This window comes from Eretmochelys imbricata, chromosome 11, assembly GCF_965152235.1.
Source record: "Eretmochelys imbricata isolate rEreImb1 chromosome 11, rEreImb1.hap1, whole genome shotgun sequence".
Classification (NCBI taxonomy): domain Eukaryota; kingdom Metazoa; phylum Chordata; order Testudines; family Cheloniidae; genus Eretmochelys; species Eretmochelys imbricata.
The window spans coordinates 12,913,526-13,201,883 of record NC_135582.1 but is presented as its reverse complement, the minus strand read 5'-3'; the positions used below and the strand labels follow the sequence as shown (position 1 = coordinate 13,201,883).

The window sequence follows — 288,358 nt, the reverse complement described above, 5'->3', positions numbered from 1 at the left end:
TTTCACATGACTGAGGCTATGTTGTGACTTACCTGGAGCACAAAAAGAAATATAGGCACCCAGGAGAGGACCCTGCTGGACTGTGTGTATTGCTTAATTCACAAAGAGGGCTTACCAGCCAGGACTTCTAGGAGATGAAGGAAGAGCTTGTTCCTCAAGTGGGGGCTTGTCTGGGATCTACTTGTCAGCCAGAACCAGGAAGGGTTGGTAGGTGGCCTGTGAGAGGCCAAGCTGAACCTGGAAGAGATGGAGAAGCTGATGTGGTGGCTGGTAGACCAACAGAAGGAGATGCCGAGGATGTTGCAGGCATTCCAGCAGACTGAGCGACAAGCTCTGCTGGGATGGCAGGTGGAGCAACAGTGGGTGTTTCAGGAATTCATGAAGGAGCAGACCAAGGTACAACAGCAATTACAAAACACGATGAGGTCCAGTTTTGGGCCCCACACTACAAGAAGGATGTGGATAAATTGGAGAGAGTCCAGCGAAGGGCAACAAAAATGATTAGGGGTCTAGAACACATGAGTTATGAGGAGAGGCTGAGGGAGCTGGGATTGTTTAGCCTGCAGAAGAGAAGAATGAGGGGGGATTTGATAGCTGCTTTCAACTACCTGAAAGGGGGTTCCAAAGAGGATGGCTCTAGACTGTTCTCAATGGTAGCAGATGACAGAACGAGGAGTAATGGCCTCAAGTTGCAGTGGGGGAGGTTTAGATTGGATATTAGGAAAAACTTTTTCACTAAGAGGGTGGTGAAACACTGGAATGCGTTGCCGAGGGAGGTCGTGGAATCTCCTTCCTTGGAAGTTTTTAAGGTCAGGCTTGACAAAGCCCTGGCTGGGATGATTTAACTGGGAATTGGTCCTGCTTCGAGCAGGGGGTTGGACTAGATGACCTTCAGGGGTCCCTTCCAACCCTGATATTCTATGATTCTATGATTCTATGCTGGGGGAATGGAAGTTGAGGGGGGCTAGGACTCTCTAAAAGAGGCCCCAGGGGTGATCCCAATGTGTTCCAACTGATTTTTGAAAGAATTGCTACTAGTGAGTGCTGGGATAAAGGGTTATGGGCCCTACAATTAGCCCCTTATTTGGTGGGAGACACCCATGCCACTTACATGACTTTGAGCGAGGAGCAGGCCAAGAACTACGACGTGTTAAAGGCTGCTATATTGGACCCTGTTGGCTTGTCAGCTGAAATGTACCTACAGAAGTTTAGGGCAGCTAGGTGGACTTGAAGGGTATGGTCCAGGAGTTTAATGATTGGGCCAACCAATGGTTGAGGTCCAGGGGGCAAGATATCAAAGTGGTCATGAATGCTGTGATATTAGAGTGGTTTATGCAAATCCTCCCAGATACCACTAAGGTCTAGTGAGGCGACACAAACCAGAGATGATGGAGACAGTAGTAAAATTTGCCGAGGACTGTATGGAAGCAGAATTTCCAAGGAAAGTGGCTTGTCCTACACAAGCAGGGGAAGGGGTGAGATCCCTCAAACAGTAAGGCCTATGACTCAGAGAGACAAGAAGGGGGAAAAAGGCCATTTTGTCCATTTGGGCTATAACCTGCTACCAGTGCTGGGGAAAAGGCCACATTAAGCGGGACTATGTGTATATGGAACAAGGACTGGGGCATATTGTGGCTGGACTGGGAGAGAGTAAAAACAATGACTGTTAAGGTGGGCAGAAGGCCAGAGATGGGAGTTATTGATTCAGTGGCCAGTTGCTCATTTTTGCAGAGCAGGCTGGTTAAACTGCAGTGGTTTTGGGAGGGGAACACTCTAGGCATAGAGCGAATACATGGGGAAAAAAACACTTATCCGGTGGCAGTAGTCCCATTAGGGGAACATGGGAGGTTCTTGATGGAACAGGGTTGGGTAGTGGGAACGTGGTCCCATCTTGTTGTCATGGGACTGATTGGAACCCATGAAGGGAAGCCCAGTGAAAGAAACATCAATGGAGGGCAGAAAACAGAGTGAGTATGGCGGAGCATGGTATCCAAAGCCCACAAGAAGGGAGAGAACACTAGTCAGAAACTAACAAGTCAAGAAAGTGGAGGCCAGGTAGGAAACACTGGGGCAGAAGAGAAGCTGGAGAAGGGGGTGAAGATGCAGTGGTCACCCATACAAGAACAACCCAAAAAGAGTGGGAGGTGAACCCAACTGCTAGTGGGCCCAGAGGAAGGGAAAGTCCCCAGGGGCTTAAGACTGAAGGGGAGCAGAGGCCATCAGATGGTGTGTTGCTGGCAAGGAAGGATGTCATGGCTTGCTCTACAAAGAATAGGATAGATCCATGGCAAAAGGCTGTGGGTTGTCCCTGATGTGATGGCCTGTGGGAGGAAATGGAATTGTGGGGTAGACCCCCCCCCCCCTCAACTAAAGAGTGCTTATTCTGTGGATGGAGAATAGGAAACCATCAGCGTCCATGGAAAGGAAGACTAAAGGAACTCAGAGGTGATGAGAGATCGCTGCCCCCATAAGGAAAGTAGAGCATGATCAAGGAGAAAACTGATCCCCCAGTGGAAAAGAGGGGGCTGTAGCCAAGCTGGGACACCTAAAGTGGGGAGGTATGTAACAGGGTGCTATTAGTAGCTATAAACTGAGCCCTTTGGAAACCAGCTCCCTGGTCACTTACAGCACCCAGGGCACTATATGATCTGAGTAGAAGGGACTTAGGTAGTTTGAGTTTGGAAGGGTAGAAGGGATCATTTGCACTTGTACAGAGCCTCATGAGCTAACGAGGTAAATAGCCCACCAGCTGGGTAGCTGTGAGAAAAAGCAAACTCAAAAAGGCTGAGCCAGGGAGTAGGAAAGGGGGCATCACATAACTGCTGCTATGTTCTGATGTATCTGAAGCATAAAGAGCAATCAAAGCCATGTGGCGGAGGAGCCCTGCTGGACTGTGTGTGCTGCTTAATTCTTAGAGAGAGCTTACCAGCCAGGGTTTCCCAACTCAGGCCGGCCCATTCCCTGCCTTTGCTGTTCCAGCTCCACCTTCCACCCCACACAAGAGCCACAAACATGGTCATATCACGATGGTGCAGTCTGGCTGTGTGACACCACCTGCCTTTGGTAAGCAGTTTGCTGACACAGAGACTGTACCACTTCAGCAACAATAGTATTCCATGTTCTTCCTGGGCTATGGCAATGCATGTTCCAAAAACTGCACAGGGAAAAGCAATTCTAAGTAGCACAAAATAACATCCCTTTTTACATGCTTGTAAAAATAATGGGGCATCCATCCTTCCCATACTATAACTGACCCTCAACTACTGCTGAGGATTATAAGCAGGCCACCCTTTCCTATTAGCTTTGTTACGAAAGCCTGTAGTAGGAGCTATGGTGGACAGCACCCATTTTCCCATTTAGCTAGTGAGCTGAGGAGGGCCATGATGGAGTTCAAACCAAAGTTCTATGTCTCAGTTGCTTCTTCTGCCAGGACTCTTACCACTGGTGCCAAAGATTCTTCATAAGATCTATAGCAGGGGTCGGCAACCTATGGAACATGTGCCAAAGACGGCCCGCGAGCCGATTTTTAATGGCACGCTGCTGCCTGCCGGGTCCCGGCCACCGGCCCCACTCAGCACGCTGCCGAACCCAGGCCAGGACCCCGGCAGGCAGCAGCGTGCCATTAAAAACCCTGCCCACTCTGGCCCGCTCTTCTCCGCCCCTCCCGGGCAGGATGAAGAAGCTTGGTCCTGGCGGCTGCTGCTGCAGGGCAGGCAAGCTCCCCGACTCCCCTGCCTCTTCTTCCAACGTGCTGGGTTCCTGCCCCTCCTCCTCTCCCTCCCTGCCACTGATCAACTGATGGCCCTTGTGAGGGAGAGGGAGAAGTGGAGCAGCATGTTCCTGCTCCGGGGAGGAGGTGGAGAAGAGGTGGGGATGGGGCCTTGGGAAAGGGGGGTGGAATAAGGGCATATCCCTTCCAGCTCCCTACTGTGAGCTGCTCTGAGCAGGGGGATGGGAGAACCCCCACCACCTCAGCCCACACCCCCAGCCCTCTGCCCTGACCCTTATATTCCCCTCACACACACCCAGCCCTCTGCCCTGATCCCTGCACCCTCCTCACAGACACCCAACCTCCGGCCCTGACCCCTGCACCCCCCACGACCCCAGCCCTGACTCCTGCACCCCCCACCCATACCCAGCCCCCTCACACCCCATGTCCTGACTCTTGCACCCCCCACATTCCCACCCCCACCCTGAGCACCAAACAGGAGCTCTTGCACCCTCCCACATTTCCACCTGCACCCCTCACACCAAATGGAAGCTGCCCAGGTAAGCACTCCACGCCCAAACCTCTTGCCCCAACCCTGAGCCCCCTCCCTCATTCTAGCTCCTGGCCAGACCCTGCACCCCAACCCCCAGCCTGCTTCTTCACCCTCAGCCCTGTGCTCAGTTCACTCCCACCCTCAGCTCAGTGCAGAGAGAGAGGAAGAGAATGGGCTAGAACCAGGGAGAAGGTAGGTACCCACTCTATGTGGGCAGGGCCGGGATCCCAGACCGGCAGCGGGCTGAGCTGGGCTGGTAGCTGGAACCCTGGCTGGCAGGAGCTGGCGGACTGAACCTCAGACCGGCAGCGGGCTGAGCCGCTTAGCCCACTGCCAGTCTGGGGTCCCGGCCACCAGTCCCGCTCAGCCTGTTGCCGGTCTGGGGTTCTGGCTGCCAGTCGCTTGCCAGCCAGGGTCCTGGCCGCAGGCCCCCACTCAGCCCACTGCCGGCCTAGGTGAACGGAACCCCAGACTGCTGGCCTAGGTGAATGAACCCCAGGCTGAACGGGCCGGTGGTATAAGATCAGCATTTTAATTTAATTTTAAATGAAGCTTCTTAAACATTTTGAAAACCTTGTTTACTTTACATATGACAATAGTTTAGTTATATAATATATAGACTTATAGAGAGAGAGAGACCTTCTAAAAATGTTACAATGTATCACTGGCATGCGAAACCTTAAATTAAAGTGAATAAATGAAGACTCGGCACACCACTTCTGAAAGGTTGCCGACCCCTGGTCTATAGAGAAATGGCAGCATGCTGCTCTTTTGCATCCTCAAATAGACCATTCCAGTTTAAACACACATTCTCCCACATGAAAGAGAAATGCAAATTAATACTTTAATAGTTGGGCACCTGGATTCCTCCTTTGAAAACACTGGACATTGGCCATGTCCAAAGTAGGATATTAGACAAGATGGATGATGGTCTCATTTGATATTTCCCGTGCCTTACATAATGCTATCTGATATTTGGTTGCAGTCCTGCAAAATACGGTGGAAAAGATCAGGCCGGAGATTCCTATCCAGCCTGCCAGAAGACACTAAGTAGTGAATCATACATATTACACAAAGCAACTGCCAATGGGCAAATTCATTTTTTTTCTTAAAGGAAAAAATAATCCTGCCACTATCTGTGTAAATTGGCACCTACTTTTAGGTCAATTATGATGCTGTTGTTTGAACACCACTCTCTATAAACATTGACATACTTAATTCACTGAGCACTGGTTGGGTCTGTTAGCTCTGAACCAATAAATGCACTGTGTATTAATAAGATCTCTTGTAAATGATCTCAGGATTTCAAGAAATTTCTATTTAAATAGTTAATGTCTTTAAAATAGGTCAGATGATGTACAGTGGCAGTACAGATCAAGTATAGTAATAGAATCTCTTTCCATGCATGATTTTGTCAAAAGGCTGCTGCTAATAGATCTATCTAATCTGTTAGTCAAAAAACAAAACAAACCCCTTATTTGCAAATATTTTAGCTAATATAAGTGCTGGGTGCAGTTCTCTATGATTCATGGAGTATTATTTGTTGGTCTTGAGTATTCAAACAGCTAGGCATTTGTGAAAATGTTTGTGGATTTCCCAAAAATTTCACAGTGTTAGCATGAATGATTATTCATGCCATGAACTGCATTGTTCCTTATGTGCTGTTCTCTTGTCTAAAACATTGGTCAAAGAGTCAGGAAGCAGAAACGGTACATTAGGAGTTTGAGGTCACCGAGCACACAACATAGAGAACAGTTGAAGCAAACAATCTTCAGACAGCTGACTCATGCTCTGAACATCATTCATCCACATAGATTTGTCATTCAAAAATTTTCTCTGAAGAAAATCGGGATTAGCTCATGAATGATTCACTCACGAGAGAGAGAGAGAAACAAAAGGAATGGGCGTAGGGCTAAGATTTTTTTTTAAAACTGACCAGTGATTTTGGGTGTCTCAATTTTTGTGGGCCCCAGTTGAGACACTTTTAAAGGGGCCTGACTTTTGAAAGTGCTCAACACCCAACTTCAGAAAGTCAGGTGCCTTTTTAGTGGTCTCAGTTGGGCCCCAAAATCACTCGCAATGATTATTATTCATAATCACCAGTTCCACCAGCTCTTACCATACATAAACAATCATGAACATTGTCTGGCTTTGCCATAGTTACTACAGAGTCACCCCTTATATTTCCTGTCCTTGGTATAGGAAGCATTTGCAGTATCTAATCTCTGATTCTGTGATAACTATTGGCAAAAGCTGACTCTTTAATTCAATTTGCTATCATTCAATTATATGCAATGGGGGAGGGTGGGAAGCATGTTAATGTGCTTAAACTTTCTTTTCTCTTTTGGCATTTGACAAATTTCATAGTAAAATGACAACTCTTAGGGATGTACTAAACATTTTCTGAATGGAATATGAGCTAGTAGAAAAGAACTTTCAAAAAGTGGATTTGTTACTATACCATTGTTATCCATACCTGGTGTGACAATATATTTATCCATAACCATCAACATGTAAAAATCACCTGCCTTGCTTGCTGCTTGGGCCACGTACTGTCCTTCTGCAAATCCATTTACCTTAGTTTCCCCTCGGCCGCCTCCTTGCTCCCGCTCATGCCCATTGGGGCAATCTGCATCCCCAGCATGGAACAGTATGAACTGCTTTGAACTGAAGGCAGTTTTGTAGTGCACTGTGCCTTTAAGAGATCTAGAAGCAGTGGCTTCCAGTAAATGCAGTTTGGTTCAGTAGAATTTAAAATAACGCTAATTATTTTTCTGAGTAAGGTTAACTAATGGAGTAGATAGGAGGGGTCCAGACCCAGTGTTTAATTTGCAATGAAAAAAAGGTCCTGGGGCTCAAGCAATTTTTTTTACATTCATAACTGATGCAGCAATCCCAGAGGTGCTGGGGCTATGAACTGCCGAGCTTGGAGGTGCTGGGGCTCAGCGTCTACAAGCCCTGGCACACATTAAGCCCTGTCCAGGCCACAAAGTTTAGAAACCTATCCAGACTTCCCCAAAGTTCCGAGTGGACAGATCTGGAATCTTCATTCAGCCTAGCATGGAGCTAGATGTGAAATTGGCTGCAGCTGGTTTGGGGGGATTTGGATCTGTTGTCTTCTTGGGCCCTATCTCAGATAGAAATACGACAAATGTGGTTTGAGCATACATCTTATGAGAAACTGGGTCAGCATATTTACAGCTGAGATACTTTTTTCTTTATGCAGCACACTTTTCAGTACCTAATTTCCTAGGCTGTTATGACAAGCTACCATTCCCCAGGTTGTTCTTCTCATTTAATACCAGATAAAACCTAGTCCTGATTTCCTCTCTCAAAGGCCCCTTCCATGGTATTTGCTGAGCTTTATCTCTCTTTGATCGCTGTGAAACTCTCCTTACCTTATTCCGATTATTTCTGACAGTCTTGTAGCACAATTAAATAAGCGATGCTGCACCTGAGCATTCCTCATGTCCTGTTGCTTACAGCAATGACACTGATGTTCTAAATGAGCTATATTAAAACCTGAAATTCAGATGCAACTAGTATAACAATGACAGGCAACACGCTTTTGGAGCTGGCGGACGCAAATAATAATTTAAATGCTGAATCAAGCGAGTGTCCCTGGGATGCAGGTTAAGGACAGATGAATTAGACGCCACTGTAGAAAGAGGCTGGAATGCCGTTTACCCACATCTGTTGTTCACTCTGGGCATTTATAGTGTAAAAGGGAAAGGCTAGAGAGATGGTTTCAATTGGTAGCCAATTAGCAATCTGCAAAAGTAAAGTGCTGCAGAGACAAGAGCATTGAATAGTGTTGTGTCCCTGGTTACTGGGAGTCTTGAGATTCAGTAATGAGGTACATAACAATGAGTTGTACAGATCATGTCTATACTGTACAGGGACCCATGCAGCACTGGTTAAACTCCCCAGGTCCTGTCCTAAGATACTCTGTGCTGGGTGTAAAACCTCGGATGGATTGTCCTGGGGCAGTCTCTTCTCTGGCTATTTCAAATCCCAGTCAGGAATCCGGAGGGAATGTCCACAGAGGGTTTCCACTGGCTTGTTAAGAAGGGCCTGTGTCCTTCATACAAAATGTAACTTGTGGTCTCTGCACCATAAGAAGGAGCAAATATCTGATTGATTTCTGCCACTTTATCAGAACATTGCTTTAAAAAGAGACTCAGGTGGGTTCTCCTTTTTACACTCCCTTATGGCATGTGAAGTGATGTGAGTTTCTCGTTCCCCCACTAGCTTCAGGGCATCAAGAGCTTCTGGTGCAAAAACTGCAGAGAGAGATAGAAGGAGTTTAAAGAAAACAGGAGGATATTTAAGGTTCCCAGAAGGTGGGGGAATGGGAAGGTGTCACAGAGTGGCTAGCCCCTTTAAAAGGGAGAGGGGTCCAGTGTACCTGGACTGATTTCCTGCTGCCCCATGGGCCTGCAGAGAAGGCACTTGGCATTTATAAAGGGGGAGACAGCGACAGGTTGTTAGCAAATACCTGCATAGCTGCATGGAGTAATAAGACTCCTACAGGGCCATGAGTCATCAGGGGGAAGATTGCTCCCTGTGCGCACCTGTCAGCCCAGAGAGGTGAGGGAAAGAACTACGTAGGGAGCTGCAGGCAGGGCTCCTGAGGAGGTGACCATATGTCCGGTTTTGGCCGGGACAGTCCCTTTTTTAGGCTCTGTCCTGGCCGTCCTGACTTTTTTGACAAACTGGGCATTTGTCAAAAAAGTGGGGTTGGGTGGGACCCCTAGCATGGAGGAACGTGGGGTGGGGCAACACCAGACCAAGTGGCAACGCCATCTCTGCACTGGAGGGCTAGAGAGAGGCTTGGGGTGGCCGGCCAGCCCCACATGAAGTGGGGAGAGGGGCCTTGGGCAGCCCGGTGTGCAAGCTTGTGGCGGGGGGACTTGGACCACCAGCCCCATGGGTGAATGGGACAGGCTCAGAGGACCAGTCCTGCACATGGGGTGTGTGTGGGGGGGGCTAGAGTGGCCCTGTGTATGGGGGCAGCGGTGGGGGGGCACTGGCGCCAGCCCCAGAGGGGACCTCAACCTGGCTCCATGCCGGTGGGAGGCAGGGAAGGCTTGTGGCTCAGGCTGGCCCAGGGGTGTCCTGTTTTCCTTTGGGGAAAATATGATCACCCTACTCCTGAGAGCCCAGAAACTCAGACCTTAGAGGCTGGCTGTGCAACCCCTGAACCCTTGGTGAGACTGCAGGTCAAGGAGACTGGGTTTAAGGAATACAGGCCACCCAACGGCTGACAATAAGCTCACTGGTCTGACAAGACACTGAACTGTTTAAATTCTTTAGGTGAGGGACCATCTACAAAGCCCGGACATGGAGAAGCCAAGGTGCACTGGGAAACCAGGGGAATGAAGTAGCTTTTGTTTGAATGCCTCTTTCTGGGATACCAATCTTAAAACACTGAGAATGCACTTAAATCCTGATTGCTGCTTCACAGTGTTTGTGTTTCAGTTTGTTCCTGTATTGAAATGGTGACTTTTGATGTGCATTGCATGTTTTGAGTATTTTGTGGGCTATTAAGCAGCAATGTGCTTCATAGTGGGGTGACACCTACTGACAATTAAACAGCTTAGTGTTTAATGACCAATATCAATTTTTCTAGATTATGTTTCACAAACAGGATGGAATTATTAATCTTTTAGTCACAATATTTATTGAAGGAAAAGGATAAAGAAACACAGGGGAAAGGATAAATGATTCATCCCAGAAAAAGCTGAAGAGCCGCTCATTCACTCAAATGCACAAACTTTCAGTTGTTGCCATCAGTTGTTTATTTGTTTCAGCGCTACCATTAACTTTGACCATGGTAAAAAAACTTTTTTCTGAGACGTTAGTTTCACCATAACCTTGTAATATAAACAATACTATGAAAACTGCTAAATGAGCGTCTAATCCTACCAGTAGGTCCCACTGAGAATTCAGGATGATCAACTTCTACAGAATTAGCCCGTAACACCCTATTTTGCTCTCTTCTGCCAGCATTTTCTGGGTACAGCAGGCAATTTAAGGTCAACATTCCTTTTTATTATATTTTTTAAAACTTTATAAACTTAGTTGCAGCTACAATACTAAATCTCATAACTTGTGAAAGTATGTTCTACGTTGGGTTCTCAACGTTTTTCTTTCTGAGGCCCCCCCAACATGCTATAAAAACGCCACAGCCCACCTGTGTCACAATAATGGGTTTTCTGCATATAAAAGTCAGGGCTGGTGTTAGGGGGTAGCAAGCAGGGCAATTTCCTGGGGCCTAATGCCATAGGAGCCCCCACAAAGGTACATTGCTCAGGCTTCGGCCTCAGGTGGCAGGGCTCAGGGCCCCAGGCTTCAACCCCATGCGGCAGGGCTTTGGCTTTCTGTCCTGGGCCCCAGTGAGTCTAATGCTGGCCATGCTCGTGGCCCCCTGAGGGTCTTGGACCCCTTGCTCGAGAACCACTGTACATGACTCCATTTCAGTAAGAAACTGGATACACTCACAAATAGGAAGGAAAAAATGTTGTATCCCCCTTCCTTAATTTTTGTCTCTTTAGATTGTAAACCATTTAGGGCAAGGATTGTGCCTCTTTGTTCTTTGTCCCGCACCCAGCACAAGAGGTCCCCCAATCATAAATGGGCCCTTTGGGTGCTACTATAATATAAATATTTACTAGGAATAATAAGAGAAGTGACTATTTAGACTGTAACCACTTTCAATGGTAAATAACATTTTTAAATACTCTAGTACACAGAACTATTTGTCTTTAAAAATTACCTTGCTTTTAATGGGTAAGTATTGTTTCAACATTGTATAATTGGGAATAGTTGCTATAATGCAGTGCTTTTAGAATACATTTCTTTGCAATGACAAGAAAAATATTATACCTTTGCATGTCTCATTATTTTTTCTTATCCCATTTTACCCCAACATATATACTCATATTTCTTGAGCTATAAGGATATGAAAAATATATTCTTCAAAGAACAAACTTTGATCCTGTAATATTGATTTTTTTTTTCTTTTTGGCACTGACCATAATGTACAAAACTGAGTGTCATGATATCTTTTTAGACAAATGTCTGGCATAATATTACTTTCAAAGATATATTAATATAATTTATATAAGATAAAAAATTGTTTGTCTAAGATTAGCACATGCCTTAAATGTGAAAATGGTTTTTTACATATGGAAGAGGAGCTGTTTTACCATCTGTCAGGGTTCCTTCCCCACGCTGAACTCTAGGGTACAGACGTGGGGACCCGCATGAAAGACCCCCTAAGCTTATTCTTACCAGCTTAGGTTAAAAACTTCCCCAAGGTACAAACTTCGCGTTGTCCTTGAACCCTATGCTGCCACCACCAAGCGTTTTAAACAAAGAACAGGGAAAGAGACCAGTTGGAGATGTCTTCCCCCCCAAATATCTCCCCAAGCCCTGCACACCCCCTTTCCTAGGGAGGCTTGAGAATAATATCCTAACCAATCTGTTACAACGCCCTCAAAGACCCAAACTCCTAGATCTTGGAACAATGGAAAAATCAATCAGGATCTTAAAAGAAGGATTTTATTTAAAAAAAAAAAGAAAGGTAAAAATCATCTCTGTAAAATCAGTATGAAAAATACTTTACAGGGTAGTCAGATTCAAAACACAGAGGATCCACCTCTGGGCAAAACCTTAAAGTTACAGAAAACAGGACTAAACCTACCTCTTAACACAGGAAAAATTCACATAAAACAAAAGATAAACTAATCCGCCTTGCTTGGCTTACCTATACTGGCTGCAATATTGGAGACTTGGATTAGGATGGGCTGGAGAAGATGGCTTTCTGTCTGGCCTCTCTCAGTCCCAAGAGAGAACAACCACGTAAACAAACAGCACAAAAAAAACGCCTTCCCTCCCCAAGATTTGAAAGTATCTTGTCCCCTTATTGGTCCTTTGGGTCAGGTGCCAGCCAGGTTAGCTGAGCTTCTTAACCCTTTACAGGTAACAGGATGTTGCCTCTGGCCAGGAGGGATTTTATAGCACTGTATACAGAAAAGTGGTTACCCTTCCCTTTGTATTTATGACACCATCTTTTCACTTTTGATCCAGTCTATCAACTATTTTTGTATTGTTGTTTTCAGTATTTTTTGCAGGCTGGGAGAGAACTTTCCCTGAACCTTTTGCTACTTTTTCTAATTGGGGTTCAGGGTACCTTTTAGGATTATAAAAGAATTAGTTCAATAAAATACTTTGCCTGCAAAATGGAATGATGGTTCATATTGCTGGCTTTATTAATGTATTCCGCAAAGAAGCAATGCTACATGTTTTAAGGACATCATGGCAGTCAGTCCTTTTTCTGTCTATTTTTTGTCTAGCAATTACTTCCTATAGGAAAATTAGGGTTATTGACAAGTGTGCATAGCTACAGTGCAGAAACCCTTTTTGACAGCTCCCCAATATTGTCAAATATTTTTTGTTTAATGAGGGGTGGGGAGTACATAAGTGGATTGTATTTCAAAACAACATGTTTTTTAAATGGGACTGATCTACATAATATTGCTCAATTTGTGTCCAAGTACAATTATGGTCTCCTATTATCCATTTTAACTAAATACACCAAATGAGCTGATCTGCAGTAGTTATGATGGCAAAATTAAAGCTGCCTTAATCTTGATCTAAATATACAATTTTAAAGAGAAGCCAAAGATTTTTTTTTTATTGTCTTCCAAACTGCATTATGGTTAGCGAACAGTATTGATTTCAGTCTGTCATGAAGCATTTGATAAGGAATCCAGAATAGTATGGTGTCTTTTTTTGTTTTGTTTTTAAATAAAGCTATTTTTTCCCCATAAAGGCTGCAGGAAGTTTGGCCCATCTCCAGAGGCCTGCCTTTCTCTGTTGAATCAGTGGTTCCATATTTTTTGCATGTAATGTGGAATTTAAACTTCTAGATATTTTATCAGTTTTTGAAATCTGAAAAGGAAACTCTGAGGCTACTTTATATTCCATTCCTCTACAGCTGTCAAGGCCTCAGGCTTGTGAAAATTAAGATAAACTTTTTGAAGCAGTTGGAGGCAACGGGTTTTAGACAGCACCACATCCCAGGAGCTGTAACACCAACGGATGGAACCTCTGGAGAAGGTGACAGTGGACAAATCCCTTCCTCAGCATCGTATTAAAGAAATCATGTCTCAGTCTTGGGCAAGTTCAGGATCAAGTCAGGTCCTTTACTTCAGGGCCTCATGGCAACTTCTATCTCCAGATTACATGGAGGGAAAAAAATCCACTTTTTCATCCCAACCCCGCTTTTCTATCTGCTCCTTCTTTGGTTTCAGATGGAGTCCTCCCCCTACATCCACTGCAGCTCAGGCAGCTTCTCTTAGGCTTGGGCAAGTTCCTCCCCCCATTTACCCTGGTTAAGGATTTTTAGTCCCTTTCTTGTCTTGTTGGGTATGCGCCATATGCTATCAGCACTCAAACGGGAAATGCCCTTTTAATCAATAACAAGACACTTTTTAATCACAGCTCACTTTAAATGATCTTAAGCAAAGAACCTTCCTCTGCTTTCCAGCTGGAAGGCATAACGTAGTAAACGATATTTATTGAAAGCTTTTGTTGTTATTGGGCTGGGATCTCCCCAACTCCTCACAGAACTTTTAAAATACTGTTCTAGCCATGTTAATGTGCATGCCCATAGGGTTCAATCAGGTTTTCTAGGCATGCTTAGCATTTGGTAACAGGTTCCCTGGAAGTACCCTGAGCAATCTTTGTGAACTTGAGCCATCTGACCTAGCTTTAGAAAGGACTTTCAAGGCTGTGTGAACTGGAGATACAAATCATCATAGGCTGAGCTACAAACGAGAAGGCAGGATGTGCCGTCATACCGGATCTCACGTTGGAGCGTAAAGTGATTCATTTTTCTCATGAAGGAGCATAATAGTGTTAGGCCATGGTGATTAGGACTTTACAAGTGTCTCTCTGGATACTCCAGAGCATTTAATCTGAAGTTTGTAGGTGCATTAATCTCAATAGCTCTCACTGGTTAAGAATAGAAGGGAGCCACTAATCAGAGTCAGGGTAGATGAAAGGCAGCCTTTTGATTCATGTGTCATTTTGAAAACCATGGAGAAATAATGAATGCCTCCATGCTGTTGCCTGAAAATCATCAATTTTAGCTGGCTCTTCCTTGGAGAAATTAATGGGGTCATCCACAGGAAGAACACACAGTATATTGTGCCCCTATTTACCAAACTTAAGTCAAGGAAAAAGTTTCTAGCATGGACATCATTCCAGTTATAAAATAAAGATTTTGACACATTAGCATAAAAAAGGTCACATTTTTAATGCTCAGTTGTGTTGCTTCATATGGGGCCAGATTCCTTCCCTGAAATCTTCAATTTGTTGGCAGCTGTTTTGTATTATTGCTCTCTTACAGTTGAAAGCTTCTTAACCCAATTTCTGACAAGCTCTGGCATCTTTCCAATGTATATCTACATAATTGTTTGCTCTTGTTTTAGGATTCCCTTTAAGCACAGGTCTTAAATTTCACAGTCGATATACTGATATGAAATTTATACATAAATACAAGACCTGTGGCAGTGGTTATTCAGTAATAGCTTCTGTAATGGTTTGTTTAACTTGGGATAAGACTTTGTAATGAAGACCTTTGTCCCTATGTTTACAGAGACTCTTTGTGAATGTTTTAGTACAGGCTGGGGATTGTTAGACATTGTTTATTCCTAGATAAACTGCATATTTCCCAAAACAACTGGATATATACACTTGAAAGAATATTAGCACATGTAATTTACTTATGTGATTAGGAAAATATTAACTAGAAGCCTTTTAGAGGGCTGCACAGTAACTTTTCGGGTAAGCATCAATCTTGTTGGATCAGATCACAAAACTTGAGTTAAAAATAGTGACTGGGCCAATTCTGACCTCCATTCCATTGGGGTTGTACAGGTGTAACTGAGGATGAAATTTGGCTTCATGGGTTTACATTTTAAAGTATTTATTTCTCTAAGAAACATTCCTCCTCCCTGTTTCAAAATCTTTTCAATTCTACTTTCCTATTCTTATTTAGGAACACAACTAATTAAAAATTTGCCTTTGAATTGTCTAGTCCTAACATGTTGTATGGCTTATCAACATATTTGGCAGGTTGTTTTTGAAATATTTGGAATGTGAGTAGCCTGGCAGGCAAGAAGTAGCAAAGGAGGGGCAAGAGTTTGAATGTCAGATGTTGACTCTTGCTTGTTGCACTGGCATTAGCATGGAGGCTTGGGCTTTCAATATAACAGGATGCAGTGCATCTCATTCTAGCAACCTGGATAGCTAAAGAATAGCACTGATGGGATGGAATGTCAGCTCAACAGAGGGACCGTGAGGGAGAGGAGTAAAATAGAGGGAAATCATGCAAAACCACGTGGAAAGGTCATAGATTAATGTTAAGGCCTAAAGGGACCATTATGAGCATCTAGTCTGACCTCCTGTAGAGCACAGTCCAAAGCACCTCACCTGGTAATCTCTGCATCAAGCTCATAATTTTTATTTGGGCTATCATGTATATTTTTAGAAAGACATTCAATCTTGATTTAAAGACTTGGAGTAATGGAGAATCAACCATGTCCCTAGATAAATTTTTCCAGCAGTTTATTTCCCTTACTGTTAAAAATGTGTGCCTTATTTCTAATCTGAATTTATCTAGTTTCATCTTTCAAACATTAAATTTTATTTTTCTGCTAGATTAGAGAGCCATCTGCTCTCAGAAATCTCTTCCCCACACAGGTACTTTTAGGCCATATTGAAGTCACCTCTTAAACCTTCTTTTGGATAAATTTATAGATTGAGTTCCTTAAAAAGCTCACTATAAGGTGTGTTTTCCAGAGCTCAAACCAATCTTTTAATTCTTTTCTGAATCTTTTCTGATTTTTCAACACCTTTTGTGAAGTGGACAAACTAATGGTGTTACTGAAGCCATATATAGAGGTAATACCTTCTTACTCCTAGTTGCCACTCCCCTACTAAAACATCTGAGAATCATGTTCACACTTAGCTACAACATCGTACTAGGAGCTCATGTTCAGGTGCTTATCTATTATTACTCCAAAGATTTTATAAGTATGACCCATAAATGGAACCCCTGTCACTAGAGGTTTTGAAGGACAGGTTAGACAAACACCTGTCAGGGATGGTCTAGGTTTGCTTGGTCCTGTCTCTTGAACTCCCTTCCAGCCTTACATTACTATGATTCTTTGTCTCCAAATGTATGGCCTTGTATCTGGCTGTACTAAAATGCATGTATGACCCTAAGAGTGCCCCAATGCCAGATGGCACACTGTTGTCATGATATATTACACGTCACCTTTCAGTTAACTATCATTGGAAAACTAATAACCCACTGATCGTTAATATTCTTGTGTGATGTATGTACAGTTAACCTACAAAGAACTTGCCAGACTCACTGGAAATATGTGACTAAAATGCGTTTAAACAAAGATTAGCAGGGGGACTTGATCAACAGGTTTTCTCCAGACAAAGGAAAGAAGCCAACACTTCAGACCAGCTCTGGCCACATTAAGTGGGCTATTCAGTTGTATTGGAGATTGAAAGAAGAGATCATTTGCATTGTAAAAATCACCAGCTTGGAAGGAACCAGCTTGGAGTCTACCCTTCAGGGCATGGCATCTGCACCCAGAAGGGGAAAGGAACTTTATCTGGGGATCCATTTCAAAGGTTTACTGGACTATAAAGAGAGGAGGAGTGAACCCCTGAGTTAGCCTTCACCTAAGGAGTCAGAGAAACCAAGTGGTTTGAGCTCCGTGTGTTAGGTCCTGGTTAAAACTCTAGCCAGCCAGGCTGGGAGAAAGACTGTGGGGAGAAAAACTTCTTTGAACAAAATACTTTAGTTTGAATTTTAATCTTAGAAATATGTGTGGTTTGTTCTTTTTTTACTTTTGTTCATTTGTAACCATGTCTATCCTTATCCCTTAAACCTATGTTCTTTTTGTTAGTAAACTTCTTGTAGTTTTACCATTAGTCAGTTCAGTGCTTTGATTGAAATAGTGTTTGTTAACCGCAGTTAAGATAATAAGCTGCTGTGTACTTGTCTCATTAAAGGAACAGTGAACTTGGTAAGATTATGTGGGTGATACAGTCAGAGGAGCTGAGCACTGCAGAGAAAGATGTCACTGAGGGACTCAGGAATTAGGGTTCATTAATTGTTACCCGCTTGGCATGGTTTGGACTGGCAGAGTCCAGGAGAGTTTGCTGAGAAGGCAGACAAGATGTCATGTCGGGGAGCTGTCATACAGCTTAGCAGCAGCATAACTCTCACTTGCTGAGGCTGAGGAGTAACGCAGTGGCTCACAATAGGGGGAACCACAGCAAATTGTCACAGCATGTCATTCAAATGAGCCCACCTGACCAAGCAATTCATGTTAGCCTGTATGATTGTCTTGTTTCCGTCATTATTTTCTACTTCCCAGATGTTTGTGTCATCTACAGATTTTAATGGTAATGATTACATCTTCTTCCAGATTACTGATAAAGTTATTGAATAGCAATGGGGCAAGAACAAATCCATAAACTAGAAGCACTCCCATTTATGATTTATTGTGATCTATCAACTAACCAGTTTTTAATGTATTTAATATGGGCTACACTGCTTTTACACTAGAATATAGGAACGTAGGAATTGCCATACTGGATTAGAGCTGAGGTCCATCTAGTTCAGAATCCTGACAGTGACGTAACCAGATGTTTCAGAGGAAAGAAGCCTAGAGTGGCCAGATGTGGGATAATTTGTTCCCTGAACACTAATTGTAAGGGACTGGCTTGAATCCTGAAGCACAAAGTTTAGTATCCTTTCCACAATTCGTGGTGTTAATAACTCTGAATATTCTTGATAGCGATATAATTATCCAATCCCTCTTTTACGCTTAAATTACTGGTCTCAATTAGGGCTGTCAAGCGATTAAAAAAATTAATTGTGATTAATTGTGCAATTAAAAAAAAGAATTGCAGTTAATTGCACGATTAACTGCACTGTTAAAGAATAATAAATACCATTTATTTAAATATTTTTGGATGTTTTCTACATTTTCAAATATATTGATTTCAATTACCACACAGAATGCAAGTGTACAGTGCTCACTTTATATTATTATTTTTGGTTACAAATATTTGCATAGTAAAAAACAAAAGAAATAGTATTTTTCAATTCACCTAATACAAATAATATAGTGCAATCGCTTTATCATGAAAGTTGAACTTACAAATGTAGAATTAGGTACAAAAAATAACTGCACTCAAAAATAAAACAATATAAAACTTTAGAGCCTACAAGTCCACTCAGTCCTACTTCTTGTTCAGCCAATTGCTCAAACAAGTTTGTTTACATTTGCAGGAGATAATACTGCCCACTTCTTGTTTACAATGTCACCTGAAAGTGAGAACAGGTGTTTGCATGGCACTACTGTAGCTGATGTTGCAAGATATTTGTGTGCCAGATGTGCTAAAGATTCATATGTCCCTTCATGCTTTAACCACCCTTCCAGAGTACGTGTCCATGCTGATGACAGGTTCTGGTCGATAATGATCCAAAACAGTGCGGACTGAGACATATTCATTTTCATCATCTGAGTCAGATGCCATCAGCAGAAGGTTGATTTTCTTTTTTGGTAGTTAGGGTTTTGTAGTTTCTGTATCGGAGTGTTGCTCTTTTAAGACTTCTGAAAGCATGCTCTACACCTCGTCCCGCTCAGATTTTGGAAGGCACTTCAGATTCTTAAACCTTGGGTCGAGTGCTGTAGATATCTTTAGAAATCTTCTTAAAACAAACAACAAGTGCTGGGTCATCATTTGAGATTGAATATATGGCAGAATGTGGGTAAAACAGAGCAGAAGGCACACAATTCTCCCCCAAGGAGATCAGTCACAAATTTAATGAACACTTCTTATTTTTTTTAAAAGAGCATCCTCAGCATGGAATAATGTCCTCTGCAATGGTGGCCAAAGCATGAAGGGGCATGTGAATATTTAGCATATCTGGCACGTAAATACCTTGCAATGCTGGCTACAAAAGTGCCATGCAAACACCTGTTGTCACTTTTAGGTGACATGAATAAGAAGCAGGCAGCATTATCTCCTGCAAATGTAAACAAACTTGTTTGTCTTAGCAATTGACTGAACAAGAAGTAGGATTGAGTGGACTTGTAGGCTCTAAACAACTGCATTGTTTTGAGTGCAGTTATTTTTTGGTACATAATTCTACATTTGTAAGTTCAACTTTCATGATAAAGAGATTGCACTACAGTACTTGTATTAGGTGAACTGAAAACAATTTCTTTAACATTTTTACAGTGCAAATATTTGTAATAAAAAAAGTGAAGTGAGTACTGTACACTTTGTATTCTGTGTTGTAATTGAAATCAATATATTTGAAAATGTAGAAACATCCAAAAATACTTAATAAATTTCAGTTGGTAATCTATTGTTTAACAGTGCGATTGTGATTGATTTTTTTTAATAGTGATTAATTATTTTGAGTTAATCTTGTGTTAACTGTGATTAATCAACAGCCCTAGTCTCAATGATTCCTGTGGCAATGAGTTCCACTTTTTCACACATTTGAGAATGTGATTAAAATGTTGATTTTTTTTTTAAATCAGTTTTGAATTTCCCACCTTTAATTTCATTGAATGTCCCCTTATTCTTATTTTATGAGACAGGAAGAACAAATGTACCTGAACTACCTTCTCTGTGCCACTCATCCTATATACTGTTATCCTAACCCCTTTTATTCATCTCCTTTCTTAGATAAACTGTTGTCATCTTTTCAATTTCTCTTCATCAGAGTTTTCCATGCCCTTGATCATTCTCATTCCACTTCCTTGAACTCACTCTTCTCCCACCCCGCCCCGCTGAATAATCTTTTTGACATGGGGTAACCAGTACTGTCCACAATATTCATTGATTTATATTAAGACATGTAACATTTTTTGTATTATTCCCCAACCTATTCCTTACACACCTTAAACTAATTGTTTGCTTTTTTGACAGCAGCTGCACATTGAGCAGAGGTCTTCATTGAATGGTCTACAGTGATGCCCAGGTCCCTTTCTTCAGATGACTTAACTTACAACCCCGTATGGTCTAGGAGTAATTTATATTTTTCCTCCAGTGTGCATTATTACTTTACATTTATGGACACTGAATTTCATTTGCCATCATGTTGCCTCTTCACCTGGTTTGTTTAGGATGTCTCTGATGTTGCTCATAGTCAGAACCAGAGAAGACTAATCTAGGTAACCTACTCATCTGCAAATCTTCCTACCTTATTGTTTAACCCCCTTTTCAAGATAATTAATAAATATATTAAACTTGGAACCATGTGACTTCCCCTTAACCTTTTGCCATGATGAAAATTGACCATTTAATCTACTTTGCTTTCTGACTCAGTCTTTTAGCTTGTTGACAATGACACACCTTGCCTCTCACCCCACGACTATTTTAGCTTCTTTACTAGCCTCTTCTGTAGGACCCTGTCAAAGGCCCTTTGGAAGTCCAAATAAATTGAGTCAGTCCTCCTTTATTCACTATGTTGACACAGTCAAAGAATTCTATGAATGAGACACTATTTTTCCTTGCAGAAACTGCTGAGGAGATCCATCCTGATCTTCCATGTGGTGTTCTGCTTTGAATTATTATTTCAACCAATTTGCCAGAACAGATGTAAAGTTTGCCGGTTTATAATTCCCTGGATCACTCTAGAGCCTTTTTAAATATAGGTACAGCATTTGATACCCCTCCAATCCTCCTGAACAGTGTTTACTAGATTGCCTATTCTTGTTAGCAGCTCAGCGACTTCATATCTAAATTCCTTCAGAACCCTTGGATGTACCATTTAGGGCTGGTGACTTACTGCTTTTTAAATTATCACCCTGCTCCAGTGCCTCCTAACACTTCAATCTCTGAGAGCACCCATCTTTATTACCAGAAAACAGCAGATCTGGGGAAGAAATCTTCCAACATTCTAGATGGTGGAGACTTGATGCAAATCATATAACTCCTCAGCTGCGTCCCCCTCTCTCAGTTGTTTCCTTTAAACCTTAGTGATCCAGCAGACTCACACATTCTTTTTCAAGTGTCTGTTTCTGAAGAAACTTGAATTTCTTGGCTTGCTTGCTTATTTATTTAACACCTTTATTTGCTCTTTGAAATCTATTTGGGACCTTCTAATTTTCCTCTTACTGCACGTTGCAACATGCTCCCATTTTAATTGGCTTCGCCACAGTCAAATTTCCAAATACCAAAGGTTTGAATAGATTCTCAAAACTTTCCATTTAGCCATATGGGTTCACGCCTTGCCTTCCTGGTTGAGTGGTAGGGAGCTGTGTTCTTACTGAGATGTTTGTTTGGTTGTTTCTTTTTTTTCCCCCTGCCTTGCCGCCTCTAAGGATTTTACTTCAGTAACTTTTAATTTTAGAGCCTTTTTGACTAATTAAAAACCCAATATAAAAATTAAACCACAAATTCAATTAGGGATGGTGAAATGACAATAAACACTTCAATGGTTTCTCATTTGCTTTTCCTCATTGGGTATTTGTACTGATATTCATTAAACTCCCTCTTATCCTACGTGAAGTATTTGAACTGAAGAGTGGATGGAAGGAGACTTTCCTACTTTTGGTAGCTATCATTTTCTAACTACTGATAATTATCTCTGCAAGGTTTGGCATTCATCCTTCATTCCCATAGGCACTGCTGTAGAGTCATTTCTTTTATTCCTGAAATGCACCCAACTGTGTCATAAACCCTAGGTACAGTTATGATCATCAATGGGGCTCAAAACTGGACCTGTGACACCAAGACCCCAATTCAGCAAGGTACTTGAGCACGTCTAACTTTGAGCATGTAAACTGCAGCTGAGCTACCTTGTTGTTTAAAATTAGTCATGTACTTCAGTACGCTGCTGAACTGGGGCCCAAATGCACAAACCTATACCACGTGAGCCAACAACTAACTCCATTATTAGTTGTGTCAAGGATTATCTTTGCCAGGGCCAGTCATATGTCCTAAGCCAATGTATTACATACTTCCCGGAATAAACCCAGAACTAGCTTGTCTAATGAGAGCCATGCTGTCTGTGGTTCATTCAATTTCAAAGCATTTCCATGTAGAGGTGTAGGTTTCTTAGATACAAACACTTGATGCCAAAACCAACATTTGCAAAAACAATCCATAAGGCAAAAAATCCAATATAATTAAAAATCAGATCAATCTAGTACCACAAATACTATAATCCTTTAATCATAATTTTTTCGCCTTCCTCAGCAGCGTGGGGCACGAGTCATTTGCTGGGGGCTTCTCTGCACCTTGAAGTCTTTAAACCACGATTTGAGGACTTCAATAGCTCAGACATAAGTTAGGGGTTTGCTACAGGAGTTAGTGGGTGAGATTCTGTGGCCTGCGTTATGCAGGAGGTCAGACTAGATGATCATAATGGTCCCTTCTGACCTTTAAGTCTAGGATTCTATAATTGTTTGGTTTCTGCATAGACTCACTACAAGATAATAATAGTGTTGTTTGCGTGGTTACCTGTGCATTTCCATACTTTAACATCCAGGTAAAGTGTTTTACCTTTAAATTACTGAGATATACTCAACTTTAATGACACCTTAAATCAGGGGTAATCAATTATCTTTTGTCAAAGTCCAAATTTCTTGTTCAAGGGATAATCAAGGTCCAGATACCAGAGAAAATAATAAGTAAATAAAAAGACTTCACAGTCTGTTCAAAAGCATCTGACTGTCTGGATTTGCCCCTTGGTCCACCAATTGACTTCCCCCTCCTTAAGTTGGTTTTTGTGTGAGGTTTAGTATGGGTTTAAAATGCTCAGTAAAAATACAATTGTTTATGTAGCATTTCACAGTGTCAAAGATCTATACAAACATTGGCTCTGATCCTGCACATACTTGGTCACACTGAGTTCCGTGGGATTTCTCGTGTGTGTGAAATTAAGTCTGTGTTTGGAAGACTGAGGCTACTAAGCAGGACTTCAGAGGCCACAACAAGCTCATGGAAAAGAGAGGGAGAGAGAAGTTGTATCCCCATTTTATTGATGGGGAAGTACAGAAACAAAAAGGCGAAATAACCTGGTCTTGACACAGAGTGAGTCAGTGGAATGACTCAGAATAGTAGAAATGATGCTGCAGCTAAGAGAGCTAAAGCAATCCTTGATATAAGCAGGGCCCGCATGGGAGTACCAAGTAGAAGCAAGGAGGTGGCATTCTTTCTGTATCCAGCTTTAGTGAGACCATTCCTAGAATCCTGGGTCCAGTGCTAGCGTCAACACTTCAAAAAAGATGTTGAAAAATTGGTAAGAGTTGTGAAAAAAACAAGATTTGCAGTCTGACAAACAGGCCTTACAGTAAGAGATTTAAGAAGTTCAATTGATTTCAGTTTATCCAGGAGAAGGCTAAGAAGTGACTTGATCATGGCCTATAATTACTTACATGGGGAAGAGATTTTGAGTAGTAGATAACTTTTTTTTTTTCCTTCTAGCAGAAAGGGGAATAACAGGCTCCAATGATTGGATGCTGAAGCCAGACAATTTTAAACAAGAAATAAGGTACACATTTTTAACAGTGAAGGTAATGAGCCACTCTGACAACTGAACTAGAGAGATGGTGGATTCTTTCTCTAAGTCAAGACTGACTATCTTTCTACAAAATATGCAATAGTTCAAAAAGTTATGGGCTTGATACAGAAATTACCGAGTGAAGTCTTTTCTTGTTATGCAGCTCAGTCTAGACCAGTAGTCTCCAACCTTTTTATGCCCAAGATCACTTTTTGAATTTTAAGGACAATCCAGGATCTATCCCACCCCTTCCCCGAGGCCCTGCCCCACTCACTCCAATCCCCGGCCCCCGGTCATTTGCTCTCTCCCACCCTTACTTACTTTCACCGGGCTGGGGAAGGAGGTTGGGGTTTGGGAGGGGGTAGGGGCTCTGGGCTGAGCCTGGGGCAGGGGTGGAAGAGAGGGTGAGGGGTACAAGCTCTGGGCGGGTGTTTGGGTGCAGGAGGGGGCGTGAGGTGCTGGCTCTGGGAAGGGGCTCAGGGCTGGGGCAGGAATTTGGGGTGCAGGAGGGGGCTCCGGGCTGGGGCAGAGTGTTGGGGTGCAGGGTATTTGGCTTTGGGAGGGGGCTCAGGGCTGGGGTTTGAGGTGCAGGAGGGGATATGGGGTGCTGGCTCCAGGAGGGGTCTCAGGGTTGGAGTGTGGCCTCCCACCAGGTGGCGTTTAGCCTCGCTGCACCACCTATTGAGGTAAGGCAGGCTCCTTGCCTGCCATGGCCCCACACCGCTCCCGGAAGGGGCCAACGTGCCCCTGCGCATTGCTCCTCTCTGCAGGCACCGCACCTAAAGCTTCCATTAGCCACAGTTCCCCACCCAATGGGAGCTGCTGGGGCGTGCTGGCCGCTTCTGAGAGCGGCATGGGGCCACAGCAGGCAGGGAGTCTGCCTTAGTGATAGGCAGCCCCGCTGCAACCGGAGATCGCGATCGACTGGGAGAGTCCCCAGGATTGACCAGTCAATCGTGATCAATGGGTTGGTGTCCACTGGTCTAGACGATCAGAATCGTTCATGGATTTAAAAAAATTTATGAAGACATGGTTTTTAGCTGGTCTTAAACAATCAATATCCCCCAAAGATCCCAGTTACAATGTTTACGATCGTTCCTGCTTCCTATCCTTGTCATTCACTCTGAGCTTAAAAGGAAAAAGAATAGGCAATGTTAATCACTTTAAAAATAAGTTACTTACTGTGGTTCATTATAAGCCCCTTGGAAACTTGAAACTGAAATCTGTTTCCTCCCAGAGCGTATGCACGTTAGTTTGCTACTGTTTTAGGGTTGCCCATAGCTGGAGAGATTCTGATGGTATTCATTTTATTTTTTGGTGTTTTAGATTAAATAGTATTGAATTTTTTACCTAATGAAAACATATAAATATTTCTATGGCCGTAGCAAAATATTAGACACAAGCAAAACCAACAATCCAATGCAGTATTTTGGAAAAGTTTTAAAAGGACACATTTGTCCTACTCTGTTTCTTATGCTGGTTTGCAATGTTTAACTCCTTCCATCCAAGTATTTCAAAGTATATAAACATTAACAATTAAGCCTCATAACAGCCCTATGAGTTGTGTAATTAACAACCTCTGTGTGAGTTTCCTCATCTTAAAGATGAGGATAAGGCCTAAATTTTCAAGTGTCCACTAGTTACAAGTGCCTCAATTTTTGGGTGCTTAACTTTGTATGCCTCTAGCCCAGGATTCTCAAACTTCATTGCACAGTAACCCCCTTCTGACAAAAAAATTACTACAGGACCCCAGGAGGGTGGACTGAAGCCTGAGCCCATCCAAGCCCTGCAATCCTGGGGGCTTCAGCCCCAGGCAGGGGGGCTGTAACGTGAGCCCTGCCACCCAGGGCTGAAGCCTTCGGGCTTGGGCTTTGGCCCCAGCAAGTCTAAGCCAGCCCTGGTGGACCCCATTAAAACAGGGCCGTGACCCACTTTGGAGTCCCGACCCACAGTTTGAGAACCGCTGCTCTAGCCTCACTTTCAGAAGAACTGCACCACCTGCAGATCTCACTTCTATATTTTCAGGTGCTGAGCACCTCTGAAAAAGTGCCCCCAAAATGGAGGTACCTGTAGTCAGACGACATTTGAAAATCTGGCCCTAAGTATCTTGTCAAGGTCATAGAGGAAATGTTAGGCAAGAGCCAAGATCAGAACCTGCTGACTCTCAATCCAGTGCTTTAACTACAAGATAATCCTTCCTCAAATTACACTATTAATTGCCAAACACACTTTTGAAAAGCAGGTTCCCACTGATGCATCCTAGGAAAAAGTGTTATGCAGACTCTGCTAGAGGCCTGTAATCCTGAAATGTATTTTAAAGTCAAGTTAAGTGAGGTTCTTTACTCCCTCCTTTAATGAGATTCAAAATTTTTGATAAGTAAAAATGAATAGTTATGAAATTAATTGCCTTTGAAGGAAAAAATTCAATTTCATAGGTGTACAATTTTTCTTGGTTTCTATAACCCTATTTTTAGAATATCTGGTCTTTCATTTTGTTCAGCAAGCAAGTCAACCACAACGGTTTCTTGTTGTATTTGAACAAAATGCAAAATGACTGCTTGCAAAGTAGTCATACTTTATTAACTCCTTCCTTTGTTCTTACAGATCTATTACACAATACAATTTCCAAAAGGTTTGAATAAACCTGTGTGCAAAGAGCCAGCATAATACAAATCCTCAAACTATAGCTTAACTTCAGTGATATTTTGTCCTTAGCAATGCATCACAATATAACCAGATAGCAAGATCTATGCCCTTCCAAAGAGAAGAGGTCATCTATTGAGGCACCCTATTAACAGGAGTTAAAAATTGCACAAAGCTGATAACACCTGCTGACTTCATTGTGCAGATGCAGCTTGTTAAACTACCAGAATACGGAAGAAAGGCATAAGCCTTGCGGCAGACAGTGAGATCCTGTAGGACACCCTAGCTTTGGAAGAAAACACCTTCTGCAGTTGTTTGAATTATCCACTTCACAGGATTTGGCTTTATGGGTAAGTATGACCTTGCACAGCATGTGCAGATGTTAGCCCCATCCACAAAAACACTTTAGTGCATTCTTCCCTTTACGCGTGTGCTTAAGTGTTTTGCTAGACAGGGACATTTATTTGGAGCAGAACAGGAACATCACCTGCTCGTGGTCTCTAGATGTTTGACTGCCAGAGGGGGGCAGACAGACAAATCCACACACTGCTCAGGTGTACAAATATTCATATTTGGGGTATGTACATGCTAAAATTCCTCCAACTTGCACATTTTTGAAGATATGGCCCACAGTGCAACCCAAAGTACTGTACAGCGGTAGTCACAAAATTATTAAAAATATACTGAAGAAATTATTCCATAGATTTTTAAAGCCTGAAGAGACCATTATGATTGCCTAGTCTGACTTTCTGCATAACCTAGGCATGGGGTTCTCAACCTTTTTCTTTTCAAGGCCCTCCTCTGGAGGCAGGTACTCAGGGCTCCGGGCCAGGGGGAGGGACCCTTGGGCATAGGCATAGTTTTATTTCTATGGGGGGCGGTGGGGGGGAGAGCTGGCATGGTTCAAGCCAGGGGTCCAGGAAGGGAGCACCACCTTCATGCCCTAACTCACTCAGGCCATCCCACCTGTCTGGGCTGTGGTGGATGCACCAAAAAATATAACTTGGGGGGGACTCAGTTCAAAAAGTTTGAAAACCACTCAAGGTAAAGGGACGGGATAGCTAAGGGCTGTCTGCAGGCAGGGGAGTAGCTCAGGGTGCAGGGAGTGGGTAGTTAGGGGCTATGTACAGGCGGCGGGGGGCTCCTAGCCTCAGCTAGGGGTAGGGGGCTGGGGCTCCCGGCTTCAGTCCCCTGCTGCATTTATTTTAATGTTAGTAACTATTCGTTACAATAGCACATAAAGTGCCCGTGCCACAGCTGAGCTCCCATGGTGTTCATAAAGACTTGGGCACTAAGGAGTTTACAATCTAAATACACTTTAAATAACTTTAGATAAGCGATTACCAGCAGGAGAGTGGGGTGGGAGGAGGTATTTTTTCATGCTTTGTGTGTATATAATAAGGTCTTCTACACTTTCCACAGTATGCATCCGACGAAGTGAGCTGTAGCTCACGAAAGCTTATGCTCAAATAAATTGGTTAGTCTCTAAGGTGCCACAAGTACCCCTTTTCTTTTTATGATTACCCATGTCCTCCATACTCCGATTTTCTTAATCATTGCCCCCCCCCAAACCCATTCCCTTGGATGGCACAGAGATAGAAGCCCCAGTCATTAAATAAAAAAAGTAAATCCTCAAACTAGTGAAAAGTTACAGAAAAAATAGCCATCAAAATATTCTCCTGTGTTGGGTGAGATAGCCCAACTTTCGCAGCCACTGGGGAAATGCCATATGACGTTTCTACTAAAGTCTAGACAGCTTTTGTAATTGGTATTAACTTTCCTTGCTGTGCTCCTTTGTTATTCAGGATTTGCCTTAAGGAGCGAAGGTGGAAAACACCTTTCTCCCAACAGCGACCTTTAAAGAAAAGTAAAAGCTTAAAATAAGTGTACTTTTAATGACTGTGTGTAGTAGAAAGTATGGATGTGGTGGGTTCATATGACTTCAGGTTTGTCCTACTGTGTGATCTCTTCTCTATTTCTCTCTTTTCTCTATTGTATTTTAAATTAATTTTAATAGCTAGACTTGATACCATCTAACAGTGCAGGTAGCTGGCGTACTTGCTGCTGCTGCTACTTCTACAAATCTGCATTTTGGTGCTGCTCTTCCTGCAGCTTTACCTGCACCTGGCTTTATTTTGTTCCCCATGCCTTGAACTTCTCCAGGATTCTAGACAGCTGCTCTTGCAATTTTGTAGCACAGAGGCTGCTTGGTGCTTCTGCCGTTACACATTTTTGACACCTGGCCCCTGGGTTGTTGCTAATGCAGGCTTCTAGAGGGTCTGTATTTTTTGTACCTGCAGGATTCCTAAACCAAGAGCTCAGCTGCCCCCAGCATGTCCAACACCAAGGATCTCATTGCTAATACTCCTACAGATTTCCTGAATTCAAACATTCATTCCTACCAGACTTGTAATGTGCCTCATCTACTTGGTACAGGTTTTTCTGTCCTTGAAGGCATCATACACCTAGACTGCGGGAACGTCTGCCTCCTCAGATTTCCTGTATGCAGGATACTCTTTGCTACCTTCCTACCACTGCAGCCTTCCTGGAGACGTGGTGCTCAGAGCTGTGCCTATTCCAACAGGTTTTGTGCACCCCTAATGCTGGGTGGGGTGCTGCTGCTTTTGCTGGTCTACACCATTCAGTTCTTCTGTTCCTGCAGCTTCCTCCACATCCAACACCCTCTTATCTGCTCCAGCAGATATCTGACAAGGGATACTCAGTGCTGCCACTCCTGCAGATTTTCAGTACCTCTTGCCGTTGGTGTTGCTGTTCCTGCAGTCAGTACTTCGCATGTATATTTCCTCTACTTGGAGCCCTGAATACTGCTACCCACACAGCTCCCTTGCACCCAGGACGCATACTGATGCTCTTCCTGCAGTTCCTTATCTCATTGTTACTCCTATTGCTTTTCTTCACTTAGTGCTTGTGCACCCGTTTACTGCTACTTCTCCAGGTTTCCCAACACACTCACTACACTGTAGGTTTCCCAACACATTTAACACTGCCACTGCTGTAAATTTCCCTGTACACATGGCAATAGGCACTACTGACCTGGGAGTAGCTCCTGCAGGTTTCCAAAGGGCTAGGCCACACCATTCCTGAAAGCTCCTTGCACATCCTAGCTCTCAGTGCTTTGGGTTATGCCACACCATAGAGCACATGATGCTGTGGCCCCTCACCACATATTTCCACACCTTGGGGCATCTAGTACTGCAAAATCCCCTTCATCTCCCTGGAGCCTGGGGTGCCCTGCCCCAATCCCTGACCCTATGCAGTCCTGTAGGGCCCCTCTTGCCCCTCCATACAAGGCCCAATTCCCAAAACCCCACACCCACCCTATGCCCCAGTGTGACCAGTTCTCCAGACACCCCCCCCAGCCCCTGTATGACCAGCTCCCCACACACCCCTCTGCTCCCTATCCCGCAATGTGACCAGTTCTCCAGCCACCCCCCCAGCCCCTAGTATGACCAGCTCCCCACGCCCCCCACCCCACAATGTGACCAGTTCTCCAGACACCCCCCAGCCCCTAGTATGACCAGCTCCCCACACCTCCCGCTCCGCTCCCTACCCCGCAATGTGACCAGTTCTCCAGACACCCCCCAGCCCCTAGTATGACCAGCTCCCCACACCCCCCGCTCTGCTCCCTATCCCGCAATCTGACCAGTTCTCCAGCCCCCCCAGCCCCTAGTATGACCAGCTCCCCACCCGCCCCCGGCTCTGCTCCCTATCCCACAATGTGACCAGTTCTCCAGACACCCCCCCAGCCCCTAGTATGACCAGCTCCCCACACCCCCCACTCTGTTCCCTATCCCGCAGTGTGACCAGTTCTCCAGACACCCCCCCAACCCCTAGTATGACCAGCTCCCCACACCCCCCGCTCTACTCCCTATCCCGCAATGTGACCAGTTCTCCAGACACCCCCCCAGCCCCTAGTATGACCAGCTCCCCACACACCCCGCTCTGCTCCCTATCCTGCAATCTGACCAGTTCTCCAGCCCCCCCAGCCCCTAGTATGACCAGCTCCTCACCCCCCCACTCTGCTCCCTATCCCGCAATGTGACCAGTTCTCCAGACACCCTCCAGCCCCTAGTATGACCAGCTCCCCACACCCCCCGCTCCGCTCCCTATCCGCAATGTGACCAGTTCTCCAGACAGCCCCCCAACCCCTAGTATGACCAGCTCCCCACACCCCCACTCCGCTCCCTATCCTGCAATGTGACCAGTTCTCCAGACACCCCCCCAGCCCCTAGTATGACCAGCTCCCCACACACCCCGCTCTGCTCCCTATCCTGCAATCTGACCAGTTCTCCAGCCCCCCAGCCCCTAGTATGACCAGCTCCCCACCCCCCCCCGCTCCGCTCCCTACCCCGCAATGTGACCAGTTCTCCAGACAGCCCCCCAACCCCTAGTATGACCAGCTCCCCACACCCCCACTCCGCTCCCTATCCTGCAATGTGACCAGTTCTCCAGACACCCCCCAGCCCCTAGTATGACCAGCTCCCCACACCCCCCCGCTCCGCTCCCTACCCCGCAATGTGACCAGTTCTCCAGCCCCCCAGCCCCTAGTATGACCAGCTCCCCACGCCCCCCACCCGGCAATGTGACCAGTTCTCCAGACACCCCCTAGCATGACCAGCTCCCCACCCCCCCGCTCCGCTCCCTACCCCGCAATGTGACCAGTTCTCCAGCCCCCCAGCCCCTAGAGTGACCGGTTCTCCAGGTACCTTCCGCCCTCAGCCCCCAGCGTGACCGGCTCCTCAGCCCCCACGCCCCTACCCGCGGGACTGCCCCAGGCGGCCGGTTCCTCAGGCCCCAGCTCCCTCCATTCCGCCGGCTGCCCGGACTCCGGCCCCGCGGAGTGCCGAGGTTCCCGCGCGCTGCCGCCACTCGCCCCAGCAGGCCGCCGAGGCTCCGTCGGCGGGTACCCCGGGCGGCTCCCAGGGCTCCGGCGCCTGGGCGGCCGCGGGTCCTCCCGGCGGTTTCCCAGCCTGCACCGCGGCGCGGCGGCGCTCTGGCCGGCCTGTCGCTGTCACCGCCAGGAGGAGGCCGACGCTGCTGCGCTCCTCGAGCCGCCGAGCAGGAAGGACCCTTCGCCGCCGCCGAACTTTCCCTCAGGACCCATCATGCCCGGGGCCGCGGCCCGGGGACTCTGAGCGCCGCGCCCGCCTTCCCCTCGCAGCGCCGCGGCCGGTAAGCCCCGGAGCGCGGGGGAGCTGGGTCGGCCCGGCCGCTCACGCACAGGGAGGAGGGAGGGAGAGAAGCTGGGCCTCGCCGCTCCCTGTGCGCGGCGCTGCGGGCCAAGCGGCCCGGAGGCTCTGCGGAACCGCGAGCGGGGCGGAGGAGGCCGGAGCCCCCGCGGGGCTGGCGAGGCCGGAGCCTGAGGAGGCGGGGGGAGGAGGAGGAAGCGGCGGGGGGGCGAGGAAGCTTCCACCCCCCTTTGTTGCTGTGGAGGGTGAATGTGAGGGGAGCTTCCTTCCGCTCCCCCCCTTGATGCGGGCTGCGCTCGGGGCTTTCCCTGCCGGAGTCTGAGTTCGGGGCAGGAGGCGGAGTGAGAGCTGCTGCTCCGCCGCGAGCCGGGCTCGCACTTGGGGGACTGACAGACAAAGACGGAGGCGTGAGATTCGGGGATAGGGAGACAGACAGACCTGGAGACACCCCCACCCCCCACTTTCTGTTGTTCTCGGGAAGGGGAGCTGCTGATTTGGGGATTTAATCCTCAGAAATGCCCCCCCCCTTCCCTATAGGCAGCTTTGCGAGTGGTCTCTCTAGTGTCAGGAGCTGCTAACAAGTGCCTGCTTCGAAGTCCTCAGACAAGAGAGAGAAAAAAGGGGTGGGGGAGTTGTGACGGGTATTTAATTGAGATTTAAACTCGCCCCCCCATACCCTTGTCAAACCTTAGTCTGCATTAGCACAATAGTGAGTCTTTTTCTTTAATGGTGCATAGACATGGGCTAGACATCAATGTTGCAAATATAATGCATCTTTAGCTAATATAATGCATGTTTAGCTAACCTTTCCCATTTTCATAAACCTTTTTGAATTCTGTGGTTGACAGGTGCTGTATAATGATGTAAAGTATTATTGTACATAGAATCCAGTGAGCAAACTTTTAACTTTGTTTCTCAACCCCACCTGGAATATGGCCATGGATCATAAAATAGATGTATGTGATTCTGAAAAGCTAGAAGTTTAAGATGAGACAGAGAGATGGTGGTTTCACCTGAACACGTTGAAAAAAATATTATTGGAAAGGCAAACTGCATAAAATGAAAACTTTATTAAAATGAAGGGAATCTTTATTGTTTTGTTTTTAATATGATAGATTAAGGACCAGCCAAAGTACAAACTTTAACATTACTTTTCAGTCACCAGGAGTATGTACCTGGAACTTAAGCTCTCTGAACACAGTGGATCATCCATGTTCAGATCTACTCCTTTGCTTGTGGGGAACACTGTCCCTACACTTTTCCTCCCTAGGTTTGGAGATCCTTGCCTGAGGAGGTAAAAGAGGTTGAAGAATGGTATCATCCTATCCCACTTCCTGAAGGGAGTCATGTTATACAAGAGGTCAGACTAGAAGATATAATGGTCCCTTCTAGCCTTAAAATGCTTGAATTTACAAAAAAAAAAGTTTGTGCCCCTACAGGCTGCATTAACTTTTCTATATTCTCTATCCTGTGGTACTCATGCATGCTTCCAGGGACAGCTGTCATTGAGGGAAGCCTGGACAGTGCCGGGGGGGCCCACAGCCTATCAGACATAGTCTTTCTGTGTATCTAGTGGAATTTGACTGCTCTGGTTTGGAATCCTGTTGGTTTCACAGCAGGGACAAATGCTGATCTCCCAGGAATGGTTAGAGGAAAACTCTGCAAAATCAGCTTTACTAAGTCAGTTCTCCCTATCATAAAAATCCCTATCATGGGTTTTTATCACGAAGGATTGCAGAATATTTATGTATTAAAACAAACAAGAAACAGGGACTGTTTAATTGTAATAATTGTATTTTTAACTGATTTTCTAAAAGTGTTTTCTTCATAGTTGTGTGTTAGCATAGGTAGAAATTCTAAAAAAAAAATGTTATTTTGCCAATATAATTTAAAAACAAAATCAAGAGACTAGCCTCCTGTATTTGGCTATACAGTGTAACATTTACATTTTCTGCCCTCACCCCCTCAGGCAAAAGCCTGGGATAACTAGTGTATAGGTAATATATATTTCTGGCATAGTTCTTGATTGCTTTATTGTCTTGTATTTAATTTTTACCCTATTCCATATTTAAGTCCAGATCCTGCAAACATTTATAAATAAATTAATTTTAATGGAAAGTCTCTAATATAACAGATAATGATGTTGTCAAATTTATAAGTATCTAAATATTAGCATTTTATTCTGGGGGAAAATGGCATTCTAAATCTATTGAAGTTGAAAACTGTTGCTTCTAATTTGTGAACTTCTGTGACAACAACATTAGTGGTGTTTTAAGACACCATTATGGACATGCTTTATCCCAGTGAAATATTATGAACTCAAATATAAAAGAACTGAGCTTATATTCCTGAGCTCATGGACAGGACTGTGCACCGCAAATTTGGTGATGTAAATTTGGAAATGGTGGAACTAAAGTTTTCAGTTGTGAGTTCAGTCAGTTTAGACTAAGTTTCAGAACCCTAAAAGGAGAGTTTGGGGGATGAAAATGTGATCAGTCACCGTATTTTAGTGTTTTGGGAAAATCCTGGACAGGACTGACATTTTGTCTTCTACTGGAGATTAAGTATGTCTGTGTGGTGGCAAGGATCTTTGTTGTTTTAGTCCCCTGTGAAGAAGAATATTAAGTGTGCTATTGTTCCATTGTAAATATCTCCAGTGGAAACATTTATATACTTAGGGCACTCAGAAAAGTTAGGGTGAATCGGGTTAAAATGCTTTAACTTAGAGGTATGTCTACACTTCAAGTGCTACAGTAGCACAACTGCAGTGCTGCAGCTATGCTGCTGTAATGTAGACACTTATGATAGTGAGGGAAGTGTTTTTTCCATCTCTATAGTAAATGCCCCCATTCTGAGGCTTTAGCTACATTCATGGAAGAATTCTTCCATTGACCTAGCTGTATTTACAGTCGGGAGTCTGTATGACCTAACTAGGTCATACAGGGTGTGATATTTTTCACAGCCCTTAGTGATGTAGCTAGGTCAACCTAAGTTTTAGGTGTAGACCAGGACTTATGTACATGAACATCACACCTGTAGTTGATTCACCTTAACTTTCCTGGGGGTTTGTCTATATGGTGTGGCAGTGCTCACCAAAAGGGTGTAAATTGTAGAGTGCTCTAATGTGTTGCAAGCCAACTGTCCTGTGTAGACCCTGCTGACACATTGTAAAAGGTTCCTAGTGTGTGTTAATGTAGTGCTGTTTCAAATGAGACTGTCAGTGCATGCTAGGTACCTTTTAGAGCGTGTCAGCAAGGTGTACGAGGCAGTTAGAATGTAATACATTAAAGCATTCTACAGTTTGCACCCTTGTAATGCGCACTACTGCAGTGTGTCGAGCAGTTTGAGTGTCCCTTTGTAGAAAAGCACTTAGGCTGTGCATGCTTGGAGTAGCTTGCAGGAATGGGCTCCTAATTCCAGTTTGTTAGAAATACTGTCAGATAGATTAGGCTTAATTTAGTTTTGGTTTTAAAAAATGAAACCTTCCCCCTTAATATTAAGAGAAATGTTTTTTGTGAAATTAAAAAGACATAAATAAATTACAAGTTTTCTCTTTGGGTTTAAACATTATCCTGCAATGTTTGCTGGTTAGCATTGTTCAGGAGAACCTGAAAGTGAAACTGATTTGTCTATTTGTATTGTTCAAACTGAGTGAAGGGCTAAAATTAAATCAGCAAATTAAATTATTTCAGTTGAAATCATCTAAATTGTTACGTTTTTCATTTGACTAGGCTTTTTAATGAAAGCTGCCTTCTCAAATCGCCACATAGTGATTGGAGAATAGACTAAGGCCCTTAGCATGCAGCCTGACCTGTGTAGGTGGATGCTTATGCTCAAATGAAGTCCCACCGAAGCTACTGAATCTCCGCATGGGTACACTGAAATACAGATAAAGACCCTTGAACAAATAGCGACTCCTCACATACAAATTGCTTGATGTCCCTAAAGAGCAAAAATTTAACTGTTGACAGGACATGGACTGTCAGCAAGGCACAAACCGTTGGTTCCAGCTATTACTTCTGGAGTGGGCACTCTTATTAGAGAGTTTTTCACAAAATTTATCTTCAGTTACACAGATTCTGTCAGTCACTTTATTTTAGTACTTTTCAGTGAAGTTAAAAACACAATCCCATCTGTTTAGCTCATTAGTACTATACATTCTAAACATTAAATTATTTTTAAGGTTTTTTAATCTTCATATCTATATAGCAGTGTTCTTTTATATATTATCAACAATGCTTTAAGCTACAAATGCAATAATTAACATACAGATTGAACATATCTTATTTATAGTACACATTAATATCAAATAACACATACAAATAGGATTTGTGATTAAAAATGTTTTCTTGAACAGATTGCATAATGAGATTTTTTTTCATCTGTAGTTAGCAGTTCAAATAATATATCAGAAAAACTTAAAATTATTTTCTCATATTGCTTGGTGTGTGTGTTGATTTTTTTTTTTTTAATATTTTTTTAAATGTGCAGAAAGAAGATTTACCTTCCTTTGGAAATGCAGTGAGAAGTATATCATGCAGAGTGATAGATCTACATACACATATATTCCTAATGAAATTTTTAATGTGTTGAAACGATTCTACTAACCCAGTCTACACAATGTCTGGAATTATCCATTAAAAAAAAATCAGATAGTACTTTTGCTCCAAAATTCCTATTTTTTCCAGCATTTATGTTTAGGACAGTGTGAGATTTTTCTTATGTTCAGGAATACAGTATAATTAAGTAACATTTTTTTACTACTGATGAAATATATTTAGGTTTAAATATGCCTTCAGGTTTGGAAAAATAATGTGGGAAATAGTTAACTGTATATCCTGTATGTATTGATCTGATTTTGGAGCTAGTGTTCTGTACTGCTCTTATTGACAGTTTAGTATTACAGTATCTGCATCTTGTCACAATTTGTACAGAAAACTTTTAAGACAGTGCTGTCTGATTCTTCTTTTATGGCTAGGATGACATTTTTATAAATGCAGAATTAAATAGTCTGAAGATAAAATGAAATCTGTGTGGGCAGAAGATCCAACCTGCAAATAGCAGAAGGATATAATTTGTGAGCAGCCTATCAAGTATAAACTGTCTATATCTCTAGCACTGAAAAATCAAGAAGCATGTAAAATGACTGTAAAACAAAATAATTCCTTGCAATAGCAAGTTATTTTAATAATGCATAAAGTTGTTGTGGTGACTGTATGGATAAACTCTTTAAAGTGGGAGGCTATATCTAATTTTACAAGAAAGGACTCCAAATGAAAGCTGCATATACATAGGTTAAAAATATACCCATTCTTAAAAATTGCAAAGACTATCTTTGCTCTTGTAATATTCCACAATGGCTGAATTAACTTTTTACTACCGATGTTTCCCAAAATAGAATATAAAAAAGTCTGTCAAATGGAACAGTTTACAGCAAAAGTAACATCGTGACTGGATAATGTTACATTACTGAAGGAGGTGGAGTGAAGAAGATTGTTAGCTGGCAGATGTGATATAGTTGTACATTCACTAAATATTTAAGAAAGGGAAGACAAACATTTTTACACTATCTGAATTGCTTCTAAATGGCTGTTTTTCAGAAATGTCAAATACATTTATATTTTTGCAAGCATTGAAGTTGCGGGCGAGAGAGTTCTGGTGTGCTCCAAACAAGTATAACTTGTACCTAGCAATCCTCAATTCCCTTGCTGTCTCTGATCTGTTTCTGCCACCAGACATCATAAGTGGGTTACACGTTGGGTGTTCATTTGCCAGTGTACTGTATGATTGTCTGGTCTGACTCTGACCCATCAGTGTTCTGCTTTTGCCAATGTCCCTAGACTGCCTCCTCCTCCTTTTCTTTATCCCAAACTCATGGAGATAACTGGCCTAGGGTTTTGTTCATTGAGTACTGCAAATATTCAAAAGTCATAGGGAAAGAGGTGCTGTTACTAAGCTGCTTGGAGAAAGATTGAGATCTGTAGGTTATGTGGGAGAGGCTAGAGCAGCCTTTGTGTGCCATAGTGCAGTCTTATGCAAGTTTCACAATGACAGGATGTTAAAATGTATGGATTTTGCTTACAACATACTCATCCTAGGAAAAACTAATATGGAGTGTCATTGAGGCCAAGAATTTAACAAGTTTCAAAGAGGGATTGAATGTTTATATGAGTAACAAGCTATCCAGATTTCTTATACTCTTTTCGTAAGAGAGAGAGAGAACCTCATAGAATCATATGTTTCAGGATTTAAGGCAATGTCTAACCATTAGGGATTAGAATGAAACCTTTACAGGGCACATTATGCACAACTATCTACTGCATCTTTCTGAGAAGTGCCTGGTGCTGGCCACTGTTGGGTCTAGGATATTGGACTAAATGGAGTATTGGTCTGATCCTGCATGGCAGTTCCTTTGGAACAATATGTGCTTGTGGCTGCTGTTAAGAAGGATTGGTTTCATAGATCCTACCAGGGACACTAGTGGACTCAAATAGATTTCAGAGTTCTCCAAGAGAAAGTATCCTACAGCCAGTGGCCCTGTCTGTTGGTGGCCTACTATGATATTCTGATTGTCATCTGCTCTTGATCGTTGTTATGATGGTTCTTAACACAGGTCACCTTGCTATCTTGAGAGCCTGTGACAAGTGAGATGGATGGCAAAAGTCAAGCTCTTAGGTTGCATCATTTTTAGCATTGAGCATTTCTAAAGTCATGTGGTAGGTATAGTGAATGTGAAAAAAAGCAATTTTCTTGTCTACCATTATGTCCATAATATTCCCTGTAAAAGAATTGTTCAAGGTGGTTGGCAGTTTGGTATAGCCTAGCTGACTCATTTTGCAAAGAGAATCTAATGTTTTTTCTTGTTGTGAAGCGATTATTTATTTCATGGACATGATTTATTAGATTCAGAAGTGATGATTAGTCCCCATTGTAATCAAATGCAGCAAAATCTCTGAATGAATTTGGGCCATTACCACTTGCTTGTATTCTAGAAGTGTGTGAGGAGTTTTGGCCTTCAACATGCATGTGATCTCATTCCACTTTGGTAGAATCCACTGTGTGTGTATTGAATCAACTTTTGTTTGAGACTGTTAATATCTTAACAATAGAAGGGTAGGTTGTCACCTTTCATCTAGGAGAAGATGGTGGTTAGGCCTTGCATAAGAAGCCAAGCCTGCCAGTTTTAGTCCTGTGTGAATCTTCACTGGGGCAGCAGATAGGTTGCAGGGGTGCGTGTGTGGTAGGGATGCTGTTGGTGTGTAGAGGCCATGAAGAAGCTAGGTAATTGTTTTGTGGACCTTATGAAAACCTCATGGTTTCTCCTTCTTCCATGCAAACTTCATAATCTCCTGTAATGCCTTTAAAATGGGCTGTCTAAATGACCTTTAATTTTTTTTTTAAATTATGTTAATGCTACAGACCACCTATACCAAATTTGAAGTTGAAAGAACTTTTATGGTTGTTTTGGGGGTAAAGTAAGGCTTATGATGGAAAACAAGTCTGAACCTTACTTACGGTGCAGATGCCACCAACCCATAATCAGTATTGTGGTCCAAAGGTCTTATTTTTAGAATTAAAACTTGGTGTAACAGAGTCCCCTGTGGTTCCCACAGATGGTAGGGGGACTGACCGCACACAGTTATTTTCACTGGGTGGTTCCAGCAGAGGCCCTGGTTCCTTACTACTTGCAAGGAGGAGTGGAAGGGCTGTCCTTTGTGAGCCTTCTTAAATCTCTCCAGATGGGGGATCGAAAGAAAAGTCACAAACCTCAACACATATGAGAGTACCCCCATTCCCAGGACCCCTCAAAAAGTGAGGTGGGGAAAAGTCCACAGTGCTGCCAACAATGCAGCACCTGCATAATGAGTTTTGAGAAATCTCCCTGGCTGGACTTCTGAGTCAGGCTTAGTCTGTCTGGCTTACCATGGGAGTTCGCTGCACTCTCAGTAAGGTCAGGGTGAAGGTCTCCTGGTTGGGAGTTCTCTCTGTGACTTTAGGAGTCACTCCTGCAGTCTGCTGCTTAGGGCAATTCCCTCCTCATCCCCATAATAGCTGGCTGCCGTTTCCTCCCTTTTAAATGCCTCCTCCCTGTCATACAAGATTGACAGGTCCTTGGGGGGGTGGGAGGGGGCTAGCCCGGGCTGCCCCCAGGGCCTATCTGGGACCTTCCTCATCTGTGTGGTGTCTATGTACACCCCATCAGACTTGGTATTTATATGCAAGTTGATGATTTCTCCAAAGAACTAAATAAATTAAAATGTATTTCTAGCTCAAATCAGTTGACTGACATGAATCTTCAGTGCATTTTATGCAATGTGGTATCATTCAAGGTCTACACTAATTAAACAATTAAACAGTGTTTGCATTCATCATGGGAGAAGCATGCAGGGGGCAGCACTAGGAGCTCAAGTCATCTTATGCAGTGGGAATGATGCAGTATGGTGCCTGGAAGATCTTTTATATTCAGTCTGGCTGACAGCCAGCATTGAAAATTGGAACCTCTGGCCTTCTGATCAGTTGAGTTTCGAAACAGCATCACCAAACAGCTCAGGGAAGATTGTATTTAGCAGTTTTACAATTTGAAGAGTTTGAGTTTAACCTAAAAGCAAATTATTTAATCTTAAGAGTGTGGTGAGAGTATTTTTTGTCTGCATTGTTGGTCTTGGGGAGGATGGCATTGTTTTGGCCAAGTAGCAAATTTTTTGAATTTAGTTCTTGAATTTAGAATTTGAATATGGTTGTTTAACTGTATGTCCTGTATGTATTCGTCCGATTTTGGAGCTAGTGTTCTGTGACTATAGGTGGAAAGATGTCCCAAAATGCCTTTTTTGCAAGACTGTTACTATTGCAAGACATAACTATTTCTTTCAGACTCTTTGGATAAATGCCTTTTTTGTGACTCCTAGGTAGCCTTATTATTTTGTTACTTCTTATTTGTAATCTGGTAGTACAGTGTGCTGGACAATGTCCCCATGCTTACTTATACCCAGCAGCACATCATGCACAGGGAAATAGTCTGTGTCCTGAGAGCTTGGAGTCTGAGAAGACAAGCAGCATACAAAGGTAAGGAAAAGGCATATACAGTTTTTATGAATATTATACACGTTACACTACATATTTTTAAATTAAAAAAATGTATATCAGCTATATCTAACTGCCCAGCAACCTAACCCTTATTAGATGGTCAGCTGTTATATGCGTTGTGGAATTAATATCTGGAATTACTGCATTGCATTCTAGGTAGGCCTTGAACACCATATAGAAGCTATAGCATGTGCCGAATGTGACTGTGGGACATTAGTCAGAGTGCATATATTACACCAGAACGTAGGGCTGGTCTACACTATGGGAAGTGGGGGGAAATTGATCTAAGTTACGCAACTTCAGCTACATGAATAACGTAGCTGAAGTCAATGTACTTAGATCTACTTACCGTGGTGTCTTCACTGCAGTGTGTCAACAGGAGACGCTCTCCCGTCGATTCCCCTTGCTCTCCTGTCAATTCCCTTCCCCGTCTCATTGAGGTGGAGTACAGGAGTCAACGCTAGAGTGATCGGCGGTAGATTTATCTCATCTATACTAGACATGATAAATCAACCCCCACTGGATTGATCACTGCCTGTCAATCCGGACAGTAGTGTAGACAAGCCCGTAGTTTCCTGCCTTTTTTGTGATGTTGGTTGCAGTCACCATCTTACATGCATTCTGGCTTGGTGGTGGAGTCCCCTTGGCTGTTAGTTTTAGGAGATTTCCAAGTCAGTGCAGATGACTTGCACTGTGAGTTCATGGAACCAGTGTCTTTCATCAGTTTGTCCCTGTTAAGTACAGGGAGTACACACACAGATGGAAACATTCTTTGCTTTGTTTTTGGATCAGTTCAAATGTCTGTTCTACTGTATTCTGTCACTTAATTAGTGCATAGAGGGATCAGGGTACCAGTGCCACTGAGGTCAAGGCTCAGTTTCAGTGGTCCTTCCCCAGAAAAGTGCCTCTTCCAGAGAACTGTTAGAGAGCTCTCCCCTGAATTGCTGTTGAGGCATTTCTTCAGTGGGTTAATGGATTAGTATAACTGTGTTTCCCATTGCCATTCATGAAATGGCTCCAAGACATCCTCTCTTTTTGTATCATCCCTTTGGCTTGATTTAATAAAAGGCTTGAGTAATTAAAAAATCAGGGAGAAGACTGAAGTCCTGGTGAATGCCAGCCCACGTGGAGTCTGTGGTGGAGGCCAATAGGTTTTTCTTTTTCTTAAAGTTCTCTTAGTCTAGACTAGATTGAGGAATTATCTGGCAGAACTAGTTTGCGTTGTTGGTAGTCTGGTGAATACAGTATGCCAGTGACCCATAATGGATTCAGCAGTTGTTTGCTCTAACACTTTTTCCTCATTCTTTAGACAGTAGTTCAATCAGGATAGAAAAGATTGATACCACAGTCATAAACCAATATCTAAACTGAGCAAGATGTCTATACCCAGTCTGAGTTTCAGACTCCAAGATCAGAATGGTTCTCAGTGGGTTATTCCAGGGGTGGGCAAACTTTTTTTGGCCTGAGGGCCACATCTGGGTGGGGAAATTGCATGCAGGGCCATGAAGGACTGAGGCAGGGGGTTGGGGTGTGGGAGGGAGTGCGGGGTGTGAGAGGGGGTGCGGTGTGCCGGAAGGGGCTCAGGGCAAAGGGTTGGGGCAGAGGAGGAGTGTGGTGTGTACGATGGGGCTCAGGGAAGGGGGTTGGGATGCAAGAGGGGGTGGGGAGTGCGGGAGGGGGCTCAGGGCAGGGGTGCAGGGAGGAGTGCAGGAGGAGGCTCAGGGCAGGGAGTTGGGGTGCGGGGTGTGGCAGGGGGCTCAGGCAGGGGGTTGGGGTGCAGGAGCGATACGGGGTGCGGCAGGGGACTCAGGGCAGGGGATTGGGGTGCAGGAGGGTTGCAGGGTGCAGGTTGGGGTGCAGGCAGGGTGGGGTGGGGGCTCAGGACAGGAGGTTGAGGTGTAGGAAGGGTGCGGCGTGGGTTGGGGTGTGGGGTGCAGGAGCAGTTCGGGGTGTGGGCTCCGGCCTGGCACCACTTACCTGCTTCCCCGTTCCCGGCCAATGGGAGCTGCCGGGGGGCACAGGCAAGGGCAGCGCATGGAACCCTCTGTCCCCCGCAGGAATGTGGTGCCGGCCGCCTCTGGGAGCGGCACGGGGCCTGTGGCACCACAGAGGTGGCAATCCTGCTGGCAGATCCAGCCCACGGGCTGTAGTTTGCCAATCCTGGTTTATTCTGACCACAAGTGTCATGTACCTCTCTGGCTGCCAGTGGTTTAGCAATGGGCTTGCTGCTAATAAATGTCAGTGACTCTCTTTAAGTTAATAAGGTCTTGACTGTGCTTAAATGTGTGAAGGTGTGGGCCTTCAGTTTAAAAAAATTCTGTATTGTTCTGGCAGTTTTGCCTGGTTTCTAATTTTTCATGTTTGGGAAAGATTTTTGAGAAAGGCATGACTTGGGTGCTCTGTTCCCACCAGTCTGTGGTTGATTAGCTATTTTATTTCTTTCAGTTTGTGTTCAAACTGTCTTGTAATACAGACATGTTCTGATCAACTTGCTGAATGCTCTAATGATCCTTGCTGATAATGTTAGATACTGATAGCAGCCTTTGATACAGGTGATAGCATGGTGTTGTTGGTGGCCAGGCAGCTAATCCTGATTGCGATGAGCTGAATTGTTCTTCAGTCATTGAGTTCCATAACTGGAAGAGAGATTTCAAAATTTGGTGATAGACATTTTCTCATCATTACTCAACACTCTTCTTTATGGACTGTCAAAAGGTTCTCCGCCCCCTGTTGTTAATTATGCATAAAAAGTCAGAAGGGGTTATCATAATGGAATATTGCCTGAGATACCCATAGTGCTGATACTCATTTCAGTGTCACCTTTACTATTCTCTCCTCTTGAGGTTCTTATACAGCTCTGATCATCACAGTGTCTTAGCACCTTCCAGAAGTGCATTAAACATCATCATTAGTAACTGTCACTTGTGTTTCTCTCTCCAGGGGAGTGTTGTACAGGAATTATTTAATTTCAATATATGTACACTGTACTCTGTGTTTACATTGATACAAGCAAAGTCAAATAACATTTTTTCTTGTGCTTTCAGTGGTAATAGTGAGGTTTATGGTCGCTCTCAGTTACTATGGGAGTTTATTCCACAGTCTTGGATGGGCCCCTGAGATAGCTCTTTCTCCTGTCCATGCAAGCTGTACCTCTGCTGTAGACAATTGCAATTCTGTTGTGCTGAGGAGTGGAGCTGTCAGCTGTGGTCCTCACTCCAGAGATTTAGAGGAGCTCTTCTAGGTATCCTGGGCCCAGGCTGTTGATGGCCTTGAGGATCAGGATTGAGACCATGAATTTTGTATTCTGAGGAAACCAGTGTAAAGATTAGAGGCCAGGGTCCTCATCTGGTCTCAGTCTTACCCCCACTTGCTGTTTCTGTCCTCACCTCCCAATCCCAGTGTCCTTGCTCAAACAGTCCCGGTGCAGACAGAAGTCTGTTGAGCATGTGCCAACTGAAATTTTTCAGAGGATGATAATTTGGCTAAATTTGGGTAGATTTTCATGGAGTATAAAAACATGCAGGACTAGAACTTGGGACCATGAGGTTCTGGGTTGCTGGCACTTCCTCATTGCAATGGGAAGCTTGGGCTGGATTTCTGCTGGAGGACACTGTAAAGCTAGACACTGCAGGAAGTACCACCCAACAGGGCCTGTGTGGAGGCCCCCCTCAGTCCATTGATTGCTGGTATATAAACTAGGAAGCCATCATGGGGAGCAGCCTGAGTAATAATGCAGACCGCCTCCTTGCTTCTGCTCCAGACCTTGCCTTGCTGTGTACCCTAGTCTCCAACTTCTGACCCTGGTTCATCTTCAACTCTGCTTTTTTCCTGCCGCCCATAACCTGGTGCCTGACCCTGACTCCCTAGTATCTTGACCTGGCCCGACCCCAACCTGTCTGCAACTTGGTAACTGATCAATGCACACAGGCCACCTGCGGATGTGCCCTGACACAGGGGTGGAAAAGGCACATCCCTGATACAAAAGCCATCCCCTGCCAAATTTCAAGTTCCTTCTCCAAAGGATAGGGGCATTGGAGCTTTTCAAAGAAAAGGTCACTAAATTTTTTTAATATGGGCAAAAGAACATGGGCAAATACAATGATGTATTTTTTCTCTGGCCTTGCTCTCAGAAACTGCTGAACTGTTTTGGCTGAAATATTCAAAGCAAACACACAAACAAAACAAAAAGAAAACAAACAAAAAAAAATTCAGCCCATGGCAGACATCTGTCATGGAAAATTTCAACCCAAACAGCTGAAGTTTGGCAAAGATATAAGCAACTGAAAACAGAGAAGTGTCAGGCAACCTTAAATATAGGCAGTGCTACTATCCCACCTATAGTAAAGCTAAAACTAGAGCTAAGACTTATTAATGTTTAAGTTTCACAATGTAAGGACACCGATACCATATGTAATCTATTCATTTCAACCGTACAGTAGTAGAAATTCTAATGGGTTTTTGAAATATTGCTTTTATTAATGTTGTAGAAAAGCTGGTAATATAGTGTCACAAGATTCATGGACCTTTCCATTCCAGAAAGTAAACAAATGTTGCATATTTTATCATCCATGGTTTTTTGAATGGCGAAAGTGTGGTTGCCTCACTGGTTTGTGGTTTTTAACTTGCTTTGTTGCTGGAGTAATATGGAAAGCTTTTTGAGACTTCTGTTCAGTATTGAATATGTTCTAGATACGTTACAGTATGATTATGATAAATGGTCAACTAATATTGAGTTTAGAAAAAGCAGGAAGTTCTAGACTATGGCCCCAAACCTCTAAAGGTTTTCACACATGCACTATAAATAGTTCCGCTGTGAGGAGTCCCGTTGATTTTAATGGGGGTATTCACAGTGCACAAAATTAAGCATATAGGTACATCTTTGCAGGATCAGGGCCTATATTGGCACAAGTTCAGCAACATAGTTATTCACAGGGGCATATGCTGGATGATCTGAGTCTTAAGAGGGTTTCAATCATATGGTACAGTTAGAATTCTCTAATTTTGGGATCTGTAAACTTTTTGTGTGTGTATTGATTTATGTTTGGTAACTTTCTTTGCAATTCAAAACTCAACAGCTATTAATTTATTACCTTGAGTGCTACTTTTCTTAATTTCTGAGGAGGGTTCTGCTGATAGTACTGTTTTATTAATACGAAGGATAAAAATAAAGCATGTTAAGCATTTACAATTTTTAAAGCATAATTAGGTCATTTTGTCATCTCTCTTTTTGTTAGTATAAAGAATTGCAGGAATATTTCCGTATTTCCTCCTATAAACAAATTCTAATGGTTAAATTTGAGAATTTAAATACAAACCCTCTGCTGTTGTAAATTTTGGCATAAGTAAGGTTCCTGCACCAGTCTTACCTTTCCTAGTCACAAGTGTACATACAGTTAGAGTTTGGACTGAATGGTTCTGGCAAAATAAGAGCACAGACACAAGAATAAGACATGGAATGGCCCGTGGAACTAGACTGGAGGCTTTTGTTGGTTTGTTTTTCCTTTGTGAATTTTATTGATTGATTGATTCATTTAAATCCTCCACTTGTCTTTTGTTGTGAGAGTGTGTCTGCTGCTGGTACTTTTTTTTTAATGAGGCTTCAGCAAAAGTTGCTTGTTAGGGAGGTTTTTGCCAGTTTTTATCAGTTATACCAGTGTAATTATACTGGTATAGTTATACTACTATAACTTATTCCAAAATAAAAGTAACCTTTTTTTGGTTTACCTTAACCCTCTTCAAATTAATGTAAGCCAGGGGTTCTCAAAGATCATTGCATCATTATCTTGATTTTGATTTTGGAAAATCCTGAAGAGAGATTTATTAGCATGGCATCTAGTTGATAAAGATTTGATAGAATTTCCATTATACACACTATTTTTACATTTATTCTTGGCTGAAATTTGGAATGCACAGTGAGAGAGAGTTAGTGCCTGAATCTGTTCATAATACATTATTTAATTAAGTTTCACAGTAGAATTGGCTGATAAATGGTAAATAGTTTCCCTCCCAGAAAGTTATTTTAAAAATATACAGATGTTGCATTTTGGAGTGGGATCCTTCCCCCCTTTTTCTCTTCTTTTTTTCTTTTTGCCATTTTGCCTCTGTAAAAGGATGGAGAAGGTGGGAGGAAACGAAAATTATGAAAACTCAAAACTTTTTGATGTTCTGTTTGAAACTCAGAAAATTTAGAAATAAATGTTAAAAAATATATAAACATTTTCTTCAAAAAAGGGGCCATTTTTAATTTAATTTATTTTTTTGGCAAAAAATTTCAACCACATCTATTCTACAGTAGGTAGGTAGATAGATTAGATTAAAAAGCAGTGTGAAGTTAAAGAATGCACGTTTGATATGTGAGAGCAGATAGTCATTTTCCTTCCTCTTTTATTTACGTTGTCAGTTTTTCGAGATACTTCCTCTCTCTTCTCTTTTGCACAAATTGTCTGTTCATTCATTACAATCTCCCAAATTCTCCTAAGCCTGTATTGCACATATTAATTTACATCTAAGATTTCTGAAATGCACCCAATTAGTTTCTCAAGGTGCGTGTTAATTATTTAATAAAATCAACTTTATTTGTACAAGAATAAAAGGAAAAACACATATATACACCCATCCACAACCAGTCAAAGAGCTTGGTCTTGCATTCTACCCTGATGTTAAACAAGCTGATTCTTTCCTCTGGGGTGTCCGTTCTACTCCACTGAGTAGTCACTATCATCCTAATTATCGAGTTAGGTTAGTTCTCATACAGTCATTTGGACAGCGTACAGGCCACAGAATACATCATGCAACTCCATGATTTGCTGTCCACTGAGTCAAATCTGGTGCATTACAGGATAGAATGGCTGTGGGGGACAGGGATCTGTTGACACTGTCCAGCCATTGTGTTTTAGGTCTTCTGGGGGTCTTTTCCATCCTGGTTTCATTGGGTCAAAGTAGAAAATGATTCTTGCAGGGAAGCTGGTAGGCATTTGAAGCAGATGACCATACCAATTTAGAGAGTATTGGGAGACGGTATGACAAAGCACTACCTGTTTAGTTAGAAAATTGATTTCTTCATTAGACTTTAATTCATGCCATTTGATATTTTTTGATCATTTGGACATGCTTCATCTGAATGGTGTCCAACTTTTTTTTAATTTGAAGAGAGAAGCACCACGTTTCAGTCCCATAGGTCAGAATACTGACCACAGAAGCTTTTTTATCCTCAGCTTTGTCTCTGTACTTATCAGGGTGTTTGGTTCATGAAAGACATTCTTAATAAAATGCCCCATTACTGATGAGCTTTTGAAGTGCAGGCTTCAGGTTCTTTCTTGACACTGCTTGTATTATCAACAACATAGACAATGTTGGTGAAATCACTGACAATCCCAGATGGGTGGTCGTCCATATGCTAAAGGCCACAGCATATTCAAAATTGGAAGAATTTTGGCTTTACCCCAATTAATTTTCACACTGATTTCGGCTGCTGAGTTTTCCAGAGATTTAAGAGCCACAACCAGCTCGTCTGTTGATTTGACAACCAGTGCTATGTTGTTGGCAAAATTGATGATGGTAAGGTTCTTATCATCAAGGCATATGCCTAACCTGCATTTACTTATTGTCTGGTCAAGCATGTAATCTATGATGGCACTGAAGAATTTAGGAGTAGTAACGTGTCCTTGATGAACACCCAACCTAATTTTGGAAGAAGACAGTTCTTTTCCGATTTACAAGAATGAAGCTTGAGGAGTCATCATGTAGAAGACTAAACATTCTACAGAGCTTATTACGGATGTCTGCAAATTTCAAGATCAGCCAAAGCAATTACCCTGTCAAAAGAATCAAATGTCTTGATATCCACAAATGTAATGTGAATGGGGCACTTGAATTCTTGTGCCTTCTGAATAAGCTGTGAAGATTTGCTCCTTTCGTTGTTGAACAGCCGGGAATGAAACCAGCTTGTTATGGTCTTGTCTTATTGCTTAAGATATCAGCGGCTTGGGCCAACAAGAGACGCAAAAACTTTCCCCGGGGTGGACAGAAGAGTAATGCAACAATAATTACAACAGTCTTGATTGCTGCCTTTATGTTTCCAAAATGGTAGAATATCACTTTTTTGCCAGTCGTATAGGACTGACTCTGCTCTCCGGATGATATTGAGCCGTATCTGCAACCATAAAATAATAGCTGGTCCAGAACTTTTTAACAGTTCTGCAGGATTTTCACTGAATCCTTCAGATTCCTTCCACCTTATTTCTCTTAAGCTTCTTTACAACTCTGTATATTTTGTTTATAGTGAACTTGTTAGGGTCATTTTGTGCAGAATGGGTCAACGTGGCAGTGGCTATCAGGTTACATTATCAGGACACATTTCTTTTCTACCCACTGTCAAAATTTGGTGGTATTTGTCCTTTTGTTCTAAATAGGCAAAGGCAACAACATTTTGCATGCAAGACATTTTCAGTTAAGTACCTTTTACATTCTGAGTGGGGTGGGCTTGAGAGCCCAAGATGCTGCGTGAGCCACAATGTCCACACTGCTAATTTTAGCAAGTCCATTTACTCAAGTGGAAGGCTTGTTCATAGCTGTAATGTAGATATATCCTTAGATCTCCTTAATGCACCAGGAATCTTTGGAAAAACTTACGAGAGGCACACTGAAGCTAACTGTTCTGAAGTGCTGTAGTAGGGTTTGTCTGAGCAGCAGTTTTTGAAACAAAGCAACATGGTTCAGTGGCTCTAGAAGGGGTTCTCACAACAAAATTTTTGGTGGCCTTAGAGTGTGGTCACCAACTCTGGCTGGTGGCCGCTATGACAATTTTTCTGTAAAAAGTAATTAACTTTAGGAAAAACAAATAAATATGCACATATACCTGTCCAAATTGTAATTTATTTATGTAGGGTTGTTTTTTCAGACTCAATAATAATAACAACATGCAGTTGTCTCTGTTCTTTACAGGACCTAACCAGAACAGAAACACAAATAAGGTGCTTTGTATGTTCTTGTCTTTTTTGTTGTTGTTTCTTTTGCTTTTTTGTTTTATAATTTTTGTTTTTTAAATAGAATTGCTAGTTAGTAAGTCTGCTTCTGTGAAAAGTGATATTTGAATGTTAGTTAATCTTACTTTTCACTGCCATTTGTTAATATCACTTTTCTCCGCAGCCGACTTGTTGGCTAGCTGGGAGGCAGTGAAAAGTGGTATTAACAAACATATAAATATCAGTTTTCACAGCAGACTTACTTACTCAGCCCTGGCAAGCCGGGGGACAAATTAAGCCTTGGATGGAGAGGTGGGTAGGGAGGCATTGGAGGCCAGTGGTGATGGGGTGGATGGGTCAGGGACCGGGGAAGGCAGCAGAGACCAGAGGCGATGGGGGTGGTGGTGACCCTGAAGCACAGTGGCACCCCGGGTTGAAGCCGGAAGCCTGGGCCCCACCATCCGCGGGAAGGTAAGAAAGTCACACCGGCTGTCTGCTCCTCCGGCGATGTGGCTCCAGAGGGGCACAGGGCCCCAACCCCTACTTGCTGACCCAGGGTAGGGGCCAATGCTTTACTCCCCTCCCCCTCCAAATCATTGCCCAGGCAGCTGTGGCTGCAAGAAAAGCCTCTGGTGGCCGCATGTGAGAAATGCTGTGTTCTGCAAGCAATTGCTGAGCATTGTATCAAAAGAGAAAGAAGCTCTAGGATAGAGCAACTGTTCCGAGGTTTTTTCTCCAGTCCTTCCATCCTTTTTCTTTCTTTCTTGGTATACATATCTGTGCAGTCTGTCCTGTAGAGCCCCACATTCAAGTGCCTTGCTTGAGACATTGAGTTTGGGGAATCTCTAACAAGCACAATGAACACCCTAACTCTGCATTTCTTTTAGCTTTGGAGCATTTAAGTTACACCTTTTATGTTACCTTTTTTTAATTGGATCTCTGCCTTTATTGAGAGATTTTTAACTATATTTTCAAAGATGGTGCTAAAAATCTTATTAAATAAAAGTTTTGAATCCCAGGAAAAAGACTGCCGTGTGAATCACAATGTTTTATGGCATGAGGTATATACTAATTTACACTAGTATGTGGTGTGTATTATCATGGCTTCTGTCAAGGATAATCTTATTTTGGGGATATCTTCTTTCACAGATGTAGCTTGTTCTAACTTACTGGTTGACCTACTACAGGTCTTGGTTTCAATTAAAATAATATGATTTTGCTTACTTAAGCAACCTCTGCCCTCCTCCCCACCCTCCCAAAAGCATCTTGTGGTCAACTGTGCTTGATTTGCCAAGGCAGTTCCAATCAGGACACTTCTCATTTGGACTAATAGCCTATTTTTATATGTTTTTCTTTACTTTCATATTATTTGGTACTGTTTTTAGATTTTATGTAGACTAGATTGTGTTTCATCAGTTGTAGTGTTATGCTGCAGATTGAGTCCTCGTTATTTTTGTATGAATGGCCAGCTATCTAAAAACCTGCTCTTATAATGTACCTGAGGTGACTCAAGATCAGAACTTGAAAAATGTACCTGATGCCTACTATCCCAAGGACTAAGCCTACTCGTCGGTGTGAAAAGCAGCCATGTAGTCATATCCCTCACAATTTAAAGGAGTAAAACAGCTGACAATATGTTACAAATAAATGCAATATACTATCAGTGTGTGTCCTCTGCTAGGCAGCTGCTGCACATTACCAATTGTTCCTCTCGCATTCTGCTGCTATGTATCAACCAGTCTGCCCCAATTCATTGGTGACAGCAGCAGCAGCAGCAGACTCTTTTGCTGTCTTTCTGAGACCCTTTTCTCATTATTCTCCGTACCTTTCTGCCAGGAAATAGCTTTAAATCCAGGAATTCCTCAATTTGTGCCTGATTTCAGAGCAGTTTGGCAATATTCTGCATCTGGAGCAGTCCCTAGCACTGCTTTCAGCTGTGCCTTGAACAGACAGACTGCAGCTGCTGTTTTTCACATTTGAATGCTTGCTTCTTAGCAGCTTGCACTTCCCCATCTCAGCACCTCTCCAGCTGGTTCCTATGAAGGCTGCCGTACAATAAGCTAATACTGCAGTAGGCCTCAACATGCATAGAATCATAGAAATGTAGGGCTGGAAGGGACCTCAAGAAATCATCTAGTCCATCCTCGAGCACTGAGCAGGATTAAATATACTTGGACCAACCCTGACAGGTGTTTGTTCAACCTGTTCTTAAAAACCTCCAAGGATGGGGAGTCTGCAGCCTTCACCAGTAATCTGTTTTAATACTTAATTATCCTCATAGTTAAATTTTTTCCTAATATCCAATCTAAATCTCCCTTGCTGCAAATTAAGATGATTACATGGCCTATTCTGGGTGGAAATGGAAAACAAATGATAACTGTCCGCTTTATAACAACATTTTACATATTTAAAGACTATTATGTCCTCCCTTGGCCTTTTCTTCTCTAGACTAAACATGCCCAGTGCTTTCAATCTTTCCTCATAGGTCATGTTTTCTAAACCTCTTATCATTTTCGTTGCTCTCGTTTGGACTCTCTCCAGTTTGTTCATAACTTTTTTGAAGTATGGTGCCCAAAACTGGAAACAGTACTCCAGCTGAGGACTCACCAGTGCCAAATAGAGCAGAACAATTACCTCCCATGTCTTACATGTAACATTCCTGTTACTACATCCCAGAATGGCATTTGCCTTGTTGCAAGTCCTCTCCAGGAAACCTTCAGCACCGTTGACGGAGAACTACTACTTCACCCTGCTGCCATGAAACCCCAGTTACCTCCAAAAAAAATTCCATGGATTACAGTTTCTCTCCCTGGGATCATTGGTGGCATTCCTGGTGCACTTCATCCCTTGAAAAGTGTGAAATCGTATTCTTTTCTTTGGTAATATGTGATTCAGACAACTGGAAATACTTTTTAACTTAGCTGAGATAACCTAACCCTGCTTTAAACATTGAAGAGTCGGTGTCCGTTCATTTGAAGAGAAATGCCCTGAAGATGATGCATAAGAAAGACTTCAAAGTTGCTTATCTAAGTATCCCTGGAGAAACTAGTCCGTTCTGACTAGATCCCTCCCAAGCACATACTGTCTGATCAGAAAAAAACTAGAGTTTAGCAGGATAAAGTTTTCAAATTGTCCGTAGTGCCTCAGATTGGCTCTTTTCACACTTAGAGAGGTAGTCTGATACAAGTTCTGTTTGATGGCTTCAGACTGTTTGAAAGAGCCTCAGAAACTTAATAAGATAATGCTCCTTTAGTGTTCTTCCAGAGTCAGTCGATCCAAATTTTGAACTTTGTTTCTACATACCATTTCAGAACAGATTCAACCAACTGTCCTTTAGCTCTGGGTACTCCACTGGTGCCAGATCACTTCTTCCCAAAGTTCCTGATAGACTATCCACTATGTATATAAAAGGTTGTAACTGGTCTACTGTAAGATGGCAGGATGGCACTAGAAGCAGAAAGTTAAATGAGAAGCTCTCAAAATCCTATCTCTCTAGCAGTATATGAGATCTAGCAAAGCTGAACTGGCAAACAGATTGGCAAAGTTAGAAGGAATTCTCCCCAGGAGATTGGAAATTTAGGACACCTGGATTTACCTGACCCAGATGTGCTTCCTTCCACAAACAGATTTGTTTGCAAATTTTATCAAATAAGAAAGTTCTGAACTTTTATTTTGTTCCAGACTCTTGACAACAGCAAGATTGGACAACTGCTTTCTTCGTCACATGGGCTGGCCTGCAGAGAGACTTTGCTACCTTCCCCAGCGAAGACAAAGGATTGTTGATCCTCATCACCCCAAACTGCCCCTACAGACTGTGGTTTCTGCATCTCTCAGGAACATCTGTCTCTTTGAATCATTGATATTCACACTTATGGAATCTTGTGTACCGAGTCCTTTTAACATGACAGTATTTAACATTTTTGTTGAAATCTAGAAGGACATCTATTCTGGGAAAATACAAAGGGTCTGGAAGCCCTTTTTGTATGGTATTGCTCGCTGGAATATTAATTCCATGCAAATGTGTTGGAGTCTCTCTTCTCTAATTTCATCAGAGGCCTTGTTCTTCAGCTACCTCACAGGTTAGGTTGTAGATTTGGGGAGTGTCAGTCTTTACTTTTTCATCTCAAATGTATTCCTCCATTTTCATATTTCCACATTTTTAAAGGTTGTTGGTTCCTTTTTACTTTCTTATTCATTTATAAATATCTTTGACCTCTTGTATGCAGAGGCTTGGGTTTCAGTGTCTCCCAAAAAGGAAATGAAGCCACATCATTACATCTTTTAATGATGTCAGTACCCTACATATTTAGGGTCAAGCTGAATGAATACATCAGTAGTCAATCCATTCTGACTTCCAGCAGTGGAAAGTTTACTGGGACAAGGTCCACTTTACCATGAATATCCAACAGGTTCAGTCATTTGACTTGGCAGTTGAGCACTTGAACTTGAAAAGGGGGAGGATTATTAGACAATCCTGCAGGTCTCAAAAATCAGCCACCTCTCTGACATATTCAAGGAGTTAGAGATTCTTGCTCTTGTGTGATAGGTCAGGCACAGATCCTCTCCTGTCTTGACTAGATTAATGCTGGAGAACGGTAATGTTGGCTGCCTTTTTAATTCTGTTTTAATTTGCTTGAGGGAATTGAGTATTCACAAGAATCAGGACTACTAATAGTACTGTCTGGAATCAGGCATGATGCAGATCAGTAATGTGTAATCTTCACCACTCTGTTCTGCCAGTGGGCCACATTCCTAATATCAAATGCTCCTGGGCCCCACTTGGGGCGAGTCTGCCCTTCATGCCAGATTGTGTGATGAGTTTGTGAAATGAACAAATCTTCACTAGAAATTAGGATAAATCCAGAATCCTCCCTATTTTTCTCAGTCACTGCAAGTGTTTTTTGAGACATATTTTCAAACTGAAAACTGAAGTTTAAACATTACATGTTGATCTGTTTGATACAAGCTTGTGGGTGGAGTGTATGCTTTGGGAATAGCAGGATGTTAAATTGGCTGTAGGGCATCACAATGTAATTCTTAGGAGATGATGGAGAGCCCTTCTGTACTGTTGGGTAAGATGGTTTGGCTTCTTTGGCTATTTAATTGAACAGTTAGAACATTAGGGACAGAGCTGACCCAGAGCCTAATTAGCTAAAAAGCCTAACTGAGGTGGAGCTGAGCCTCCCGCAGAGCATGCTGAACTACGGCCTATTTCCTACTCTGTTTTTGCACTATTCATGTGGGCAGTGTTAAGCCCATAACACCCTGACTCATGCTCTAGTGTCGGAGTGGGTGTGGAGGTGATCACCCCCCTATAAGTATGTTTAACTATTCCTCTTCCTTCTCATGCAACAACAGCAGCAGCAAGAACCAAAAAATTCTCTTTCCTCTCCCTTGTGACAATAAAGCTGTTCTGGCAGCCTGGAGCAGTGGTGACAGGAGAGACAGACAAAGAGAGGGGAGTGGAGAAGAGAGAACACAGTGAAAGGAGGCATCTTCAGGAGAGGGATCAGGCACAAAAATGGGGAGAGGGGATGGGGAAGAGAGGCAGAAAAGAAAAAATGGAAGCAGTTTTCTTCCTTTAAAGGGTAGGGAATGTATTTAAGTTTCTTTTGGCTATCAGTTCATATAACTACTGTATCACCCCGTTATATCGGTAGTCAAAAGACAACCACAACTCAACTACAACCTATTTGAAAGTGTGTGTGTGTGTGAGAGAGAGAGATCTCCTTTAGCTTGTTACAACAAAGATGAAGTGTTGAAAGTCCTGGACAGTACTTACAAGAAAGGCATGTGTTGTTGACTTTATTTTGTAAAACGTTTTTTTTTTAAATGTCAAGTAAATTTTTAAATAACTTCCCCATTTGTAGATATTCACTTGCTGTCCTTCTCTTTGTAGGGTATTGCACTTAAGCATGAATATTGAAGACAAACTTGGAGGATTATTTCTTAAATGTGGTGGCATAGACCAAATGCAGTCAGCCAGGGCTATGGTAGGGATGGGTGCAGTATCTGACCAATCTTCAGTATCTGGGGAACGGCAAGAGGCAGTGCTTCAAGACCGGACTATGGCACATCAAGAAATTCTTACAACAGATGAAGTGTTACAAGAAAATGAGCTTCGACAGCAGGAGATGATTTCACATGATGAACTCATGGTCCATGAGGAGACGGTAAAAAATGATGATGAGCTAGAGGCTCAAGATAGACTTCCTCAAGGGCTACAGTATGCAGTCAATGTTCCTGTAAGCATTTTCTTCATGAAATATTGCACACTCATTTAGGAAGCATGGTTTGGTAATGTTGTTGTGTTATGTTAGGAATACATTAATGAGTTATTTGTATTTTGATTATAAAAATATTTATTAATAATAGATGCTATTTATGAAAATGTCTTTAGCTGCTGACTGGGTGAAATTCATCTCCGTTAGAGGGCCGACACAAGGCCCTGTACATCATTTAAGCCAAGGTTCATGAGCTTAAGTGTGGTTTAAAAAGTGTATTACAACCTTTTTTAGGTCATTTGCATTGAGGTGAGTTTCATCCAGCTATATTTCATTTTTATAATAAGCATCTATTTATAAAAAAAATAGATAATTATATTTTTGTTACTATAGGAATTGACTGGTTAACATTAAACACTTAAAAAAATCACACAATAATAAATTTTAAAGAGCAAATATAAACCAGGATAAGTAATATTATTTAAAGGACCTGCATGATTTATTTGTTTTATGAAAAGCACATTTGGCCATGTGTGGAAATGTTTTTTCTTTTTGCCACCTGAAGCATTTATGTACATGTTTTTAAAGTATATCTCATATAGAAATTTAGCATTTGACAGCTATTGCTTGCATTCATGCTACAGGTCGAACATATGACACTTTGTAGATGCCCATATTATGTCTTCCTTAGTATTTAATAAAAAGTGTCTTCCATCCACTACAGGGAGAATAGAAATGGCTTCCATTTGAAAAATATGCATTAATACGGTTAAGTTTTATATTTAACGGTTTGGGTGTTTACTGAAATGTCAGTGATTTAAAAAGCCATGTTATAAAGGTGTAAAAAAAAAAGAATAGTCTTTTTTCAACGAGTTTTGTTAAAACAATGTACATTGGGAGGGCTTTCCTTTCAACTGCAGATCAGAGATTGTTGGGCAGTTTAGAAAACATTTCAGGAATATTTAAGAATATGATTTTTAATAAAGTTGACAGATCAAGAAGTATTACTGGGAAAAAGTTCATTCGCTGTACTTTTGGGAGGTTCTTAAAAAGTGTTTTAGCTCAAATATATAGTAAATTCATCCATTTCTGTAAAATCCTGGCATTGACAATACGACAGGCAAAAGTAATATAGGTATGAAACAAATGGAAGAGTGATTTACATGCACATCTGAGAGATTTTGATGTACACTAGGAGTCACAAGGAGACACTACAGATCAGAAAGAAAAGCCTACATTTTTTGGATGAATGAAGAGGTAGAGCAAACTGTAAATCTGTATAGAATTCTTTCCTTTCCTTCCTTTTGAAGATACTGATTACTCCTTTTTTGTTAAATTTCTGAAAGAATGAAACCAGGGGACAATTCCTTCAGAAAAAATCTTAGCCTTTATTTCAGCCGCTTGTCATCTGAAAATGAAAAATTGCTCTTTTGTAATGAGAACCTCACCTGAAACTGGCACTTTGTATCTTAACAGATCAGTGTAAAGCAGGAAATTACTTTTACTGATGCCTCTGAACAACAGAAGAGAGACAAAAAACAAATACGAGAGCCAGTAGATATGCAGAAAAAGAAGAAAAGAAAACAGCGTTCACCAGCAAAGGTAAGACTGATTTTGGAGAAACCAAACTTGAAAAGAACCTGTAGATTTGCTATGACTTTGAGTGATTTCTTTAGAATTCGAAGTAGTTATGTCTGAAGTTGTTTTATTTGTACAGTAAAGATGCAACTTTGGAGTGTTCCAGAGTCCAGAGAAGACTGTGATATAAGGCATTCATAGTGTATTTCTTTGAACTCCTTTTAGAAACATGAACCTTTGATATACTTCAACATCTGTCTCTCCAGACAGTTCCCTTTCCAAATATTTTTTTTAAATTATGAGTCAGTAGTTTTGTGGACAAGTTATAAATCATTGCACTATGTTCATCTAATAATAGTTGTACCTTTCTATGAGCCTGAGAATTATTGTGTGCCCTTATGCATTGAGAACAGTTTAAAAACAAATCTAAAATGACAGTTCTGAAAATTTTTTAAAAGTTTTCATCCATAAATTTAGTAAAATAACCTGCTGATAGAGAGCATTCCTAAAATTTAAGTGTCTTTATGTATATTCTACTCCTGGGGGAAGTGTGCGCTGCTGCACGCATACAGAAATATGTCCCTACACAGATTCTCTTCGCTTTTCCGCAGAAAAGTGGTTTCTGTGGGGAACCAAAGAGAAACTGCACCAGTGCTCACTCACCCCTCTCCCGCAGGGTCTATTCAGGCAGCCAGGGGAGAGGAAAGTCACTGCGGCACAGCGAGCGGGGGTCGTGTTTAGGGATGCCTTGGCTGCCCAGGGATGTTCATCCTGGCTGGGCCTGGGAGGAAGGAGGAGGATGATGGAGACAGAGTTCTCCCTTCACTGCCCAGAGAAGCTGGCACTGGGTCAGATTAACTCTAGAAACTTCCCCTGGCTGTAGGAAGCTCTGCACTGTGGGCGGAGAGTTGGAGGGAGGGGCTAGGTGCAGGACGTGAAGCACAGCAGGGCGGATGTCCAGATGCATGGGGGTTGCGTGGACGGGAAGCAGTTCCCCATACGGTGACCCTCTTCCCCCACTTCCTGATCCCATCGCTCCTCAGCTACTGTACAGGGTGCTGCTCCCCCTATCTGCCCAACCCCTGTGCATCTGGACCTCCCCGCACCAAAATCCCCCCTGCCAAGCCTCACCCCACTCTCCCTGTGTATCAGGAGCCCCCTGCACCCAGAACCATCCCCACCAAACCCCCAGAACCCCCATCCTGCTGAGCCTTACCCCCTGCATCGGGAGCTCCTCACAACTGGATCCCCACCCCACTGAGCCCCAACCAGCTGCACTCTGACCGCCATCTCACCAAGACCCACTCCTCCAGCACCCAGACCCCCCCGTTGAGCCCTAACTGCTTTCACCTGGACTCCCCTGCTGAGTCCTATTCCCCCTGCACCCAGAACCCCACAACAAGTCCCTGTGATCCAGATCCCTCCCAGACACCCCACCAAGCTACCCACACCAAATTGTGCCACACAGAACCCTGGTACTCTTGAGGGAATTCTGCGCCAAAAAATTAAAAATTTTAAAATTCTACAAAATTTTATTTGGAAAATAACACAATAACAACATAATCTCTCAATTTTGGTAATTTATTTCAAAATACTTGTCAGCAAATAATTGAAAATAGTGATTATATTGTGTTATTTTGACAAAATATGCAGAATTTTGCAGAATTTTTAATTTTTTGGCACAGAATTTTTAATTTTTTGCACAGAATTCCCTTAAGAGTAGTATTCTTATTTGTGTTAGAAGTTCTCATGATAACTGTTGTTCTACATTATTTTGAGAATTTGTTTTCCAGATCTACTGTCAAGAGGAATATAGCAATTTTACCCATCTACCTGTGTCACTGGGTAGCCTGCCCTTTAAATGAGGTGGCGCATAGGGGTCAGCCCACTCTGCCAGATGGCATGGCCTTTTAAGATTTTGAATGGTCCTATACATACATAATATAAGGCCTGTCCTATGAGATATTGATAGAGAAGAAGTGGTTCCAGGAGTAAGTAGTGCTTGCAAGAAAATTCCATCACTGTGTCTTTAAGGGCCGGGATTCTTGGTGAGAGGGTGCGGCCAGGCTCTCCTGTCATCCAGGCAATTGGGGGTAAGCTGGCAGATGCAGACCCCCGTAAATGTTGTCTCCTCCCTCATAGCTGGGCAGACATCAGCAAGAGAAGCCTGGTCTGCTGAGGCTTCTGAGCATGGGGACTAATTAGGGGGGAAAGGGGCCAGCTGAGGGAGAATCTGACTGGGGTCCGACAGTTGTCTAACTTATAGCTTAGCTTCAGGGAGGCAAACTGGGGACTTCTACGTAAGGGGAGAGAGGGGGCGCTGAAAGGTAACCCAGAAAGGACTGTGAACAGGGAGTACCTTTTGTTAATTTTGAGACTTTTGTTTGGACTTGTTACCTGAAGAGGGATTGAATTTAGAGTGATCCAACCAGAGGGCTGAGCCACATGAACCCTAGGAGACACAGAAAATTCTAGGGAGGAGAAACTGAGGCAGGGAGTGCTTGCAGTGCGGGGGTACTGTATGACAGAATTGCCCTGTAACAGTCTGAGACCTTAGATTTTCCTATATCAAAGGGGCACGTTTTTGTTAAGACAAAACCAGGATCAGCTATCCAAATGGGGCCTGCAGCAAGGGTTTGCCCTCTTCTACTAAAACGCAAGCTAATTATTTATTTTATTTGGATTTATGCAACAATTAAAATAAAGCACACAGGTGCTATAGCAATTAAGTAAAATCACAGTCCCATAAAGAAGACCACACAATAGCATAAAAATAAGCGTATTCAGGAAACAGCCCAGCCAGCAAATAAATTAAAGCAGCAAATCTCCCCTGCTCCCTCTACCCCGCCTGCCCCCCAGAAAAACCTCTTGAAACAAAACAAGCCTTTTCATTCTCCCAGGGTTACCTATCCCATAACCTCCCCCCCAAATCTTCTTATATAGATGGCTTTTGTGGCATGCCTGAAGGGCTGACAGATTATAAATATTTCAGATAGAGTTCGGGAGCAAGTTCCAAGCTCTTGGATCCCTAAGAGCAGCACGCCTCTCTCTGTTATAATGAGGGGGATCCAGCTTGAATGCCTCACCCTTTCTCCTCAGAGACCACATCTGTGGGAGTATTGTTTGGTGCAGGAGGTGGGTGTCCCTCTTTCAGAAGACTTCATGGGCATTCATGGGTATGCTTCCTTCCTCTCTCTCCCTGTCTGCTTGCTCCATTCTTTTGAGATGAAGAGGGATTAAAAAAGGTTGAGGGAAATCCTTGAGCAGGGTTTGCATCAATCTTTTATTGGCTCATAAAAATAGGAAGGGCAGGAAGAGCAGAAGGATTGGTATGGCATAATCCCAGCATGTTTGTCTTGATTTGCTGCCAATCCAACAGCTGGGTTTTTAAGTGTGGAGGTCACTTAATACATTGAAATATTTTCAGTACTGTTTTTCTTTTATTACTTGTCTACTTGAAAAATCTACAGTTTTTATTCATTTTTTACCCCCATTATTTTTTGGACTACATTTTGGCAAAACTGCATTGGCAAAACTGATTTTCTTCATTTAAACAGAGCTACAATGCAGTAAATTTAAAAAGATTCCAGAATGTAGAGGAAAAATGGAGGAATATGAAATCTTTTTTTCTGTTTTCAGCATAGTTATTTTAAAATGTCAGTAATATACATAATACATGTGATGAAATTTCATTGTTTTATAAAATATACTTTTTTATCTGACAGTGTCCGTTTAAGTAGTAGCATATTGTTACAGAACATAATTTTGTAAGCATTGGACTTCACAGATCTGTAAGGCACCTGCAAACATATTAATGTGCTTATTGATAAACATGTGAGCAATCCCATTGGTTTCAAGTGTGTGTGCTCGATCAGAGCCTAAACTGTCTGTGAGGTTTGCTGTAGCAGAATGAGCAGGTAAAATTAGAACAATTTTCAAAGAAGGTCCTATAATAAGAGTTAATACTGAGTTTATCCACAATCACAGAGCAATGAAATGGCTCTTTTGCTTGCTCTGTTAAAATATCCTGGCTATATAGAGTGCCAGCATGGTTTCTTCTTCGGTTTTTATAGTTAGAGAGCTAATCACTATTTTTTTGAGATTATTCTGTTATAACACACTATTATAACACTGTTTTTCAGTCACCTAAAACTTTCTGAAAATTTCATTTGTTGGGCTGCCATTTTCCTGCTGGTCTCTTCCCAGTGGTGTTATTTTGGGGCAAGTTTGAGCAAAACTGTACTGAGCTGTATCAAATGTGGGAGAGGTGTGGAAATGAACTCTCCGTAGTATTTAAAAAATTCTTGCAACTTAAAAAAACAATCTACTATGGCATCAAAATTATTGAAAGTAGAAAGCTGAATTTGGCAGGGAGATCTTCTCAAGGGATACACTAAGTGGGGAAGGGCTCTGTAAGATGAACGAGTTAGGAGGCATCCAAGGTGGGTTTTTTTTTTTTGTTTTTTATCATCTCCACATTACAGAATATTGGGAGAGGTTGTCTTGTGGCCACTTAGCATACAAAAGTGATATAAAAGCCTACTAAGTACTGTACCAAGACATTATATCAAAGAATTAGAAAGTCAGGCTAAGGGAATATAATGGAAAATAGCTAAACAATTAGAGTCACTGTGATACTTCTGTACTGACATTTTATATGTAACTGGACAGGGGTATAGTTTTATTAGTCCAGTCTTAATTTTAGCTATGATGTGCAGTAGCAGACAGGTTATGTGGTTACTCAGGGATAAGCTTTTATACATCTTGACAATCATACAATCTTGCTTTATTTCCACAAAGATCATACAACATTCCACTTATCCTTTAAAATATGATCATCCATGGTTCTGTGCCCAAAGATAGTTTGTTTACTTTACCTCCTTCCCAGCAGATGGAGAAAATAAACACTGACATTTAAAGTGACTCCACTCTGAATAGGGAAGCTGTAAGCTGGTTTTCCATCAATTGCTTTTGTCTCCAGCATTTGTCTCCCCCTGGAAATATCTCTTGACAATTGACGATACAAAAGTTTGGAACAGGCAATTGTTGCAAATGTAAAACCAAAATCCTATTGGTGTAGATTTATAGAAGTTAGCACTATTTTTACCTGAAATATTTGAATTTTCTGCATTACAAATTCATTTTATGTTTTGATTTGTAGTCAATAAAACATCTTTAGTGGGTAGTGTGAGAACAAATTTTACTTTTTTTAAAATAGATCCTTACAATAAATGAGGATGGATCACTTGGTCTGAAAACCCCCAAATCTCATGTTTGTGAGCATTGCAATGCTGCCTTTAGAACCAACTACCATTTACAGAGACATGTCTTCATTCATACAGGTACTGCTTAACTTCACTTGTCTTTTCTCCTATATAAAGATCTGTTTACTCGCAGTAAAAATGTTTTCAGCCCTATGCGAATTTCAGTTCTAAGAGCATAGGTAACTTGGCATCTAAGCTTAGAGATTCCATGCACCAAAGTGTCAAAAGAATACCAGAAAAAATCAACATACGTTCATTAAACTGAGGCAATAACTGTTTACAAGGTTTCTTTTCTTTCTTTATCAGAAAGTAATGGGTTGACTTGTAGCCTAAGTGCCAATATTGAACCCTTTGTAATATGTGCTCTTGATGCTTATTTGCCTGATGAGGTATCTCTGGTTTGGAGAAATGAAAAGGTACTTATCATTATAGTAGCTTGCCGGAACCCAAAATGCAGACTTATGCCAGCATCATGATTGATCTTGTTCTTGAAGAAATTACAGCCATTTCGGCTCCAACTCCTCCATGATTGTGTTAATGTGACTCATGGGGAGAATTTTGAAGTCCATATATGAAGTGAGCTGTAGCTCACGAAAGCTTATGCTCAAATAAATTGATTAGTCTCTAAGGTGCCACAAGTACTCCTTTTCTTTTTGAAGTTCATATAGTTAGTAGGGATAAATTTTTTGGTATTAGACTATTTTGGAATCTGCTCAGATGCTGGTTTCTTATAGATAACTATTTTATTCCTCAAAGTAATCATCAGAAAAAACAGTTTGTAGTTATTAACTTATGGATGTGGAATTATATTGTTCAAGGTGAAAAACCATTTCAGTGCAGTCAATGCGACATGCGTTTCATACAGAAGTACCTGCTACAGAGACATGAGAAGATTCATACTGGTGAGTATAGTGCCTTGAGTGTCTTTATTGGGGTGCTTAAAGAACTGTTTCCCAAATCAGGTCAGGTTTCCAATAATAAGTGTGCAGCTTAATATCCTGTTGGAGTTTGTTTTGATTTTAACATATATGGTACAAAACATTTAGAAGTGGTTTTAGTTCTGTGCTTTAGCATTGCTTCTCTTTTCTTTGGCTGCAAAGTGGGTGTCAACTGTAGTGAGCAAAAGTGGGAATTAAGTATTCTTCTTAAAATAGTCCCATAGTGGCAAATCATAAAGTTTAACAACCCATGATTTTTTCAATCTTCTCTTTTGTCATATAAAACTGACTTTTTCACTGGGGTCTTCATAGCTTAGAAGATTTCTTATTTCCTATTGAAGTAAAGGAAAACTAACAGGACTGTAATGGCCAAAATGCCTAACCCTCAAGGTATTAGCATCAGCATTCCTTTTCATTCTATTTTAAAAGTTTTAATGCAGAATTATTTTAATATATTTTATGTGTGTGTGTGTGTGTGTGTGTGTGTGTGTATGTATATATAGTCAAATAAGGCCAAAATTTTAAAACAAATGAGAGTTAGTTTATGCGTATTTGTTTATTTTTGTCTTATTGCAATGTTCAAAATCACATTCTCTAACAGGTTTGGCTTTATTGGGTTTTTGGCATTTTGGTGCATGGCCTTTCAATCCCTCTGTAAATATTTTGTGATATGGTCCTTTTGGACTGGATGCCAATTTCTCAGCCTCTTTTACAGAAAAGCAGAGCTGGTGAATGTGTACAGTGTTTCTTGGCTGTAGCATTTAAATGGATATGAATGCTACTAATGTGAAGGTGTGTGTATGAAAGTTGAGAAAGTTAAAAACTCTGCAAAATGAATTTTTGAGCAGTGTACAGGGAGTTACATGCACAAGTACCCTGTTGTTAATGGGATTTCTGTGTCTTATGATGCCATGAATCCAGACTTAGTAGGTTTCCTTTGGCCAGTCAGCCACAGAAGAGTCCCACGTTCTTTTTCTGCCAGTGGTTTTGCTCTATTCCTAGTTTGCTCTATTCCTAGTTCCTCTGGCTCTGAATTGGTGAACTTCACTCTGGAGAAACTGCTGCCTTCACTCTGTGTAGATATTAATCTTGTCAAGAATGTATCACACCTTAAAAAAGAAAAAGAAAGCAGCAAAGGGTTTAAATGTTGTCACTTTTTGCAGAATCATTTTTTCTGCAGATTTTCCCTGTACATGGCTTTGAAAATGAGACTGGACAATGTATCCAATTAGCAGCTAGGCACAAGCATTATGTAAATGTCATTAGTACAGTATTTTTGAAATTCAACATTTCCAGCCGTAGAGAGAAAGCTGTTATGTTGCTTTTAGAGTTGGTTTGTTTGTTTATGCCAACTCTTGCATAGGTGTGTTAGTCTTTTGTGTATAAGAGTAAAAAACTGCAGTCTTAACAAATTAACCTTACTGTTTCCTGAACTTTTGGAAAAATATTTTCCCCCTCTCCTCAGCCTCCTACTGACTTAGCATAGTTTGGTCATTTTCTCTTGGAACTGGAATAGAGGATTTAGTTTAAACCATTAGAACCCTGGTGTTTTCCAGATGACAGTTAAATGAGTGTTTAGGACAATCTCCACTGAGGTAATTCTCCGCTTTACTGAGCATGCAGTCAGTAGGGGCTGCCTTAAAATCTTAATAAGTCCCAGTGAGCTGTGATTATTATATTTATGTGGCTTATTTGAAAAAAAGGAAATAACTTTTTTGGTTGTCTTAAAAAGTTTGTAAATCTCATTTAGTAAATAAACAGAAACTGTAGTGATAGAACCTATGGGCCTGTGTTATATCGGAGGTCAGACTAGATGATCACAGTGGTCCTTTCTGGCTTTATAATCTGTGGATTTTGGTGTCCTGCCTCAGTTATAGTTTGGCTCCTTACTGTCTACACACCTAAAAATCCTTCTTTATTTTAATTTAGTTATGGTATTCTTCACCACTGGTCCTAAATTGTTGTCTAGTGTTGCAGTATGCTGTTCAACAGTTGCATACTGGGATCTTCCAAATAATTTACATTTTAAGATTGCCTTCTGTGGCTAGAAGGTGAATACTGTCTCCATGATTTTACTCTGGGAGAAAAAAGTCTTTTCCTTGGTCTTCAACTTCAGTATTGCCATAGATTCTTTTTGTCTGAAGAGGGTGAGAATCCATGGGAAGTGTTTCTGCCTAACTCTCCCTTTCTCTTTTGTAAACAGTTTTCTGCACCAGCTTCCTACCTCTGCATTCTTGCCTCACATCCTAGTTCTTTAATCCAGCTCACTTTACATTTTGAGTACAAAAAATTTAAAAAATAGATAAAACAGTTTTAGGACTAACAAGACATCTGCCAAACATAATTGCTCAATCACTGTTTTTATGTTGCTTGCCTTTTCTACTCTTTTGTCTAAATTTTGTGTTTAGATTGTAAGTTCTTCCTAGGCGTTTGCTTGCATAACTGTTAAGCGTCCTGTTCACTACACTTTGTAGCTGCACTTTGTAAATACATTTTAGAATTAATATTAACAGACTTTCAGTACAGACGTGTCCAAAACATCTGAGGTGATTTTTCCTTTATATGACTTAGATCAGTAACCTGCATAATATATTGTACATTCCATTTAAGTTATTCCTTTCCTTCTATATGCAGTCTTTTCCCACTCATTAACCCTGTTAAGGAAAATGTATCCTCAACTCTTTCCCTAGTTTAAGAGAAGAAGATTGTGTCCTAATGATCTTATCAAGTCACATAATGTGTCCTGGTTCAAAAGTTGGATAGAATTTTACAAAAAAAGTCTACCTTCAGTTTTCAGCTCTGTAAAATGGTTTACAGGAGGCATCAGATCATCTTAAGAATAGAAGATGAATTTTCTGATACATTTTTAATACTTTTCTAACATACTCATCCTTACAGAGATTTAAACCAGAGTTAACTGTGGTATTAACTTCACAGACTCACCTTCACAAGGCATTTCTTAATTTTATCTGGAAGAACATTATGCCACTCTGCTGAATAATATCTTCCGAGATGTAGCAGCTCATTTGGGAACAATTTCCTCAAATCAAGATTCCTCCTCTTTCCAGTCATAATCTAGACAGAAATAATGTTTAGATTTGAAGGCGTACTTAGTGTATACTCGCAAAGGCCCCAAATTCTCTCTTATGATCTGACCCATTCACACTTTTCAAATGGTGTAAAGGGGACAGATAACTGGGAGAGTAACCTACCAGCATATTTCCCCATCTCACCCCACCGAGGGCCTACCCAGTTAGAGTAAAGCAGTGTAAGGGCTCTACAACAGTCCATTTATGCAGCCCTGGGGGCATGCTTGGGGGTGAGAGGTGTGTGAACAGAGCACTATGCTCCAGCCTTTACGGGCTGGCAGAATGACTTCTATAGGGATGTTAAAGCTAAAATAAGTTTGAACTTTCTCTAGTGCTGTTCCCATTTGGGCTGGGGAGGCCCAAAATGTGGGAGGCAAAGCCACCTTTGCCCCAACCCCAGAGTTAGGTTTTAAAGGGGGATTTAAATGACAGTAAGGGGGGCATTTGGTAGACAAGAAGCAGGAAGTTGTTCCAAAAGTTGGGACAATGTGATAGCACAAAATTGGGAATGGTAGGAAACAGCAAGGAAAGAGGATTGAAAGCAGGATAGGGAATGATGGGAGTGATATGGAGTATAAAACTAGAGCAGAAATATAGATGGGACATTAGGGCTTTGAAGGTAATGGTGAAGTTCTTGAACTTGATTCAAGAAGCAGGTAGAAGGTTAGGCAAAAATACAACACTACGGTAAAAGTGGTATAAACACCTAGATAAATAAGTGTGAAAGTACTGATCTGATTACAGTGAAAGTGGAGAGAGAACTTTAATAATGGCTAAACTGAGTAGACTGGAGTTGGAGAGGTACAAAGCTAGAAGGCCAGAGAGGAGAAATGTATGATATTCAATACAAGAGATGAACATATTATGAGCAAGTGGGTAGTGAAGTAAACCAGATTTTGGTGATAGTATTAAAAAGGAAGAAGTAACAAACATTATCAAGAGACTAGATGTGGAAGGAGGAAGAGGGAACTCAAAGACGATACTGAGGATGTGAGCCTGGGGAGAGGTAGACAGGGAAGGAGCAGCAAAGAGCGTTCAGGATGGAAGATAAGTTCAGTTTCTGAGAGAATAAATTTGAGATGGCAGCAGGCCATCCAAGAGGAGGTATCTGAGAAGCACTGGAGATGCAAGACTCAGTAGCTGGCGTTGGAAGCTATCTGCATAAAGGTGAGAGATGAAACCGTGGTAGCTGATGGGGTCACCAAGGGAGACAATATATAGATGATCTAAAAAGGTCTTTTCTTTTCTAGTTTCTATGAATCAGATTTCCAATACAGATTTACTGTAGGTCTGTCTAATTATATCACAGAATAATAATGATACTCAGATAATTAAAATGTAAGCTTCAATAGTAGGCTATTTACAGTAGATGGAGAATCTGTTCACTACATGGATATTGGAAGGAAGGTTACACAGAATGTATACAGTGTTTACTTTTTTAATTTTGCATCATCCGTTTGGAATTCTAAGTAATAATGAGGGAAAACTGCAGTACTATAAATGTTAGTGTCTTATATGAGGCTTTAGCCATGCTACCCTTATTTACATTAGTACTGGGATGTGGTTAAATTCCTCTATATTGAGTGGAAAATATACCTCTGAGTATCAAATTCATAACTTAGTAATAATGAGAACAGATAACACAGTATCACATAAGCTCAGATGGAAAGGGTGGAACAATCTAAACCTTACGTCTAGAAACAAAGGAGGGATGCCAGTATTGTCTGCAATAAAAAACATTGCGTTGTTTCCAGGACCAAAACCATGCTGGCAGATGCTGTCAGCAGAATCCCTGTTTTCTATCTCATTAAATCACAAGATTGCATAATAAATATTCAGAAAAAAGAACCATCAGTCACATCAACAACAATAAATAAGTTTGACATTGGAGAACAAAAAGATAACCAGATAATGCAGAGACTTAGATATGGTTATTGAGAAGTGGTAGGACTGGGATATATTATTTATGTCTAGATACTGTAATTCCTATTTCCTGAAGAGATTTACATCTATACAGAATCCACGCTGTATTATAATACCCTATTGGCCAAGATGATACTTGTTTAATTTATTTTTTTAATTTAATTTTGCCCCAGTCTCTCTCCATTATGAAAGATGGAACTTTTTCCCCTGGACAAATACCAGGATCTCAGTAATTTTTTCTTCTTAAGAAACTAGTTTATATGGGAATATGTGTAATTAATTAATTCATTCATAAAGACTAATGTGCCTTAGCTTTGCAGATTGTTTTGCAGTTATTAAAAAGACAAGATTTCTGCCTTTATTCTACAGTCTTGAAGCCTTAATATTACATCTATAATGCAAGAGATGTCCTGCTCTTCAGGTGAATTCCATTGAATAACAGTGAGTTCCTGTAAAAGAGAGACACTCTGCAAGACAGGTAGATTGTTTTTAGGCTTCATCAGACAAAGGACAAAAGTTAAAACATCTGAGTTACTTTATAATGTGAATGGATGTTTATACATTTTGTTTATTTTTAATTAAGAACAAATTAGGTGAGAGGTATAGGTAGCACAGGAGTGGAAATAGCATTCAGAATATGTTGTCTGAACAAATGAATAATATGACAAAGGGAAAGACTTCCATTTCCATTTGCCAGAATGAATTTAACTACAGAGATTTGCTGTTTTTAATTTAATTACCAAAAGAAAAGGTCAAGTGAACATGCCTTTTACTTATTATTGGAAATATTCTAGAAATCAAACCAAAATTCTTAAATTATTTAGGGCCATTATTTTAGCTTTTCATACAGATATGGAGGTAAAGAAGAGGGAGAACTATAGAAAATAACACAGATATTTTAAACTTTTTTAACCACTGACATCTTGAAAAGTTGAATTTCTTTTTTAGAAAATAGTGTCAAATGGTGCAAGAAAAGAGAAAGAATTTAGGCCTTGTCATCAGTACAGTCTTCTCATTGTCCTAAATATGTATTTTTGGCAACAATTCATCTTGAAAAATATTTTTCTATCCTATGCAATCTTAAATAACACTTTGGATTTACAGTAGATATCTGCACCTAGGGAACAGAGATGGCAATAGAAACTGGTTACTTAAAATTTCCCCTTTTTTAATTAGAATTTCTTGGTATATAATTCCCTTTTTTGCTTTCCTTCATGGTATTCTTGATATATTAGTGAATACAGGGAAAATTGAGACTTATATGAATGAACACAGATTGCTTTTTCAACAGGAGCATACTAAATCCTCTTCTCCATTACTTCCAGTAGAGGCTAGTAATATTTGCCAAGGTTATCATGTGGAATAACCCTTTGTTTTTCTGTTTTTATTTTGTTTAAACTATATTTTAATATAATGACTGTTTTTAGGTGAAAAACCATTTCGCTGTGATGAATGTGGTATGAGGTTCATACAGAAGTATCATATGGAAAGGCACAAGAGAACTCATAGTGGAGAGAAGCCTTACCAGTGTGAATATTGTTTGCAGGTAAGATGGTTAATTGAAATAATTCACATTATTTTAAAAACTGAAATAACAAACCTGATTCTAAAGTAATACACACAAGAATTTCTCTAGATTTTGAAGTCTTACAAGCCTACAAATTGATGTAAAAAAATTATACTAATGCAAACTGAATGTATGTTGTAGAGCAGCCTTCAGTTGAAGTGGCTGAACTCACCATCAAAGTTGGCTTTTCTTATTTATATATTTTTCTCTAACTTAAAATATCCTCTGCAGTACTTTTCCAGGACTGACCGTGTGCTGAAACATAAACGTATGTGCCATGAGAGCCGTGATAAGAAACCTAATAGAAGTGCCACCAAAGTTGGCCTTTTGACATCCGAGGAAGATCCTGGCTTCTCTACACCGATGAAAGATAGCTCCTTGCCAAAGAAGAAAAGGCAGAAAACAGAGAAAGCAAAGTCTGTGGACAAGGAAATTGGAGATAAATCAGAACAGAAGAAAGATAAAAATGACTTCTTGCCCTTGTATTCTGCCAGTGCTAAAGTAAAGGATGAATATATGGTGGCAGAATATGCTGTTGAGATGCCACATTCTTCTGTCAGTGGGTCACACTTAGAAGATGCAAATTCTGGAGAAATACACCCACCTAAACTGGTTCTCAAAAAAGTTAATAGTAAGAGAAGTCTAAAACAGCCACTTGAGCAAAGTCAGACCATTTCACCTTTATCTACATATGAAGAGAACAAGGTTTCAAAGTATGCCTTTGATCTTGTGGATAAACAAGGTTTATTGGACGCAGATGGTAATGCTGACATTGACCAAGTTGATACTTTACAGGAAGGACCCAGTAAACCTGTACACAGCAGCACTAATTATGATGACGCAATGCAGTTTTTAAAGAAAAAGAGGTATCTGCAAGCGGCTAGTAATAATAGTAGAGAATATGCCCTGAATGTAGGTACTATAGCATCTCAACCTTCAGTAACACAGGCAGCCGTAGCAAGTGTCATTGATGAAAGTACCACAGCATCCATATTAGATTCACAGGCACTGAATGTGGAAATTAAAAGTAACCATGACAAAAATGTCATTCCAGATGAGGTGCTTCAAACCCTACTAGATCATTATTCCCACAAGGCTAATGGACAACATGAAATATCTTTCAATGTGACGGATACTGAGGTGACCTCCAGTATATCAATCAATTCTTCTGAAGTATCTGAGGTCACCCAGTCTGAAACTGTTGGAACAAGCTCTCAGGCTTCCTCATCAGATAAAGCCAGTATGTTACAAGAATATTCAAAGTTTCTACAACAAGCGTTGGATAGAACTAGCCAAAATGATGCCTATTTGAACAACCCAAGCCTTAATTTTGTGACTGATAACCAGACTCTTACAAGCCAGCCAGCATTCTCTTCCATAGACAAACAGGTCTATGCTTCTATTCCTGTCAATAGCTTTCGATCAGGAATGAACTCTCCATTAAGAACAACTCCAGACAAGTCTCATTTTGGACTAATGGTTGCTGATTCCCAGCACTCTTTTCCCTTTTCAGGTGATGAGGCAAATCATTCTTCCTCCTCCTCTACACAGGACTTCTTGGATCAAGTGACTTCTCAGAAGAAAGCAGAGGCACAGCCTGTCCATCAGGCTTATCAAATGAGCTCCTTTGAGCAGCCCTTCAGAGCTCAATACCATGGAGCAAGAGCTGGAATATCACCTCAGTTTAGCACTGCCAACGGACAGGTGAACCTGCGAGGGCCAGGGACAAGTGCTGAATTCCCTGAATTTCCCTTGGTGAATGTAAATGATAATAGAGCTGGGATGACTTCTTCACCGGATGCCACAACGGGCCAGACTTTTGGCTAAAAAAATCTTTGTAAATAATATTGGCACTTTAGAACAGATCTGTCAAGGGTGGTGTTGCTTTGTATAAGATGGAGTGCTGTACAGCTTTTAAGAATGTTGTGTTATAACAAAAGTAAGCTGATATAGCAAGATCAGTAACTTCATTTTTGGTTAGTCACCAATCATTGAACTGCCTTACATGTTGTCTCCCCTATAAAAGGCAGTTTATTACTCACTTGTTCGAGACCAGAAAATTGCTCTTTTACATACACTTAAATTTAAAACAAAACAAAAAACCTAAGGTAAGGTTTCCTCCCATAATAGTTTCCTATTTGGTTTCATTGTACATTCTTGGGAGAACAGTAATTGTCATGTTGTTGTCATTTTCTAAGCTTGTCAGTGTAGTCATTGCTCTTCAGCAGGGAATCTAAATATACTAAACAGAATAAACTAAAAGTTTAAATGTCAAGAGATTATGGCTAAACCACAGTGGTGTATTCTATAGAAATACCTTTTCTTCCCTCTCTCTTAAAATGAAGTATATGCCATATGCCCTTTATTTTTGCTTTGCATTACACTGAGCTGTGTTTTGGAGGAAAGAAGTAATAATAAATTCTTATAGACTAACTCCATTATTTAAAAGTTTAATTAATTTAAAATACTTTAAAAACTTTTTTAGCAAAATACATGTCTGCTAATGCATTTACTTCAGTCCTGAAGTGTGTTGCATATTTCTTTGTACAGTTGAACCTAGACATAACTTTTTATGATTCTTTCAGATGCAGATATCAAGATTTTGAAGTTTTAGTTAAAACACTCTGTAGATTACATTCCCAATTCATAAAGCTTACACAAATTGTGTATTCTGAGATTTTAAAGCTTAATTGTACTTTACCCTGCATATTCACAGTGATTAACAAAGAGCACTTAGATTCTATTTGATATTTTTTGATTTCTCAAAGAATAAAAACTATTTTAGATTTTTAGGTCTGATATGGCTGCATCATTATCATATGATACAACACTGATTATTATTTTTTAATATAAAATGAGATTGGAATTTCTTAGCTTCTGTAAAAACTGGTTTAATTCTCTCTGTCTAGAACTTTGACAATTCAGATAATTAAAAATACTAAAGCATCCCTGTAAGCTGGAGAAGTGGGCCTTCTAATTTCATATCTTTTTAGCGATTTCTTAATGAACAATGTTCATTACAATTTTACCAACCAAAACTGTTGACTAATGCTAGTGAACAGAATTTTTTTTCAGTATAGATGAATGATCAGAAGCTTTTGTTGCATTTCACAGTATAAATAAACTGCAAACTTTATCTCTGTACCATGAATATGTTTTCTTAATAGTACTTTGGCTTGAAGTATACAGTAAGGTACGATAAATAGTTCTGTGTGCATTTTTAAGGTGGTGAGATTGGAGTAACATAAATGTGTTGTGTAGTTTAACAATTTTAAAATTTTGAACTTCATGTTCATTCTTTTGCACCTTTCCCTAGAGGGTACATGTTCAGGTAGTTTAAGGCAGTTTAAACCTAACATTGTAGGTTGATTAACCATTAAGTGGGGATACAGATAAGGATGCATACATCCCTTTACAGAGCTGTCACTGGCTGACATCTCTCAAATAAAACCATCAGCTTGGAGAGGAGGTTGAGCCCCATCCTGCAGAAGAACACCCTCCCCAGCCAGCAGACTTGAGTGGGAGAGTGCAACTTACCCATTCCCAAAATAGTAACCACATTTTATTGTTTTGCATCATTGTAGCTGCAGTAACTCCCTTGGGCCCATTTTAGGAAGAAAATTCATCTGGAATCCATAGACTGCACCTCAAGTGGCCAGGGAGATCATTTACATGAGCTTCCTGCATAACTCATTTGTATACAGTGAGACCAGATTCTTATTGCCCTGTGATGGCCTTAACTATTCTTAGGATTTGTTGGCCCAATGTGCAGCTGTTTTATGATGCTGCAAGAGGTTATATTCCCTACCACTTTCTTACAGTAACAGGTCTGAAGATTTGGCCCTGAGTTAAGTAGAAAAATAAACATCCAGGGAGAAAAGCGAAATCATTGCACAATATTAGTGACACATAAGGAAACATCTTTAAAAGAATATTTCTAACCTGATTGTGTCCCTTGAATTTTTTCTACATTATTGTTTGAGTCTCCTGTCCTACTTGCATAGACATACACACGTATATGGCATCTAACTCACAACAAGAAACAGCCTGTCATGAAGCAGATACCTCATTTCCATTAAATATTACTTCCATCACATCCTAGCTTTCACTGTCCCCATAGATCTACATCGGCATCTTTGGTTTAATATCCTACCATTGCAAATATATGACCATTTATTTACCATTGTTTTAATAAAGTTCCCTTGGGGCTAGATTATTACAGCATTTAGTTGGACACACAGGAAATAAGAGGGAGTAAAGCCTACTAGGCCCTTGCCAGATTGATGACTGGCTATGTTGAATAGGGCACGAGCTACTCTGCTGATACTCTGTTGTGAGAAGGGGGGGGGACCTTGGCTCCATTCTCTGCACACTAGCCAGAATAGTTAACTTTGTGCATAGTGGTGAGTATGGTGTTTCACACAAAGGGTGAAATAACTTGCTTCTCCCCAGAGGAGGAATTGTGGTTCTCTGAGTCACAGTTCGTTCTCTGGTGTGTTCCTGGGGTATTACAGCTGTGCTCTGTGACGTAGGGCAAGATGTAAAGTCCCCACTCTATCCCATGGTGATTATTTTGTAGATCTACTTTATACATATAGTTAGAGGACGTGCTAATAGTTAATCCGTGGAAATTTAGGCCTTTTCTACCTGGAGAAATTTACCAGCAGAATTCTTCCAATATGATTTTGTTGCTATAGTCATACCAGTATTATTCTGCCAGTAAATTTCCCTCTTTAGATAAGCCTGTATTTTTTAACAATTTCATCAATTAAAAAAATATTTTTCCCTTCAACATATTTTATTGTTTACATCCTAACACACACTCACATGTTTCCCCCCTTTTGACCTGACGGATGTTTATTCTCATCTGTGCCCCCTATGTATCTGAGGGAACTAAAAATGAAAATGACTTTTTATTCACTACATTGTTCATTTACCACCATTATTAAGTTAGCACACTTTTGGGAATAGCATTTACATCCCAGCAAGCCAACAATAGAAGCTCTTACATTATTTTAGAGGTTGTGAAAGGTGTGGATGTGTGTGTGTGTGTAAGGTGTGGGATCTTTTATGGCTGGTTTTTTCTGTGACAGAATCAGGATAAATGAAAAATATATATTTAGAAAATTGAGGGCATTTACTCCCAGACTATAATAATTTTAAATAGATAGTATTTTGGGCCTAAATTACTAGGCAGAATCCCTTTTAGCACTAGTCCTTTATTATGTTTTACCACAATTATAACTACTAATGAAGGAATTGATTTGCAAAGGTATATTAGTAAGCATCTACATTTTCTTGTACTGGTATGAGAGTGAGTTAATCATAAATGACAAAGTTTGAAGAGGAGGATAGCATTGTGTACTACTATACACTGGTCTTATAAACAGTAATATGAAGAATTTAAATCAGGCTTTAAGATGAATTTTTTCATGGCCCTGTGTGTCTCCTGGTGTTGCCTGTGGGAAAATTATGGTGCAAGAAGAAAATACAACAACCCGTAAAATACTCATTGTGGTTTAACATTTTTATTACTTTTTATATTTATATTGTAGGTTGTCAATGTTTGAGAAAGGGCGCAGTTCAGTGATAAAGGGGAAATACAATAAAATCTTTCTAATTCACTGATTGCTAATCAAAGCACCCCCTATTTCTTGCACATACAATCTGCTTTCTCCCCACTCTGCAAAGTATTAATAGTAATGTACTGTAGTGAGGTCTCACTTTAATGACTGTTACTTCAACCAAGTATACTACAGAACATTTATTAGAATACTCTGAAGTAGTATAATGAAAACTAACTACAGTTGTCGCAATAAATGAACGAAGTACATTTTGTGATGTGATATCCTTGCCTTTGTTTGCTTGCTTACTTGCTACTTCTCAAAATTCAGTCATTTGTAATGGTTTTCCAAGTCGTCATTGCGCATTAATGGGGTACTACTGTGGCTTTTTTCAAAAATGTTTGGTTTTCCCTCTGAAAAATCTGGATTAAACAATATATTCCATGCTTGTTTTGAATATTTTTAAGTTTTCATCATGTGCAGCAAAAATTTGAAAATGACCCAAATAATCTACTCTGAATTTTGCAGTATTGCATTATTCTGTGTATGTAAATTTGCAAACTGAATTTTCTTGTTAGATTTTTTTTTTGTAATTCATTACAAATTGCAGGGAAATTCCTAATATTCCTGGGAATACATTTGGAAACTTTAGCAGGGAGACATATGCTTGTGCTATGGTACTTGAGTTGGTACCAATACACATGTGGACTTTCAAATTATGTGGTTAATACTGAGGCAAAATAATAATTGTATGCTTTATTAGTGTTAAAAGTTCTACTAAATGGAAACCTTGTAATTTTGAAAGTTCATTCATTTTATGTTGGTGCATGTTTATGTTAAGCATGTAACACATTAAACTAGAATTCACTTTTGCAAAGAACATGTACTAAGAAAGTATTACTGTTAATGAAAAACACGTTTTAAGTTTAAATTTGAACTTTTGTTCAGTTTTAAATTGCTTTAAGTCAGGGAAATAAATTTTATAGTTGCTTTTGTTATACTCTGCATATAAAAACCTTATGTTTCCTTTTAAAAACTATTTCTTTTCTTAGGATACACAAATTGAGGCAAGCAAACATTTCTAAGATTTGTTTCTTGCTTTCCTTAATCCAATGGATGGAAAGCTAAAATTGTGTAAACAACATTATTTTATTTTTTTATGCAATATCTTGCTGTAAATATGATTTATCAAATAAGGATGTACCTATGATCGAATCTTTGATTCTGCACAGTTAGAGTTTATATATAAATATAAATGTGTCTTGACAATCAAGGACTTATGTCAGTCTTCCTTTATGATGATGATTATTGTTCTGCATTCCATTTGTTTGAATTGAGTACCAATGTGGAAATCTGTATTGTCTGTAAAGTATGTAATGTTTTTATAGCTTGTTTAAAAAAACAAAACAAAAAACAAACCCACAAAAATTTCTGTAAATATATACAAACTAATCACAGTACTGCTTTATGTTAGAAGGCATATGATGTTGTACTGTATGTAAGCAATAATACATGACAGTGCTAACTTTACAAGTAGCATAAGGATAGTTCCAAAAATAGTTTTGGAGTTAATAGCCTTGTTTGAGTTAATCAATACTCTTAATCATTTTTTATAAATAAATTCAACTGTCCTCCTATTGGAGCATATAACATTGTTTACACAGCACAATTTCAGTCACAGAGGAGACAGTCTTTAGATTTATGACTTCGTCTGTACACGCTTTCAGTAAAAAATGAATGGCTTTACTTCACTTCTGCAAGATGAGGAAGACTGCAAAAGTTTAGTTTTAAAGGAATAGAGATACTTTTCTGCTTCTGTGCTGATTCCTGACAATTCTTGTACTTTAATTCAGAGTCCTTAAGTCCTGATACTGACCTGATGTGACTTGGGGCTCCAATATAAAGGAATAGTTCTCTTCATAATTCATATACAGCTAAATAGTGAATCTACAAGTTGTATGTTCATTTTATGTGCTAATCTTTTAAGTGTGAGCTATCCTCAACTGATGAGATGGGTTTATTCAGTTATTAAGGTGTCAAACTTACTTTAGTTTGAACTGACTAGGTATTGGATGGTAGAGTGTGGCATAGCTATTTGGACACAGTCATCCCTGCTTTAGAAAAAACACAGATTTATAAATGTAAATGACCTACATTTTATAAGAGAAATGTTTTTAAATGCTAGTCAGTTATATAATATGTGCTTTGAAGGATTTGCTAGTCCACTTCCGTCACTTTTAGTACACTGGTATCTTTTATATGTAATGTACGCTTTTTATTATTGTAGCAAAACGTTTCAGTAGAAGGAATTTTGCAACAGTATGGAGGGAATTTTCATTGTCAGAAATGAATTATACTGGATTTTGTCTGTGTACTCTTGTCTTTATTTTAATGCTGCCTGGATGGGAACTTCGTATCCAAATAAAACAGGTGACCTTTTATTTCAAGGGCATACTATGTAGTGCTAAATTGAGTCTGGAAATATGATGATTTTGAATATATATATATATATATATATATAGGAACACTGTTACAGTGCATTTTCTGATACAGTGTTATTTTCCTGAAGTCCATATGCCTTCTTTGTATTTCAACTAATAAAAAAAGACCAACACCCTATAGTTAAGTTTTTGGCAGGATAATAGGTTTATTTCAGTGGTAATACAGTATTCTTTTAACCTACATCATCAGCTCCGTCCATTTTATTGTCTGTGTAAAAAAAAAAAAAAAAAAAAACCCTCAAATTCCATCTGTAAAAAAATTGTACATAAGTAATAGATGGTTTTATATAAACCTGAAAAGTATGAATTTGTAAATTCCTTATGTTTCTGATAGAAATTAGGAGATGAGTCTTAGTTCCTGTGAGATCAGGGATTTCATGACAAAGGTGGGGGGTGTGTGTGTGTGTGCGAGAGAGAGAGAGGGAGAGAGTTGTCAAACAAAAAAGTATAAAAGGGTTATTTCATTTCAAAGCAGTCTCTAAGCATTTAAATTTAATAATCCATTCAGAAAGGTGAAAAATATTTTGCAGGGAAGTTATTTAACCAGAATTGTTTAGGTTTTAGTGTTTGATCTTGCTCCCATTCAAGTTAATGGGAGCTTTGTTTACTTGAGTGGGAATTTAAAAAAAGAAATGTGCATTGTATTGCTCTAAAATCAAAAGAATAAAACGACTTGGTTAGCAGGCTTGGCCAAATGAATTTTTTGATTAACAATACAGTTTAAAAGATCGTTTTTCTGCCTTTATTTCTCTTCTAAAAACAATTTTTAAAATACTTTGGCAGTTGCTATTCCTATTCATTTGACTGTGATTGTAAATTAAATTTTGCTTGACAAAATATGGCATGAACGATTGGATTGTTGTGCCTGTATAATTCAGTGGAAGATGGTTTTTATGCATAGTCATAGTGAATGATATTGTATTCTTAGAATTGATTTATTCATTAAGTGGCTTAATGGGTTTCATTGCTTCTGACATTACTGTTTTCTTATGGTTAACTTAGCCATTTTGGGTTTATAATACCCTTTTATGTATTGTGATACTAAAGGAAATTACGTTATTTGCTTTAATTTTTAATTAATCTATTAGTTTGATAATTTATATTTGCAAATGATGCATTTTAAATGTGGTCACTGGCTGTTTGAAAAATAAAAATATAGAATACTGTTTTATGAATTAAACTGTTTAGCGGTATTTTTCATGTTAGTTGATTTAAGACAAAATCTGATCTCTTAACATGGCAGACAAAGGCATGTAGAAATATATCAAGTATGCCAGAAATGATGTGGATAATTTTAACAAATAAGTGAAATATTTAAATATTTGATTATGGGGTACAGCACATTTTCATAGGGCTTGTTTCCTGTTTTTTCCCCTCCTATAGATGTAGAACATTATTACCACACTTGCCACTAATTTTAATTCAGAAATTTTGAGTTGATTGCATTACTGAGGAGTAGGATAGCAAAAGATAAGTGAGACAGATTTTTATGTACACTGGAGGCCATAGTGTAAATGAGAATTAGGTCTTAGTACGTTTAACTGTATATGTCAGAAATGTAAATTTTAATAAGTTTTGAATATCCTGGATAAAAAATGCACAGTGTATAATATATAATTTAATAGAGCGTATTCTTCCTGCGTTGAAGCAGAATCCATCAGAAGAATTGCAAATCCTAGCATAGTGCATTTATAAGGAAGAATAAATCTTGTGATCAAAAATAAAAGCAAGCCCTAGTGCTAATCTCTAGTCACTTTGCATATTTTTAGTGGCATTATTTTACTGAAATGTTTTTAGTATTGATGATTTTGGTATATAATTATAAGACCATTTCCAGTAACAAAAATCATTTTGAGAAATGTATAGATCTGCTGATTGGAAATCTGTTTGACTTTGCATAAGAAGTAAACTTGATAGCTATATCACAGTATATGTAAAGATAACACACAAAGTCTTGTAAACTCTGAGTTAAAGCTAGTATGACTCTTCTTACTCCACTCCTTTTTAGTCTAAGTACTGCTATGCATATTGCTTTCAGTCAGTGCACCATTACATGGTTGCGCAAGCAACGAGAAACATGCATCCAATAAATATGGGTTGAGTACACTATACATATAAATATGGTGCATCACTTCTGTTGTGATTTTACTGAAATGTACACCTATAGCATTGTAAAGAAAACAATGTATAAAGAACCACACAAGATATGTAAACATGATTGCAGTCATAATTTTAAAAATGTGTAAAACAAATCTTAGATTGTGGGCGTACTTTGAAATATGACTGAGAACGTTGCACCTCCTTATTCAGCAGATCTGTTTTCTGTATTTCTGTTATATTTTCTTACTTTAGTGATACTTATTTTTAGTTATTTATTGGAAACAAGGCAACATTTAAATCTGAACTTGATAGCCTAAGACTGTTGGCTTTCGTGCTTTAAATGTAATATTGTGAAATAGTGTAGATCTGTGATCTTGAAAATAGGGACATTTGTCAATAATTTGATGTAATATATATATTTATCTACCCCAGTTTTCTTTTATAAGTAGTAATTGTTGCAAACCAAGTAGGAATACAAATATCCCCTAATTGTTCACTGAGCCAATATTATTGCAAAGAGAATAACACATTAAGCTATCTTTAATATTTGCTATGGTTATACAGAGAAGTGTAATCATCTTGCTCTTAATATGACTTCCTTAGCAGCCTGACCTGTCAGAATTGGTGCTCCATGTGTTTAGAGGGATACAATCCCTGTTCCTTTAACTTGGAATTTTCCTTTTACTTCATGTGATAAACCATGCTGGAGCTCTACTCCAGTGATCTACTCACATAAGTGGAGGCTGGTTACTACCAGAGTCTGGAAAAGACTTAGTACTGATCTCATCCATCACCCTTCCTAAGCCAGTGGATGATTGTTTCCTACAGTAACTAGTGTGATGTTTTGTCTAATCTATTTCTCAAGACATGGAGTTAAACAAGTGCAAGTCTTTCATTGGGAACCAACAATTTTTTGAGAGGGACTGAAAATGGAACAGGTATGTGTTTTCCTTTCAGAAGTTGGTGAAGCCAGCAACACTGGAATGGTCTTTCAAGTAAGTGGCCTCTTCCTGTATGCCTCCTTTCTATTCCACTGCAGGGCTCTCCTTCAAGTTTACATGTTCTATCACAGCATCCAACCCATGCTTTAAATTATTAAACCTGTCAGATGTGTGCAGATGTGTCCACTTCTGTTGATCATTTGCAGGAATTAAATATGATGGTTTGGTAAAATGTCACCTGGTAAATCCAATCTTGAAAATTCTACTCATCCACCTGCCTGGATTTTTTCACAGGCAAGTAAAACATAATACTTTTAAATTATAATTGTGGTAAAGACTAGATGAGTGTAGGTTTTGTCCCTGGGTAGGTAAGTTTTCATGATAGTTTTGCAAAGGTGTTAATCCTGTTCTGTTCCTTTAGCTTTACAAAGGAGGTCAGTTTTACTATTCCACTTTATAGATTGGGAAACCAAGACACAGGAAGGGATGTGACTTGCCCAAGATCACCCAACAGGCCAGTGGTTGAGCCAGGAATAGAACCAGGTCTCTCAAGTTGCAGAGGACTGTGGGTGGTTGGGACTGCTTTTAGGGTCATTATGAAGGTTTGGGCACTTGGTTAATTAAAAAAATCCACAACCATATTGTATATATTCCTCAGCTGCAGCTGTATACCAGAATCATTGTATCCTGGAACTGCATTAACTCATTTTCTGAGCTGCTTGTTCAGGGAAGTTTGAAAGATACAAGTCTAGGTAGGGACTTGTGCGCTAAAGCCAGAGAGCCCTTTTGTCACAAGTTTAATATGGGCAGGTCAGGGATACTTGTTATTACGGAGGTAGGAAAGTTGTCCAAGTTCTTGTCATTATTGAGTGGTTGGTGGTTTCAAAAGGACTTCTTCAGGAGGCAGGTTAGAATTATGACTACAGGGAGAGGAGCTGGACCCTTCATTTACTCTATTAAGGTTTGGGCCAGGAGGAAGGAAGCTTGTCGGTGTGGTGACAGGGAGTGCTCTGGAAGCTCTGGGCCTTCAGCAATCGTATACTGTGAGCTAACCCTGTATTCCTTCCCTACTGTGATGTTTAGAACGGATAGACTCTTTCAGCCTATGTCAAAGGTGGTTATGTCACTTTCTCTGGTACAAGAAAAGGCAGGCGAAAGTTTAGATTGCTCAGGCTGTGAATGCCTCAAATTTGAGGGCGGTTGTTTCTTTTTAAATACAATGCTAAGGATAGTGTGGAACAGGCAGAGTGGTTTTTCCTCTGTTAGGCCTTTCCAAGCAATTTGATTTCTTTAAAAAAACAAACATGTTGTAGTTCATTTGTGTATCTAACTTCCAACCAAGTGGTACCTTGCCCATCATTGTTATCTGAGTGCCTTGAAGCCTTACATGAACAAGAGCAGCTCTGTGGAATATCTTAGTAACACACTTGATGGCAGCTAATAATTGACATTTAAAAAAGAATAATTGATGCTTAAGCTGCCTTTCACTGTAGGAAAGGATGTTAGAACATTTTCCCAGTGAACATTTATCAGTGCTAATTTTCTGACACTAGATTGTCTTCCTCATAATTTAGCAGTGCAACCTACACTCACACCAGCCTATTAACTCACACATGCACACACACACCAGCCTATGATTTCTCTCTCACACACAGACACGTTCCACCCCCCTCCCCCGCCTCTTAACTTATTGTACACAAGTGTTGGATGGTTGGGGTAATGGTATTTGTAAGTTCATACTCTACTTTGCTGAAGGACTTAATTCCTCCTCCTCCTCCTAAAGGTCATTCACTAATAATTTCTATTTCCTACATTTTCTGTGCAACCTATCCCACTCCAAATCTGTCTGTCACAGGTGTAGCCATCGGTGGACCATCGCCCACCCAGCTCGCACGCAGGCCCTCCCAAGTACAAGCCTGTGTGAATGCAGAAGTTGAGGTCCTTGTGATTACGGATCAGAAACTCCTGGCTGGAGAGTGGGTGGTTCTTGGCCTGTCTGCAGAACGCCATGGCTGGGAGGGAGCAGAGTGGAACAGCCTTGTCAGTCCCACTGCTGCCTCTGCTCAGCACCTCAAGCTTCTTCCAGCTCTGCATGGCTTTGATGAGAGCCAGGCCCCGCAAGCATGCTGATTAGCGCCCCTCCCCAGCTTAAACTGTACCTGCCTGTGAGACTGCAGGGTTCGTTCCTCTCCACTGAGCAGCTCAGCACCCAGCATCCCTGCTCTCAAATCCCTTCTCTGCACTATCTACACCACTCCTCTATAATCATGCGCCCTGGTATTCAAATATAATATGCAATAATCCACAGTAATATGCAGTATCAATGATTTGCTGTAACACCAGAGCTTTCATCATTGCCCATGCACCATAATTTGTGTCCCACCCAAATTTCCACTCCAAGCTCCTGATCTATGTAGGTGTCAGCAGCCATGCACTTTCTGAAAAAGACTGATTCTTTCTCCCTGTTGTATGCGCTCAGCAGAAGTTTTGTGGGTGTATTGCAAGGCGGCTTTTGGCCCTGTGTTCTGAATCCCAGCATCACCAAACCATAACTGTTCCTTTTTTCTGGCTTGACTAGCATTTTCCCAGCTGGAGTTCATTTTGTTGGCCAGTGCTTCTGTGCATCACATACACAAGAGCCAAAGTATGATACTGTAACAGTTATCATACAAAGAAAAGGAGGACTTGTGGCACCTTAGAGACCAACACATTTATTTGAGCATAAGCTTTCGTGAGCTACAGCTCATGTAATCGGATGCGTACGCTACTACCCACTGATTAGCAAAGCAGTTCGGCTGTGGTTCTGCAAGCATACACACGTCTCTGGTATCTTACAATATCTTCTATGCCAGTACAGCTCTCTTACTGGTCTGTAAACATGTGTATTCATGACCGTAGCCACAAGTTACATTTCTATCTGCTGACACAGTTCATTACACCAATATTCTATTTTAGCCAGTGCCTTCTTTCAGAACAGATAATATTCCCTAGGCTGCATAACCTTATAAACTGTTATTTGAGAGAGGTAAGCTGGCACAGGTACAGAAGTACAAGCTGTGACACTGAACACGTTAACTTTCACAGTTGCCTCTATATGATTTTTTCTCATGGTCAGATCTGATTATTAGTGCCACCTCACAAAGGCAGAAATACAGGGACTTTGCTGTTGTTAAATCAAAAGCACCAGGCTAGTTCAAATTAAACTTCCATCACATGTGGTTCATTCTCTCTCTCATCCTCTCTCCAGGGCAAGAATTGTGTGTGTAGTGGAGTGTTTTCTTTTGAGGTTGTTTTTAAAATATGCACATTGCTGTGCGTGTTAGAGAAGACTGGTCAAAGGTCTTTGCATGTGGTGCAGAAGGTGAACCTTGTGACGGTCCTTATTAATATGCCTGTAAGTAAGAATATTTTTCACATTTTCCTCCACTTACAGTGCTCCCAGTCTCTGTTTAGTTAAATGATGATCACTCAAGTTGGTAGCCATTTTAAATATGGCTCACTTCCTTCTTGTTGACTAACCTGTCTGCTACTATCTTTCGCACCTCAGGAATCTGCTTTCTGCTGTCTGATCTGCTACACTTCTTGGCCCCCAGAATTTGTTCTCGGCCTGCTTGCTTACTCTCGTTGTAGATCATCTTTTTATCGCTTCATCGACTCTGCCCATTAATCTGCCTCCACATTCCAATCCTCTGAGCAGTTTCAAATGGCTGGCATAGTATGATTTTATGGAGAAAGGAGATATTTCTATTTTAAAGTCTAAGAGGAACAATATTCAGTCCTGCTAGGACTGGTATCTCATAACCTTGAAATGGGAGTTCTGTATTATTGGAAAGGGGAGATTCCTGGCTTTCCATAGGGACCCTGAAACCACTCAAGATATCAAACTTCAAGTTCATATTGTTCTTATGTATAACAAAGATATTTTAGGACATTTTTAGAAATGTTTTAATGTATTAATTATATTTCCCCCCACACAGCTGAACTAAGGAGCTTCGCTTTACAGGTTGGAGAGAGAGAGAGAGAATTTATTTATACCACACCACACCACACCATATGTAATTTTAGAGCGTGTTCTGTAGTATATTGCTTACCACTTCTCATTTTCACTGTTCTCTCAAAAATATTTAAATACATTTGGGAATGATTTATTGAGTAGACTTACAAAAATAACTGTGGCATATCAGTCTGGACCCTTTTACTAAAGGGCTAAACATTTTTAAAGGTAAATGAAATTTAACACTCATCAGGAACACATATGGTTGCACTTAAATGCTAGGGTGGGATTTTCAAAAATACCCATTGTTAACCTAACTGCTCCCAGTGAAGATGATGGTAAAACTCCCATTGACTTAAGTAGGAGCATATTTAGGTCATTTTTTAACGCTTTTGAAAACCTATCCTTAACTTCTTGCTCAAAATACAATTGTGCACACAAACCTTCCTCCCCGTCCACACTGAATCCTAATGCAAATCACTAAAATCAGCTGTCTTGATTTTTCTAGTTTACATCAATTTTACATCACAAAATTAAATGGTGATTTGCACTGGTGTAAGTGAAACCTGGAGGGAGGGATAGCTCAGTGGTTTGAGCATTGGCTAAACCCAGGGTTGTGAGTTCAATCCTTGAGGGGGCCATTTAGGGATCTGGGGCAAAAAATAAAAATAAATAAAAATTGGGGATTGGTCCTGCTTTGAGCAGGGGGTTGGACTAGATGATCTCCTGAGGTCCCTTCCAACTCTGATATTCTATGATTAGAGAATCTGTTTTCTTCTAGTTGTAATGAACACATAGGTCTTTGAAGGGAGGATGGTGGAAGGGTGGGCAGGTGAAAGGAGAGATCTTTAGAGATTTACATCCTCAGGACGTGGGTTTTTAAAAGTCGATGATGTTTTTCATACATATTTATTGTTCTAGACAGCAGGTCTGAGTTAGACCTCCCTATCCTTCAGGGGGCAGCTTTCTACCCACCACATTTGAGTTTGTGCTCCACCTAATTGCACCATTCTGACCCCAGTTCACTTCCTGTCTCTGAGAGAACAATTTTAGGATGTTTACATGGGGAAGTTATTTTCAAAATAAGGTAGGGTGCAACTTTAAAATGCTTTAGCTATTCCAGAATATTTCCCCAACTGAAGTAGCCAACACTTTATTCAGTGACAGAATCATCCCTTCCTCCTTCAAACACTCAATAGTCTGACCAACACTAAAGAAACCCACCCTAGATACATTGGTTCTAGCCAATTACTGCCCAGTGTGAAACCTCCCATTCCTGAGCAAGCTCATAGAGAAGGTAAGCAAAGGCCAACTACAAGATCACCTAATTTAAGATAATATTCTAGACCCAGCACAATCTAGGTTCAGGCCAGGACATGGAGCTGAAACTGCTTTTGTGTCATTGCTGGATGAACTCCTCCAGTTAATGGATAAGGGGCAGACATCCATTCAAATCCTCCTGGACCTCTCTGCAGCATTTGGCATTATTTACCATGAGATAATGCTGCCTCACCTGAAAGAGTGGCAGGAGTCTAGGGTAATGTGTCCTGAAGGAACACACTCAACAAACAATAAGGGAAAACTGCCCCTCCCCCACTTACCCCCTGATTTGTGGAGTCCCACAAGGATCAATTCTCCAGTCCTCTTCAACATTTACATGCAACCACTAGGTGAACTGGTCAGACAACATGGACTGAAGGATCAACAATATGCAGATAACACACAGCTCTACCTATTCTTCACCATGTACGACCATACCATTAACAAGATGGCCCAGGGCCTGGATGAGATCAGCTCATGGATAATGAGCCACTGGTTGAAGCAAAACCCGAGCAAGACAGAAGTAATGCTGGTGGGCAGATTAAAGAGCAAGGAAGAAGAAAAGAGTGGCTAGTCCTACAACAATGTGGGAAGAGACAATGGAGACAGCCAGGAGGATAGAGGATTATTTGCAGAAGACTACAAGTGAGAAGAGAAGACAAGAAGATTGCAGCCAGAAAGAACAGAAGGAAGGAAGACTGAATAATTGCACCAGCACCAGGAAGAGACAGGTCTACATGACTGGGGACTCCCTTACTAAGCACAGCAGACAGGTCTGTCACCAGAGCTGATCTGCAGAACAGAAGGGTGTGCTGTCTGCTGAGAGCTAAGATACAGGATGTGGACCTGAGACTGAAAAGGATCTACTGGGAGCAGGAAAGAGTCCATTGATTTTCCTTCACATGGGAATAAATGATACTGATAGGTTCTTGCTATCAAGCCAGACTACGCCAGGCTGGAGAAGCCACTTAAAGAAGTAAGGAGGCTCAGATGATCTTCAGTGGGATTCTATCTGTCCCTAGAGGAGGAAAGGGAAGGCAAGACAAGAGTATGATGATCAATAGATGGTCCAGGAGGTGGTACTAAAAGGAGGGCTTTGGAATGGTTAACCACTGGGAGGCATTCATGGACAGAGTATTGTTTTCTCGGAATGGACTCCACCTGAGTAGGGAGGAAAATAGACTTCTGGGTTGGTAGCTGGCACAGCTAATTAAAAGAGCTTTAAGCTAGCAGTGTGGGGGAGACAGTTGGACAGTAATCTCCTCACCTGATTCTAATGTTGAGCAGGAGGAAAATCAAGCAAAAGAGATAGCAATGGGAAAAGGAACAACAGAGAATAGGAGACTGGACAACAAGAGGAAAGATAATACCAATATCACTGACTGTAATAGTCGGGTAGGCAATACTAGCAGTAAAATGACTTTACCTAATTAGGAGGTATTGCAAATAGGAAGGAGGATTAGAGTATCATACAAGAAGATTTGGATGACCTAGAAAACGGGGGTAATAGAAATGGAATGAAATTTAATAGTGCAAGGTCATGCACTTAGGGGCTAACAACAAGAATTTTTGCTATAAACTGGGGATGTATAAGGTGGAAGTGACAGAGGAGAAGAAAGACCTGGGTTTATTGGTTGATCACAGGATGAGTATGAATAGCCAATGTGATGCAGGCCATAAAAAGGCTAATGGAATCCTAGGATGCATCAAGAACAGGAGTACTTGTGGAGTCCTTGTGGCACCTTAGAGACTAACAAATTTATTTGAGCATAAGCTTTCGTGAGCTACAGCTCACTTCATCGGATGCATGCAATTGAAAATACAGTAGGGGGATTTTATATACACAGAGAACATGAAACAATGGGTGTTACCATACACACTGTAACGAGAGTGATCCGGTAAGGTGAGCTATTACCAGCAGGAGAGGAAAAAAAACCTTTTGTAGTGATGATCAAGTTGGGCCATTTCCAGCAGTTGACAAGAAGGTGTGAGAAACGGTGGGGGGTGGGGGGGAGTGGATGGGGATAGTTTTACTTTGTGTAATTACATGCTCTTGTCAAATGCTGGAAATGGCCCACCTTGATTATCACTACAAAAGGTTTTTTTCCTCTCCTGCTGGTAATAGCTCACCTTACCTGATCACTCTCGTTACAGTGTGTATGATAACATCCATTGTTTCATGTTCTCTGTGTATATAAAACCCCCCTACTGTATTTTCCACTGCATACATCCGATGAAGTGAGCTGTAGCTCACGAAAGCTTATGTTCAAATAAATGTGTTAGTCTTTAAGGTGCCACAAGGACTCCTGTTCTTTCTGGGGATACAGACTAACACGGCTGCTACTCTGAAACCTGTTAGAATGCATCAGGTGATGCATTTCCAGTAGAGATAGGGAAGTGTTATTACCATTATACAAGCACTGGTGAGACCTCATCTGCACTACTGTGTGCAATTCTAGTCTCCCATGTTTAAGAAAGATTAATGCAAGCTGGAATAGGTGCAGCGAAAGAACTACTAGGATGGTTAGAGAAATAGAGAACCTATCTTATGAGAGGAGACTTAAGGAGCTTGGCTTATTTAGCTTAACAAAAGGAAGGATGTGGACAGAGATGATTGCTCTCTATAAATACATCAGAAGGATAAACACCACAGAGGGAAAGGAGTTATTTAAGTTAAGGGCCAATGTTTGCACAAGTACAAATGGGTATAAACTGGTCATCAATAAGTTTAGGCTTGAAATTACATGAAGTGTTCTAATCATCAAAGGAGTGAAGTTCTGGAATAGCCTTCTAAGGTGAGTAGTGGGGGCAAAAAACCTAATTTGTTTTAAGACTGAGCTTGATAAGTTTATGATTGAGATGTTATGATGAAATTGCCTACAATGGCATATGGCTGATCTGCAACTGCTATTAGGAAATATCTCCAACAACTGGAGGGGGAACGCTGGACGGAGAGGGCCCTGAGTTACTGCAGAAAATTCTTTCCCAGGTGTCTGGCTGGCGGATCTTGCCCACCTGCTCAGGATCTAACTGATTGCAATATTTGGGGTTTGGAAGGAATTTTCCCCCGGTCAAATTGACAGAGACCCCTTAGGTTTTTTCCCTCTTCCTCTGCAGTGTGGGGCATAGGTCACATGCTGGTTTGAACTAGAGTAAATGGTGGATTCTCTGTAACTTGAAGACTTTAAATTAAGATTTGGGGACATCAGTAAGTCAGCCTGAGGATAGGGGTCTATTACAGGGATGACTGAGGTTCTGTGGCCTGCAACATGCAGGAGGTCAGATTAGACCATCGCGAGAGTCCCTTATGTCCGTAATGTCTCTGAGTCTGTGTTTGCAGTGACGGTTCAGTCTCCTTTGATTAAATATACCCACCTACAATTGGATTCCTCACTGATGTTAAGCTCTCACATAGCAGCATCCATGAGTAATACTTGAACATCTGTGGTTGGCTAGAAGACTGTCCCATCCTGGCAGATGAAGATCTGGCCTCAGTTATTCATACCTTCGTTACTTGTCTGGACTATAGCAATGCAATATACGTGGGGACAAAAACTTCAGCGCTTAGGAAACTCCACCTAATCCAGAACTCTGCAGAGTGCCCCCTCCACAGCACACGCTTTTGCCAATGCATCAGATTTGTCCTCTGCTCTCTGCACTAGCTTCTCATAGAATTTCAACTCCAGTTCAAAGTCTCAGTCCCAGTCTTCAAGGAGCTTGGGGGCAGGATTTCTTAAAGTTTGAATAAAGGTGTGAGATGAAGATCCTGGGCAACAACTAAGTGCCTTTGGCCCAATGTAACTCTCTACAAAAAGGTTAAAGCTCGTCTCTGGGGGAGACAGAACTTTATCTGGTGTTGATCTGAGACTGTGGCATGAAGCCTTAGGAACTGAGGACCATATCAAACTTCATCATCTTCTGCTCCAAGTGCAAGGCAAATTTATTTGACCTTGCCTTCTCCAGCATAAATACATAACAACAAATTCTAAACCCCTACCAAAATACGGCATTCCACAGCGTACACTTGTCCCCCGAGGGAGAGGATGAGAGAACAGACTACAGAAGTATAGTCACATTGCTTAATGCACCACGGGAAGGTGCTCAGATACTGATGATGGGCAGGACCTCAGAACCTGTATAGGACAGAAGGGAATTCCAGAATAAGAGTGCCTTAATCTGATAAAGTGAGCTGTAGCTCACGAAAGCTTATGCTCAAATAAATGTGTTAGTCTCTAAGGTGCCACAAGTACTCCTTTTCTTTTTTTTAATCTGCTTTGCAAATTTCCAGCATAGACAACCCCTTAGTGTGCCACAGCGGGAGCTATTTAGGAAGAGCTATTATGAAATGCCCTTGCCTTATACACATACCCAAGTTCAGCCTGATGGAGCACAGTGGGCATAATTTATGCCCACTGTGCTCCATCAGGCTGAATTTGGGTGTGTGAGAATTTCTTTTCACAAAGTCCTAGGACTTTCAAATAAATCGAAAGCCTCCATTATGAATAAGAAATAAGGAAATGATGATCGGTTTCATGTTTTCTGTGAAACACAGGATGCTGCTGCCTAGCATCCTTATTTGACTGTTTATGTGCCTCATTGTCCTCCGCCCTTAAGGGGAAAAAATAATGTTCCCTGAGTGTCAATAAAGAATAAACGAACAGGCTTGCCAAGCAGGATGTTGTGCCTATTATCTCAGATAATGGGACTCATTCTCTGTTTGCATATATAACCTGTCGCATTCCCTCCCTTCTGACTGCATGTATTTGTAACAGACAAAATCATACAAGGCTCCTGTTACGTGTGCTGCTCCCTTTGGATGCAACCAACAAGCGTGGTCTCTTACTAGGACTAGTAGAAAATATATTGCAGGACACAATGCTGCACAAACAGGGTTAGGGAGGGGCCAAATACCAAACAGGCCTCATCCACCTCCAGACTCCACACACTATGGGTGAAATTGCGGCCCTCCTGAGGTTAGTGGGAGTTTTCCCATTCACTGCAATGGGGCTAGGATTTGCCCCCTAGGGATCTAATTCTGCTCTCAGCTCTGAATCAAACACCCTTGTAATGGAGTTACTCTGGATTTACTGGTGTGAGCGAGAGCTGGAGTATTTCCAGTCTGGGAATGCCAATATCAGCACTAAGAAAGACAAAGTCCTAGCCCTTGTTCCCCTAAGTCAGGGCAGAGAGCCTGCGGACCTCAGGAAGTGGTGGCAGGATCAGGGCCGTATTTGGTAGCTAGAGGTGGGTTAGCTGGATGTGTGTAAGTCTAAATCAATAATAAGGGCCATCCAGCTGTTGGGGTTGCCCCCCATCCTGCTTTCTGGAGGCAAGTGACCTCTTTGGGGAAGCCCTGTTGTCTGTGTCCCCTTTAGGCTGCCTAGCACAGCACGGGAGCAACAACCAGCCCCATGCTGGGGAAGGGGGTGCTGGCCTTTAGCTGTGGTCGGGGGCACGGAGGGTGACTGCGGCTGGATGGCGAGAGGAGGCTCTAGGGTTGCGCTCTCCGGCTCCCGTGCAAAGGAGCAGGGAGCGTCCCTGCCTGGGGAGAGGCCACCCCCACGTCCCGCCGCCGCAGCCCCAGCCGGGCCAGGCCCAGGCCCACGTGGCACTGAGTGCCCGGCCCAGGAGAGCGCGGGCAGGGCAGGGCAGGGCAGTGCTGGCTGGAGGCTCGCCTCCCCGGTCCCGGATCGCAGCAGAACGCACCGCCCGGCCCGGCCGGGGCAGAGGGGAGGCGCAGCCCCACCCCAGGGTAAGGCGAGCCTGGGGGAGGCCCCCAGCCAGAGTCAGGGGGAGCGGGGAGTGAACCCTGCCCCAGCCAGAGGGCCCAGGTGAGCAGAGCCAGCAGCTGCTGCGTGGGGGTATGTGAGCCCAGGGCCGGCTAACGGGCTGGTGGTGGGGCGGGGCGTGTGGGCTGGACCCCAGGCGCGGAGCGAGCACCGGGGGCTGCCGTGCAGGGGGTTGCTGCTTCCAGGGCAAACGACTTCTGGTTTCTTTTCACTCACCCTGTAAACGGGCTGCTCGGAAACTGCCCCTGACTGAGCAGAGAACCAGGGGCCCGGCTGCTGCTACCTGCCCCTCTCCGAGGGCAAAGCAGGCGGGGGGGGGGGGCAAGAATGACAGGCAGGAGAGGAAAGGGAGACTCAGGTGCAGGATCTTCACAAGCAGATCAAGGCGGGGGCAGGGCGCTGCAGGTGCCTCCCGGATCCAGGAAACTGCGGCTCCCAGCTTGAAGGTGGGCAGGGCTCGCCCTCCTTCCTGGTCCTTTCTAGGGCTCGTCAGCTCAGAAGTTCCACCTCAACCTGCCCGGCGCACGCACCTGCCCAGCACGGCTGGGGTGGCTGGGAGGGGTCTGGGGATGAAATGAGCGGCGAGCCCAGCTTCGGAGAACGTGCACTTCAGGGCCCCCGAGCAGGCTTGTGAGCTGTGCAAGGTGATGTTTGTGGCTGGTTAAGCGACTTTCTTCAAAGACAGGTTTCAGAGTCTGTATTCGCAAAGAGAAAAGGAGGACTTGTGGCACCTTAGAGACTAACCAATTTATTTGAGCATAAGCTTTCACTTCCACTGAAAGCATCCGATGAAGTGAGCTGAAGCTCAGGAAAGCTCATGCTCAGATAAATTGGTTAGTCTCTAAGGTACCACAAGTCCTCCTTTTCTTTCTTCAAAGAGGCTACCGAGATCTAGTCTGTATGCTGGTAAATCTTGGAAGGAATAGCTGTCCCGTCTGTGAGCTTCCTTGGACATCTTTTTTTTGTGATTAAAAAACAATAAAAAGAACAGTTAATGATAAGAGGTGGGTGGCTGTATTTTCTGTAGGTTGTCAAAGAGGTGAGAGCTCTCTCAACAAGAATGTTTTCGTTCACTTCAGTGTTTTATTTTACCGTAATATTCATGATAGTAGTGCCTAAGGGCAGATGAGACCAGGACCCTGTTGTGCTGGTCTCTGTATAAACAGAGTGAGAGACAGGCCCTTATAGTCTAAATCAGTGGTTCTGAAACTTTTGTACTGGTGACCCCTTTCACATAACAAGCCTCTGAGTGCAACCCCCCATTATACATTAAAAACACTATTTTATATATTTAACACCATTATAAATGCTGGGGGCAAAGCGGGGTTTGGGGTGGAGGCTGGCAGCTCACGACCCCCCCATGTAATAACCTCGCAACCCCCTGAGTGGTCCTGACCTCCAGTTTGAGAACCCCTGGTATAAATAGGACAGACAGGGTGTCAGAGAAAGAGAGAGGACATACAGTCAGAGTGAACAATGCAATGGTGGCAAATGTCATTTACTTCTGTGATTTATTTTATTATATAAATCCTTCCAGTGGGATTTGTTCTTGTTTTGTCATTATAGGTGGTCATTTACAGCATAAGTGTAACAGTGTTTAGTTACCTAAGGTGGTGGGGACCTTATAAACAACTTTAAATAGAAGTAAGACAGGTCAGGCTGTAAAATTGATATACTACAAGAGTGAGTAAAGGTTTGTCCTTAATATGTAATACTCTGTTACTATTGTTTTCAAAATATAGAAGAGCGACAAAATTAGCTTGGATATTACATTACCTGGAGAACATTGTTGTATTTGTATATATTCAAACGTTCTTGAGTGTGCTATTTAAGTTTATTGTGCTGACTGCCATTTGATTTATCTTTAATTCATTTTTCCTTGGTGTCCCCAAAATTAAGTGTTTTTAAAAACTTGACCATGATGAGGGTTTAGGGGATTTATTGAAAACAAAGTACTCTAGGCTGTTGGGTCCTGTCACAAAACAAGCCTTGAAAGTAACTCCTGTAACAGGAAGGGAGCCCCTTCAGAGGTCATTGGACCACACACAATTGCGGTTGGAAATATATTAACCTCTTTTCTTTAAAATCAGCCATCTGTTGAGTAGCTTAGAGTAGTGATTTTGGCTGAGAAGCTTCTTTAATGTGACTATTAATGAAATAGTCTTAGTTTGAAAAGGTAAAAAGAAAAGGAGGACTTGTGGCACCTTAGAGACTAACACATTTATTTGAGCATAAGCTTTCGTGAGTAGCTCACGAAAGCTTATGCTCAAATAAATGTGTTAGTCTCTAAGGTGCCACAGTCCTCCTTTTCTTTTTGCGGATACAGACTAACACGGCTGCTACTCTGAAACCTTTGAAAAGGTACAAAGGCAGTTTGAGTTGCAGAATGCACACTAAAGCCTGTAATTTTCATCTTCCAGAATAAGCCTTTATAATTAAATATGAAAGTATCTCCACTTCCAAATTACTTATCACCATAAAAGCAAACAAAAAATCAATCCTACATAATTATTTTTCCTTAAAACTGCAATGGACATATTTCCCCAAAAGCTCTTGTTTTGCTCTTAGTCATGAAAGCCATGGGGAAACAGATACACGGTCATTGGTTACATTTCACTGATTTATTTAGTGCTGGGGAAGTGACTATCAATCAAGATTTGAATTAGGCCCTAATTTTATATTTGGGGAAAGGAATTATTATTCTAGCTGACTAATTTTTGAATGGTGTATGTAGCCTAACATGCTTCAGCCATGGTGTGGCAGATGCTAGATAGAACCAGGGGTCACCCAATGAAATTAATAGGCAGCAGGTTTAAAAGAAACAAAAAGAAGTATTTCTTCACACAGTATGCAGTCAACCTGTGGAACTCATTGCCAGAGGATGTTGTGAAGGTCAAAACTATAACTAGATTAAAAAAAGAATTAGATCTATTGTCCAAGAATTTATCAATCAGTGGCTATTAGTTAAAATGGTAAGGAATGCAGCCCCATGCTCTGGGTGTCTCAAAGCCTCTGGCTGCCAGATACTGAGACCAAATGACAGGAGATGGGTCACTTGATGATTGTCCTATTCATTCTCTTTGAAGCATCTGGCATTGGCCACTGCTGGAAGACAGGATACTGGGGTAGATAGAACATTGGTCTGAACCAGTATTGCCATTCTTATGTTCTAACCTAGGTGGATATTTTGTGGTGGTATTATTGAGCTAGGCACCTATATACACACACATAACAAGAAGAAGGTCCCTGCCCCAAAGACTACAATCTCAGACCCTGATCTCGCAAAGAAGTGTGTTTATTTATCTTACATACTGTAAGAAATTCTGTCGACTTCAGTGGGATGACTCACATTGTACAAAGTTAAGCGTGTGTAAGTCTTTGCAAAATCAGAGCAAAATATTTATTTTCCTTTCATTTATGTATCTTGCACAGTGTCCTACATAAAACAGTATCCCAAATTGCTTTGCAACGCTAAATAAATGCAAATATTTGTGATTTATGTATGTGTACAAATCATTGTAGAATTAAGTTATAGGAAAGGGAGAAAAATTAGAGAGGCTGTTGAATACAGCAGTAGCTGCAGAGGAGAAAGCACTCAGACCAACAGGGGTGAGACTGTGTGCAGGGAGCGAGAGAAGTTAGTAATAGACAAGCAGAGGGACTGGGGAGTAGAAAAGAGAGCAGGGATTTGCAGAGACCAGAGTGACTAGAAGAAGGAAGCAAGTCTGTTGGAGGATTTAAAAAGTAGGAGGGCAAAATATCCTGGCAAGGTTGCACCCCAGTCCTGAAACCTATAGCACAGTTCACCTGCAAGTGATAAATTTCATGACTGGGGCCTTACTATGTAAAAGATCTTTACATTTGCCTGTGGAAGATATGGTAAATGAATGATTACTTCTTGATATTCCAAACTTGCTGAAAATGTACTCTTGCAAATGTACTTTTGCTGCTAGGAACGCTTTACCTATGTGTGTCCAACAAGCGCATGGGTCTTAGAAATGAACACCGTAAAATGAACAAGGACAGCGATGCTCAATTTTTACTTCCAGGTGTATCTTCCATAAATTAAATGAATTTTGGTGATCACAGTGGAACCTTTACTAAATAAAATCTCTTCCCATTAAAGAGCAGTCTGATGCCTTGTGGAACGCTTTGAAAAATATTTTATCTAAAAGCCTGCATGTCCTGTATTCTCCTCCCTCCAGTTTCATCATTGGGGCTATTTGCATAAAAACACAATCTTTGTAACTTACGGGTTCATCTGCTCCTGCTGCTGCTTCCCTGCTTGAAGCCCCAACCGCCCTAAAACAGCAGCCGATTGTGATATTGTCAAGGATCTTTTTTTCTTTCTTTTTTGCTTCAAAGCAGGGAATGAGCAGCAGGGAATCAATGAACTCTTAACTGCTTCACTGCTGCTTAAGAGGACAAATGCACAGGGTAAAGAAACACCTCCTGTGCTGTCCAATGTACCAGGCACAGCAGAAATGCTACAAAGGAGGATCATCAGTGCGACTACTGGGGAACACAGACGTCGTTTCTATACTAGTGTGCTCGCAATGTCATGTTTTAAGGCAAAGGCAGAATTAGAAAGGAAGGCTGGTTAAGGAAGGATGGTCTTGTGGGTAAGGCCCTTGTGGGGCCGGGACATGAGCGATCTGGATTTAAGTCCCAGCTCGCCTCCCGATGTTGTATGTGACCTTGGGCAATTCCCTTAATTTCTCTGTCCCACTGTTCCTGCAAGCTGAGGACAATAATCGTCCTTTCTCTGTTTAGACTGTATGTTCCTGGGGACAGAAACTGTCTCTCCCTATGTGTTTGTACAGCGCCTAGCGCAGTGGATTGCCGATCTCAGTTGGGGTCTCTAGGCACTACTCAAATACAAATAAGTAAACATGGATTTTATAATGATGATTGATTCTTTGTGTGTGTATTTGTTAAGTCCCATTACCATGAAGTGTAATTAATAGTGATGTTAGAAACCCAAAGGAACAAAAAAGTTCCCATTGTCAAATTTAATAACTATCAGAATATACGCTAAACATCATCGTTCAATCCTTATGCTGTTGTTAAGTCCTTTGCCCCAGCTGAGATTGGTCTCTATAAATACATCAGGGATAAACACTGGGGAAAGGGAAGAGCTATCTAAGATAAAGGACAATGTTGCACAAGAATGAATGAGTATAAACTGATCATGAATAAATTTAGGTTGGAAATTAGATTTCTAAGCATCAGAGGAGTGAGGTTCTGGAATAGTTTGCCAATTGAAGTAGTGTGGGTAAGAAAACTAACTAGTTTTAAGATGGAGCTTGATATGTTTCTGAATGGGATTATATGACAGGGTTGCCTGTGATAGCCAGGGACTGGACTCGATGACCCAGGTAGTCCCTTCCCATCCTCTGCTCCTAACTCTCATCTGTTAGTGCACACTTCTGTTTTGATTGTAAGCTGTTTGGGGCAGGGACCTGTCAAGCTATCTGTTCTGTGACACGCCTGGCATACCTTGCCTTGAGGTATGGTACAAATCATAGGCACCAACTTCCCCTCTTTCCCCTGGGTGCTCGACCCCCGCTCTTTGCCTGGCCCCACCCCCACTCAACCCCTTCCAAGAGGCCCCGCCCCTGACCACTCCTTCCCACCCCTGTCCCTCCACCATTACAACCCCTTCCCCAAAGTCCCTGCCCCAACTCTGCCCCCGGCCTGCCCCTATTCCAACTCCTTCCCCAAATCCCTGCCCCGGCCCTGCCTCTTCCCCGCCTCCTCCCCTGAGCGCACCGCATCCCCGCTTCTCCCCTGTCCCTCCTGGAGCGTGCTGGTGCTGCCAAACAGCTGTTTGGCAGCGGCCGGGCGGGTAGCGCTGGGAGGTAGGCGGAGGAGCAGGGACGTGGCGCGTTCCGGGGAGAAGGAGGAGGTGGGATGGAGGGTGAGGGGAGCTTGGCTGCCAGTGAGTCCACTAATTTTTCCCCAAGGTCAGGACTTTGTTTTCTTGTCTTCATACTAAACATGGTCTATCAAGATGCCTTATTAGAGGCAGCTCCTATATTTCACATGCTGGTGTCATTATAAGGGTATGATTTGAAAGGATGGTGCTGCTTAAATGGCAGATTTGGGCTTCTTTGTCTTCTGCAGAATTAGAAAATTACAGTAGGTTGGTCTTTCTTTTTCTTCCCCATCCCTTCTGACTAGGAGTAACAAAACCATGAATCCTCGTCTGTGGAGATCCCAGTGTTACAGGAATTTGTCTGGGGAGAATAGCTGACCACCTACTCTGCCCCCCAGACTTGTGATTGGCATTATGACTGCACGTTGGATATACAGTTCTAACATAAAAGATAAAATGTTTGTGCTGAATAGCGCCGCTGGCCTGAGAAGTGACACGCATGTGCAAGAGCTGTTCCATGAGGAAGCACAACAGGTATGTTGAAAAGGCCCCTTCTCCCCAAGCCACTGATCTCTTGTGTTCCATCTTCAGCCCCTTGTGATGTCATCGTGAACTGGCAGGTGAACAGACTGACATAACAAATATCTGCAATTAATCAGGTTATGTCAAAATCACGTGTGTTCCAGTAAGAAAGGTTTTCATTCCTTCTTAGGCCTTGAACATGATGGATACCTTATTACACTAGTGAGATCCATCAGAGTTGCATGATGGTCACCCTTTCTCAAGGTCTTACGTTTCCTCCAGTCAAAAGTAGCCTCTGCAGCATCTGGTCCAAGAAAGCTCTATGAAACTCCTTGGATGAACATCTTGTCTGGATGTCAGGCAAGGAAGGGCCTGTCTTTTCCAGAGAGTGGTATAGGGTATAGTCACCTTCCCCAAACTCTAACTCTTGGCTTTGTCCGCTATGAGATTCTAGTCATGCTGGTACCAAAAGGGGATGGTTTTGTGTTTTTTGTTTTAAAAAGCTGAAGGAATGGACCGGGGCCCTACTCCCTGCCTCTGAGGCCATGCAGCAGAGCCACTGCAAACTTCTGCTTGGAGCACAACTGTGTGTGGTGAATGGTTCACAGTACAGCACAGAACCCTTCCTTGGGGAATCCGTCTCAGACGGCTCTTTCCGAGGGCAGCTCTGGTAACATTTGGAAAATTGCTGCTGTCTGGTTGCCTGTAGGCCATTTTTTTAAAAGATTCTACCACCACCCATGATGGTCCATAATTTGAAGGAGGATGAACTGAGTCTCGTTGAAACAGCTTGGACAACTGAGGTACCTCACTGAGAATTTGGCTAGGATACAGGGGTTAACTAGCTCACACAGAAAAGTGCCTTGATGATTGCATGTTGTCGAGACTTTAGTTTTGCATCTCATCTGAAAGACCGCATCTCTAATGATGTAGGAACCCTTGCCGTCATACGGGGGGCCTGGTTCTGTAACCATGTCAGAGAGAACAGCACCACTTACCGAATCACCAACAAATAGCAATAACAGAATCATTAGTAAAATCTTTTAAATGTTGTTTATTTCCCATTCCTGTAAAAAAAAAAATCCAGATAAATTTGCTCACTTGATGACTTTCCTATGTAGGACCCAGTTACTCTGTACCCTGGAATGCTGTGTATTGTACTTGACAGTGGGTTAAAGCATTTTACACACCTGAAACTGTTAAAAATGAACATTTTAGTGTTAAAGTTATTCTGTTATCTGCAGTTCAGCATGAGTCTATATCATGGAGCTGATAGTGGTTATGCTGTATATGCCTGAAGATACAGCATGCCAGGAAGCAAACCCATGCTTAATACTCGTCTTCCATTATGACTGTATGGGCCTTGGCTGAGGTTTCCAAAACCTAATGTTAGGCTTCTAAGTGCACATTTAGGCGCCTAAATAAGTGCCCTTATTTGTCAAGAGAGCTAACCAGCCAGTAACGTTCACTTAAATAACAGCCTAAGCTAGGTATCTGCTTACAGTAATGACAAAAAAACAAGTTTGTGCTGTTAGCTCTGCAGGGCCAACGCAGAGAGAGTAGATTCCCTGCCATTGTGGGGGCCTTGAGCACTGGTGCACCCTATCCCTCCTATTCTCTGCCGATGTCACATAATAGTCTAGTCTCCTGTGGGCTGTAATACTTCGGTCTAATTTTGGTTGTTGGGTTTAGTGTGCGGGCGCTGGCTGCTGGTGGTGTCCTGTGGTATACAGGAGGTCAGACTAGATGATCTGGTGGTCCCCTCTGGCCTTAAACTCTATGATTGTGAGTGAGCTGGATTCTCTTTCTTCTTGTGAAGCTTCAGCAGAATTGCTTACTAAGTTCCCACCACTTACGTGTATGCAAATCCAGCGAAAATGTTGGGGCTGCATAGGTGTCACCGAAGGGTTAATTTGGCTTGTGGAACCTTTAGTACTGGTGCTGAACCATGAGAAAGAAAGACCCCACCTTGTCTTTCAGAAACCCAGGCTGAGTTTGCAGGGCTGGCAGTTAGAAAAAACATCTTTGAACTTGTAAACAGGAAACATTGGATAGTCACTGGGAGAAAATAATCATGGAACCCTCTGATGCCTTTTCTATAGAGGCACTTTTCAGAGGAGAGCCACACTTAACTATGCAGAAGCTGAATTAGCATCACTCCATATTCTGCCCAGGCATTACATTCCTTCCCCACCCACCCTCCAGCTCCTCACCATGTAAACTGCATATGCTGTAGCAGAAGTGTTCCAAGGTGGTGAACATGTCCTTTGCTGAAGCAGGATGTGTCAACCCAGAGCACTTCCCAGCCTTTAGTCATGAGCACATAAGAATGGCCAAACTGCGGCACAACAATGGTCCATCTAGCCCACTATCCTGTCTTCCAGGGGTGGCTGGTGCCAGATGCTTCAGACGGAATGAACAGAACAGGGCAGTTATTGAGTGATCCATCCCCTGTCGTTCACTCCCAGCTTCTAGCAGTTGGAGAGTTAGGAACACCAAGAGCATGGAGTTGCAACCCTGACTATGTTGGCTAATAGCCATTGATGGACCTATCCTCCATGAACTTATCTAATTCTTTTTTTGAACCCAGTTATACTTCTATACTTTTGAACCCAGTTATAAAGTGCCCTGGCAATGAGTTCCACAGGTTGACTGTGCGTTGTGTGAAGAAATACTGCCTTTTGTTTGTTTTAAACCTGCAGCCTATTAATTTAATTGGTGACCCCTGGTTCTTGTGTTATGTGAAAAGGTAAATAACACTTTCTTATTCACTTTCTCCACACCAGTCATGATTTTATAGCCCTCTATCATATCCCCTCTTAATTGTCTCTTTTCTAAAATGGGCACACCTAGTCTTTTTAATCTCTCCTCGTATGGAGGCTGCTCCATACGCCTTATCACTTTTGTTGCCCTTCTCTGTACTTTTTTCCAATGCTAATGTGTATTTTTGAGATGGGGCAGAACTGCATGTAGAATTCAAGGTATTGGTGTACCAGGAATTTATATAGTGGCATTATTTTCTGTTGTTCAGATGTTTTCAGAGAACTGCCCACAATGACCTCTTTAGTGGTAACAGCTAATTTTGACCCCATCATTTTGTATGTATAGTTGGGATTGTTTTCCAATATGCATTACTTTGCTCTTATCAATGCTGAATTTCATCGACCATTTGTTCCCCAGTCACCCAGTTTTGTGAGATCCGTTTGTAACTTCACAGTCTGCTTTGGACTCAACTATCTTGAGAATTTTGTATCATCTGAAAACCTTGCCACCTCCCCGTTTTATGCTCTTTTTCAGAATATTTATGAATATGTTGAACAGTGCTGGTCCCAGTACAGATCCTTGAGTGACCCTGCTATTTCCACTCTCCACTGTGAAAACTGACCATTTATTCCTACCCTTTGTTTCCTGCCTTTTACCCAGCTACTGATCCATGAGAGGACCTTCCCTCTTATCCCATGACTCCTTACTTTGCCTAAGAGCCTTTGGTGAGGACTTTGTCTAAGGCTTTCTGAAAGACCAAGTGCACTGTATGCACTGGATCACCATTCTTCAGGTGTGTGTTGAAATCCTCAGAGTATTCTAATAGATCAGTGAGGCACGATTTCCCTTTACGTGGTCGTGGTCCTGTGCCTGTGTTGAGTCTTCCCCAACATATCATGTTCATCTGTGTATCTGATAATTCTGTTCTTTGCTATAGTTTCAACCAATTTGCCTCAAGTTAGGCTTACTGGCTTGCAGTTGCCAGTATCTCCTCTGGAGCCTTTTAAAAAAAATTGGCATCACATTATCTGTTAGTCTTCTGGTATAGAGACTGATTTAAGCATTAGTTTACATACCACAGTGAGTAGCTCTGCAATTTCATACTTGAATTCCTTTGGAACTCTTGAGCCTATGCCATCTGGTCCTGGTGACTTATTACTATTTAATCTATCAATTTGTTCTGAAACCGCCTCTATTGATACCTCAGTCTGGGCTAGTTCCTCAGATTTGTCACCTAAAAAGAATAGCTGAGGGATGGGAACCTGAGGAGAGCCCAAGTACACTCCACTACGACTCCATTAATGGGGAACCTGCTGATTTGGCATCTCCTGTAATGTATCTTTTTGTGCCTGATAAAAAACTGACTGTATAGCTTTTACATCTAGCGTCCTGTGCCAGATCGATTGAGATGATGTGGCCCTGCCTTCTGTACAGTAGAGACTGTTTTTTTTTATGCTTCAGTGTGGTGTTACTTGTTTCACTGAGTTCTATGTGACAGAGAAAGCAGATTAAGAACCTAATAGTGGTGCTTTCTGCATCCACGTTGTGGAGCCTGCAATAGTTTCATGGCATTGCTGGGGTCTGTGGACCCTCATGGTCCTGTCCCACCTCTCAGGGTTTCCTCTTTCCGTTGATATACTGCTCTTTGTGGGTAATGTCAGGTAAAGGGACGCTGTAGTAGCCATGCACAGAGCACCCTGTTGTAGGAGTCTTGGCAGGCCACTATGCTACTTCTGTAATCAGCCAGACGACAGCATGGAGGTAACTGAAGGTTTTACTTTTCTCTAGGTATCGCAAACACAGACCAAACCCTGGTGGAAGATACAGCTATTCGTCTGGGAGCCAGTGCTCTTTGGAACCTGGGATGGTGTCTTTACTTCTTGCATGATCAACATTTTTGGAGTGGTTCTTTTTCTGAGGACTGGATGGCTAGTGGTGAGTGAAGGACAAACTGGGTAACATTATGGGTTAAGTGGTAGGTTATTCTCTCCCCCACCACAATTACGTTTGATTTTGTGCTTCGTGAATCAGTTAAAGCTCTTGGTTTTTCTTCTTGCTCTTCTGAAAATGTAAATGACTGTGTCTAAAAATACATCGCGGCTGGGGCCGTTTTCTCTGTAATGTGCTGTTCTGCAAATGCCAATCAAACCTGACAATTTATAGGGAAGTCCGTGTGTAATGGTGTATCCAAATATAACTTTCCAGGTAAAATGTATTGCCATGGTTACGCATCCTCCACTGTCCTCCTCCAAGCAGCACTGAAACAATCATATTTCTAACATGGCAGTTTTAAATGGAGATCCTCCTGTTCTGAATAAAAGGCCCTGGATTGTGCAACGTTCTCCTTGATATCCAGGAGAGTCCTGTGCTTGGCTCAAGGGTAGCGTATATCCCAGTGTCGTGGCTTTAAGAGTAGCCTGATACTGCAGCTCAGGATCCAGCCTGGCTCAGAAAATTGTGCTGGTCCCTGCAGCTTCCATGTAGGAAAACCAAAGCTTTCTGAGGGACTGTTGGAGCTGAAGCCTGGACTTAATGTCATGAGCCCAGCTGTTCTTAAAGGTCCAAGAAGAAACTTTTAACATCTAGCATTTGATATAGTTCCTTTCTTCTGAAAGGGTAGGGATCTGTGTGTTTTTACAGGGAGAGAAATTCAGGGCCAGGTTCTGATCTCCCATGGCACCAGGGTATATTTGGAACAATATCAACGAAGATACGCAGTCTGAGAGGTGACTCAGGCCCATAATAAGGAGATATCGATGAATCCTGTTGCCACTACTGGGAGGAAATGAAGCAGTTGTTCAAAGGCACATAGCATTACTTCACAAGGGTTTATAGCAGGAAGTGTAGATATGACCGTATCCAATTGAATCTGCAGGGGAAACGTTGAACCCATGCACATTGAACCCAGTCCTGCCAGGTTCTGAGTGCCTTCAGTTCCCTTGCATAACTACTTTAACTCATTTCCTGATTATATAATCTAAATTTGGCATATTGGTTCAACGGGTGCTGAGGTTCCCAGCCCTGGCTAGGCCCAGTGTAGTTCCCACATTGGCTGTTGGGAACAATACTCTTGTGAGAATTGCCCTGGGGTCTACAATGACCAAAAGGGTCCAGGCCTTCATTCAAGACTGTACGTCCAGAAATCCCCCTCCCTTAGTTCCACGTAAGGGATTAGTTCATTACTGACTCAGAAAGCTGAGTGCCGCCCACTGAATGACCAATGTAACTTCCTTCAGCTGCCATGATTTTCCTTGGAGGTCTCTCCACAAATCATCCAGGCCCAATCCTTGCCTCATGAAATCTGATAGTCCATTGGCAGCGCAGGTGTGACATCATCAGAAAGATCCTCATTCCCAATTGGATTACCCAGGGCCCTGTACTGATACTCATTAGCCAGACATAATAGGTGAGTTTTTTCATCACTTACTTCCCTTTCCCACGTTAATTTCAACTGAGATGTCAGAAAGGTTTCCATAAGCCCTTCATCAACACTGTCATATTCCCTCCACCCGTCACTTTGCTATTTAATAGAAAGTTACTGGTGGCACAGTCAATAAATAAAGTAAAACATCAAATAGAGGATTTTTAAAAGGGAAATGGGGAGTGATTGAAAATAATGGTATTAGGTCTTAAAGTCAATGAGGCTTCACACAAGCACAGGTGTTCGCTTGCATGGATCTGATTGCAAGATTGGGGCCTTAGATTGTAAAATTTTCAAGATAGCAGGTGTCACGTCTTCATATACTGTGCTGGCCCAGCACCCAGTACAGAGACACCCTGATCCTTACTGCAGATCTTTGGGCCCACATTGAAGTATTAGATAATAATGCTAATGATACACTGGGCCTTTTACTCTCAACTGTAGCATGTTCTGTCACGCATGTGTAAATAAGCTTCAGTGTTCCATTTTTCTCTCCCGCTCTGCATTCTACTCTTATCCCTGGGTGTGGCGTTCCTTCCCATGAAGCACTGCAAGAATGAATTCTGGTTTTTAGGGTCTGTGTTATTGACTGTTTCTTCTGTAGATCCAAATGGACTGTCCATTACCACAAGCACTGGGCAAGAACTACCATCTCTCCTCCTACCAATTTAAAAAAAAACTGTTGAAAGTATTTCAATGTGTTTTTTTTAAAAATGCAAGTTTTCTGTACTGTCTTAACTTGACTGTACATAATTGAGGCAAAGAAACAATTGTTCCTTTTTCTAAAAACAAAACAAAACTAGATTATAAGGGTTCATGTGATGTAGACCCAGCTAGCAGCTGCATTCATTATGAGCCCTGGCTTCATTTTCCACTGATCCAATAAAATCAACATCTAAAACAGCAGGATATTGAATCAAAATAGGATTTCACAATGATAGCAACATCCTGGATACATTTCTCTTTAAAAAAAAAAAAAAAAAAAAAAAAAACCACCACCAACAAAAAGATCTGGGACTTAGACCAGCACAAAATAGAAGCAGCAGCCGTCTGTTGCTGATAAGAAACAAAATGGTGCCAGAGGCCAGCATGTCCTCAGATACAAGAGCCACTGAAATGGAGAGAGGCAGTTGGCAGCCAGCAGCGGAGAGAAATTATGCAAAATCTTACTATAGTAATGGGGCACTGCTGGGGGGGAGGCACGGGTAGGGAGAGGTTTCCAATCCTCTTTGCATTGGCATTGGGTCCTGGATGAGTTTTCAGGGGAAGTGACTGAGATTCAGAGATCAGCGAGTTACACTAGTTGGGGAAGTTCAGCGGGAACACAAAGAGACACTCTTGACCCTGGAAAAGAGATTTCTGCAGCATGAAGAACAAGCATAAGACGGTGAGAACAGGGATCACAGGAGAAGCATTTGATGCCGGGACTCCCTGAAGGCACTGAACAGTCTCTAATTCTATTTCACTTTTGGAATCCTGACTTGAATAGAATAGCCCACCAAATGTGGCACGCTTCAAACTGAAGGCACACAAGGTAGGCTGTCCCTTAAAGCTGTAGATGGTGGGAGGCCCTGGGCTATGTGTGGCCTAGTTCCATGGCTATCAAGGCACACAAGCTGACTTAACTGCTGCAGTCACCAAAGGCTCCATGGCACATGGTGGCAAGAGCATTACATGTTTCTGGGAAGAATTGGGTTTCCTTGTAAGCCTGTGGGCCGAAGGGTTCTGGGATTCTAACACAGATGACCTGCTCGCCCATTTGCCATCTCATAACACAGCTACAGTGGTTGGATACATGGAAAAGGGATTTCAGGTAGGTCTGTTAATGCAGCTTAGAGCTGGGAATGAGAGGACGAGCCAGCGCCATATGCCAAGACAGCTGTTTGTGGACCTCTGCTCTAGATCAGGAAATGAAAAGTCACAGGTTGCACAAATCCGCTTGTGATACCACCAAAGGCGAGCCAATTTCCATGTTGCAGGCCACTGAACAGGACTGCTTGAAAGCAGGACTGTCCCAATCATCTGTGGAAAGCTGGAGGAGCACATGGGTGTGGACTGAGATATTGCATCACACGAGACAGTGTATAGTCCAGATAACAACCAGCAAGCAATTACTTATAATGTGTTTATTTTTTCTCTTGTATATTCAGTCTTTCCTTCGGTTTTTGTAGTTCATTGATTTGGGTGTTCGCAATGTAGTAGTTCTCAGTGGCTTAGATTTTCAGAAGCATTTGATCTCAATCAGAGCTGCTGGGTTCCGAACCCTTTTGAAAATCCGATCATTTAGGGGCCTAAGAAACGAGCTGTTTGAAAATCCAGACTTTTATTTCCAGACTTGTTGGGTGCTAAGGTTTTTTGTTTTGTGTTTATCTGACCCAGTATTTGTAACAATCAAAATATTTCTTCCCCCCTACCCTCTTTTTTCCTTGTGGTAGATTATTCATGGTTACAAGGCAGTTGTAACTGTGAAACTTTAGCTGAGTAGTCATCTGCCCTTGATAACACCCTGGTGTGTTAAATCTCAGGTCGAGGGATCAGTGGGATAACATGATGCATTCAGGAATTTATACAAAGTAAGGCTCATTTGGAGAGACCCTCACTCACTTGTTGATAAGGGTAGAATTGCCTAGAAAGAACCAGTGGGGATAAATATTATTATTTATTATTATTATTATTTGTACTACGGTGGCATCTAGGAACCTTAGTTATGGATTAAGAGCCCATTGTGCTAGGCACTGCACATACACACAACAAAAGGACGGCCCTTAAACCTCAGAGACCTGAACATGTTTCAAGAATTTTACAATTAACATACATTTCTGTGGTTGCTCAATTTACAGATGAGAAGTGCGTGTTTTATTTAATCTGAATATAAAATAACCTACAGTGAATTGACACAATGTGTTATAGTTAACTGGAATCTCAGAAGGTGATGGTTTTTTTTTCCCACTCTGAATAATTTTCCTTGTGTTCTTCAACGTCTTTGTTTCTCCATTACAGGGAAACACTGGCATTTTAATGGGCATGTTTCTGGTGTCCTTTGTTGTCGTGGTTGCCCTGGTAACTGTCTTATCTGGAATTGGGGTTTGTGAGCGGTGCAGCATCGGAAGTGGAGGAGTCTATTCCATGATTTCTACTGTCCTCGGTGGTCAAGTTGGAGGGACCATTGGCCTCCTTTATATTTTTGGTCAGGTAAAAATGATTGTAACTGCAAGCACGCCTTTAGTCCTTTTCTTCCAGACTCTAAAGTAAATGAGATGATCCCACTAAGAAGGAGGGTGGCATGGAAAAGCAGAGTTGTAGGCATATAATTTCATTCCTCTCAGTATGATCAGGCTTGTTGTCACTCATCGACAGCAATACATCGAAGAGTACAGACAAGTCCTGTCGTGTTTGAACAGGGAAATGCTAATGAGGAGGCTAATGATTTCCTCCTCATGTATGGAGCCATCTCTGACACAGTCTGAAATCTCTCTGCTGTCCTGAGGCGCTGTCATGGGAACAATGACCAAAACAGAAAGAATGAAACACAAAAAATGCCATAGCTAACACGTCTCGTCTACAAGCAAGGGAATATTTAAACTCAAGAGGAAAAAGCCTATGTGGCCAAGTGGACGATACAAACTCTACAGATCAGCTGTGGGGTTATACATTTGCCCATAGTGGACTAAATGTTTCCTTATGAGGGTGGAGGCGTAGGAGCAGCACTTGGGGAAAAGAGATGAGGTGGTTTGGAGACAAAATAGTGTCTGAGCCATTAAGGAAGTGGAGAGGAGCCGGAGCCCGTGTGGAGGAGGCGCTGACTGGGGAGGAGCTTAGGAGTAGTTGATTTTGTACAGTTTTTCAGCTCTTTGTTTTCAGAGAAACCCTAATGTGCCACTGAAGCGGTGGATTGAAATTAAAGGCTTAAGAAACACAAACAACTATCCCGACTAATAGAAAAGTGATTATTAATGCCCATAGCAATTGGAAAAAAAGAAGAGGTATTAGAAATACCAGAAAAGGTTGCGCACAAGAATTGTTCATTTAAATGCATTAGCTTGCAGCTGTCTTTAAAATCCTGGCCAATTCGAAAAGTCGACATAAAATACAAATTCAATAGTTATAAGACAGGGCATGCACAAAAGTCACACGTGTAAGAAAAAGACTTTCCCCAGCCTTTTGCACTGTAATTCCCCCAATCTCCCCCCTGCCTGGGAAAGCAACTGAGCTGTGCAGCATGTCCTGAGGTCATAGAATCCGGGCTCTGGCAGACCAAGTATTTACCTAGACAAACGTTTTATGTGGGGGGATGTGGGGTGTGGAGAGATGGGGAACTGGCAACTGTTTAGCAGCGTTGTATTTTATCCCAGAGGTTTTCAAACTGGGGTACGCATACTCCTAGGGCTACACGAGCTGTCTTCAGGGGGTACGCCAGAAAATTCATGTAATGGTGGACAATGCATTTTATGTAGTTAGACTTGGCAATCTAATCAATGTTTGACCTCCTTTCAATTAAAACTACAGCCACCGTGAGACTCAGAACCATTTTCGAATGGTGGGGCATGCCCCCCCAAAGGGGGGCACGGAGGAACTTTGGGGGGGTGAATGGCAAAGAGCTGGGCCCTCCTTGGAGTTACAATTTTTGTTTGCGTCCCCTCCACCCCAGACAGGCTGGGTGGCCTGCTGAGGTGATTCAGGGGGTGGAGGTGGGGCTCCCACCCTGAGCTCCACCGCATGGCGTTGCCGCTTGTCCACAAAAATCATTCCTCTGCCTCACAGTTCAGTGACTTCTGGAAGCTTTTGCTAAATGGAAGACAGAAATCTTGGCGGGGGGAGGTCACTGACCCCACATCCGCCCTTCTCCCATGCGTCATTTCTGTCTATCTCAGATGGGGGTATGCGGTAGACTCCATTATTTGGAAAGAGGTACACAGCCTAAAAAGTTTGAAAACCATGTTCTGTCCCAAAGCTGGTGTATTTTTTTCATACTCTCCTCCTCAGTTAGATATTGTTTCTATGGCCCAGCATCCATCTGAAGCTCACATGAGGGGCTATCTGTGTTCCAGACAAGGAGTTGGGTAGTGAACACCATAACCTCTGTCCTGGTTAGTTGAGCTAGAAGTACTTGTGCAAGGAAGGATTGTCAGGCTCCAGCTCTAAAATAGTTGTGTTTAAAAGCAGAGATACAGGTGGCTCTTATGTCAAGAACTGTGGACGTTTAAACCCAATTACACCCTTCAACAAGCTGAATATACGGTTTTCAAAAACCTCATAAGAGGTTAGTTTTCCACTGAAATCTGCATTTCTGATTTCAAGATGGATAGTTCAAAACCATTTAAAAATTCCCATTTCCATGGTGCATTTATGAAGAAATTGGCTCCACCATAGAAATCACAGCAATATCTTTATATGCGTAGAAATATTTCATTCTTCTGGTGAAGGTAGGGTTTATCGCAGGAAAGACAGGCTGTTGCTTCAAGGACACTTACAGTGTGGAGACTAGCAGTGGCTCCTTCTTTCTCTCCACTCTCTGAAGTATCCTTTGAAGTCTACATACTGTTTCCTCTTACTTGGCCTTGTTACGAAAGTAGGAGGATCCTATTTAACTCCTTCCAAAAACTGGTGTTAATCAGTTGAAAAGAACCCTGAAATCCTAAGTTGCAGTGCTTCCTGCAAACAGCTACATGGCATTTCTCTGTGCTTTCAGGATTCTTTCTTGTATTAGGCTTTTCAGGCTAATGCATTTTGTTTGGAGTCAGGTTCTACTTGTCAAGTTTCAAATGCAATCTTTTGTGACTATCCCATCACGACACTAGACGTCCTTTCAGAAAGTATATTTTTAGAAGTTCTCTGTATTAAACGTGCATATTGAAGGCAAAGTTTTCAAAATTAAGCATGTGCAATTACATGGATGCATTGAGAGCACCCATTGTCTGCCTGGAAATACCCGTCCTTGAATGCACAGATGCTAAAGTGGTGGAAATCAGTATTGTTCCACATATAGCAGTGCTGATTTACCCCAGCAGAGGATCTGATCTATGGTCTGTTAATCACTAGTTTGTAAGGGCTTGATTTGACTCTTGTTGAAGTCAATAGAAGTCTTTTGTTTGACTTTCCTGGGATTTGGATTGTGCTGTTTGTGACTAACTGACCAGATTGGGTAATTTGTCCTGGGACCACTGGATCTAAAAGCATGAGCCTGTACTGCTTGAACTAAAGGACAAGGACCATTAGTCAGGAGATAGTGGTTGACTCAAACCTGTATACATGGCCTGAACATTAGAAGGGGACAAAGACCCATGCTGTGTCAACGTAAGTTGCACACTCACCCTGGCTGAGGAAGTTCATCCTGAACTTCAGAAGTCCACAGCAGTTCAAATACCCATATGGGCCACCAATTTGTAATGCCTGCATGTGCACACATTAGTTTTTTGAACCCATATGTTTGGTGCACACGGATGTTCACATGTAACTGCCCATGCCTGACTTTAGAAATGTGACCCTTGGTATGAGCTGCACATTGAAAAGGATTGCTGCTGAAATGTCAGATATAATAGGAAGGTGAGAAGTTTTAGTTTAGAGAGTTATGCAGTGAATAAAAGTCCTCTCTCTTCCTCCACCCCCTCCTTCTTCTTTAAATCCAGTAGTGCCATTTTGGTTTGGGCAGGGAAAGGATTGCTTGGGTTTGTATTTTCTCTCTGGCATGAATTGTGGCCTTAACCGGCACACACTTCCCTGAGCTTTGGAATGCCATTCCTGCAGACGCACACACATCCAGTGAAGAACACAAGTCCTTCTCTGCCTCAAGAAAAATAAACGGCTCTCCCCAGAGCTCATGGAACATGAGTTGCACAATACACGCTTATCAGAAGTGCAGGCTATGTTCCAGTAAAGAGACAGGGAACCGGTGGAACAGCAAAGTTTAAATCCAAACTAAATACTGAGTTAAAAACCTTGAAAACAATGAAGCGGGAAACAATCAGTCATTCTCCAAGCAGGTGCTCTACAGAAAGAAAGGAAAACAAGAAATTACAGAGATGTGCTCTCATTTTGCGCCTTGGTTGGGCACACATTATTTTCTTTCACTTCAGAGAAATGCACAGTTCAGGAGATGCACAGTGTCTCTGGGGTGTCAGTATGACAAATTCATCCTGACCTCACCATTGCTTTGTGTATTCATTGAGTTTTATTCTGTTGTTTTAAAAAAGGGTGCATTTTAGAGTTGGTAAAAGGCAGTAGATTAACAGTCTCAGAGCCTTAAATCCCCTATTTACCCACGGAACAGGTCCAAACTTTCTCTCACTATCCTGCCAACATACCTCATTTTTGTGTTTCATCTCCATGTGAATGTTTGGCCCAGGGAATCCTCAGCCTCTCTGCTAAAGTTATGCTAAGGCTGTGGGTGGGTCATTGGCTGTGGGCATCAAACCCAGGACAAGGAGCCTCTATTGCCTGAGCTAAAAGCCCAGCTCTGTTACTGAAGGCTGGAGCAATCTCTGTGTGTGGCCTAGCCACCGCTCGAGGGGGACAGAACGCCCCCTGAGTGGATGGGGGATTACACTAACAAGGGTGCAAATTTTGATGTGGTGCCTGTCCTGCAGGGATTCGACTGAGATCACCAAACGCCTCTCGCATCCACCGTGGTGCAGCCATCAGATGGTAACCTTCAGTCAATACCATCCTGGGTTGGCTGAAACTAAAGGGTGAAAGGTTTCAGAGTAGCAGCCATGTTAGTCTGTATCCGTAAAAAGAAAAGGAGGACTTGTGGCACTTTAGAGATGAACAAATTTATTTGAGCGTAAGCTTTTGTGAGCTACAGCTCACTGCATCGGATGCAAGGGTTAAAGGCTCTGTATCTTGTCTCCAACCCTCTGAGCCATCCAACATCCTCCTGTTCAGGCATCTTGGCCAGTACTTGCGCTGGGGGTGGGGGTGTTTATGTTTAAATGTCATTCAGTGTGTTGCAGGTGCTATGTACATCACCGGGTTTGCAGAATCCATCTCCAACTTACTGGGTTTCAGCAGCACTTGGGCAGTTAGAGGCATTTCACTGGCAGTCTTACTAGGTCTGCTTGGAATTAACCTGGCTGGTGTTAAATGGATAATCCGGCTCCAACTGTTACTGCTCTTCCTGCTGGCTGTTTCTACGCTGGACTTTGTCATTGGATCGTTCACGCACCTAGATCCAGGTAAAACTTCATGAATGCTTCACATTTACAGTTGTAACAGTATTTAACGTGTGTGAAATTTTGTTTTTCCCTTAATTTATGATTTTGTGAATTTAAAATCCAGACAAAAATATGGACCAAAACTTCCAGAGGTGGATCCCTAAAGTTAGGCACCTAACCAGAGCCCCTATTCTGCACCCACATAGGGCATCTCTACAGTACAGCCTGAAGTCGACCCATGTTAGGTCAACTTACAGCCACCGCGATAATTACTGCAGTGGCTGATGTCCACACAATCCTCCTTCTGTTGGAAGTGCGTATCCTCACCAGGAGTGCTTCCACCTACTGAAGAGGGACAGTGTGGGGGGGAGGCTGAGACCCCTCCCCGCCAGGAGCCCAGCTGCTCCCCCACAGCTCCCTGCTCCCAGCCAATGTAAGGAACGCAGTGTCTACACAGCCACTGTGTAACCCTAACTACACCAACATAAGCCCTATGGCTGTCGTGGAGTTGGGGTTATGATGTCAGTGTAATAAGGCACTTACATCGGCAGGACAAGGCTATAGTTTGTACACTGACATAATTAGGTTGACATAAGCTGCAGCCTGAGACAGAGGTAGACCAGGCCTAAGATACATACCTAAACACAAGTACCAATGTTTGCAGGAATGGGATCATAGGTGCCTAACTTTGGTGTCTAAATTTAGGTACCTACTTTAAAAAGTATTGCCTATAATCTTTTATTGAGTGCTTAGTTTCTGAAAGCTTTCTAACAATAGAAAATTGCCTGCACAGACAGAGCTGCTATGTCCAATGAACCAATTTTTAAAAGATTTGTGTCCATAAAGATTGAGGATAACAAATTTACATTAAGTGTTTCTTATCAATTTGATGCCTGTAATGTCCTTTAAAAAATAAAACCGTCAGCCTATAATGAATTGCATGACAGCACATCAAACAGTTTAGACAGTATGGGCAATATTGTCTCATTTTTTTCCCTTGTGCTTCCCACCCCCCAATGTGTGTGTCTATATCCACCTTCTGTCTCTTGTCTTAGATTGTAAATTCTCTGAGGGCAGAGAATATCTTTTTGTTCTGTGTTTGATTCTACAGCACCTAACACAAGGGGTTCTTAGTCCATGACTGAGGCTCCAATGAGCTACCATAAAACAAATAATAAATGAGTGTCACCAGGAAAATATTCTACTTATAATGTGAAAACCTTATACATATTTGGAGAATAATTTTGAAAATTTTGTGTTGGTTCTTTTTAGATGTGCCCTTTGTTGTTGTAATCAGCAGTTGCTCTTGGAGCTGGATGAAATATTAGCAAGACTATCCAAAATGCATGAAATTGAAAACTTCTGGCACTTCATTGTGACTTCAATATCAGTCCTCTTTTCTGTAGCTTTTTACAATGAAATGTACCACGTTTAGTAAAAATTGGTCTTATGTTCAAGCAAATATTGGTCTGTTTAAAAGCAAAGAAATTTTCAGGATGACAGGTGGCCTGGTTAAGGAGGGGAATATTTTCTGGGATAAGGAAAGTCTCTTAATGCTGATTGTGGTCCAGGGTTGGAGACAGACATAGCTGCACTTAATAATAACCCCGCAGTATGGAGTAATGTTAACCATGTGATTTTCTCTAAGCCAGGAGTCATAGAAGCATATTGCATAATGTGATGGATTGCAGCGAAAGGAGTGCAGGAATGCTTAAGTGACACTGACCTCAAAAAAAGTGCAATTATCCAAATAAACAGAAGGTGTCACTTTATCTTTGATTTCCATCCATTCCCAAATGCACCACAGTGTTCTCTCTCTCTCTTTTTTAATAAATGCACAAAGTCCATTTTTCATTGTCCTTAATTTAGATTTCAACATTAAAAAAAAAAGCTGCTGGAACAGGGATGGGAAGATGTCACCTATAGCCCAGCTGGTTTGAGAGAATTTCACATCAAGATATTTTGTGTTTGCAACGCTGATAGCAAGCATTGTTCTGATGTCACAGGCACAGGACTTAGAGCTGAGCGCAAGCATTTTAGGATTCTTTGGAGGAAGCAAACTCTGGGAAAACAATGTTTTATTTCATCATAGTAAGTGTTGCAAAATTAAACCTGCTTTATCACTCAGCTGATGCTCGGAAAGAAGAGTAAATCGAGGAGTGCTGTGCTAGGTACAGAAAATTGAGTTAGTGTGCTTTATAACTAAAGAAAACATGAGGTGGATTCCAGAGTTGTTCACTGTTCAATTAACTTGTCTTGAGTAGAGGGGAACTGGGCCTAAAACTAGCTATCCTTTTTTAATAAAGAGGAAAAAATAGGTACAATGTAAGAGAGAGAGAGAGACTATGGGTAGGCCTACACTGCAAAAAAGACCCATGGTAGCAAGTCTCGGAGCCCAGGTCAACTGACTCGGGCTCATGCTACTGGGTTAAAAATAGCAATGTATGTTATGTCTACACTGCAGTTAGACACCCGAGGCTGGCCCGGGCCAGTTGACTTGGACTAAGGGGCTTGGGCTAAGCCGTGGTTAATTGTGGTGTAGATGTTTAGGCTCGGGTGGAGCATGGGCTCTAGGACCCCGTGAAGTGGGAGAGCCCCAGTGCTTGGTCTGCAGGCTAAGCCGCAACGTCTACACCACAATTAAACAGCCCCTTAGCCTGAGCCCTGCGAGCCCATGTCAGCTGTCATGGGCCAGCTGCGGGTGTCTAATTGCAGTGTAGACATACCCAGAGAGGCTCAGGCTGGAGCTCAGGCTCTGAGACCCATCCCCACGCAGGGTTTCAAAGCCTGAGCTCCTGCCCAAGCCCCAATGTCTACACTGCTATTTTTAGCCCTGTAGCACAAGCCTGAGTCAGTTAACCTGGGCTCTGATACTTGCCGACACTGATCTTTTTTTTGAAGTGTAGACGTACTTTATAGCAGGAGGATGAATATGGAACTGGAAGGAGAGAATGAAAGGAGGAATATAAGAAATAGAGAGAGAGAGAGAAAACATGCCCAACTTTACAGCTGGAACTTTTTATTCCTTTATTAGTTTTCCTTACGTGAATTTATCTTACAGAAAAGAGAGAGGAGAAAGGAAGGGAGGTGGATGGGAGGTACCCAGTTTAGCAGTATGGAATCTACAGTGTATCTGTGGCCTACTTGAGGAGAGGAAAATTTTCAGGGTGAAGGAAAGTCTCTTAAGGCTGATTGTGGCTCAGGGTTGGGAGATGGGGGGCCCAGCTCTTCATTCCAAACTCCCTTTCCCCTCCAAGTGTGCAGACTGTATCTACCATCCAACTTCTGGCTTAATGCTTGTTTTGAGAAGTCTTCATTTGTTTGATTTACAAACAACTATATATAAGAGACTTTTTTTAGTTGCCTGAAAAGTGTATTCAAAGGGAAGTCCTGCACTACCCCCGAAGGCCTCTGAGTGGTATCTCAGCCCTGATTGTAAGCACTAGGGCTTTGGAAAGAATAGCCCGCTCTGTCTGGATTTCCAGCACTTCCTTTAAAGTGGCCTAGATAAATTAGCCTTGATTGTATCGGTTTACATGAAGCCTTTCCTACAAGGCAACATCTAATGATTTACAGATGATAAATACAAATATTGATAAACCCAGCTGATCTTTTTCACACGTTCTGTTGATTAATAAATGATTTTGTAACTGCAAATAGAAGGACCCCGTTCAGCTGGGCAATCGCTATGCAAGAAATCAAATTAATACTGCCTGGCTTTGAGGGAAGGGAAGTGTGTGGTGGTTTAAAGACAAATAAATTGTCCTTGGTAATGGGCAGAATACCAGTCTCAAGAACTACTTCTGCCCTTGATCAGTGTTTTACAGTCTTCATCTTCTTGATCTTTATGTTACATCTTCAATATTTGTATATAATCAGCTTTAGATCTGTTGCGGCTGGCAGCTAACTTTGGTCACATGAGGATAGTGTGAGTATGTAACAGGCCAGTAACCTAGGTACCGAGGGCAAGAGAGAGGCACTGTGAGAAACAGTGGTCTAGGAGATGAGTATGGATTGGGAGTCAGGTTGTTCTGGATTTCAATCCTGACTCTGATGCTTATTACCTTTATGACGTATGGCAAGTCACTCAGCCTGTGTGGGCCACAGTTTGCCCACCTGTAAAATGGGGATGGTGGTACTTTTGATGTTTCTCCATCTCATAGGCTTGCAAAAGGGACTAGTTATTGTCTGCACAGCACTTTGGAAATATGAGAAGTGCTATATATTTTTTTCTTTGGATTTTTAATAGTCTACATGAATGCCCATCCAATAATAAGAGATGCCCTGGACACACATTTAAAAATATATTATTATTATTAGGGCTGTCAAGTGATTTAAAAAAATCAATTATGATTAATCACATGATTAACCACACTGTTAAACAATAATAGAATACCATTTATTTAAATATTTTTGGATGTTTTCTACATTTTCAAATATATTGATTTCAATTACAACACAGAATACAAAGTGTACAGTGCTCACTTAATATTTATTTTTGATTACAAGTATTTGCACTGTAAAAAACAAGAGAAATAGTATTTTGCAATTCAGCTAATACAAGTACTGTAGTGTAATCTCTTTATCAGGAAAGTTGAATTTACGAATGTAGAATTATGTACAAAATAAACTGCATTCAAAAATAAAACAGTGGAAAATTTTAGAGCCTGCAGTCCACTCAGTAGTACTTCTTGTTCAGCCAATCGCTCAGACAAACACGTTTATTTACATTTTCAGGAGATAATGCTGCCCGCTTCTTGTTTACAATGTCACCTGAATGTGAGAACAGGTGTTCTCATGGCACTGTTGTAGCTGGCGTCGCAAGATATTTACGTGCCAGATGTGCTAAAGATTCATGTGTCCCTTCATGCTTCAACCACCATTCCAGGGCACATACATCCATGCTGATGATGGGTTCTACTCGATAACAATCCAAAGCAGTGTGGACAGATACATGTTCATTTTCATTATCTGAGTCAGATGCCACCGCAGAAGGTTGATTTTCTTTTTTTGGTGTTTTGGGTTCTGTAGTTTCCGCATTGGCATGTTGCTCTTTCAAGACTTCTGAAAGCATGCTCCGCTCCACACCCCATCCTGATCAGATTTTGGAAGGCACTTGAGATTCTTAAAACTTGGGTCGAGTGCTGTAGCTATCTTTTGAAATCTCACATTGGTATCTTCTTTGCATTTTGTCAAATCTGCAGTGAAAGTGTTCGTAAAATGAACCACATGTGCTGGGTCATCATCCGAGACTGCTATAACATGAAATATATGGCAGAATGTGGGTAACACAGAGCAGGGGACATACAATCCTCCCCCAAGGAGTTCAGTCATAAATTTAATTATTTTATTTTTTTTAATGAGCGTCATCAGCATGGAAGCATGTCCTCTGAAATGGTGGCCGAAGCACAAAGGGGCAAACGAATGTTCAGCATATCTGTCATGTAAATACCTTGCAATGCTGGATAGAAAAGTAGGAGTGTTGCCAGCAGCTCGAGGGAAGTGATTATTGCCCTCTATTTGGCACTGGTAAGGCCACATCTGGAGTCTTGCATCCAGTTTTGGGGCCCCCAAAACTGAAAGGATGTGGACCAATTGGAGAGAGTCCAGCGGAGGGCAATGAAAATTATCAGGGGCCTGGGGCACATGACTTATGAGGTGAGGCTGAGGGAGCTGGGCTTATTTAGTCTGCAGAAGAGAAGAGTGAGGGCAGATTTGGTAGCAGCCTTCAACTACCTGAAGGGGAGTTCCAAAGAGGATGGAGCTCGGCTGTTCTCAGTGGCGCTAGATGACAGAACAAGGAGTAATGGCCTCAAGTTGCAGTGGGAGAGGTTTAGGTTGGAAATTAGGAAAAACTATTTCACTGGGAGGGTGGTAAAGCACTGGAATGGGCTACCTAGGGAAGTGGTGGTATCTCCATCCTTAGAGGTTTTTAAGGCCCAGTTTGCCAAAGCCCTGGCTGGGATGATTGAGTTGGGGTTGGTTCAGCTTTGAGCATGGGGTTGGACTAGATGACCTCCTGAGGTCTCTTCCAACCCTAATCGTCTATGATTCTAAGAAGAGGGCAGCAAATGTAAACAAACTTGTTTGTCTGAGCAATTGGCTGAACAAGAAGGAGGACTGAGTGGACTTGTAGGCACAAAGTTTTACATTGTTCTGTTTTTGGACACTTTTTGATTTCACTTACAACACAGAATACAATCTATATGAAAATGAAGAAAAACATCCAAAATATTTAATACAATTCAATTGGTATTCTATGGTTTAACAGTGCGATTAAAACTGCGATTAATCACGATTAGTTTTTTTGAGTTAATCCTGTGAGCGAACTGTGATTAATGGACAGCCCTAATTATTATTATTTATTATTATTGTTATTTATTGTCAACCTCACCAATAGTTCATCTGATGCCCCTGGCTATGTTTCTTTGTATCTTTATGTAGGAAAAATAGGCATAAGTCCTAAGCAATACTTAAACTCGTGTCTTTATTTGGTTCTGCTTGGACAGAGTCCCCTGGCTTTTCCTCCCGCACCCTAAACTCATCCCCAGACACACATACACAATCAGGATATTGTCCAAAAACTCACTCCTTTCCTGTGGTTTGCCCTTATTTTTAGACTTCTGAGGCAGGACTGTACTTGTAGAATAGGGGTTTTCTCAGCTGGACTTCCTTTCTCTGTTTTTCTAGCTCACTCTTCCTTAGAGAATCTCTCAGGCTTTTGTAGCCCTGAGCTGGAGCTGAAGAAACCTCATCTGGTCTGGTTGCCAGGGTGAGTCAGCAAATAGCCCTGCCCATCCCCACAGTGCTACAGTCTGACCCCTGCTCACAATGATGTGAACTGCAGCCCAAGAACAGTTAACCATTCATTACTTCACCTTATCAGGGTAAGAAATGTAGGCAGAGAATTATCACAGCGGGTTATCATAATGACTTAGCCGACAGGTTACTAAGTAGGGAGATGTTGCAGACCCCACTGAGGATAGTAATACCAGGTAATCAGTAATGCTGCAAGATCCTGGCGGTGACAGTGGGCAGCAAATTAAAGATGAGATGTAATGTGAGATGGCAGAAAGTGTCTCTGTGTATTTCAGATGTCGCTGAAAGAGCACTAACAACCAGGACCAAGAGAAATAATGCAGTGAAGGAGAACCAGTAAGAATATCAACTGACCTGTATCAAGCTCCTTACCTAGATATGAATGACTGGGAAGATAATGGTGGGAGGTATATGAGTTTTCCTATGCAACTGAGTCCAGTGCTCTGCGGAGTGTGACTAGCGATGTCACTCTTCCATTTTCTCTGGTAACTACAGGGCTTTCTATAGCTGCTCCATGGTACAGTCACCAGAGCCTCAATCTCCAGAAGTGACTAGAACTTTCTGAAAATCAGGCCCCTTTAAGGCATCTCAGGTTGGGCACCCAAAATCACTAGTTATTTCTGAAAATTTGGATCCCATGGTCCTTCTATGAACATCTGCTTCAATAAAATATGGGGCTTGCTTAAAGTGGAGAGCCTTATTGTGCTAGGGAATGAAAAATAGCCATAGTGTCTTGCTAGCTGGACACTGTATTATTTTTACTGAGTCCAATATACACGCCTCAGCACCAGAAAGTCCTGATGCCCTTTGACCCCCTAATAAGGACTTGTGTTTGTTACAGTATTCTTATTTTTGTCTGCACTGAACACCATTTTCTTTTTTGTCTTTGTGCCTTTGTATTTGAATATTTACTTCTCTGGGATCATACATTTCAATAGTCATCTCTATTTGCTACCCACAAAAAATAAACGAAAAAGATAGAAGACTACTGCAGTATACGTGATCACTTCTTCAGAACAATATGCAAAGCCTTTTGGCCTTTATGCATAGAACATTAGAGTCATGGAAAAAGAAGATAAGGCCGCTGTTAATGCCCTACTTTTATTTTCCTAGCCTATCTCTAGTAATTTTTGTGGAGGGTTACTCCCAAATACTCCCTTCAAATAGGCGCCTGTTTTCCTGTTTTGGCAATTGCTTTCAGGTATTCTATGAAAACAGAACTACTGAGGGAGTAAATAAAAAGGGTTGGAGTGTGTGGGCGAGGTGTTGGAGGAGAGATCTGGTGTTAATTCTGTCATGCTTTGTTCCTTTTTTGAGATGAAAAGAATTGCAGTTTACCTAAAAATGATTGTTGCTTTGCAATTTTTAAATGTCTAATGCTCGTTTAAAAGAAAATGCGTTCTCTTTGTTCTTGTGTTCTCTTTGGATGTGACTGCAAATTATATCATTAAACCCAGCGTGGGCTAGCAGTGTGACCTTCAGACTGGGAGTTGGTTCTGCCGCCAACTTTGCTGTGTGACCTTGAGCAAGTCACTTAACCTCTCTGTGGATAGGACCCTACAGTGCTAGGGTGGACCAAGGCCTGTGGCTTTTCCCCATCTGTAAAATGAGGTTTCACTTCATAAGAGATGCTGTGAGACATTAGTGGTAGGGTTGAAAGTGCTTTTAGGTGTGCAGCTGAGGTGCTACATAAACACAATATATTCTCCTATTGTTATTTCCAAATGTATTACTGTTAGGATAATTCTCTTTGGAGTTATTCTTCAGATAAACCACATCCCTGGTGTCACATCCCTTTGTTTTCGTATTTTGAAACTAGCTTTGCAAAACCCGGAAAAAAACGTTTGTTCTCCCTTTTCTTCGAAGGGTGTATTCTTTGAAGGCTTTTTATCCCCTGGGCTTCCTGTAACAGGACAGGGAAAAGTGACATTTGTTAGTCAGCGCTGCAGCTGGCTATAAGAGGAGGGGAGCCTCTCGTGAGCCCTTTCACAGAGAGGGAACCTGCTACCATTAAATCAAGATCTCTGTTGTATAAACATTCCATTGTAAAGATCCTTAAAATGGTGTCTCAGGGGCTTTGGTGGACAGTTTTTTGTTTTTTGGTTTTTTTTGAAGAAATTCAATCACAAAAATAAATAAAAAATCAAAGAATAAAATAACCCTTTTTCTCTGCATGGAGTTTTTTTTGGGGGTGTGTGCAAGGGGTGTGCCCCATTTTGAAAGAGAGGTACAGGAAGGATGTGTGTGTCAGATGATGATGTGCAGCTAATCCCACAGGCTTTATCCAGCCTGATTGCTGACTTCCTGGCTTGAAACACATCTGGAAATTGGCATCAAATTCTAAGTAGAAATCACTGAAGAAACGGCAACAGAAAATCCCACTTTGCTACTGAACAAGGTAGACACAATGGTGAATAAAGCAGGAGACTGCTAATGTGATCTTTATTTATTAAAATACATGTGGTTGCTTTACCCAGGTTTTTCCAATTATAGCACATTGAATCGGCGTGACATCACTTTTGACCATAGGCCAGTCTATTCAACAGTCTGGCGAAGAAATTTATTAACTGGTTACCTGCCAATTATATGGAATAGGAGCTGAAGTATAGATGTGTTTTAAAAAGTGATAACATTGTTAAGATTCTTGTTTAGATACTGACAGGAAGGCTAAACAGGTCTGTATAGTCTCTAAGTATTTAAAGAGACATTTTTTAAAAAAAATTGATCTATAACTTTTTTGGGAGGCTGGGGTTATCACACTTGGACCCTCCCACTCCTATGTAGGTTTGGAGCCTGTGTCTGTCTCTGCTCATTTTCCAGTCTCCAATGTACACCCACTGCTCTGATTGTATTAAGCAACACTCAGTGTTTTGTGTGATGGTGTCTGTAGGGTGACACATAGACAGAAATGTATTACAACAAGCTGCCCTTTATGGACCCAATCCTGTGAGCATTCAAGCACCTCCTGCAAGGTGCTGTGTGCCATCATTTCCCACTGATGACGTTCATCAATTTTGAGTGCAGAAGGGATCTTTTGTCATTATCGAATCTGTCTGAGAGGTGAAGGGACATGCCCAGGGTCACACAGCAGGTCAGTGGCAGGGCTGGGAATAGAATTTAAGATTTCTGATTCTGACTCCAGTGCTTTATCTGCTGGACTGTGCTGCTTTTGAGGTCCTCAGTGGGATCAGGGATCAGTGCTGTTGGTGAGTGACTTTCTTTTGACTTGGATTTCTCCCTTTAAAAATACCAAAAGGCCATGTTTAGGAGTAGCTACTCAGAGATGGGTGAAGTCCAGACCACACGGAAGTCCCTAGGGGTCTTGCACTGACATCTGTGGGGCCAGGATTTCACCTACAATATCTGTTTAGGCAAACTAAGGTGAGAGAAATGAAATAAAAACACCCAAACATCTGTGCAAAAGACCGTTATTAGTAATTAAATATTGATATTACAGTAGAACCCAGACGCAAAGTGAGCCGCCCGCTATCTGTTCGTTCTATTATCACACTTAGCTATCAGCTCCTGCCTTCGCTCTGCCAGTGGTGCCAACCTTGATGGGCCACCTGTCCCCTGGTCCTCAAAAACCTCAGCACTTTCTCCAGTGCCCTCTCCCAAGTCTGGAGAAAGTTCTCCATTGAAGTTGCTAAGGGAGCCATCATATTCTCCATTTAAACCCTCACGTAAAACCTGCTTTTGCCAGCCTTCATAGATTTTTGAGGCCAGAGGGGACCATCAGATCATCTGCTTGGACACAAGCCATAGAATTTCTTCCAGTCAGGCCTGTAGTGAGCCCCAAACCTGTGTTTGGCTAAAGCATGTCTTTCAGCAAGATATCCGGTCTTGATCTGAAGACTTCAAGAGGTGGAGAATCCACCACTTCCTGTGGAAGTGTTTTCCAATGCTTCATCATCCTCACTGTTTAAAATATACATATATATGCCTGTAAATCACTCCTCCCTGGCTTTGGTTAGACAAGTAGCAAGCTGTGATTTCTGCTCTTCTCCTCAGCTCTGCTTTCTTGTAACCTCATCCTTCAAATCCGTTCACCTGATTTGTCTGTTTCATCTATCTGTTGTGTCCTGCCTGACATGTATGTTGGGAGCTCCCTGGGCAGGGACAGTCTTCCTTGTTGTTTGTACAGTGCCTTGCACAATGGGGCCCTGATCCTTGATTGGGGGTTGTGGGTCCTACCATACTCCAAATAGATGGTGATAACAATGGGAGGTGGACAGAGGCTACAAGCAAGTATATACAGTTGTTGCAGTGATTTATATACATGTACACATTTGATTTTTTTAAAACTACATATAATCAAACTAAATATCTACTTTTTCCAGCTGCCCCTCCATCTGGCTGTCAGGGTCTGACTGACTTCTCATGGGCTTGTGGCAGGCTTGTGTTCTGAGGAAGGAGAGGTTAATGGCCTAATGGATTAGTTCATGCAGGGAATTCCATGCATAGGGGCAGCAGGGAAGGGAGCACAGCCCATGTCTCATCACTAATCCTCTTGATTATCCAGGGCATGTCTTCACTGCAGAGTTAATCTGGACTCTTACTCAGGTTTTAGCCCAAAGCCCACTACTGTCTGCACACAAAAACCTGTGGCCTGTGTTTGGAGGTTCTTTAAGCCCAGGCTAGCTAACCCAGATGAGCGTTGGGGGTAGTGTTTGGCTCCGTTTTAACTGGAGCTAGAACCCACCCACTTTGCGATGAGGATGCAGCCTAAATCGCTCAGGTGCTGGTAGCCCTCCAGTGACTTCCCACAGGCCAGAAAAATTCTCCCACAAGTTACTGGGAAAGAATCCTAGAGAATCTCAGCACAAAGAACCATGGGTTATGCTCTCAGACACACATGGACAAGCGCAGAAACAGTGGGGACACAGTAACACGGGTATAGCATTGCATTGCGGGGGGGACACCAGGGCCAGGCTAATGGGTATCCTCTGGAGTTTATACATTGAACAGAGAGGGCGATAATTTGGATGCCTGCATGAGTGTGTCCTCTCATAGTCGGACGTATCCCTGATTAATGGCACCTTTGTTTGCAACTTCTAATGTCTGAAGGTTCATGTGAACAAAGCTGTGAGTGGAACAGTGTCCTGAGGAGAGGTTTGTTGGGTCTGGGCTCAATCATGAGCCAGTCGGTGTGCCCTTTCTGTGGGAACGGGGACACAGAAGGCACGCCTATACTTCTGAGCAGGGGCTACCTGCTTTCAGCTCACAGCACAGCGGGGGCAGCTGGTGGGTAGTGGATAAGCAGGGAGTGGGCAGAATCTTGACTTCATGCCCTCCAATGCATGTCTGAGCCAGTACATCTGGGAACTAAGTTATGCCAGGACAAAGGGCTGGCACAAGTTACGTCCCTGGTGGGAGAAGATAACAAGGGACCAAATTATGAGACTCTTGAGTCACAATTCAGTCCCTGCTGCAGTCTTGTGGCAGCACCACTATGCACTCACTGTTCTTTGCTTAGGGGAAGAGGGAAGGACTCCTACCGTGTGTTTGTATACAGTGCCTGCCGCAATGCAGCCCTGCGCTTGGGCTGGTGCTCTACGTTCCACTGTGACACAAATGATTAATAACAGTGCTAGCAGAGGTGAGTTTGTGGCTGGCTCCCAGGAGTGGCTGTTGGTGATGGTACCAAGCTTTTTTCCTGGTGTTCTTTGTGCTGCTACCTAGTTAATTTTGACAGGAACTTCTGTCGTCGCCCTATTGCACATAGAGGTGGGACTTGCACTTCCACTCAGACACCTCAGTTAGAGCCTTAGAAGGAGCCAAGAGCATTGAATCAGCTAACAATAGCTGTCGTACGAAGAGGATATTTAAATTTAGAAAAACAGGAATTTGCTTTGCTTTCTTTATTCTTTCTCTCTGCTTTTGGCCATGGGATGGGAGTTGGTGGATAAAGTGGGCGGGGAAAAATATGCCTGTAAGTTCCATTCACTGTTCTCTGCCTGTGGCCTCTTTCATCCCAGTTATCAAGTTGCACTTCTTTTTCCCCTTAAGTCCTGTTTTTCATTTTAATCAGTCTTTATCCTCTTCGCTCATTTAATGCTTTCCCAGGTGGGCAGTCCAACCATTGGGTTTGCAGAAATTGCATCTCTGTCCATATTCTTCTCTCTGTTGGTTTTTTTGGGTCTGTTTTTCCAATTTCTCTGAGTGCTCCATTTTTCACGTTCTTTTACTTCCTACTGGATTGAATCCAATGGAGCTACACACATAAGTACAGACTGCAGGATCAACCAAACTAGGCCCTGATTCAGCAATTTATTTCATATGGGCAGAACCCCATTGAAATCAGTGGGGCTCTGCATGGCCCTGCAAATACACACCAAGTAACAGAATCAAGGCCCTAAACTTTAAAAAGCGTCCATGTATTTCTGGGGGAAAAAACCAGTATCTGGTGATTTTCCCTTCCTTCATAAATATATAGCATGTACTACATGTGTGAGCTTGGCCTTGTCACTTCGCCTCTCTCTCTCTCTCCCTTCCCCATCGCTGAACTGGGGATGGTAATGCTTTACCTGCCTTATAAAGTGCTGTGGGGCCAATGGATGGAAAGCCCTATGTTAAGTGATAACTATTATTAGTATATATCAAACCAGTCTTTGTATGGAGATGCTAACGATAGCTAGTCACCATGGAAATAACATTGGCAGCATTTGCCAATTCAACTTAGAACTTCCTTGTCTCTGTCAGCACTACTTGTGCTATAGTGTTGGATATAATTTTGCCTTGTGCTTTTTTGATAAATCCTGCTAGAGTTTCCCTTTCCCCCCGTCTCTCTTTATAGCTGCAGTATATTTAGTACTAGAAGCCAAACAAGGTTAAATAGTTCAAGGGAAAAGTTTACTGTCCCATAATCTCTACTTTTCTCCTCTTCATTATGTTTAAATGGGGCAATTAAATAAAACCAAAATCACTTTGTCTTTTTTGTCTACTAATGATTGTTTTTAAATTAATGAGATCTTTTCTGTCGCATGATTCTATTCCTTCAGTGTTTCATCCTAGTGGTCACTCCACTGTTTTGTGGCCCAGCCCTCCCTAAGTACGTTAATTTATTTTCTTTATGAAAATAATTTCCAAATATTAAATTATTTCTCCAGCTGCCTCTCTTTTTTAATTTGATTTCCTGTCGTACCATCAGCAATGGATCGAAATCTGTGCATGGGGCATTTGGTTCCTATCTGCAATGTGGAAAATATAATATAATGATAATTATAACAAATAATAAATCCATACAGTTACTAAACCAATTACTAATTAGAGTAATAATTACAAATGACCAGTTAGAATACCAATTGAGCCAACCAAGTACTAATTACCAAACCAGTTAGAATACCAATTACCAGTTAGAATACAAAGTACCAATTATAGTACTATTTTACCAATTACAGTACCAATTTATAAAATATACACAAACAATATACAATACAATAAAAAAAATAATAGTTTAAATGGCTCAACTATTCCAGTGTGAGGTCACAATATAATATAATGTCACGACATGACAAAAATGACATGATTATATTATAAACGATAATGTAATATAACCTAGAAGTTGAGTTAATAAAGTCAAAACATAATTTTTTGAGCTTATGTAAATGAAATGTCATTTTGATGTTTCCAAAATGAAATTTCAGAATTTTGTTCTGCAGGAAATTTCAGAATTTCAGTTTTTGGTTCTGATTCAGAGCAATTTTTGTTGTTGAAATTTCAGATTTTCCCCTGGAGTGGGAATTCGAGGTTCCAACCACCTCTATTAACTACATCGACAGGGATGTTGTGAGGCTTGTTTCATTACAGTCCATGTAGTGCTCAGATAGCATGGTGAGGAGTATAGTATTTGATCTGCGTTTCTCTCCGCCTACATTCTAACCTCCTACCTTGTCTCTTTACTTCTCAAACCCCAGTGTTCTTCAAGAAGTCAACACAGGATGAGAACGTACAGGTATCAGTAGGTTAGTGACCAGGGTTAGTATTTCAGTATAAGCTTCCACTACTCCCAAAGCATCTGCTTAGAGAAGGGCGCATAGAGATCAGAATTACCACAGAGCTCACCAGAGCTAATACATGCGTAAGGTGATAATATAGACTCTTGGCTTTCAAAACCGCGGAGCACCCTGCACCTTCCATTGACTTCCATTTGTTCAGTGGGAGAGGCAGAGAATGCAGCATTTTGAAAATCAGGTCCCTTATTTCGGAAATTGAATAGGAAATTTGGAGCCTAACTTTTTAATGTTTTTTTTTCTTTTTTAAGTCTTGGCTAGAACCTTTTCAGCAGAAGGTCTGAGTAGTGTAATCATTTATTGAAATGAAGACTGCTGATTGAAATCTCAATAGGGAAACCCAAGAAGTAAACAAGCTGAGAGGGAAGATCTGATCCAGTATAAATGGCTTTAGGTGGCTGCAGTGAGTTCAGTGAATTTACTGGTGGAGTTTGATGGCTAAAGAATCTGAGTCCCACCTATCCTAATCATCATGGTCTTCAAGAAAAACAAATGATGGGGACTTTGCCACAGCCAAGATGAACTTGCCAAACTCCCTGAGGTGCGTGGTGGTTGGTACAATGGGAGACAATCTTAATGCTTGGTTTTGTTACTCATACAAGAGACAGATATTCAATGATTCCCTGTTTTTACCCAAGGCTCGTGCTCACCCAGACAACCCCCGGAGGATACTTCTATCCTAGACATCCTTGTATGCTGAATTACTGAAACCCCTGGAGTGAACAAGTCCTCCGCTCCAGCCAGGTCTCAGTAATATACATCAGAACCACTGCACTGTCCAATATAAAATCCCTTTTAAAGGTCTTACTACTGGACAGCAAATAGCAATGAGATTTTAACCTGCTTTTGTTTTGACTAATGTTAAGTTATTTCTTCATCCAATAAACAGTTCTTCATACTGTAAATATTAATGTATTATCCTTGGAGGGAATATAATATGAAGAGGTAGAGTGACTTTGTGGTTACAGCGAGAGACCTGAGTTCCCTGCTCGGTAATTAATCCACCAGGTGAGCTTTGGTGAGTCACTCAACCTCTTATTAGCTCAGTTTCCCCATCTATTGAATGGTAATAATACCACCTACCTCAGAAGGGTGCTGTGGGTCTTATTTAAATGTTGATGAAGCATTTAGAGATCCTTTGGGGACATGCTGTAGAAATGCACGCAAAATGTAAAGTGTTACCGTGTATTGAAACCTGCATTGAACTGCAAAGATGCAGCATTCTGTTTGTTTAAACTTTGCAAAGAGTGTTCTGTTTAGTCATCATAAAACATGCACAGTGAGTGTTTTCCCCTTAAAGCGCTGATGGTCTCTGCACTTGTTAACTTGTTCATTGTACACACAAATATTTGTATATTTATTGGTGGCTGACTCATCCTCCTGCTACAATTTCACTGGCTAATTTTCAGTTAGAGCAATCCCAGTCTCCTGCATGTGCATAGTACAGCTTGACTGAAGTGTGACCTAAATACCACATTTTCCTCCTTGTTGACATTGGCAGTGGCCAGAACGACAGGTGCAGTAAATTTCCAACCTTTGGCAGCTTTCGGGAGAGGGTTAATTCTGGGATCCCTCACAGCCAATAGCTGACAGGAAGTTGTATTGTGTGTTGACTTTAAACAGGAGGTTTGGGAGATCAGTTCAGAATCAGAAAACAGTAACTTGGAAGGAACAAACAGTCAATGCTTCAGAAGGGTGGTGATTTCCTTTTGGGTAAACACGTCATTAATCTAAGGGAGCACATTCTTTTCCATCAAAAGATAAGGAGTCCAAATTGCCTTTCTCAGGGCTTGGTCTTTTTAGATTGTTTTAAGTGTGGCTTTTTCTGCTTCAGTTACAGACTTTATATAATCTTTCGTTTTGGGTTTGCCCTGCTTATTATGGGTGTAGGAAAACATCTCAGACCAGGATTCTTTCTTTCTTTCTTTCAAAACTATTCAGTGATTTCCCCCCCCTCCAATTTTTTTTTACAAGAAAAATGGTGATGCAGAGTTGTTTTATGGGTTTTTTTGTTTTTTTTGGATTGCATATAAGTGTGCTGTGTTTGAGCATGAAGTAAATTGTTTGTCCTACTTTATAACCCACCTGGAAACCCGGGTTTCTAATGAACACTGTCAGCTACTTCTTTTATCATTAGTATACTTTGAATAGGAAAAAATAACAATCAGATCCTTTCTTCATTGTTTCTGATTTCATCTTGCAGCGTTCGAGATACCTATCCTAGAATGTCTTTCACGTTGGCCAGTGGGGTATTGTGAGGGCCCGTTACGAGACTCAGGCCTTAGCATGTGTAAAGGGAGACATCATTAGTGCATTCGACTCTGGAAGTCAATGGGGTTCTGTGTGGATGTGACAATCCGCTTGCAGCAGTGGGACCTAAAATTGCATTTCATCAGGATCTGCAGAGTATTCCCACATGTCCTCAACCATAATTAGTTTTAATAAGAACACAGACAAATTATGCTAAAATAACTACTTTAACGACTAGTGTGAGTTGAACTGAGATCTGCACTCTTGCCCTAATGCTATGACAGCTTTGAGATGTCGGCAGTTATTCGTGGGGCAACCAAGCTTCACGAGACTCTGTTTCACTTACGACCTAAAGCTAGGATTTGAATCCAGAACTCCAGAGATGAGTGGCAAATGGACTAACCCAATCCACCAGCTGGTTCACTGTAACACTGCGTGCTTAGCCTTTTGTGTAGTGTCTAGAATTGCAGTGCATGTGCTTGTATGAACTAATACTGCTATGTTCCATGCAGTGATCTGATAGCGTGCATGAACTAACACTTCCAAACTTTCTTTGTATGTATGTTTATGAAGTTGTTTTGGGGTTAATGGACTGCAAAGCAGGAGCCTAAATTAGTGCTAGTAATGGGTTGACTCACAAAAGGTGTTAACGTATTGTTTTGGATAAAGCTTCTGGTAGTTCAGATCCAAATGTGTCCAGCGCTGTTTGGTTTGGAATCTCACATGTTCAGGCTTCTTAGTAAGATTTTTGGATCCATATTCAGTGGCTGGAGGCCTGGAATGCAGCGGCAAGTTGTATGCTGAACGTGGCAGGGCGCAAATCTGGTTGCAACCAACCAACAGCGGCTACTGCACACTCTGGGGAGGGCGAAATGCACTATGAACCCTCTTTCAACTCTGCAGGTCCCATCATGGCATGGTCCAAGGGAAAGCAGTGGCAGGCAGCAGCTGGGAATTATGTTACCCTCACTCAGCTAGCATATGCCACACCTACTGCTGTCTGTGTGGAGGGGCTGCCAAGTTTTAGTGGATCTGGCCCCATCCTAGTAGTTTTAATCCACCAGTGCCTGTCAGAAAATATGATTTAAAGCAGAGTTTCTTGTATTTCTAGAGCAAATCAGGAAGTGCAGGGATGTCTGCTCAACTCTGTTTGAAAAATGTTAAAACTTGTTTGAATCTCAGTTCCGGTTTGGCAAAGATTTTGTTTGTGCTTCATCCAATCTGGCTTACCTGGCAACTCATCTTTCCCTTTTGAATTGTTCTGTTTTACAACTCAGCAATAGCTGAACGCATCTTCTCCTGTAACATTTGGGGGCTTGAGGGGGGAAAAAAAAAAGTCCGCTTGTGCTTATGCCTTCTATACCAAGTTTCGGGCCACAGTGAATTGTTACAATGAAGTTATCCCTGAATGTAGGATTAGTAGAAACTCTGACACTTAACTCCGTTCAGCTCTGCCTCTCTCTCTGCTCTTCTTTCTTCCGACTCCCTCCTGCTTCCTGTCCTCCTCCCAATCCTCCCTCCTAAACTCTGTTTCTGTATTCGTCTCTCATCTTTGTTCCCTCATTCAGAGATCTCCCTCCATGTCCTGCCTGTAACAGGTTGGCAGCATTTGCTGAAACACCCCACACAGATATTTCACAGGTGTTGCTGGGAAAAGGGTTACATAGGTTCTCCTAACTTTCTGAGATAGGTGTTAGTCCACCTGGATATGAGGGAGGCCGAAGTGACTCCCTCATGAGAGAGGATCTAGGGTGCGGGCTAAGTAGTGACAAGGCGAGAGCCTGAGGAGCCGCCCACCCTGGGGAGGTTTAAGCTGGACTTTATCTTATTGTTAATTTCACTGTAAACAAAGCCCAATCATAGAAAGGTGTCTGTGTCTGTGTGTGGTGGTGGGGGTGGGGGGAGTATGGGTTCTCTTTGACTCTGCAGTGTGAAGACTTTGTTTTTTGGAGCAGGTTGGGAAAGGCACTTACAGTATCATTCATTTTCCTCCTTGGATCCCACACATCTTCACCACGGCCTTTTGATCACGATAACTCACTAGAGATCTATACCATTTCAAGTGACCTTCACAGTTGGCTGACCTTTTACTGTTGTGTCTGATTTAGATTAGCAGGGACAGTGTCTTCCCCTGTGTTTGTGGATGTCAAAGGCAATTATAACTGAATAATAATCTTAACTAAAGTAGCGCGAATGGCACCTGCACTGGGTCGTGCCTCAGTGAAGCTTGCGAAACTATCATAATAACCAGTGGATCTCATCTTGGCTGTCATCTGCATAAGAACTAAATCCAGTTGTTTATGTAAATTGGAAGGTGGGGACAAAATGTTAGCAAGCAATTGTGCCATGATCTCCATTGTGATTTGTAGCATGAAACCCTACAAGCAAATGAATTACAGAAACCATTTACAGATCTTCAGGAATCCATTTGCATGCAAGTTGTTTTTCTTCTAAGATTTAACCCTGGACGGGAGATCGTCCACTTGGATGTTTGGAAACTAATCCCTAGCACTGTGTTAGAAAATCACTGTGAGTAACACTGGGCACAATTAAGAGAATAGTCTTGACTTTTTCTTGGTGGAGAAAAATGTTGCTCTTCTGTTATGGGCTATGGGTATAATTTTTTAGTGAGTTTACCGCTGGTATGAGCTGAATGAACGGAAGTCTTATGTGTATTCACCCCACAGGCGGTGATGGTGCGAGCTTCTCCATACATACCTCAGCTGTGATGTAGAAGGGTCAGTACCAGGAAAGAGAGGGTAGCTGACTGTCCATACTCAAGTCAGTGTTTTGCCCCTCTGGTGAGGTTTTCAGTAGGATACTGTACTTGTACTGGTTTTATGCTTGGGATACTTGTCCTCTGGAAACTAGACCAGACCAAATTAATTTCATATAGCTCATCCAACATAGGAACAATCTCTGGGTACCACCAGCCTGACTGGGCTAGTATGGATGTGTGGTGAAAGGAAGTAACACCACAACTAGAGCTGGGTGAATTTTTTTTGGATGAATTGGGTTTTTTCCCCCTGAAAAATTCAGTTTTGGTCAACTAAAACTATTTGAAAATTTAATATGAATTTGCCTAATAGTTTTGACCACTTTTTTTGAGGGGGGAGGGCGGCCTTAGATACCATTTACATAATGCAGGGAGGAGCATCCACCTTATAACTTTTAACCCAGTGGTTAGGGCACTCACCTAGGATGTGGGAGGCCCGTGTTCAATCCCCCCCTCTTCTGATGAAGAGAAGAAATGTGAATGTGGTTCTTTTATGGTGTAGGAGAGAGTTCTAATCACTGGGCTATGCGATATTCTGGTATGGGTTTGACTCAGTCTCTCCTGTTGAAGCTCTTCCACTGTGAATAAAATACTTGAATAATTAATGGACCAGAGAGTGTGAGTACAAGCAGACGTGACTGTATAGCCTGATGGTTAGGCACTCACCAGGCAGATGAGACCCATATCCCTGTTCCAAAAAACATTTAATTATTTATACACAGTGCAGGAGACATTGAGAGAGACCCGCACCATAATATCCCATAGCCCAATGGCTAGGCACTCCCCAAAATGCCGTTTCATGAAGACTGAGGACTTTGCAGGTGTTTTGGCCATGGGGATGGAGAGGAACAGGGTCGACTTTGGTGAGGAAACAGACAGGATTTAGTGATTGAAGAAGGAGAGAAATAGAGAAGAGGAGATAATTACGCTAGCGTTGTACAGTTGTGCTGTGGCTCCACTAACCCCACATCTTACCCTCCAGAACCCTAAAAATTCTAGGGTCAGCCCCAGGAAACATCCTGCAAGAAAAACCTTGCTGACTGTTTCAATGAGAAAAATCCAAGCCAGGTACCAAATTGTGATATTTGGAATGGAAAAGTGGTGGTTTATTTTTTTTTAAATCTCACTTGTCTTCCAAGCCTTTAGCATCCACCTTTATGTGTACAACTCTAACCACAAGTACAGTGTAGTAAGTGACGATCATTTGGGGGAATGTTCTTTAAAGTAGTTTTCACTTGTGCATGATTTAGTTCCATGCTCAATCCTGCCTCCCTGCCAGGGTTTGCTTAACTTTAAGCTTTTGAGTAGGCTTTTTGAATCTGCCAAAACTTGACTAATTTGTAATGAGCTCCAGGTTGCATGAAACTTGGCAGGGCAGATATCCTTTATGTAGTTGCATAATAGGCTGACCCCAAATAACCACTGCTTGCTGGCAGGGTCTCCAAATCAATCATTTTCCAAGTTCTTAAAGTGCTAGGCGGAAACCTCAGGCTCTGCACACAGCCAGCCCACTAAGGTGTGTCCTGTGTTCTCGAGCCCCACATCTCAAAGCTGACTTGAGTATTTTTCTCTTCTTCAAACTGAAAAAACTCAACTGTTAAAATTGGCCAAAGGTGAGGAGAAACAAAGCTTCCAACATCAGCATTTAGATCTCAGTGAAGAAGCTTCTCTTCGCCTTCAGTGAGTGAAGCGTTAAGAGTTACGGATGCTTTCTGTTTCCTTTCGTAATATACCACACAACATGGGTGAGGGATCTGAGTACAGTGTGAGCTAAATCCTGTGGCTTCTCTGTTCTCCTAGGGATCCAACCAACCCCTTCTCTAGGCATGACTTTTTCTCAAAATCTTCTCACCAGGAACCAGATTTCAGAGTAACAGCAGTGTTAGTCTTGAAGCTGAAAGCAAGTTAGCTCTCAGCCTTTATTTGGACTGTAGCTGACATCCTTTGGTTTGTATACAGTGTGTCTGTGATTGTGGCTGATACCATAATAGCAGTGGGTAAAATGGTTAACACCCCCTTCAAGATCCATGAGCGAGGGCACACAATGATCCACGAGGACATAAAATAAGACCCAGCGCCTTTCTCTCTTTCAGATTTGAGGGTGAGGATGATGCTAGTCAGGGATAAACTTCCTCAATAGGCATTTTGTATTCATCTGCCAAGGCAAATGGAAGAACAAACAAATAGTACAATTGTTATACAGCACACCCACGGTGCACAAGATACTTCACAAAACAAATACAGGGGCCGGGTCTTGCAATCTAAGATTAGGTGTGTTGGAGCGAGTGACCGTAAATAATAAAAAGGGGGAAGACTGGATGCAACAAGGGGAAGAAGTACAAGGATCACTAACAGTTCTGTGCATTTATAAACAAAGTAGATGCAGGTGGCTGGCCTATTGCCAGTGCGGCTCCCAGTGGTCAAAGTTTCGGCTCCTCTTGCATAAAGCCAACCGACAGACCATGCCATTTACTTTTTAAGCAAGAATCCCTACAAAAAGAAATCCATCTCTTGTGTTGTATTTTCATAGAAAGGAGGGTACCCAGCAAATGCTTTTGGTTGGGCTCCAGAGTACTTAATGCTCTTCTTTGACTACCTGCTTGGGATAGGAGAGACACTCTGCCCAAAATAATTGTTCAGTTGAAAAAACAATTTTCCATCAAACAGTTTTGACAGAATATTTTCGGCCAGCCTTACTGCAATCCTAACTTGGGCAAAACTTCCATTTAAGTCAACCTATTATGTACTTGAAAACCGTTATGTCTCCCCTCAGTCTTCTTATCTCCAGACTAAGGTTTAAGTATAGACATACCATGAGTCTCTTTGTGCCTGAGGCTTAGTCTACATTAGTAACTTTGGTCAGTATAACTACATTGCTCAGGATTGTGGAAAATCTGTGAGAAGCTGTCATAAATCTAAAGGGAAGGGTAAACACCTTTAAATCCCTCCTGACCAGAGGAAAAACCCTTTCACCTGTAAAGGGTTAAGAAGCGAAGACAACCTCACTGGCACCTGACCAAAATGACCAATGAGGAGACAAGATACTTTCAAAGCTGTGGGGGGGGGGGGAGGGGGACGGGGACAAAGGGTCTCTCTCTCTCTGTCTGTGTGTTGCCTTTGCCGGGACCAGAGCAAGAATGCAGGTCAGAACTCCTGTAAAGGGTTAATAAACAATCTAGTTAGATATGTGTTAGATTCTGTTTTGTTTAAATGGCTGATAAAATAAGTTGTGCTGAATGGAATGTATATTACTGTTTTTGTGTCTTTTTGTAACTTAAGGTTTTGCCTAGAGGGATTCTCTATGTTTTGAATCTGATTACCCTGTAAGGTATTTACCATCCTGATTTTACAGAGGTGATTCTTTTACTTTTTCTTCCATTAAAATTCTTCTTTTAAGAACCTGATTGCTTTTTCATTGTTCTTAAGTTCCAAGGGTTTGGGTCTGTGTTCACCTATGCAAATTGGTGAGGATTTTTATCAAGCCTTCCCCAGGAAAGGGGGTGTAGGGTTTGGGAGGATTTTTTTGGGGGGAAAGACATTTCCAAGCGGGCTCTTTCCCTGTTATATATTTGTTAGACGCTTGGTGGTGGCAGCAATAAAGTCCAGGGGCAAAAGGTAAAATAGTTTGTACCTTGGGGAAGTTTTAACCTAAGCTGCTAAAAAAAAGCTTAGGGGGGTTTTCATGCAGGTCCCCACATCTGTACCCTGGAGTTCAGAGTGGGGAAGGAACCTTGACAGAAGCAGTTATACCAACCTAACTCCTGGTATAGACAGTGCTATGTTGACGGGAGAAAAATTGTTGTCCTATCCTCAGAGGTTAAGGAGAAGAAGCAATGGGCTTAAATTGCAGCAAGAGAGGTTTAGGTTGGACATTAGGAAAAGCTTCCTAACTGTCAAGGTAGTTAAGCACTGGAACAAATTGCCTACAGAGGTTGTGGAATCTCCGTCATTGAAGTTTTTAAGAACAGGTTAGACAAACGCCTGTCAGGAATGATCTAGTTATTACTTAGTCCTGCCATGAGTGCAGGGGATTGGACTAGTTGACCTACTTAGGTTCCTTCGAGTCCTACACTTCTAAGATTCTGTGATTAAAAAAATATAGTAGCAAGACATTTCTTTGTGCTTTTTGTCAGTGAGTATCTGAGGATTCGGTAGGAGCTTTTGATTAGCCATATGAATTTTCTGTGATGGTTTCAAAGCCTTGTTGTTCTCTGTGGTTTTAGAAGTAAAATTTGTAGATGTTTTAAGCAGAGCTCTCTTTCATCAAAAGAGTCATTTACGTTCCCTTTGAGACAAAGGACAGCTGTGATAAAGTCTACACTCAGTCACCTTTTCTCTTCACGTGAAACACTGGTCATTGCACTGAACGCTCATTCCACTGGACTGTTAGTTCCTCATAAACACACGGAAAATTCTCATTGGTATAATAATATGCTGTGGACAAACATTTGTAGTTATTAAAGGAAATGTTTTGATTAATGAAATGGAAAACCAGTACAGTTCAAGTCTCCTGAAAGAAGTTCCTGCCACACTAGGACACCATATGAAAAACCAGGACTGTCCCAGTCAACTGAGACAATATGATCACTTTATCTATAGAGTCTGTTGTATGCATCATTTACTTCTTACCAAATTTCCATGATCCGAGCCATTTTTACTCTGACCATCCCATGACCTTTCCTTGAGCTGTCAGGCTCAAATATGTCTGGCAAATTCAGATGGTTTAATTTTCAGTATCCAAGTCTGTAGTGTGTGGGTGGGTGGTGGAGGGGGGAACACATTTCTTAGATACTTTGAGATTATTGTTTATACAGTGCTGATCTCTCACCAGTTGCCTTTTTCCATACTTCATAACACTTTTCCTTTTTTAAATCAAAATTCATGTGTGATCTGGAAAAACTTAGCATGAGGTGGGTGCGGGGAAGCATGAAATCACCAGCAACAGCAGAAGGTACGCAGTTATTGGCATTTGTTTTTCATTATGATACATGTTTACACACCAGTTTAAACATCTGCTGAAGATCTGGGAAGGAGTTTTGTTGGTCGTAGTGCACAGCCATGTGTTTAGCTATATTTCTGAAACCATAAGATGGCAACAGAATAACAATGTACGTGGGGATGATAAGAATAAAACTTGACGTGGGAGTCTCTGGCTATAATATAGGGCCTTATTGTTTTCAATCTGTGTCTGAGTCTAACCTACAGGAGAGGACCGAATCTACAGTACATCAAGTTTATCTCAGCTGTGAGTTTATTGATAACATGTGCTAAAGATACATTGTATGTATTGATTGATGGAGCAACTCTCACAGTCAATGTTTGTGAATGCTGACTTAGGGCTTCTTTACACGGGGAAATTGACAGGCAGATCTATAGTGCTAAAATTATACTACAGTGGTATAACTCCCATGTGGACAAGATTCTGGAATAAAAGTGACTTTATTTCAGTATAATAACTCTGCTTTAGAAGTGGAGAGTTTTATACTGGCATAGCTATAGTGGGATCATTATACTGCTATAGTTCTGCCAGTCAGTTTCTCCATACAGACAAGCCCTTATTGGCAGTTATTGTGAGCCTTGTCCTCAGATGGCTTAAATCCACACAGCTCCATGGATTTCAATAGTGCTGTGAAGATTTACACCAGTTGATGCTCTGACCATGCCTATTTTAGTTGTATTTAGCTATAGTTTCTCCAGAAATTTAAAATAGGACTGACCATATTTTCCTGAATTCATATTAGTTATTACAAATTTAGGGCTTAAGCCAATTGATGTGGTCACATGTGTTTGGAAAATAGACCTTCCCCAATGGCGGGGGAGGGAGAGAGAGAGTATGTCTACACAGCAACTACTAGACACCCATAGCTGGCCCATGCTAGCTGACCCCTGGGGGTCAGGCTGAGGGGCTGTTTCATTGCTATGTAGACAGCCTGAGCCCAGAAGGCTACACAGCCCTGCAGCTCGAGCCCCGTGAGCCCAAGTCAGCTAGCATGGGCCAGCCACGGGCTTTTCTTTGCTGTGTAGATATACCCTGTGTGTGTGTGTGAGAGAGAGAGTGTAAATAAGGGTTTCCATCTATCAGATTCCAAATCCATTTTCTCACAGTTTACATTTAAACCCCTTGTGTTTGCAGAACATGGCTTTGTTGGATATTCGAAAGAACTTATGTTTAACAACACGCTACCAGATTACAGTACGGGGGAGTCTTTCTTCACCGTTTTTGGAGTGTTTTTCCCAGCTGCTACAGGTACTATACATTTTATTACCTGATGCTTTATTACCGAAACTGCATTATAGAGGCGAGCACACGTAAGCAATGTGAATTAGTCTTAGCACCTTTTCAGGGTAGCAACGCATGCAGCTCTCCTGGTTATCAGAGTTGGCCATGCCAGCCTGCCTCAGTGAGTGCATGGTGGATCAGTGATTCTGGGATGCCTCACATTCTGTACAGCCTCATTGCACTCTTTAATTTAATCTTCTTTTTCTTGGTGGTCAGAAATTCCACATTGTTTTTAATCTATTGGTGCTGAGCTGTAATTGGTGTGACCTTCTAATTTTCATGCCTTTTCTCCCCTAATGGACACTGACTCTTGTCTTAACTCCTTGATACAGGGAGCTGGGATTTCTTTGACTGCAGTCCACTGTTATCTATGAAACCTGTCCTGACTGCCAGACTAGAGGGTTAGGCATTGGTTTAGGTCAGTGTTTTTAGGCCACAGTATTAACCTACCGTATCACATTTGTTAGTGCTTACCTATAATGGTGATGAAAAAGATTTATTTCCTAAATTTTGGGTAATAATTCTTAAATGCTTCTCCTAAAGTAGATGGGTATTCCTATTTCATTTTAGATGGGGCAACTAATGCACAGGTAAGTTTTGCCTAAGATTACACAACAAATGCGTGGTAAAGTTGGGAACAAAACCCGTTTGTGCTGACTCCCAGCCCTTTACTCAATGCACTAGCCCACAGTTCTCCTCTCTCCCTAATTATAGATTTTGTTTTGCATTAGCCTCTCAGCATAGCTACTGAGAGACTCTCGCTAATGATTGCTGCTGTGGTGGCATATGTGAGGTGAAGGCTGGTGACGTGGTAGGTATAGTACCACTGCTTATCATTCCAGCTGACACATTTGTTAAAAGTAATTGTGGGTTTGGTTTTATTTCACTTTCCCTAAATTAACAAAAAGGCCATAAAAAATGAATCTGGCAATGCCAAGTGGGAATGAAATCACCATCAATTCGAGTTAGAATACCTCTTGTTGATGCTGTTTTTATGCTATAAAAAGTGCCGATTGTAAGCAGTTTCCATAGTGATGAATCCTTGGATTATAGAATGAATTTTCAGAGGATTAGCTCTAAGCAACTAGCCGAAAGTCATTAGCAGAGTTGCTGCAATACAGGGAGACATATTATGTGGTTTCATAAAACAGATGAAATAAATGAATGTTCCAGTAGCATAAATACTTGTTTTGTTAGAAATCTACCTCATTTGCTTTGGAAGAGCAAGTGTTCCCGTTACTTCCCTTTTGTCCCAAAATATTCGTTCACCCAGTTGGATCACCAGGGCTACGTGAACTTACTGCAAAGACCGACTGAAGAATCTTTCTTTCAATGGCTTGTGTGGCCTTTTACAGAAAGGAATTGCTTCCCGTTTCCTTGAACACTCCTGTAGTTCTGTTCTGATTATGCTGATTATAAAGGGAGTATTTGTCAGAGCGGGGACAGAGGGGGTGGTGATGTGTCAGGCCTAGCAGACTGTCAGACCACATTCAGCACTCAGAAAGGTTTGGTCTCTGAGCGTCTCATTTCATGCATTTTGTTGAGTAGTGGGAATAGTTTCCCTTTTGTTCACTCTCTATGGAAGGACTGAAGCACTTTAAAGGCTTCTGAATCCTCTGTCGTTGTGTTGCCTGCACAACCTATGGGCTCGATCCTGCAATGTTGGGAGCTCCCTTTACTTCCTTTCACTTCCACGGTGGTTGAGTGTGCTCAGTACCTTAATGGAGACTGGGCCACTGTGAAAGTGCTTGCGTTATTTCTTATTTGCCTCCCACTGAATTCCCTTATTCTAAGTCCAAACAGGTTGGGCAGTGATTTGGCAGGCGGCTTCTCGCGTGTGCCCAATGAGAGTTTGTTTTCCTTTACTGCTATCTTGTCAGCGTGGCTAGTGGCACCATGTGCTCCCTCCTGGGAGAATCGCTGTTCTGAGTCCAGCCTCAAGGTAGTGGTTGATGGTCTTGTTTTTCCTTTCTCCCTTACCCGTGACTACTGGCTATGAGGAGGCTGCCATGTCATCCCCATGTCTGGAGTGCTGCTGCTCCTACCCAGCTGAATAGGGAAAAAAAGAGTGCGCTAAAACCTCAGAGTTACAAACACCAGAGTTACGAACTGACTGGTCAACCACACCCCTCATTTGGAACCGGAAGTACGCAATCAGGCAGCAGAGCCACCCCCCGGCCCCCAAAAGCAAATACTGTACAGTACAGTACTGTGTTAAATGTCAACTACTAAAAAATAGAAAGGGAAAGTTTAACGAAAGATTTGGCAAGGTAAGGAAACCATTTCTGTGCGTGGTTCATTTAAACAAAGATGGTTGAAAGCAGCATTTTTCTTCGACATGGTGAAGTTGCGAAGCTGTATTAAGGGTGGCAAAATACCTTGTTCACCTCAGCAGGCTCAGTCCTTTTTAGCCTTGGAGACTCCTCTCCTCAGTCAGCCCCTTGTGCTTGTTTTCCTTCCCTTCTGGGGAGGGAGTGCAGCCTCCCTACTGGGAAGGTTTGGTGTCTTGCTGCAAACAGCCTACTGGCAGCTTCCCTGCTCCTCTCACTCCCTCACTCTCTCCCTCCTTCCACACAAGGGAGGGTTTAAAAAGGTCTCAATTAGTTGGAGTCAGCTGAACCTAACTGGTTCCCTAGCAACTCCTTTTCCAGCTGAACCTTATTGCCCCTTGGTTCTCTCTCTTCAGTGGATAGGGAGGGGCCTTTTAACCCCCTGGGACTAATTACTACCGCCCTCCCCCCCCCCCGTAGCTGTTTGTGCTAGGTTTACCACATATGGCCTCCCCCCCTCCCTCCCCCCGCTCAACACTGCAGGGTTGGGCTACTTGGGTTGGCAAACAGTGCACTCTCGACAGGCCATCCGCATTGCCATGTTGGATTCCAGACCTATGTTGTACTCTGAAGTGGAAGAGTTGAAGTGACAGGAACCACCTCGTCACTCTGGCATTTTTGTCTTTATTTTGGTGCATCCACTGCAGAGGGGCATGGTCCGTGACAAGGGTAAACCTCCGTCCCACTAGATAGTAGCGGAGGCTTTCTACGGCCCATTTTACCGCCAGGCATTCTTTTTTGACAACGTCGTATTTCCGTTCCCTAGGCAGGAGCTTCCTACTGAGGAAGAGGATGGGGTGTTCATCATCCCCAACCATTTGTGAAAGTACCACCCTCAACACTCCATCAGAGGCGTCGGTTTGTAGGATAAACTCCTTCCCCCAGTCTGGGGCCACGAGTATGGGGTCAGTGCAGAAGGCCGTCCATAGATCTGAAAAAGCCTCTTGAGCCGCGGTCGTCCATCTTACTATGTCTGGGCCCCGAGCTTTCGTCAGGTCCGTTAATGGGCATGCCCTAGTGGCAAAGTGGGAAATGGACCGTCTAGAGTATCCCACTCGTCCCAGGAATGCTCTGACCTGTTTTTTTCGGAGTGGTCGGGGCCACTTCTGTATAGCTTCTAACTTGTTGAGTTGGGGCCTCCCCACGCCCCTCCCCACTATACACCCGAGATATTTGTCTTCAGCTAGCCCCAGCGAACACTTGGAGGGGTTTGCCGTCAGCCCCGCCTTCCTCAGGGTATCCAGCACTGCTTCCACCTTCTCCAAGCGTGTCCCCCAGATGCGGCTATATATGATAATGTCGTCGAGGTAGGCTACCGCGTACTTGCCATGTGGTCGCAACAGTTTGTCCATGAGCCTTTGGAAAGTAGCGGGCACCCTATGCAACCCAAGGGGGAGGAAGGTGTACTGATATAGTCTCTCTGGAGTAGCAAAGGCCGTCTTCTCTTTGTCAGCCTTGGCCAGGGGGATCTGCCAACAGACCTTGGTCAGGTCAAGGGTAGACATAAACCGTGCTTTTCCCAATCTGTTAATTAGCTCATCTGTCCGGGGTATAGGGTACGCATCAAACTGGGACACCTCATTCAGCTTTCGGAAGTCGTTGCAGAACCTCACGCTGCCATCCGGCTTAGGCACTAAAACCACTGGGCTTGACCATTGGCTATGAGATTCTTCGGTGACTCCTAAGGCCAGCATTTTCCTGACCTCTGTCCTGATCTCCTCTCTTTTGGCCTCCGGGATCCAGTATGGTTTGACGTTCACCTTCACTCCAGGCTCTGTGAGGATGTGATGGTGAACCTCAGTAGTCCTGCGTGGCTTTTCTGAGAACACATCCTGGTTGCGTTTAATCAGGCTGATCACTTCAGATCGTTGCTCCGGAGTCAACTCGGGGGATAGTCCCACTTGGTCGGGCTGGTCGCTTTTAGGGGATGGTGCCCCTAGCGCAACCACATGCGCTTCTCTATCCTGCCATGGCTTCAGCAGGTTTATATGGTAGATCTGCTCCAGCTTCCGGCGACCTGGCTTTTGGACCTTATAGTTGACTTCTCCTATGGCTTCTATTATCTCATATGGCCCCTGTCACCTGGCCAGGAGCTTGCTCTCTGCTGTGGGTATGAGCACCATTACCCAGTCTCCCACCTGGAACTTCCGGGTCATTGCTTGGCGATTGTAGTATGTCCGTTGGCCCCGTTAGGCCTTCTCCAGGTGTTCGCGCACAAGCAGGGTGACTTGAGCTATCCTGTCTTTCATTTGCAACACATGTTCAATGACATTTCTCCCGAGGTTCGGCTGTTCTTCCCAGCCCTCTTTGGCCATGTCCAACATGCCCCTGGGGTGGCAACCATATAATAGCTCGAATGGGGAGAATCCAGTGGAAGCTTGGGGAACCTCCCATACTGCAAACAGCAAGTAAGGCAGCAGGGCGTCCCAGTCTTTCCCATCGCGACTAACCACTTTCTGTAGCACATTCTTCATTGTTCTATTGAAGCGTTTGACAAGACCATCGGTCTGGGGATGATAAACTGATGTCCTGAGGGTCCGTATATGGAGCATTGTACGTAGGTCCTTCATTAACTTAGACACAAAGGGGGTCCCTTGGTCCGTCAGGATCTCTTTAGGTATCCCTACTCTGGAAAAAATCCGGACTAATTCTTTGGCTGTGGTCTTGGACATAGTGTTCCGTAGGGTATGGCCTCAGGATTTCGGGTGGCATAATCTAGTACTACCAGAATGTACTGATGACCCCGGGCTGACTTCTCCAATGGCCCTACTAGGTCCATAGCTATTCGCTCGAATGGGATTTCAATAATTGGTAGAGGTACCAAGGGGCCCTTAGGTGTGGTCAGGGCCCATGTATCTGACATTCCACACAGGAGGTACAATATCACCGGACCACTGCATAAATGCCGGACCAAAAAAACCTCTGCAGAATCTGATCAAGGGTCTTATCTACCCCTAGATGGCCCTCGAACAGATGGCTGTGGGCCAGATCCATCATGCCCCTCTGATACTTCTGTGGGACCAAGAGTTGTTCTATGACTTGCTCTTGGACCCGGACTACTCTGTATAGCAGATCACCCTTAATCACATAATATGGCCCTGGGCCCTTAACTCTCCCTTCCACGGGGACCCCATTTACCTCGTCTCCTTCTTTACGAATATTGCTGTATATTGGATAATTGGCCTGATTCTGACCAAAAGTCCCGAGTGAGGTCCCCATTTGTCCAAACTCAGGGGGATCTACCTCTGTCTCCCCCTCGGGGAAAACCCCCGGGGAACTAGGTCTGGTGATTGGGTCATTGATCACCTGCCCCGCCCCGCTGTCCGTTGAGCCACCTCTTTCCCCTACAAGCGTAGATTTCTGGTACTGGATCAAGATCCTCGTTCCCCTCCTTTTATCCGCCCTCCGTTCCCTCCAAGTCTTCCTGGGCTTTCCCAGCGGGGAGAACAAATCCTGGCCAAATTCATGTAAGGCTGGGGGTGGGAGGTGGTTATCTATCTGGGCCACCCCCTGGATCCCGAGTTCATTATTTTCTTCCACTTTCTCCCCAGGGAGTAGGCTATCAAATCCCAGGAAGTCTCGTCCGATAAGGACTGGGTAGGGGAGTTTCGGAACTACTCGCACCGTCACCTTAGTGGGGTTTCTGAGAACTTCTATTTTTATGGGGATGGTTGGGTAGTAACTGACATCCCCATGCACCCAGGATATTCCTGAGCGTTTGGCCCGGGGTAGTTGGTTCTGCCCGACCAGCTTTCCCGAGACCAGCATGATTGCACTTCCCGAGTCTACTAACACGGTGGTCTCTATACCATTCATCTTAATGGGTCTAGTGTATCTACAAAGGACCATCGCAATCCCTACTAGACCCTACTTAGTCTAGTAAGAAATAATAATACTTATTAGATCACATGGTCCCCCTATATCTCTCAGTTCGCATTGCATGGGCTCTTCTAGATTTGGGCATTGGGCAGTGATATGCCCCCATTCGCCACATGCATAACATTGGTACCCTGCTTGCGGCAGCCCCCGATTTTTCAGGCTACTGGGCTTTCTCCTCCGAGCCTTTCTCCCCCAATCCTCAAGTCTCTCTGGGATCTCTGGCTGCTCTTCCGCCTCCTTCCTCCCCTCCATAGTCCGGCCTGGTGCTAGGGCAAACCGGGGCCTCGGTGCAGAGACTTGTCTCCGATTCTGGCGCCTTCCTTTCCCGGTGGTCCGAGAAAGTTCTTGGGCTGTTAAGTGTTTCTCTATGAGGGCAACTAGTTCATCATAGGAGAAAGGATTGTTTTGGCGGACCCACCCTCGTATGTCTGGCGGCAACCCTGTCGTGTACCTATCCAACACGTGGATTTCCACTATCTTCTTCAGCCCATGGGTCTCGGGGCGGAGCCACTTCCAGGCGAGGTGGATTAAATCAAATAGCTGGGACCTCGGCGGTTTGCTGTCCCGGTATTTCCACTTGTGGAAGCGCTGGGCCCGTATGGCTGGCGTCACACCTGATCTTGCCAGGATTTCCACCTTCAGCTGGGAGTAATCCATACCTGTCTCTGTGGTCATGTCAAAATAGGCCTTCTGGAGCTCCCCACACAGAAATGGAGCCAGGATACCTGCCCATTGGTCTTGGGGCCAGGCCTCCCACAATGCTGTCCTATTGAAGGCGAGGAGATATGCCTCTATATCATCGTCCGTAGTCATCTTCTGTAAATAGTTGCTTGCCTGCAGTGGCCAGGCCCCCTGGGGCCCATGCATCAGCATGGTCAGGGCTTTTAACTGGTTCACTACTTCATTCAGGGTGGCTCGACCTTGGGCCACCTGGTTCATCAGTAATTGGTTCATCTCTTGTTGGACGCGTACTGACTCTTGCTGGGCAGCCATCTGTACCCTGGTAGCCTCTTGTTGGGCCGCAGTGGCTTGTTTCAATGCCTTCACTACATCCTTCATTTTTTTGGGGGGTGATTTACCTTGCTCTGAGATGGCTTGCCACAGAGCCTTACTCACTCACCAAATCCCACTGCTGACACCAAGTGTGGCAAAATACCTTGTTCGCCTCAGCAGGCTCAGTCCTTTTTAGCCTTGGAGACTCAGGTTTGGGGCAAGACAAATCCTCATAGGTGGCACAGGGTCCTGCTATTCCTCTCTTCAGTCAGTCCCTTGTGCATGTTTTTCTTCCCTTCTGGGGAGGGAGTGCAGCCTCCCTACTGGGAAGGTTTGGTGTCTTGCTGCAAACAGCCTACTGGCAGCTTCTCTTCTCCTCTCACTCCCTCACACTCCTCCTCCTTCCATCCAGGGGAGGGTTTAAAAAGGTCTCAAGTAGTTGGAGTCAGCTGAACCTAATTGGTTCCCTAGCAGCCCCTTTTCCAGTTGAACCTTATTGCCCCTTGGTTCTCTCTCCTCATTGGATAGGGAGGGTCCTTTTAACCCCCTGGGACTAACTGCTACCCTCCCCCCCTTGTAGCTGTTTGTTCTGGGTTTACTGCATAAGTCAATGTTCAGTTGTAAACTTTTGAAAGAACCACCGTGCCGTTTTGTTCAGAGTTACGAACAACCCCCATTCCTGAGATGTTCATAACTCTGAGGTTCCACTGTATTTATGACAAAGCTGCAAAGAAAATTAGCCTTCGTGTTATTAAATGGTTCTTCATCGCTGCTGGTTCTTGGCAGCTGGGAAAGCCAAAGCTAATAGACAGAACTTATTTAAAGCTCCAGCAGTTTATTATTTCATTGGTTAGCAGTTGTAATACCAGTAATAATACTCAAGAGTCTCTTAAAATACAGCTTTTTGCGATGTACAGTATAATTAATTGGGTTGCTACGCACGACTTCCCTCATTTTGGTTAGTCAGTTATTCGGAGGGTTTAAACAATTCCCTGGCAGTAGCAATGTGCCAGTGGTGATTGTGTGATCTTACTCCCATTCCTGTTTGTATTAGAGCTGTGCATAGAGGCCCCATCCAGGTACCAGTGTGTTAGGTGCAGTACGTACAGAAGAATTTGCCCGGAAGAACTTGCAGTATGTTTAGACAAGAAAAGAGATGGGAGTAAGGAAGTACGGGGAATTGAGGCCTTGTCTACATTTAAAATGCTGGACCGGCACAGCTGCACCCATGCAGCTGAGCCACTGTAGCTCCTCAGTGAAGTTAGGTCAGTATAACTGCGTTGCACAGGGGTGTGGATTTTCCACAACCCTGAGTGACGTAGTTATACGGACATAAGTTGCTAATGTAGACCAAGCCTCAGGCACACCCAGGCTCCTGGTGTGTCTATACTTAAAGCACTACAGCACTGCAACTGCACCACTGTAGTGCCTCAGTGTAGACCAGAGGGGGGAAAACTACAGCCCGGGGGCCATATCCGGCCTGCAGGACCCTTCCCTCTGGCCCCCGAGCTCCTGCCACGGAGCGGGGTCAGGACAGGCTTGCGGAGGAGCCAGTCCAACTCCCCGGCAGCGCGGTGTGCTGGGCGGAGGCTAGCTCCTGGCCCCTCCCATTCTGCTCCCCTTCCTCCCTGCCTCCCTCGCAGTCACAGTCCCCCAGAGCCTGGGCAGCATGGCTGCAGCTCCAGCCAGACGGCACGGCTATAGCGCCGCCAGACCTGGTGCTCCAGGGTGGTGCGGTCAGGGGACAGGGAGCAGGGGGAGTTCTGGTGGGGGGCTGGATCAGGGAGGGTTGCAGGGGGGCGGCCAAGGGGCTTGGGCCCTGCTGCTGGGGACAGGGGCAGAGCAAGCCAGGGCCCCCCTCCACCCCATCATGCTTGGGCCCTGTCCCCAGCAGCTAAGCCCAGACAGGGAGCGAGCCCTGCCCGACTGCCAGGGAGAGCAGCCAAACGAGCAGGGGAAACGCACAGGGAAAGGACTGAGCTCCCCTTTCCCCCATCCCACAGGTAACGTGGAGCGGGGAGAGCAGGGAGGGTTGGAGAGAGGTGGGGGTCCCAGGGGTGGTCAGGGGGTGGGAGCAGGGAAGATTGGTTAGGGGTGGGGGTCCCAGAGGGATGGTCAGGGGGTAGAGAGCAGGGGTGTTTGGATAGGATGCCACCTGTAGAGTCAGACCAGTTGAACTGGCAGGAGAGAGTTTTTGAGATGATGACTCTTTAATAATAGAAGTGAAATAATCTTGGAACTAGAAGGTTCTGCCACGGGGGGGGGGGGTGGGGGGCAGTCTATCAGAGTGCAAAGGGTGCTAGTCCTCAGCTTCTAACTTGAGGATTTTGTGATGGGTGATACAGACCCTTCTCTCTCCTGAATGAACCCTCTCTCTGCTGGAAATGGAGGGATTTACATCTGTGAGTGAAGAGGAACTTCCTAGGGAGACACCATGAGAGTTCAAGTTCAGATTCAGCAATTAATAGTGGTTAGGGTACACTTTGTGGAGGAGAAGCGGTTTGTGGAGTTCTGTATGTTGGGGACTTCGTGGGGATTGGATATTGGAACTGTCCCAGAGCGAGACAATTGTCACAGGGCAGTGGTTTTCCACGTGTCGTGGCACTACATCTAAGGGGTCTTTGAAAGGTGGTTGTTACCACAGAACAGAGGTTTTCAGTCTATGGTCCATGGACCCCTGGGGTCCGCAGACTATGTCTAAGATTTCCAATGGGGGTCCGCACTCCATTCGAAATTTTGTAGCAATCTGCAAATGAAAAAACGGTGAAAACCACTGTCCTAGTATAGAAGTAGAGGATTTGAGTAATGGAAAGTTCTTTCCAAACGCCAGCCTTTAATAAATCAGTTATTAATACTAGAAAGCCACACACGTAAATTAACATTAGAGACTGGATATGTATCATTTAAGTGATATTTAGGAAACTCTGTTGCTGTGTGTAATGATAAGTGAGGCTCCAATTATGTGTGAGTCCCTGTGTATCCTACCATCTGTGAGCGAACACTTTTCACAGAGCAGTCACTCCATATCTGACCTCTCAGTCCTCATCCTCAATCGAAACCTGCACAGCACTTTCAGAAGATGAGCCTGAGAGCTTAAATCCATAAGTTCGTAGACACTAAAAATCATGGTTTTAATAAAGACACTAGATTTATGGCTTATCACAACAACCTGTAACCCACTAATCTGTATTTTTTGTCCTTTGACTGCAGCGGTGTTAATTGGCCACCTCACCTTGAATTGTTTCTTAGATTATGTGTTAACTACTTATGATAAACAATGTATTCCACCTTGTATTTGGGTGTGACATTCACAGTACCTTTCCCAGAACTGAGGAAGAGCTCTGTGTAGCTACAAAGCTTGTCTCTTTCACCAACAGAAGTTGGTCCAATAAAAAATATTACCTCACCCACCTTGTCTTTCTGAAGTGAAGCTGAGTAAATTGTACTTTCTGGGGATTTCATTAAAATAATAAAATTTAAGGCCATGGTTCAAATTCTGTTCTCAGTTTTTCTGAATTTTCAGTGTTATGACTCCAGTGATGGGAGTGGAGTTAGTCTAGTTTTACAGTTAGGCTAGGTTTCCTGGTACCCAGTTTTTGACCGGAAAGTCTGGTCAAAAGTGGTCTGTAGGGTGTTCAGTCAGTACTTCTGACTGGACGCCAAAAGTCCGGTTACTGCCTGCAAACCCCACCAGCAGCCTGTCACATCAGCAACCAAAACTTCCTCCTGACCCTAAAGAAGAGGAAGACTATGAGCTGAATCTACCAGTTCTGCTAGTACTGACAAGGGTATCTTCCTCATCTGCCGATGAGGCGGTCTCTCCAGCTTTGCTGTCCCCTCGAGATGACCAGCAACTCCTGGAGGTGCTACCAAAGGTGGCAGAAGAATTCCAAATCTCCTTAGAGGAGGTCCAGGACACACAACATAAGTTCCTAGACCTCCTGCAACCCCTGGCATCCAGCTAGATAGGACTGTATGGCATGCACTGGTAACATGTATCCCTACTTCCAAGAGGGCAGAGAAACATGACGTTGTCCCACAAACAGAGCAGAGTTTCTATTTACCCACCCGGTCCTGACCTCCGTAGTTGTTCAGGTTGCCACAGAGAGATCCAAGCAGCAACACCCGTAAGGAGGCCAAGTGTGTGGACCAGCTGGGGAGGACGGTGTTTACATCTACAAGCCTGCAGTTTAGTGTATTGAATTGTCAATTGCTTTGGCTAAGTATGATTTTCTGCATTATTAAAAGTTTATAGATTTCAGGGACAAATTGCCCCAGAGGGACAGGGCTCACTTGCAGGCTCTTATTGATGACGACAAACTGGTGGCAATGACTTCATTACAATCTGCGACTGATGCAGCCTGCACCACGTCAAGATCAATGGCTATTGCCATTGCCTGGGAATCATGGCTACGCTCTAGGGTTTGCCAGGGAGGTCCAGAACACTGTAGAAGACTTGTCCTTCTATGAGACCCATCTTCTCCATGAAAAGACAGATAAAACTTGCACTTGCTAAAGGATTCCATGGCAACCCTCCACTCTCTGGGTATATATCCACCAGAGGAAATACAATAAGCAGTTACCATCACCGCTCTTATGAACCTCTTCATAAAAGGCAGAGGGTGCAAGGGCCAGGATACCCTGCACCTTCCACTTCAGTCACATTAACCCAATCTCCCATGGCAGCCAAAGGCTAGTTTTGACAAGACACTCCGAAACTGTGAACTACTGTTGGTGCCATCTCCACCTAATCCCTAGATCTCCTTTGGTGGCTGCCTAGCACTCTTTTCCCACAGTTGAAGGGCAATAACATCAAATGTTTGCTGGATATCATCCATTCCAGCTATACCATAGAGTTTGCCTACCCCCCTCAAAACCCTCTTCCTTGTCCCTTTCCAGGGATCATTCTCACCAGGAGATCCTCCTCCCAGGGGATAAAATCCCCCCTTCAGCAGGGAGCAAAAGAGCATGTACCTCTTCAGCATCAGGGAAAAGGATTCTATTCAAAATATGTCCTAGTACCCAAAAAGAAGGGAGAGTTGAGACCCATTCTCAACTTGCAACACCTTGACATTTTTATTCACAAACTAAAATTTTGTGTGTGGTTACAGTGGCATCAATGATACCATCTCTGGAAAAGAACCCGTGGTTCTCACTGTGAAAGATGCATGCTTTCACATGGATATTTGCCCTTCCCGCAGAAGATTCCTCAGGTTTATGGTGAGTCCCAACCACTATCAAGATGGAGCGTTTCCATTTGGTCTAGTAGCCACTCGCAGGGTCTTCCCTCGACATGCAATGAGCACCGACATTGGCATTTTACCTGCTGGGAACAAAACCCATTAGAAAGTCACCTAAATTTTTCATTGCCATAGCAGAACAGCTTTGAGGTCAAGCTGTATCCTCTCAGAGGGTCTCTAAGTAGCTCTTCAGGAATATCCTTAACTCTGTTACCAGATGGCACAGCTTCCTCCCCGACATGTAGTAAGGGCACACTCTACAAGATACAAGCGGCCTCAGTAGCATCACTTCAAGAGGTCCCCTGCTTGACATTTTCAGGGCAATGAGGCATTATGCCATGGCCCAAGAGTCCTCCACTGATGCATCCTTTGGGCAGAAGTTCTACAAGCAGCTATACCACCTGCATCCTTGCACCCTTCTTCTCTCTAAGGACGGCTTGTCAGTCACCCACAGTGGAATACACATAAGGACCAGCACTCAAAGAAGAAAGGAAAGGTAATGTTACTTACCTTGTTGTAACTGGAGTTCTTCAAGAGGCATGGTCCCTATCTGTATTTCACTACCCACTCTGCTTCCGATCTTGGCATGATTTGTGGTGGAGAAGGAACTGAAGAAGCGGTCGATCCGCCCCTTATGCCCTCCGTGCAGAGCGGGAGGGGAGTAGGGACACAGGTGTGAACCAATGGACACTGCTTGCAAAAATTCTCCAATCTCAGGCACAGGAAGCACATGTGTACCCACAATGGAATACAGACGGGGACCATACATCTCAAAGAACTCCAGTGACAACAAAGTAAGTAACTTACCTCTTGAGGTCATTTTAGTGTGAAATATCTTTGCATTGAAACTGAATTCTGGAATAAACTGCATCTGGTGTTTCAAAGTGACAGCAAATAGATTTAGAAGTCTTGGGCTATATAATCTGCAGACTGGCACAGCTCCACTAAGGCTGTGGAGTGGTGCCAATGTACATGAGCAAAGAATTTGGCCCCTTTTAAAAATGAACACTTATCTGGTATTTTCCATTCCCCATCTCCAGAAGGAATGAAGGAGACGAGGAATGGAAAGGGCCCTTGCTCTCTACCTTGATTTATAATGTAATGTACTAGAAAATGTAAAAATCTTGGTTTTATGACAGTGATATATGATAAATCATAGGTGGTTAAGTTATAAACTGGAGGTGGTGTAGCTGTTGATTGTCTCTGACCTATGATGTAGGTAGTACCCTTCTGCAAAAGTTTTCATGTGTCCATCCCATGGATAATTCCCAGAATAGGATTACGTTGGGCGTAGTTGTGATGTACAGGCTGTCTCGATACTCCCTTGGTTTCCTGGCTGAATTGACCACGTTTTTATCCTGCCTTGCCCAGCAGCCTTGCCGTTATCTGCTTTGTGAGATAATGGGTCTGTGTGGAAAATCGAGGCTGCTATCGGATTGAAACAGAGACATGGGTAATTCTCTCTGAGAACAATCTGCAGATAAGATTGTTCAAATTTGGAGGGGGATGAATGATTCCCTGGGGGCTGATCTATGTCTGGAGGAGAGAAATGTCCCAGCTTCTCAAGTTGATTTTTTGGACAGTTTTTCTTGTTGAGAGCTAGAATTTTTGAGAGCACTCCACCCTACTGCTTTCAGATCAGACTCATTCTTTCTTGTATTTAACAGGGAAGGAGCACTTTATTATTAAGGGTAAGCAGGTTGCTGCTTCTTTGAAAAGAGTTGGACCTGCTACTCAGGAAAGCACTTCTTGATGCTAATCTTCTCCAGCTATCACCCTGTCTGTAACATGTCCTTTGTGGACAAGGTGATTGAGAATAAAACAGCAAGACACCACCTGTGACTCCTGAACTTCCTTGGTCCTCTTCAGTAAGATCTGAGGCCTCTGTGTCGTATAAAGGAGGCTGTATTGGCCTCTGTGGTTGATGATGCCCACATTAACTCTTGTACACTATCTAATCTATCTATCATACTTATGTGGCCCCATTGCTGTACTATCAGAGTGGCTCAAAGTAATTAGCATACTTATCCCCATACACCATTGTGAAGTAAGGAAGTATTATTATCCCCATTTCACAGACGGGAAACTGATGCTGCACAGGAATGATGAAGTCAGAGTTTGGGTGGTGAATAAGTGACGACAGGCTCCAATTCAGCAAGTCGGTGCCATTTTAAGGCGCTCCCATGAAGTGATTGGCCCTTGTGTGGCATTTCATCCTGAGCCGAAGGCTAGACAGGAGCAATTCATCTTGGCAAAAACCCCACAACAAAGGCAACTAGTCATTGCCGTGCCAGCAGACTACAGTCTGCAAGGGATACCTTCCAAACACTTTGCATGGAAATGAGTTGAACATCACTGAGGAGGAAGGAAGTTCAGTAGTTAGGGTGCTATCCTGGAACTGACTCAGGGTCAATTTCCTGCTCTGCCACAGACTTCCTTGTGCAACCTTGGGCAAGTCATTTGACCACTCAGTTTCCCATCTGTGAAATGGGGATAATAATATTTCCTTACTTCACGGTGGTGTATGGGGATAAGTACACTAATTGTACACTGAAGAATAGTAGTACACTGATAGTGTACTACTAATAGTAGTGCACAACCAATAGTACACTACTCATAGTACACTAATTGTCCAAATTCTCATCATGTTTTTAAAGTAACATGGCTACTTTTCTCTTTACCAGTATCTGAATTCTTCTAGGAAGTGTGAAAAAGCTATTTTGACCAGGAAGGATGGTATTGTGCTTATGGGCACTGAACCGAGACTCAGGCACTGTGGGCCAGTTACTTAATCCCTTTGTGCCTCCCTTTGCCAAGCTGCAAACTGGGGGATAATTCTCCCTTTCTTCTATCCTTTTGTCTGTCATGTCTATTTAGATTGTAAACTTTGTGGGGTAGAGTCTGTCCCGTACTATGTATTTCTATGTGTCTATTGCCTCGGGATCCCAGCTGGGGCCTCTGGGAACTACTGGCATATAAATAATTACAACAGTTTAGTTAGATTGTCCTCAGTTCTACCATGTGCTTTCTGTATGACTTCGGGCTTAACACTTAACCTCTCAGAGCTTCAGTTTCCCTATCTGCAAGCTAGAGATAATGCCTATCTCACCAGGGTGTCATGAGCTTTAACTGACATCTGCAAAGTAGATTCCTGGATGGGAGATGCCATATGCCTGCACAGTATTATTATTCTCTATCTGTTAAATGTGCGTGGCATCGTTGGTAGACACAGACAGTACAAGCCATTTTATAATAAAGATTGTCTCTCCTGGATGTAAGAACCTATCATCTCTCTGGGTCTAACTGCATGTGTCAGAGCTGGGTAATACGGCCTGTTGACTGGACACTGGGATGAATGGCAGCACTTTTCTATTGACAATTGAACAACGCTGTTTCCCGTGATGTTTGTATTAAGATAAGACGTTTTTGTTTAAATTCATGCTTTTTTTCTCATGTCATTGTCCAGTCTGAACAAAGGGTCCTTTGTGGGCATGTTTTTGGTAGCTTGTTACCATTGGATACAGGGTTGAATGGCTACTTACTTACAAAGCTACGGCTATGGGGCAAATAGTGTTTGCATCAGAGACGTGACAAAGTATAGCTGCAGTTCTGACATGATCGATAAATGATCTAATTCCAAATTATGTTTATCTTTGTCTACAAAATGCAGGTGTGATGGCTGGGTTTAATATGAGTGGAGACCTCCAGAAGCCTGTGGCCAGCATCCCACTCGGGTCTCTGGCAGCTATCGGCATTTCGTAAGTCGCTTGAAAGAGAGTGAAAAGAATTTACTTTCTGTTTAGAGTGTGCCCTGGATGTGACCAATCTATTTCGTATTCCAGTCAACCTTTTATTACTCACCCATCTGGAAAATTACAGTCTGGCTCGTGTTCAAATTATCATCTATTACCTACTCCTACTCTGGATGGTTTTAGTGAAGAGATTCATTAATGCTGATATAATCAATTCTTCTCCACCCCTCGGGCCCACTTCCTAATACAGAATGTGTATTAACTCTAGAATTGTCAAATTGGACTACTCTGGAGTAGATTTCAAAATTGTTGGATTTAGGGTTTTTTAAGAAAAGAAAAATTACAAGCCTTCTAAAGAAACAGGCTGAGTCGTTTATTTATATTAGCTCACGTGTTGCAGCTAAATTTCTCAAGTACTTTTTTATTAAGAATGACTTAGGGTTTATCCTCACAGCAGCTGGGAGGGTGCTTCCCAGTGCTGGTAGACAGTCGCACTAGCTTTGCTCAAGCTAACGTGCTAGAAACAGCAGTGTGGCCATGGCGGGATGGGAGGTGGATCAGGCTAGCTACCTGTGTGCACACCTCGGAGGTCAGGCGGGCTAGTCTAACTGTGTCCACACTGAAATATTTAGTGCACTAGTTCAAGCTGAGCTCGCGCCTCTGTGTATCCGAGCTGGAAAGCACACTCCCAGCTGCTGTGTAGACATAGCATCAGATGAAAGGAGCCCTTCTGGTGGCAAACCCATAGTGAATGTGACACTGTGTTCTTTGTATGTCATTTCTCATCCTGATCAGTTTTTGCATGGTAATGTGACCAGGTTTTTTTTTTTTTATGCAGTGTGTGTGATGGTAATATTTCCTCTCTCAGCCATAAAGGGTAACGTTTTATCGGTGGGATGATTTTGAAGGCTTGTAATTGCCTGGTACACAGTCTTGGGGATTAACCTTGCCTGAAGCGTGGAAGGTCATTCCCGAGGCTTAAAAAAGAACATTGGCGTCATTTGGGCCCCAGGCATTTTACACATCGTTCTGGGCAGGCTAAATTCCAACTGCCCCATGCACGTGGCAGTGGGTTGCTCTGCTGTCCCTTGGGACAGAGAGGCAGATCGTGTCACTGAGATTTGTTACCTGGCACAGTGTACACCCTGAGGAGAACCAGTGCTGTTACTCTGGCTGGTGCATTGTGGGGGATGGAGCCTAGGGTCCCTCAATTCCCTGCCCTGCCCCAACAATTCCCACCTGCTTGTGCATGGTGGGATGTAGTGATTTGTGGAAGGCTACATCTCTGTCTGGGCGGCCTACCCTCAGACAAATGCAGGAAGGACAAGGTAGAAGTGAGGCAATCACATTTAATATAATATGCCGCAGACTTGGCATGCCCACTTGCAGGCATTTAGGAAAAGGTGAGTTTTAAGGAGGGATTGAAGGAAGATGTCCATTTACATTGACTCATTTCCCTATTTCAAACATTTCGCATCTAGTAGTTCTCTCTGAGGCCATTTTTCACATACAATAGAACCTCAGAGTTACAAATACCAGAGTTATGAACTGACCAATCAACCACACCCCTCATTTGGAACCAGAAGTACGCAGTCAGGCAGCAGTAGAGACCAAAAAAAAAAAAAAAATACAGTACAATACTATGATAAACATAAACTACTTAAAAAAATAAAGGGAAAGCAGCATATAGCAGTTGCTGCTTATCACTTTACACTTTTGCCTTTGCATGTAGGCAATGCTACTATGCTACTCCCTAAATTTTAGAACAGGGAATACAAGTATTGCAGTAATGTCAATTATTTGTGAAGCTTTTAAATGGTGGTCACTGTAAGTAGCTGAATTTCTTCAGGCCTTCATGATAGTAAAAATGCCCAATGAACTCATTGTTTTGGGAACAAATGGTGTCTCTCTCTGTTGTTTGCAGGTGGTTTCTATATATAGTCTTTGTTTTCTTGCTGGGAGCCATTTGTACCCGGGAGTCGCTCCGCTATGACTTTATGATAGCAGAAAAGGTAATTAGTTAAATTTAAAATAACTCAATCCATTGTAGAAAACAGTGCTTTCCAGTCTACAGGGGCATTATTTTAAGCTGGAATTTTCCAGAGCCTAAGGGAAAAGCAGTGGGATTTGGTGCCTTAGACTCCTTTGAAAATCCCAGCCCAAGATTCCTGGGTAAAATTGATTTGAATAGCTTGCATTCTCCAACATGACCTGTAATGCTGAATCTTGGAATAATTCCACAGCAATAGCTTTAATAGCTAAAATATGCTAATGTTGCCTAATGATAAACACTGTACATTATTCAGTATAGCCTTTTTCATCAGTGGAAGCTTAGGTCTAATTGAAATCTCCAAAGAATCACACTGCTTATCTTTACTAAGCCAAGCAAGGCTTACATTTTCCTATCCACTCTAGTGTAATTGCAATGTAAGTAATGGGATTATTAAATCCTAGGCATTCCACATTGGCATATACCTACAAAGCTGGTTTGTAGTATCATAGTCAATGAACCTTATCACTGAGGTTCACGAAAAGAGGAGAAAAGATTTCAGTGTATTTCATTGCTCGCTTACGTTAAGTGGAAGTAAAATGTTATATGGCTAATTTTCAATTATCCCCCATTATCCAAAATTATATGTTCATTGCAATTTGACAGAATTTCTTTGATTAAATTAGTTTGGCATGCTTTATTTTTATTTAATTCTTAATTCTTCTAACAGAGTTTAAGCTATAATTTCTATTTGAAATGAATGCTTTCATTTCCCTCCAAATGCAACCCTAGATTTTGTCCTGTTTCCAAGATAAGAAAAAATAGTTTAGATTTACACTGAAATATGATTGTATGTGGGGTATCACAGACTCCCAAGTCATGCCCACTCTTGGCCCCGTACGGTCCCTGGGGGGAACCCCCTTTAGTGTGACAGCCTTTCTTGGAGATCCACTCTCTCTCTGGGGTTAAGCCCCTCCGCCTCCTGGAACCGTACCTCTCTGAGCCTTAGCACTCCTCTCTTGCTGTGGGTGTCCTCAGGGAGTCCACTTGCTCTGGACCCCTGGAGCCTCCACTTCCAGAAGGAATAATGCAACCCTGTTCTCCAGACAGGAGCGACTCTCAGCCAGCATAAAACAGGAGGGTTTATTGAGCGTCTGAACCCAGCATAGGAAACGCTCAGGGCCCTCAGTCCTGGCCTCCCTCAGCACAGTACATCTAGGTCTCTCCTGCATCCGGGTGGGCTCTGCCTGCTCTCTCTCCCCAGTCCCGAGACCCTGTGCTTCCCAGCTGGGCATCTGATATCATCTGCCTCGAAGCCCTGCCTCTGTCCATTGTCTTCTATCCAGGTAAACAGGGTCGCCTGGGCTTCCTCTCCTCTCAGCCATCCTTTGTTCCCAACTGGCTGGTCAGGTCACCAGGGTCCTCTCTCCACAGCCCGTTGCCCTCCCACTGGCCAGAACCGGCTGTGACTCCTAAGCTGGCCTCCCGGTCCCCAGGTCACCAGTCGCTGGGGTATCCATTCTCCAGGCCATTGGCTGGGGTCCCAAGTTCCATCGCTGGTCATCTGTAACAACAAACTCCCTCTCCCATCTCCTCGTTAAACCAGTAACACCCAGGGAAACTGAGTCCCACGCCCTCTGCATGCAAACCATTGAAAAAAACAAGAAAATCCCCCGCTTCATCACACAGGGTTTATATCACTTATAGCTAAGGCAGAAATCATCACTGTTTCTGGGAGAAAAGTGGAACAATTCTACGCTAGCCATTTTAATTCAGTGTCTTTGTTATATAAATGTTGATAGTCCTTTATTACCATAGCGCCCATGAGCCTCAGTCATGGACCATTGTGCTAGGGGTTATACAAACAGAACAAAAAAGATGGTCCTTACGCCCCCCAAAAGCTTACAGTCTTAGTATAAGAATAGAGACAACAATTAGATGTAGACACGCTGATGGGGAAATACAAAGAAACAGTGAGACAAACTGTAGTGAGACTCCCAGTGCACCCTAGTAATGTATTCTTTTAGATGATAAAAGTACTGTACATACCTTGTACTTTCAATGAATAAGTAGAAGAGAAAAGATTTGTAAAATTAGGTTAGCTTCAGTACCCCATAACAAACAAGCAGAATAGCTTGTTTTCCTTCTTTGACAGGGTAACTGGTTTGGCAGATAGGGGGAATGCAGTGGACATAATATACCTGGACTTTAGTAAGGCTTTTGGTGCAGTCCAACATGACATTCTGATGAATAAGCTGGACAAATGCAGGCTTGGTGGAACTACCATTAAGTGGATAAATAATTGGTTAAACCATCGCAAACAAAGAGTAACTATTAATGGAATGATGTCAGATTGGAGGGAGGTCTCAAGTGGGGTTCCACAGGGATCTTTCCTGGGTCTGGTGTTATTTAACATCTTTATTAATGATCTGGATGTAAGAACAGAGAGCATAATGATCAAATTTGCAGATAATACAAAGCTGGGAGGGGTGCTGCAAACACTTTGGAGGGCAGAGTTAAAATTCAAAGGGATTTTGATGAATTAGAGAACTGGGCAATAGACGACAAAATGAAATTCAACAAAGACAAATGTAAGGTGCTACACTTAAGGAAGTAAAACCAAATGCACAGGCACAGAATGGGGGAAAACTGGCATGGCAGCAGCACTGTCGAGAAGGATCTGGGAGTTGTGGTGGATCACAACCTCAACATGAGTCAGCAATTTGATGCTGTTGCAAACAAAACAAATGTTATTTCAGGTTGCATTAACAGAGGCATAGATGCAAGTCACAGGAGGTGATAGTACCGCTCTACTCAGGGCTGGTTAGGCCTCAGCTGGAGTACTGTGTCCAATTTTATTCACCAATGTACCGAAAGGATGTAGAGAAACTGGAAAGAATCCAGAGGCAAACAACAAAGATGATCAAAGGGATGGAATGCAAGCCATCTGAGCAAAGGCTAAAGGAACTGGGTATGTTTAGTTTGGAAAAGAGGAGATTAATGGGGGATATGATAATGATCTTCAGATACTTGAAAGGCTGCCATAAAAAAGATGGAGAAATGTTGTTCTTTTTTGCCACAAAGGGCAGGACAAGAGGCAATGGGTTCAAACTACAGCATAGCAGATTTAGATTAAATCTCATGAAAAACTTCCTAACTGTAGGAACAGTAGGACAAAGGAGCAAACTGCCTAGGGAGGTCATGGAAGCTCCTTCACTGGAGGACTGGAGATTTTCCAAAGGAGGCTGGATAGCCATCTGTCTTGGATGGTTTAGACACAAAAAATCCTGCATCCTGGCAGGGGGTTAGGCTAGATCAGCAGTTCTCAACCGTTTTCTTTCAGAACCCCCCCCCCCCCCCCCGACATGCTATACAAATTCCATGTCCCACATGTACCACAACACCTATATTTCTGTATATCCAGTAGATTAAAAGCTAGGATTGGCATTAGGGCATGGCAGGCAGGCAGGCAGGCAGGGCAACTGCTCGGGGCCCCATGCCATAGGGAGTCCTACAAAGGTAAGTTGCTTCAGTCTCGGGCAGTGGGGCTTGGGCTTTGGCTTTCTGCTGTGGACCCCAGTGAGGCTAACACTGGCCCTGCTCTCTGGATTATTGTGGCAGACCCCCTGAAATCTGCTCCTGACTCTGTAGGGTGCCCCAGATCCCCAGTTGAGAACCACTGGACTCGATGACCCTTGCGGTCCCTTCTAACCCTATGTTTCTATGATGCTATGGAATCTTCTGGAAAGAGAGTCTTACGCCTTTGTTATATATCATAAAAACACAAGAAAAAACAAATACAATTTTCTTTTCCCCTTGTTCAGTATGAATGGTGATGCAATAAATGTAGAAAATATGGCTTCTTATTAGAAATATTATAAGCACATTCGTATTTTATTGGCCTTGTTTGAGAGGAGAAAACATTACACATCAAAACCTGTGCAAACTTTCCATTTCTGTCAGTCGTGGTTAAAGAAACATTTGGCTGCTTGTCTTCCTTAGAATGTATTTTTGTGAACCTACAAAATAGGGACACAAAGTAATTTCACTTCAAAGGAGATCTAATAGGCTAGGGCTGCCAATTTCTTGTGAAGTATTTGTATTTTCTAAACTTTTTAAAAATTAATTAATTAATTAATTTTACTTTTGACAAACTCCGTGAAAAGACATTTCCCCCCTGAGGCCTGAGTGGAATGTCAAGTAGCACATTTAAATGCAAGTGTTTTTGGTGACTAAAATGATAGTCAAAGCCCGACACAATCAAGTGTTTCTTTCAAGTATTTTTTTTAAAAATAGGACCAATAGCATTGTGTTTTTGTATTGATTAGCATTCTGAAATCCAAAGGGGCTCTTCTGTTCTCTAATGTAAATTTCTGTTCATTGATTTGTTTCTCGTATTTTTCATCCATCCATTCACAACACACTTTGTTTTCCTGGAGCCAAATTAGTTCGTTAGGGTGTATGTTTTGCGGGGAGGGGGTAGCCTGGAGGGGGAAAATGGGTTGGTTTGAGGGTTTTCAAAACACAGCATGAACTTATATGCTGTCTCCAAGCAGAATGAATTTTATATCTTTTCATCCAACCTCCTTTACAATGCAGGCTGCTTTCGTAAATAAGAAGAAAGGCCAATGTATCTTGAGCTTTCTTAGAAAATGTACATTTATTAACCACTACTAGTCAAGCACACACCAGCTGGGCATGTACAACCTCAGGAACACAAAGAAGCAGGGAATAACCTCTTAAGTGAACAGGATGAGGTATGTGTTTGTTTAGAAATTTTTACCTGTGAGAGGAAGGATGGTCTAGTGGTTAGGGTGCTGCTCAGGGGACCTGGGTTCAGTTCTCTGCCTGGCCACACACTTCCTGTGTGACTTTGGGCAAGCTGTTTGGGCCCAGGTTTCTAGATATATTTAGGCATTGCTGCCCTCTTCATTGCAATGCCTAACTGTTGTAGGAGCCTAAATTTCATTTTCAAAAGTGATTTAGGAGATTGAATCGTATCCACTGAGGATTTTGGCTCCTAAGTACTTAAATCCCTTTTGAAAACGGTATATAGGATCCTAAATTAGTTAGGCACTGCAATGCTGAGTGCAGCAATGTCAAAATACCTTTCGAAATCTGGGCCTTAGAGTCTTTGTTCCCCAGTTCCCCATTTGCAAAATGAGAGAATAGCACTTCCGTTCCTCACAGGATAAATACATTACAGGTTGTGAGGTGCTGTGGGAATGGGGGCCATATTAATACCTTAGATAGATAGAGAGACTCTAGGTTCACAACTTCGGAGACAAATATTATGGGGAAATGGACTGGAATATCTGCTACCTGCTGGTACATCCCAAGCTACACAGGTAGACTCAGATATGGCCTACTATTCTGTGCCACCATTTTGGAAGTAATCACTCAGCTCAACTAACTCCGTGCCAGTGGCTTTCAACCTTTTACCTCTGGAAACCTCAAAAGAAAAAAAAATATCCCTGGCTCCTTACTGCCACCCACCCAGTCCTGCAAAGGATTGTGGGATTGGGCTCTTGACCAAAAAATATGGCTGCTTTTAGGTCTCGGGAGGGGCTCACCGGATTGTTGCTGAAGCCTGGGTGGCGAAGCCACTGCTAGGTGTGGAGCTTCTCACTTCCCCAGCCCTCATGCTGTTCGGCTCTGGAGGGGCACCAGAAAAGGCTGTGGAACTGGCTGTGCTGCATCTTGAAGGGCCGTTTCCCTATGGCTAGGGCCCTAGCAAATTCACAGCTGTGAAAAACGCATCACGGACCATGACATCTGGTCTCCCCTACCCCGAAATCTGGGTTTTTTTGGTGTACTTTTACCCTATATTATGCAGATTTCACGGGGGAGACCAGTGTTTCTCAAATTGGGGGTCTGGACTCAAAAGGGAGTTGCAGGGGGATCACAAGGTTATTTTAGGGGGGGTTACGATATTCTCACCCTTACTTCTGCGCTGCCTTCAAAGCTGGGCTGCTGGAGAGCGGCGGCTATTGCAGCGCCCTGCCAGCGGCAGCACAGAAGTAAGGGTGGCAATACCATCCCGTGCCACCTTTACTTCCACGCTGCTGCCTTCAGATTGCTGCCTACGGCTGAGTACGGTGCATAGGGGAGCATGGATGAGGAGCTGCAGCAGGATTGGGTAGGCAGCAGCGGGTGGTGGGATTGGTTTGTTCCTTCACACCCCTGCCCTAGCTGCTCCCACGTCCAAGCGTCTGGGATTTGCTAGTGATTCTTTTCTTGAAACCCAGCAGTCGCCCCTTCATGATGCACTTCTGGGTCGAGCCCCACTGGTTGAGGATGTCCTGCTCTGCGTTATGTCAGGGCCCCAGGCCAGGATTCTTGGTGCAGTGGAGACTCCCTCGTGGAATGCTTTAAATCTTACTCCTGCATCTGTCTTTCAAAACGAACTGGCCTACCCCACACCCCGCACCCTTTCAAAAGCCAGCCTTAAGCAATTGCAAGACATTTGGGACACCATGGTAGGCCTCAGCAACTTGCAGCATGATTTCTCTCCACCACCACCAGGAGAGAAATGCAGGCTGCGGCTACTTCAGCTACCATGGGGCCCTCAGACAATTCAGACCCTTTCCTTGTGTCAGTTCACAGCCCCATGTTTCTTTCCACCCCTCAGCAGCTTGGGGCTCTACAGATCATGAGGGTTACTCTGAAATACCCCTTATTTCAGTGTGAGAAGGTGGGCTGCCTGTTTTCCACCATTTTGATTAAAGCAAGTATGTTGAAAATGGAGCATGACGCTCCTTCAGTGGAGGGATATGAAGAGTGGAATGGCCGGGTATTCTGAATAGGCTGGGAGAGGAAGGAGAAGACATGACAGTTAATCTCTAGGTAAGGAGCAGTAGCCATATATTGTGCAAAAGTCCATTTCACAGCAGGAAAGATGGCAGTTGCAAGGTGGGGAGGCATGGGGAGAAAATAGCCCCTATCCAAAATACTGGGTGGAGGGAAAGAGACTGTTATCCAGCTTTTTGGAGCTCTTTGTCTTGCATGACTGGATCTTGTGCGGACACGGCTAGAATATGGCATGAGCTCTGTTTATCAAGCTTTCATAGCTGAAGCACTGCTGATAATATCTCCTGTTCTGCCAGCTGGTAACTGTTGTGTGCTTGTTGTGGTGGATTTATTTGTGCAGAAAGCTGCATGTGAACTCGTATGTGTGTAAGGTGGATCCACGTCCTAGAAATGCTGACACATTTGCCATGAAATTTTTTTCCCTGTTCCATGAAGTAGCAAAAGTAGAAGCCAGGACGCTGACTAGGAATGACAGCCTGTGGCAAGTCTTGTCAGACAAGTCTGGCTGCATGTGGGGGCCAGGGAGACGCAATAACCTTCTAGACAACTCTGCAGATTCATGTGTCAGTACATGGTGGGAGTTGCTCAGTCAGTCTGGGAGGCAGGGAGTCTCATACTTAATAAGAAGCCCACATTCATTTCCATTTCTACAGAAAACTAACTGCCTTTACACTGGCCAAAACCTCTCACTGCTCCAGCATTTCTCTGCATTCCCCTGTGTATCCAGAAGCAACTCCTCAACAGGGCAATCCCAGGCCTAGCATAATTGTGATAATCGGGCATCCTGTGGATTTTAGCATTCAGAGCTGCCCACAGCTCAGGATGATCCGTGTGGTCAGCAAATACATTCTTTAGATTTTAAAAAAAGTTTTGCCTCTATCCTTTAACTTGTAGCAGTGACCATCTGACCTTTTATCCATTAGCTGCAAGCTTGTCTGATCAGTCCGCTTTAACTCCTCCAGTTAGTCGTAGTCACTTATCACAGGCCACAAACTGTTGGCTTTTCTCCATGAACCATGGGATGGCTTTGGAATTCCTCAAAGAAATCTCATCAATTTCTGCCCTGGCTTCTCTTTGGAGCGCCCACCCCAAGGACAGTTTACTCTTCTTTACATGATGGAATGTCTCTAGAGTTCAAATACCATAGGGATGGGTTCAGTATAAGAACTAGACATAGGCAGAGCAACATCAGCTTTTCAGCAGATATGAAGCCTGTTCTTCAGCCTGTAAGGAAGGGTTCTCTCTTGTCCTCACTGTTACTTAAGAGGTCTAAGACTCAGCATCCTATTCCTATCCAGTTGAGGAGAGAACTGTAGCTCCATTGTCTTGTGTAACATCTCTGTTCAGGTCCTCCAAAGATTTTGCCAAGGTCCTGTAACAAAGACAAGGAAGAGAGGACCTCATTGATATTCCTGATATTTCATGTATTAAAAAAATGTAGGAAAGTATTTTGGAAAGAAATTTGAAAGCCATCATTATACATCACAGAGAAGCAGGAAAAGATTTCCTTCACTTTGCTGTAGATCTTGAGGGTCTGATAAATCCTTAACTTATATTGAAAATACTGGCAATAGCCTCTCTATTTTCTTCCTGAGAGAAACTAGAATCCAGATCTTCCAGTTCCCTGTCCCTTGTGCTAACCTCAAATGAATCTGTTCTCTTTTTGTCTGTGTTTCTGGATAACAATAACTTGTTCTTTCTTCCAAGGATCAATACCGGCACAATTAATGTGGATGTTAAGGGAAATACCATGTAATTAAATTATACAATTGGCTAGAATTTGGGGGACCCATTCAGATCTTGGATGGAAGCAAGGTGAACACAGGATGCTGCAAGAAGTTATGATGGGGGTTCAGTAGGTGTTATTCTTCCGTGTTAAAAGCTACTGAAACAATCCATGTTCCACCCTAGTCTTACCGGAAATTGTGTAGCCGAAGACACCTTCTTTCAGATGAGGGGATTACCTGATCAGACTTCAATTTGTGCATCTACATTCTGCTGACCTATAGTCCCTTTGAAATTTCAGTTGGCTACAATATTTTTCACTTCCTGTTCTGAATGGTATAATGTTGCTGTGTGCTATCAAACAGCAGCCTTGCTCCAGCCCAGCAGTGAAGAGCAGAGGAAGGATGCTGTTGTGGTTAAAGCACAGGACAGGAGATTTGGGTTCCATTCCTTGTTTTGCCACAGACTTTACCTATGAATTGGGACAAGGCACTTTATCTCTCTGTGCCTCAGTTCCCCATCTGTAAAACAGGGATATTACTCCTTTCTCCCATGCTTTGCTGTCTTGTCTATGTAGATCGTAAACTCTTTAGGTCAGGGACTCTTACTATGTGTGTGTATTGCACCTGCCAGATTGGCACCTTCCATCATACAAAATATTAGTAATAAAAGGTGACTGCCCTTAAGTGATGAGTCTGTATAAAAGTTTTGTAAAGTTTAAATATTGGTTTGGGATACAATAGAACCAAAGGTATTAAATACAAAAATAGGAATAAAGCAGTCTACTTAGCACTATTGCTTTAAGGATTTTTAAGTTTTATGTTCATTTAACTTAAGGAAATTCCTTACACATTTAAGACAGGAAAATAAGGTCGTCACATTATATCCTTTGGAACATGTTTTTGAAATCCCATTTATTTAAATGGCAGCTTTGATTTGATTGCACTGTGTATATCTTCCCCTCCCCTGCTACTCCTCCACTATTGGTATTCCCTTATGGGACACAGGGGTTTGTCTTCCTGTTTTGGATGGTTTAGAGCCTTGTGTAGCTCTTCCTGTATGATGCTCTCTGTATATAAGTGTGCACTCCTGAAATAAACTCCCTTCAAACTCACTTCCAGTTGCTTAAATGGAATCAGATGTCTGCTTCCTCGATGCATTTTCTCCAAGTGGCACATATTTCTGGACGTGAGCTTATCGAGTGGTTTCCAGTTGGTACAGAATGTTCAGCACTGATCTGCTTTCATGGGATAATTTTACTGTATTACTAGTTCACACTCACAGTACAGAGCAGGTTGAGTTGCTACTTTCACACTTCTGTTAAATTTTTGCCAAAGTCTTTAGCATTTACAAAGGAAATTAATTGATTTTAATTTGGAAAAATCTGTGTTTAAAGACAATTAAGTGTTTTTTTAAAAAAATCTGATAAATATTTGTTTTCTCTTTGCATTTTCCAGGTGTCCTTGGTGGGTTTCTTGTTTTTATTAGGATTGTACATTTCCTCCTTAGCTTCCTGCATGGGAGGTTTGTATGGAGCACCCCGAATCCTTCAGTGCATTGCCCAGGAAAAAGTGATACCCACCCTGGCCTTTCTTGGACATGGGGTTAGTAATCAGTGATGATGTAGAATTAGCTGTGGGTTCTATAAAAGACAAATGTTAATGGTGCATGGAAACAATGAATCTGCTGTCAATAGATTGTCATGGCTGATGTACAGTAATTAAATACCAGGAGAGGAGGGGGTCATGGTTTTTCCCCACTGGGGATCAGCAGGTGGAAACAACATTCAAATATTTGCTTTGTAAAGAAACACAGTTATGGGAGAAGTCTCTCTGTCTGAGTCCAGGTCCTCCTCATCTTCCTATTTGATTACTGTAAACTCCTCTTTTAATCTCTGCTCTCACCAGCACTCATATTGCCCCCTCTGTCATCCATGCAAAACACAGTCACTAAGTTCCTCTTCCCTGCCTGTTGTTCTGTTCACGTTGTCTGCTCTTTGAACCCCCTCCATTGACTCCCCCTCCTTCATGGCAGGAAGTTCAAGCTTCTTGTCCTTGCTTTCAAGGTCCCATATAACTGCCCCTTCTTACTTATCTGCCTTTGTCTTTCATTGTATGCCCCCCCATCTCGGTTCCACAATAGATGTCTTCCTCAGTACCCCAGGGCACTTCTCCCACATCAGTCTCTTCCAGACAGAACCCTACTCATGGAAAACCCTTCGTGAGCTGGTCTGCAAGGCCTCTATCCTCTCTTTATTCAAGTCCCTCCATAGGACCCACTTCTTTTATGATGCCCACAATAAATTAGCCAGTTAATAAAAAAATGACTGGCTAATTTATGTCTTAATATATTAACCCGCCATCCCCACCACCTTTACTACTTCAAACGGCCATGTAGATGTCACACACATGCTTGAGTCCCAGTCGAGTCAATGGGGCGTAAGCATATGCTTATGTGCTTTGCTGAATCAGAGCCTGTATACTCTGTCCTTCCTCCTTAACCCTTCCCTGCTATCTTTTCGTCTCCCTTGATTCATCATGTTTGAAACTAGGCCCAGTTCTGCTAGTGGCAGAATCAAGGTCTTAGAATGTAAGCACCAGAAGGCAGGGATCACTTCTTATTTATATTGTGGAGTGCCTAACTCATTTTGACAGGTTTCAGAGTAACAGCCGTGTTAGTCTGTATTCGCAAAAAGAAAAGGAGTACTTGTGGCACCTTAGAGACTAATCAATTTATTTGAGCATGAGCTTTCGTGAGCTACAGCTCACTTCATCAGATGTATACCGTGGAAACTGCAGCAGACTTTCCACGGTATACATCTGATGAAGTGAGCTGTAGCTCACGAAAGCTCATGCTCAAATAAATTGGTTAGTCTCTAAGGTGCCACAAGTACTCCTTTTCTTTTAACTCATTTTGGACTCTGTAAACCTAATAAAATAATAAAAGGATAAATGGATACATTTTAAAGGTCAGTTTTGGGGACCAAATCTTAAATGCTCTTTTAAGCTGAGCTTTGGTTTGAGTACTACTAAGGCTTGTTTCTGTCACCATTACTCATGTACATAGCATTATACACCTGGGTAGTCCCGTTTACTTCAACTGGGCTCACATGAATAAGGGTTGCAGGATTTGGCCATAAATTCAAACCAAATCCTTCTTTTCTGACTCTGTTTTTTTCTAACTAGGGGAAAAAAACTGCCTCTCTCAAAGCAACCCTGTAATAGCAAACCAGTCTGGAAAAATTTCAAGAGAGCAATTTTTCACATGTGCAAGATTTTGTAAATAAAGTGAGGAAAAATTACTTTAAAATAAGTTTTTAATATTTTAAATGTTCTGTAAGTGTATCTATTTTGTGTGCATTGTTTCTTGAATATTCCTGTGGTTCTTAAAATAAAAGTAATCATAATTAAAAAAAAAATCAAAGCATTGAAAGTAGTTAAGTGGCTTCTGTGGAAAGAGCCAAATTCTGCACTCAACTATTGTGGTGTCATTCATTGACTTTGACGCAATGGTGGCAAAGTTGATTCTAACATGGCATAGCACTGGCATAGTTAGCTTCTGTTTTTTCATAACATTTCCTAATATGAACTCCTTTATCCTGGCAAGGTACCAGAACAGGAAGTGCTTTGAAAAGAGGTTAGGAATTAAGGGAAAATCTCCTTCCTCCCTGCCTGTATCTGCTACCTTGAGAATTGACTGTTGATTTGGTTCGTGGGCCGGTTAATGAAGTGGATTGCCTGTAACAATGCATTCTTCATTGGTTTTTTTATACAGTGGTTTAAACATGTTTGTAGTCATCGGAATCCTAGTTAATATGAAGGAGTGGAACGTTGTTTTCTGTGTTGTTAACCTTTGGCCAAAGGCATCCTAAGACTGTACCATCTGTTCCCTGTCTCAATAAGTGTCTCTAATACTTAAGATGCTTTCTGAGAACACTGTTATGCTGGAGACACATTTCTCATATTGTTGGAAAATCTGTAAGGTGCAGGATGTATTACTTTTTCTATTAATAAATGAGTGTGGAGGAAATGGAAATAGTTTCCCTTTGAGCTGTGCGTTTATTAAAGAAGCACATACAGAAGAGGAAAATATAGGATGAAAAAATTTCAAGGTGGCATATTTTGTGATACTGTTGGTATAACAGGACTGTACGTTCCAGACACTATTGGAGTTACCTTTGTATGGTCAGTACTATGGTTTATATGGAAGCTGGTGAAAGTCTTAGTATTTTATATTTGAAAAGCATTTATTTTATTTCTTGTTTATCCAATCAGAGCTGAAAGATTGTATGAAAGGGACAGCCATGATTTAAATGTCTTGCTTGTGGTACTAATAACCCCTTAAGGAGGAAGATTGTCCAAGGCACAAATGTCATTTAGGCAGCTGGCTCCTATTGGGATTAGGCACCTAGGCACTCCTAATGGGAGTTAGGCACCAAGCTGCTATTTGAAAATGTTCCCTTGGGTTGCTAAAGCCACGAGAGGCTTAGACATCTAATTTCCTTTTCACCATTTATGCTGCTTCTTTCATTTGTGCATTTCACTCAGCGTGGGCAGTGACATTAGTCCGCATGGTCAAATAACTAGCCACCTTCCCAAACAGAGTGTCGTGTTTCCAATACTGTAGGTCAGTGGGTCTCAAACTTTTTTACTGGCAACCCCTTTCACACAGAAAGCCTTTGAGTGTGACCCCCCAAATAAATTAAACACACTTTTAAATATATTTAACACCATTGTAAATGCTGGAGGCAAGCAGGGTTTGGGGTGGAAGTTGACAGCTTGCGACCCCCCCCCCCCATGTAGTAACTTCACGACCCCCTGAGGGGTCCCGACCACCAGTTTGAGAACTCCTGCTGTAGATGAATGTTTAAATGCCTCCAAAAATCTTTTTACTTTAATTTTTTTAAAAACCATAACATTTTAGTTCATAATTGATAGTAAATTAGAGCCAGAATAGTCCTGTTAAATCATCTAATCCATCCCTCAGTGCAGGATTATTCTTGACAGTGTCTCATCCAATCCAGTTTTAAAAGTCTCAAGTAATGGTCTTCCACCACTTCTGTAGGGAGACTATTCCACAACCTAATAAATCTAGGCCATGATCCTGTAAAATATTGCTTCTTCCCATGCAGAGTCCTATGTTGCACTTTAGAATTTTGTCTTATACTCAGGCTAAGTTTCCCTTTTCTTAATGTCATCGTCCCATTGCCTGTTTATACCGGTCTAATAATAATCCTTCTCCAGCATTGATATTTGCTCCTCACTGATGGTTATAAACTTCTGTCATGGTGCCTTCTTGCCCTTAGAGTTTCCTACCCCAGTTGATGCTTTAGGCACTAATGTAAGGGTTTGGGTAGAGAAAGGCAAACTCCTCAAGAAGAGTCTATTAGGTGCTGTAGGTTTACATCAGAGCCTCCAAGCTAATTAGTGTGGTTCTGCTTAGTAAAGTCGCATTGTGAGTGTGTCTCGCTGATTTCCAGATCACATTTACACATAAAAAGCAAAATCTTTGTTTCTTTTAACTGCCAGCCCCACAAACTCATTCTAAGCTCGAAGGGCTTGTCTTCACTGTGGAGCTAGCACTGAATATAATTTGATCTCTGAGAGTGGTGATGTGATTCTGACTGGTCGGTGTGGACAAGGACGTGTTCAGCATTGTGTCTGCTAGTCATAGGTAAACCCTGATCCCAGTAGGATTTGCCCACGGCTTGTCCTGGTCTGTGCTGGTCCATCAGCTAACTCAGCTGTTGAAAATTATATTTAAGCACGAATTTCCCAGGGAAAACAAGGCCTGAGAGTGGAGAGGGGTTCTTTATGTCTCACACAGCATAGCCTGGAAGAGAGGTTTTGCAATCAGATTGTGCCCTCATTGGCATCCCGTGAGCCTTGCGTGACTTTGCACAGGCATCTCAGAAGTGTAGAAACATTGAGTGGCTCATCCAGGGCGACTGAAGGGCATGTTAGACCTGGAGTTAAAGTTCAGGAGCTGCCAACTCCCAGTGCTTTATTTCAGCTTGACGCACTTCATTCTGTGCCTCCTTTCCATCCTCCCGCTACCTCCACCCTGTCCCAAAGTAAAAGACTAAACAATGCTTCTCGTGGTAGTCTGCCTTCCTGACCCTCGCCTGGCATCATTTGTTGCTCTTCCTGACACACACCCTTTAACATCCTTGACTGCTTAACCTCTCATCTGCTCCTTTCCTCTTGGCCTTAGAGCAGTTGGGCCTTCTTTATAAAAAGAAGAGTAATGCTAAATGCCAAATCCGGTAATACTGGGGTTGCAGGTTAGCCTCATTTGAAGGCCAGGCCAGCAGCTCCTCATGTAAAATGGCACCTCTCCTCTGCCCCGCTGCCCCACAAGACTTGCTTGGCTTAGCTGCCAGTTGAAACCATTTTCAGAAACTCCTTTCCAGTATCTGTATATGTCAAGCCTTTTGTTTGGCAACAGTGTATGTTCTTGCATGGATCTGAAATTAGAAATGCATGATTAACGATCATTAGCAATTTTCCTCTCCAAAGCACCGTCTAAACAATATAATAATCCTCCCAATGCTCTGTGAGTTTGAGCATTGCTTTATTACCCTACTTAATGGATGGGAAACCTGAGATGCTGAGTGAAGTTAAGTGACCTTCCCAAGGCCACACAGCAAGTTAGTCGCAGAAGTCAGATTTGTACTCGGTAGTTCCTGGCTCCTGGTCCCTCACTTAATCCTCTAGACTCTGATGCTTCTGTTCATATATGTATATATGTTCCCTTATTTCATGACCAGTCCATCAAAATATTGCCTAGACATTGATAGTCCTCTATCAGTGTGAACACAGAGGGTAGTCTTCACTTTGGGGTTGATGGGGAATGCAAATATATATTTAAATATGTTTGTTTGGTTTACAAAATAGAAAGGGCGTAACAGGACCCCAGTGGCTGCGATTTGCTTAACGAGTCTCATCACCATGGCGTTCGTCTTCGTTGGCCAAGTGAACATCCTTGCTCCTATAGTCACCATAAACTTCATGCTGACGTACATTGCTGTGGACTACTCCTATTTCTCAGTCTCTATGAGTTATATCCTACAGCAGAAACCCAAAAGGACACAGAGGGAGGAGTCTAGGGCTGTCAACTCTTCCCAGCCTTTAACCTTTGAGAAAACTTCCCGTTATGGATCAGATGGAATAATTCAAAGCAGATCAGATGGCACCTTGCTGGCATTCACAAAAGACATGGACCAGCTTTTTAAGCCTCTTAATAAAGATCCAGAGACTTGTAAAGAGAACAAAGAGAGAGACAAGAATTTAAACCAAAAGGTCAAACAGCGAAAGATAAAGAAGCCAGCCAAGCAAACATTACAAGACAGCTTTCTCTTGGATCTCGATCACAATATGGCCCCTGCTCCTTACTGTTGCACCAAAACATCAGAGCCTGATGATAAAAGTCTGCAGAGTTTTACTGAACAGAGTCATCAGAGTGAAAGAAAGCTGTGTTTATCATCAGCTGTGGACACTGAGCAAAAACGTGACCATGAGCTAATGGAATATGGAGAACAGCTTTTTAATGAGCTGCAGAATCCTCCCAATCAGAAAGCGGAAGGTAAAGATTACAAGAGCCGAGATAGACATCTGGGTTTTCATGGGGGGATGCTTAATACTCTCTGTCCTGCTGGCACTTTTCTGTAGGCAGGCTAGAGACTAGTTTTATATGATGCTGTCATTCTGTGATTCATGGCAATAATATCTTTCTTTTAATAGGTGAGGGTAGAGTTCATCATAATGAGTCACAGGAGAGGTTCCAATCTAATTTGCCTGTGGAAGATTAATTGCTGGAGAACAGGCAAAATTATGTGGGAATGTTCACTGTATACAGCATGCTGCTTATTATTCTGCAAATGCATTCTTAATGCTGTACATTAAAAGATTTCTGAGCATACTATGGCATTTGTTTTCATCTTGATATTGGGGGGAGGAGGTTTGTGAGTTTAGAGCCCTGTTCTTCAAATGAAATTATACCCATGCTGTGCAAGGAGACCATGAGTAATTTGTCACATCATCATCACTACATCTAAGAATCTGAATTAATTTATATTGTAGATCTGGATACTTAATGCTTTGAATTTGTAGAGTTTTTCATCTGAGAATCTTAGGGCTTGTCTATGGAAACATTTAGTTCACAGCAAGCTGGAGTGTGAATCTAGCCCACACTAGGCAGTTAGGGACTAACTGTACGTGTGGGCCCTACTCACACGCATTAACTCACACGCATTAGTCCTATTTCAAAGAACACTAGATCAGTGCTCACTAATGAACTGTTACTGCGCATCAGCAGGTTCCCTGGGGACAGTTAGTATGGGCAGGCTAGTGCAGGGTACAGTCACACCCCTGCTTGCCGCAAGCTAATTGTTCATGTAGACGAGCTCTTAGTGTTCTACAAGCGTTGATTAATTAAGCTTCACAAACCCCGGTGAGGTTTTATTATTATATCCTCCATAGGAGGAAAGTGAGGCACAAAGCGGGAATGACTTGCCCAAGGTCATACAAAGAATCCATAGCAGATCTGGGAATAGAACCCCAGACTCCCTGTCTCTGGCTCTAAATGCTAGACAACACTGCCTCTCTACATCCAGCGCTAAACCTGGCTAAGCCTTGTCATGCAAGTTGGAAGTCTTGTTTTCATGTAACTTGATGTAGATTGGGGACAAAGACCTTAACCAAGGGGTAACCTGGCAGCTTCCTAGGATGCGGCTTTACTTCATCACCTGTGTTGGTTTTGTAATGCTTCGGTTTTCTTTTTCTTTCTATAGATACAAATGTAAAGCAACAAAATCAAGAACTAGAAATTCAGAGAATGCCAGTTTCCTTCTACTCCAGACTCTGCAATCACTGGGTTTCCCTTGTTGGTGTAAGTCACTTTCTTTTACTTTGAGCATTGCTTTAGGATGGTAGAAAAGTAAAAATAAACAAATCACAATCAATGCAGTAAAATATATTGGCATATTGGTAAGGGGGTTTTCATTTCTAGTATCCCAAGTCATTATGTGGTTGGTTAATCATAAAGCTCAGATACACAGTGCTGAATGAAAAGCTTTAGGGCTTAGCTTTTGACACGGTCTCCCACAATATTCTTGTCAGCAAGTTAAAGAAGTATGGGCTGGATGGATGCACTACAAGGTGGGTAGAAAGTTGGCTAGATTGTCGGGCTCAACGGGTAGTGATCAATGGGTCCATGTCTAGTTGGCAGCCGGTATCTAGCGGAGTGCCCCAAGGGTCGGTCCTGGGGCCGGTTTTGTTCAATATCTTCATTAATGATCTGGAGGATGGTGTGGATTGCACCCTCAGCAAATTTGTGGATGACACTAAACTGGGAGGAGTGGTAGATACGCTGGAGGGTAGGGATAGGATACAGAGGGACCTAGACAAATTGGAGGATTGGGCCAAAAGAAATCTGATGAGGTTCAACAAGGACAAGTGCAGAGTCCTGCACTTAGGACGGAAGAATCCAATGCACTACTACAGACTAGGGACCAAATGGCTAGGCAGCAGTTCTGCAGAGAAGGACCTAAGGGTGACAGTGGACGAGAAGCTGGATATGAGTCGACAGTGTGCCCTTGTTGCCAAGAAGGCCAATAGCATTTTGGGGTGTATAAGTAGGGGCATTGCCAGCAGATCGAGGGATGTGATCGTTCCCCTCTATTCAACATTGGTGAGGCCTCATCTGGAGTACTGTGTCCAGTTTTGGGCCCCACACTACAAGAAGGATGTGGAAAAATTGGAGAGAGTCCAGCGAAGGGCAACAAAAATGATTAGGGGACTGGAACACATGAGTTATGAGGAGAGGCTGAGGGAACTGGGATTGTTTAGTTTACGGAAGAGAAGAATGAGGGGGGATTTGATAGCTGCTTTTAACTACCTGAAAGGTGGATCCAAAGAGGATGGATCTAGACTATTCTCAGTGATAGCAGATGACAGGACAAGGAGTAATGGTCTCAAGTTGCAATGGGGGAGGTTTAGGTTGGATATTAGGAAAAACTTTTTCACTAGGAGGGTGGTGAAACACTGGAATGCGTTATCTAGGGAGGTGGTGGAATCCCCTTCCTTAGAAGTTTTTAAGGTCAGGCTTGACAAAGCCCTGGCTGGGATGATTTAGTTGGGATTGGTGCTGCTCTGGGCAGGGGGTTGGACTAGATGGCCTCCAGAGGTCCCTTCCACTCTGTTATTCTGTGATTCTATGATTAGCTGTGACTTTGCCATGAGCCCTGTGTATGTGGCAGTGCATTGTTTGGCTGCTGCAGGTATAGCCCAGAAAGGAGGTTATGACTCAGTCGCAGTCTGCCTCCCAATCCCAAACCTCCTCAATGCATTGGGGTCAAGTACCCTGCATCTGCACTCTACCTGGTGCAGTTGTGCTGCCCTGTGCATTGAGAGGGGGGCACAGAGCCAAGGCTCTATCCATTCTCGTTCCGCCCAATCACTGCCCACCTGGGCCAGTGGGAAAGGGCTTAGTGACTCTGCAGAGGATGCTTTCACCTACCACAAAATGCAGATAGTGGGCGTATTCTGTCTTATTCCCTTCCATGTGTGAGCAGGCCAGGCCAGGATCTCACTAAAAGTCAACATGGGACAGAAGTGGTTGATCTTATTTAAATAGGGTGGGAATGCCATAATTTTAGAGGATCAAACCTAGGATCTGACTTCCTGCTTCCAATCCATATTTAGGAAGAAAGGGATGCATTCTGCTCTCAGTCTTGCTGATGTAAATCTAGAGTTACTCTGGATTTAGGTGGTGTAACCCAGAGTAGAATGTGGCCCATAGCAGTTAGAAGCTGGGGTCTAAGGAGCAAGACGAAATGTAGGCCGATGGCAAAATAAGCAAAACAAGACTATGAACGAGACAGTGTAAAATCAGCTTGAAACATACCATTGGGAGCCCAGGCTGTGATGTGCGAATGAGATGAACATGGCTGTGATATCTTGCACCAATGATTAACTTCCCTGCTGCATTCTGAGCCAACTGCACTTTTCTCGAAGTGGTTTCTGAGAGACCGGCAGTGTTACAGGAATCAGTCAGCAAGACCTGGCTGGTCACAGTGGCTGGGTGTGCACATTTCTATGGGTCCTTTTCGTAAATGGCAGAAGAATGCTCTCCTTGCTACTTTGTTTCTCTCAAATTTCTGGCAACAGGCTGAGGAATCCATGTACTGCCTATGTCATATGCATCCACTTGCCTTCCTGCCATTGAGGGTGCTATTCAGTCCAGGGGTGCCTCTGGACGCTTCGCTACCCGTAAAGTTCAGCCCTACAGAAAGTGATATCGGGCTATATGATGGTGTATATCATAGTGATACCTAATGCGAACAAAAATTGTGGAACGTTTATTAAACCTCATGCTTCAGGACTTAAACCAATCTCTAGCTATTACAGATCAGGGTGAAACCTTCATGGGGAGGCACATTACCCCACATCTGCCTATGGTAAGGTTCCTATCCTTCCTTTGAAGCATCTGGTGCTGGCCACTGTCAGAGACAGGATACTGGACTTCGGGTCTGATCCAGTCTGGCAATGTATTATGGTATAAAGCTTTTAGAAGCACTAACGTTGGATGATCAGCATAGTTTACTCAGGGCTTTGCCACTCAGAAGTGAAGTGTCTAATCCAGACTTGTGCTGCTAGAATCTGAATACCACGTGCATTCTGTATGTGCCACCTATGTATCAGAAAACTATTTTAGGAATGTTTGGTTTCAGAGTAACAGCTGTGTTAGTCTGTATTCGCAAAAAGAAAAGGAGTACTTGTGGCACCTTAGAGACTAACCAATTAGCAATGTTTCCATTTTGATTGGGACTACCTTTTAGCCTTCCACCTGTAGAGCCCAGGTGCCTTACTTAGAAGGAATCCCACTGTACAGGGCTCACTGCACATAATCAGAATATCTGACAATGACCAAAAATAGCTTTCCTATACATAAAAATGTCAATATTCAAAGGCCAGTACCTCAGGGCCTTTTCAGACCAGAAAGAACATGACTAGGAATCTCCCCCTTATCAATGGTGTGAAGCTCCCCTTTCTAGCCATGCAGTGTAGTCAGATGTCAGCTTAGAAGCCATGCCATTTTTATGTATCAAGGAACCGTTACTGCATAGAATTTTGCTTTTCCCAGATCTGGGGCAAGAGTAATTTTGGAGGGAATTCCCACCGTTGGGGAAGGAGGAGGAAACATTTCTCCTTAAAAAATCGCAGGTGTCTGAAGTAACTGAGGGATTTGGAACATTGAAATGAGTCTTGGGGAGATGGATTGGAGCAGGTGGCAGGAAAAGTGGTCAGAAGTTCATGATAAATGAGAGCGGCAAAGAGTCCTGTGGCACCTTATAGACTAACAGACGTATTGGAGCATGCATCTGAAGAAGTGGGTATTCACCCACGAAAGCTTATGCTCCAATACGTTTGTTAGTCTATAAGGTGCCACAGGACTCTTTGCCGCTTTTACAGATCCAGACTAACACGGATACCCCTTCGATACATGATAAATGAATTTATCACATGGCTTTGCACTTTATCACGTGGATATTGTCTCCACATACGTGATTTCATGTATATGTATAGTGAGTACAGTTAAACAACTTACAGCACACCTATTAAATTACCCACTATCTTTAGTTTGGCTTTGGCAACCACATTTCAAACCACATTGCTCAGTAGCTCATCTTCACCAAATGCTAACTGCTAGAGAAAGGCCCTGTTGGACTGTGATGAGATGGGTGGGATGCATGCCCAGTGTCTTTTCTTGAGTGGATGAAATCTTCTAAGCAGTTGCAAGCTAACACCTGCATTTTGGATCAGTAAACATCATGGTTCCCGAACACTGAGCTCCTATACCACGACTGCAGTTAACACCTCCCATAAGCATGGGGAATTTTTACATTTGTGTAAAGAGGTGATTCTGACATTGTCATTAAAGCAGACTTGGCTTCTGTGGAATGATTTGGATTGGAAAGAGATCATGGTGGATAACTAGGGCTGCGTTAGGTACACAGTGATTTAAAAGACTTGATATGGAAGCTTAATAATATATGTGCACATCTATAAATATACTTGTTGACCCCTTGCCTCTGTCTGCCCCACTCCCCTGCCTGCTCAGCTCTGGCAGTAATGCCAGCCTAGACTTGCTTAACTGTTTCTCCTACAAGTATCTCCATGCTTTCCCCCGGACCTGGAACACGCTTCCTAAGCTGGCACCACTCTGACCCCCATTCAGACACCTCCTGACAGCTCATGTTTACCCTGACACCTATGAGACTCTACAGATGGTGTGCCTGAGGATAACACCGGGATACTTTGTATGGATACATTTTTCAAAAGTGCCTATGTCCCTTTCTGAAAGAGGTCTAGGCCCATACCCTCAAAGGTACCTAATTGAAATTAATGGGAGTTAGGCACCTTAATGCCTTTCAGGATCTGGGCTTTAGTCACTTAGGCACAATGGGACTCAGGCTCCTAAGTCACTTTTGAAAACGAAACTTAGATGCTTTTGAAATTATACCCTGTATTTTTAAATTTGTAATACAGAGTTTGATAATACAAAGCGGTCACCGTGACCATTTTACTTCTAGGTTGATCCCCTCCTTGTTTCCCTTCTCCTGTCTATTTTATCTTTCCGTTTTCTTCTGTGTGAGCTCTTTGGGGCAGGAGCCATACCTCCTGTTATACTGACACAACTCTTTGCACATTGTCGGTGCTACAGGAAGCAAATAAGGAAATAGTAATAATGATGATTATGTTGTAAGGCAGCTGCATCATAGATCTCTCTCATCATTATAGTAATGACCTTTGGGCGAAATTCTGCTGCATGTTGACAGGTGGAAAATCTCAACCCGTCTATATGATGGGTGAAAAACTTGGAAAATGTTCATCCAAATTTGCGAAAAACAAGCAAAAAGTCACAAAGGAATCAGGTTTATGGCCTGATCTGAAGCCCATTGAACTTCTGCTGACTTTGATGGGCATAGTGTATTTCCATTGTGTTTGGGTTGGGAGCCACAGAGAAGTCTGTCTTTGTGCCCTGTATATCACCCAGCCATGCTCTGTGGCAGCTCTCTCCCCACCCCTATACAGAGGAGAGCTAGGCCAGAGGACCAGTAGGGTACGGCCAGGGGATCTATGACTGGTTAAAACTCCAGAGGAGGCACTGGGGGTGCAGAATGAAGGTTTTCGGTAGAATATAAAAAGGGGTGGTTTGGTGTACAGGGTTTGGCAAGGCTGGTGAAGGTGAAGTTTCTGATGTTCAAATGATACCTTGAAAGCTCCAGTACTGTCATACTCAATAAAAATACCAGATTGTCCATAGGTACAGGCCGCTTTTTATTTGGCTTCATCATTGGCATTGGCCTATTTTCATCCTGAAGAATAAACTCCTGCCCTGGGCAACCGCGCTGTGTAGCTGGTAGTACTCCCCCAGGGGCCAGAGTATTGCCAGGTCTTGCACAAGATCAGAAAAATGGCAGAAAACATCCTCTGGATTTTGCAGGAAATATTTGTTAGTGTAATAGTGAAATACAATCGTGCACTGTGTAGTAATCCTGAACACTGCATTTTCAACAGGCAATCGGATCGCTTGTAATCATGTTTGTCATTCAGTGGATCTACACTCTCATTAATTTGAGTGTAGCAATTATTCTGTATTTCTACATTGGCCAAATGAGTCCTGGACTACCCCCCGGTGAGTATTTTTAATCTTCTGTTTTTAAATAATCTTAAAAACCTATTACATTTTAATTGGAGTTAATTTGAAATTAAGGCATTTTCATTTAACATGTGAGTTACACATTACAAATGGCAGATTTTGTTTCCTTGCTAGTTTATAGCAAAATTTGCTAATTGAGTCTTTAATCATAGTTATATATTTGTTTCTGGCTACAATTAGCATTACCAGATTAATTTTTGTTTCTGATGAGTTTAACCATCTTGTTTAAAAGTTAATAAGCTGTTTTGCTATGCTGTAAAATAAATTAGAAAGAGCAATTACTATAAGTAAAAGCACTGATGTTAAGAGTTAGTAGGAATTGCAGATATTAAATGTATTACATCAGTGGCTAATCTATAAATACACTTTAATAAACCTAATTAGTCAATTTAAATCCACCTGAGAAAACTGCTGTGAAAATTGGAATTACGATAAGTATCTTATTAAATCTCAGTGTTTGTAATGGCAAAACAAGAGGGCCTTTTGATTCTGAATTAAACAGGTTGAATATGTGAGGAACATAATCTGAGCAAATACTCTTAAGCAAAAGGGCATTGCAAAGGTCTCTGCATGTGATTGGCTTATACTGTACAGGTTCAAAATTAAATACTAAAGCAAGTTCAGAAAGCAAAGCTACCGTAGCCTGTACAGTATAAGCCAATCACATGCAGAGACCTTTGCAATGCCCTTTTGCTTAAGAGTAAGTCAATGAGTTCGTAAATCACTCACATGCTTTTGAAAATATCCTCTTTTGATAATTTAGACTTGAGGTTGCTAGATTGCAGATCCCATGAACACAAATTGTAAGAAACATAGAAATAAGCAGTTAAGTTGTTGAATATCCCATCTACCCTCTACACATCAGTTCCCCATTTTTCAGCCTCAGTTTATCTCCGATATGGAATATTGGGGCAGAGTTAAGGTTGTTAGGAGTACCTTAATGTTATCTTTCCATATTTTCCAACATATTATTTGAAAGATTTACCTTAACTTAAAACGTCCTAGCTTTTCAGTCTTTGTTTTTTATACAGTTTGAACATGCTTTTGAGTTTCCCCCCCTTAAATTATCACTACATTTTGTCACAATCTATAGCAGTAGAGGGGGCAATGTTACCTAGTGACTAGAACACTGGCCTGGCACTCAGGAGCCCTGGGTTCTATACCCAACTCTGCCCAGGTGATCTCAGGCAAGTCACTTCACTGCTCTGTGTCTATTTTCCCCATCTGTAAATGGGGATAGTGATACACACTCCTTTGTAAAGTTCTTTGAGATCTACTGTTGAAAATATAGGGTATATTATTATTGCAGTTTAATAAAGCTTATGTCTAGGAATAATCAATGGTTCTCTCTTCAGGTTACATTCCTGAGAATCTTTAAAAAGCTTTCGTGTATGGGAAAAAATGAGACACATTCTCACAGTTATTAAACCTGTAACCTTTTGTGTAAGTAGGGCTAATAACAATATGCACATTTGTTTGAGATTTTATTCCAAGCCTAGATCATGTAAAGCTATTATGAGAGAATTAGCAGCATGGTGACTTTTCATGTGTTTTCCCTCTGCAGGGGCAGCAGCTAACTTCAGTTTTCTCAGCTGGATTAAGTTAGGTTTGGTCAGCTCATGCAGGTTGGTACTAATCACTTGGCGGTGACCTAAGTAATGCTCACACTTAACAATAAACAGCTGAAATTGTGCATAAATGTGGCTGTGTTGCAGAATTGTTACACACCTCTTTTGGTGCATTGGAGTTCCTTGATATAACTGATATCATCTTGTATTTAGAGTGCTGATATGGCTAAAGAAAGTGACTACGTAAAACTATTTACTACTTAAATCAATAGACCTGCCCCCTTCTTATATTCAGAGTTGCATATGCTTACTTTACTGGCAAAAATAAATATTTACTCCTATTTACATGAAAATGCACTTTAGGGAACCTTTAGTGCACTTCAGCAGAGGCTGCACAGACCAATTAATGTGCACCACCTGAGTGCTCTTTAGAAATCAGAATGCCATACAGTGAATCACCCCACTGTGTAGAAAAGCCCTGTATGTGCTAGATAGCAATATTCTATCCCAGTATTCGGATGGGAATGCTAGTGAGGATCCTGGCTAGTGTCAAGTCCTGGAGGAAAGCAGAGGTCGGGTTCCAGGTTCCACACAGCTTGCTGTTCAGAATAGATGATGATGACTGTTTCTTGTTGTATTGTAGTATAACACCATCGGTGCGCATGGTGTTTTTTAGATATTTATTTATTTATTTTATTACCTAAAGACCTCAAGCAAGACCGGGGCCGCATTGTGCTAAGTATCTGGGCACAGCGATCAACACTTCCTGTCTCAAAATGTTTACAGTCTAAATCGACACAAAGGTGGGAGGGAAACGGAAGTGAAGTGACTTGCCAAGGTTCCCCAGCAGGTCAGTGGCAGAGCAAGGAATAGAGCCCAGACATCCTGACTCCTAGCCCAGTGGCCTCTCCACTAGGCAATCTGCCTTCCCCTATATAAAGGAAGACAAGGGACCTGCCTTGAAGTCTTTTTTCAAAGGTGCCAGTCCTGCAAACCCATAATCGTGCGTATAACTTTACTCCTGTGGCCATTGGGACTATTCCCAGGAATAAAGTTTCATACCTTCATTAGTGTTAGCAGGATCAGAACCTGAGTTAGACAAAACACAGGCAAAGGAGGAAGAATTAAGCTTTCTACGTGTCTTATTCGGTCCAGGGGTTTCTCCTTTTCTTTTTTCACATTGTTCGTTTGTATTCCGATGTGAGTGAAAGAGAAGAATTATGAGGTGAAGCGTGAGAACAGGCTGGATGGATGGGTTAGTGCTAAACGGCTAGTCAGAATTACTCATTGCGTAGTGAGTCAAACCCAGCACGAGGATCTGTGTCCTGTACACTGTGTCCATCCAGTTCCCCATAGGTGTATATGCACATTCATTATTTGCTTTGTATACACACATTGCAAATGTAGAGAAAGATTCTCCTTTCCTGACACCTCTGCATATTTTTTATTCCCACTTCAAATCTCTGTGGACCATTCCATACCCAACACCCGCTGAAGTTTAGTACACAACAGAGAGCTGCAGTGCAACAGAGAAGCAATTCACCCTGTGGGCGTAAAAAGAGAGATGTTCCTTCCCCCTGTAATGAGCCAGTTCCACATCTTTGGGTAGATGTGTCACTATTACCAGAGGTTCTTAGACTGCAGCTTGGCAGCATGATAGAGTCCTTGGTGCCTTTTGTCAGTAGTATCGATCGGTCGAGACACAGCTAGGAAGGATTGAGTGTAAGGCTGGCAGCAGTCCAAGTTAGAAGTTGATCTTATTTATCTCTTGTCACAAGATGAAATCTCTCTAATTTAGACAGCTGGTAGGGTAGCCTTATAATAATGCCTGCAGTCAATTCCCAGAGGAGCTTTCTTTTTCTTTTCTTTTTCTTTTTTTAAAGCACACCCCCGAAGCTGTGTTATATCCAGGATATCACACACAAATAAATTGTGGGTGGTTTGGCTTCAGATTTATTTTTACAAATTGCAAAGCAAGGTGGGAAAGGACATTTTAACGAGACTGAGGGCCCAATCTTGGAAGATGTTGAATGAATTTAAAGGCAGCTGCGGGCTCTTTGCACCTCTGAAAATCAGGCTACTTATTCAGATATTATATATGGATGGAACAGTGTTGCCAACTTTCACAATTGTATTGTGAGTCATGTGAATTTTGATGTGTTTCTCAAACCCCAGCTCCTGGAATCAAGAGATGCCATGAAAATCTCAAGCTTTCATTAAAAAAAATAAATAAGTAAGTTTCTAGACCTCATGGTTGCAGAGAAAAGCTTGAAATCATGAAGCGTGTGCATCCTAAGGAGTCAGAAACCAGAGGCAACAATAAAGAACCCACCATTTATTAAAAATCTCAAGACTTTTAAGCCAATCTCATGCTTTTTTTGGTCCTGATTCATGATTTTTGAATGCTTGAGGTTGACAATACTGAGTTGCCTAAATTTAGACACCTAGGTTTGAAAAAGTTCTCTTGAATACAGTAGATTATATTCTGTAGACAGAGAGATCACTAAAAATCTTACTGTAGAATAAAGTTACATTGACTGACCTTTACCATTATGAGTAGGATGACTAGAAGTAAATCCTTCTCACTTTTCTGCAACCACATTGCCTGTAAACTTACAAAAAGGGTTGGTAAGATATATGGTTATCCTTTTTACTTGTTAGCAGCCACAAAGTGCAACTGTGATTGAAACAAATTCTGCCTCACTTTATGTGGCTGAAGAGCTTTGGAGCAACTGGACAGCAACCAAGGAGAGGAGGGATATTTATTAAGAAAATCTTTATAAACAATTCGTTTCAGAGTGGTAGCCATGTTAGTCTGTATCAGCAAAAAACAACGAGGAGTCCTTGTGGCACCTTAGAGACTAACAAATTTATTTGGGCATAAGCTTTCGTGGGCTAAAACCCACTTCATCAGAAGCATGGAGCCCACTTCCACCTTAATTGAATTGGCTTGTTAGCATTGACCCCCCACTTGGTAAGGCAACTCCCATCTTTTCAGATGCTGTGTATTTATACCTCTCTACTGTATTTTCCACTCCATGCATCTGATGAAGTGGGGTTTAGCCCACGAAAGCTTATGCCCAAATAAATTTGTTAGTCTCTAAGGTGCCACAAGGACTCCTTGTTGTTTTTGTGAGCAATGTTACTATCTTTTTCTAGTAAAGGAAAATGTTCTCTGAGTTCTGCAACTCACATAGCCACCAAGAAAAGTTTTTAGTATCTTTTTTCTAAGTCTTTGTGCATCAGAGATTTGATTTGTTTTGTTTACATAGTTCAAAGCACAGCTGCTGATAGATTGGGAAACAATGGGACATCTGAAGGTTGTGTGTTTTTCTGTTTTCAGGACAAGGCCATCCCCAGAGGAGCAGATTGTTGTTACACCGTCCTTTGCAACAGTTGGCATGGAGACCACTCAGCTCACCGAAGAGAATGCAGATTTTGCCTCTCGAGACCGCTACCACCATTCCTCTGTTATCAGAAGAGAAGAGTTTGTCAATCAGTTTCAGTAAAAAAGAAAAAAAAAGGATCCGGTGGCTCACTCCAGCAGTCACTTAACACTAATCACTGCTGTGGCACCTGGTAAAACTACTTGAACAATGTGACTATATTTTTTAATGCTTCCACTGTTTGGGGTTGTGTCTTTTTATTTTATTTTTTTTACAAAGGACAAGTTTGCAATTTTAACTAGGATTCCATATTCGAGCCAGTTGAGAAAAACAAATTCAAGGACTAAAGTGATCAGTAACTGAGGACAATAGCATTAGAAATCTAAAGAATTCAAATACTGTACACACTAAATATTACAAAAACTAGAAACACTTGAAGAATGCAATTTGAAACGTCCATGGACTGAATATGGAGGCAGTGTGATCTTTTGGTTAGAGCAGCAAGCTGAGATCTAAGACTCCTGGGTTCTGTTCTCAGTCCTGCCACTGATTCGGTGCAAACTTAGTCTAGTCACTTTACCTCTTTATGCCCCAGTTTTCCTGTCTGTAAAATAATATTTTTCTACCTCACAGGGGTGATGTGTGTTTTAATTAATTGGTGCTCATAAAGTGCTTTAAGGCATTTAGAGTATAGGCCGAAATGGTGAAGGCAAGATAATTATGAAGTGTGTTCAAAATTGGAATCAAGTCCATTCACTTAAATTTATGAACTCTTCTGTATCGTCATACTGTGAAATTATGTTTTATCAGCACTAAAGAGCTGTTTTCAACATCACTTCAGAAATGAGGATTGGGAGAAGATGAATCTTGAAACATAGGCGATAATCTGGGACCCTCTTCCTGAAGGTATACAGTGTTTCCAAATATGACATGTCCCAGTTAAAATAATAATTTATATAAATGATTAAAAAGTATCTTTTAGGATATACCTGGACACACCCTTACTTCAGTCAGAAGAAGAAATGTATCACTTCTGCTTAGTCCTTCAGGTAGGAAGCAATGCAGGCAAAGCTCCTGCAGAGGTCTGAAATGAAGGAGCAGGCCTCAGGAGTATGTAGTAAAATAGTAGTGAGCACTGCAAAATAAGTCTGGGCATTTAAAATGTATAAAAAAAGGCAGTGATCATTAATTTCCTTTAATCTTTGAGTCTTTCAATTTTTTTATTTCTTGTTCAGTGAGATAATAACCAGTTCTCTGCATCTGCTACAGAAAAAGCTCTGTGAATTCCTGCTAGCTTTGGGACCAATGCTACTAGAAGGGGCTGAAGGCCCTTGACTCCCACTGAACTCGATGGGAGCTGAAGGCATTCAGCAGCACCTCACCGGGTCAGCCCATTTGAGCGCTGTTTCTACCATGTGATATTTTCCTCCAGGTGGAAGGAAACCAGCTTTTCCAATGAAATCATGAATAAAGTTATTCTGGGATGCTACTGAAAGTTTGCTCCACGTTTTAATTTTCTGCTTTGGTCACAATTCAGCATTACTTAAATGATCGCCCTTGTGAAAATTAATGGGACGCTGTCAAATTAACTCAGCCTGAAGGTTGACCCACCCCAAGCTGTTTCATGTTAGAAACATTCATTTCAGGATTCCTTAGTAACGTTCCTTTTAAAAAAACAAACAAACAAACAAAAAACCGAGATAGAAATACATAGAAATGGTCCTGAGCGTGTTCTAATCTAAATTTGATCTTCCCCAAATATCAAGAAGAGTTGGATTTGATGTTCTGGTTTTGTTCTGTACTCTAGATAAAAAAGTTTGGATGTTGATCCATACTTCCCTTGAATTCAGTGGGATTCTGAGTCCATGCACATCCACCTCTTAAACTAAAGCCTAATGTTTTTCCTAATGTAGGACCAAATCCTATACCCACAGATCTCAATGTGAGTCTTGCCATTGACTTAAATGGGTGCAGGGTTGGATCTGTAAATGGACTTGTGGTAGTACATGATGCTCAGAGATCGTGAGCTTGTATAGGTATATCTGTGAAGACACTTCAGGTGCTTTTTTTCTGATACCTTGCCTGTGAAAAGATCAGTTCAAAGCAGAAACCTACTAGCAGAATCCTGCAGTAAGCGGCAATTTTGATTAAATGTTAAGGTCAAATTAACCATAGTATGACTTTGTAAACTGTATTTAATGTAGTTCTGCAATCTGCAGCCTTTTCTTCGTGCTGATTTCGGCCCTCAAACAACACGCTGTATTTGTTCCTTTTACAGTATGATATATAGCCATAGTTATATAATAAGGGCCACAGACTGCAAAATTTCATAGCACTTAAGACTTAGCGGCATTTAAATATGCTGCTGCTCATCCCATCTCAGGATGCTCATTCAGCCCCCCATTTTTCTGAAATAAGGTGTTTAAATAAGAGAAAAGCAGATAGCACAGCACGGTATGAGAGATGGTTAGAAAGTCTTTGTTTTACATTTTCTTTCTTAGGTCCTAAACAGTTTAATGCCCTCTTTGGTATCAGAGACAGCAAACAGAAGCAAAATATCTAAGGGGGAAAATGTCCCTTTACTACCCATATCTTGTTTGGGAAATGTGTTAGTTAAAACCAGATGACTGGTTTTGCTGTGGAATGTTTAAATATCAGCCACCACAGTTTGTTCAGTTATCCGTCAGACGTAACAATGTGAATGGCCGGAAATACAAACAATAGTTTCAAGCTTTGTGCAATGAGGTTTTGATTGTGCACCATTCATATTGTTTTATCAATGTCAGTCTGTCAGAAAAACCAGAACAAACACCGAAACATGCTTTACCTCTCTCAAACGCTCTCATTCCATCTTAATGTTCTCTGGCACAACTTTGTGCCACTTGCCCTGTAACAATACTGTCAGTTATACTGGGCTTTAATGTGGGAAATTCAGTCCTGTGCAGAGGCCTACCACAAGGCCGTAAGCGCCACTTAAGGACTATTGTGGGGGCTCTGAAAGTGAACTTCAGTACTGCACAGGGTTTTGTTAGCCTTCTGCACAACAGTGAATTTCACCCTAATATGATTAGACAAATACATCAGGATTGGCATGTCCATAGTTTTGCTCTGGCAGTAATATGATGTTGCTGTTGCAACATTACTTCCCTCAGGAAGGATGGCACTTGTTGCAGCATTAGATGGAGTATGAACTGAAATACATGGTTTCTTGTACTTGTGCACCAGTGAAATAATCCATCTCTCTTACAAATGGGCACAATAATAGGCTGTCACAGCAACATGAGTGTAAGACGTCACATGCACACCCTGGGCGTGAACACGGGAGATCACATTACAGAGACAGCCTATTTTAACCATGTATCGTCTGGTTAAAGGGATCGGCTGCTCTCTCTCTTGGAAGGTTTAAATATTATACTTTAATAATTGCCTCCATGACCGAAGAAGAGCTTTTTATCATTGCTGAATAGAGTTCAAAATAGCTCTGATTGTGCAGAGAGAGTTATCTGAGTGAGTACAGAGGGGGCTGAAAGATGGTAGCTCTCCATGGCATTGTCTCCTTGGTCCAGATCCACGACGGGACTTAGGCACATAAACCCCAGACTTAAGCACTTCAGTCCCAGTTACCCCATTGAAAACCAGTCTGAGCAGAATGAAAAGGAGGACTTGTGGCACCTTAGAGACTAACACATTTATTTGAGCATAAGCTTTCATGAGCTACAGCTCACTTCATCGGATGTAGCTCATGAAAGCTTATGCTCAAATAAATTGGTTAGTCTCTAACGTGCCACAAGTCCTCCTTTTCTTTTTGCGAATACAGACTAACACGGTTGCTACTCTGAAATCTGAGCAGAATGAGGCCCATTGCATAATGAAATATGTTCTAGATCAACAACATGCTCAAAGAACCAGCTGTGTTTCGGGACAAGATTGAGGTGCACTGGCAGAGCTAGCTGCTCCCGGGGCAGCTCTAGGTAATGTTCTCAATCTCTCTCTTTCACGAGCAGCAAATGACAGAAGGAAGAAGCAAAAACTCTTGACGTGAACTGAGCAATGCTACAAGTTAACAAAACGAACGTCCGTAAGATTAGCTTGTGACTTATGCTCCTCTTCCTAAAACATCTTGATTCCTCTGACGTTAGAGAAACCTTCATGAGCATGAAATATTTTTTTCTTGCCCTTTTCGGGAAGGAAGAGTGTGGGTGGGAATTCGTTACTATTCCCCACCCTACAGCAACCTATCACCAGGTTAGTAACTTCCCTTGAGCAGAGTAACTCTAGAGTCTGTGGACTGCAAGAAGATATAATTTATCTTAAGATCAGTTCAGAGAATAGCTCTGAGAGGTATCTGTGCTCACTACTCCCAGGCAAGTACCCTTTGGTTACTATCACTAAGAAAATTTCCTGCTATTTCTGCTTCAAAGTCTCCCTGGACCCTCATATACTTTAGCTGTAACTATTTTGTATTTGTTATTTCAGTAACTATTTTGCTTTGACTCCACAGATTTATTGATAACAAGCTTTTTTTTTAGAAGAAAGCTGTGAAATAAACATGATTTGTAAAAGGTCATTCAACCTAGGAAATAATTATTTAAATAAATGTACAGATCTCAAGAAGAATTTTGGTTTATTGTTAATACTATAATATAAACTGGGGGGATTGTGGTTGGGGATGTTTTCTACACTGCTCTTTCCAATGTGATTATCCTGCTAGCAAAACAGGCCCAAAGTGTTGTGAAGCAGCCATTTAAATGTATAACTATTTATTTGTGTTACAGTAGTATTTAGAGCCCCCAACTGAGACTCGGACTCCATTGTGCTAGGTGCTACCCAACCATGTAGCAAGAGACAATCCCTGCTCTGAAATGCTTGCAATATACGTAGTCAAGAGCAATAGCAGGCAGGAGCAGTATAATAGCTCGGGAACTGAAATACTATGACAATAAGGGGTTAGGGGCCTATGGCCTGCAATGTGCAGGAGGCCAAACTAGATGATCATGATGGTCCCTTCTGGCCTTAAAGTCTATGAGATCCTTAGCTGGTATAAATTGTCATAGCTCTGTTGAAGTCAGTGGGCTTGGCCTTGTGTCATTTGTGCCAGGTCATACGGGGAGTCTCATGGCCAGGCCAGGAACAGAACCAAGATCTATAGCTCCCAGTCCAGTGTTATAACTATCCTTTATCTCACCTCATGGGTATCTCACGGACCATCCTGACTTTTGGTATATGTTTTAGTTGCATGACCAGGCTAAGGAGAGAGACAGCTGCCATTTTCAGTTCTGCAGCTTAGATGATAGTAATAGGAGTGATATGGAAAACTAGATAGAGAACAACCAACCACAATACATTATATTGAAGAAAAGTTGATCCTGTAGATTATGTTGCTCATGATATTATATGAGCTACTGGGACCTGGGCCAGTCTGTTACCAACGAGACAGTGTGTTTTACCAACCCACTGGAATTTCAGACTTGGAAATTGGTTTGGTTTCCTGAACTTAAAGGTGCAGCATTATATTTAAATCTCCAAGGAAAGACGATCAGGTTAGCTGAATTACAAGTAGTGGCCCCAGAATTATAATTAAAGTTAGTGAGAGTCTGAGATTCCTTGCATCTCTGGGCCCTTCTGTATTCAGTCAAGATATGGCTTTAGCTGTACAGAGACTAGTTTCAGAGTAGCAGCCGTGGTAGTCTGTATCCACAAAAAGAAAAGGAGGACTTGTGGCACCTTAGAGACTAACCAATTTATTTGAGCATAAGCTTTCGTGAGCTACAGCTCACTTCAAGCTTATGCTCAAATAAATTGGTTAGTCTCTAAGGTGCCACAAGAGACAACTAGTGCTCTGATCTCGCTTAGAAAAGGGGGTTACCTGGGTTGGAGGCACAGAGAAAAGAAAAGTGTTACTGGCGACTCAGGATTTGGTAGAACCTTTAAAAATAGCCGCCTAATCGTTTCGCTTCTATTCCCGAAATAACAGTGGCATGTTATTGGGACCTAGATTTGGAGGTCTAGATTTGGGACCTAATGTTTTAGATGTGAATCACAGTGTGATCCAGGGCTAGTAAAGAGTCTTCATGACCAAATGTTCCAGTGGAGTTGAGGATGTGGTTGCTAATTGTTGGCCTAGGAGCTGCATGGCTCAAAATTGGGACTACCTGCATGGATAACATTGGGATTTGTTGGGCCTCCAAACAAAAAATCTTGCCCCCCCCAAAAGCAATGAGGTGCATTGGTTCATTGAATGCATGGACCCAAAAGCACTGGGACTATCCCTTCAGTTCTGCTGTGAGCACGTTGAGTTGGGACTTGCATGCCTTCTGGTGTGCTGATGCTGGCCAAGTTTTATGGCTGGGCTGTGAATTATCTCCATCTCTGGTCCTGATGTTGAGAAGATGAAGGGTGAGCAAAAGTAATCAGGCCAGGAGTTGCTGAGACTACAGCAAAGCCCTGAACAGACACTTACCTTATTTGAGCAGTGGAGCACCTGCCCTGAAAAGGACCGTCTAGTATTAGAAAACCCAGTCACTTCTCACTTCAACTCCTGTGCAGTTTTTAAAAGTGCACTTACGCTTAGGAAACAACTACAGGAATATGGCAGCTGCTTGGTCCACAGAGCTGCTCCCCTCGGAGGGCAAGGCAGTCACCATTCAATTTAGGTGCAAGTGGAAGGTCTTAGTAGGTGCATGTAAGGGTAAGCCTATTGGACCGAGCACCCTGTGTACCTATTCTCTCACCTGTGTGCAGGGTGAAAAGGGCTGAGCTTAGGCGGAGAATGGGGATATCTAATGAGTCATGGCCTTAAATGTGAACCTCAGCATGCTAATGAGGCACCGCCTTCTCCTCCATCCTTGACCTCTCTCCGGATGCTAGGCAGGAGTTACACTCGTGGCAATGCAGCTGCAGGCTCTGTTTCCTCTGGCTTTTATAACCTGCTCAATCCTTTTACCTTTATGCTTGTGCATGCAGCCCTTGGTGCCTGTCCTGTATTCCAAGTCATAGCTGATGACTTTATATGTCTATTGGCACTGCCGAACCAGCACAGCTAAATCAGAGAGTGCGCTGGAGTCTACGCTGGCTTGTGCATCACCAGGATTAGTTAAGGGCTGATTTAAATGGCTACTCTGGATTGATACAGATGTACATGAAAGCAAAATTTGGAACTAATTTTCAGCTGCAGAATTTTGCTCCAGGATCTGGAAAGGATGCTGCTCGACTCTTGCATCCCAAGAGGGCTGACTAAGTTAGGAGGAGGAAAAAAAAACACTTGCAAACTAAGCAAGGTTAATCTGGAGACTCTGTGCCTGATCCAAAGCCCATGGAACTCAATGGGAGCCTTTCCATGGACTTTGGATCAGGGTCCCAGAGAGGCATTAAGCACGGAACCCTCCAAAGCAAATCTTTTCTTGCTTTCTTGACTTTTTTTGGTCAGAACAGCAGCTGCATTTCTGGAGTGACTGTGGCATTATCTGTTGAATCCACTATCACTTCAGGATAAGGGAACCTCCCTACATCGCCACATTATTTATAGTTTGATTGTTGACCATTTCCAACCTTGTGTTTGCTGCCACACAAGCGCCTATCTGCAGTGCTGTGCAGGCTCTCTGCAAGGAACTGGGTTCCTGTTATTGCTGGAGCACACAGCTGCTTCTGGGTGGGAGTCCAGTTCACTGTCATGAAAACAGAGTCGGCTGGGGGGAGGGAGAGGGAGATTTCTTCCAGAAACTTTGGGATATGACTTCTAATATTTGGAATTTGCATTGGTTGTGTGAAAGCGGATGGTTTCCACCGCAAATGGAAGTGACTCTGTATTGTATATACAGCTAGAGAGAGCACTTTGAAAAATGAAATTGCAAAGAAATGCACCTGTAACTTTATTGGATCCAAATGTTTCTCAGAAGCCTTGGCAAGAGCTTCTTTTATATTTTAACTGTGCTGCTGTGCAGGCTTTCTGGTCAGCTCTGAGAGGGCTAGAAGTCACTGGGACTATCCAAACAATACTATTTTAAAAAATGTTCCAAAATTCAAATGGCGCTTTGTGGACTCATTGGATTTGACAATGTTCATGGCCCTATATTGATTTATTACCCGTAGTACTGTAGCACCCAGGAAGCCCAGTCATGGAGCAGGCCACTATTATGCCAGGCGCTGTCGTCGTCTTCTTTCATATGGCTGGTGTAGAGCAAGAACTACAATTTCACCTGAAGTCGATCAAGTCAAATTGGCTACCCCAAGAGTAGCAGAATTGATTGCAGTGATGCCTCCTTCATATCTATAAATTGGGCAGTGAATGGTGATGTGTTCGATGGTCTGTCGTGAGGAACCACACACGCATGCCGGGGGAGTCCTTGATTTTCCATTTGTGCATTAGATGCCTGCATCTACCATGGTTGGTTCGGATTTGGTTCAGAGTTGACCAAGATGACAGTGGAAGGTCAAACACAGGAACCTTTTGTGTGAGATCTGGCACATGGTGCTTATTTTTTAAGTCTTGTTTAGCCCAATCTGCTTTTCAAGCCTCCTTATGATCGTAGCTTGATTGCATGAGGCTAAACGAATATTCCCAGAAGGGCTTGCGGGATTTAAGACGTTGCGGGGGGTGTTAAGGTCTTGGTGGATAGGAAGACATTGGTTTTCCTGGATTCGCTTAGCTTCATGGAATGTTGCAGCAGTTCGGCTTATCGGCAGGGGAGCGATGTTAGAACAGGTAGCCATGGTGTTGGAGTTGACTTAAGGGTTTTCATAATGCACCGCATCATTGTATTCAGCTGGGTATCCACAAGTCGTGTGTGGATGCATCTGCTCCATACCAGTGCCCAATAGTCAGCTACTGAAACATAGAATCATAGAAGATTAGGGTTGGAAGAGACCTCAGGAGGTCATCTAGTCCAAGTGTTATTGCAGATGTTCGCAACACTGATGCCAATGCACTCCAGGATGTACCTGCTAGTTTCTGGATTATGTTGGCTCTTCTTTTTATCTTTGCAGCTTCCTTCTCAAGATGATCATGGAAGATGAGGGTGTAGTCGAATTTCACTCCAAGATATTTTGGAGTGGACTTGCGTTGCACATTTTTACCATAGAAAGCTACTTTCGGTGTGTTTTTGGCACTCCTATTATCAAGATGAAATGTGCTTACTATTGTTTTTCCAGGGTTTGGTTGAGCTTCCATTTCCAAGTATGATTCCATAGTTTGGAGATCCTCAGTTAATGCTTTTTGATTACAAATATTTGCACTGTAAAAAAGATAAACAAAAGAAAAAGTATTTTTCAGTTAGCTTCATACAAGTATTATAGTGCAAACTCTTTATTGTGAAAGTACAACTTACAAATGTAGAATTATTTCCCCCCCACGTAACTGCACTCAAAAACCAAACAAGTCCACTCAGTCCTACTTCTTGTTCAGCCAATCCCTAAGACAGACAAGTTTGTTTACATTTCCAGAAGATAATGCTGCCCGCTTCTTATTTACAATGTCACCTGAAAGTGAGAACAGGCCAGCAGTGTAAGTAGGGCGGTCCGGTCTGGTCCGCCGTACCAGCAAGATATTAATAGCTGGTACAGCATACCGGAAAGACACAGGAGGAGCAGACCATGGTGCTGCCCAGCTCCTCCTCTGGTGCAGCTGTACCGCCCCCCAGCCCTTCCACATAGGGTCTCCTCCATCTGTACAGCAGCCCTGCCAGAGGACAGGGCTGGTGGCGGTACAGCCATGCTGGAGGAGCTGCTGGCGTGGGGCCGACTGGTGGCCCCATGTTCTGCTCCTTTCCCTGCTGCAGTTCCCGGGAGAGCCCTGTGGTTCAGCTCTCTCCCGGGAACCGCAGCGGAAAAAGGAACAGAACCCCAGGTGCCACCTTCCCTTCCACAGAGCTGCGTCTCCTCTGCGTCTGTCTGTACAGAAGCAGCCACACCAGAGGACAGGGCTGGGAGTGGGGTGGGGTCATGTGGAGGGTCACGTGTCCCCTCCCTTAGCTTCTGCCACCCCCCCTCCCCCCCGCCCCCGGTACCAGTAAGAAATGGATTCCACTTGCACCACTGGAACAGGCGTTCTCATGGCACTGTTGTAGCTAGTGTTGCAGATATTTATGTGCCAGATGTGCTAAACATCTGTATGCCCCTTCGTGCTTTGACTTGTAGATTGCACTTTTTTATCATCATTATTACAGTGCAAATACTTGTAATAAAAATAATATGAAGTGAGCACTGTACACTTTGTATTCTGTGTTGTAATTGAAATCAGTCTATTTGAAAATGTAGAAAAACATCCAAAAATATTTATAATAAATTTAAATTGGTATTCTGTTATTGTTTAACAGTGTGATTAAAACTGTGATTAATCACGCCTATTTTTTTAATCTTGCGATGAATTGCAATTATTTTTTTAAATTGTTTGACAGCCCTATTTTTAAACATTGAATAGACGCAATGAGTTGCTTCCAAACACGCTACAGACTAGGCGTTATTTGCAAACAATCATTCAGCCAAAATGTTCCAATACCAAATATATTTGAGTCAACTGTGATCCATTTGTGGACACTTTCCAAACTAAAAAAAGATGTGCTGAAGTAAATTATTTGCTCAATTATGAATTATTCACCCACTTGTAATCTTAATACCTTTTATAACAAACATTAAACTAGGTGAAGTTCACCAAGTTTTTTAATTTATTATCAACACAAAACTTGTCTAAGGTTTGTAAGTATTATCCGAGGTTTGGACAAATCTGGGCTGGATTTCAAGTGAACTGCAAGAATTTTGTGATACTGGATAGAAATCACATGAACCCCTAGGGAGAAGTCCTAGCTAATATAATAGAAAATAATCTATAGGTTTCATTCTTACTAAATCCTGTAAGAGTTCTACATCAGAGGAACTCTCTCTGAGTTTTTAATGGTTTCAGCTTGAAACTATGCAAAACATGGTAGTTTGAACTGGGAGTTTTCAGGTTAGGACCAGAAAATTCAAAGTAAATACAATGTGCAGAACTAACTAAACTCTTCCTCTCCGCAAGCAGGGTGAGGTGTGGGATTCAATTAACTAGCAGATGAGAACCATTTTTCATACACCTATATTAGACAAACAGAGAGAGAGATGGAGTACTTGTGGCACCTTAGAGACTAAAAAATGTATTTGAGCATAAGCTTTCGTGAGCTACAGCTCACTTTATTGGATGTTTTTAGATCACAGCCTGTATCAGGAAGGTAATTGGGTAATATTTTGTGTCAGGATAAACATGGGCAAATCTGACACGTGGTACTATTTCTTGCACTTCAATTCTTTATCGATGCTGTGGTCCTAAAAAGAGAAGGAAACAGCCTGCTGGCCTTTATATCACTTTTGCATTACAGAGCACATTATTTGTATGCATTAGTGAAGGATGCAGTTCTGTAGTACTAATGTAGGGGTGCTCAACCTTCACCGAGTTCAGATCCACAGGGCCAAGGTGCAGAATGCTGATGGCCCTCACTTATCTTTCGTGAAACTGATCTGATAGCAGCCATGCTTTTTTCTCTCAATACAGAAACTACAGGTCCCAGCATGCAACACTTCATCTAGATCTGAGGGGTCATTTCCTACCTTGACCAATGTTGATGTTTGTAAAGTGATTTGAAATCCTTAGTTATGTAATGCTAGAGAGGAACGAAGGATTATCGTGATTTAACTATTGGCAACCGCAAGCATTCAAAAATCACAAGTCAGACCCCCAAAATAATGAGTGCAGCTTAAAAATAATGAGATTTAAAATAAAAAATTGGGGGATTCTTTTTATTTGCCTTCTAGTTTTTAACCTTCAAACTACACTCAGATCAATCTTTTCTCTGCAGCCATTAAGGGTAGAAACTTACTTTTTAAAAAATGAAAGCTGACATTCTCATGTATTCACATGACTCTCGGAGTTGAAGCTTAAAGAAAAATGCAAAATATTGTAAGGCTCACAATAAAATTGCAAGAGTTGGCAGCACTGCCATTTTCATTGGAAATCTCTTCGAAGGGTGAATATTACACCCATGTAAAACAGTGGAGTGGAGAGAGTTAAAAAAAGAACACGAAGAAAAGAAACAATAGTTTTAAACTTTCACACACAAAAATCCCAAACCCCCAACAAGTTGGGCAGTTGTAGTGGAAAAGCTTTAAATTGGGGAAGTGTGAATATGGGTATTTTCATTTCAAGAGCCTGCTAATACAGTACCAGTAGTGACTGTAAATATGGCTGAGAGAGGGCATGTTTTTCCTATGTCAGATACTTGTTAAATGTTTTCGTTCTTGTTAATGTTCCAGTTAGACACAGCTCAGCTCTGCACACCGACGGCTAATTATTACACTGGGGGCTGTAAAAGACAAATCCAAGCACTACTCCCCAGGCAACAGCCTGGGACTTGAGGTGCTATGGTTACATCGTATGAAGCGGTATGGGACCTACACCTCCTATTATTGTTTTTCTCCATCTATATTAAGCTTAACCAGGATGCCACTAGGTCAAGGACAATGTGGTACCCTTAATTCAACATTCCTGGTGTTTTGCTGCACGCTTAACTTTGAGTGTGTGTAAATTATATATATATTTCTCTCTATAGATGGCTTTGTGATCACTTCTCTTGTATATCTACACTCCTGGAAACTTTTGAGTAGGGATTTATCCAACCCCCCTGGCTCTAGAATTCTGGAAAGGTTCAGATCCTCATTTGAAGCTTGAGCTCATCTTTGGTTTTAATTAATATTTCTTTTTAGCTCTCATTTGTCTGATTGTAAAGTTATGTCAATGACAAATAACGGTGGTCCAGCTAAGCAATATGTATAGTGGAAGAGTGAGATACTTAATAATTATACACAGTATAATTCACAGTTATTCTCCCGGAATGTGTATTTTGTATTCATGTGTTTCTGATCTTGTTCTCAATGTGCAGGTTGAGCAAAACAGTCAGAATAATGTATTGAGCTTTTTAGGCAAGCGTTTGATATTGTGCCTCCTGCCCGTAGGATTTACAATTTCAGAGCAATTATGGCAGGGAACAATGAAATGGATTAGAAATGGGGGGAGTGTTCGCTGGTGTGTTAGAGCAGTAGACTCAGTGTAATGACACTGGGGCCAAGTTCAGCTCTAGAGTAAGTCTGGTGCTCACTTTATGTCTGGGCTATATTCTGTCCCCAGCTATCTGACCATGGGCATATCAAACGTCATCTCTGTGCCTTGCTTTCCCCATCTCTAAAATCAGAGTTGGCTACCTCACAGGATGTAGTGAGACCTAATGTTTGTTCTTTATAGAGACTTTCATTCCAGCAACTAAAAGCAGTTTACAAAGAATCAATAATTATTAGGGGCAGGAAACAAAGTGGCACGTTAAGCATTTTGTGCAAAACCAGAAAATTCAGTGTGTGTAAATAGGATGGGTACTTGAAAGGCTAATATTAATACTTTCATAGTCCATCCAAAAAATCTTAAAGTACTTTACAAATTTTAACTAAACCTTAGTATAGCCCTGTGAGGTACCTTAGCTAAGTATGAATAGCTTCCTTTTACCTCACTTTGATTGTTTAAACAAGTTATCCAATAAAGAATGAATGGGAAAACAGTTGAGAATTAGCTGAGAAATAAATTGATGTCCCATTTCAGCTCTTGCATTAGTAATTACCCTCCTGCTTTGTAATCATTTCATTTAGTTGCCTGGTGCCTAGTTCACTCATGTCAACTTTGTCATGAATTAGGGTCTTTTATGTACAATGTGAGATTTGTAGTTGTGATTTGTTTGCTTCGGTTTCTTAATACTTTAAAAACTGTCTCTATTGAATCGGTTCCTGGGTTTTAACAAGAGGAAACCAAAAGCTGTTGTGAGCAGAGTGGAGAAAAGGGTCATAGTTGGATGCCCTAGGGTTCTACGTTTTGCATTGGTTTAATTTCAATATATTTATCAGAGAAGTTCAGTGAAGTTATTTTTGATTATGGTCAATTGCCAAGTTGCTTTGGTAAGTCTGTCAAAAGCACAGAGGCATATGAGACAGTCCACATGGGGCGATTATGAAGCACAATGGGGGAGGTAAGGAAATGCATAACTGTGTGTGTGGGGGGGAATGTTTAAGATCATCCACCAATGGGCACTGACCATGCATGAGTCTTTGTGTCCAGTGATTTGGGAATGACTGGACTCAATGAAGAGATGTTTGTCCAGCATGCAGTAGTAGTTAAAAACAAATGTAACACCAGAGTACATTTTAAAAAAAGATAGAAAACAATATCGACCATACTGTAGTGTAATGAACTGGCTGGTGTCCATGTGTACCACTGCCCTCTACTGGATGGAACCAGAACTGTTCAATTGTGTGTGTCAGACTCATAGGCCCTATACTGCTACCAGCTAATCTGATTCTACTTTAGCTCGACGGTGCTTCAGGAGCAGGAGAGACGCAGTGGCCATGGTGTGTGGCATAGTGGCCGCTGTGGATGTCGAGGTAGTTGTGGATTTGTTGTATCACTCCAGTGACAATATACTGAATAATGGGGCACCCTGTTTTGGAGCCTTGTGTTCAGTTATGGGTGCTGTACTTTGAGAAAGTTAAATCTGAGACTGGAAAGCTCCAGAGAAAGGCAGAGAAGAAGGTGAGAGGTCTGTCAGAATTTACAGATGAGGAGAAACTACCCAGGCTATATTTATTTAGACTTGGAAAGAGAAAACTTAAAGTAGATGTAAGTGAGCTATTTAGGGTTACAAATAGTATAGTAAACAGGAATCTGCCGATCCTTTATATTGGCTCTCACGTTACAAGAACAAGGGGTCACTCAATGAAGTTAATGGTAGGTAATTAAAAAAAAATAAAAGGAAATCCTTCACACAGCATGCAGCCAGCCTGTGGAATTCACTACTGCAGGTGGCTGCAAAGTCAAATGCTCTCCTGGAATTTAAACCAGGGCTGGATAACTTTACAGCCAATGAAAGAATGTGCAGTTATATATGCTAAGGGCCTGATCTTGCAAAAGGCACTTCCTGAGCAGCTTCAATGGGAATTAAAGGTTGGGTCCTAAAACGGCAACCAAATCTCATGCTTCATGGACCCAGATGAACACCATGGGGGTCCGGAGGAAAATTGTTCCTTCTTGTTTACCATTGTGCAACTGGGCAGATAGTCATCTGCTTCTGAAGCAGTACTGGTCATTGCCAAGGGACAAGAGACAAGATACCAGACTTGGGGGACTACTGGTGTGACACAATGTTCCACACCCTTTACTCCAGGGTAACTCACACACAAACGTTTTAGTTATATATTCATTTATATTTAAGTGCAAGCAGGGTGTTGGGATAAAATCACCCCTGCATGGACCAGGGCCTTATTGTTGTTTAAGTGCTGCCAATGTGCTCAAAAAGAAAAGGAGGACTTGTGGCACCTTAGAGACTAACAAATGTATCTGAGCAAGAGAACCTCCTCTGGCAAGTTTGCAATCTCAGACAGAGCAGGAGAAGCTGGGAGCCCAGAGGCAGGAACAACTGAGGAGGGGTGTGTGTGTGTGTGTGTGTGTGTGTGTGTAACGTATTGTTACCGGGCCTCTTGCAATTCTCTTGACAAGTAAATAATAATGGCAGAGAATTATTTGCTGTCAGATGCTTTCACAAAACCCCATCGCTGCCCCTCTCCTGTGCCGTCCACAGCCTGGTTTGGCGGCGGGAGGAGAAGCCTCACACTTGGCCTTTCTGTAGCACTTTTCATTTCTCAGGGCTTAGGGCGAAGCTGAGGTGCCCCTGCCCCCTCCCTCCCCGGCCTGCAAAGCCCCCGGCCCCTTCTCCCCGGGATGGGGCTGCGGAGGAGGGCTGGCCAGGGCACCAGCGGAGCCGGGGAAGCGGCTTTGGCTGGTGATGTCAACCTCTAGGAGGAGCCTGTGCCTGTCCTTTTACTTTCAGGCTCCGTGTAATTAGCATGAGGCTGTTAGTCACTTACTGGTGTTACCCTCGGGGGCTCGACCATGAAATCCCCCCATTCAGCCTCCCCATGGACCCGAGGAACTTTTAAGGCAGGGGCTGCTGCCGCTGCTTCCCCTTGATCTTCCTGCTTCCTTCCCCTCCCCCCGCCCCCCACTCTACCCCGGGTTCATTAATAATCATCAGCATCAGTGTTACCAGCCGGTGTGACCTGCGCCGGGCATGTGAAGCCCCCCCCCCCCCCCCAGCTGCACCATGCGAGCAACGTGCACTTTGCTGCTGCGCCAACTTAGCCTCCTCCTGCTGCTGCGGGAGCCCGCTGCGGGATCGGGCCCCTTCGCCTCCTCCAGCGACCCCCCTGCTCGGACCCAGCTCAGCGGAGCCACCACGCCGGCCGCGGGGCCGCAGGGTTCTTCCAGCCGGGGCGTCTCGGCCGCTGCGGCGGCGGCGGCTGCTTCCCGGCTGCCTCCCTGGGAGCGGGAGAGCTCCGTGCCCTGGGCGCCGCCAGTGTCCGGCAGCACCTCGGAGCCGGCCGCGGGAGGACACACCAGCAGCCCGGGTGAGTGGGGCAGGGACGGGAGGGAGCAAGGCACAGGGGCTGCTGCTGCTCTGGGGAGGGCGTGGGGGGCGCTCTCCCGCTCAGGCACCCACCCAGCTCGCCCCTCTGTGCCCCTGAGCCCTGGCACCCTTCTGGCTTCGGCAAAGGCGCTGCCCTGCCTGGCGGGGGCTCCCCCTTTCCCAGCCCTTGCTCGCTGCCCGCGGGAGCGAGCGTGTGTGTTGGTTGTGGGGGGCTGATCAGATCGTCCCGCGTCCCAGCAAGGACAGGCAGGGCTGGGCAGCACCGAAGCCAGCTGCAGAGAGACCCGGGCCAAGTGTGTGGCTATTTTTGGAGCAAAAGCATTGCAACTCCCCACCCTCTGCAAAAATCCCCTCCACGCCGCTACACTTCCAGGGAGGATGAGTTGGTTTGGGTTTTTAAAATAAGCATGTCCCTATTTTATCCCCCGCTCCCACCCCGAAAATCCCTATTTGCAGCTTTCAAAAGTTGGCAAGTAGGTCGCATGTGTGTATGTGGGGGGGCCAATGCACCTCCTCGGCCACTTTGCAGCGCTCGCTGGGGTGCGGCGTGGGAGCGTATCCAGGGGGAATGGGCTCCGGTTTGTGTTATCCCAGAGGGTGGAGAGAGAGAGAGCCGCGAGGAGTTGTCCTAAGAAGTGGCGAACCAGCTGCTGGGGTAGATGGTTGGAATTATGTCATTGTCACTTGCTGGGGTGAGCCTGCCTGGGGGCTCCGGGCTGCGGTGGGAACGCTGCGAGCAGGCTGGGGGCTTGTCCCGAGTCTACTTCCTGGCGGATTTGGGTACACAGGCACGGGGAAGCTGTTTCTGGGTAATGGGGAAATCTCCAACACAAAGGGCTGCAAAGGAAAGGAAAGTTCATGTAGGAGCTCCAGCAAGGGGGTGTGTGTGGGCAGCGCTGCAAAACAGCGGTCACCCTTCAGCTGGGTTTAGGTCTGACCCAAAGCCCCTTGAAGTTGATGGAAAGACTCTCTTTGAATCGTGCCCTTGGAAAGCTAAGGAGTTTAGCCTCCGATTGCAAAGTCTGTGAGATAACATATACATGATAAAGGTACTGTTGGCTGAATCCCTTTCAACATACTGGAATTGTACCACAGCAAAGGTTAAGGCCCTGATCAGTGTAAGCATTTGTTTCATTCTGGTGACCTTAGTAGCTGATCACCTATGATACAAAAGGAGAGAGAGAAAATTTTGGACTATTTCTCCTCTTCAGGTTTTACATTTAATTTGCAATCCTCCTCAGGCTGTCTTTTGTGGCAACGTTTTATTAAAATGCAAAATAAGTGCTGTTGTAAAAAAGAAAATAAATGGTCTCCTGTTAGTTAATACATATGGAATTAAAATTTACATTCCTGGCTGTTCTGTAAAATCTCAGATGTAGTTTAGAGTTTCAAAAGTTTAAATGCTACATGGTTGGGGGAGAATAGAATATGAAAAGAAATACCACTGGGTTTAAAAGATGATTAAGTTAAACAGAGTATGATGCCTCTATACTTTTAAGTACAGACTACAGAAGCCTGTGACAAAATATCAGACTGAACTGTAAAGAAATATTATAAGCACAGATTCACTTGCTTTGGTAATTATAAATTATTGGGTCCCTTGAAATCACTTGAACATTGCACAGTTGTATACTAGTGCAGAAACGGAGGGTTTGAGCAGATGAAGGCTTGTGCAAAGAATACAATAAAATTCATTCAGATTCCTTCATTTACATATTTCAGATTGTAAATTTCCACTATACTGACTGAATTAACTTTAAAAGATTCTACCTCCTACTTTTTAAAAACAACGTGGAAATGAAAATGACAAGGCTAGCAGAACTTCAGTAGGAAGTGGATAAGCTCCAGGATGGTCCTTAGTTCAATAGCCGACTCTTAGAATGGCCGTTGGTTTCAGAGTAGCAGCCGTGTTAGTCTGTATTTGCAAAAAGAAAAGGAGTACTTGTGGCACCTTAGAGACTAACCAATTTGTTTGTTTATTTGTTGCTGCATTCCAAAGGTGCATATTTTACCAGGTGTTACACAATGCTTCCAGGGCAGGAAATCAGCAGGTGCAGTGAGAATTCTTCTGTATACCACCCAGATGTTTTCTTCATTCAGATTTCCCCATATCCTGCTTCACATTGATTACTGGCCTATCAGATCCAGATGTAGGGGATCTTTTAGAACTGTAACAATTTCTTTCTTTCTTTGCTGCACTTCTGCTGTGAAGAATGGGAAGCTAGTCACAATAGATTGTAAAATCCTCTTCTTATTAGTCATCTGTCAGATATACACTATACACAGGTATCCACTGGTCAGTGCCTAGATTGGTGCTTTATAAATATCTTGGGTAGTCATTACACAGGCTGGCGCACAGGGCAAATTTTTTATAGGGAAAGTGGATATAATTTTAAACAGCATGACTTCCCTGTTTTCCAACTTAAACACGTAACTCTAAGGATGATTAATAAGTTTGAAAAGATGGCACTGGATTTCTATGTACAGTGTAAAGAAATCTAGCATGTGATAAATATAGCTTCAGTGGTTTTAAAGCCAGAAGGGACCACCACTATGATTACTGACCTCGTGGTCACACTGGCCATAGAATTTCACCCAGTAATTTCTGCTGTGGAGAGAACTATTTAGTGTGCTATTTAAAGATGTACTTTATTTATAGAGCTACAATTTCAGAACATATGGTTAAAACTACTTCGAAAAACTATTTTGATTTTCTTAACATATCCAGAAGGTGCCTTTTATCAAATGTACACATATAAGAGAAAGTTTATAACTGGGTGGATCAAATAAAGCTCTATAAAGAACTATGTTCAATAATGCTTGCATAACAAGGGAGGAAGACTAGCCCAGCAGATAGGGCACTGGCCTCCATTTAAGAGGCCTCAGTTCTATTGCATTTTCAGCCACAGAAGTCTCTATGTTTCCTTTGGATAGTCATTTAGCCTATTCTGTGCATCAATTCCCTATCTGTAAAATAGGGGCAATACTTCCCCACCGGACAGAGATAAAATCCATTAATGATCATCATGTGCTCAGATTTAAATGATGAGGGTCATGTAAATTCCTAGATGGGTAGAAAAAATATATAATTTAAGCTCAGATAGCAGTCCAGCATCTTTTCATGACTCTGACGACTCCTGAGTTGAGAGAGGAATGCATTTCAATCATTAAAGTTTGAAAAACTAAAACAATCTGCCCAAGAGCTCTAAAATAAATTTGGCTTATTGTGAGTGACTGCTCAGGCATTTCACTGAGAGCCGTTCTCCACAGAATTTACCATGCTGTAGTAGACCATGAATTAGGTCCATCTTAACCTAGGAGGAATTAGGAAGGCTGTGAGCATGGTGGCTTTTGGAAACCATGGTAAACTACATAATAAATTACATTATGTCCTGCCAACTAGATGTTAGGTAAGGTTCCGTGCCTGTCAGTCAAGATAATGATTCTGTATTATAGCTGTAGGCTGATGTGGTCTACTGAATCATTTGGGGTTTCAGCTACAGACACTTGAAAAGTTAGCTTTTGTTTATCCTGCCTACCCTTCCACAAGCATTTCTTGTAAACTCATCACTCTGTCGCTACATGGAAACGAAGATTGCATCTTGGCAGCTTGTGGTCTGACTCTCTTTGAAGTCAGAATGAAAAAGGTTCTTTCTCAGCAGAGTTAGATAAGTAGATGGTATCAGCAGAGAGGAGGTCTGCAGTGAAACTGAATCTTACAAATTAATGCCTGTGAAAGTGAGCAGCTGACAGAGATGGTTCAAACTAGGCATAACAGAGGCAGGCCCTATCTAAGCTGCTCTCCACACCTCTGCCAGGGCACCTCAGTCTTGACTTTCAACTTCACCTCCATTCCCTTCAGTAGGCTGTTTGTGCCCAAACCGTGCAATCATTTTGTGATGTGAATACATTAGGACTAGGCCAAATCCTTTTTGCTTGTTGTGTAAAATAGAAACTGAATCCGGGCACAGATGTATTCAGAAAAAGTAGTCGTGCTGAGAAACAGGACAAATGGTTTGAGCAATAGCTGGAATTATGGGACCACCTAATCTCTCTGCTATGCATTTTCTATTGGCAGTTGTTTTATCTTAATATCATAGCATGAGGGGGTGTGCCTGAAAGGAAGTGGCCAGCCTGTGGGTAGGGCATTGAACTGGGACTTGGGAGATTGGGGTTCAATTCCTAACTGTGCCACAGACTTCTTTATGTCCACTGGCAAGTCATTTTATTTCTCTGTTCCACTTCCTCACCTGTAAAATGGGGATAATAATACTTCCCTTTTCATATGTGTCTGTTGTGTCTACTTTGATTTGTAAAATCTTTAGGGCAGGGACTGCCACTTGCTCTTTGTATTTGTACAATAGGTCTTTGATCTGGGCTGTGGCCTCTAGATGTACAAATACAAACGATGATGATAAAGGCTAGCACTGGGCCTCTACAAGTTTCCTATCTAGACAAGGGTCCTTAGTCAAGCAAATCTTTCCCCTTCTGTCTTTTCCCCTTTCTTCTCTGCTGTCCCTCTTATGTGGCCATGGTACGTGAGGCACTCGGATAGTATGGTGATGATGGGAGCCGTGCAAATGCCTAAATAAGTAGATTCCTCCTTTCCATGTCTGTGTTGTCTTTCCTTCCTTCCTTCCTCCGTCATCTTTTCCATGCCAGTTGTTGCTTTGCATTTCTTTAGTAATGCACATTATGAGCATTAGAAGTAACTGTGTAATATTGACTCTCCTCCGCTCCCATCTCCGAAGCATTCTGGTAGAGGCGGCAAGTTTAGGAGGGTTGGGGAGGAGGAAGATGGGTTTGGGAGGGGGCTTATGTCCTCAAGCTGGCTTCAAATCTCCCTCCTACTCAATAGTTAGTATTGATCACATGATTCCCTCCAGTCCTTGAGCCCGATTCTCTGTTGCCTGCACCTTATCTAATCATTTACATCAGTGCAAAGTGGACATAAAACACTGCCGTTCTGATCGCACCCACTTTGCGCTGGTGTAAATGACTGCTTAAGGTGCAGAGCAATGGTGCATCAAGCACCGTGTCTCTGAACTGTACCTGGAAGACCTGTGCACGAACATACTTTGTTGTCTTGCCCCCTTCCCTACTCATCCTTATGCAAAATGTAAATTAATTTATTTTTTGTGCTGCAGATTTGTAGTCCCTGAAGTTATATGGATTTAGCTTTGCTCCTTCAGGGGAACAAAAGAGAAGGGGAGAGAGAGCTACTCAGTTCCCAGATCCTTACAGGCATTAAGGGTCTGATGGAAAGTCCACTGAAGTTCATGGGTGTCTTTCCATTGACTTAAGTGGGTTTTGAATCAGGCACCATAAGCAGTAACCATTTATTTTAATGGCAGATTAATGAATGATGAAATGCAATCGTTTGTAATCCAGACTCACAGTGACTATGACATCTATATTAATATGGAATGAATCTGTCATATGCTGGGTTATTGCAATAAGCAGATCATGAATGTGAGATGAGATACTTTATTATAAGTGCTATTACAGAAGCTATTTCTGATGGTTTCAGTCTTGCATTGCAAACTATTAGAGCCATCACAGGCCTCACACAAGCCCAGCAGTCCAGCATGCTTCCTAAGATCATCCCAGCCACGCAGTAACCACTGCTTTAGTTTAAAACAGGTAATGTAATGAGCTGCAATTTTTCTTGTGGCTGGAAAAACAATAGGAAAGGTTTATTCTCACAGTGCATTAATTGATGCTGGATTAGGAGAAATGTCCAAGTGACATACTCCTGCCATTGTAACATGCCCTGCGTGAGTTCCTCTGTGAATGTGATTTACGTAAGTATCAAAAGAGTTAACAGTACTGATCAGATAAGGATGACTATGGTATTTTTGCCCATCATCCTCAGTGTCTGGAACAGTTTGTTTCTTTCCCCCATCCTCTGGGATCCATCGTTTAAATCTAGAACTTAAACCCCAGCTCTCCAATGCTGCTTAAGATCTCAGGCAGTTTGTACCCTGGCACTTGCTGGTACCATCCTCTACCTTCCTTGTCTATTGCACTCCTTGTTGTAACAACTGGACACCTCACAAAATTAATGGATCTTGATAACACCACACCCCTGTTTAACCAGCGAGGCAGTGAGGCACAGAGTGATTAAGTCATTTGTGGAATTCTGTGGCTAAACTGGTCCTAAAACCCAAGTTTCATGAATCCTATAGCCTTAAGCAGAGTCAGGGCCTTAACTTTCTTGTCCTCAGATTTTCTTTTTGTAACACTTCCACTGTTGTCCTTGATGTGTATTGTGGGACAGTTACTTGAGTGGCATCTTGTAAAATTAAATTGTACTGTGAGAAGATGGGAGCTCACTTTATGTGTGATGGCACAGTCTGTGTCGAATTCAGGCCTAATCTCCCATAGAGTTCCCTTTGGGTGTGTGATCATAGGAGTCTTTGCTACAGAGCTTTTGTGCCTACCATAAATGAAGCAGGTGCAAGTTTCATCTTGAAACTGACTGGTAGAAACGGACTTGTTTTTCCTGAGGTGCAGCAGAAAATCGTTTTGCGTGAAATGACTTTTGTTTTAAGTGGTTTCAGCGTACAACTTGAAAAGGAGTTGTTCAGAGGTTGTGGTTCTGATGGGCAGAAGTCTTACATTTTCAGACTGCTTCTTCAGAACTGTGATATTTCAAGTCATTCTTGGAAAGAGATTTCTTTACATCACTGGAAAACAATGGTAGATAGAGCAGGTCAAGAATTTTTTGACGAACCGGTTTTTCCTCAGAAAATGCCAAATCTTCTAAACTGTGGGTTTTTTTGTTGTTGTTTTTTTTGGTGAGACTATACAAGTTTCAGTGAAACATTCTTCGGGAAAGGGTTTCCCAAGGCCTGGATGGATTTCTGCTTAAAACAATAGAGAGAGACTCTACCTAGAATTGCCAATAGCCCCAGGTTCAAGTCTCTGGAGACCCACATCCCAGATGAGTGCACTAACCACCAGGGTATTGGTTGTCCTGGGATGGGTCTCTCTCTCTTCAGTTTTTTCAGAAAAACTTTGAAAGGTCTTGGTGTCGTCCCAAAGCGGAATGGGAAAATTTCGGAAATCTCAAAAACCATTTCCTGCCCAGCTCTATTGGTGGCCCCTAGTTCTGACCCATTGTGAGTCACCATGTATTTGAAAGTATAAACAAAATGTCCAGTCAATTGTGTGTGAGCGTTAGCTGTTTCCTTGGAAGGCTAAAGTTAGTTGGCAGATTCTACTGGTAAGCGGTAGGCTCTTCAGCCTGTGTGACGCAGGAAGTCAGATTGTAAAAGTCCCTTTTGGCCTTAAAGTCTGTGAATAAAACTTGAAGTCGTAATGGCATGAGAGACCTGAAAGTTGTGTTCAGGACCATTGATCATATGAGTATGTAAAGGCTGAAGAACTGAGGCTTTAACAGTACTTCACTTGACAATAATAATTTTATTTATTAAAAGCTCACACTTGGGGGTGGGGGCACTTTCACAATGTAGTAAAAACATATATATAATATATAATAAAATATAATAAAAGCACCATTAAAAAACCCCAGACTGCTCTTTTAAAAAGGCAAACAAACAAAAAAACCCACCTGTGCAGCAATAATGTGCCTGTACCCTGGAAAAGCTATTCCTGGGCTTTCTATTATTTTCCTTCTAAGAAGTTGCAAATTTTCCTGTTCTCCAACTTCTCTGAAATCCCAGCAAGAGCCCTGCTTAAAGGCCAGACTGCCAGAATTGCAAGCATTCTCGCCAAGTTAAGTATATAGATTTCAAAACTGAGGCTAAATAAAACAGCTTGTGGGGGTGTGTAAGCCAGAGTGTTGGATGGCAAAGCAGCCTCCATCCTGTCTGCCCCAGAACATTTCAGCTTTCTCCACTTTTCCTTTTCACAACTTTGACGTAAAAGTGGAACTTGCCAAATGAGCACTCACTCCGGGATTTTCAAAAAGGCACAGCGCTGACCTAACTCTGCTCCCAACGCACAGTGCTAAGTCCTTTTGAAAAGCCCAGGCTTGCTGTATTTTAATCTGAGTGGGCAGCAGAAAGTTCTAAAACGCTCAGGGATTTCTGTTTTGTTTTCTTAGAGTGAGGGTAATGATGTTACATAGATTCATAGATTCCCAGGCCAGAAGGGCTCATTGTGGCCTCCTAGTCTGACCTCCCGTATAAGACAGGCTATAGAACTTCCCCAAAATAATTCTCGTGTTTTCTTGGGAGGGTGTGTGTGTTAAGGTGGCATTTTGGACGCTCACAAGGTCTTCCCCCCCTCCCATTTGAAGTAAGGTATCTTTCTACCTGCATACACACACACCCATTCCCCCTACCTACTGTAACATCCCCACTCACCCCCCCACACCCACCCCTACCTACCGTAGCACCTTATTAATTCAAATCTTATTAATCCACTCACCCCATAGCCCACATTGAGTTTCTGTGAAAAGGCACGGGACTGGTTCCTGGCACCTGCTAAGGCTGCGTTGTACTCTCTGGCGGAGCAAAGAAGCCTTAAAGGCAACTTAACCAGAGAATTCTGGTTTACCTGAGGATTCTGCAAACCGATGTCTTTATTCAGAACTAGTCACCAGATGAGAGTAATTCATAGCCTGCAAATTGTTTGCAAGCAGCTTGTTGTTGTAAGCATTTGATATCCCGAATGGGGGCTCTGTTATTTATATTTAATTTGACATGTAGGTCCTATGGTGTGTTTTCTCTTTCCTGATTGGCTGATTGATGAGATAGACTCCAATTTCTTGTGGGAATACTCACAATTACTAACCTCCTTGGTTAGTTGCTTTGAAATCTACTGAGGAAGAATGCTATGTAGGAGCTAGGTATTATTATTATTACATGTTCAAAATGCTCTCTTCATGGCCATTTTGCAATTGTCACTTCAAATTCGCTATTTCCATGAACGTTAGTAAACTCGTTGGCAAGAATGCTCATGGGGAGCAGATGTAAGAGGGGCACAAACCCAGTCTAAGTGAACGTATTGACAGTTCAAGTGCATATTTGTGGGAAATTGTTCTATAATAGCCAGCCAGGTTTCCCTCTCTTTGTGTAGACGTAATAGGTATGTGTACAGATGTATGTCTATATTTTAAGGCATCACAGGCCATACATACCGTAACATCCTGCTTCTGCTTCACGAGACACTGCTTTCTTATTGTACTTTGATTATGCAGAGAGTTTACGTTTATCCTTTTAGGCTGAAATCATAATTCGAGTCAGAGGATGAGGAGACAACTTTCCCACCCAAAAGGGAAATGATGCTGAGTTGCTGAGTGGCCAGCCCAAGTAATAATATAATCTTAGAAAAATGCAGCTCCCTCGAGGAAAGGAAGCTTTGCAAACTTCAGTTTCTCCAAGCTGTGAACATAGCTGTTGCCTGCATTTCTGTAACATTGCTGTTAAACCTAATCTACTGAACTGCCAAGGAGATCACAAAATATTGGGGAGCAAAGAGAAAAACCGTGTAATGGTCTATCCCTAAGTAAAGTAAAAACTCTTTTAGGGCAGATGCGTTGTTTGGTTTTTAATGCAGATTCCTAGGATATAAGGTCAAATTTCCCCGTCATTATTATCATTGACAATTAGGTTGTTTTACGTTTCTCCTTTTTGCACTGAACTATGACTTCAGAGATTTTAAAGGCAGAGGGAGCCATTAAACCAATCAATTTGTTTGACCTCTTGTACAACATGGGCTATAGATAATTTTCACTTCTGTCACGAGGGCTTTGAAGCCAGGCCTTTGGCATTACAGTGAAGAGTCATACACCTAGGCCTCTACATCAGCTGATTTATTAGTGCCTGTTTCCCTTTTATAGATGGTAACAAAGATGTTCCCTGTCTTGTTTCTTTCATTACATATTTTGGTTTGTTTTAATTTTCTCAGTAGTTTTAACAACTTTGTTTCCATAACCTTGCTTACATCATTAGTGATCCAAGCTACTTTATTGTATAATGTATGAATTGTTCCAAGTACCATCTTTCCTGTTGTCTGTAACCATGAACGTTTCATAAAACATAACAACATTTGTTACATAGATACCCTGCATTCCTTATAGTCATCAGTGTTGGGTGAGTATGTGGGACTCTCTCTATCAGCAATTCTGTCTCATTCAAGATGGGCTAAATCATATCAGCTCAGATTTATGGGATGCCTTTCAACATAAGGGATCCCAAACAGCCTGAGTCTTCACTTACCCGACCACTGACGTGCAGCCACTTCTGGGGTGGAGAGTGGCAGCCATTCTGTATTTGCCACATGCCAGAAGAGTTGTTTGAGGAGAAAGTTAAAGGCATTTCTCCAGCTGAAATCAGAAGAGGGATTCAGCTCTACAGAATACCGTTAGCCACAGCACGTTTGTAAGGATACTGGCGTTCACAGACTTACTGTTGTGGGAAATCTTTTAAAGACTCAGGGCTGGATCGTCAGCTGGTGGACAATGTTAGAGCTCCATTGTCTTCAGTTGAGCTATGACAATTCACACAAGGTCAGATCTGCCCCAGGATCTCAGTGCTATGCAAAAGATACCTTCTGTAGTAGCACAGGCCCATGCTACCCTAGCCCCATACTGGGCATCGGTACTGCCTTGGAGGGAAGGGCAGCACCTACTAACATGATTTTCTGGTGTATCTGAATGATTTTTTGGAGATCTCGAAAAACATTGACCAGGTCGGACCCTGCTTAGATTGTGAGATCTGGTAAGCTCACAGGTCAAGGTAAGATGGCTGCCAAAACCACATGAAATTATGCTTAAATGAGGCAAACAGCATTGTCATATTAAAGTCATTTCCAACGGCTAAGTTGTAAACGCACGTGCATGAAAGGCACATCAGCAAACCATCAAACTGCACATTACCTGCTTTGCTCATGAATTTGAATGGATGACCTTGATCGTGAGGCATAATGCGGCTCTTGTAATTTATCACTTATCTTGTATTTTGGAACTGGGCATAGTTGCATCCGTGTCTACAAGGACAAAGAGAAGTGTTTCAGCAGCTGTAATTCACAAAGACCTCTTCAAAAGGCTTCTTACCCTTGGCACAAGTTTTAAAAGACCTTATCAAAATGCCCCTGAATAGCTTCAGGCATCCGAACATTCATCATTTGATTCGGATTCAGTTACAGGGCTAAGCACTAAATTTCAATTCTGTTTAGGATATTATCGGCTCGTTTATCAAATGCAGGCTGGTGGTGTAGTATTAGACTGGCAGACGACCCAGGAAATAAAGGTTCTTTGAAAATCAGTTTCCTAGAGTGGTAACATGATCAGAGCTCAGAATAATCATGAAGACAGTCATATGTGGGGGACACAGAAAAAGCAAATGTGGACACATGAAGGGATCAATATAAAGGAGGAAAATTCTGTACTGGAATGAAAGAACTGGAATGGCTATAATTGCATGCCTGTTGACTTGTATTGAGATACATTTCATAAAATACAGTCTGCCAGAATGTCCTATTTTTTAATATAAAAGATCTTTGGAATTCAGCCCCGAGGATTAGTAATGCGGCCAGTGTTCATATCTCCACAAGAAACCACAATGGATGAAGTCAGGTCACATGCTGGATTAAAGCCTGAACTTGTTTGTCACTTGATTCCGAGAGAATACCAGAGCAATCGCTTTGAGCTGGGGCTTGTCTGTGCACTGTGGGTGGATGTCCAGGGCTGTGGCTTGAACAGATTTCAAGCAGATACTGGGCCTGATTCTCCATTGTTCCTGATGCAGGGTTTACACCCACTTTGCATAGGTCTGAATGGCTGCATCAGGAACAATGGAGAATCAGGCCCAGTATCTGCTTGAAATCCATCCTTCTTATCTGACCCTCTCTCTGTGTCCACCTTGACTGACACTAATGAGATTTACAGCGCTGTCCTGCCATTCTCCATTGTCCTAGGCTTGTCTGCATTGGCGGCATGATGCAGATGTGAAGCTGAACTCTAAGGGAAACGCTGGGAACCATAGTTCATAAGGGAGAATCTCTTCTGGGTATCTTCTTCGCTGCAGAATTAGTTCCTAGGGAGAAATGATCAGAGAGCCTGGAGAAGGCACACAGTTTTGAGCCTCCCTGAGGCATTTAAAAAAGCCAGTGAAAACTGTAGACACAAATACCTATCCCCTGTCCCCATCCCTAATGCTCACAAAGGAGCTGTGTGTAATTATCTGTGTATGTATTTGTGTACATGGTAATCACACAGATGGCCTAGCATTAGCTGCACATTGAAAGCTGCTCATTACATCAAGCGATTATTAGTCAGTGTTTCTTCCCATGCCTGGTAGGAGGAGAGAGGAACTAACTCAACCTTTGGAAGGGATACACCCTTCAGTGTCCCCCTCAGCACTGCCATCATTACTTCCTGCGGCAGATGGTTATAGCTTCATCTAGGAAGTGCAGTTTAGATCATCATCCTTTTCCAGGAGCAGGGGGATGGGGGCCTTATCTGTCCTAGGGATTAATTTCTCCTTAAGCGGCTTATCTACTCATTTGCATTTTTTTCCGATCTCCTCCCAAATCCCATCTTCTGTTGCTGGGAAGTTGGATAGCTCAGCTGTGGGAGGGTCAGTGAGGCATCGCTGGTGCTATAATAGCATACCAGTCATGAATAGTTCGTTTCCTAGGCAGGGCTTGTGGGGTAAGGCTTAGCTAGTTGCTATCAGTCCCACTCTGAGGGCGATTGGTTTCCAGTAGCCCCATGGCTGGCCAGCGAGCAAGAGTCCTAGAGGGCTGAATATCATAGCCCACCACTGAAATGTAGCCGCCGCTGGGCTGAAATATGGCAAAATATCTTAAAACATAAGCGCACCGCACTGCAGGACAGTGAGCGATGGTTGAGTACTAAGTCAGAGCAGGGCAACATTTTCTTGGCCAAAAACATTATTTTATTTATTTTTATTTTATTTTTGTATTGTTTCAAAAAATGTAAAAACCCAGCATGCAGCCTGACCGAAGCATTTCGTCTCGGTTGAACAGGTGTAGCAGCTCTGACAGTATCACCCGCTGCAGTTTTGACCAAGAGGGGTAATGTTAGGGCTGACAGCTGTGATGCAGCACCCAGGATGCTGTCCTGGGGAGAGATACCACTAATGAGAGGGCAGCTTGAGCTGGGACGGGGCTCAGAATCTGCCTGATGGAGGCAGTTAGAAGGCGATTAGAGAAGAAGGAGGTGAAAGAGGCAGCGCTGGGGTGAAAGGGAGATTTGCTAGGGAGAGGTGGGTGGACTTCGAAGGGCAGTGTGCAAGGAGCCAGCCATGAGGGACATAGACCGTATGACCCATGAGGCTGACCAGTGGGACACCGACAAAGGGAATAAGTTTAGGCACCTGTGGAACTGGTGTGGCCCTCCAGGTGAGGAGCTGTCACTTATGGGTGGACCTGCTGGAAAGAGCGTGGTCACTGTAGCGTTGACGCAAAGGAGCTTTGTAAGCGAGAGAGAGACAAAGGCTGGACAGCTGGGGTGAAAAGTGGGCTTTGCAGCCAGGGAGAGGAAGGCGTTGATTCCCTTGTGGGGTGACACAACCTCTCGTTGAAAAACTTCAGTTATTGTGATGAGAATTTACAGTATATTATTTTCCTAAGCAAGTGTTTGATGTCACTTTCTATTATTTATATTATGTTATCATTCCTGCCAAATGCCTGGGTTTTTCCTTTTTAAAGTTCAACATTTGCTCAGCTCTATACTAAGCCCAACTCAAAGAGTGGGTAGATTTTCAGAAGCAGAATGTGGTTATCCCATTTGGAATCTGGCCTGAACCCTGGCTTTGAAACCCTTCCTCTTTTGAAAAGTGTTACAGTAACTTTGACCACAATGACCATTGACCTGAGTTTTCCCTCTCATCCATAAGGCAGCACAGGGCTGCAGATTCATGAAAATAAGAGAATGAGCTGGGTATAGTGTGGGACAGGCAGTGTGCAAGCATCCATTACACAATTCAGCTCCCTATTTTAGCATTGCTGCAACTCTAAGCCACTTCCCCCAAGCCAAGCCAGCAATTTCTGTCCAATAGTGGCATGTTTGTATTGTTATGGACAAAAATTGTAGTGTTGCGGCCTCCAACCTGACAGACACTTTCTCACTCTGACCTGAATTCCCACTTCTGTGCATAGAACAGGAAGTGATGAAACCAGTTCAAGCGGAAGCAGAGTTTTGAATGTGCTAGTTTAATTTCTATTACACACCCTACAAACAATGTGGATGCTATGTAGAATCAGAATCATACTGGCTGTTCTCATGGGATATAGTACGTTTTTTGCGGAGCCAAGATGGGATTTTGAACATTCTAAAAAGTTGAAAATTTGGAAATGGTTTAGAAAAGAGAGAGAAGAATGATTCAAGGTCAGGAAAACCTGCCTTAAAGTCAGAGATGTAAGAAGTTCAATCAATGTAGCTTATCTAAGAGAAATTAAAGAGGTGATTTGATCACAGTCTACAAGTAACCACCCTGGGGAATAGGCTTCTGATGGTATATTGCTCTTTAATCTGGCAGAAAAATGCATAAGAGCTAATGATAGAAGATGAAGCTAGAAAAATTGACTAAAAGTAAAGTGCACATTTTTAACTCTGAGAGTATTAAGCATTGGAAAAACTTACCCAGGGAGGTGGTGGATTCTCCCTCGCTTGAAGTATTTAAATCAAGGCTGGGTGTCTTTCTAAAAGATCTGTGATAGCTCAAACAGAAGTCATGGGCTTGACCCAGAAATTATTGGGTGAGGTTCTTTGGCCTGTATTACACAGGAAGTCACATTGGATGGTCATAATGGTCCCTTCCGGCCTTAATAACTATTAATTTTCTTTACAGTTAATAAATATGCATAAGAGTATGTGGTGTGTGTCATAATATGTGGTAAGATTTGTTTTTCTTGGCTGCTGTGTGTATCACTTTGCAGATCTAACAGAGAACAGCCATATGAGCAAAGTCATCTGATTCTAGACATGGGGACTATATCCCTTTTCAGTGACTCTAAAAAAAGACAAAGCTGTATTTATGTGTTGGAACCTGAAAATGAAATTCCTCTTCTGAGGAACTTACATTCTAAAGGAGACTTTACACAACAAGGGTTTGATGATAAACACTAGGAGAACAAGGGTTGCAACACTGAAAGATATAATGAGGTAAAATAATTTTTGTTTGACTTTGGATTTAAAAAAGACACCTTGGAAGTTCGTAGACACGGTTCATAATGAAGACCTGGGTAAAGGTTGGTACTGGAAGATCCTGACTGCAGCCTTGATCCGGCAAAGCACTTAAGAACATGAGTAATTCCATTGGGGTTATTCACATGCTTAAAGCTGAGCACATGATTAAGTGCTTTGCCGTGGCCATGGTCTGCAAATGGGAGGCATTTAAAGGAGGGGAGTGAGATTCCATGGCACATGGGGTCAGCAAGGAGATTCCAGGCACAGTGGTGATGCATGGAAGAAGTCACTGAACAGCTTTGTTGTAGAAGGAGACCTGGCAGAGCACAGATCTGCTTGAGTCCAATAGTTTCATTTGCAGTAAACTCATTCCTGTCCTCCAGCCAAACTGAATTGTGGCTTTTGTGGGGATGAATGCTGCAGATGTTAGAACCCACAGGATCTTTAGTACGCTGTAATCCACCTCCCCTATCCTGAATCTTTGCGTTCAATTGAAACAAGGCTTTGTTATGCTTTGATGAGCAGTGGAAAAGCCATTCTAGCACTTAGGCTTTTCATGCACCAGATGGCAGGATGGCTCATTAGGGGGAAGCAAATGATAGGGTGTTCAGATCAAGTACAGTTCAAACCAAAGCACTGCACCGTTCCCAGACCATGTATTGGAAGGATGTGACTGGACAGAAGTCAGACTAGTGGCATTGCTGCAGTCCTGCATCCCAGAGAGCGCTGAGATGTGCAATGGGAACTCAGCTACTGTCTGGAAGCAATGTGGAGAGATGCAGAGAGGAATCAGTTGAGGTGTCTTTTGCTGGAGATGCATTATTAGCTCCCAGCAAACTGCTCAATCAGTGGGATAATGCTTTCTGTGTTGCTGCATGCGAAATGATAAACACTTTTATGGGGCTGATTAACAGCCAACGCAAATCAGCAGTGTCTGATCACCAAAGAAGCTTTTTACTGCAGACCTGCTTCATGTTAATGTGATCCTTGTTACACAATGGGATTAAAAAGCAATGAGACAACGGTAAATACGTGTTTAAAAATTCACTCCAAAGGGAACATTTGCAAGTGCTGGGCTGCCCTTTTTCAGGTTTCGAAGACGAATCAGCTTGGGAGTGGGCCAGAATAAGGTGCTGGGTAGGAATGGGTTTAAAGAGCAAAGAACTGTTGGAGGGCAGGTCTTGAAGTGGAATAACATTTTTGAGGAAGGAGTGATGGGATGAGAGGCACACAGGGCCCGATCCTGTACTCCTAACATAAACAAAAGTCCCATGGGTGTTTTATCTGCTCAAGGAGTACAACGTCGAGTTAAGAAGAGAAAAGATGGTTTTGTGGTTGGACGTCAGGGGCTTGAAGTTGTGCTCTTAGTTCTGCCAGTGACTTCCTGGGTGACCTTGTGCAGACCATGTTCCGGAGTTCTAATCCTGGCTCTGGCACTTACTTCCCCTGTGGCTTTGGTCAAGTCACTTGACCTCTTTGTACCTTTTTTGTAAAAATGGGGAAAACAGTGCTTTCCTACTGGGTGGGTGGGATGGGGGGGGAGGGAAGTATGTGGTAAATCATTCATGTTTGTAAAGCACTGTGAGATCCTGGGATGGAAGGTCTTTCAGAAATGTCAAGTATTAATTATTTGAAGGGCTTGGGTTGTTTTTGCAGACTAAATATGGCTGAATATTTTTAACACAAGTCTTGTCTACACAAAAAGTTATGCCACTTCAACTCTACTGGTATAGTAAAAGCTGGAGATGCTGTTAGCCCAGTAAAAAAGTGCTTAACCAGGTATAGTTTATTCTCCCATATGGTAAAAAAATCACACCCCTAACTGAAATAATTATACTGGTACAAAATCTGTATGCGTACCAGGCCTCAAGCAGCAAAGTTTTGGGGTTCTCATTCAAGGTATGCTTTAGTCAAACACAAGTTATTGGGCTCAAAGCAGGGGAACCTAGGTGAAGATCAGTGACCTGTGATATAGGGGAGGTCAGATGTGATGGTCTAATGCTCCCTTCTGGCCTTAGGGTTCACTATCGTAGATTTCAGAGTAGCAGCCATGTTAATCTGTATTCGCAAAAAGACAAGGAGTACTTGTGGCACCTTAGAGACTAACCAATTTATTTGAGCATAAGGTTTCGTGAGCTACAGCTCACTTCATCGGATGCATACTGTCCTAGAGTTTCAGTTTGAAACTTTTGAGCTCCGCACACCTTTTCCTATTTAAGAACCTGAATCTGTGAGTTGCAGATCACTCAACGCCTCCTGGGGTCGGTTCTGGTGTTGTTACTGAAATCTGTTCCTATTGAAGGAGAGTTTTCCTGTGCCTTTCCATTTAAATAAGTGCAAACGGCTGCTGCAAACTGTCTAATGGAGCAACAAGCTGTGTGATACTCTGTTTAACATTCAAAGAGTAATTAATCTTTATGTACAAGCAGCAGGCTAGCTGCCTCGGAAATATTGTTCCATCAAGCCCCGTGTAAGTTTTCTAATGATTAGAAACTTTCCAGACCCACTGGGGTTTTTTTTTCTCTTTCCTTACACTTACTGGAGCACTGCAGAAAAGTCTGTGCTATAAATTAACTTGTATGCTTCTAAAAGTCAGCAGTGACATTGTCCTGATGTTTTAGGGCTTAGTTCACTCCATTCAACCTGTACTGTACACACCCAGGGATCTGCTATGGGCTTTACTCTTTTTTTCTCTCTCTCTCTTTTGCAGCCAGGATGTTTTTTCTTGCTTTTTTATTGTTCCAATGACCTAGCAGCTCCACTTTGGTGGAGTCTTGCCAGTCAACTTCCTCTCCCAGCCGTCTGACAGACTCCAGCAGCACTGCCCTCAGAAGGGAGCAAAAATTAAAATGACAGCAAAATACATCTCTAAAGGGCTTTTCTCTTTCCTCAGCTGCTTAGGGCCTGAAGCATTGATGCTGCCTTCCAGCTAATGAAAATGTCAAGGGAACTTTAAAAAATGTGTGTGAGGGGGAGGAATTGGGTGGTCGACTTCTTTGTTGTGCTTCATTATAAAAGAAAGGCCTGAAAGATTTTTGAAAATAAATTGAAATCTTGCTAGTATTTACCATTAGAAATTGAGGTCTTTTACATGCTGTGGGTGGCTGGGGAATTATTAGGATCACATAGCAGAAAGTGAAACCTGATTAACTGAGAAGGGAAGGGAATTTTTGTTGTTATTATTCATAGTATTTAAAAGATTTTTTTCTGTTTCTTTTTATTAACACTTATTTAACTAAACCATTGAGAGAGAAGCTCCATTTCAGTAAGGAATTGGCACCCCTGTGCCTTCAGTGAAGGGCCGAGAAAAGTCCCCAATAAACATCTCTGATTCCTCCAGGAAGTCCTCCCGCCCCTTTCTCCCCCCTCTTTTTCAAGTTTCTCCTCACCTCTCCTGCCATCTTATATCCTACCCTTACATTTTAAGGACTCACCAAAAGGGACAAGCTGTGAGCCTCAGTGATTCAATCACAGACTCCTATAGCCTTTTGTTTCCCCACGTAAAGCTTGATTGCCGGATGGCGATTGCTACAGAGAAAAGATTCCCTTGTGGTTTTTGTTTTAGCGTGTTCTGTGTTTCTGAGCAGAGGCAATGAGAGCCGTGCTTGAGTGACTGGCATAGATGCCTCATGCTGTGTGGCTCCACTGCCTATCTGACTAGTGTGTTTTCAATTTCCTAATATCCGTGAGAGGGGAAAAATGGAAGGTGTTCTCAGTCCATTTGTTATTGTAGAGCTAGGGTAAGTGCTTACTATTGTTATTATTGATTGGTATTGTGGTAGCACCTAGGAGCTCAAGTCATAGCCCAGGAGTCCATTGTGGTAGGCGCTGTAGGTGGGCATTGCTGGGCTGGTTGTCCTAGTATTAGTCTTGGACAGTTATAATGATCTTCTTTGGAGGAACCTATGCAAGATATGGGCCAAATTTCCCACTTAAGAGACTGGGAATTGCTTGAGGTTCCACCTGGTTGGTCTTTTTAGAAGTGGGAAAAGTTTCACTGCCCTCGCGGCCAGGGAAAGGTTCAGCCTCCAAACCCCATGCATCCCCAAGATTCTTCGGAGGTCTGGGCCATCCATGAAGAGGACATGCGTCTCTATAACACTTCCAAGCTCCAGCATGTGCCAGTGACGTCCATATGCAGTGGTGCTGCTGGTCATAGTGGGGCTCGCTGTGTTTATGCTGAGCCAGCTAGCGTGAGCTCACACAGAGGTGGCCCTGCAAGGTTAAGTTGAGGGATCTACACCATAAAGAGCGGTTGTACCCTCCTACCCCTTCCAAGGGAGACTTCTGTGAGCGAAGACAGAGGGGGAGTGTGCTGCGGAGCCAGCGCTGGGCAACAGTCTGGATTTGCTGTTTTGTTGTCTCCTCTGCTTGTGAAGGCAGAGAGGGGTGGGTGGGTGAAATGGGTGCAATGGGAGAACGTAAAGTCTGTCAGTGCATCTGTTCCTTGTCCCATAACTCGCTGGAGACACACAGTAGCTCTCTGGGGGATAGAATGTGTAGAGAGGCTTAGTGCAAATGCTGAACAGAAACAAAACCATGTTGGGGATACTGGACACTGAGTGATACTTAATGTGTTTCCCTGAAGATGCTGAATTTTAAAAAATAGCTGTGCATGGATGGAAAAATGGTGGCCTGCTAGAACCTGGGTTTGCTGGCCTCCAGGACCCAGTGCAAGCCCCAGCTGTTTTCTCATGCAGTTGCTTGAGATTGGATGGGATACCAGGGATATTCTCAGGAAGAGGGAGTCTGGAGATGATGTTTTTTGATGCTGCCCTCCATTGTGGCATTGTTAGTGCCACTCATGGTTGAGAGAGACTGCGGGACTTGCCTATTGATTCTGGCTAGTGTTAGCAGGATATTTCCTAGAGATTATGTTCTTCAGTCCCTTGCCCATTTATAAATATCAATAGAAATAATGAAGAGGTGAAATGTATGTTGCAACCCCCCCTTTAAACTCTTCTGGTGGCTAGTGCACCACACAAAGGCCCCTTTTGAAGGAATAATATCAACATGTTTATACTGAACTGACCAGTTTAAAGCATGAAAAGGGGTTTTTTTTATGCTTCAGATTTTTTCTCAGTGCTGTTTCAGGGTAAGGACAAGGAAGGAAACTGAAAATCCCACAGAGCCCTGGACAGTCCAGATTTAGGGCTGTAGCTTTTGTTCATACAAACTCACTTGGCTCCCAAATGGCCTCCACCCATAATCATTACATCCGCAGCAGTGTTTCAAAACATGACACAGAGCCATTTTCCTGGTGGCTGATAAAGACACAAGCAGAAGTATGTGCCACCTAGTGAGATTGGACAGATTCAGCAAGTCGATGGCTTGCTCTGGTCTTTATTGATCCTTCATGGCCTAATCTGAGTCCTAAAGTTTTCCTGCAGCTGGCAAGGAGCTTTCTGTGTTTAGATTTTTTTTCCCTCTGTCTCTCAGTCTGATGCTGAGATTATGTAGTTGAACAGATGGGAGCTTTACAATTACAGCTTCTCTTTCTCATGAGAGATCTACTTAAGTATGCTTCGTCCCAGAAAGGCACAAAACATCACCTTATTCTTCTCATACAATAACTTAACACAGCTGCACCGTACAATGAGCCTGTCCTTCCACTGCTAAATGTTACCTTCTCTTCTCAAATGAGCTGTGAAGGGAAGATTAACAATCAGGCATGTGGGGGGAAGTGACTGCTATACATGATGGAAACTGAGTTAAGGGTGGTTGTTTCCTAGAATTGGGTGACTAGGATATTATCTTTTATCAATTTTTGCTGATTAATGATTAACTCCGATTTAATTTTGCTCCCTGGTTAGAGGGGATCATTTCTTCACTTCTGGAGGTTAAATTAGGAAATCCCTTCTAGAGAAGAATGGAGAATACTTCTCAGTTCAGTGAACATGACATAAATGGATAGATCAATTCATGTTGCATGGTTTGTACAGGTATTAGCCCTGGCACTGTGGTCAAATTTCAGCTCAGGTGATCCCATTCTTGGCTTTTAACCCCCCTGCAATTTTAAAGGTATACAATATTCTTCTTCTATTATTAATATTCTTCTAAAATGTATGTCATGTCGCAGTTTAACAGCAGCGGTGTTCCACCCCAAGCTGCCTGCATTTCAGTGAAGGGATCCCCGTTTTAGGGTCTGCTTCTTTTAAAATCAGTTTGGGATTTGCTGTTGACGTCCCTGGGAGCAGGGCTGGGCTGTTCACTTGTCAGCCTCTATAAACTAAACAAGGATAAGCCTGTGTAGTACTTGGCTGGGTGACCTCCAGGAATAATCCTTGGGTGCTCAAGGGACTGCTGTTGGTGATTAAGTGTCTGTCTGACTCAGTATTGTACTAATGTCTTAGGGGATGAGGTGCTATCTTTCAGTTCAGATATAAAACCAAGTTGCTGATGGAAGATCCCATGCAAGGGTAGAGGTGTGGTCCCTCAACATCCTGGCCAAATTCCAGTGTGGATAGTTACATTTGGCCTACCTAAATTCCCCCTGTAGTTCAGATTGGATATTGCCTTCTTCATTTCCTGTCCTAAAACTGTTCTGTAGTGTTCCGCATCAGAGGGGACTGCATTTCACTGGTGAGCCAAGCAGCTACTTGTGGGAAGCAGCCTGGCACAGGGGAGCAGGTGCAGGGCTGGGACTTGGGAGACCTGCGTTCTAGTTTTGGTTCTGCCATGGATCTGCTGGGTGATCTTAGGCAAGTCACTTGCCCCTCCCTGTGTCTTTCTCAGGCTTGGCCAGCTGGCTTGTAAAAGTTGTGCCAATTGCACATGCTATGTGGGTCTGTTCTGCCCACCCCAGCTCATGAGGTATGGCAAAGGCAAAGCCAAGCAAATTACCTGCCATGATAGAGAGAGTCTGAATAAAAAAGATTAGTCCACCTCTGTCAATACTGGGTGTGAATAATAGTAAAGAAGCAGAGAAGTTAAACTGTGCTGAAGTTAGAGATGATGCACAGGCAAAATTTTCATCCTTGCCTGCCTCCAGCCCACCACAGGGAGCGTCTGCCATGCTGTCCAGAGTGCAGTATGGTAGGCCTGATGCAACAGGAGGTGGAAATCCTACTCTCTCTACTCCCCGTTCAAGGCCTTTAGGTCACAACTGTGCCCACCATTAGTAACCATGTGCTTTGTGACAATCGGCTTGAATGATGTCCATTGATATAGTTGGTGTTGGTCCTGCTCTGAGCAGGGGATTGGACTAGATGACCTCCTGAGGTCTCTTCCAACCCTATGATTTTATGAAAACATTGTGATTAGCTTTTAGCTTAACAACCAGTTCCAGAGTGGCACAGTTTACATGTGATATGAGCCCCAAGGATGAAGGGAACTTTGGGTATGTAAGCAGGGAGAGACCGGGACTGTGATGCTGACACAAAGTAGGGCCTCACTGGCGCAGGAGAGGGAATAAAGTCCAGCTATGTTATACAGAAATACTTTTAACGTGTCTGCATGTGTTTGAAGACTTTCATAAGCTGGTTACAGAGCAAGGCTGAAAACAGCAGACACTAGGGCTGAAAAATCTGCTGGAACTTGACCTGTTTATACTGGACCGGTTATAACTGCGCTGTGAATAAGTAGCATACTTTTTGTGCTTACAAAGAAAAAGTAGCACTTAAGATTAGATATGTCTGGTAAGCATCATTGCTAGTCCTATAGTTCCAACTGGAAACAAAAATACTGATGCTGCAGGTGTGGTGCGACAATTTCACGTGACCATTAAAATTTTTGTCTTGACAGCTGTGACAGCGTAGAAGGAGTTTATTTTTTAAATCAAAGGGAACAGCTTAGCATGTGACAAAATCTTAAGTGACAAAACTGTACCTGATCTATGGGACTGCTTATAGTCTAAATCTTCAGTGGATCTGAAGAGACCAGATGGTCCTGTGTTTATTTTATTTTGCAATAAATTTGGGTCTGGGTCATTCCGCACAAGCGGAGGGTCATGTTGAAGACCAGTTTCTGCAAGGGAGTCAACAACAATCTGATGGTAATTGTCTCACATCTCTGATTGACTTGATGGCTGTGTAATGAGCCCAGATCATATATTCCTTGCTAGGGACTCAGCAGTCATTGCAGATTTTTGTCATGTTTGATTCTTTCATTCTGTCTTGGGTGTCCTTATTGCAAAATGTGGGCCAGATTTTCAAACGTAACTGAGTAAACTGTGCCCTCAAAACCAGGTAACTGAGCCTGCATTGGCATGCTTTCTTCCTCCTTCGCTCATGCAGCTGCACATACTTTGTGTGCAAAATTGAAAGTGCGATTCTGCTCTGAAAATGGCACCTTCTTACTCAGTGGAGCTGCTCCCTGGCTGTATTCAGAGTTAGATCTACTGACTTGAGTGACTAAGACAAGTTTTTTTACTCCCTTTTTATTCCTGTTTGCCCTGCAGAGCCAAACTAGTGTAAGGAAAGCAAACTGAATTATATCCCGGGAGAATGAATTGGATTCTGTTCTGACTTGCACACCATAAACTGAGCTGTGAAGTTCCAAGAATAGTATTGGATTCTGCCCTCCTTGAAGGTGGTGGCATTGCACAGGTGTTAGTGAGGGCATAATTTGAAGACAGTGGAGCTTCACAGGCGTAGCAGGCCATTTATCACTGGTGATGTTGCAAACAGGAAAGAACCCAGATCCCAGGGTAAGTTTGCTGGGCAAGCAGCTAGAAAAAACACATCCGTCTTTTTACTTTTAAACTGATGACATTTGATCAGGAGTCACTGAGAGACCATAAGTATGGACCCAGGCTGTCCTTTTTTACAGAATTAATTTTAACAGCAGAGCTGCACTCTAGGCACCTGAATTTGTCCTGAATTATATTATTGCTCTGTGCAATCTGCCTGAATGTATCACCGTATATACGTTAGCGTGCCCTTCTGATAGTTCAGTGACAAGTTACTCAATAGTCTGGGAAGGTAAATCTTACTCTATCAGTATTTAGCCCCAAAAGGATTTTTCAGTTTCTGTTACTTTACATTTATTGTATAGAGCAAAAATGGATGCGAGAGCTCATCTCAGTGTTTCACCAGCAGGGTGATCTGCTATTTCACATCTGAAAGCTTTTAGGGACAGATGGATGCAGAGAAGAATTTGGTGCCCCTTCCACAAACACACCCACGTTTTTGAGCCTCAGCCCCGCTACACAAGGACAGTCTGGGTATTGACTTGCAAATAAAATGCCAAGCCCGACCCCCTCTGCTTCAGAATCCCTGTATCCAAAAGGGCCGCAGCAACAAGCAGCTTGTTAAAGGGGAGTCGGCTTGACTTGTTGTGACTGTGCTGGATACAAGAATTCTGTCTGGATGTTGGTTTGAAGAATGGAACTGGGACAATTGGTGCTTATTTGCATGGGAGTAACAGCTGAATGCATAGTCTTTGATCAGCTGATGTCAAAGCACATGAGCGACTCTGCCAAACTCTTGTTGTTGTTTGTGCTCAGCATTATGCAAACGTATTATTATTTTATTCATATTACTGTAGTATCTAGGAGCCCTATTCATAGACCAGGCCTCCATTGGGCTAGGAACAAAAAGATAGTCCCTGCCCCAAGTGATTTACAATCTGTATTAGAAACAAAGTGCCTACTACAAAGTACTTACTATCTAAATCAAATACTTTCCATCTCCCTCTCTCTTCTTGCTGCGTTCACATTGAAACTGCTGTATTTAAGAGAGATCATATCAGCCAGGAAATGCAGCCACCTCTGGTGTGGCAGGCTCACCGCAATCCTACGTGACATTTCTGGGAAGATGATTAAGAATACGTACAAGGTTAAAAATGAGGTTGAATTGCCCCCCTGGAATTTAACCAGGGCCTGGCAATAAACACCCCTGCTCTTGTGAAAAGTGCTAGGCTGGGGAATACAGGAACGGCGAGCAGGGTTTTCCTCTTAGCAGCATGATCTTTGGTGGAGTCTGGATGATCCCACTTCTTTCTCCATGATTGTCAGTTACCTTGTTCTGAGGTGCCCAGTAGTCAGTAATTGGGAGTGGGATGATGACACAGGATATGCTATAGCTTTGTGAATCCCAGTGCTGCTGGATGTGGAGGAGGAGAAGCAGGTTTTCATCCGCTAGATTTTTCCTCATTTATCGGAATGCTGCAGACCCACTCCCTCACTGCTTCCTACCCGTCTGAAGATGGAGAAACAGGCTAGCTAGTTTGCTGTACTGCCCACACAGGAGCCAAAGAGGGTTTGGGAATTTCAGGCTGCTCTCCTAGAAAATTGCTTATGGTAATCAGCAAAGACTGAGTGGGCTTTTTGTTTTGTTTTAGTTTACAGTGAAGCCGGCAGATTTGGCATTTATATAGATTTGGGGGGTTATTTGAACACAAAACATTACTGAAGCCTCAGGGGCTGCAAACTTAGATTAACTGAACTCATGTGTTTTGGTTCATGAGATCAACATGAACTGAAATCCTCATGTTTCCCACAGCCATACATATACGCTTGGCAGAATTTGATTTTAATGTTGACAGTTACTATTGGTAATATTGATGTTTATTGATAAGCATTTTTTCAATGTTAATTGGTTTTAAATTTTCACAGTTGCAGGAAATGATGCAGAGGTCAGATAATAATTATTTAATGACAGGAGATTCTTAGACTCAGAAATAAGTTAAAGCTTTATAACTGTTAAAACACAAATTATCTACAAGAGATGGTCAAAATAGACAAAGTAAATATCCTTAAATCAAACTCCAATAAGTTCTCAAGCAGCATTTTTCTTTCTTGGCCTCTCTGAAATTTTGATTACTACAGATGGAAATGTTTTTTTTTTTTGTCGGTTTTGTGTCCGTACATTGAAATCAACACTTGATGACATTTGCTGATAAAACTCTGATGCTTCCAAGCCCCCACCCACACTCTCTCTCTATGTATATTGTGTGTGTGTGTTTGTGTGTATAAGCCTGACTTCCACAAACTGCTCACTGCAGTTATAGTTAAGCACTGTGGTCAGAAGGTATTGGGCTATGGAGTAGTACTAGGCTAAAACTACAATGCCAGCATACAGACTTACTGGGGTCAGCAGTATTTGCTAATACTATAATGCAGTGGTCCCCAAACTGTGCGGCATGTCCCCTACTGGGGCACAGAGGAACATTTGTTGGGGGGGACCCACCGTCGGGCCAGGAGCCAGGGGTGGTCCGGGCGAGCCCTCATAGGGAGGGAGCGCCACCCAGGCCCGCTGTGCCCCTAGCTCCACTCCAGCCCCAGGTCTGGCCTCGGCCACTGGCTCCTGGCCCCACTCCCGGCCGTGGTTCCACTCCTGACCGCAGCCCCAGCTGAGGCCCTGACTAGGGTTGCCAGTCCTCCAGGATTGCCCTGAAGTCTCCAGGAATTAAAGATTATGTCATGTAATGATATCTCCAGGAATTCATCCAATCAAAGTTGGCAACCCTAGCCATGACTGCCCCAGCTGCAATTCCGGCCCCGACTGTGGCCCCGCTCCCAGCCACACCTCTGCTCCCGGCCTCGGTCATGGCCCCTGGCTCCCAGCCTCAACCGTGGGCCCAGCCACGGCCCCCGGTCCCAGCTGTGGACCCACTCCCGGCTGCAGCCCCCGATTCCCAGCCGCAGCCCCCAGCTCTGGGCTCGACTGTGGGCTCGCTCCTGGCTGAGGCCCCAGCGGAGCACCAGCCCCGCCCCCAACCGCGGCCCTCTACCGCAGTCCTGCTTCTAGGAGGGAGGTGCAGACCAGGTAAGGGGGGGTGGACAAAAATGTTTGGGGACCACTGCTGTAATGGAACCAAGAAGCTGACTAATGAACAGCCACTTCAGTCCTTTTTTAGGAGCAGATTTGTAAAGTTATGTAGGGGCCTAAAGATGCAGGTAGGTGCTTTTGAAAATCTTAGGGTGCCTAACTCCCATTGGTTTCCTGGGGGCTGTGGAGTCTCTGGGTGCAGGAGGCACGGTGCAGAGCTGGCTCAACTTTCTCACAGTAGAGTCTGGCACAGGGAGGAGGAGTGAAAAGCAAAGATGCTCAGAACTCTTTTTGCTTCTCTATGGATGCCCCCTCCCCACCTGATGCTGCCTGGGAACACAGCTTTTGCAGCCTGTCAGAACTGGCCAGCGAGGAGTGGTCCGAGTCAAATCTGAATGGCATCCAAAACCAGATGGGACCTATTTTCCAGTTTGGACACAGTCAGATCACAGCCCAGTTCTCCTGAGATTTCCATTATCCACAATGGCTGAAATTTGTTTCGGGAGATTTCTTCTACTTAGGGACGAAGTCTCTCGAGAACAACTTGTTAGGTTTTGGTGCTGGGCCTCAAACCTGGGCCTGAATGATAGCCCTGAATCAGCCTTGAGTGCCAGAAGAAATCTAATCTAGCTCTGAATGCCACCTTCTCTCTGAATACAACCGTACCTGTTCAAAGTGACACACCAGCAGTAGAATGCTTGTACTACGTTGAAAATGTTTTCAATTACGAACTTCAAAAGTAAGTCTGGTCAAAAAGTAAAATAGGGCAGGATAAATGTTTTTGATATTTTCCAGTAGATGACTTTTTTTTTATTGACATTGTGATGGAAAAACAGGCTAAAAATTTCTCCAAAATCTTGTCTCATTTTTTGACCTCGTACAGAGTGGGTGAAATTTTTGACATTTGAAAATATGACTATTTTTAATTGAAGTTTCAAATTCTGATGAGGAGCAGGGAAGGATGACGTATTTGGGGGGAAATTTAAAGAAAAATTATATCTCATTTTCCTATTAGCCTTACTGAATAGTTTTCACTGACTTATTTCCATTTCCCCTCGATCACTGTCTTTTTCAGACTTTGTACAGAATGTGATTGAAATTGCTGCACACATCTAGTTGATCACTGCACGTTATGTAGATTTAACTGTTGAAGCCACTTTCAGAAGTAATCATCATAAAATGATCCCACTTATCCTCAGAGAACATTAGAGGCACTATTGTGATAGCTAGGATTCACTTCATGGTAATAACTAATTACACTTTCCCCTGATTGCTCACCTTCATCTACAGACCTCAAAGGGACGTACAAAGATAGGTCAGCACTATGATTATCAGACTGTTTCACAGGTGGAAAATAGAGATTAAGGCCCTGTTATACAAGAGTTCTCATCAACCCAGAGTGCTTCATTTTTGGGGTGCACAATATGGGGTACCCAGTCTGACATTTAGAGATACAGAGAAGCAACCGCCTCTCTTAACATCAACATTAAAGTAATAGCACACAGCTGTGGTGGAGTGAAATGAGGATAGAGTAGGGAGACCAATGTTTTGTTTCTGATTCTACGAGAGACAGTGGCCAAAATTTTCTAATGCAGCCCTAATATTTTGGTGTCTCCCTTTTTTGTTGGCTAGATTATACCAACCTCTGACTTTAAAGTACACTTTTCATCTTATTATCCAGGAAGAGAGAAGTTTCTAAACTCCAGTTTTTTAAACCACTGAAATTCCTGATAGATCTTCCATTACTAATAGTTGGCTTCCAAGACTAATTGTCCTGGAGGTACCAGCTCTTTTAGGGATTCCAGTTTATAAGTATTCCATCAATAATTTCTTTTTAAGGGATTCATTTTTACTATTTTTAGAGTAATTCTCCCAAACTGTTTCCCAGACAAAGAGAAGGAACCAAATGCAGCATGGCTTACATTGCACAAACTCATTGATTTTTGAATTTGACATCATGGGCTAGATTCTGCTCTCATTTACACTGGTGTAAACCCAAAGAATCTCCATGAATTTCAGCTTAATTACTCCAGATTTCCCCCTGTGTAACAGAGATCAGAATCTGATTCTGCAGACTTGGTATTCATGCAGATAAAAAAAATGTCACTTCCCTTTTCCTCCCTTTCAGTCATTGGAAGCGGCTATCAGACACTTAGAAGTTCAGATATTGAAATGAGGACTTCCAGTTCTCCTATGGACAATATGGAGACACTGACTACATTCTCCATAAGTGGAGAGAGGACGTTGCTGTCTATAACAAACAGTGCCATGTCTACAACTGCAACAGAAAGCACCACCTCTTATACAGAAATGATCAAATCTTCAGATTTAACCCAGCACTCCTCTTCAGTAGAGCAGAACAGAAGAAATAGCTCCTCAAGTGAGATGTATTTCACTGAGCCTGGAACGGAGCCTTTGATTGCACATTCTTCAGAGATACCAACCTATTCATCTTCACAAAGTGATCCTCCAGGTGAGTTTTATCCTCCATAAGAGCAGTAGTCTTGGTAAACCCCACCCAATACTCTGCACCAAATGTAAGTAATGATTTATAAAGGAATCGTGCCCTGTTGTTGGGTAACTATATTCTAGGACATTCTTAATTTCAGGGGGTGATTTTTTTTTTAAAGAAAGGTGATCTGTTTTTTTCTGTGAGCTTCTTAGAAGCTTCATTTGTCATTCTTGACCAACCAGTGACATGGAGAGGGAGTCCATTATTGGTAATTTATGTTAACCATACATATGTCTCTAAGTTATTGAGCTCAGCCATCCAACCCTTCTGAATTTCATTACAAACATTAAGGCGACTAACATCTTTGATGGCCTTTCAGGACTGATTCTCATTTACACTAAGGCCCATTACGCAGCTCTGGCAATGTGACAGGGCTGTAGGGTAAATAAAAATCATTTTCTTATTTATAGGTAGAGATCCTGCATAGAAAGGTTTCAGTCAGTGATTTTTTTCTTAGACCCTTATCCTGAAAACACTTAACTTTCCTCATGCACATGTCCCATTGACTGTGACCAGGAGTACAGCGGTGTACATGCTTGAGTTTTTGCAAAAGCAGCAGGGCTATTGGTTGTTTGTTTGTTTTTTTCCCTAGTGATTGAAAAATTCTCATATGTGCTATATGTGTCTGATTACAGCGTTCACACTTAAAAACATGCTTAATTCCACTGGATAATTAGACAATATCACCCCAGTATTCGCAGTATTCTCTGTGTGAAGTATAGGGAAGTTTAGGTAAGAGTGCAAATATTGTAGCAACTTTAGCTACTTGTATAAGCCAAAATTGGCATGTCTTTAAGAGCTGCCACTGTAGGTGCTGTTAGCACAACAACAATACAAATATTTTAATTCTCCTTATTGTATTTCAGCCATTGGAAGCAGCCACAAGACAGCTAGCATCTGGGATATGGAAAAAAAGACTCCTAGTTCTCATACTGATAGTTTGTACATTTCACCTACATTCAGCAGAGGTGGGGAGAGGACAATACAGTTGCTAACAAACAGCATCACTTCGACTAATTCACTAAAAAGTGCCTCTTCTCATTCAGAAATTGCCATGTCTTCAAATCTATCCCACTCCTCAGCTTCTATATCACCGTCTGGAGGAAGTAATAGATCGTCAACTATCCCTGATCTCCCTGAGTCTTCAACAGGGCCTTTACTTATATATTCGCCTTTAAAGAGTGGTCTCCCAGGTGAGCTTTACAGTCCGGAGGCTTGTCATTTCACAGTAAAAATATGATAAAATGTCATTTTTTGAAAATATAGGAATAATAGTACTAAGCACTTAGCAATTTTTATTGAAAATTTAGAGAGGGTTCAAGAATTATTTAATAGCTGTAAAATATGCCTTGCAGTTAAGAGATTTGCAGTAAGAGATTTAAAGAACTCAATCTACTTAGCAAAGATAAGGTTAAGAGCTGACTTGAGCATAATTAGGTATCTGATAGTAGATTCCTCTTTTATTTAGCAGACAAAGGCATAACAAGACCTAGTCGCTGGAAATCGAAGCCAGACAAATTCAAACTGGAAATAACTTGCAGATTTTTACTAATCAGGGTAATTGAGCATTAGAACAATTTTCTGAGGGGCAGGAGGGATTCTCGTGAAATCTTTAAATCAAGTTTGGAAGTCTTGCTGAAAAGATACGTGCTCTAGCTCCATCACAGGTCATTAAGCTTGATACAGGAATCGATTGTTGACATTCTATGGCTGTTAAGCAGGCAGTCAGACTAGATCACCGTGGTCTTTTCTGGCCTTAGAATCTGAAAAGTGCTTTTCAGCCATAAATCTCATAAAGCTTCAAAAGGATGGGTAAGTATCATTATTCTAATATTACAGATAGGAAAACAGAGGTAGAGAGAGGTTAAATGGTTTGACTGAGGTCACAAAGGAAGTCTGTAACAGAGCCAGCATGCAAACCTAGGCCTCTTGAGTCTCAGTCTTGTTTGCTACCTATTGGAACAAATGGCTTCCTCTGAATTGTGTCCTTTTGTCAGAAATTCACACTAAAGGCCACTCTAGATTTCATGAGTCAATAATATTTTTGTAATGGTTCAGTTATTCTTGGAGATTCTGAAATGCTTTTTTGTAAAGCGTTGTGGGATCTACTGATGAAAAGTGCTATATAAGAGCCAGGCCTGATTAGTAGTTGTACTTCTTGAACAACTAACTGTGGTGGAGAGGGAGGTCATTATCGGTAATTCACACTTTGTGCACTTAGGCCATACATTTAAGAAAGATCCTTTGTACACAGTCTCCCAGATATGCTGAACTTAATTGCAAACACGCTATGGTATTTTTATTATTTATTTATGATGACTTTTTAAAAATAATTTTTATTCTATTATTTTATATTTTTGGGGATTTACTGTATTGTTCTTTTAGTGCTAACAGTGTGATAGGCCCTCTCCAACAGATGTCAATCATGCATTCTAAGGGCCTGATCCTGCAAGCTGATCTGTCCCCACATGAAACTCAGTGACTTCACTGGGGAACCGGTCCACCTGCATGGGTCTGTTTGCAGGGGCAGGGTCTACATGGACAACATACAGACAGGGGAGGGACAAAGGGGAAAATGCAAAAGCAATGCAGTTTGGTGAAGTTCAGTATGCATCTTTGTTCATTGATTTTTTTTTTCCTTAACTGATCCTTTAATAGATTTTTAGCCATTATTTTATCAATGGTTATCAATGGTTGGTTGTCCAACTGGGAGAACATATCTAGTTGGATCCCCTTAGGGTCTGTCCTGGGTCCAATAGAATTCAATATTTTCATTAACGACATAGATGATGGAGTGGAGAGTGTGCTTATAAAACTTGCAGATGACACCAAGTGGGGAGGGGTTGCTAGCACTTTGGAGGACAGGATTAGAATTCAGAATGATCTTGATAAACTGGAGAATTGGTCTGAAATTGAGAAGCTGAAATTCAGTAAAGACAAGTTCAAAGTACTGTCCTTAGGAATTAAAACTCAAATGCACAAATACAAAATGGGGACTAACTGGCTAGGCAGCAGTACTGCAGAAAAGAGTCTGGGGACTAGAGTGGATCACAAATTGAATATGAGTCAACAGTGTGATGCTGCCGCAAAAAAGACAAATGTCATTCTGGGATGAATTAACAGGAGTGTCATATGTAAGACATGGGAGGTAAATGCTCCACTCTACTTGGCACTGATGAGGCCTCAGCTGGAGAGCACTGTGTCCAGTTTTGGGCACCACACTTTAAGAAAGATATGAACAAGTTGGAGAGAATCCAGAGGAGAGCAACAAAAATGGTAAAAGGGTTAGAAAACATGACCTCAAAGGAAAGATTGAAAGAATTGGGCCTATTGGGCCTAGAGAAGAGAAAACGGGGGAGGCGGAATCTGATAAGTCTTCAAATAGTAAAAAGTTATTATAAAGAGGATGGTGTTCAATTGTTCTCCATGTTCACTGAGGGTAGGATAAGAAATAATTTGCTTAGTTTGCAGCAAGGGACATTTAAGTTAGATATTAGGAAAAAATTTCTAACTACAAGGCTGGTTAAGCACAGGAACAGGTTCCCTGAGGAGGCTGTAGAATCCCTGTCATTGGATGTTTTTAAGAACAGGTTAGACGAACACCTCTCAGGGATGGTCTAGGTATAGTTAATCTTACCTCAGCACAGGGGGAAGTACTAGATGACCTTTTTGAGGTCCATTCCAGCCCTACATTTCTATGACTCTATGAGTAGACATCTGTCAATACTTGTTGGGTTTCCTCAGTATAAAGGTTTCAGTCAATAATTTCTTTCCATGGTATCATTTATTTTCTCCAAACTGCAAAATTTTCATTTTCCCCGCTACATACAAACTGTGAATCTGAGTATTATTGGAAGAAAAATTGTCAAAGTGTTTTGACTTATGAGAATGGAATTTTAATATTTCTTTATCCTATTTCAGCCATTGAAGGTAGCCATCAGCCAATTAGTGGCTCAGAGAAAAATATTGCCAGTTCTCACATTGCCAGTACATACATTTCAACTACATCCACCAGAGCTGGAGAGGGGATGTTACAATCTCTAATAAACAGCAGCAGATCTTCTAATGCAACAGGAAGCTCTACTTCTGGTACTGAAATGTCCAGCTCTTCGTATTTAACCCAGTCGTCATCTATATCTTCTATAGCACTGACCAGTGGAATTAATATCTCATTGGCTGCCACAGATTTCACAGAGCCTTCAACAGATCCTTTGCTTACACCGTCTCATTCTGCTTCAGAAACTGCTTCCAAAGGTAAGCATTATTAGTCCACTAGCTTGCTGTTTTAAAGTTTTTTAAATTTATTTTAAAAAGCCTTTGTGAACAAAATGCCTAATTATTCTTTTACTAGAGGAGGAATAATATAATATTTTGCACTTATATAGCCTTTTCCCATAGATATCAACAAAATTCACAGCTAGGTATCCATGGGTAGGTATCATTACTAGAGCTTGTGGGAAAATGGAGGTGTGGTTTGGATTTTTGGTGGAAAATTTCAACTTTTTGTAGAAAAACTGAAAAGTTTTTGGTTTTCAGGGTTTTGATTTTTTGATACTTAGTCAAAAATTTTACACAGAAAGCTGACACTTTTCATGAAAATTTTATTTAGTCAAAATCCAATTTTCTGTCAAAAAATAGTTTTTACTATCTCTAATCATTACCTCCAGTCATGCAGCAAAGCTGGGATTTGAACCCAAGTCTCCTGAGTGTTTGTCCTTTGCTATATCTGTTGGACCATACTGCTGCCTGTGAACTGAGTCCGGTCATCAGTAATTCAAACTAAAGGCCGTGCTGACTTTGTTGTGTCCACTAAGATTTGTGGTTCTTGGCCAGCTACACTGGAGAAGGAGTCTTAATATCCACTTATCCCACCCCTTAGCATCACATGTGTTTTTGAATATCTCTGAGGGTTTGTCTACACTGGGACACTGTTACACAGCAAGCCACTAGTTTGCCATGCAGCAATATCCTGTGTGGACAATGCTGTGGTGCACAAATGGTATGTCTACACTGCCATTAAACACCCACAGCTGGCTCATGTCAGCTGGCTCAAGCTGCTGGGCTGTTTAATTGCGGTGTAGACTTTCAGGCTTGGGCTGGAGTCCAGACTCTGGGACCCCGCAGGGGAGGAGGGTCCCAGAGCCCAGTCTCCAACCTGAGCCGAAACAGCCTGATAGTCAGAGCCCCACAAGCCGAAGTCAGCTGACACAGTCCAGCTGCAGGTGTTTAATTGAAGTGTAGCCATACCCTAAAAGTTCCAGGAGCATTGGCCATGTCTGCTTGTATAGTAAGTCAAAGAATGGTCCAGGACTTCTACTGCATTATAGCAGTGTCCACACTGGATGTTAGCATGCAGCAAGCTAGTGCACTATAGAGTCCCACCTTGTCTTGCTGCACAGTAACATCTCATGTAGACAAGCCCTTAGTTATTCAGTGTTCTAAGCGTGCTGAATTAAATTCCAAATATTTTTGTTGTTTTATAATTTGTAAGTGCTAGCAGCATGGAATGCAAAGCAATATCACTGAATGATGAAGTTAAGCATGCTGATAGTTATTGCCACAGTTTTTTTAGTTGCACTTTTCATGGTTTATGTTAATTTTTTGCAAGTACTAATTTCACATGTTGTTCCTCACTATAAAGGGTTCAGATCTCTCTAAACTAGCAATTTTTCCAGAATGAAAAGTACCCGTATTCAATATTCATACATGCACTATTTGCATCAGGGTGATATGAGAAGAAAATATATCTGGATTTATGTATATGGAATTATAATCTTTATAATCTTTTAGCCATTGGAAGTAGCCACCAACCAATTAACATCTCAGCTACAGAAAAAAGGACTTCTGATTTGCATACCACCAGTACATACATTTCAACATCATTCACCAGAGGTGGAGAGAGGACGTTAAGGTCTCTAATGAACAGCAGCATATTACCTGATGTAGCAGACAGTTCCACTTCTGACTTAGAAAATACCAAGTCTTCAGATTTACTGCAGCCCTCGTCTCCTGGAGCACAGGCTGGAGGAAGTAACATCTCATCAAGTGACTTCACTGAGCCTTCCACAGAGCCTTTGCTTACACATTCTTCCAAGGTCCCAAGTTATTCGTCTTCCCCAAATGATTTTGCAGGTGGGTTTTGTGATTCTCAACTGTTTAATGCATCATTTACAAACAAAAAACAATAAAAAGTACCTCCCATCCCCCAAAACTGAGTCAACTCTTTTTTTTTTTTAAGAATCAGTTGCTCTTTAATTCAGACTCATACTTATCTAATGTCCTTATATGCCCCCCGTCACCACAGTATCTGAGCACCGCATAATCTTTAGCGTATTTCTCCTCACAACACCCTTGTGAGGTAGGGAAGGGCTGTTATCCCCATTTTGCTGATGGGGAGCTGAGGCACAGAGAGACTGACTGGTCCAACGTCACCTAGGTAATCTGTGGCAGACCAGGTGTTTGGACTTGGTTCCCCTTATGGTCCTAAGCTAGCACTCTAACAACCTCTCTTTTAGACTGCTCTTAATATTTTAATAGCCTTTTTCCCTTTTTAAATCGCAATCCATTTTTTCTTTACAATGCAACCATTTTTTCCCTGCCAGATTTTGCCACCATTGCCCATGTCCACCTGTGTCATATCCTGCAGGTACTCTCATTATGATATATGGGACTACATGCATTGTAAGATATGACAGTGTAAAATTGGAGATTCTGGCACGTAGTGATTCTGTACCAACTGGCAGGACTGACAAAGGCATGCAACTCTGGATGGCGTACCTTGAAACTATACCTGTGTGTGGTACTTTTAAATACTTCTATAGGTGTTGAATTTCAGTTCCCAACTTCACTGAATTTCATTACCAACTTTGCTTTAGTAGCACATTTTATGGCTTTTTTGAGCCCACTTTTTACAAAAGAGCGAAAGTTTCTAAAGATTCCTGGATATAAAGGCTCAGATTCTCTTCTGTGCTGAGATCAGTGCAGGACGATGGGAACTAGCATGAAGCAATTTACACCTCCCTGATTTGCATGGTGTGTTGGCCCTGACACAAAAGCATAAATTAGAGCATTTTAGGGAATGCTCTAACTTACACTACCTGACTTTCACCTTATTGGACAATGAGCCTATCGAGAATTATGCCCTGTCAGACCCGCTGGCCATTCCCAATATGACTCCAATACTCCACCTTCCAGGATGTGTGTGAGGGGCAGTTGGTGTAGAAGCCAGCTATGCCAACTGAGGACTCCCCTATGCCTGGGGAATTTTCTGCTGGCCATTAAGAGGCAGATCCATCACTCTCTGTTAACCTTTCTGCTTTAGATCCCCACAAGAATCAATCTAAGTGATAGATTTCACTCAATAATTTTCTTTTAAGAAATTATCAGTTTCTAAAGACTGAAAAGTTTCCACATTTATTTTCATATGCCTTTTTTATATATATATATATATGAAATGTGTTGTTAAGCTAACAGTGTAAGTCAGTGTACCACATTTTATGAGTGTACAAAAGTGCCAGCTACTTGACTGGCTTGGTTCATAATTTATAATAATTCTAATGCATTATTCCTACTGTTAGGTACTTACTGTGTCAGCATTTTTGGAGAGACCTGCTTATAAAAATTGCAATCAGTGGAAAAGATTTGTTTTTTTTTAATGCACAATGATTAATACCCCACTGATTTTATTCTTCATTATAAGCCATATTTATTGCATAGCTTAATTTAAGTTAGAGTTAAACTTTGGATTTATTATTTATTTATTTTGGGCAAAATGGATTATAGAACTTGCAAATCAATTTTCATTTGTCCACATGGAATTTAATTTCTATCTTTTAATCCCGTTTCAGCCATAGTACGTAGTAACCAAGCAATTAGCAGCTCAGCTACAGAAAAAAGAACTTCAGTTTTACATACCACCACTCCATATATTTCAACAACATTGATCAAAGATGGTGAGAGGACATTAAGATCCCTAACAAACGGCAACATATCACCTGATGCAGCAGAAAGCTCCACTTCTAATTTAGAAAATATGAAGTTTTCTGATTTAACCCAGGCTTCAACCGCTGTAGCACAGGCTGGAGGAAGTAATACCTTATCAACTGACTTCACTGACCCTTCAACAGAGGCGTTGCTTACACATTCTTCCAAGAGCTCAAGTTATTTGTCTTCACCAAATGATCTTGCAGGTGGGTTTTGTGATTCCACAGTTGGTTTGTGCACCATTAAAGAAAATCATAAAAAGGGCCTTCCACCCACCAAATATTGAGTCAAACTCTTTTTTTAAAGGAATCGGTTGTTTTTTTAACTCAGAATTATACCAATTAAAATTACTTATATGACCCTCTGTTACCATAGTATCTGAGTGTATGAAAGTGGACCACATCTTCTTAACGGGAGAGTGCCTACTACCTGGCTAGTTTGGGCCATGCCTTATTTATAATCATTTCAATGCATCATTCCAAGTCTAATGAAATTCATTCTGGTCCGTACCTTCCACCCTTGGAGAGTCCTTCTTATGAAAGTTTAAATCAATAGAAACTGTATTGTTTTTTAAAGACCCTGTGATTTATACACAGTTTGTTGTTCTTGATCTCGTTCTTATAAGCCAAATTCATCCCATATTTAACTCCCTTTAAACTGATGGAATGATATGTGGGACATAATTGGTTCTGTATTTCAGGACAAAATTATTGTGGACCTCAAAAATCCAGTCAGATATGGGAATATCAAATTTAATTTCCGTTTTTAAATCCCATTTTAGCTCTTGGAAGTAGCCACCAACCGATTAACATCTCAACTACAGAAACAAGGACTTCTGATGTGCATACTTCCAGTACCTATATTTCAATGACATTCACCGCAGGCTTAGAGAGGACCTTAACATCTCTAACAAACAGCAGCAGCACATTGCCTGATGCAGCAGAAAGCTCCACTTCTAATTTAGGAAATATCAACTCTTCAGATTTACCCAAGCCCTCATCTGCTGTAGCCCAGGCTAGAGGAAATAATATCTCATCAAGTGATTTCACTGAGCCTTCCACGGAGCCTTTGCTCACACATTCTTCCAAGATCCCAAGTTATTCGTCTTCCCCAAATGATCTTGCAGGTGGGTTTTGTGATTCCCTGGTTGGTTAGTGCACCATTCAAAAAAATGATAAAAAGAGCCTCCCACCCACCAAATATTGATTCAAACTCTTTTTTAAAGGAATCAGTTGTTTTTTTGACTCAGAATTATACCAATCAAAATTACTTATATGACCCTCTGTTACCATAATATCTGAGTTGTCCATCAACATAAATTAGAGAAGTTGAGGGGCTACTCCAGCTTACACCAGCTGCCTATCTGCCAACAGAACCATAAGCTTATTGAGAATTATAATGCAAGCATGTCCTGTCCTGCCCCCTCCCCAGCCCCAGTGTGCTTCCACTACTCCACTTTCCAGGCGGGGTATGACGGGCAGTTGAAATAGAAGCTTTCTGTGCCAGTTGAGAGATCCCCTACACCGGAAGAATTTTCTTCTGGCCAGTTAAGGCCAGAATCCATCACTCTTTGCCTAATCATTTCAATGCATCATTCCAAGACTAATGAAATTCATTCTGGTCCGTACCTTTCACCATTGGAGAGTCCTTCTTATGAAAGATTCAATCAGTAGAAAATATTTTTTTGAAATACCCTGTGATTCATACACAGCTTGTTTTTCTTGATCTTGTTTTTATAAGCCAAAGTCATCCCATATGTAGCTCCTTTTAAATTGATGGAATGATATGGACCAAATTGGTTCTGTATTTCAGGGCAAAATTATTATAGAACTCACAAAATCTTTTCATCCCACTTTAGGTATTGGAAGTAGCCACCAACCAATTAGCATCTCAGCTACAGAAACAAGGACGTCTGATGCACATACTTCCAGTACCTATATTTCAACAACATCCATCAGAGGTGAAAAGAGGACATTAAGGTCTCTAACCTACAGCAGCACCTTGCCTGATGTGTCAGACAGCTCCACTTCTTATTTAGAAAATACCAAATCTTCAGATTTACCGCAGCCCTCGTCTGCTGTAGCCCAGCCTGGAGGAAATAATATCTCATCAAGTGATTTCACTGAGCCTTCCACGGAGCCTTTGCTTACACATTCTTCCAAGATCCCAAGTTATTCATCTTCCCCAAATGATCTTGCAGGTGGGTTTTGTGATTCCCTGGTTGGTTAGTGCACCATTCAAAAAAATGATAAAAAGAGCCTCCTACCCACCAAATTCTTTTTTAAGGAATCAGTTTTTTCAACTTAGAATTATACCAATCAAAATTACTTATATGACCCTGTGTTACCATAGTATCTGAGTGGTCCATCAACATAAGTTAGAGAAGTTGAGAGGCTACTCCAGCTTACACCAGCTGGCTATCTCCCAACTGAACTATAAGCTTATTGAGAATTATAATGCAAGCATGCCCTGTTCTGCCCCCTCCCCAGCCCCAATGTGCTTCCACTACTCCACTTTCCAGGCAGGGTATGACGGGCAGTTGAAGTAGAAGCTTTCTGTGCCAGTTGAGAGATCCCCTACACCGGAAGAATTTTCTTCTGGCCAGTTAGGGCCAGAATCCATCACTCTTTGCCTGAACTGGGTGAAATTTTTCTGACCAAAATTTTTTTTCTGTGAAAAATGAAGATGTGGTGATACTGAAATGTGCTGTGATTTCATGTCACTTCCACCAAATTCTTCAGGTGAAAAACCCCAACAAAAAGTACAAAAAAAAAGTCAAAACATTCCTTTTGATATTTTGGAAATGAATTGTTTTAATTTTTCAGTTTGCTATGACTTTATTTAGAAATATCCTTCAATTTTATTTTAAAAAGCAAAAATATTTTAAAAGTACTTGAAATCAAAATGAAACTTTTTTGTTTGATAGAAATGAATTTGTTTAACTTTTCGTTTCACGAAAAATTTGTGTTTTCAATGCCAAATTTAGTTTTTGGGGGTGTTTTTCTTGGGGGGAGGAAGGCAGTGGGGGAAAGGGGAGTTGGAATTGCCAGAGACCTGAAAAGTCTGTTTTTCATAGAGCTCTCTGTGCAACCTTTCCCCTCTGGAACAACTACAGGAATTTAAGCCACAGGTTTCACTCAGTAATTTTCTTTTCAGTAATATCCATTTTCTAAAGACTGAATACCTTCCAGATTTGTTTCCCCACGCGGTGTCTATATGTATCAATAAATAAGTGTTATTAAACTAACAATGTACGAAAATGGATCACATCTTCTTAACGGGAGAGTGCCTACCACATGGCTAGTTTGGGCCATGCTTTATTTATAATCGTTTCAATGCATCATTCCAAGTCTAATGAAATTCATTCTGGTCCGTACCTTCCACCCTTGGAGAGTCCTTCTTATGAAAGTTTCAATCAGTTTTCAATCAGAAAATATATTGTTTTTAAATACCCTGTGATTTATACACAGTTCGTTGTTCTTGATCTCGTTTTTATAAGACAAACTCATCCCATATTTAGCTCCCATTAAACTGATGGAATGATATGTGGGACATAATTGGTCCTGTATTTCAGGGCAAAATTATTGTGGACCTCAAAAATCCAGTCAGATATGGGAATATCAAATTTAATTTCCATTTTGAATCCCATTTTAGCTATTGGAAGTAGCCACCAACCGATTAACATCTCAACTACAGAAACAAGGACTTCTGATGTGCATACTTCCAGTACCTATATTTCAATGACATTCACCTCAGGCTCAGAGAGGACCTTAACGTCTCTAACAAACAGCAGCACATTGCCTGATGCAGCAGAAAGCTCCACATCTAACTTAGGAAATATCAACTCTTCAGATTTACCCGAGCCCTCAACTGCTGTAGCACAGGCTGGAGGAAATAATATCTCATCAAGTGATTTCACTGAGCCTTCCACGGAGCCTTCGCTTACGCATTCTTCCAAGATCCCAATTTATTCATCTTCCCCAAATGATCTTGCAGGTGGGTTTTGTGATTCCCCAGTTGGTTAGTGCACCATTCAAAAAAAAATGATAAAAAGAGCCTCCCACCCACCAAATATTGATTCAAACTCTTTTTTAAAGGAATCAGTTGTTTTTTTGACTCAGAATTATACCAATCAAAATTACTTATATGACCCTCTGTTACCATAATATCTGAGTTGTCCGTCAACATAAGTTAGAGAAGTTGAGGGGCTACTCCAGCTTACACCAGCTGGCTATCTCCCAACTGAACCATAAGCTTATTGAGAATTGTAATGCAAGCATGCCCTGTCCTGCCCCCTCCCCAGTCCCAATGTGCTTCCACTATTCCACTTTCCAGGCGGGGTATGACAGGCAGTTGAAGTAGAAGCTTTCTGTGCCAGTTGAGAGATCCCCTACACCAGAAGAATTTTCTTCTGGCCAGTTAAGGCCAGAATCCATCACTCTTTGCCTAATCATTTCAATGCATCATTCCAAGACTAATGAAATTCATTCTGGTCCGTACCTTTCACCATTGGAGAGTCCTTCTTATGAAAGATTCAATCAGTAGAAAATATTTTTTTAAAATACCCTGTGATTCATACACAGCTTGTTTTTCTTGATCTTGTTTTTATAAGCCAAAGTCATCCCATATTTAGCTCCTTTTAAATTGATGGAATGATATGGACCAAATTGGTTCTGTATTTCAGGGCAAAATTATTATAGAACTCACAAAATCTTTTCATCCCACTTTAGGTATTGGAAGTAGCCACCAACCAATTAGCATCTCAGCCACAGAAACAAGGACGTCTGATGCGCATACTTCCAGTACCTATATTTCAACAACATCCATCAGAGGTGAAAAGAGGACATTAAGGTCTCTAACCTACAGCAGCACCTTGCCTGATGTGTTAGACAGCTCCACTTCTTACTTAGAAAATATCAACTCTTCAGATTTACCGCAGCCCTCGTCTGCTGTAGCCCAGCCTGGAGGAAATAATATCTCATCAAGTGATTTCACTGAGCCTTCCACGGAGCCTTTGCTTACACATTCTTCCAAGATCCCAAGTTATTCATCTTCCCCAAATGATCTTGCAGGTGGGTTTTGTGATTCCCCGGTTGGTTAGTGCACCATTCAAAAAAAATGATAAAAAGAGCCTCCCACCCACCAAATATTGATTCAGACTCTTTTTTAAAGGAATCAGTTGTTTTTTTTGACTCAGAATTATACCAATCAAAATTACTTATATGACGCTCTGTTGTCCGTCTGAGTTGTCCGTCAACATAAGTTAGAGAAGTTGAGGGGCTACTCCAGCTTACACCAGCTGGCTATCTCCCAACTGAACCATAAGCTTATTGAGAATTGTAATGCAAGCATGCCCTGTCCTGCCCCCTCCCCAGCCCCAATGTGCTTCCACTACTCCACTTTCCAGGCGGGGTATGACGGGCAGTTGAAGTAGAAGCTTTCTGTGCCAGTTGAGAGATCCCCTACACCGGAAGAATTTTCTTCTGGCCAGTTAAGGCCAGAATCCATCACTCTTTGCCTGAACTGGGTGAAATTTTTCTGACCAAAATTTTTTTTCTGTGAAAAATGAAGATGTGGTGATACTGAAATGTGCTGTGATTTCATGTCACTTCCACCAAATTCTTCAGGTGAAAAACCCCAACAAAAAGTATTAAAAAAAAAGTCAATACATTCCTTTTGACATTTTGGAAATGAATCGTTTTAATTTTTCACTTTGCCATGACTTCATTTAGAAATATCCTTCGATTTTATTTTAAAAAGCAAAAATATTTTAAAAGTACTTGAAATCAAAATGAAACTTTTTTGTTTGATAGAAATGAATTGGTTTTACTTTTTGTCTCACCAAAAATGTGTTGTCTTTTTAACGCCAAATGTGGTTTTGGAGGGGTGTGGGGTTGGAGGGTGCGGAGGGTCTGGAATTGCCAGAGACCTAAAAATTCTGTTTTTCATAGGTTTCAGAGTAGCAGCCGTGTTAGTCTGTATTCGCAAAAAGAAAAGGAGTACTTGTGGCACCTTAGAGACTAACCAATTTATTTGAGCATAAGCTTTCATGAGCTACAGCTCACTTCATCGGATGCATCTCACGAAAGCTTATGCTCAAACAAATTTGTTAGTCTCTAAGGTGCCACAAGTACTCCTTTTGTTTTTCATAGAGCTCTTTGTGCAACCTTTCTCCTCTGGAACAACTGCAGGAATTTAAGCCACAGGTTTCACTCAGTAATTTTCTTTTAAGTAATATTCATTTTCAAAAGACTGAATACCTTCCAGATTTGTTTTCCCACGCGGTGTCTATATGTATCAATAAATAAGTGTTATTAAACTAACAATGTTCAAAAATGGATCACATCTTCTTAACGGGAGAGTGCCTACCACATGGCTAGTTTGGGCCATGCTTTATTTATAATCGTTTCAATGTATCATTCCAAGTCTAATGAAATTCATTCTGGTCCGTACCTTCCACCCTTGGAGAGTCCTTCTTATGAAAGTTTCAATCAGTTTTCAATCAGAAAATATATTGTTTTTAAATACCCCGTGATTTATACACAGCTTGTTGTTCTTGATCTCGTTTTTATAAGCCAAATTCATCCCATATTTAGCTTCCTTTAAATTGATTGAATGATATGTGGGACCTAATTGGTCCTGTTTTTCAGGGCAAAATTATTGTAGACCTCACAAATCCAATCAGATTTGGGCATATGAAATTTAATTTCTGTCTTTTCATCCCACTTTAGGTATTGGAAGTAGCCACCAACCAATTAGCATCTCAGCTACAGAAACAAGGACTTCTGATGTGCATACTTCCAGTACCTATATTTCAACGACATCCATCAGAGGTGAAAAGAGGACATTAAGGTCTCTAACCTACAGCAGCACCTTGCCTGATGTGTCAGACAGCTCCACTTCTTACTTAGAAAATACCAAATCTTCAGATTTACCGCAGCCCTCGTCTGCTGTAGCCCAGGCTGGAGGAAATAATATCTCATCAGGTGACTTCATTGAGCCTTCCACAAAGTCTTTGCTTACACATTCTTCCAAGATCCCAAGTTATTCGTCTTCCCCAAATGATCTTGCAGGTGGGTTTTGTGATTCCCAATGGGTTAGTGCACCGTTTACAAACATAAAACAATAATAAGAACCTCCCACCCCCCAAAATCCGAGTCAACCTTTTTTTTTTAATAGAATCAGTCGCTCTTTAACTCAGACTCATACCTACCAAAGGTCCTTATATTCCCCCGCTGTTACCATAGTATCTGAGTGCCTAACAATCTTTAACGTTTATATCCTCACAACACCCCGGCAAGGTAAGGATTATTATCCCCATTGTACAGATGGGGAACTGAGGCAGAGAGATGCTAAGTGACTTACCCATAGATCATACAGGAAGTCTGTGGTAGAGAAGGAAACTTAAGCCAGGTCTCTCAAGTCCCGACCTAGCACTGTAGTCCCCGGACCATATTACCCATCTACACTGTTCTGATCATTTTAATCACTTTCATTAAAAAAAAGTAGTAATCTGTGTATTTCTCTACAATATCACTATTTTTTCTCTGCCAGATCCTGCCACCATTGCTCATGTCCAGCAGTACCATGCCTTGCAAGTACTCCCTTTATGCTGAATGAGACTACTTGCAGAGGAGGGTATTACTCAGTGTGAGTAAGAGGGGAAATCAGGCCCTTAGGGATTCTTTACCTGCTAGCTAGATTAGCAAGGCATTCAATCTTGCTAATTTATACTTACACTGTACCTGTGGGCTGTACCTCTAAATATTTCTAGAGTTGTTGAATTCCAGTTCAAAAGTCATTGACTGAAACCTTCAATAACTTCACTGCATTTCAATACAAACTTTGCTTTAGTATCATCTTTGATGGCTTTAAGCCCATTTTTTACAGACAGATTCCAACGTTTCTTAAGATTTCTGAATGTAAAGGCTCAGATTCCTGTGCTGAGTTCTGTGTGGTACAGGAGGCAGGCAATTGCCAGGGAGCAAGTTGAACTTCCCTGATTTTCTTGGTGCCTTTCTACTGGGCCTGGCCCATTGGCATAAGTTAAAGCACCTTTGAGTTGCTCTAATTTACACCAGCTGGCTATCTCCCTGTGGGACCATACGCCTATCTAGAATTGGTGTAATGGTGTAACGCCCTGTCCTGCCCCCTTGCCATTCCTAATGTGCCTCCAAAACTCTACCTTCCAGACTGTGTGTGAGGGGCAGTTGACATAGAAGCCAGCTACGGCAGCTGAGAGCTCCCCTATGGCCATAGGGCTAACTTCCATCGCTCTGTCTGCCTGAACTAGGCAAAACTATAAAAAAGTCAAAATATTTCATTTTGATATTTTTTAAATAAATTGCTTTCATTTTTTGGTTTGAAATGACTTTTCATTTAGAAATCTCCTTCAATTTTTTATTTTTTTTAAATACAAAAATATTTTTAATGTATTGATATCAAAATAAAACTCTTGTTCGACTGAAATTCATTTTTTAACTTTTCATTCGCCTAAAATTTCAAATCATTTTGTTGTTCGGCCAACCCAAAACTTTGGCTTTGGTTTTTGGGTTTTTTTTAATTGCCAGAGAGCTAAAAAATCTGTTTTTCCACAGAGCTCAAATCTCTAAAACCTTTTTCCACTGGAACAACTAGAGGAATCTAAGCCACGGGTTTCACTCAGTAATTTCCTTTTAAGTAGCTATCATTTTCTAAAGACTGAATAATTTCTGGATTTATTTTCCCATGCAATGTGTATATGTATCAATAAGCGTTACACTAAAAATGTAGGAAAGTGAATCACATCTTCGTAACGGGAGAGTGCCTATCACCTGGCTAGTTTGGGTCATGCTTTATTTATAATCATTCTAATGCATCATTCCAAGTCTAATGAAATTCATTGTGGTCTGTACCTTTCATCCTTCGAGAATCCTTCTTATGAAGGTTTGAATCAATAGATAATATATTGTTTTTTAAATACCCAGTGATTTATACACAGCTTGTTGTTCTTTATCTCATTTTTATAAGCCAAATTCATCCCATATTTAGCTCCCTTTAAATTGATGGAATGATATGTGGGACATAATTGGTCCTGTATTTCGGGGCAAAATTATTGTAGACCTCACAAATCCAATCAGATTTGGGCATATGAAATGTAATTTCTATCTTTTCATCCCACTTTAGGTATTGGAAGTAGCCACCAACCAATTAGCATCTCATCTACAGAAACAAGGACTTCTGATTTGCATACTTCCAGTACCTATATTTCAACGACATCCATCAGAGGTGAAAAGAGGACATTAAGGTCTCTAACCTACAGCAGCACCTTGCCTGATGTGTCAGACAGCTCCACTTCTTACTTAGAAAATTCCAAGTCTTCAGATTTACCGCAGCCCTCGTCTTCTGCAGCCCAGGCTGGAGGAAGTAATATCTCATCAAGTGACTTCACTGAACCTTCCACAGAGCCTTTGCTTACACATTCTTCCAAGATCCCAAGTTATTCATCTTCACCAAATGATCTTGCAGGTGGGTTTTGTGATAACTGGTTATTGCACAGTAATAAAAAAAGATAAAAAGAACCCTTCACTCCCAGAAAACTCAGTCAACCCGTTTTTTAAGGAATCAGATGCTCTTTAGTAACTCAAACCCAGCAAAGGCCATAGAGTCAGAGTTTAAGGCCACAGGAACCACTAGATCATTAAGTCTGGCCTCCTGTTTATCACAGGCCGCCAACAGCACCAAGCATCCGCCCACTTAACCTGATGACAGAAATGAGACCACAGTATTACAGCCCACAGGATACTAGACTATTATGTGCCACAGGCAGAGGATAGGAGGGACTGAGGTGCACAGGTCCTTATATTGCCTCTGTTACCTTGGTATATGAGCACCTAACAATCTTTAATGTATTTTTCCTCACAACAGCCTTGTGTGTCAGGGAAGTACTATTATCCCCATTTTACAGATGGGAAATGGAGACACAAAGAGATCTGTTAAAGGCACACAGGGAGATTTGTAGCAGAGCTGGGACTTGACCTCAGGCTTCCCAAGTCCCAAGCTAGCACTCTTCCAGCTGGACCAGCCTTCCCTTCTAGCATGGAGCTTAATATTTTAATTGCTTGAAAAAAAGCCATTTTTTCTCTACAATGACACCATTTTTTCTCTGCCAGATTTTGCCCCCATAGCTCACATCCAACAGTGCCGTGCCCTGCAAGTAGTCCCATTATGCTGAATGGGAATGCTTGCAGAGGAAAGTTTTACTCAGTGTAAGGGGAAAGATTCAGGCCCTTAGTGACTCATGACCAACCAGTGGGATAGGAAAAGGCATGCAATCTTGATAGTTTACATTTAAACTGCACTTGTGGACTGTACTTTTAAATATTTCTGTAGGTACTGAATTTCAGTCATCAACTTCAGTGCTCCAACTTTGCTTTCGTAACACCCTTTATGTCTTTTTGAGCCCACTTTTTATAGAGATGTTAACATGTCTAAAGATTCCTGATTATAAAGGCTGAAATTCCTGAGCCAAGATCTGCTCAGCATAGGAGGAGGGGAAATTTCTTTGGATCAGTGTTACATCTTCCTCATTCTCCTATGCATGTGCACTGGCCCAGGCCCATCAGCATAACTTAGAGCAGTTTAGGGCTATGGAATCATAACTCTCCTGAGAACTGATGTAGTAAAGGTATGCCCTGCCCCCTTGCTAGCCCCAGAATGCATCCAGTACTCCACCTTCCAGGTTGCTTGTGAGGGGCAGTTGGTGAAGAAGCCAGCTGAGACCTTCCCTTCATCAAGGGAATTTTCTGCTGGCCATTTAGGTCAAGTTCCATTATTCTCGACCATTTTCTTCGTCTGCATCAGTCACTGGAATCTAAGCCACAAGTTTCACTGAACTGTTTTCTTTTAAGTTATCATTTTCTAAAGACTGAACAATTTCCAGGTTTGTTTTTACATGCGTGTGTGTGTGTGTATATATATATACACACACACACACAATCAGTTTATAAGTGTTGTTGAAGTAACAACATGGGAAAGTGGACCACATCTTTTTGGTGTAGGAGAGTGCCAGCTACTTGACTAGTTTGAGTCACACTTTGATTATAATGCTTTGTAGACATTATTCAAGCTCTAGTGATACTCATTTTGTCTATACCCTTCATCCTCCGAGAGTTCTGTTTATAAAAATTTCAATCAATAGAAAATATTTTATTTTAAATACACAATGATCTATACACAACTATTTTTCTTGATCTATTCGTTATCAACCAAATTCATCTCATGTGTAGCTCCATTTTAGTTAATGGTTTTATTTGGTCCTGTATTTCAAGCAAAATTATTATAGAATTCACAAATCCATTCTGATTTAATGTAATTTCCACCTTTGGATACTATAGCTCCCATTGGACATAATTATCAGTACCTTAGCCACTCAAATAAAGGAAAAACAATTTCCAGTCCTCGTACTGACATTATTTCTACAGTTTAAAAATTTTTGTAAGTGCCAGTAGCATGCAATGCAAGCAGTGTAACTGGATGGTGAATTTAAGAATGTGGCTTGTTAGTCTCACAGTTATTTTTTTGGTGGCACTATTCATGGCTCTAATATTCTTTTTTGCAAATAGTAATTTCAGGGGTTCCTGAATATGAAGTGTACATGTCTTTCCAAAGCAGCATTTTCTCCAGACTGAAACTTACCTTGTTTTAATATTCATACATGCACTGTATTCATGTGTGTTCTGTTGGAAGAAAACTCATTCATGTGTTTGGACTTATGCATATGAAATTCTATTTTTTCTTTATCATATTTTAGCTGTGGAAAGTAGCCACCAACCAATTAGCATCTCAGCTACAGAGAAAAGGACTTCTGATTTGCATACCACCAGTACTTACATTTCAGCGACATTCACCAGAGGAGGAGAGAAGACGTTCAGGTCCCTAACAAACAGCAGCACATCACCTGATGCAGCAGAAAGCTCTACTTCTATCTTAGAAAATACTGAGTCTTCAGATTTACCCCAGCCCTCATCTTCTGTAGCAGAGACTGGAGGAAGTAATATCTCATCAAGTGACTTCGCTGAGCCTTCAACAGAGCCCTTGCTTACACATTCCTCCAAGATCCCAACTCATTCGTCGCCATCAAATGATCTTGCTGGTGAGTTTTGCAATTCCCAGCTGGTTATCGTACAGTTTAAAAAACAATAAGAAAGAACCTCCCACTCCCAAAAACTAAGTCAACCCTTTTCATTAAAAAATCAGTTGCTCTTTAACTCAGACTTATACCTTTGAAAGGTCCTTATATGGCCTCTAATACTATCGTGTCTGAGCGCCTAACACTCTTTAATGTATTTATTCTCCCAACACCCTGGTGAGGTAGCTGAGCGCTGTTATCCCCGTTTGACCGATGCGGAACTGAGGCAGTGAAAAACCAAGTGACTTGTCTAAGGTCAGACAGGAAGTTTGCAGAAGATCAGGGAACTAAATATGGGGGTCCCAAGCTAGCACCCTAACCCTGGACCAACCTTCTCTTCTAGCATTGCTCTGAATATTTTAATCACTTTAAAAAAAAATAACCCATTTTCCCCCTCTACAATGGTATTTTTTTCTCTGCCAGATTCTGGAACAATTGCTCATGTCCAGCAGTGCCATACCCTGCAAGTACTCCCATTATACTGAATGGGATTACATGTATTGTAAGATATTAGTGTGAATAAGAGAGGAGATTCAGGCCGTTAGGGTATTGAAAACCTGCGGCTGGCCTGTGCTGGCTAACTCAGGCTTTCAGGGCTTGGGCTAAGGAACTGTTTAATTGCAATGTAAACACTGGGGTTTGGGCTGGAGTCCAGGCTTGCAGGCGCCCCAAAGTGGGAGGGTCCCAGACCTTTGCTGCATCCTGAGCCCAAACATCTACGCTGCAATTAAACTCCTGTGAGCCTGAGTCAGCTGGTATGGGCCAGCCGCAGGTGTCTACCTGCAGTGTAGACATACCTTTAGTGATTCTTTACCAACTAGCTGGACTGTAGAGGCATTCAATCGGTACTGCTTAGATTTAAACTGTACCTGTAGACTGTACCTCTATTTCTATATGTATTGAATTCCAATGACTATCTTCACTGAATTTAATTACCAATTTTGTTTTAGTAACCCCTTTTATGGCTTTCGGAGCCTGCATTTTCCAAAGAGATGCCCAAACTTCTGAAGATTTCTGAATATAAAGGCTCAGATTCCTGTGCTGAGGTCTGCTTAGTGCAGGAGGAAGGGAACTAGCAGAGATCAAGTTACACCTCCCTGATTCTCATGGTGCATTTGCACTGGCCCTGGCCCATAGGCATAAGTTAGATCAGCTAAGGGGCTGCTCTAACTTACACCAGCTGGCTATATCCCTATGGGATCATAAGCCTACAAAGAATTGGTATAGTACAGGCATGTTCTGTCCTTTTCCCTCATATGTCCCAGCATGCCTCCAATATTCCACCTTTCAGGTTGAGTGTGATGGGCAGTTGGTGTAGAAGCCAGTTATGCCATCTAATAGCTCCCTGCGCAAACGGAATTTTCTGCTGGCCATTGTGTTGCCAGGATCCAACTCTCTGCTACCTTTCTCCTCTGGAACAGCTAGAGGAATCTAAGCGGTAGGTTTTAATGAATGATTATCTTTTAAATGATTATAACATTGTAAAGAGTGAATAATGCCAGATTTGTTTTCAGGTGTGTGTGTGTGTGTGTTTGTAAAGAAGTATTGTTGTTCTGCTCAAGATGTGCATATAAAAACTTTAATTTTCAGATTTTAATTCCTTTTCAGGAGTTGGAAGTAGCCATCAATCAGTTACAATTTCAGATAGAGAAAAAGGGATTTCCAGTTCTCCTACTCATAGTACGTACGTGTCAACAACATTCACCAGAGGTGGGGAGAGGACATCCCAATCTCAAACTCACAGCAGCACATCAACTGCGGCAACAGAAATCTCCACTCATAATATAGACGCAGCCAAGTCTTCAGATTCAACCCAGTTCTTATCTTCTGTATCACAGGCTGGAGGTTTCAATATCTCATCAAGTGATGCCAGTTTCACGGAGCTTTCCACCAAGTCTTTGCTTACACATTCTTCCAAGAGCTCAACGTTGACTTTACCAAATGATACACCCAGTGAGTTTTCTGAACTCAAAAATCTCATTTTGATAAGAAAAACATTCTCTCCCACTCCTCCCCAATGTGGGTTATACATACTATTATTGCTAACAAATTCAAAGCCACTGCAGTTGCCAGGCGCAGTATTTGTAAGCAGTAATGATTCTCTTCAATGAGATCACCTGCCCTGCATTTGGTACTTAACAGTAATCTAACAGTGTAGGAAAGTGGACCCTGTCGTCTTAGTGTAGGAGACTGTTCACTTCCTGACTAGTCCAGGTCATACAAGTACTTCTACTGGATCATTCCAACTCTACTGACACACATTGTGTCAATACCTTTCATCCTCAGAAAGTCCCGGTTATAAAGGTTTCCATCTAAAGAAATTATATTGTTTTTTTAAATACTCAGTGGTTCATACACCACTATTATTTCTGTAAAAAGTGTCTATAAACCAAATTAATCCCATGCATAGCTCCATTTAAGTGGCTGGAGTTATTTGGCCCTGTATTTCAGGGTAAAATTATTATAAAACTCACAATTTCATTCTGATTTGTGCATATAAAATTTAATTTCCACCTTTTAATCCCATTTCAGCCATTGGAAGTAACCATCAGTCTCTTAGCAGCTCAAAAACAGAAAAAAAGATTTCCAGTCCTTATACTGACCGTATGTACAGTTCAGCTACGTTAACCGGAGGTGGAGAGAGGACGTCACAATCTCTGACAAATAGCACATCTGCCCATACAACAGAGAGCTCCACTTCATATACAGAAATTGCCAATTCCTCAGAATTAATTCAGTCACCTTCAATGGCACAGACTAGAGGGACAAGTATCTCAGCAAATGATATGGGTTTCACCGGGTCTTCAACTGAGACTTTCTTTGTTCGTTCTTCCAAGATACCAACTTACTCTTCTTTCCAAAATGATCCTTCAAGTAAGTGTTTTGTGTGTATGTCACCGTGAGAATGCCAGTCTTATATACAAAATCTCACCAGTGCATTGAATACTTTGCATGTGTGCAGACAGATGGTGCTCCCATATATCCATGTGCTATCTAAAGTAACCGAATCAAAGCCAAGCTCATACATTCTGGGGAATCTTTCCAAAAGGGTAAACATCCAGCCAGCTAGGATTATGAACATTGACACTGTGATTCTTGACTGGCTAGTCTTAGTAAGAAACTCAATAGATATGCCAGTCGTTTGCATTCTTCCTTATTTTTAATGGGTGGTATTTTCAAAAGTGCTCCTTGTTGGCCTAAGCCAATGGGAACTTTCAGTAGTAGAGCAGAGTTAGGCCAATTCAGAGGGCTTTTGAAAATCCCATCCTGTACTTCCAAGAACGTTGCCAAACTCCCTGTAAACGCTGAAATTCGCTATACACACAGTCTTCCTGTGATTAACTGTAAAATAAATGTTAGTATTCTGTGTCATCCACGGCTAACTTTTCAAAGAGACGTGTTGTACTTCTGAGGGTTTCTGATTATAAAGTCTTTGATCAGTGAATTTTTGTAAGACATTATTTTATTTTATGCACACTAACATAGAACATGTCCTTGAAAGTATTTTCTTCCTATGGAGGCATGAGAATTCTTCTGTGCAAAACCGGATTTAAAAAAAGATGGGTTTTACTTAGTTTGGAATGGAGGAAGAGAGTTAGAGGATAAGGTCATTCTGAATGACATAGAGGACAAATGGACTTTTCTGTTTACCCTTTCACAAAGCACAAGAAGAGGACACGGTACTCAATCATGTGAAAAGGCAACATGTTGAAAAGAGGTAAAAATACTTGTTAGTGAACGTACAGTTCCTGTGCGGGACTCAAGGCTGCAAGAGTCTGAGGTTAAGATTTCAGAAGGTGTTAAAAATTACAATATAGTTACATTTGCAAAAGCATTGCGCTCAAGCTAGTTTTCACTGGCAGATAACTGCCTTATAAACTGACGGACTGAGTGGACCAATATACAGACTAGTACATTTAATGTATCAGACATATAATTTCAGTAAAATGCCAAAATATTTTGATATATATTACTGTCATGTTACTTTTTTTCTTCTATTCCAGGCATTGCAAGTAGCCATCAACCAGTTAGCAGCATCGACACTGAGAAAAGGATCTCTGTTTCTCGCACTGACAGCATGTACATTCCAACCACATTCAGTAGAGGTGGAGACAGGACATTACTGTCTATATCAAATAACAGCACCTCTGCCGAATCATCAGAAAGTTCCACTTTTTATGCAGAAATTTCCAACTCTTCAGATTTAGCACAATCCTCATCTTTTATGGCTCAGAGCAGAGGAAGTAACGTGGCATCAAGTGATGGGGATTTAATTGCTCCATCTACGGAGCCTTTGCTTGTACATTCTTCCAAAATGCCAACTTACTCTTCTACAGTCAATCTACAAAATGCAACTCTGTTTTTCACTGGCACTGAATCGTCACTAACTGGCAGCTCATCATTATCTTCACCAGTATTTCCATCCTCTTCCTCGGAGGCATCAGTACATCACTTGCTTTCATCAACACCATCGCCACCTCATTCATTTGCATCATCAGAGTCATCTCTACCATCCTCTTCATCAGTGATACCATCATTGTCACTCCCACCACCATCTTTGCCATCATCTTTATCCACCTCCTCATCAGTTGCATCATTTCCTTTATTACCTTCATTTTCTTCATCATCTTCACCATCACAGGCTGGTGACAGTTTTCAAACCAGTGGGTCCATGATTACATCGGGAGGGACAGACAGAATGGAGCCATCGACTGCTGTGTTCTATGGGAGTACACCCAGACAGTACAGCAATCACAGCAGACCACACCAGTTGAAAGAGAGCACTACTTTCAAAACCAAAGGACCACTTCCTCTTCAGACTGAACCTATGGAACAGCTCAGCAGTAGCTCTTCATCCACATCAGCTTCCACACTTGCAACAGAGAGCTCCACAGGAGGAACCTTCACTTCCAGTGGGGACCATTTTGAAAAGACAACTTTGCTTCTGACAACAGCTGCTCCAAGTCTGAGCAAGGAAACCCAACACACTGAGATGACAAAAGCATCGACCAGTATCTTGCCAAATACGACAAGTCAAAGGGATGTGTTTCCCGCAGCAGAATTAACAACAGGGAAAACTGTTACACTGTCAACAGACATGACTTTTGGGCCACCACGTTCTGTGCCAACTACAGATCATTCTCTTACTACGAAAACTCGCAGAGTTAAAACTGCTCTTGCCACGACACTGGCCTACATAACTGGAGTAACTACAAAAACAATGGAAACTAGCACTGCAACTAGCATTAAAATCACTGAAGAAAATATCCCAGCTACACATCCTTCCAAAACATCTTCCCCTAGCAAAACCACTGTAGGGTTTTCCACCACTTCGGCAGCAGCTATCAAACCAACTACTATTGCTCTGTTAAGTCGCACAAGGGCATTAGTAACTTCTTCTCATACAACAGGTAAAACACCTAAAAGGTTGCCCAGAAACATTGGATATGTAGAATGGAGAGAACATGAGACATAGCTTGTATGAAAATCTTTGAGGATATGAGTTAGTCTTAATTCTAGGTATTAAGCATTTGAAACAAAAGGAGAGAGTTTACTAGATCCCCCTGTTGAAAAATGCGGAAAATTTTGGTGGAAATTTTACCAAAAGTTAATTGAAATTCAAAAACCGTCGACCAGCTCTGCTTGTACATTTAAAATTAACAATTTCTTTATTTCTAATTTAAAAAATAGATACATATAAATATATGTCTTGTTAATGAGGAAAGACAGTTGGCCAGCATTAGTATTTGCATTGGAGCTTGTCCTGTTATTACAACCTATGATCATTTTCTCTCTCTATATATATAATCTCCCTCAAAAGGGCCTGTCATAAGAACAAAAGAATGGCTGTCCTGGGTTAGACCAACGATCTGTCTAGCCCAGCATCCTGTCTTCTGACAGTGGCTGATGCCAGATGCTTCAGAGGGAATGAACAGAACAGGGCAATTATTGAGTGATCTATCTACTGTCGTCCAGTCCCAGCTTCTGGCAGTCAGAGGCTTAGAGACAACCTGAACACATGGTTGTGTCCCTGACCATCTTGGCTAATAGCCATTGATGGACCTATTCTCCATGAATTCTTTTTTGAACCCAGTTATACTTTTGGCCTTCACAACATCCGCTGGCACCAAAATCCATAAATTGACTATGTGTTGTGTGAACAAGGACTTACTTATGTTAGTTTTAAATTTGTTGCTTATTAATTTCATTGGCTGAGCCTTGGTTCTTGTGTTATGTGAAGAAATAAATAACACTTCCCTATTCACTTCCTCCACACCATTCATGATTGTATAAGCCTCTATCATATCCCCACCTCAGTTGTCTCTTTTCTAACATGGACGCTCCCAGTCTTTGTAATCTCTCCTCATATGGAAGCTGTTCCATACTCATAATAATTTTTGTTGCCCTTCTCTGTACTTTTTCCAGTTCTAATATATCTTTTTTGAGATGAGGCAATCAGAACTGCAGACAGTATTCATGGTGTGGGCGTACCCTGGATTTATATAGTGACATTACTGTCTTCTTATCTATCCCTTTCCTAATGGTTCGTAACATTCTGTTAGCTTTTTTGACTGCTGCTGCATGCTGAACAGTCATTTTCAGAGAACTATCCACAATGACTCCAAGATCTCTTTCTTGAGTGGTAACAGCTCCTTTAGACCCCATCATTTTGTGTGTATAGTTAGTATTATGTTTTCCAATGTGCATTATTTTGCATTTGTCACTTGTTAGCGAAAGTCTAGGCCACATTCTGTATCCTTGCTGAGTCTATTGCCACTCATAGTCATATCCATTATTATATTTTATATTTTGAAGAAAAGTAGGGAAAAGCGTTAAGCACAAGTTCCAGTTTTGCCTTTTGTCGTAGCCAGCTATGTGTTAAGAAAATGAAACCATACTGATATTAGAAGCAGAAACTTTGGCAAAAACTCCACTTCATAAAACAAGAATACATAATTTGGCAGAAGCAGGCATCTTCACACTTGGCTAAGGGAAAACTCTTTCTAGGAGTGAACTGGAATGGTGACTCATGTACTTATCCTTAAGGGACTAAGGGGGTTGAGGAAAGGTAGCTGTCGCTAGGTCATCAGTACACTGGGAGGAGTGCGTGAAGGACTTTGTATCACAAAAACCCAAGGGCGTCAGTCAGTCTAGTCTCCTTATTGTCTCAATTAAATATATTAAGTAAGGTTTTTATCAGAATGGAAATATAATCCATAATTAAAGCCCTTGGGGCTGAAAACACTTGCTAAACAGTGTAATGTTTACTGACTTCGGTCACCCCTTTAACATCCGTAGGACTACATAAAGTAGAAAGTACTACAGCCACTAATAAGTGTTTACAGGACTGAACTCTGTGACTGAATATTTTTATTACAGATTGTATTTAAGTATATAAGTATTCTATTGGGAATAGTGACATGGGTTCATGCATTTTAGGTGAGAACCTAGTTTAATGTAGCCTCTTTTTATTGAGTGATTCATGTTTTGCTACTTTATTCTTTTTTAAAAAGTAAGGTTCTGACATTTACTGTAAAGAGGAAGTCCTTTCAGTGACCTGGATTAACACTTTGTACTATGGATTTAATAACGCTCTGTATTTTTGTAATGCCTTCCAAACTGCTTTAGAAACGTTAAGGAATTAATAGCCCAATTCTGCTTGCCTTTCTCATGCAAGCAAGCCCGTTGATTTCGGTGGGAATACTGAAATGAATATGAGTTGCAGGGCGGAGTCCCATGCCTATCTCATCATTGTTAGAGCTGGTCAACATTTTTTGAATTTCACGATTTTTAGCACTATTCCAAATCTTGACATTTAAAAAAAAAAACGGGAAAAATTTTCCGTGTTTTCACAATTACTTCTCCCACCAGGTTTCAAAATGTTGACAAATTCATATTTAAAAAAATAAGGTCTGAAGCCTTAAAAGCGTCCATGCAATTCCATGCCTCCTCCCCCCACACGCTGTTTTTGGTAATCGGTTTCCTCCCCATATTACAGCAGGAAAACTGAAAGACAGAGAAGTACCTTTTGGTTACTTAATTTTTGGGTGCCGTGCTTGAGACACATTAGCCCTGCTCAGTGGCGTAGCTAGGTGGAGTGAACAGGGGCAGCGGACATAAAAAAGAGGTGCCATCCGCTTGTACTCACTGCGTGGGGCTCCGGGTCCTCGGCGGCACTGAAGGCCCCTGCTGCTGAAGTGCAGCCGAGGAGCCGGAGCGCGCGAAGGCCCCCGCCGCCGAGGAGCCGGAGCACTGCCGGGTGAATAAATGAAAAAAGGCACCTAGAAATCAAAAAGGCTCCACTTGTGCTCAGAGGGGGAGTGGCCGCTCCCCCCGCTTCCCCCTTGGCTACGCTACTGGCCCTGCTTGTCAGAGGTGCTGAACGCTCATAACTCCGCTCGGGAGACGTCACCAGGGTGAGCGCTCAGCAACTCTGAAAAATCAGTTTGTCTCAGGCTGGACACCAAAAATCAGTGGCCATTTTTGAAATGTGTGGGCCTCCGTGACCTGTCTGCGGCCACACCGTAAGCCTGCAGCAGAGCCAGCAACAGCCCACGGGAGTTCCTGACTCCTGTGCTTTAACCCTAAAACCATCCTTACAGCCTTTGTGAATTACACTGCTCAGTAATAACCAGAAAACAGATCCGAGTGACATGTGCCCCCTAGCTTGTCTTGTAATCCCGTGTAATCAACAAACGAGCCAGCCCTTCTGGCTATGTTCTGCACTTGGACATGTGCATAATTTATCTTCCTGCTAATGAGACTAACACATGCATCATGAAGAGCATTTCCAGATATGGCAGAAAAGAGGGTGAGAATCCAATGGTTTTCCCCCCAAGAATTTGAATGTGCAGTTGTACGGCATGCATAGCAACTAGACAAAACTACAGTCATGCTAGTCAAGCCAGGAATTAATCCCCCAAATGTCTTATTTCACAGTCAATATCTGCTCCACAAACCCTTGTCTGCATGATGGAAAATGCGTTATTAATGGTGTTATGGGCAAATATCAGTGCAAGTGTTCACCAGCCTGGCAAGGAGAAGACTGCAGGGAAGGTAAAGGACAATATTGCAGCCAATGGCTCCTCCATCTTATATTGGTGACAATTCAAGCAACATCAAAGAAATCAATCTGCATTGCCTGAGTGATAGCAGTTTGTAGAAACAGGCTATGACCCCAGTGGCTAGAGTACCAGTGTGGAACTTAGAAGACCTGGGTTCTGGTTCTGGTTTTGCCACTAGCCTGTTGGGTGACCTTGGGCAAGTTCCTTCACCTTTTTGTGTGTTAGTGGGGATAATGGGGATATCCTTTATAAGGCATTTTGAGATCTACTGATTAAAAGTGATTGATAAGAGCTAGGCATTATTATTCACTGGGGCTGAAGCAAAGTCAGTAAAACAATGAGAATGGGAATTTGCATTTATTTGCATTTATTCACTCAGGTTTGGTAGGATGATCAAGAACACGATAAATAATAATAAGTGGTAATGATGCAGTGAGTCGTACAGCAATACGCAGAGGGTCTTCTAGTTCTACTGCCAATGATTTCTTGTAATTCTACCAACTGTTCTGTTTTCTCCCTTGTTTCAGATGTGGATGAATGTCTTTCTAATCCATGCCCAGCTCTGGCCACATGTAATAATACTCACGGCTCCTATGTCTGCAAATGTCCTCTTGGATACCAGCTAGAAAAAGGAAAATGCAATTTAGGTAAGAGAATTAAACTGCAAAAAAAAAAAAGAAAGAAAGAAAGAAAGAAATACTTGGTTAAAAATAAAAATCTTCTGAGACAGAAATAAAACCAGGAATCAGAAAAATCCTTTCCTTTAAAATTTAGCTACTGATAACTGGTTTCCATTAGCATAATTGTCTTTTATTGTCTTTACCGATATGTAGTCTCATGTATTTTGTGGTGGAATGTCCTGGGGATTCAGTGATATTTAACGATTTCCTCCACTTTCATAAAGCTATAGAAACATCATATTTCAAATAATGGTTACAGGTTTATTTGTATTTTAAGGACAGAAAATCCAGAAAATTTTAACGAATTCTAACAATCCAAAAGAATTTCACAAAATACTTAGATCCTACTCCTAGAAAGACTTAGGTGCATGTTAGTAGGGCCATTGTGAAATTTGCCTTCAGTTAGACTAATCATGTGCATAAAGTTAAGCAACTGTATAAGTCTTTGTAGGAACAAGGCCTTATTTTGTAGCTTTCGTTTCGCATATAGCACAGTTATTCAATATCCAAGTTCCATCACCTCTATATGCAGAAGACTCTGAATTTCACGCTTTTCTCATGACCCATTGTAGAAGTGACTGTTTTACGAGACTTTACTGTGAGCCACGATCTGAAAGAATTACAAATATGAAAATAGTGCTGTTGAATCATGCCTGAGGTATTAATGAAGGGCATTTTTAAGATGGACTGCTAGGGTAGCAAATGATTTTATTTTATTTTGGACTAAGGGCAGATTATATAAACACTGTGAATCTAATTCTCTTCTGATTATGCCAGTGTAAATCAGGAATCAGAGACGTCAATGAGGTTTCTCTGGTACAAAACTTGCCGTGAGAGGAGCACCTGGTCTCTGTGTGTAGCCTGAAGGCATGGGAAAGGATTGGAGGCTTTATAATGTTATCAGCAACTGTATTTGTCTTTTGGATGGGATATAAAGCTGATGCTGTGATCCTCCATTTTTACTGACAGTCTAATGACATTTAATAGAAGATTTAGGGATAGAATCCCTGCTATTCTGACCAAATTCCAACTTGGGTTATTAGCTTCTGCCCCGAGGCTTGTATAAATCTAGGTAGGCAAGAGTGCTTTTAACTCTAAACTGTACCTCATCTCAAAGGGCATCACACATTTCAGTCCCAAAGTTACCTAAATCCCACACAAACTTGACATCTCTTCTCTCATATATTTAACAATTAAATATTTCCAACCCCAAGCTTTCAAAACTCATGAGTCAGGCACCCCCAAAATCAATAAATTAGCTTAAAAACCACAAGATTTAAAAAAGAAATAGATTTTGAATTATTTTTATTTGCCTTCTAGTTTTTGAATCTAGAGGTTTGTAGCGGGATGGTCCGATGATCAGCTGTCCTGGCGGTCGGGTCGTGGACTTATAGTTTCTGCCAGCCTAGTCAACCCAAAGGGGCCCTGGCTGCAGCCTTAATCACTTCTGTGTGCTCAGATTGCTTTCACAGAGGTTCTGTCACTATAGAGGTGTGGGGGAGTGGGCAAGGTAGGGGGATCTGGGCCCACCTGTTCCACTGGGTCCTGACCCAGTGCCCTAGGGGTTTATCAAAGCATCTGGCCCAGCTATTGAGCTACCCTAAATTATATTTTCCTCTGGGTCACTTCCTACCAGTCTGGAGCTATTCCAGTTGGAGCATGGTCACTGGCTTCAGAGACAATCTTCAGTCTCTTAGTGTCATGTTGAAGTAATCTCTTTTAGGGCTTTCAGCTCCCCAAAAGTGGGGGTACCAAATCCCTGCTTCTAGAGCAGCCTTCACAAAGCTGTTGCCACTCCTGACATAGCCCTCAGCTTTAGTCTTGCTTCCTGGTGGAGCTTGCAGCTCCCTCCCCACTTCTCTGAGCTACCAGTGTCCCTGCTGTGGGAACATGCCGTGCACATAGGCAGGGCCCACCCCTTAGCACAATATTGCTCCACTCCCAGCCCAACTTCAGTGTGGGGCCTGTAGACCCCATCACAAGTTTACACCTGGGTCACATTTTCAAGTTTTTCTCTACACTGACAAGGGCTAGAAAATTACTGTTATATTAAATAAAAAAAAAAAAAAGGAAGAAAGCTGAGGTTCTCACCTAATCACATGCCTCCAGTAGCTGAGGCTTTAAGAAAACCACCAAATATGGCGAATCATACCTGAAAATCATGAGAGTTGGCCACGCTGAGGTTATTCACAGCAGCTTCACCTCAACAACTGTATGCAATTTTGGGCACCACAACATAGAAAGGATTTGGAAAAATTAAAAAAAAACAAAACAGCAAGATCAAGATACATGATGCAAAGAATGGAAAATTAGAAATGGAATGAGCAAAATATATGCAGTATAAAAAAGAGACTTGGTGTGGGGGGGGGGGAGGGAAGGCAGATTATCTTAGTCTATCAAGACCTTCAGAGTAACCATATAAATGTCCCTATAAAGACAGAGAGATTATATAGTACAAGAATTATTGCACCCAGCACTGAAATATAGTTACCTCTTGGGCGGAATGCAGACTGATTAACAGCAAGTAGTACCACTGCACAACGGGTTAGGACAGGAAATGAAAAAGAACAACTCTCTCTTCAATTTAAGCTGCAGGAGTATTCAGTTAGATTACATATAACTGTCTGAGCTGGAATTTAGCTAGGACCACTGGGGCTGACACACAATCTCTTGTGAAGAATCCCATGGGATCTGTGCTTTATTAGTGGTAAACTCATTCATAGGTTTCCCATTGCTATAGTTTTCAACCAGACTAAACTCTGTCTAGCTCATGGGACATGATAAGATCTCAGCCTGGGGTATCAAAGCTGCATGAATTGTAGCTAACAGGCTTTGTTTTTAATTTTAGTAAGAACATTTTTTGGTCAAGTTGCACTGAAACTGAACACTACTCATGGGAAGTATTCTGAACTCCATCGAATTGAAGATGAAATAATAACAATGGTAAGTGTCATTTCTAGAACACTAACAAATGCTGCTTCATGTAGATTTCATCCAGTGTCATGATCTGTGCAACAAAGCACAAGATACAGAGACTGTAAATCATGGGTTCATCTTTATACCAATGACATTTTCTGGTTCAGGCATTCGTCATTTACTATGTCATGACCATGTCAGATGCTAGGGACTTTTCCTCAGAGACTGTAAAATATGTTGTCAGCAAGACATGATGCTTCATAATTCTTCTGCTCTACTTTGCACTGATTAGGCCTCAACTGGAGTATTGTGTCCAGTTCTGGGTGCCACATTTCAGGAAAGATGTGGACAAATTGGAGAAAGTCCAGAGAAGAGCAACAAAAATGATGAAAGGTCTAGAAAACATGACCTATGAGGGAAGATTGAAAAAACTGGGTTTGTTTAGTCTGGTGAAAAGAACACTGAGAGGGGACATAACAGTTTTCAAGTACATAAAAGGTTGTTACAAGGAGGAGGGAGAAAAATTGTTTTCCTTAACCTCTGAGGATAGGACAAGAAGCAATGGGCTTAAATTGAAGCAAGGGAGGTTTAAGTTGGACATTAGGAAAATCTTCCTAACAGTCAGGATGATTAAGCGCTGAAATAAATTGCCTAGAGAGATTGTGGAACCTCCATCATTGGAGATTTTTAAGAACAAGTTAGACAAACACCTGTCAGGGATGGGCTAGATAACACTTAGTCCTGCCATGAGTACAGGGGACTGGGCTAGAAGACCTCTCGAGGTCCCTTCCAGTCCTATGATTCTATGATTCTGTTGTTCCAGTGCTTCATGACAGAATTTATGTTTGTGTGGGAAGAAAAAATGAATCAGCTCTTTGGAGCAAGACTTGTCCTTTTGTTCTGTTTGTACAGCATCTAGCTCAGTGGGGTTCTAGTCTATGACTGGAGCTCCTGGTTGCTACCACAATACAAATAAATTATAAGAATGCTGCATTTGCAGAAGAGTACACATAGTGGTAACATTAGACTAACTGCATATAGCCAAATAATACTGGTTGGTGTTCATGCTATTCCAATCTAAGTTGCCCATCTCTGGGAAGGCAGAAACCACAGTTGATTACGCACCTGGAGAACCAAGCTTCAGCAGTGAGAAATGGGACAAGAAAGAATAACTTCAGCTCTTCCTTCATGCCAGGGGATGGGCTTTGTTAGGTGTCAGAGTAGCAGCCGTGTTAGTCTGTATTCGCAAATAGAAAAGGAGGACTTGTGGTCTGATAAATTGGTTAGTCGCTAAGGCGCCACGAGTCCTCCTTTTCTTTTTGTTAGGTGTGGAACTTGAATCATTAGCTCCTTTTTTCTCTCTTGGCTGAGGGATGGCTTGCCCAGGCAGCAAATAAGGATGGGTGATTAGGCTGATAATTATGTTCAAAGATCTGCTCATTTTTTGAATCTTAGTTCATCCCATCCCATCAATACTTCAGTGGAGAGACCCTGCTTCAAGGAAGCTGAGTGAGTTAGACTAAGGCAAAGCTCATTCTGACTAGGCTGGGGTTGCCTATAGGCTTCTATTGAGTGCCCTCCCCCTAGTGGCTTGTTGTACTGCAGTTTCCGGCGTAGGGGTTATAAAGATCTTTATTTCCGGTTTGGAGGCAAACTCAGGACCAATAATCCTGGGCTCCCCCAGTTTCAGCAAGTCTCATAAATACCCCCCTGGTGCTGAAGTTGCTTGGAAAAGAGAGCTGTGGCTCTGAGTACACTGCGAGCTAGGGTTGTGATTCCCCTGCTGACGTACACATACTCCTTTCTTCTCAGCAAGCTAGCCACGAGTATCAATAGCAGTGTAGCCGCGGTAGCCCTGGCAGTGGCCGCATGGCATAGCTGTGCCAAGTACATCTCCACCAGTTTCAGGCAGGTTTATTCTCGGCGCAACGAAGCCAGGCCTCCGCGGCCGCTACGATGTCTACACAGCTATTGCAACTCGTGTAGCTCAATACGAGCGAGTGCGGGTTTGTGTACGCAAGCAGGTGAATCAAACTCCTGCCTCACAGTGGAGAGGTAGCCGGTGAATCATTCATACCAGGGGTAGTTCTCTTGCCTACCACGTATTCATTCTTGTCTTCGCGCAAGTTAGATCAGCTTTTTAGCAGCCCTTGGTCCCAGCAGTTCACTGTGCCTGTTCACCAAGCAAGGCAGCTTGCCTGGTGACATAGCTAAAGCAACAGGAAAAGGGAATGACAGCCTCCGTGATATTGACTAAACAGACTTAGGAGAAATCAAAATAAATGACTGAGTCCGAGACTCTTTCCTTGAGGGTGGGATTCGGGGGGAGGCGCCTTTGATAACGTGCAGCATCCAAGTGTGTCGTTCTGAATAGTGCCTTATGCAGGCCTCTTTCCCCACTGCTTTGCTGGCTGGTCCTCGCCCATCGTGCTCACTGCACAGCAGGCCCGGGACAGATGCCCATTTTTATAAACCATAGGACTTTGCTCATGTCCAAAGCTGCACAATGGCGACTTCATCCTTCCCTTGTTGACAATACAAAGCCCCTCTGTCTCATTAAAATAGGAGGCTGTTGCGAAGGTCAGAGGTCCCTGTTTAATTCCCGAACAGTAATAGAATATCCATTCTTTCCTTCAGCTGAACGTGTCTCTCTCAGAGTTACCTGGCTATTACAACTCAGTAGTTAAAGCTGCAAGGTAAGGAATGTAATACAATGCATGTGTCGGGGATAGGGGAGAAGCTACCTCCTTGATCTGAACAGCCTAAAACTCTGGGGAAGTTCAGCTCTGGATCCAAGCTTTGCAGTTGATAATAAGATAGACACAATGTGGCATAAGAGGACTCGCTATGGAACTGGGAGCAAGGAACACTGTAGTGCTCTGCCACTGACTTTCTTTGTGGCCTTAGGCAAGTCACTTATGGCCTGATTTTCAGAAGTGCTGACCAACCCCAGTTCCCAGTGAAGTCAATGACACCTGTTTTCAAAATCAGGTCATTAATATCCCTAGGCCTAACTTTGCCCCTGAAAAATACGAGTATCTCCTCTCATTGGCTTCATTGTGAATTACTTGTATCCCACTGCGGACGGAATTGGGTCTTAAATGTATATGTTTGCCGTGTCTGTAAAGTGGGGGTAACATAAGACAGGGTTGTTATGGGGACTTAGCTAATGTTTGGACAGTCTTTTCAATATACATCAAGTGTTGTATGCACGCTACGTATTACTGATATTAATAGCAATCTGCCGAGGACATATTAACAATGAAATAAAATGCAAACGATGATGCATAGGTTTTTTTTGGCAGGGAGTCCAATTCTGTCCGAGTTTCAGTCCAAACCACCTTTTCTTTAGCATCCAACGTGACGCTCTTTGACATTGTTAGCAGTGTACGAAGCTACATTAGTGCTTGCAAAACTCCTGCTGAAACCTGCCAGTTCATCTCCAAGTATACGCTGCTCCCCAGAGGTAAATAACTTCCAGATTGATCATAATGAAACTGCAAAACAATCAGCTTTTTATTTGTTTGTTTGTTCTTAAAGTGACTGTGGCCTTCTGAAAAGTCCCTTTCAAATATGTATCTCATTTAAATGGAAGTCATCTTAAAGCCCCTGCGGTGTAAAAAAAGACTGCAGATGTCAAGTTTTATCTTACCCGCATGTGTGAGTAATCTGCCTCTTTGTGAAAATGTTAGAGGGGTGAAAGACATTACACCGCGCAGAATTACAGTTATTGTGAATGGTCCTTTCCTCTCTGGGGTACGGCATTGAATCCCATCCAGATCAAAAAAATACGAGACTTATTCTAACCACGTGGTTTGAATCTATCAAAATGGTTTGAGTGCAGGGCTTAGAGCTGCTAAAAAAGGGGAGGGTGACAGCAAGGTGAGGTTTATAGTGAGACAAGCCCTCCCCGTCAATTTGATGATAGCCTTTCTTTGCTGCTATGGTTAATCTGTACGTGCTGGGGGTTGGGTTTTTCTTGGTGCCAGATTCTATTGGTAAAAGTGAACGGTATTAAAATGGTTCGAGGCTGAGTAAAATTTCTATACAGACCCCTTCACCTGCCCAGGCCCAACCGTGGGATGCAGTGTGTGACTAGGGACCAAAACATGATGCATGCAGGAAACTTCAAAATGCTGTGGAATTCCTTCCTTCCATGGACATAGGTTTCTGTAGCCTCCATTTCATGAGACTGATGTTACAGTCCAAGTGAGGGGACCCCAAATGTGTGTGCAACACAGGTAGCCTTCAGACTAAAATGAGTGCTATCCCATGAAATGAGGGACATTTGAGAGACAAGGTTTCCATTAAAAAAAAAAAATCTGCATCCAGAGCTTTGTGACGTACTTGTAGATGTTTTGCTTTGAAGATCAAAGTTGGCAACATTTAGCCTTGGGTCTGAGTCTGAAAGAAAAATTGGTCTGGCCATTTAAGCTAAATAAGCATAAAAATGAGAAATTTGGGAGTTTTAAACTCCTTTTCTCATAGATTTTAAGGCCAGACAGAGCCTATTTTGCTCATCTTGTCTGACCTCCTGCATAACACATGCCAGAGCTCTTCACCTGCTAATTCCTGCCGCCAGCCCAATTAAAGTGGTGGCATTTGATTTGATAGGCCAGCTGAGCCCAAGTCCAGGGGGGGCCTCTTCCGCTCTTTTGTTTTGTGAGGGTTAGTGTCTAATTTCCCATTAAAGATAAACAGAATTGTTGACAGCACAAATTATTCTCTGACACACATATTGAAAATCAAGCTGACAAATTCAGGAGGGAAGGGAATCGAGAAGAGCTGGGACAGTAAAGGGTTATGAGCTCCAGTGGGGAAACATATTGGCATAGAAATTGTAGCAATGATTTATTATTACCCAAGTTCACACAGCTTGACCCAGCTCTCCTCAGTCAGGCCGGAACCAAAGCCCAGCAAAGCTAATGGAAGTCTTTCTGCTGACTGCAGAGGGCGCTGGAACAGGCCTGTAGTTCAGTTATGAATCTTTACAGGCAGTAAGTAACTCTAGTTCTCTTAATTCTTTTATTGGGCCAACCACATTCTGTGACTCACCATTAAGATGATGGGATGCATTTTCATGCTGCTTAAGCCTGTGGAGAGGATTTGGGTCCATTACAGCGATCAGATGGTTATTGGGGTTTCCTTGTTCTGCAATTATATGTATTGCACAGCCTGGTCCATAATCTGTCAAAGCTCAGAGAACTGGTTATGGGGAGCGCATTCCTATACTGCAGAATTCACTCAATAATACCTTGTACTTATATAGCCCTTCTCGTCTTCAAAGTACTTCACAAACAATTGCTCATTTCCCTGTGTTGCCGTATTAAAGAGAATGGAAATGAGGCAAGGTTAAGTCATTTGCTCAAGGCCACATAGTGTTCTACACTGCAGATAGACAACCACGACTGGCCCATGCCAGCTGACTTGGGCTCGCCAATCTTGGGCTAAGGGGCTATTTAATTGCAGTGTAATTGTTCGGGGTCGGTTCTGCAGCCCAAGCTCTGGGACCCTCCAATCTCGCAGGGTCCTGGAGCCCAGGCTTTAGCCCGGGCCCCAGCGTCTACATCACAGTTAAGCAGCCCCTTAGCCCAAGCCACAGGAGCCCAAGTCATCTGGCAAGGGCCAGCCACCAGTTTTAATTGGAGTGTAGACATACCCATAGACTCAAGATTAGATCTAGGATTAAAATTCATGAGTTTCTAGCTCCTGGTTCTATGCTAAGAGCGGTGGGCCATACCCCTCTCTTTCTCTAGTCTCCTAGTTTGGTTTGGTTGTACCAGAAGTGTGGGGAAACTACATCTTGGCTGAAATTATAACAGTATTTGTGGAGCATGCTGCTGTGGTTCTCCTTACTATATACTACATCTTTACATGTCAGAGGTCTGTCTGTCTGTCTGCTAGAAGGCGGAGATGTGAGGGCATTTACGCTGGAAGAGCTTAACAGAGTGAAGGATACTCTGGTATCTCTCTAACAGGGATTTAATATTTGTGTCCCTTAATCTGAAAGAAATCATCTAGACTGGAAGTACAAGTTGTGTATGGCAAAAAGAACAGCATATACAAATTCTTTTTTTTAACTGAAGATTTCATACACATTTAGACTGAATATCATGTACAACTTCGTAATGGAGAGATCTGTGAGACTGCTGAATTCTGTCAGGGTTGGACAAAGCACCCAAGAATATATTGCAGGGAACAATGCTGTGTTGGTTGGTAGGAGATAGACCTGATGACTCAGTAGGTCTTTTCTATCTCTAATATCTGCGTTCAAATATTGACCCTCTTAATAAATACATTATGTATTTAGTGCAGAAATGGGCAAAAATCTCATTCAGGTTATAAGCCCTCCAAAGCCAGGGAGTGTACAGATGCAGAATTTTAATTCATGCCCATTATATTATTATTTATTATTTGCATTGTGGTAGTGGCTAGGGACCACAATCATAGACAAGAACCCCATCGTACAATCACATAACAAAAAGGATATATATCACAGAGCTAGGGACAGCTGTAGAATTCAGATCCATGTTCTGGTTCCAACCGTTCCCTACATATTTGGGCCAATCTCTGTTGTAGGGACTGCCATATCGGGTCCTGTGGCTTTATCTCAAAAGGGAGCAAATGTTAATAAAGAAATAGGGGAAAGCATTACCTGATCTAAGTGTGATACATGGGGAAAGCTGATGATCAACATGCATAACAGTGAATTTACAAGGACATGAGCTGATATTGGTGATGTCTTTATGGTAGTTGGTGGATTGTGTAAACAGAAGGACCCTGAATGTGACAGAGAGACTTCGGAATGCAATGACTTGGATGGCATTGCAGTCTGCCAGTGCAAGAGTGGATACTTTAAATACAACAAGATGGATCATTCCTGCAGAGGTATTGTTCTTTTCACAGCCAGATTTGCTTTGGTTTTTGCTTAATATTTTGTTTCCAGTTGAAATGATTTTCACACATGTGTTCTTTGTATTTCTTTGCATGCTAAGCAGCTTAGTGTTATGAATAAATATTAACAGTTTAGATTTCCTCCATTTGGATATGGTGCTTTACAGAAGAACTTGAAGATACTCTCTCACTACAGTTATCATAATATTATCGCTTTCGGGAGCATGCTGTGCAAGTCAGAAAGATCCAGTGAAAAGAGACAAGGGGTTGGAATGCCAGAGGCAACAGTTCAGTGGCATAGTGCACAGATAACATAGCACACTTTTTTGTGTTGCTCTTTTGTCTGAACTCCAGGGGAAGTAAAGATAATTGTTTTAAATTCACAAGCTGTATTGATGCATCCTTAGTATTTTGAAATGACCAGGTAGCTGAGAAGGAGTGTGAATTTATTTGATCTTAAAAAGGGTCATAATAGACATTTAAATACAAGAGCCAGTATCTTAACTAGTGCCTTAGCAGACACAGAGCTATTTCACTACATTTTAAATAAACTATGGTCAATTTTGCTCCTGCGGTGATCAAAATAAATGTACCTAGGTTCAGTGGACCCCATTGCCTGCTTAGATTAGTCAATACTGTGGTGTGTTGTAAAAAGTCCAGCTTCCTGATCATGAATACACTTATGACTTTGATGGTTATTATGTACTTTTGTTTCTGGCTGTGAGTGCAACATGCTAGATGCTGTATAAACGTGTGGGAAGAGTGTCCCTGCTCCAAAGAGCTCACAGTCTACAAAAGATGACACCCTCTTCCCCTCTCTGTCTGTATGAAGCAGCCAGTTGGTGATTAGTCATGTTTTGACAATATCACAATTTGTAAGAGACCACATGGACATTGGATTGAGACCCAGAGTCCTGGCTTCCAACCCTGGTTCAGCCATTCTGTGTGATCTTGGGCAGGACACTTCACCTGATTGTGCCTGTGTTTTCCCACCCCACCTTTATTTGTGAGCTCTTTGAGACAAAGTATATCTCTTGCTATATTTATATACAGCGCCTTGCACAATGTGGCCCCAATCTCAATTGGGATCTGTAAGTGCTATTGTAAAACAAATGAATCCTTTGTGAGTGTATACATGTGGGGCGGGGGGTGCCTGTGTGTAGGGGGGTATTTTTGTTAAATATGTTGACTATCCCCAATTAGTCCTTAACCTTGCCATCCTTAGTTGGCTAGGTTTTTGTCGACAGCACAATGAAAGAACCTTGTCAACCAGCACTAAACAATTCTAGTCAGGTCTGCAGTGGCTTTGAAGTAAGCTTAAAATAATCTAATCTGCCTTCGCTCAAAAATATGTGATAATGTTTCCCTGCTTTCCCTCATACATGTAATGGGATCTCCAGCAGCACTGGCATCTAACAGCAACAAAGAGGAGGAGACAGGATGCGTGAAACCCACATAAAATAACATCTAGTTTTTATTTCAATCGGCTCCAGTCCGAGAAAGTAGCGTTCCTTTTTTTCTTTCTAAGAATGGAGGAAGGTGGGTATCAAATGATGCAGAGATTGCTGCAGTGTACCTTGCAGGGGGTGGGGCTGAGAAGAAGGATGGTCCAATGGTTAGGGTGCTAGCCTGGGCCTTGGGAGATCCAGCTTTTAATTTCTTGCTCTGGCACAGACTTCCTCTATGACTTTGGGCAAGTCACTTCATTTCTCTGTGCCTCAGCTTTCTCACCTGTAAAATGGGGGTAATAGTACTTATTCATCCCCTGGGGAATGCTGTGAGAAGAATAAAGATTATGAGATGCTCAAATACTATGGTAATAGGGGCATTGTAAGTACCTCAGATGGGATGGGATAATTCTGTTCTCATTCCATCTGTAAAATAAATAGGATACTTCATTGGTCAAGGGGCTTGCAGCAGAGCAATAAAAGACACACCATCACCTCTGTTATGATCAAATGAGCAGGACAATCAGGCACCACACATTTTAGACAGGATGACACCTCCATGAGCTTGCAAATGGCATAGGTGAAAATTGCTCTAGGGCAGATGGCGTTTTACACACTGCTGTGCTGAGGGGAATTTTACCTCCATGTTATCAAGAGCTGGGGACAGAGCGGGAAGCCATCTTCTGTAGTGAGAGTGGGGTAAGATCTTCGAAAGAGCTCACGGCTAGATTTTTCAAGTGCTCAGCATTTGTAGTTGGGGCCCGATTTTTGACAAAGCTGTGCTCCCATTTAGCCCTCATTGTGCAATCCAGATTTTCAAAAGGACTCAGCACCCAGCAGCTCCCAATTTGACATTTACAGAGATTTTTTTCAAAAGAGTACCAGATCCAATGTGCTGAGCTCTTTTGAAAACCTGCCCTGCATACAGGTGCCTAGAAGGGGACTGAGTGTCTGGAAAAACTGGCCCTGATTGTGGGTGGTGAAAATGTAGCCCATAGCATGTTAAATGCTCGCAAGTGGTAATTCTAATTATAGTGTTTCTTCCTGTGGGAAGTGTCTTTTGTACTGAGCTACCCGGAATCCTTTACAGGAAGTTGGGTGTGATTTGGAGAGCACATAAGGCATGGTGAATGGTCAGCAGCAAACCTCCAGGAGTGTCTCTTTCCTGGCAAAAAGCTAAAGCCCACTTGTGGGAAATCTGCCACCTGGAGCACACTGGTAATTCTGGCTCCACAAATATCTAGTATCAATAAGGTTTAAGGGAGGGGTTCTCAAAGGAGCTGGAGGGAGCTTGAAAATCTCAGCCTAAATACCATTCATCATACGTTCCATTCATCTCCAGGTAGCCCCTGTTCCCATCCTTTCCAGGACAGAACACCAAGCCTGCAGGGTTGATGAAGAAAAGGCCACCACAGGCTCGCCCTGTCGGCTTCTGCAGGGTGCATTTTTCTCAGTAAAACCAAGTGTCCTTGTGTGAGCAGAGAAAGGCTCTGATCACTTCCTCCCATCCAAAAGGTTCCAAGAGAACCCTCAGGCATTCACTGGGTGAGGGAGGTCGAGCTGGACAAAAAGAAATCCTGAGTGAAAAGTCAAAAGAGGACTGGAGTTGAAAGTTCTGCCTGGCTGCAGGCCTCTCTAGTCCTTAATACCCCTCTGCCCCCCTTCCACCTCCCAGTTTAGGTTCATAGGCATAGTTTGACTTCTGTATTTGGGGGGCAGCTCCAGTCCGGCCAATGGGGACGTGTGTGTGGGGGTCCAGTTCTGCAGCTTGCGGGGGCAACGCACCCCCTGCCTCTCCCGGACTACACCGATGTTTAGATTTTGGAATAGCCGGTAATAGTTAAAAACTAGGAGAGTGGGAGTGGCACAGTGAGCTCTCCTCAAAGCAGATTCAAAGGAACTGGGGAGAGGTGTGGGAGGGAAGCTGCATGACAGGAGGGGGAGAGCGGGGGGGGGGGTAGTGAAAGGGAAATAGGAGCAAAAAGTTCTGCAGCTCTGCATTACATTTGAAGAACCCTAGGATGCACCGAAGTGGGGCATTCAGGACCTGCCCCTGCCCTCTGTGTGATAGCTTTCCTGTCTGTGGGACTGGAGAATTTTGTTTGCAGTAAGGGGGGGGGGGGGGTGCACTGACTGCACCACTGTGCAGTGGCATCCCTGTGGGTGAGGGATTGGGGTCAGGTTGGGCCACAAAATCCGCCAGTCCTTCCCCACTTCCCAAGCAGCAGAAGAGTGCTAGGGCTGCAGTCACCTTTGTGGAGTGCAGCCTGGGAGATAGGATTGCTCCCAACACAGGGTTCTGTAATGCCCAATCTAGTTACTCAGTTTTCCTCTCATGGATCTGGTAACATGAACAAACCACTCTGCTCTTCTGCTGACACCTCACTATTATGTATAGGTCAGGTGTATATAATTTTGTATTTATGTGCATGTTGTCCTGGTTTCTGGTTGATTGAGGCACTTGTCCTTCTACTTGTGGACTCTTCCTTGATTTTGTAAAAGTCAAAAGAGAAAGTTCATAATAAATCTAATACAAAGAGTATGATGGACAGACTTAATTATGAATGATGATCGGCAACTAAATATCCAAAAAAAACTACAATAGCAAGATACTGGGGGGGAAATGGTTAAAAAAAAAAAGCCAGACTGGTTTAAAAGAGAAATGAAAGCAGCAATACAAAATAATGTAAATAACAAATGGAAAAAAGGGAAAGTTGATAGCAATGGAAATATTTGGTAAGGGAAGGAAAAGGATACAAGGAGAAATCTATGGCCAGAAGAGTTAAGTACAATAGGAAAGAGTTTCTTAAGTATTTCAGGAACTGAAGAAGCCCTTATAATGGTACTGGCCCATTATTAGATGGAAATGGTAGAACAGTCGAGCAGAAAAGGCAGAAGTGTACAGTACATATTTCCATTCTGGGAAAAATCAGATAATGTATTCATATCATATGATGAAATACTTTTCATTCCGACAATAACTAAGGAAAATGTTAAATAGTAGCTACTAACATCAGACAGTTTTAAATCAACATGTCCAGAAAATTGACACTCAAGTTTTTTAAAAGAGTTGCACTCAAGAGTTTTAAAAGAGTTGACTGAGGAGCTCACTTGACCATTAATGTTGATTTTTAATAAGTCCTAGAACACTGGAAAAGTTCCAGAGGACTGGAAAATAGCTGATGTTGTGCCAATATATTAACAGGGTAAACAAGATGATCTGGGCAATTATAGGCCTGTCAGCCTGAAATAATTCCTGTGCAAAACAATAGAATGGCTTATATGAGACTCAATTAATAAAGAATTGAAGGAGGGTAATATAACTAATGCCAGTCAACATGGGTTGATGGAAGAAAGATCCTATCAAAGTAACCTGATTTTTTTTTTAACGAGATTACAAGTTTGGTTGATATAGATAACAAAGTTGGTATAATATACTTAGACTTCTGTAACACATTTGTCTTGGTACCACGCAGCATTTTGATTAAGAAACTAGAACAAAACAAAATCACCAGTGGCATATATTAAATGGATTAAAAACTCGGTAATTAATAGGTCTCAACATGTTGTTGTAAATGGGGAATCAACTGGTGGGTTTCTAGTGGGTTCCCTCAGGGATTAATTCTTGGCCCTATGCTATTTATCATTTTTATCAATGATCTGAAATAAAATGTAAAATCATCACTGATAAAGTTTGAAGATGACCCAACATTGAGTTTGGACAGGTCACTCATACAGAGCGATTTGGACCATATAGTAATCTGGGAGCAAGCAATACTGCCAAATGTAATGCTACACATCTAGGAACAAAGAGTGTAGGCTGTACTTAAAGGATGGGGGACTCTATCCTGGGAAGCAGTGCTTCTGAAAAAGACTTGGGGATCCTGATGGATAAGCATCAGAATATAAACTCGCTGTGCAATACTGGCTAACAAGGCTAATGAGATCTTTGAATGTATAAACAGGGGATTGTCAAGTAGGGGTAGGGAGGTTATATCGCCTTTACATTTGGAAGTGGTGCAATTCTTCTGGAATACTGTGTCCATTTCTGGTGTCCACAGTCCAAGAAGGATGTTGAAACATTGGAGAATGTTCTGAGAAGAACCATGAGAATGATTAAGGATTGGAAAACCTATTTTACAGTGGTAAACTCAAGGAACTCAATCCATGTATCTTATCAAAGAGAAGGTTGAGTATCTACATGGGGAAGAGATATATTATAATAGAGGTTCTTCCTTCTAGCAGACAAAATATAACAAGATCGAATGGCTGGAAATTACAACTAGACAAATTTAGACTAAAAATAAACTGGACAAATTTTAGACTAAAATTACCTTTAAGAAGTAATAAAATTTTGAACAGTCAGGGCAGTGGATTCTCCATCACTGAAAATTTTAAAATCAAAATTGGAGGTTTCCCTAAAAGATATGCTCCAGTAAAACCACAGCTATTGGATTTCAAATAGAAATTAATTCAGGGAAATCCTATAGCCCATGCTATGCAGGAGATGATCACAGTGGTCTCTTCTGGCCTTAAAATTGAGGAGTCTATCAATTACTATTGGTGTTATGAGATCCCCCTGCTACAGAATTCTCCTGGTCTATTATGATGATGTTGCCAACACATCTGAATTGTGTACAGATTAAGGTCACACACTTTTCTTTTCCTTGCCAAATATCTGAACACAGAGATACAATGTTATGACTAGATATCTACTCATCCAGCTATACAAGAACTTTAAAGGCATTTCGTACGTTGCAAACTGCACACAACAGTCATAGAGCTAGGAGACAAAGATGTTGTCAGTTGTATTGCTGTGGGTTAGCAGTGGCCTTCACTGGTCAGCTGTGTTTATCACATGTAGTCTCTTCTTTAAGTATAGCTTTGGGTTCTTATTACAGATCCCATATGCTTTATATTCTGCTTTAAGGTGGAAGTACAAATTAGAAAGTGTTGGCCCAGAGTCAACAAGAGTCCAAGGATGTGTGGTTAGGTTGATCACATCACAGTGGGCCGGTGCAGTTTAAGAACATAAGAAAATGATGCATTTGGACTCTGAAAAGTAATAGGGCTAGAGGATGGTGGCTGACTGCACATCTTGTCAGATCATCATCACTAGTTTTGGCCTTAGAGAAAGACATGCAGTTTGACCTCCTAACTGAAGAAAGAGCTCCGTGCTACTGAATTGGAATGAAAACAGAAAAAACAAAAAGTTTAGAAACAAAATTTAAAAAAATCTGTTTTAGATTACTTGAAATGCTCTGTTTTGATTAAATTGAAACATTGTTCCAATTCTGACATCTAAAAATATATATAAATTTCAAAACGAAAAATCAGAATGCTTCGTTTCCAATATTTTTAAAACAAAATTTCATTGAAATGGACATATTCTCACAGAAAGTTTTGATGCTGATGAAATTCCATTTTCTGGTGGAAACGTGTTTCATAAAAACATTTGGATCAGCTCTAATTGTTATCTGAGGCTCCAATCCAGCAAGGCACTTAATTGGTCCCATTGAAGGCAGTTGGGGGGTTTCACAGACTGGCACACCCCCATCATTGAAGTAAGTTCAGCTCCCTTGTGCCAGGATAGGTGTTCCCTTTTGGCCAATTAAGAGGACAGGGCAGCACCTGCGGGTTAAAGGATCAGGGAGAGACAGAAGGAAGTCTCTGGGAAAAGCAACAGAGAGCTGTCTGCAGGCCCTCCCTGGAAAGGAGGAGGAATTATCAGGAAGCCAGCAGAGGAGCTAGCCTGCTGACTATTCAAGAGCCAAACCAGAGCCAGCAGGCTGAAAAGATCTGAGGGCTAGGAAGCCAATGGAGGGGATAGCCAGCCATCCTTCCTGGGCCAGAAAGTCATGGCTGGAGAGGGCTGAAGGCTCAGAGCAACAGAGGGAGATGTCTGCTGGCTCTCAGAGTTGGAGAGCTGAAGCTAGAGGGCCAGAAGGCTGGGAGTGAGGCACCATGAGGGATGCTGGAGCCGTACAGGAGGGCTGAGGCATGGTGAGGAATGGGGTGCTGTACTGGAGATCTGGGGCATGGCAAAATAACACTGGGGCTCTATTCGATGTTCTCTCTGGACTCGGGTTGTGGGACTTGGTTGGGTCTTGTTTCATTATGGTTTAGATGGTTTACTTTTAAATAAATGAACCCCGCTAGGGCCATTCGTACTCAGAAAGACAGCTTGGGGAGTCTGAAGGAGGGAAACTGAGGCAGGTATGCTTGTCATGCCTCAGACTGCCACCAGAAGATGCTCCAGACAGGCACTGCCCTGTGACAGGTGGCTACTCTTGTGCATAAAGTTAAGCATGGGCCAAAATTGATAGCAATTGCACAGTGTGATCTGATAGCTGAGTTCCTATTATTATTATTTATTTTGTAGAGCCTCATTCATGGACCAGGACCCCATTGTACTCGGCTCTCTTGATGGGAGGCCTTTAAAGCACCAGGAATGCCAGAAATAATGCCTAGCTTCTTGTTAGTAAGAGCTTGTGCTTCTATTTTGCTATACATGGCAGTGAATATTGACCTCTTCTTTGTCATATGTTGCATTTCCTGCCTCATACTGAGAGCAGTGGCTCCTGCATTCCTTCACCATCTCAGATTATGTATTAACAGGCCCAAATGCTTGACATTTAGGCTTTGTTGTGGTTGCAGCTTGTGTGCGTATGTTTGGAAAAGAGCTGAGATGCTGCCTGTCTTTTCTTTTCAAGCTCTGAAGATTTCAAGGGTATATCTACACTGTAACATAAGCCCACCCTTGATCCTGGGCTCCAAGCTAACCCCCCTTGCGTCTACACTGCAATTGCACTAACCCAGGGCTCAGAAGCAGGGTCCCAGGACCTTGCAGGGCTGGAGGATCCAAGCTCAAGTTAAGCCGGGAACCAGGATCCAAGCCTTATTGCTTTGCAGTGTAGACGCAGCCCCCCAGAAGGGGTCCAGGGAGTCAGCCGAATGTAAGAACTTAAGAACGGCCGTACTGGGTCAGACCAAAGGTCCATCTAGCCCAGTATCCTGTCTTCTGACAGTGGCCAATGCCAGGTTCTTCAGAGAAAGTGAACAGAACAGGTAATCAACAAGTGATCCAACCCTGTTGCTCATTCCCAGCTTCTGGCAAACAGAGGCTAGGGACCCCATCCCTGCCCATCCTGGCTAATAGCCATCAATGGACCTATCCTCAATGAATTATCTAGTTCTTTTTTGAACCCTGTTAGAGTCTTGGCCTTTCCAACATCCTTAGGCAAACAGTTCCACAGGCTGACTGTGCATTGTGTGAAGAAATACTTCCTTTTGTTTGTTTTAAACCTGCTGCCTATTAATTTCATTAGGTGATCCCTAATTCTTGTGCTATGAGGAGTAAATAACACTTCCTTATTTACTTTCACCACACCAGTCATGATTTTATAGACCTCAATCATATCCCCCCTTAGTCCTCTCTTTTCCAAGCTGAAAAGTCTCAGTTCTATTAATCTCTCCTCAGACGGAAGCTGTTCCATACCCCTCATCATTTTTGTTGCCCTTTTCTGTACCTTTTCCAATTCCAATGTCTCTTTTTTGAGATGGGGCGACCACATCTGCATGCAGTATTCAAGATGTGGGCATGCCATGGATTGACATAGAGGCAATATGATATTTTCTGTCTTATTATCTATCCCTTTCCTAATGATTCCCAACATTCTTTTGACTGCTGCTGCACATGGAGTGGATGTTTTCAGAGTACTATCCACAATGATTCCAAGATCTCTTTCTTGAGTGGTAACAGCTCATTTAGATCATTTTATTTGTATAGTTGGGATTATGTTTTCCAATGTGCATTACTTTGCACTTATCAACATTGAATTTCATCTGCCATTTTGTTGCCTAGTCCTGCGCACCACCTTTCAGGAAGGATGTGGACAAATTGGAGAAAGTCCAGAGAAGAGCAACAAAAATGATTAAAGGTCTAGAAAACATGACCTATGAGGAAAGATTTAAAAAACTGGGGTTCTTTAATCTGGAGAAGAGAAGACTGAGAGGGGACATGATCATTGTTTTCAAGTACCTAAAAGGTTGTTACAAGGAGGAGGGTGAAAACTGATTCTCCTTAACCTCTGAGGATAGGACAAGAAGCAATGGGCTTAAATTGCAGCAAGGGAAGTTTAGATTGGACATTAGGAAAAACTTCCTGTCAGGGTGGTTAAGCACTGGAACAAATAGCCTACAGAGGTTGTGGAATCTCCATTGTTGGAGGCTTTTAAGAACCGATTAGACAAATGCCTGTCATGAATGGTCTAGTTATTACTTGGGTCTGGTCTCCACTACAGACCTATCTTGGTATAACTACGTCACTTGGGGGTGTGAAAAATCCACAACCTAACCCCCCCGTGTAGGCAGCGCTATGTTGGTGGAAGAGTTTCTCCCACCGACACTGCTACTGCCTCTTGGGGAGGTGGACTGACTAAGCCAACAAACTTAGAGTATTTTCATTAAAGCACTACAGCGGCATCGGTACAGCTGTGCCAAAGAAGCATTTTAAGTGTAGACATGCCCCAAGTCCTGCCTTGAGTGCAGGGGCTGGATTGGATGACATATGGAGGTCCCTTCCAGTTCTACACTTCTATGAGTCTGTGACTAGAGCTTCTAGCTACAGCAATACAAATAATAAATACAAACCTACTTACAGTTTGCCACTGAGGGGTGCTCATCACCTTTCTCTTTCATTTTCTAGCTTGCGAAGATGGATATAGGCTTGAAAATGAGACGTGTGTGAGGTATAGTAATCTCTGTTTCTTAACCTAACCCCCTTTTCCGCACCCACTCCCAAAATAGCTTTGGTAACATGTTGTCACAACTAAGGCTCAGATGTTTAAAACTCATAGTTCTTTCATGTTACAGGTGCCCGTTCGGCTTAGGGGGATTGAACTGTAGAAACCGTAAGTATGGAACTTCTTGTCCTTTCACGTTATTCTTCGTTAGGGTCATGAGGGCACACAGGCCTCTTCTATTTCTGATATGTTTTCAGCCTGAACTGCAATCAGAGTGTTTTGTTCTTCTACTTAGCTGGGCAGAATTTTCCTTGGATCACAGTTACCAGTCAGCACTAATGAGAAATTCTTATACTTTTTATAAAATAGAACTCTTACACAATGCTAGAAAGTTGGAGTAGTAAGTTTTATTGCTGAACCAGGTGTGGTCATTTGTTTAACATTAAAGCTGGTCAGAAAATTCCAACATTTTGGGTGGAAAAAAGTCCCAAATTGGGCCAAAATTTGAAATTTCAAAATTTTTCTCAGAACAGAAATTCAAAAATCATTTCATTTGAAACCATCATATAGTTTCATTTAATAATATCAAAACATTAATAATGTAATCTAATCTAATCTAAATATCTAAACAAAATGAAACAAACAAGAAAGTCATAACAAATCATTTCAAAATTTTACCATTGAACATTTTGTTGAGATCTTCTTGTTCCTGCAATAAGTTTCAATTTTGATCAAACTGAATTTTCTGATGGAAGAGTGTTCCATCCATTTTTTCGATCAGCTCTACTCAACATTATTACACAAATGACTTCTTGGAGGCCTCCTCTGCACACGTATAGACCCACAGACTTTAAGGTCAGAAGGGACCATTGTGGTCATCTGGTCTGACCTTCTGCACGTTGCAGGCCACATAACCTCTTCCACGCACTCCTGTAACAAACCCATAACCTCTGGCTGAGTTACTGAAGTCATCAAATCATGGTTTAAAGACTTCAACTTATAGAGAATTCACCATTTACACTAGTTTAAACCTGCAGGGGACCCGTGCCCCATGCTGCAGAGGAAGTGAAAAAGTACAGTCTGTCATGAGCTGATCACTGCTGCTTAAAGATGATCTGAAGTGAATTGGCAGACTTTTCGTTGCACACCTCTCATATTTTCATAAGTACAAACTGTCCCAAAATGGGGACCTGTTTTTCCATGTCTAACAGTGCCCATTGTTCTACTCTGTCCTCCAAAACTCCCCAGCTCCAGGTAAATCTACTTGACATAATTTAATGTCCTATTTGATAATTATTGAACAAGAGAAGATAATTCCTAATCCTTTTGCCTGATGGATATGTAGCTATATACCTGTATACTCACTTAAATATTTACAAGCATGTTATCATTTCTCAGTGAGTGAGGTCTCCTGTGTCTCTTGTGTTTAGCGTATCAGCTAATCACCGTGGTGATTGCAGCTGCAGGAGGGGGACTTCTGCTTATCCTGGGGATAGCACTGATCATCACTTGCTGCCGGTAGGTATCATAAACCAGACGCCAATCCTGTGTTATTGATGTTAATGGATTATACAGGACTTGGTGCCTCACCTCTAGAGCTGAAAGGCCAAACATGCAGAGAACAAAACCTAGTGTAAACAATATATTTAATAAAAAGAAAAGGAGGACTTGTGGCACCTTAGAGACTAACAAATTTATCTGAGCATAAGCTTTCGTGAGCTACAGCTCACTTCATCGGATGCATCTGATGAAGTGAGCTGTAGTTCACGAAAGCTTATGCTCAGATAAATTTGTTAGTCTCTAAGGAGCCACAAGACCTCCTTTTCTTTTTGCGGATACAGACTAACACAGCTGCTACTCTGAAATATATTTAGTGGTGATACCAAGGGATATATTGTACTTACACTTTGGGGAAAATCTTTTTTTTTCCCAGGAGCCAGCCCAAGTAACTCAGCTGATTGCTGGGAATCATGTTCATTGGGATGGGGAGATAAAGGAATCCTGCCTACTCTGAGCCATGGAGCAGCAAAGGAGCTGCCTTGCAAAGGCAACTCCAGCTGAGATGAAAGAAACAATTTATGCAATAGGAAAAACTAGAGGATTTTGGGTAGTGGGTAATGCTCTAGTCACCTCCAAACCCCAGCCCAGCCCCACTGCTCAGACACCCTGTTCGTGGCCACGTAGCAAGGTTCTGCAGAGCTGGATTCCATATCACACATGAAGTGCAGGCCTCTACATGTTCTTACAAGTGCTGCCTCTCTTTGGCACCACAAAATTACCCTGGCCAGGAGGCCTTCTGTACCTATGGACTGGGAGCAACATTTAATTTGTGCCAGGGCTGAGCCCCAGCATCTTTAAGCTTGGCAGTTCATAGCCCCGGCACCTCTGGGCTTGCCGCGTCAGTTATGAAAGTAAAAAAATTGCTTGAAGCCCATATCTAAAGGCTTGAGCCCCAGCACCTCTTTCATTGCAAATTAAGCACCGAATGAGAGGCAGGATTTACCCCATAGTTAAATAGAACTATACTCAGTGTATTTAATATAGCACTTTACAATATTAATTAAAACTGTACCACACTTTTGTGAAGTAGACAAGTATTATGATACCAGTTCTTTAGATGGGTAACATGATTGTGTCAGGGGCAGCTAGCAAGTCAGTGGTATAGCAAAGAACAGAACCAAGGTGTCCTGACTCCTTGTCTTCATATCTAGGTACAAGATCACCTCCCTTCCTTAAGTAGACTATCCACTCAGTAGCATATATGTTCAGCATTGGGATATCACCCTCTTTGGGGACAGTTTTGGATCTAAATCTCCTCCAAAGGAGATTCTCATAAAATACAGTAGATAGGCGGGTTGTTTGCGGGAGGGATGTTTTTGAGATTCAGGGGGTTCAGACCAGCTGCCTAGGGCATTGGTCCAAGCAGTTTCATTATACCTGCAAAATACGTCTATTCAAATGTACAGAAACTTGAGGAGCTTGATTCCCACGTTTTCTGTGACCTTTCCCTGACTTTTGACACTTCCATGACTCTTCTGTGAACTAAGATACATCAATTCACTGATTTTTAAGGCCAAACAGGACCATTATGATAACCTAATCTGATCTCCTGTGTAAAACAGGCCATAGACTCTCACCCAATGATTCCTGCATCAAGCCCATAACTTGTATTTGAGCTAAAGCACATCTCTTTTAGAAAGACAGACAGGCCTTATGTAAAGACTTCAAGTGACGGAGAATCCACCACATCACTGGGTAAGTTGTTCCAGTGGTTAATTACCCTCACTGTTAAGTCATTCCTGCCTTAGTCACAAGGTTTGGGCTTGTCTGCACTGGGGATTCCAATCAAGTGTGCACCAGTGCAAACCCTGACTGTGAAGAAGAAAAGCTGCAATTTTTACACTAGTGCAGCTTATTCCAGTGATAAGCTGCATTGGAGAAAACTGGAGTTTTCTTCACCTACAGTCTGGGTTCACACCACTAGAATGTGTTACCTAAGGAGGTGGTGGAATCTCCTTCCTTTGAGGTTTTTAAGGTCAGGCTTGACAAAGCCCTGGCTGGGATGCTTTAGTTGGGGATTGGTCCTGCTTTGAGCAGGGGATTGGACTAGATGACCTCCTGAGGTCCCTTCCAACCCTGATATTCTATGATTCACTGCCTGGAATCAGGGCAAATCTCCTTAGATCAGGTCACCGTAACAAGACAGCAAGGTCAGTTTTGCCTTTTAACTTTTTTTTTTTTAAACAGGAAGAATAAGAATGACATAAGTAAACTCATCTTCAAGAGTGGGGATTTCCAAATGTCGCCATATGCTGAGTACCCCAAGAATCCTCGAGCACAGGAGTGGGGCAGAGAGACCATAGAAATGCAAGAAAACGGAAGCACTAAAAACCTGCTGCAGATGACGGATGTATATTATTCGGTATCTATTCCTGGGTTCCATCTATACTGTCTCTTTTGTCTGATGGTCCAGAGATATTATATCCTTTGCTACCTGAGATGTGGACGCATGGCATGTAAGACAAAAAGACAAAAGCAAATGCCTGAGGTTATGAATAGAGTTTTGGGAGTCTTGCGGGCACAGTTTCTGAGCCTGCAAACCATTACTCATGTGAGTAAATCTAATGTAGTCAATGTGGTTACTCATGTGAGTAAATGCTGAAGGATCAGGTCCATATTTTGCAATGATGTTGTCCAGTGATATAAGAGGACTATGAGCATTACTTTGTTTTGATTTGGATTTTATTTGCAAGGTAAATTTAAGTTTTTCCAGAGCACATTTTTTGGGATATACCATAGCAATGGAATTGGCCCTTGTCCCTGCTCTCAGAAAGCAAAAGCACCTTGGAAATTGAGGGGTTTCCCAAACTTTTCTGAAGTCCTTTATGATAACCAATAAACAGGAAGGTGAGTTTTTGCAGGTGGTTGGTACAGGGCCTGCACAGGTGCATTGTACAGGAATGATGAGCCTCACAACAGGATCAAACAATGGTTTCATGCTACTCAAGGGCACTTCTCAATGTGAGTAAGGATTCCACAGTCTAAGCGTTACGAAGCAAAGATCCTGCTGGTATCCAGATGGTACCCAATAATTTACTATGGTGACTCAGCAGAGTTGTCTCTAAATGGAACTTTTTTCAGAGGCTTCCATGTGTCATTAGCTTCTCTTTGAAAGCTGAGCTACTAACATCTTTCTGGGTATTCCCATAGCACACTGTGCTGATGTATTAGCGCTCTTCAGGTACGTAGTGACTCCCTTTGCATTCACAGTGACTGAGGAAGTGTTTGCTAAACCTTGATAGTTTCCAGATCCTGTCCCCTCTTAATTACCAGGTGCAAAGGCTAACAACAGTGGTTTGAACTAACCAGCGGTTTGGGCCTGTATCACTTTGTCGATTGAGGGTTAGCCAAACGGTTGCATTTGCACACATATGGTGGTAATAGAGATAAATGTTCACAATGTATTAATGAGCCTCACAGAGTCCCGCTATTCCACTGCTCTGAGAGTGCGCATCATGGAATCAGAGATCAAGTCTAGGCACGTCCCCGTTGCTTGAGATATTTAAAATTAGACTGAACAAACAACTAAAAGCCCTAGAAAATAGCAAGTAACAATCCTGAAATAGCAGGTGGGATGGATCTGAGAGATCATCTCAAACGACATTTCCGTGTAGCCACTGAAATAACTGTATTCAATCATTGCTTAAAATTACGGTCCAGATCCTCAGCTGATGTAAATCAACATTTTGTTCCCTTTGAAGCACCTAGCATTGACCACTGTCGGAAGACAGGATACTGGGCTAGATGGACCTTTGGTCTGACCCAGTATGGCCGTTCTTATGTAACATAGCTCCATTGACTTCACTGAAGCGATGCTAATTTACATCAGATAAATAAATACCTGAAATAAAAGGGAACTCAGAAAAGAAAAAGAAAAACAAACAAATTCAAGTATTTGTCTGCTTCATCACTTGAGTCTGGAGAAAGAAAAGATTTTAAGGCTACATTTGAAATAGGAATCAGGCCTCAGAATAAGAGCCTTTTCTTTTCTTTTTTATACTATAGGCAACTGGCCTAAGAAACGCTGAACTGGAAAGAAATGGACTTTATCCTCCTTACACTGGTTTACCTGGATCCCGACATTCATGCATCTACCCTGGACAATATAACCCATCCTTTATTAGTGACGAAACCAGACGAAGAGACTATTTTTAACATAATTGTGTGGGAGTGGAAGATCAACATAGATACGTGTCCTTGTTTACCAGGTACACTCTGTCACATGACAGTTCAGCTGATATCAGTCTTAATCTTCACATACAGGAAAGACTTTGAACTCAAAAGAACACGGAGCATTGCTGCCTTGAAAATGCATTTGTAGTTGTTGAGTAGCGAAGATGGAGGGGAAAAATGAGCCAATATGCAAATCTGTAAAAGACCCAGGTGGAAGTATAAGGAAGCTTAACATGCATGCTCCACTTTTATCTTCGCCATTGACGTCACATAACATGAATTTGTTAATAGATCAGTACAGACTAATTGTTGCCTGCACTCTAAAATTGATACCACTAGGGAGTGTTTTGTTTACAGATATCGTAAAATTACAGATATTGATCTGACTACTGTGTGTTTCCTCTTGGCCAACTTTCAAAGATACACTGTGTGCTCTTTTTGGGTGGGAAGTGTATGTTCATTTCAGACCCTTCTCTGCCTTTCCCTGGTTTGATCTGCTTCCTATGCAACAAGGGAGCTGGGGTGCCCACTAAATATTATTTGTCTTTATTGGTGTGTCATTCTGTCAAATGTCTCAGCGCTTAACTAAGCACTGCATCTGGCAATGATGGCTGAATTCATAGGTTGACATTTTCAAAGGAGTATGGGGGATTTAGCCACACTGTCTTAATTTTAGTGGGAAAAGGTATAACTAATCCCTTGCACTGCTTTGAAAATCTCCTTTGTGTTTGGAAATGTCTGCATGTGACAGTGTATTGCCCACTGATCTGCAATGTTGTTCAAAGCTTGTATTATTATATTGTGGTAAGTCACACAACCTCCAGCAGGGATTTAAATGCTTTTTAAAAGCAGCAAGATCAGATAAAGTATTCATTAATGGAGTAATAAATTACAACATAGAATTGTTGAGGTAGATCGCATTGCTTTGCAGAAAATGTGTGTAGCCATAATGAACTTCAGGGAGAAAGTGGGCGAGAACAGAAGTATTATAGCCCTGGTTGGATTTATGTACCATGAATTTTAGACTTTGCATTGGATCCAGACAG

General features: G+C 42.3%; 3 protein-coding genes across 9 annotated transcripts; all 3 read left to right on the top strand.

The window, feature by feature from the left end:
* The first annotated feature begins 31,552 nt into the window (after positions 1-31,552).
* On the top strand, positions 31,553-73,511 carry ZNF148 (zinc finger protein 148). Of its 3 annotated transcripts, none has more exons than XM_077830217.1 (7): positions 31,553-31,728; positions 55,692-56,037; positions 57,493-57,618; positions 62,813-62,936; positions 63,677-63,760; positions 70,236-70,354; positions 70,607-73,511. In XM_077830217.1, the coding sequence occupies exons 2-7, from the start codon at positions 55,708-55,710 to the stop codon at positions 72,200-72,202; spliced, it is 2,379 nt and encodes a 792-aa protein (XP_077686343.1). In that variant the 5' UTR covers positions 31,553-31,728; positions 55,692-55,707; the 3' UTR covers positions 72,203-73,511. The 3 variants fall into 3 exon arrangements, with proteins under 3 accessions (XP_077686343.1, XP_077686345.1, XP_077686344.1); XM_077830218.1 differs by lacking the exon at positions 31,553-31,728 and adding an exon at positions 53,725-53,871; XM_077830219.1 differs by lacking the exon at positions 63,677-63,760.
* Positions 73,512-92,436: 18,925 nt separating this feature from the next.
* On the top strand, positions 92,437-189,528 carry SLC12A8 (solute carrier family 12 member 8). 5 transcript variants are annotated; one of them, XM_077829921.1, is made up of 14 exons: positions 92,437-92,547; positions 98,768-98,996; positions 103,536-103,682; positions 108,169-108,360; positions 113,108-113,339; positions 139,309-139,422; positions 155,568-155,655; positions 157,574-157,661; positions 167,632-167,778; positions 173,071-173,758; positions 174,966-175,063; positions 180,757-180,874; positions 182,463-182,523; positions 185,810-189,528. In XM_077829921.1, exons 2-14 carry the CDS (start codon positions 98,877-98,879, stop codon positions 185,973-185,975), a joined length of 2,259 nt encoding a protein of 752 aa, XP_077686047.1. In that variant the 5' UTR covers positions 92,437-92,547; positions 98,768-98,876; the 3' UTR covers positions 185,976-189,528. The 5 variants fall into 5 exon arrangements, with proteins under 5 accessions (XP_077686047.1, XP_077686046.1, XP_077686049.1 ...); XM_077829920.1 differs by having other exon boundaries at positions 92,460-92,626; XM_077829923.1 differs by lacking the exon at positions 98,768-98,996 and having other exon boundaries at positions 92,461-92,626.
* A 12,478-nt stretch (positions 189,529-202,006) lies between these two features.
* HEG1 (heart development protein with EGF like domains 1) lies at positions 202,007-287,300 on the top strand. Its single transcript, XM_077830369.1, has 27 exons — positions 202,007-202,310; positions 231,297-231,641; positions 232,547-232,873; positions 235,602-235,934; positions 237,471-237,812; positions 239,528-239,869; positions 240,445-240,789; positions 241,522-241,863; positions 243,318-243,659; positions 244,394-244,735; positions 246,395-246,736; positions 248,829-249,170; positions 251,455-251,796; positions 253,441-253,785; positions 254,365-254,706; positions 255,837-257,243; positions 260,773-260,889; positions 261,425-261,544; positions 264,426-264,520; positions 267,131-267,189; positions 267,799-267,959; positions 271,247-271,381; positions 281,543-281,585; positions 281,710-281,747; positions 283,010-283,097; positions 285,327-285,501; positions 287,145-287,300. Exons 1-27 carry the CDS (start codon positions 202,007-202,009, stop codon positions 287,292-287,294), a joined length of 7,665 nt encoding a protein of 2,554 aa, XP_077686495.1. The 3' UTR covers positions 287,295-287,300.
* Positions 287,301-288,358: the final 1,058 nt, after the last annotated feature.

Bases quoted from the DNA above. Each gene is read 5' to 3' on its own strand.
- ZNF148 (XM_077830217.1), top strand. From the start codon at position 55,708: ATGAATATTGAAGACAAACTTGGAGGATTATTTCTTAAATGTGGTGGC. The intron at 62,937-63,676 runs GTACTGCTTAAC...ATATTGTTCAAG, and splicing joins ACATGTCTTCATTCATACAG to GTGAAAAACCATTTCAGTGC. The intron at 70,355-70,606 runs GTAAGATGGTTA...TATCCTCTGCAG, and splicing joins AGTGTGAATATTGTTTGCAG to TACTTTTCCAGGACTGACCG.
- SLC12A8 (XM_077829921.1), top strand. From the start codon at position 98,877: ATGACTGCACGTTGGATATACAGTTCTAACATAAAAGATAAAATGTTT. The intron at 98,997-103,535 runs GTATGTTGAAAA...ACTTTTCTCTAG, and splicing joins TCCATGAGGAAGCACAACAG to GTATCGCAAACACAGACCAA. The intron at 103,683-108,168 runs GTGAGTGAAGGA...TCTCCATTACAG, and splicing joins TGAGGACTGGATGGCTAGTG to GGAAACACTGGCATTTTAAT.
- HEG1 (XM_077830369.1), top strand. From the start codon at position 202,007: ATGCGAGCAACGTGCACTTTGCTGCTGCGCCAACTTAGCCTCCTCCTG. The intron at 237,813-239,527 runs GTGGGTTTTGTG...ATCCCGTTTCAG, and splicing joins TTCCCCAAATGATTTTGCAG to CCATAGTACGTAGTAACCAA. The intron at 241,864-243,317 runs GTGGGTTTTGTG...ATCCCATTTTAG, and splicing joins TTCCCCAAATGATCTTGCAG to CTATTGGAAGTAGCCACCAA.